This window comes from Salvia hispanica, chromosome 6 (assembly GCF_029641045.1).
Source record: "Salvia hispanica isolate PSC_SH4W2 chromosome 6, Shi_PSC_v1, whole genome shotgun sequence".
NCBI lineage: Eukaryota > Viridiplantae > Streptophyta > Magnoliopsida > Lamiales > Lamiaceae > Salvia > Salvia hispanica.
The window spans coordinates 12,456,859-12,734,370 of NC_142697.1; the positions used below are offsets into that span (position 1 = coordinate 12,456,859).

Sequence of the window (277,512 nt, forward strand, 5' to 3'; positions counted from 1 at the left end):
ATTATCGATATGTGTCGATCTTTGATAAATTTTTCTACTCAAAATCAAACTTCGAATTCTACAATATGCTTTAGATTTTCGTGACATGCAACAGTACTGCAAAATGGCCTCATTCCCCCGGCAAAATTAGATAACCTTTAGGGCGTGTTTGCAATAGCATTTATGCATAGTGGCCTAAAATGAAGATCATTTATTTTTTATATAATTGTAAAAGAATACACTAGTACTGTTGATCAATTCAGATTTTTACCATAAATTTTAAATATGATGAAAAGATACACCAATTTTTAACTTATACTCACTCGTGTCCTCAATAAATATCTCATATAGTACATTTCGTTATTTGAACGGACTCCCAACTAATGTTTAATTTCATTTTTATTATTTCTGATAAATGGGTGTCATTTTTACTTACAATTATCATAAAACTAATATATACTCCATCCGTCTCATTAAATACGAAATATTTGGAAATCCCGTGAGAGTTTATGTAGTACTATTGTTTTACTCCTTCCGTCCCACAAAAGATGTCACACTTTCCTTTTCAGTTTGTCCCACAAAAGATGTCACATTTCCCTTTTTGGAAAAAGTTCTCTCTCACATGAATATAAAAATTATATTTTCTCTCTCCATTTAACACACAAAACAAAACCTCATAAAATCTCGTGCCGTCCCATAAGTGTGACATCTTTTGTGGGACGGGAGGTACGAATTAATGAAGAGAGATAAAAAAATAAAGATAAAGTTATTTCCATTTTAGAAAACGTTTCGTTTTTAATAGAACAGAGATAATATAAAAATATGATTCACTTTCCACTTTTCTACTCACATACTTTTACAAATTCAAACAATTTTTTAATATATGCATTGGTCAAATATGTGATATTTTATACTAATCCTTAATGACAGTAGTAAATCTTTCACAGAATTCAGTTTTATCCATATTTAATCCTATATAGAAGACCAGGATGTCTACATTATTTGACCGCTAATTCCTTCAAACAATTGTTTATAGGACAAACTTGTAATGTTATTAAAAAAATAAACAAACATTGAAATACAAAAACTTCAATTCGTGTCATGGGAAATTTATGTAAAAATTAAAAATTGGTGTAATTTTTTTTATCAAATTTAAAGTTAGTAGTCTTTGCCAAAGTTAATGTATTCTTTTTGAGTATTAGCCTTTTAGAATTTATATTACTGTATGTTTTATATACTCCTTTTGTCCCTTTTCAAGCATAATATTTATTTTTAATACAATTTTATGTATCTCTATTATTTTGTAAGCTACATAAACGAATGGAGAACAAAACAGAGATGATATTTTCATTTTAAATGAAAAAGTAATTGATTATATTAATTAAAACAAAAAAATTACTTTTATTTGGGATAAATAAAAAAAATATAATTATGTTAGTTGAAACTTGAAACGGTGGAAATAATTAATAAATAATTAAATCACATTACGAAAGCATTTCCATGAGATAATAAAAATAATTGTGACAGCGAGAATAAAATTGCAAACGTCGGCAACTGCATTCTGTGTTGCCCAAAAAAGAATTAGCTTTATACGGTGTTTTTTATGAGAACCGACGACCGACCTCAGGAAATATTACCGTTGAAACAGATACGTGGCATCCACATGTCCCGTTGCATTCCTCCTTGGATTCCCTTTTCTCTTCTCTCTTCCTCCACACCACACACACCCTCTTCATCACTCTGTCTCTTCCTCACCTTTGTAATTCCATCGTTAACCTCACCTTTGTAATTCAAATCGGAGAAACAAACATTCCCTCCCTCATTCTCTCATGGAACATTCTCCAAATTAGACCATCATGTCATTTTCCGGCGGGATTTCTCATTGTTTATTAATCACAGCCTTTTTTGCTTCATTCTTCTTTTACTCCCCCAATGTGGCGACGGCGGCGACTGACTTCGACTTCGGAACGCTGACGCTGTCCAGCATGAAGCTCCTCGGCGACGCCCACTTCAGCAACGGGAGCGTGAGGCTCACTCGCGACGTCACCGTCCCCTACTCTGGCGCCGGCAGGGTCCTGTACTCGAAGCCCGTCAGTTTCCGCCGCCCCGGGATTAATTCCACGGCGAGCTTCTCCACATTCTTCTCCTTCTCCGTCACCAACCTGAACCCCTCCTCCATCGGCGGCGGCCTGGCCTTCGTCCTCTCGCCGAGCGACGAGTTCGTCGGCGACGCCGGCGGGTTTCTGGGGCTGATGGAGGCGGAGGGCGCCCCGAAGGGCGTGGTGGCGGTTGAGTTCGACACGATGATGGACGTCGAGTTCAAAGACATCAATGGGAATCATGTGGGTTTGGATCTGAATTCCATGGTTTCCACCCGAGTTAGGGATTTGGGGATTGTCGGAGTGGAATTGAAAAGCGGCGACCTGGTCAACTCGTGGGTCGATTACTCCGGCCCAACTCGGAGCCTCAAGGTCTACGTGTCGTATTCCAATTTGAAGCCCAAGGAGCCCGTTTTGTCCGCCGCCCTCGATCTCGGTGAGTATATCTCCGACGATTTCATGTTTGTCGGCTTCTCCGGGTCCACTCAGGGGAGCACCGAAGTCCACAGCATTGACTGGTGGAGCTTCACCTCCTCGTTTGAAGAAACCAGCTCCCCGCCGCCGCCGCCGACTTCGAGTTTAATGAACCCGGCGGCGGAGACAGTCAATCCCCCACCGCCTTCCTCTGCCGCTCCTCCGCCTGAGGCGGAGAAAACGACTTCAGGAGGTAAATGCCACAACCAGCTGTGCAGAAGTGGGCCCGGGGCGGTGGTGGGGGTAGTGACCGCTGGCGCATTCGCACTAGGATTCTGCGCTCTGGCGCTGATTTGGCTTCACAACAACAAATTCAAAAGGCGGAAAAAGCCCGACATTGTGGCCTCGGATGTGATCAAGACGCCCAAGGAATTCGGGTACAAGGAGCTGAGCGTCGCCACGAAGGGTTTCGATTCGAATCGAGTGATCGGGCACGGCGCGTTCGGTACCGTGTACAAGGGAGTCCTCCCGAGCACCGGAGACGTAGTGGCGGTGAAGAGGTGCACCCACGCGGGGCAGGGGAAAACAGAGTTTCTATCCGAGCTTTCGATAATCGGAAGCTTAAGGCATAGGAATCTGGTGAAACTTCAGGGATGGTGCCACGACAAGGGCGAGAGCCTACTCGTTTACGACCTCATGTCGAACGGCAGCCTCGATAAGGCGCTGTTCGAGTCAAGGATGACGCTTCCGTGGCCGCACCGCCGCAAAATTCTCCTCGGCGTGGCCTCAGCTCTTTCCTACCTGCATCAGGAATGCGAGAGCCAGGTGATCCATAGAGACATCAAGAGCAGCAACATTATGTTAGACGAGGGTTTCAACGCGAGATTAGGCGATTTCGGATTGGCAAGGCAGATCGAGCACGACAAGTCCCCCGATGCCACGGTGGCGGCAGGGACAATGGGCTACCTGGCTCCGGAGTATCTCCTGACGGGGCGCGCCACGGATAAGACGGACGTGTTTAGCTACGGGGCGGTGGTGCTGGAGGTGGCGTGCGGGAGGCGGCCGATCGAGAAGGATGTGACGAGTAGGAATCTGGTGGAATGGGTGTGGGGATTGCACAGGGATGGGAATTTGATGATGGCGGCGGATAGGAGGCTCGGGAATGAGTTTGATGAGTCGGAGATGAGGAAGGTGATGATGATCGGGCTGGCGTGCTCGCATCCGGACCCGATGGCAAGGCCGGTGATGAGGGCGGTGGTGCAGATGCTGGTGGGGGAGGCAGAGATTCCGGTAGTGCCTACGACTAGGCCTACGTTGAGCTTCAGCACTTCGGACCTCCTCTTGACGCTGCAAGATAGCGTTTCCGATATGATCGCGCTGTCGACGTCCTCCTCTGAAATCAGCTTCTCCGGCAACGGTGCTCTTGACATGGTCTAGTGTAGTGTAGTCATGTTCTTTTATTGCTTTTGATTTCCATAATTTATTCATTCATTTATTACAGTGTATGTAAGTTTAATACTCTCAGCCACCAAGCTTAATTGTTACCTCGTCCGTTTTAGTTTTGGTAATCCTTTTGGTTCTTTTTTTGGTTAGGGGAGTAGCTTTCTTTTATCATTGATATATTCTATTAGTACTTGAATTCGTTACAAGCAGGGAGTAACAATAGTTATACAAGTGAAGCTGAAAGGTATTGTGAATTTGGCTTGTTGATGTGTGTGTTTAATGACCTGAATAACTTCTCACAATAGATTAAATGACGTTTGAAGATATATAAATATGAACCTCTCTTACAAGAAAGTTAATGCAACATATCTATTTTTAAAATTTCGGTGTTTTTTTGAAAAGAACACCAAAAACAATTTTGAGAAAAATAAAAGAAGAACGTATGTCAAAATGAATAAAGGGTATGAACACTCATACTTTATAAGCGAGACTAACTTGTAGTATACTTATAAGGGTGCTATCTTTTCTCCATTTCACAATAGCATATATGGATTTCAATGAAAAATCTAAAATATGTTGGTCATTAAATTTCAATGACAAATCTCATCTATTCTCTTGTAGCATCACATGGACAGGGTAGGCTGGATATTTGAACGTAGAAAGTAGGGCCATCTCATGACTAATTAAAACTCCATTAATTCAAAATATTCAATAATGTTAGCAGGTACAGTTGAAATATGAAAATAGTATACATTATTGCTGCCTGCTTGGTGAATGTTTTACAACATACTATACAATATATATTCATAACCACTTCTTCTGATTGACCTCTCCATCATCAATCAAAATAATCGCAATTGTTTCAGTAAGTTGGTGGGACAGAGTAACCAATTAAGAAAAACAAAGAAATAATAGCATCTATCTTTTTATAATAAAATCTTTGTCGTAGTAAAATCGGAAATCGCGTGATTGAATAGAATATTTTTTAGAGTAATGACGTTTTTCTTGGATAAGCTCTTGGCAATGTAATTTTTGGATGGAGGGAGTACTATATCTATATTGGAAATTGAATTAATTCGATCAATCAATAATAATCTATTTGAAACACTCAACTAACAATTAAGTAATTAACATAGTATGTTACAAATTAGAATAATGCATAATCGGATTATCTTAATAATACATAAATAATGCATTTGGATTTTTCAGCTATCGTTATGATTCATGAAATGCTAATGATTAATGAACGAAAACATTTTTAACATATAAAACCCAGTAAAATCACTAGTGCATGGATCAAAATAGGAATGTGATAAGCTCACACCGCACAATCATAAGGATTAAGGAGCCAAGATAAGTCAGATTAGAAACATTATAAAGAGAACACTAGAAAAATCTATCACTCCCTGAAACCACAATTCTACATTATGCAAGGACATGAAAAGAATCCAACCAGAGAGTATGTTTGTTTATATATGTTTCAAAACAAAATGCACATCCACCCGATACACGGTTTATACACCGAACAAGTGAATCAAACAACCATCACAATTGTATAAAAGTAGACAGTTACTATGAATGATCATATGACAAAGAGAAGCATTTATACTCGACGGCCCATGGTCTGTTCCCCGGGGGGAATCATGACTAGGACGGGTTGGGCATTGAAACCGGGATGTGGAAGCCTACGACGGATCTCACGCCCCTCCTGGCAAAGAGCACATGGATGGCAGAAGACATGAGTAGCAAAGTCGCAGGCCATCTCACATTGCTCGCGTTGAACTTCATCCTCTGCTAAGCTTCCACAGCAGCCACATGATCTTGCAAGTGCCTCACTGCTTCCCTGTTGTGCAAGCAATATAAGATCCATAACTCCTCTTAATGTAATTCCACATAAATGAATTAAGGCAAGAAAGGATGCTCTCTCTCACACACACACATATACGCAAAAGGAAGCAAACAAGATTGGCCGAATGACACCATGAACAATGTGATACTAAACAAGTATTGCCATGTAATAGCACAAAAAAAAACTTTGCTCTTCTGTAAGTTGTTACAGTCATTATAAACTGATTGCAGGTTGCTCCTGAATCATAACATAGGTTGAAGAGTAGAACATAACTCGATAGCTAACCTCTAGATTAAACTTGCGACGAATGGCTGTACGGATGGGAGAGGAGAACCAAGGGGCAAGACAGTTCCAGCCGAAAATCGTATTCCCCATTAGATACAGGCCAGTGTAAGGCAAGCAGTGATCAGCAAATGTACCAGGAGATGATCCAAGCCTCTCTACATTGCTCCCGTAGAGCACACAAGGAGCCACACTACCCAATAAACCTGCCCAATATTATAAATCCATACAGCTCAAAGAGACCATAAGTACAATACTATGACAAGAGATACATCCAAAGGGGCATCATGCTACTATTCAAGATTGACAATATACATTATTGAGTAATTACCAATGCATCACAAGCATTTCTCCAATTCTAGATATGAATCAGGCAATATTTCTCAAACTGTTGAAATTATCTAGGGCTTTGCTTTGGGATATCCCAAATTTGTAAACAATTTTAGGAAACGATATAAATTAGCCTACTACTATTATCTATCTTGGCTACAAACCCACAAACCTAATTCAAACAAAATAAACAATGATCACCAAAATTCTCAGCACAGAATAAGATACCAATGCCTAAAATTTAGTAAAGTAATCTTGAACTAACGGGGGGAAACAAGAAAACTCACAAACTTCAAGATCGCTACTGCAGAATTGGTCGTTCCTCCCAAGACAAGAGAAGAGACCAGAATCCCAGTGGGTCCTCTCCATCATGGATTCAGACACGGGTAGACCGTCGGCCGTCCATCCCACCGGGATCGCTGCTCCGACATTCTCGCCGACGGCGACGGGGACGCCGGATTTCTTCTCATTTGCCATCTCAATTTCCTCTTGATTCGGTAAAAGCGGATTGGATTCATCGGAATTCGCCATTTTCACTAAAACTTGCCTCTTAAAAAGTCGCAGAGGATTATGAGTAATGGGAAGCAACTATCTCTGATTTCAGCTCCCAACTAACTACTGTTTGTAGTAATTTAATATTATTATTTTATGATTAGCATAGCCACGTGGAATACGTAGACGTTAAGGAATTCGTGATTAGACTTTAGAGCATCAGCAGCGCAGCTCGTCGCTGTCTCTATCTCGTCCTGCCGAGACGAGACGGCAACGAGACCGCGTTGCAACCTCCATCTCGTCCTATGTCTCGCGCGGAAGGGGCTGGGCACGAGACAGGTCGCCACGCGCCTTGGCGACGTGGCGTGCTCCGGTTCGTGCGTGCCCGCGAGTGGGCGTCGTTTATCTCAGTTTAAAATGTTTTTTTTTGTTTTTTTTAAAAAAATCAGGAAAATTCAAAAATTAAATAAATAAAAATATTGTAATTTTTAATTTTTATATTTTTCAATAATAAAAATCAAAAATTAAAAAATTAAAATTAAAATTAAAAATACTCCATATGATTTCAATTATGTATTTTTCGTATTTTCGGATGTTATAATTTTTGTGATTTTTAATTATTTATTGAATTATTGGTATTAATTTAATATTTCAATGAAATATTAATTGAATTTGTTGGAAATAAAAATAAAAAATAAAATTGAATAAATAGTTCAGGGATGAGATGGTTAAAAGATGGAAGGATGTCGGTGTTGTCTCTTAGTTAAGAGATGGGCTGAAAAGTACAGTATAATCCATGAATAATTAAATGATGAAATGATTAAGGGATGAATAAGAGATAGGATTGCGGATAATCTTAATCCTATTTTATGGAACTAGCTAGTTTGATTTCGGAAAAACAATTGCTTTGACACTGTTAAGAGAAAAAAATTACCTATGACATGTCAATGCTATATCCAACCAATAGTTAATAAGTAGAAATAGATTAATATTCAAATTAATTCCACCTCGTACATTTACTTAGTTTTGGCCAATGCCAAATAAATTTATTATGCGCATATCACCGCTGCCACGTTACGTTAAGCATTTTTTGCATTTTTATTACACCATCCATCCAAATGATAGCAACTTAATTATCAGTAACTCAATTATCAACTTTACCACTTGTACATATATATTCTCTAGTTCCAGTCACAAGTTACATAATCGTATTGAAATGTTCACATGAATTGACTAATACAATTGACTCGATCTCAAATCATATAGCAAAAGGTTAAAATAGGTCTAAATCTAATCAAATTACTTAAATTGAAAATGTACTCATTTCAAAAAGTTGCAAGGGTAGTAGAAGCAGTTGATATGAGGATTCTCTCACTAAATAGTGGAGTATGACATTTTGGTCTCTGATATCCAATTTTATTGTGAATTAATGAAAAAGGAAATTAAAAAGAAATAAAATAGATAATATTATTTTTATTTTGTGGAAAAATACAGTACTCATATATTATTTTTAATAGACAATCAAGGAAAACTTATCAAGATTATATAAAAAGTAACAGTAATTAAAAAGATTGACGAAAGAAGTCAACCAACAAATTAGTAATGAAATTGATTTAGCAGAAGAATTTTGGATAACATCATCAGCTAACAATTAAAGTGGGTTGTGAAACAACTAGCCTTTCTCCTGTAGTCGCCGGCTCCGATTTACATCTCCTTAGCCGCTGAGCGTCGCCGCCAATTTTCTTCATTTCTTCAACTTTTTCAGCTGAATTCTCCATCTGTTCTAATTCTTTTTCTTCCTCTTGTTGTTTTTCAGTATTGCTGCTGGCTAATTCATCCGATTTTTCGACATTCCAAAATCGAGCTCCCAAGGACGAAGATCTGTAGGGAGCGGATCTGCATCTGGTCAACATCAACGCATTTTTTGGCGGGGAATAACAAGGTTCCAGAAATCCCCTTTTATTTTCGGCGGGGCTCTCATTGTTTAGGTTTTCAATTTTGGAATCGACCTTCTTGCTGCATCCCCACCCGAAAATTGATCCGCACTTGCAGAGGATCCCGCTTAATGGATTGTTTCCGAAGCAGAGGCTTTTCGAGCGGCGGCGTCTCCTGGGCTTGGAGCGGCGGATGCGGACTTGGCCGATGCAGGTGACTTTAGGCGACGATGGTTCCTCGATTGCTGCCGGCGCGCTTCTCCTTCCGCGGAGGTAAAATATGGGGCTCGACCGCGACCTGCTTCTACTCCGACTCCGGCTCCGGCTGCCCACGTTGAACCGCATTAACGGCGGGGGAAACTTCTCCGCCCGGCTAGGGCTCGATAATGGCTTCGATATGCTACCTTTCATCGCTACAATTCTCTCTGTTTCACTTGTACACACATGCGTTGCAGTGCGTGTATATATATTTATGCGTATCTACTTTGTACGTGTGTGCTCCTCTGCCTCTGCCTGGTGGGGATTATTGTCTCTCTCAATATAGTTGAGTTGTACTCCCGCCGTCCCAAGGAAGATGACTCATTCCTTGAGTGCGGATAATTTATGTACTCCCTTTATTTTATGTGTAAAATGGAGAGAATAAAGTAAAATATATGAAATAAAGTGGAAATAGGTTATTTGTTTGGGATAAACCAAAAAGAAAAATGAGTAACGGAGGAACTACCATTTCTTTTTGGTTTGTTCTAGTTTAGTCATTTCTTTATTTTGGTAAAAGCTCTATATCTTAACTTTACTCCCTCTTTTCCTTTTTTTTTAATTTACTCTCTCATTTTTAATCTATTTAATATCTCAACTACATTATATACTTTCAACTACATTTTCTTCTTCTATCTTTTATCAATTACGCATTAAAAGTCAGTGTGAAGTATTTCTATAGGAGATGAGGGAGTAATAATTATTTTAACTTCACTGTAAATAAAATAAAAGGTTGTGACTAGTGCAGTAATTTTGTAGTTATTGCATTCAAGGTTGGCGCAATTGCCATGATGGCATAGCCCAAATTTTGTTTTTATATTAATTTTTATATACATATAGATGTGGTACTGGTACGTAGAAGTACTATATTTTTATTAGTTGTTTTCTGTAAGGAATATACTACAAGAAGTTTATTTTGCTATTATCTTCGTGATAAATGATTTTGATAAGATATTTTTGTTTACATCGTTAGAGACCTATAGAAGTCATATCGTAGTATTGGAATCTATAGTGCTATGTTTCAAAATTAGCCTATAACAAACTTACTAACACGTTGAGTTTGGATTTATGGTGCTTTAATACATCGAATTGGACCAATTTATGGCTCTACTACATCACCATTCTATTTCTATTTATTGATTTATTGTTGAAAATAACATGTTGAATGTCATTATCACCTTATCAACATAAGCGAGAATGCAACCAAACGAAATAAAGGCATATCTTATCTCAAGCTTCCATCCTAATTGAATGGGTCACCATATAAATATTACTACTCCATTAATTTATAAACTTACATATATGCATCACTACACTTATTTTAGAAAGGGTAGGGCTCTATAAGTGGGTTTGGGCACTAGTTACGCAATCTTTATTATCTAGAAAGAGAGTCGAATGATATGAGATGCCTCTCTATTTTCTTCTTAAGTTGGATACTTGCACCCCACTTTTTATTCATTTCATCATATTTACTCTTATTTATAGTTTTATACTCCCTCCGTCCCAAGGTATTAGACCAACTTTCCTTTTTGGGATGTCCCAACATATTAGACTCGTTTCCTTTTTTAGCAAAAAGCATCTATCTTATTTTATTCTCCACCTACTTTTTTCTCTCTTCTCTCCCCTACTTTTTCCCTCTCTCATACTTTACTCTCTCCACTCTACCTATTTAAATATCAATTCCTTAAATCATGTGCCCAAAAGAAGTGAGTCTAATACTTCGGGACGGAGGGAGTAACATTTTTTGGGTTTTTAGCTAATTTTTATTGATAAACAGCAGCTAATTGTACTTTGCATCGCATTCCAGCTCTAGATATACACCTATGACCTATACTATATAGCATAATATTGTTTTGAAATAGGAGATGAAAGTACAAATTAATGCAAAGCATATAGCGGTCATTTTGAGGTTTGAAGGGTAAAATGAGATAGTAAAATGGGTATACTCCAGACTCACTTTATTCTATTTTTACTGTTCAAGTTGTATGTTTTTATTGCCCCACTCAACTAGTCTAAAGGGACAATACAAGACATGAGACAGAATACAGAAGCCCCTTTTGTGTTATTTCTATGTGGTAAACTTTATGTACATATTTACATTTTTCATGATTTTTTTTACCAGGATCAAACACTACTGGATCAATCACCCATTTCACCGAGGTAATAACTAAGAATATTTAATGGGAATTTGGTATGAGTGATTGACTAGAGTTTGATGAAGGGAGGGCTAGTTGGCACCACCAACTTGTTCGACGATCTTCTAACAAAGAATGATGAATTTAGGCATAAATTTGAAGAAAGTTACTTTGATTTCAAAAGACACAGGGAGTGGGGCTGGCTTTCCAAAACTTTGCAAACAACTGCAACCTAGATTAGACATGCAAACAACCTTTTCTTTTTAACCTTTCTCCATTGTATTTTGTGCTCAAATATTTGATAGCCCCCACTCTGCTTTTCCAAAAGTCAATAACAAAGGCTACAAAAAGTCAACTGCCTCTCCCTCTCCCTCTCCCTCTCCCTCTACCTCTCTCAATAAGAGATGGGAGACAGTAAGATCGAAAATGAAATTAGATATGTCAAGAACTCACATCAAAGATACTCTCTCGTCTCATAAAAATACAGGCATTTCCATTTATAGAAAGTTGTCCTCAACTTATTACTCATTGTTAGAAAGTGTTGGAAAGAGAGACAACATTAATATGCCGCCCAACATTCATTTTTGGTGAGTTCCTAAGTGGTGCTTTCTTCCAAGACTTTGTAGAGTACTGACAAACTCATATTTTAGGCTTGTTTTATGGGTGATTAAAGAGTGCTTTTGATGGTTTAAGATGTTAAATACAAGTTTTTTCACCGCATATACACTAATTAGGTGAGTTGATGGGTTTGTCGTAGTTTTGTGATGAAAACAGGTTGAAACGAGCCGAAGCTGAAATTCGAGGAGTTCTCCAGGAGGAAAACCCGACCGGGTGTTTTCCATCTCTCGGAACACCCGGTCGGGTGTTTTGAAGTAGCCTTGTGGACTCCAGGAGGAAAACCCGACCGGGTGTTTTCCATTTCTCGAAAAACCCGGTCGGGTATTTTGCAAAATAGCGGGCTTCGGGGAAGAAAACCCGGTCGGGTGTTTTATCACCTACAAATCACCCGACCGGGTGTTTGCTAATTTGTCCTGATTTTCACTCCGAGTATAAAAGGGGTTCTAACTCAATTTAGAACCCTAACCTTCCCCACGACAAATTGAGAGAAAAAATCGAGAGATACAAGTCATTGAAGGCAAGGAGGCTTCCATCTTCAAGAGATTGAAGAAGAAAGATCCTCCCCAACATCAAGTCTACATTAGGGAGTTCTATTACCTTTTCTTACTATGTTTTCCTTTGAAGTTTTTGTATTTTCTTTTGTCTTAGCTTCCATTATGAGTAGCTAAGTTCTTATTAGGGATATTGGTGAAGTTTGTATGTCATGGGCTAAATCTTGATTTATGCTTATCTATGTCTTATGTGGTGGTTTTGTTGGTTGTTGTGCTTTTTCATTATCCAATTGATAGCTACCAGTTTGATATGTCTTATTCTAATTATTGTCGTTGAAAGATGCTTAATTAGATAGTTAAATGACCAACAACTCCGTGCGTTGTATGTGCTCGAGAGAGACATAGCTAGAGAGAGAGCTTGGGTCCGTAGGTTGTAGGAGTTGGTTTCGAAGTGTAGGGAGGAGACTCCGACCTTAGAGGCCGATCAACGTGTTAGGTGCACCCGAGAGGGGGTCTAACCAATTAACCCGACCTTCCTAGCTACACATAAGACCATTTAGATGAGCATGATCCCTAGGTGAACACCCGTGATCCATATCAACGGATCAATATCCCTATCTTTCCAACTTGAGTGAAAACTATCATTTTTCTTGTCTTAATTTCCTTTTGCTCTTACTTTCTTACTTGTTCTTTGATCTTAGTGTAGAAAAACCAAAAAAACCCCTTCTAATAGTCTAGATAGTGTTCTAAATTGCATCGTAGTACTCAAGCCGGCACTTAGTCTTCGAGGATCGATAATTTTAACTTGCCACGTGCTACATACCCCCATACACTTGTGGGTGACATTTTGATTGCAAGTTTAGCATGAGTCAAGTTTTTAGCGCCGCTGCCGGGGACTAATTTTCTTTTGTGTTTGATATTGTGATAAAATAGAGAATACTAGTTTAGACATTTACTTGCTTTATTTAGTTTAGTTTTCTAGTTTAGCTCTAATTTTCCTTTGTTTCCTCTCTTGTGTTGTGTAGGTTTTTATGCTCACGCGCTCAAGGCATTTACCCCTTGAGCCGATTAATTTAGAGATAGAAGCCGCCAATAGAAGAAGAGGAGGACGAAGGAGGAGAGCACGAGCTCAACATCTAGTTGAGCCAATGGAAAATCCAAATGGGAACAACGAGGAAGTACCACCTCCACCTCCACCTCCCCTTAATCAAGACCAAATCATCCTCCAACTACAACAACAAATGGAGGAGATGAGAAGGGAAAGAGAGGAGGAAAGGAGAAGAGATGCACCGGTTAGAAATGCATTTGGGAACGTTAATATCCCAATGCCACCCATTGATCCAAGAGTGAATGCCAATAATTTTGAGTTGAAGACGGCATTGATCCAATTTGTGGAGCAACGTGTTTTCTCGGGAAGGCCCACGGAGGATCCTAATATGCACTTAGCCAAATTCTTGGAGATTGCCAACACTACCAAGCTTAATGGGGTTCCCGAAGATACAATCAAGCTTAGGCTATTCCCTTTCTCATTGACGGGATATGCTAGAGATTGGTTTGATAACCTTGAGCCGGGCTCGGTTATAAGTTGGGACGACTTAGCCAAAAAGTTCTTGGAGAGGTTCTTCCCTCTTAGCTCTACTCTCAACCTACAAGCAGAGATCTCCCATTTTAAAATGAAGAGCCAAGAGTCTATGTTTGAAGCATGGGAGAGGTTTAACACTTTGTTGAAGAAGTGTCCTAACCATGGGCTATCTCCGGGCCATCAAGTGAGCCTTTTCTACAATGGATGCTCGGAATTTATCAAAAGTCAACTAGACTTTGGTTCGGGGGGATCATTCTTGGACAAAGGGGTCGATGAGTGTAAGAAGATGCTTCAAAGGCTTGCATACACTAGCAAGAGTTGGAGCTCGGGTCGAGATGGCTCTATGCCGGTAGCTTCGGTTGTTGATTCGGATGCATTCAATCTCCTCAACCAACAAATGATGATTCTCAATCAAAAGGTGGATAGCATAAGTTTGGGGATGGCACCCAATGTAGAGCATCAACCTACCGTAGAGGATGTTAATTATGTGCATCAAGTTATGAGAGTCCTCCTATACCCGAAGTGGAAGCTAAGGAAGTACCCGAAGAAGAGAAAGAAGAAGAGGAAATAGAGGTGGAGTCACCTAATATGCCATCCGAGGGTCAACCCGAGGCAATTATTCCTCCCAAGCCCATGGAAGTCAAAATTCCTTTTCCTCAAGTGGTGCACAAGAAGAAATTAGATGAGAAGTTTGCAAAGTTCCTTGAGATCTTCAAGAGGGTGCACCTCAATATACCTCTCATTGAGGCACTCCAACAAATGCCCGGCTATCTTAAATTCTTGAAGGAGATTATGTCAAAGAAGAAGAAGTTGGTTGATTATGAAACCGTGAGCTTGACCGAGAATTGTAGTGCAATCATCCAACAAAAGATGTCGGCAAAGATGAAAGATCCGGGAAGCTTCAACATCTCTTGTGTGATCGGGAATGATAGGCAAACTAAGGCCTTGTGTGATTTGGGGGCAAGCATAAATCTTATGCCCTTAAGCTTCTTCCGGAAGTTAAAGTTTGGTGTTTTGAAGCCGACCACCATCACCCTTCAAATGGCGGATAAGTCCGTCAAGTTCCCCAATGGAATTCTTGAAAATGTCTTAGTAAGGGTGAATGATTTTATCTTCCCCGTGGACTTTGTAGTCTTGGACATGAAGGAGGATCCTAATGTTCCTCTCATTCTTGGAAGGCCATTCCTTGCAACCGGGAAAGCTTTAATTGATGTCACCAAGGGAGAACTCACCCTTAGGCATGGAAACAAGACGGCTATCCTCTCTATGTTAGACAAGATGAAACGCCATGAAATGGAAGAATCCAAGAGAGTAGAAGAGGTGCCTTTGGAAATTGAAGAGTGCAAGGTGATACAAGTGTCTAAGGATATTGAAGTTGAGAAGCCCTTGGAGGAGATCTTGGTCCCTAATTGGTTCTTTGAGCTTGAGAATGAAACAAGTTTGTGGGAGCAAAAGAAGGAGGTGCCAAAATGGGCAAATAGTGAATCTCATGGAGTTGACCTTGGAGAAAATGACAAGCCTATTTGGTGGAAAAAGCGGCTAAACAAGCTCTATTTGGCCGCAAAAGCTAGGACGGGCCCCGATGAGGTGATCCAAGTGAGCTTGGACCATTAAGTGAAAGCTTGAAGACCGTCGGGCAAACGACGTTAAACAATTGCGCTATGGGGGAGGCAACCCCTAGTAGGTACAATTTTATTTTGTGTCAATGTGTTTTTCTCTCATTTTTAGTTTTTTTTTTCTTTGTTTTAGTGTGTTGGAACAGGAAAAGGGGAACAAAAGAGTGAAAATTGGAAGGAACGAAAAAACAGGGTTCAAGCCCAGAAAGAAAACTCGACCGGGTGTTTTCCATTTTCTGGAAAACCCGGTCGGGTGTTTAGGATAAGCAAGCGGGAGTCCAGAGAGAAAACCCGACCGGGTGTTTTCCATTTCTCGGAAAACCCGGTCGGGTGTTTTGCAGAAGGGTCGTGTTCCAGGAAGAAAACCCGACCGGGTGTTTCTAATTTCCGAATCACCCGGTCGGGTGTTTTGCTCGCGTATATATAGCTGGAGAAAGAGAAAACCCGGCAGAATCACCCGACGCGAACCCTAGCTCCCCAAATTTCGAATTTCGGTGAATTCCTCTCAATGTCTCCCTTCTAATCTCACTTCTACACTCTAATATCTCTTCTACTTCATCTTTTACACATTTTAAACCATTTAAGTGGTGGAATTTTGTGAAAACAAGGCAAGAAGCTAATTTTCGAGTTCTACTTCAATTAAACCCCAAAGGTATGAATTTCTCCCTCTATTTTTCTTTACCCATAGATAATTGTTGAATATTGAGTGATTTATGGAAGATTATGATGATTTTGGTGCATAATTGTGGGTTTTAGAGGATTAAGAGTGGATTTGTTGTAGAATTGCTAGAATGGGTGAGAATTTAGAACTTGTTTGCATAATGTGAAGTTGAATGTGTTGATGTGTTGCTTTATTGGACATTGTTGATCATTTGTTTCATGTTGATGAAGAGTTGTGATGGTAGAAGGATAAGACAATGAATGGATGGTGTAGTTGTGAGTGATATTGGTTTGAATTGTTAACAATTGTGATTGATTGGTTTTAGGGGAGAATTTGGCTACAAGCATGAGGATTGATGATGATTTTTGTGATATGATGAAGTAAAATTTTTGAGCTTTGCATGTTAGAACAAGAATAGAATGAATTTGTGCATCTCTTGAGCTTAAAGTGTAATTTTATGCTTAGTTTCTTTTGTTATATACTTTGATTGTTGATATATAAGCAATTATTTGGAGGTGATGCCTACTCTTGTGTTTTTAAATGTTTAGTTTGATGATAGAGAGTAGAGAAAAGTACTCCATGGTGTTAACTTGTGTATGTTAGCCTTTGAGCTAAGTTTGGGGGAGTACTTTTACTTTGATGGGTTGATAGATTCTTCTAGGTTTTGATTACATTGCAATTTAATACTTGGCATTTGTAGGTACAATGGTCCTTTCAGCGTCAGCATGTTCGGTCGCCCTAAGAACTGCAGAAGAGCGGACTAAATGGAAGGTTTTGGCCCGACAGGATTACAGGGTTGCGAGACAACCTTGCCGGGCACTTTTGCACAATTTGGGCCTCCTTCAATGCTTTGATGAACTATGTAACGTGGGGGAACTCAACGGAATCTTCACAAGGGAGATTGTTTCCTACCATCGTCTCACTCTCGAGTTTTTAACCACATTGGTGGTACAGATGCGAGGAAGGAATATTGTGGCCATAAGGTTCCGACTAAGGAACAATGAATACGAGCTATCAATGCAAGAGCTTAAGGAGATTTATGGGATCACTACGGATGAGTATGACATGCCGATGGAGTTCAAGAACAGTAGATTCTGGAACGACATCACTCTTGAGACAGAGGGGTTCAAGGCTGCCCGGGCCAAGAGCTCCATGATCCGTAATCCAGTTCTCCGGATGATTCAGAAGGCCTGCAATAATCACCCTTTTGCACGTACCGAAACAGGGAGTGTACAAAAAGATGAGCTGTTTTTGTTATGGTGCCTTGTACACAAAAGGCCAATGAATATGGCTCACTATATTGTGAAGAACTTAGAGCGAGCATCGAGGAGGAGTACATGGACTATATGTTGCGGTGTTGTGGTAGGCGCAATTGCGCGCCACTTGGAGGTGGACATGAGGGGATTTGAGCATGATATAGGATCTACGGTTGTGGATATTGAAATACTCCGGAGATCACATGATCTTGGAGTAGATGGAGGCCAGGCCTTTTTCTTGCAGAGGTTGAAGGATCACTTTCCTCTCCCGGACCCCATTAACACGTACATCAATGGCGCCGTAGAGAAGAGGAACTGGAAGATGAATTCCCCAATCCACCAAGCTATCGCAGCCCGATATCCAAATAAAAGATTTGAAGAGGTTGATCCGGATGAGTATGAAGAGCTTGATCACGCGGAATTTCCTGAGGCTCCCGAGGTCCCTGAGCATTTGATGATAGGGCATGCGAACGAAGATGAAGAGGAGGTTCATGAGGAACCCGATGCAGAGATGCCGCCATATGGTGATGATGGAGCCGGGACAAGCGCTCAGAGGACAAGAAACCGCCAAGAGAGAGAAGAAGAGGACTACAGCTCGATCAACGAGAGGATGGCACGTATGGAGCTTCGGCAGGAAGAACAGTGGGCCCGGAACGATGCACGGCTGACTGAGTATGAGGCGAGGTGGAACCAGTTCGAAGCTCAGAATGATGCGCGATGGAACCGGTATGAGGAGAACTGGAGTCAATTTACCGAGTTCAACACTGCACAATGGGCCAACCTCAATGCTCGGTTCGATGAATTTCGCGGCCCTTGGCAGTATCCACCTCCGCCTCCACAGTGAAGGTCCACGGGAGATCCACTCTCTTTCAAACTTATCCTAGCTTTGCTTGGAATAAGTTTGGGGGGGTGTCTAGTGGATTCCCTCTTCTATCTCTATCTCTCTCTATTTGATGATACCCCGTCTGTACCCCTATTCTTTTGATGCTATTTGATGATGATATGTGGGCATGTAATCTTAACTCATGATATTCTTGATTGTGGATTTTGGGGAGTGTTTCCTTGTTTCTTTGTTCCAATTATTTTTGTGTTTTTGTTTCTTTTTAGGAATGTTTTTCTTGTTTTCTTAGTGTGTTTAATAATTTCCCTTGGGTAGAATGATAGTAGGGTGAGAGAAAGTGATGTTTGAACGAGTGTGAGGATTTGTTGGAGGAGTTGCCAATGATGATTTTGTGCAAAAATTTTTGAAAATCTTGTTGATATGGCTAAGTAACATGTAATTTTCATTTCAAATTGCCTAAAGTGAATCGCATGGTACCTTGTCTTTTGCCAAAATGACCTTGTGAGAATTAAGCCTATACTATCACTAAATGTGTGTTTTATCTCAAGCATGTCATATGTTTCTAGAACTTGCTCGCGATCTCCTTGAGTCTACATAGTGGCTATAGAGATAAGGGAGGATGTTAGGCCATTTTTATTAGCCAAATCCTAGTTTTACCCGTTATGTTAATAATCCTTGTTAGCCCACTTTGAGCCTATAAACCTTTTCTTTGACAAACCGAGGGGTTGGAATTTTCATGTGATACTTTAGAAAAATCAAAGAGAAATGAATGTTTGGAAGTGGTGTTGGCAAATGAAAAACAAGTTTGTTGAGTTAAAAAAAAAAAAAGAGAGAAAAAAAAGGGAAAGAAAAGAAAAGAAAAGAAAAATGAAAGAGAAAAATGGTGAATAATTGACATTGGGTAAAAAAGGATGCCTTGAAAGTTGAAAAAGAAGCATTGAACAAAAGTGGAATGTTGGTAGATGAGAAGAGTCTAGGCAAAGCCTAGTACTAGCTAAGATTGGGGAAGAAAGTTGGTGAAGTTGAATATATCATATCTTGGGGATTAAAGTCACTTTAGCCAAAAATTACCTCACCTATCCAAAGAGCCTACATTACAACCTATAGAAAAGACCTTTCGGACCTTAGATCTTTAATCACACCGTAGTAGAGGAGAGTGTAGATTTCGAGCAAGCATATGGTAAACTATGCATGATTTGATGATTTGAGAGTTATGTCATGAGCCATACACTTTGAGAGTGAGTGAAATTTCTAAAATGCACATTGCATTTTCTCCTTGTGAGGGCAAATTGGCAAGGTTGAGTACATGATAGTAGCTTGAAGCAATACCTTATAATGTTATACTCGTCTACGAGGCCATTGATACTTGTTGAATACTTTATTTCTACTGAGGCAATGATGACACTCCAACATCCTTACATGAGTTTGTCTTCTTATTTTCTTCTTCTTGTTTAGGGACAAACAAGTGTTTAAGTTTGGGGGAGTTGACAAACTCATATTTTAGGCTTGTTTTATGGGTGATTAAAGAGTGCTTTTGATGGTTTAAGATGTTAAATACAAGTTTTTTCACCGCATATACACTAATTAGGTGAGTTGATGGGTTTGTCGTAGTTTTGTGATGAAAACAGGTTGAAACGAGCCGAAGCTGAAATTCGAGGAGTTCTCCAGGAGGAAAACCCGACCGGGTGTTTTCCATCTCTCGGAACACCCGGTCGGGTGTTTTGAAGTAGCCTTGTGGACTCCAGGAGGAAAACCCGACCGGGTGTTTTCCATTTCTCGGAAAACCCGGTCGGGTATTTTGCAAAATAGCGGGCTTCGGGGAAGAAAACCCGGTCGGGTGTTTTATCACCTACAAATCACCCGACCGGGTGTTTGCTAATTTGTCCTGATTTTCACTCCGAGTATAAAAGGGGTTCTAACTCAATTTAGAACCCTAACCTTCCCCACGACAAATTGAGAGAAAAAATCGAGAGATACAAGTCATTGAAGGCAAGGAGGCTTCCATCTTCAAGAGATTGAAGAAGAAAGATCCTCCCCAACATCAAGTCTACATTAGGGAGTTCTATTACCTTTTCTTACTATGTTTTCCTTTGAAGTTTTTGTATTTTCTTTTGTCTTAGCTTCCATTATGAGTAGCTAAGTTCTTATTAGGGATATTGGTGAAGTTTGTATGGAATTCATGGGCTAAATCTTGATTTATGCTTATCTATGTCTTATGTGGTGGTTTTGTTGGTTGTTGTGCTTTTTCATTATCCAATTGATTAGCTACCAGTTTGATATGTCTTATTCTAATTATTGTCGTTGAAAGATGCTTAATTAGATAGTTAAATGACCAACAACTCTGTGCGTTGTATGTGCTCGAGAGAGACATAGCTAGAGAGAGGGCTTGGGTCCGTAGGTTGTAGGAGTTGGTTTCGAAGTGTAGGGAGGAGACTCCGACCTTAGAGGCCGATCAACGTGTTAGGTGCACCCGAGAGGGGGTCTAACCAATTAACCCGACCTTCCTAGCTACACATAAGACCATTTAGATGAGCATGATCCCTAGGTGAACACCCGTGATCCATACCAACGGATCAATATCCCTATCTTTCCAACTTGAGTGAAAACTATCCTTTTTCTTGTCTTAATTTCCTTTTGCTCTTACTTTCTTACTTGTTCTTTGATCTTAGTGTAGAAAAACCAAAAAAACCCCTTCTAATAGTCTAGATAGTGTTCTAAATTGCATCGTAGTACTCAAGCCGGCACTTAGTCTTCGAGGATCGATAATTTTAACTTGCCACGTGCTACATACCCCCATACACTTGTGGGTGACATTTTGATTGCAAGTTTAGCATGAGTCAAGTACCAATTTACATTTATTGATGTACTATAATGTTCTCCTTCACCCTACAAATACTAGGGTCATGAACTCTCACAAAATAAGTTGAATGAATGAAAATCTTCTTTTCCACAATTTACTCTTTTGACATGGCATCACAGAAAGGCTTAGAATAAGATTCATCACAGCCTGAGAATACCAAATCTCAGCCATGGCAGATCATTCAGACGATGAAGAAAAGCCCAACAACAACAATGAGTCAAGACTGAGAATGAGTAAGAATGTTACTATGGCGGTCAGACTCAATAGAAACAACTACCCTCTCTGGCAGAAACTAATGAGGATAGCCGTTGTGGGCAGACGAGCTCTCCGGCACCTCACAGGTATACATGCGCCTCCGGAACCAGAGGCGAAAGGCTATACCGAATGGGAAGAAACCGACATGATTGTGTTCTCTTGGATAATCGACAATATCGAAACTGATATCGTCGTCGACTTCGCATACCACCAAACCACTCAGGCCCAGTGGGAAAGCTTGTCCGCCACGTTTGCAAGCACCGCTGATCCGTACCTGTTATACGACTTGGAGGAAAGAGCAAGTAAGATCGTGCAAGGAGAACAAGGACTCGAAACTTACTGGCGTCGTCTCCATGGGATCTAGATTGAGATAGATCGGTGTGAGAATCGCCCGATTGATTGTTGCGACAAAGGAGTCGGACAATTCCGAACATACATAGGAACAAGACTTCTGTTCAAGTTCCTCACCGGACTGAACGAATGATACGACGGTATCCAACGTGATATCCTCAAAGAGCATCCCCTGCCCTCATCCGAGGCCGCATACGGGCGAGTGAAACGAGAAGCTACCGGCTCAAAATTGTGCAGCAAACTCAGATTCCTCGACCGGAACAGTAGCGACGACTCATCATCGGGTGGTGTGGGGCTAGGATTCACTGCCCGAAACCAACCCCAGCAGCAGCAACGCTTCAACCAACAACCCCCGCCACGCACCGCCGGACCCAATCGAAATTGTGGTGCTCTCATTGCGGGAAGTAGAAGCATACCAGAGAATCATGCTTTCTCTTGGTCGGATTTCCCGAATGGTAGGACGAAGGTCAAAAGGTGAAAGCTCGATTGGCAATCGGCGTGAATGACAGCGAAGGAGGTGGACTAATCCCGACGGGAGGCAACCGGGAGGCTACCAATCCTCGTGGGAGAACAGTGTCACGCCCGCATTTTCTAAGGATAGAAATGCGGTTGATCGCGACTAGGGGATGATTAAAGAAGCGGGGAAGAAAGGGGGAAACATACATATTTGACCAAAATATATAAATAACTGAAATAACTTGGAAAACGACATAGTATCATCTCAACAAAGTACTAACTCTAAGGAAATAAAGATTTGACTCTCAATGATAAAACAATTCTAAAGGAAGACACTAAGCAGAAGCGTTCAAGACACGGAATGATACCGAGTAAGAAGACACGACATATCCAACAATGCTAAACAAGATATAATAAACCATGAATTCTGCTCAACATCCTCCACATCCATCGCCGCTCAATCTGCACATTAAGAAAAACAATATGCATGGCTGAGTACTTGATGCACTCAGTGGACACATGCCAAATTCAATTTGTCAAGCCATAACGAGTGATCTTGGGGGTTTTAATTTAAAAGAACCCAAGTACACTAGAAACATTTCACATAAAATTCGGTTGCAACTGTTTTCCATCCACATCCACCATCACCATATCTGAACTACATGACAAGGAACGTGGCCACGAACCAAGTCACTAGACCGGCCAACTCCAATGAGATAGCGCACGATCTACTGGGTGTACACCAGTCCGAGCAGGGTTTGCGGCCCTACTGGGACCCGAATTCGATTAACATACATGACATAGCCACTTCAGATAGGTTCATTCAAACACAAAACATGGCAATACAAACATTTTTCACCTCCTTTCACATAGTAAAAATATTTAGGACATAGTCCTTATTTAAAACGAAAGCACACCTCACAAGCTTACTCCTCAATCACTTCCTATTCCAACCGCAACCAACGTGCACAAGCTCACTCTTTTTGAAATAACATAATATATAAAATCAGACTTTGCAAAATAAATTAATTTAACAATGCATGCATCCTAAGGATGTGCTCAAATTATCATCAGTTCTCATAAAATAAAACATATTTATTATTTAAACACCAAAGTTCCCAACATAGAAAACTCTCGGTCATCACCAAAATTAGGCAGTATGTTAAATTCCAATTAGCCCATAGCAAATCATGGCCCAACAAAAGTATTAAAAAAAATACCCAACCCTATTATACTCCCTGCCATTACATGTATGTACTCCTTGCACATCACATATATATATATATATATATATATTTAACTAAATGCCTAAAATTTGTAAGTAAATAAAATGGCTCAAGCCATTAAACAAATGAAATAAAATATACTCCCAGCCATCATCAACGTATCTCTCTCCCCGCAAGTCTCTCTTTCTCTCTATTTCAAATCTTCTCTCTGCCTCTGTAAAACTCACCCCCTCGCACTCTCTATCATTCTTCTAAAATTCACAAATCATCTGTCAAATGTGTCTCAATTTAGGAACTACAAATCCCCAAAATTAGAAGCACAAAGCTGACATCTTTCTTCCTCTCGGTCTCTCCTCAGTCCTCACCATCGGTAAAACTCGCCGCCGCAAGCTCAGTTCGGCAGCTACTGTCAAAACAATGCCGCCGCGGCCTACCGTCGGCGAGCAGCGCCGCCTCTCACAACCGGTAGTTTCATCCCCCTTTTCCCCATTCTATATTTTTTTTTAGCCAAGCTTTCATATGATTTCTAATTATTGGATTTCAAATATTATATGGGCAGACAGAGAAATTTAGAAATTTGGAATTGAAGAGAAACACAAGAGGCACATTCTAAGCATTAAAGATCGAAGCTTTAGGAGAGAGAATCATTCAACAAGTTTCCAAAAGTTTCCTGGATACATTTGTTCCAGAATCACAGTGTACTAAGTGTATGTATGTGGGTATGGAATGCATGGGATTCATAAAAATAGTGGATTATACCTTTGGAATGAAGATAACAAATTGGGATTTGCAGGATGAATTTGGATTCACAGGCTGCTCGTTTTCCCCCGTTCAACTGTGACAAAACAAAAATGGTGCTATATACTCCCTCCGTCCCAAGGAAGATGACCCCTTTCTTGGACGGCACGGGATTTTATGCAACTTTATTTTGTGTGTTAAATGGAGAGAGTAAAGTAAGAGAGAGGGGATAAAGTAGAGATAAAGGGGTTTCCATTTTAAGTAATGAGTCATCTTGGTTGGGACAAACCAAAAAGGAAAGTGAGTCATCTTTAATGGGACGGAGGGAGTATTTAATATCCAGAAAGTTGTATACACTGGATGGAAGGGAAAGAGTATACCTTTGTTGGAATGAAGAAAAAGAACTGCAATTTGTGGAACGGCGCTGATAAAATTTAATGAGATTGTGGGGAGAGAAATATATGTATAGAGTTAATAGAGAGTATCTAGTTGGAGATTTTTAAGGGAGATGGAGATATGGAAGAAACCATATGATGATGGAATTGAGAGAAATATTTGACCAAAATTTGACTAAAATTTAACTGTGGAGTAGAATAATTAATTAATATTCTACTACTTAGGAGTAGAATAAAAGGTTAGAACAAGAGAGATAGAAGTGATATGCCCGAATATTTGATTTAGAGTATTAATTAAATTGTGCCTTTTATTTTTAGTACCTTGGTGTTATTCCAAGTACTTGTAAACATCGTCTACTATTTTCACCACACAATTAATCAACAACAAATCAAGCATTCACTATTTCCAAATGCAACCAAAATAAAGACGGTATTTTACTCGAGGTTTATCACTCGCTCGTTTCCAAAACTAAATCTTAATGTAAAAAGGTGATAATAAAAGCGGGTGTTTCAAGACGGGGACTCTCGGAATGGTTGGGGCGACAGACGTGGGGAGGCGGCGGAGGTGATCGGAGAGACGGCGTTCGCCGAGAGAAAAGGGGGCGCCGCAATGGAGGTAACAGGTTAGGGCTTCTAATCCTCCAATTTTTTTGCAACAAGGTTCCCCATATTTATGTGATGTTAAAATTCTACCCCATCATAGCTCTGATTTACTATCTGCCCCCTATAGAAATAAATATGTGAAAATTAGTCCTAAGAATGTGAAAAATAAAAAATCTGCCCCAAAGTTATCTGAAGTATCATATGTGACCCCAAACCCATTTGCACCCCTAGAAAATATTTCTATGGCATGTATGGCCCAAAAACAAAACGACCCTAAGGAGAGTGGGTGGATATTTGACTGTGGTGCTACGGATACAATGTCCAATGATAAAAATGATTTTTCCATGTTTGACGAAGCCACAAAAAGCTCAATTCAAATCTCAGATGGGGAGTTAACAGCCGTTAGTGGGAGTGGGACCATCGAAATCTCGCCAACATTAAAACTCTCCAACTGTCTTTACGTGCCCAAATTGTCGCATAAACTCATGTCTATTAGTCATGTGACTAAAGAGCTGAACTGTACATTTCTAATGCATCCAAATTTCTGTGTATTACAGGATATCAGGACGAGGAGGATAATTGGGCATGGCACTGAGCGTCAAGGCCTCTACTACGTGGATGAAATTACTCAACAAGGTGGCACCGCGATGCTTGCTCACGGATCTGCTAATCGAGAAGCCTGGTTGTGGCAACGTAGATTGTGACATCCATCCTCGGGTTATCTGATACGCTCGGATTTTGCACTATTTTAAGGCCATTATTTGGTCCGTTTTTTATGTCAAAGTCACTCTACACGTCCATTATTTGCATATTTTGTCTATTTTGGTATTTTGACGTGTTTTGTGAGAAACGTGCATAATTGAGCCGAAAAAAGGAGCCAAAACGCAGAATCTGGAAATCTGGAGTCAGACGGCGACCGTCGACCGCCGCGGATGTGTGCGGCGACCGCCGGCGCCCGACGGGCAGATCAATGCAGCGGTCTGCCTCGGAAAAATGAGCTTGGAAGAGAAGTCTCGTCCGGCAACTGTCGGAAGTCGTGCGGCGGTCCGCTGCCGACGGAACAGACTCTCTGGACTCCAACGCGGCGACCGTCGGCCAAGGTGCGGCGGCCCGCCGGAGAAAGGCGGCGAATCCGAGAAGCCCTAGATTTGCGCCCAGAATTACCATATTTTGGAGATCTTTTTCTTCTACAACAAGGATTGGTTTTTCCCTATAAATAAGACTTCAAGCTTCATCAAAAAGAGAGAACTTCTACTTGCAAAAATACCTCATAGAAATCAAGACCTAGAGTACTTCAATTGTGCAAGGAGTTGGAGAAGGATTTCAAGAACATCAATAACGACAAGGATTCAACCTACAGTTTTTATTTGCTTTAGTTTTATGTTCAAATTGTCTTCCCTTCAATCTATGTTTTTAGCTTATTCAATTATGTGTAACTAAACTCATAGGATTCTATGGATGTGTTAGTAACGACTTCGGTTATACAAATTCCTTTTTCTATTTAATATCCGTTTTGTTTTTACTTTGTTTCTTCCCTAAGTATTCTTGATGCTGCATGATTGAGTGACACAATCTTGTATGATTTAATATAACTTGCTTCATAACTGTGACAGAGTTTTAGCGAGTTAGATTCACTTAGTAGACACTACAGTTAGCTTCCCTTAAACCGACACTGTTAATTGAGAGTGAGGACTTTTCAAGGGTCTTAGGCGCTTTTTGGAGTTACGTGTTAGGATTGACAACCCTAACTTTGTAATCAACGTTTGTATCACATGAGCATAAGTTAGGTGACTCGTCCTTTCAAAGTAAAAACTGTGCTAGGGTATTGTAGTTGGAATTTTGTATAACCATAACTGTGAACGCACATCCCTGGGATTCCCTTATCTCTATCGTCTTTCTCCTTGTTTTATTTGCTTTTAGTTGGTCTATGCTTTTTATTGTTTTTAGTTTTCCAAAAGTTTTCAAAACCTACTTGTTTTTCCAGATAGTAATTGAGTCTTAGTAGAGGATAGACACTTTGTGTTTGCCTTCCCCGTGTTCGATATCTGGTACTAACCTTTAGCTATACTATAAACTCTCTCACGGTTATGAAGCAAGTTATATTAAATCAATACATAATTGTGTCACTCAATCATATAGCATCAGAATTACTTAGGGAAGAAACAAAGTAAAAACAAAACGAATATTAAATAGAATATTGGAATTGTATAACCAAAGTCGTTACTAACACATCCCTAGAATCCTATGAGTTTAGTTACACATAGTGAAATAAGCTAAACACATAGATTGAAGGGAAAACAATTTGAACATAAAACTAAAGCAAATAAAACTCGTAGGTTGAATCATTGTCGTTCTTGATGTTCTTGAAATCCTTCTTCAACTCCTTGCACAATGACGTACTCTAACTTTTAATCTCTGGGAATTATTTTGCAAAAAGAAGCTATAGAATAAGGGTTGGAGGAGGAGTCTTGGAGACTCCTCTTTTGGGGACTATGGAAGGGTGAATTCTATGAATTAGGTTATGGGGTATATATAGGCTTGAGAAGGATTTAAATTTGGTAAAAAGTCTCCTCCAAACAATAGGAAAGATGGAATTTTCGTTCCCCATAGTAGAAGGAAAAGATTTGGCTTCACAAGGTAATATCTTATTTCCTTATTCAAATTTTCGCCTAGACTGCATTTGACAGTTTTGCACAACTTCGGTAGAACGGCCATAACTTTCTCCACAAAATTCCGATTGAGATGATCTTGGTACCAACTTGAAGCTCTTTTCGAGACGAAGAGAATGGTGTGTAGAACACCCTGATCGGATTTCAGAATTCCCAGAAAATTGAGTTTGAACACAGCTGTTGTGCGCCGCATTTTTGTGGCGGGCGGTGGCCGGCGGTCGCCGGACATTGATCAGAAGCTTCTGACTCCTTGTGGCGGTCGCCAGGCGTGTCTTTGTCACCGCTGAGCGCCGGCGGTCGCCGGAAGTGTTGCGGCGATTGTCGGACGCTACCTGAAGCTCCAGATTTCCTACTTAGCGTTTTTAACTCCCTTTTTAGGCTTAAATATGCACATTTCTCACAAAACACGTCAAAATATCAAAATAGATAAAATATGCAAATAATGGACATGTAATGCAACTTTGATATTAAAAACGGACCAAATAATGGCCTTAAAACAGTGCAAAATCCGAGCGTATCAGTCACTTATCTTTGGACGTCCCAAAAAAGAATGTGAGTCGCTTGTCTTGGGACGGAGGGAGTAGATAATTACTAGGGTTTTTTGAAACAGGAAGAATCAATAAAATGGGAGTAATGAGTTATGCGGAAATTAATTGATGGGAATGTGATCCGGCGCCTAAAATAGCAACCCTATTTAGAGCTTAAAATCTCGTGCGTGAATTTTTAAATGGAACTGCATTTGGAAAGAAACAAAAATACCCCATATGATGGAGATTCGATAACTAAGTAATGTAACGCGTAAAATTCAATCTAGATCATTCAAAAACTTATCAAATGGATTAGATTTATATTGGGTTTATGCATATGTGTTTATTAGGATTATGTATAAAAAATAATCTGAATATTTAAATTTTAAACTATGATATTTATTTGATTTTTAATCAAATTAGGAAAGTAATCATAACTCTAAAAATAAAAAAAAAGTGATACAACTTTTCATAATTATGATTTCCCAACTTTTTCCAGGTATTCTTTTTCTCACTTTTTAGGATTTAACATATCAAATTGTTTAATATTTTATTTTTATTATTTTATACAACTATATTATTAATAACATTATACTCCATCTGTTTCTTATAAATAACAACTCTTTCATTTTTAGTCCATTTCTTAAACATAACAACTTTCAAACTTTTCATTTTTGGAAATCTTTACACCGTTATACACCTCCCTAATAAATTGAGCCCCATAATCCACTAACATTAATTCCATTACTTTTTTCTCTCCCTCTCTCACTTTACCAATTTTTTTTTTCTCTCTTACTTTACCAAATTTTACATTAAAACTCGTGCCGTTTCAAATGTCCCTATTTTTGAAAGGCGGAGGGAGTATTATAAAATAAATGGAAAATTCTTAATATATTTTAATATTAAGAATCATGCTTATTTAGTATAAAAGAAAATAACTACCATCATAATTCTGATTCATTCTAATTCTAATCATAATTTTTATTAATTATTTATAGATATTATTAATACTATCAATTAATATTTTATTCTAGTAATTATAATTTATTTATTTAAATTATGAATAAGAGTAACAATTATACTTATTATTAATAATTTATTATAAATTAATAACTAAGAAAGTCTTAATGAAAATTTGAAATTATGAATTATGTTCTACAATAAATAACTACAATAATAGTAATCATTTATATAATTATTATTAGTAGTATTATTTATAAGCTATACCAAATTGGGAAAATCTTAATTTTATTATTCAAATTATGTACTATTAGAAAAATAATGAATATACAAATATAGTAATAGAAAAATCATTATTAGCATGTTAATTCATTAATTCAATAATTATACTCCCCTCGTTCCACAATAAGAGTCACATTTTGTCATTTCGGTCTGTCCCAAAATAAGAGTCACATTTTACTTTTACCACAAATAGTAAGTTAGTCTCACATTCCAATAACTCAGTTCATTCAAATTTTATTATAAAATTAATATAAAAGAGTGATATCCATATTTTTTTACTAACTTTTCTAGCCCACTAGTCTTTACTCTTTATTTTTCTTAAAATCCGTGTCCACAATAAATTTGAATCTTATTATAGGACGGAAGAAGTAGTAATTATTAGGGGTAACTGCTTTTAAAGTCACCAACTTTCCATGAATTCCGGTTTTTCCCACGAATTTTTAAAAGTTCGTGTAATGTCACGAACTTTATTGTCTGTTGCCATTTTCCCATGTTAGGTTTTCCAGTTTGATTCAAACTGTTCGTTTCCTATTAAGACAATGTCCAAATTCTTTCATCTTACTATCACTATCTTCGTCTTTGAAATAGCTTCGCGTGGGTACCTTGTACGCCTCAATCGGAACTCGGATGAAGAAGTTATGGCTATTATGATGGTACAAGGTCGCACAAAGGTCGCAGCCTTTATCAAATGGCCATAACTTCTTCATCCGAGTTCCGATTGAGGCGTACAAGGTACCCACGCGAAGCTATTTCAAAGACGAAGATAACGATAGTAAGATAAAAGAATTTGGACATTGTCATAATAGAAAACGAACAGTTTGAATCAGACCGGAAAACCTGATATGGAAAAATGGCAACCGACAATAAAATTCGTGACATTACACGAACTTTTAAAAGTTTATGGGAAAAATCGAAATTCATGGAAAGTTGGTGAATTTAAAAGCAGTTACCCCTAATTATTACTACTTAACTGAATTTAATTAATTAATACTCATAAATTTAAAATCTTATCAACTTTGTTAATATTTTCAAATTGGTTATCTATCAAAATCATATTCCCATTATGATAAGGGATTCTTGCGCCTAGTTATAATTGTTTATTTTATGTCGTGGATGATTTAGAATTTTGCAGAGTCGTTAATATCCCCCAAAATTTCAAAAAACTCTGCGTTCCCTTCCTGCCGCCGCAGCCCTACCTATTGGAAGAAATCTTCCCTACTCAAATTCTCCACCAAAAATGCGTCCAGCATCCGTCGACGCTGCTGTATAGGTCATTTTTTCAGTTATTTGGTGTTGAGTCAAAACGTAAGATTCTCAGGTGCTCGTTTATTAGTTACTCCATCAATGTATTTACTTTTCACAAATTGGATGCGGCTTGTTTCATATGAATTCTGCATCACTATCTATTGTTCATTCAGCTATTAACTTGTCAACTAATTTAAACAAAAAAATAAACTGTTTAACCTAGTATGGAAGACCAAAGGAGGCGTACCCTGGAAGCTCTAGAGAGACGATTTGCTCAACACAAGAGCAAGAAAAGGCCAGCTGAAGATAAGAAAACATTTTTTGTATCTTTGCCTGTCAATAAGCCCCTCTCCATATCTTCATCTAAAAAAGGTTCATCTTTTAGTATGATTATGTTCTTCATCTTTTTATTTGAAGTTCCTTGCCGTACCATTACCTGTTGGGGTGATTAGTTTTGACTTTTGAGTTAGCAAAATAGTGCATTCTTAAAATATAACTAATTGCAGCTGCATAATACTTTTCCTTTTTCAATAAAGTATGTATATCTAAACATAGTCTGCTATTGATTAGTTTGGGTGTTACTCTTGTTTAATGTCAAACTTTTATGTTGTGGTCAAAGGGACTCTTTCACATGATTGTTATGGTGAGAAGTGGTACATGTAATTGAAACTTTAGTGTTATTTTCTTGACACAAATATGTTTCAAATTTGCAAATTCTTCGAAGAGGATGTCATTTCAAGTTTTAAAAGTCTTTAGCATGCTCCTCTTGTCTGATATCATGTAAAGAAGGTATTGTTGTGCTAAAAAAAATAGTGCCCGTTCGGATTTGAGTTTGATAAAGAACTCTTAATATTAACCACCTTATTTTGCAGATACAGAAGTAAATGAGCCTGCCTACTTGAAGCTTTCTCACTCTGTTCATGAAAACTTGCTACCAAATGGTGTACAAGTTAGTGTCACATTTGACACTGAGTAGCTGTGTTGTTTATTTGGCATGATTTTAACTTGAAATCAAGTTAACAATTGCTTCTCTATTTACTCTATTTGTGCAGGTTTCTGAAGGTAAAGTCACAGTTAATGGAGTTTTACATGAGCTTTTCCAACACGGTGATTCAGCTAAGAAATACATGCACGGATCCAAAAATATAAAAAATCGAGAATACAATACTTCTTGATAATTATGTCCAGAGAAGTGGCAGTTCAAATTCTGGTCATATGAGAGCACTACAACAAGGCTCAAAACGCTCTAAAAAGCATATGTCCCTAAAGCAACATAAGAGTATTGGAACATTTGATTTGCCGAAAGCATTCCACAAGTCAGTTCACTATCCAGTTCTGTTTTGCTCTTTGTGTGGCCTGCCTCTAACAATCTTAATATATTCATACCTGTGTTTGATCCACCAATAATTGGATTTATGAGGAAGGTATTTGGTTTTTCGTTTGTTTTGCCTTTTTATTCTTAATTGAGTACGTTTCAAGTTATGGTTTGCATGCGTCTTCAAGGGATGCGTGTGTAACCACTCGTAGGATAGATTGGTTTACCAGATACTTTTCTCGTAAGAAATCCAACCTTTGTTGAGTACTGCCATAGGATTCAGTCCTTGCTATTCTTGTTGTCTTAGATAATTGCCAGATACTTTTGTTGTAATACCTGAATTTATTATGCTGACTTTTCAGCTTTGACATCTTTAAAGCTATGCATGAAAAGTGGAAATCCTATATACAGAAGCTTCTTAAAATTGCTGGGTAGTTTTTATGCTATTTTCATCTTCTGGTAATGCTTTATCTTATAATGTATGTAAGGTTGTATTCTTGAATGCAGGAAAGAACAGTTGGCTCAGTGCTTCCTTAATGTCGACCTACACGGTGCAATCATTTTAGGTTCGAAAACTTCACTCATTCCTCAACTGTTGTCTAGTAAATCTTAAATAATACTTCACCATGATAGTCACAGTATGCTTGAAGTAAATTAGGACTTTAACCATCGGTGTCTGTGTAGTTGTTCGGTGTAAAACTGCTGCCTACGTTGGGTTACGTGGCATCATGGTTCGAGAAACTAAAGAAACATTTGGAATTGTTTCTCAGGACAGCAAATTCAAAGGTAACAATATTTCTCACCAGAAGAACATGATGTAACTCGTTATGATATATTGATCTTTTGTTTGCTTCAAATTGTTTTTGTGAAGTCACAAATTCGGTTTTTAATTTGCAGTGGTGCCCAAAAAAATTTCTGTTTTTATGCTCGAAGCAAATCACTGGAAGATTACACTACATGGAGATAAACTTGTATCCAGAAACTTGGTTCAATAATTTTTATTATGAGTGAGTTCTCCATTTTAATGTTTTTGAGTGAAATAACACAGTTAGAGCCTCAATACTTGTGTTGAACACCTAAAATTCTTTGTACAATCAGGATGAGGAGAACTTGGCCGGAGAAACCTCAAAGCTGGGAAGATTGTCCTCTACATAACGAGGGTAATGATGACAACGATGACGAGGATGTTGTCCAGTTCATATCGGTCGACCACATGTGTGGCGATGAGCAGATTTTTTCTTCGTACTCCGAGGAGCTGATCCGGGAACATGGTCGACCAATCAGGGAGCTCATTGTCGACAATTTCAGCATCATTACCCACACATGTGGTCGACCAATATGAACTGGACAACATCCTCGTCATCGTCTTCATCATTACCCTCGTTATGTAGAGGACAATCTTCCCAGCTTTGAGGTGTCTGGGCTTATGCTACTCCGGTTAAGTTCTCCTCACCCTGATTGGCGGCTGATCCGTCGATGTTCTCCCCTGATATAGCCAAGTTATAAAGCTGATCCAGTAGATATAATTCTGTTAATATTCTTACTTTATGCAATTGTTTATTTCAAAGAATTTTTTGGTAACTTCCAAATAATTAGAATCAAGCCTTTTGAAATAAATGTGAATGATCCATATTTCAGTTATACTATGATTTATAAGAATAGCTTGGACTTTTTCATGGTGGATGATAGAGAGAACCTTTCTAATAGTGACATTTATTGTAGGCTGATTAGATTAGTCTGTTAGCTACATAGTTGAACTTGAATAGTACCTAATTTTCACTAGGTTTATTATGCAACAGTGGGGAATCAAGACTGATATCTATTTTTCCGTTCATTCTAAGCAAAGCAAAGCTGAGTAGTAATTAATTTTAATATGATTTTAATGGGTGCTTATATCTTCAAGTCTCAGACTTGTGAATATTCTAAGTTCATGATTAATCGCCATTTTATGCATATCATTGAGATCGAAAACTACATTAGCCTGATGTTACTACTACTAGCATTTTTACAAAAATCTGATGACAAGCTCTTAAAATTTCTAAAGATGTTTCTTCGCTTATTGAAATAAAATATGAATATATATATTTCCGTCCACCGTTTAAAGAGCTCTTTAGGCTCGATATACATTTTAATAAATTATGTGACTTTGTGAAGAAAAGTAAAAGTAGAAAGTATCAATTTTATACTCCCTCCGTTCTCCAAATATTGTCCCACTTTGACATGTCACGGATTTTAAGGGATGTAATTAAAATTGAGTTGAAAAAATTAGTGGAATGTGGGGTCTACTACCAAAAATAGTAAAAAGTAAATGGGACTAATTTTATGGGACGAACGGAGATGGAAAAATGTGACAAATTTTCAAGGATGGAGGGAGTAATAGATTGTGAGTGTAAAAAGTAGGGGTGGCAAATCGTGCGTGTTGGGTCGTTATCGGGTCAGCCCGTTAATGACACAACCCAATAAGGACAAACACGAACACGACCTGTTAAGAAAATCCCAAACCTGAACACGAACATGACCCGCTACCCTCAAACCCGAACACGGCATGAACCCGACACGAACCACTTTTGGTCAACACGGCATGAGAACAACACGTACATGACACGATACTATAACAACACGACCTGATAATACGATAAGAACCTGATAACATGGTAAGAACCTGATAACAACTGTCATTGATTAACAAAAGTTACAAAATCTGATCTTTAAAAGTCTAATTAAAAACCTAAAATTTGATTACAATAATAACATCAATAGAATCATAGCAAAGAAATCTAACAAAAAAAAATCATTTTTAAAATACTAAAAATTAATAATAATATTATATCTTAACGGGTAACATGAACACGACACGAATTTTTCGTTTCAACCTGATAAGGACATGAACCCAATAAGTTTTGACCCAAACTCATTAATTTCATGCGGATTCATATCGGATTATTGTGTCGTGCCAAAAATTGTCAGTCCTATATCAGAACGAATGTCGACGAGTCTTCTACCTCCCGCTCATATTTAAAAATGATCAGAAAATGTTTGGACCTCTAATCGCGTCAAAAATCGAGACTGCATGCAGAAAATTTTAAGAGCACACTTTTTCCTCTTCTTTACTTCTACACATTTTTCTCTCTTTTTCTTTCTCAATATGCACAGCTCCTACACTAAAGACAAGTTTGTATATTTGAATGTTTAGTTTGTATTTAAGTTTAAATTATAATTGTATAAAATAATCTTAGTAAATCTCAATCAAATGAAATGCGTGAAAATTTTGAAAATAGTAAGAACATTGAGTTAGTAATCATAATTGAAACTTTTAACCAAATTAATTAATCCATCTATTAGGTGAGTTTATTTAATACATCAAAAGATTAAAAAAAAAAAATATGAGAGACCCTAAAAACAACACATACTACTCTTTTGAGCAAAAAAAACAGTCTTATTTTGTCATTTTGGGATGTCTAAAAAAAAATAGTATCATTTCTAAAAATGAAAATTTTCTAGTATTTCATATTTTAGCTACTTTTTCTCCTCTTCATTTTTCTCTTTATTTTTCTTACTTTACATATTTTTTCTTCTTTTCTGTTTTACTTTCCCAATTTCTTATTAAAACTCGTATTGCTCACAATAGACTATATTGTGTGGACAGAGAAAGTAACAAAAGTTGTTTACCAGATAGAAAGTAAAGCTAGGATAAATACACTCGCCCGTCCCATTAAATATAAAAAAGTTGTATACCAGATAGCAAGTAAAGTTAGGATAAATACCACTCGCCCCGTCCCATTAAATATAAAACATTTGATTTTTGGTACAAGATTTTATGTAGTGATGTTTTATAAGTTAATGAAGAGAGATAGTAAATTAAGAAAGAGAAAAAAGTAGAAAGTGTGTTGTTTTCATTTTTAAAAAAGTTTTATTTTTAATGGGACAATTCATAAAAAAAAATATTTTATTTTTAATGGAATTGGAAGGAGTAAGTATTAATATCAAATGGACTATTAGAGAAACTAAAAGTAATGACAATGTTCAAATTGATTGTATAAATATATTGATACAACTAAGCATTACATTGTAAATTCCTTTTTAGTTAATTGTAATTTCAAACTTAGATTCTATACCTACTTCTACTTTTATTTATGGTGACAACCGTGATCATATTCATTTTTTTGTCAAGCCATAATTTCTAGGTTGTCCGATTGGATTTTTTCAAAAGTCAACTTATTCCCTGCTTTTTATTGAAAAAATTGTTAAATATTTCACTAAAATTATTATAAACATCAATAGGATATTAGTGTGCACATCTCATCAAACTTTTATTATAATAATAATATTATTATAAGTGTTGATCGGTGGGTTATAACTATTTGATATTTTTATTATGATTATTTAAATCAATGGAATAGATGAAACAAATGGCTCGAAAATGAATTTGTAAAGAATTGGGGTGGAATCTTAAAATTAGGGAATTGTTGGGTTCAGACAAGGTCTTCATTAATTCTAGTTGTAACCGTTACGAGTATGAGAAAATGAATACCATCTTTCCCTCTCTCCAACTCACTCTCTCATAAACTCAAATTCAGTATTGTTTCTTCAAAATTTAACTCGATTTCGTCACAACCCAAATTAGTTCTCTTCATTCACAGAGCTAAGAACTGATGATGAAAGGCTCGGAATCCGTCCAGCCCAAAAATGGGGCCGAATCGAAACAGGGAGTGTCAGTGGAGGTCGGCGGTGGGCGTGTGCGGTTTAATGTGGAGCTGAATCCAAGGGAGACCAAGATTGTCTCTTGGAAAAAGCTTCTAATAATGGCAAATTTGAGTGAGGCCGACGGGCCAGGTCCGTCGGCTCCAGGCCCGTCTTCTGAAGCCCGTGGCGGTGAGCCGCCAACTACTCCTGCGGCGGCTTCTCATATCAATGAAACGGTAATCTTGCATGCAACGTTGTTATTGTTGAGTCTGTGGAAAAATATAAGTGTTGCATGTTTGTTAACTAATTCATAGATTTTCATTCTATATTGTAATTTTTACTTGGCCTAGCTTTCATTTAACACTCTAGTTTGGAAAATTGTTGGTTAATTCGAATCCGAGATTAGGTTTTGACTGGGGCGGATTTTGTTTTTTGTACGTAGAACTTGCAGGGCAGCAGGGATGAGGCAGATCTTGTTCTCGACAACATGCCTGGTGATGATGACTACGACACCGATGATTCTTTCTTTGATGATACTGAGTTGGTGTGCACTGCTCTTTTATCGAGTTGTCTTATTTTTCTATGCACATACTAAGTTTGATTTTATCATCCTGAATTAAATGTGTTACCATTTTTTTTTTACAGGAGGAACCTCCAAATACTACTGATCTTGAGAATGCCTTTGGAGAGTTGGAGAATATAATTGCACAATGTATCTCACTACTAGCTACTAGTTTATTTCTATTATTTTAGTGTGATTCATGACATATTTATTGTTCTGTGTTTGTGCATAAACAGTTAGATCACCTCATACAGATCCTCAGGATCCAGCTAATCAATCTCAATCGCATAAAAAGAGATTGCCTACAGAAATAAGACTGGAGCTTGCAAAAGTGGCTAGATTAGCGGTACTCAAAAGCAATTGAATTATTTCATCTTTGTTATAGAGCTAACTTATATTACTATCATTTATTCTGTGCTTAATTAGCCTGTCTTTTAGTATAAGTCAATCATGTCCTTTATTGTTGATGCAGGGCTCCTGCTATAGACGGATTCCCAAGGATGTGATCAGCCGTCTAATGAGCATTTTGGGCCACTTGGTGAATATTACAACACTGAAGGTATTTTCCCACTTTAAGACAAAGATTTTTACTTTTAAGGTTACTATGTTTTGTTCTTCTTGCTATTTGGCTTTCACATGAAAATCCTCTACTCCATCTGTTCTATAGTAGTAGAGTCATTTTGTCATTTAGGTACGTTTCATAATAGTAGAGTCATTTCCTTTTTTAAAAAAGGTCAACACATTTCTTCTCACTTACTTTACTCTCTCTTACTTTACTCTCTCTTCATCTCTCTACCTTTTTCCTTTCCTACTTTATTCTTCCTTTACTTAACTCACTTAACACAATTTTTCTTAATCTCCGTGTCAAAAAGAAATGCCTCCACTACTATGGAACGGAGGGAGTATTATATTTTTGCTGGTTGTCTTTACTGCTGGAATACATGCTGAGCGGATGGTTTTTGTGCTGTCACCTCATTATTATGATACTCCATATTGATATTTTGCGGTCGATAACCTTTTTTTGTGATGACGTACAGAAGTATGTCGAGGTGGAATGCTATGTCTTGGCTGAGACAAATCCAAAATGTTAAAGACATGTATCGAAATGAACTCCTCTTGAAATGCATGACTTAGAAGTGGATATTTGTTGTGGAACTATCTTCTTTATTACCAACAGCTGAAGCACTTTAACTTTAGGGAATAATTTTTTCCTGAACCTTAAATTTATATGGTCATCTAAAGTTATGTTTTCCTATCAACATAGACTAATTCCTCAAGTAACAGACGAAGAGAATTGTGAAGTTCACAGGAAGAGTCTAATAATGGTCCATCTAAGCAATTTCGAAAGATCAACCGGATGGAGTTTAGCAAAATTTTATTTTCTTTAATCTGAAATTCATTCTCTTTTACAAGTCTTTAGGGATCAGAACCATCCATTGAAATTTAATTAAAGTTTTTCTTTATCCATCCATGCTAATGTCACATAGCTGAGTGGCTCTCATTATGGTACCTTTGTTGGTAAATCATTTATACATAATTTAGTAAATATATCTTAATAAAATCAAGAATCTCATGTTGAGTAATAGAATGATGCCAAGCACCAGTACTGTGGTAGAATGTTCGAAAGGAAAACAATGCTATAACGTCAAATACATTGGAGATTTAATTCAAGTATAGTTAGGGAAGTAAGTTCTCCGTTCACTCTTTAATATATGTACATACCCAAAGCATAACAATAAATTAGTTTCCCACTCTCATTGTAAGTTTCTAAGATGCCTAAGTTCGTAGGTTTATTGTTGCAGAATCTACTGTTTTTGTATCTAAGATATGATATATTAAAACACGTCCTCCTGTGGGCAGCGGCGTTTCTTTTATAAAGAATTCTAAAAGTGAGTTGTAGCGATCACGGCTAGGATTCTAGCATGTTCACATCTTTTTTGTTATCGGAAGGTCTATTTCATGTCACACGTGATGGACTCACTATATTTTTTATAAGCTTTAGATTACAAGTATATGTGAGAGTCTATAGTTGTAAGCGGGTATATATATGTGAAAAAAATTATGGCATTTACGTCACTAGGATGCCATTTAATGAGGAATCGCTAAAAGTAAGTAAGATTCTACATTTTTTTTAACCTTTGAAGCACTATTCCATGTGACACGTGGTGGACTATACTGGTGTTTTATTTGCTTTGAATAACGCGTATTTGGGCAGTCTATTTGCAAAAATGTATGGTGATATACCTAGCATCTTTAAGACCATCATTTGAAAGATAATATAAAATCATTTACGGGAAAGAAGGTGATACCTTGATGAGGGGCATATATTTCCAATATCTTTATTTTTATCATTATTCTTGCTGCCTTTCCTCGTCAAACCAAACCTCTTAATGGTAATTTGTCGTCACTTGTTTCCGTCGAAATATAAATTTTCCAACACTCCATCCTCAAAATAAAGATATGTTTTATGCTTTGCTTTGTTTTGCTTCATTATATCTTTCTTTATTTCGATTACTCCGTACTTTTTATGAAGTTTTTTTTTTACTTTATCTCAATATTGTTTTATTACCTTCTTTGATATGTTAGGGAGTACAGTTACAACCTGCATTTTAGTAAATACTTTCAACCATCTTTGTGCTTCATGATTATTTTACATTTATTGTTGTTTTTATTATTGTTTGGCGTTACAAGTGTGATTACCTCGCCAATTATTGATTCATTAAGCATATTTATTGGCATAGAAATCTTCGAGCTATGGCTAATGCGGGATTATCCGCTAAACAAGAGAAGTATAATCAAATCCAGAGGATGAAACAAAAAGTTGCTGAAATGGTTAAATCACGGGCTGCGAGCAAGAAACACAAACACAGCTTCAACGTTGTGGTGGAAAATAAATTTGTAAATTATATGATCTTTATGTTGAGGTATGTATCTGATTTCTGTAACTCAGGCGAACCGTTGATCCCTCGGCCCTAGAGTAAATGAAAATGAGGAGGAGTATGGGAAAATAAACAACAAACTGATCCTCCAAAAGATATAAATAATATATTTTTGGTTGTTTTTAGGTTTTCAATCCTAATTGTTTTTTTGTTTTCATCTCAGAGACTAGAAGAAGACTCATGTCCTTCGGTCGAAAAACTATACGAAGAGGTAATTTAAATGTTGAGTTAATGCCAATGCCTTCTCTAGATAAGGTTTAATTGTTTTTGTAGAAGATAATACTACATGTCCGTCTGTAAGTTTTGTTGTGCCTACATTGGAGAAATAGAGCTGCACGATCTAGTGTGTGTGGTTCATGCTATGAATTGAATATCTGTCTTTGGTGGTGGTTATTTCTTTGCATGTTGTCTTTGCCAAACTATGTGATAACCATTATATTTGATACAATTCGTGGCAATGCAGCTGGCTTCGTTGTGGCCCGGAGGCTCTATGAATACTAATAGAATTAAACGTGCTATACATAGAGCTAAAGAAAGGAAAGACCTTCGGTTTGGGAAAGGTATACATTTTTAAATTTTTTCAACTACAATGTATCAATCCTCTGAAATCATATCATATGGTTTTGACGGTGTGCCTCTAAGCCTTGTCCTATCTGATGAAATCTGAACACTTTCACTCAGTAAAGTGATTCACATAAATATGTAGGCAAATAGTGGGACTTGTTAGAAATTATTGAAAATGGATGAAGTATGTATAATGTTCAAAATATGTGTATTGTATAATCATAGGTTTCTCCTTATATTTACTCTCATGTTAGTGTTTCTTTGATTTTCTCACAGTCATCTTTGTTTCATTTGTTGGCTTAGAATCGAGAGAAAATCAAGAAGAAAAATGTTTTACTACAGGATGCCTCTAACAATGCACATGGAACAAATTCTCATGAGAAATTGTTGTCTTGTGATCTTGGTTCTAGTTGGAGAGCAGCCAGCTCGCAGTCCTGTCACCTCAAACGGCCTTAATCCAGGCAACCCGAAGTAGGAAAATTAAAGAAGTTGATCTCCAGCAGCAACCTAGACCATACGGATACAAAGGCGTCAAGTTTGCATCCGAAAAAGAAAGAAAAACGTATGTCCAATGCCAAGGTGGCTGAAGCCATTCTTCGGCTTGAGAAGCTGGTTATTTCGCAAGGCGGAGAAAGGGCACAAACTTGATAAGCGTTGAACTTGATAAGTCATCTTTATTTGCACTTCTAAGTAATTAAATGCGAAATTAACACGAATTTATTGTCCCTCAATTTTACTTTATTTTTCCCATTCTGCTTTAGTAGAATAATGGTGTCAAATATAATGGTTATCATATAGGGAGATGATCCATGTTAAATAAAATTTAAAATTAGAGCACATAATTATATCAATTTAAAATATTTTAATATCAGTGGACATTACAAAATATATCAACTTCTAACTAAATATGTGTCAATTCACAAATATTAGAAATTGATATGTTTTGTAACGTAAACTATATAATATTAATATATTAAATAATTGATATGATTTTTAGTTGTCAAAGTTCTTATTTTAAAATTGTTGTTAAAAGAACTGTACCCTATCACATAATTTGTGCAACTTTGTATAAATATAGTCATACAACTAAGCATTACATCGTACATACCTTTTCAATCAATTGTAATATAAATTCTATACATAATAAAACTTTGTATAAATATAGCCATACGAGTAAGCATTACATTGTACATACCTTTTTAGCTTTTTAATCAACTGTAATATAAATTACATACCTATATAAATTACATACCTATTAATCAACTTTGTATAAATATAGCCATACAAGTACAACTAAGCGTTACATTGTAGATTCCTTATTAATCAATCGCAATAAAAATTCTATACCTACTTTTATTTATGGTGAGAACCGTGATCTTATGTTAAGAGCACTCCTCTCTTAACCAAGAACTCATGTCAACGTCACTAGAAACACACGATTTCGGCGCCCCGAAAGTTGGGGTAGGCGGCTAAAACTGGCGACTGGCGCGGAAGATACTCCGTCGGCAGTAAGTAGGGTTTTGAGGCGTATTGCACTAGTAACGTGGGCAAAACATTTCGTCATTAAATGATTGAATGAATTAATGAAAGCCCTATTTATAATAACTACGGACCCTAGTGTTGGTTCGACTTAATCCTAAGCATTGGGAAAGAACCAACAAAGAAAATCCGACGGAGCTTATAAAATGTTCGACGCAAATAAGTTTAGCAAAAAGAAATAAAAGCAAAAACATAAACATACTAAATTAAAATAACTACTAAGGCAAAAAAACGTCTATTCTAATGAGGCGCCTATTTGGTGACGAAATTTTGATAACGCTCCGGCGGCTTGAGCTGCTCTCTCGGCCCAGTGGCGGACGCAGCTTAGAACAAGGGGGTAGAAAGGTAACCCCAAATTTTTTTCTAAACCATCCGCCATAGCCATTAAACTGATGTTCAGACAGTGTTTTTAAGTTTTCATTCTTCACAGAAAGAGGGAGGGATTACGGGGTAAGTGAAAGAGAGAGAATGGATGCGCCTTTGCCTATGAGGTGGGGACCACTTCTGTTTTGCACTTTTGCTAGTTGATCTTGACCGGTGTAAATGTGTGGAAATTATCTCTAATTAATTGTGTGGAAATAGTATTTTCTTGTTTTAATTTTTATATTTTTATGAATTTGAAAGTACAAGGGAATATTAGATTTTAAAATAAAAAATTATAAATAGTATATATAGCATGAATTTAAGAATGATTTCATACTTTATTTTAGCGTTATTGAATTGTATACATAAAATTGACTAGCAAAATATGAATTTTACTATAATAATGTATATAATATTAATTTTTATGTGTTTCTATACAACCAAAATCACTATTATAAACAAAAAAAATATTACTTAAATATATTCATGCCAAATTTAAAATCTAACTACTATATTAAAAAATATTCAATCATCCAAGTTAATTATTTTTTAACGAGCATTAATATCATGGAATACTGAAGGACTTGAACTGTTCTAAAATTTTGCTAATGGTTACTCGTACTTTGAGGTGTCAACTCGCTATGATATTTATCGTACCCCCAAACCTAAAATCCTAAATCCGCCACTGTCTCGGCCTCAACTTCCTAGTTGTCGTGTTCTCTTCCACAGCTGCTACTTCCGTCTTCTCGTCCTCCTGGTCATCCCCTGGTACCGACTGGGTCTCCTCGTCGTCGCTTGACGACAGCTCATCACTTCTACTTCCCGTCGCGGTCTCTGTCGCTGGTATGGTTGTAGGGTTCGTAACATCTTTTTGATTTTTATGTGAAGCCAGATTTTTCAAACATCAACTATTGCTCACAATTTTTTTATGAAAAATATTGTTAAAATTTCACTATAGTTTTTATACGTCAATAGGATATTAGTGTGCACATATTATAATTTATCTAACCCGCCTATTATTACTGTTATTATTAAAAATTTGAGTTTGATACGTAGGTTTTAACTCTATGACATTGACGGAGTTATAATGATTGTTTAAATGCATTACTAAATTTTTTGGCAAAATAGAAGAAACAGAGCTAGAAAATGAATTTGTAAAAAGAATTTGAGTGAAATCTGAAATACGGGAAGTTAGGTTTTCATCTCTGTAAGTGTTATAAATACCAGAAAATGAACTCACTCTTCCATCAACTCTAATATAAGGTTGTTTCTTCAATTTTAACCTAATTTTTTAACAAAACCCTACCCATCTTTATTGATAGACCACAAGATTGATTGTGGTAAGGCGTTGAATCCAACGGGCCGAAAATTGGCCTGGTTTGAAACCGGTGCCGTCGGTTGAGGTCGGCGGCGGGCGGTGAGGTTTATGGTGGAGCAGAATCGCCGGGAGACCACAATTGTTTCTTGGAAAAAGCTTCTGAAAGAGGCCAATTTGAGTGAGCCTGATCCGTCTGCTCCGGGGCCATCTCTTGAAGCCCGTGGGACGTCGGTGCGGAGCTGCCACCCCCTCCTCCGACAGCTTCTCGTATGAATGAAACGACGGATAATAAATCGAAGGAATTGCAGGCAAAATGTTTGAGCAACGTGATTGAAAGGATCTAAAGATTGTATGGGATAAGAATATCATTTTTATTAATTTTCAATCTATATTGTTTGGAAAAATGTTGGTGAATTCTTATCCAAGATTTGATTTTGACTGATGTGGATTTTGTTTTATGTGTGTGTGAATGAAAAAAATGAAATCCACAATGAAGATGGAACAATACATTCTTTCAATCCTTTCAATCACGTTGCTCAAACGTTTTGGATTGCGATTCCTTCGATTCGCTATCCACCGTTTCATTCATATGAGAAGCCGCCACAAGAGGAGTAGGCAGCTCCGCAATGGCGTCGCCACGGGCTTCAAGAGACGGGCCCGGAGGCGACTGACTGGGCCCATCGGGCTCACTCAAATTTGCTTTTTTAGAAGCTTTTTCCAAACAATCGTGGTCTCCTTGGGATTCAGCTCCACTTTAAAACACACCTGGCCGCCATCGGCCAAACTAATATCGTATTCACGTTTAGTCTATTTCCAATCGTAGCTACTGCAAAAATTTGAATTCGGTGTAAAAAATTAGAGTAAATTATTTTTTGGTATGCATGTCAAAAATGAATTTGAAATTGTTATAAATGGTCGGAGAAGCTCTTGTAACAATTATAGTGAAACATTTAACAATTTTTAAAAAAAATGAGGATAAGTTGATGTTTAAGATCACGGTTGTCACCTTAAAAATTAAAAAAAATAGGTACTATATAATTTATACTCCCTCCATCCAATAAGCGAAACACTTCTTTTGGTATGAGATTTAAGGAATTGATATTTAAATAGTTAAATGAAGAATACCCACACGAAGCTATTTTGATGAAGAAGAGAATGGTGGTCTTTGAATAGGATTTAGAGATCATATTGGCAGCCATATTACTATTGACTTCATTTTTCCACATTATCATGAGTATATATAAATGTGTTTTTTTTCGCATTTTCATATGTTTTTGTTGCACATCTCACATAAAACGATCAAAATACCATAATATATAGAATAAGATATATTAATGCTCATTTAACGGCCAAATATATATAAAAATCAATCAATTCATAACTCTAAACACATTGAAAATCAAAGCTTATCAACGCTAGAATTGCATGGGGAAACGAAACCTGTCCAACTTTGAAACGGAAGACTCGACGTAGTAACCCTTCGCCACTCATATTCCCGAGAAAGAACTACTTAATTCGGCTAAAGCGTTAGAGAGGGTGTGACCAAAAACTGTGTCAAGAGAAGAGCCATAAACTTCCGTGTTCCGTTAGTGAGTCGCTAATTTACAAACCCGAGACGCACTCGAATTATTGAGACAGACAGTTTCCAGCGAGTCGTTAAGTGTGAACCCATCGGCCTGAGTCAGAGTTTTCACAATGACTCGTTGAGTTCTAACTCATTGACTCGCTGGAATAACCAGATGTAGGATTTTGTCTCATTTTTTTTTACTTCTGAACTTCTTTTCTAACCTTGGTTAAATACCCCATTAGGATTTGTAAGATGTTAGCTTTAGACTCATTTATAAACAAACAAATTCAATATTGAGCACCCTTCTTCATCTTTAAAGATTTATTAAATTCACTTGTGGTTGCATTGGGTTTTTGCCAGACTAAGTTCAATGTTAAGGTACGTTTTACTAGTTCTTTTGTTATTAGTTTAGTGGACCCATAACCCATTATATTTTTTGTTTTTGGTGAAATTAGAATTTGAGTTATCTTTATTGTTTCGGAGAAGGTCTAAGGTCACAAATCAATATTAACTCATAACAGCGGCGTCTTCTTTTTCACCATTTTTATTGTTCTATTTCTTATTGGTTTGTGTTGGGTTATTTGAATTGAATATTTGCAAAAATAATTATTAGATGTTTGGCCTAATTCTAAGCACAACAAATAAACAAACCTTCTCGATTTGCAAAAATATGTTAGGATCACAATATACTAGCAGCTAATGTAGACTACTCAATGAGATGATAATGAGAAGTTACGATAGAAAGTAACAACACCAATATTTTTACATGAAAAACTCTCTTCATGTTTGAAGAGATAAAAACCGCAAGATCCACCGATCTACTAAATCCAATATCACCAAAGAGGGAATACAACCAAGAAGTTTACAATGATATCTAGTCCTAATAATACAACGAAGACACTAGACAGGCAACACAACTCCAAAAATAGATGAAATAGATATTTCAAGAAACATAAGTCACGTTCAAAAATTAATAACTGTAGATCTAAATGTTAAAATCTGATTTCCTTCGGTTTAGACTAAAAAGTTAGTGGAATTAAGGGTCCATATATTTAACATGGAATAAAGTAAATGGTTTTATAAATCGTAAAAAACCCAAAATGTTAAAATGGCTCATTAAACGGCGGACAGAGGCTCCATATATATAGGGATGCGTGTGCAACCAACTCCTCTGTGAACAACTAACCAAAAGTATAAGTAATCCATTGGATCAGGATCTAGACGACTAATAGTTAAGTTAAACGCATTGGATTATAGTTATACATAAAAGTTGCATTAAGAGATGATGTATTATTTATTAGTTATAAAATGAACGGCAAGCATTTAATATAGAGATAGTAATGCTAATAAGCATGTGATATCAAACACAAGAACTAATAATCAATTTGAGTGGGTGTGATATCAAACTCAGGAACTAATAATCAACAATCTGAGTGGGAATATAATCAAATGCAAACTCTATATATTGTACAAATTTTAAACTATAATTTAAATCGTTAGAAAATATGAAGAGATGACAAAATAACATTAACAGAAAATGTTAACACAATGCCAATGGTTGACAACGTGTTGACAGCGTGTTGACATTTTCTGTTGATGTTATTTTTTCATCTGTTGATATTTTTACACGATCCAGATCATAGTTTAGAGTTTGTATAATATATAGAGCTTATATTTTATCATTACCACATCTGAGTAATGGAATAAAATTTCATTAGTGTAAGGATGGTTCTCATTTTTTGAGTTTTCAACTAACTAAAACAATTAAAATAAAGTAATTAAATAACATAGAAAAATTAGATAAGATAATAGAATTCCAGAGACATGGTTTTATTGGCTCTTATGTTTATTGAGAATTGATTTAGAAATCCGCTTATGAATGCTTGTATGTTATACATTGATATTAGTATGATTTGAATACGTGTGATCAATTGCTAACTAATCATTTAATTGCTAACTACAACTAATTTAAGATCATAAGATTTTAGAAATCTTATGGTCTACAATTTGCCATGTGTAATTTCGTTTTTCATTTTTTTAATATTAAAAAGATAATAGCAACTATTAAATTTAGGCCATCCACAATGGGGCGGAGGACAGCCCGGACGATGCTGTTGGAACATATATACTAAAAAGCATTTTTCGAGTTTTTGAATTTGATAAATTGCTTGTATATTGTAATCACTCTTCATTTAATGAGAATAATAAATGTTTTCTTCACACTGTGTATTTTACTTTAATGGGTATTGACCGTATTTAATTATATATTAAATTATATAATTAAAACGCCGGAAAGTAAAATCAGTCTAAGTCTTCTACATTGAAGGTTGGGTCGTGGAACAGGTCATCACAGTAGGTGGCCCAACCGGTACCTTGTAGAAGTAAAACTTTTTCACAACCTAGATAGGCTTTGGCTACCTATCGTGAAAGGTTGCAGTGTCCATCCGAAAGTCGTCTTTACCTTGAGAATGACTAGTGACACTGGTGTGGTATAGCATTGAATGGATCTAAAGTATAGACACGTCTTTGTTGCTATCTACTGTAAGACGATGTCTTGGAGATTTAATATTTCCTAATCTTTGTAATAATATAGGACACACGTTATTTAATCATACGCTGCTTTGACTTATCAATAGGTGCGGGTTTTTCGTAACCCAATATTCCTGATATCTTGGGTAGTAGTAATTAATAACTAGAATGATGTCAGTTTTATTATTACATTGAATCGTGTGCCTGCGCGGTTTGACTATATCCCCAAGAGGTGTTCGAGAGAAGTTCTATTATTCGGAAACCCGGCCGGTTTGGATTTAATCCAAGAATAAATAGAAAAGGAAAAGTATATTTTAATATACATCTCGTACTAGACAAACTCTTGGAAATAAAGATATTAATTAATTTAAAGTCTATAGCAGACTACAAATTAATTAATGGATATAGAAAGTCTTAGACACGGGAAATAATATATTAAAGAGGTTAACCCGGATTGCTTGTAATCACGGATTGGATGGGCGGTCAATATTTCTTCTATAGTGGCACAAGAAATATTCCATTGGCCTTATATTAAATTATGCGTTATAATTTAATTAGTAAAGAAGGTCCAATTGGGGAGGCCCAATCCAAGCCCCATAGATCCCTAACCTAGCCCATCATAAACTCTATAAATAAGAATGTAAGGAGGAGACACATAAGTTATCACAAACCCTAGCCTCCACACTTGGCTTTCTTGTCTTCTCCTTCAAGATTCTTATAATTTCTAAGAGATTCCTCCCACAAGGAATTTAGATCTATAGAGTTAAGGGTCATAGGTTAGAAGATCTTTGGTCTTGCATTCATAATCAAGCTTCAAGATCTACACGTGGAGAAGTAGCAAGCCACTTCGATTTTTTGGAGAATCATTGTTGTAAGTATTCAACAACATAATTTAAATTAAATTATGTGATTAATTGCGCAATTATATGTCTCTACATGTTCAAGCATGAAATTGAATCGACCCACATAATCACCTAAATAGATTCTTATGTGGATTTATTTGTTTTGCTTTTTCCGCTGCGATTATCCCCAACAGATGCATCCTCCGCCCTACAGTCCGCCACTGCAGCACCACAGAGGATGCCACTTCCATCCTCCGCGCCCTATGCATCCTCCGCGGACGATGCATCATTTTTTGCATCCTCCGGCCTATCCTCCGCCCCATTGTGGGGGTACAGAGGATAGTCCGGACGATGCACACATTTTCTTTCTTTTTTTTATTTTTTTATATTTTCTTCTATATATGTCACCATTTTTTTACTTCATTTCACACCTTTCATTCCACTCTCTTCCCCATCTCAATTTCTCTCTAAATTCAATAATGAATTCCGAAGATTTTCATATTTGCAAGCATAAAATATAAAAAAAATAAAAAATAAATACAGACAATAGGATATGCCTATATTATGTGGTGTTTTTATATTTTTATTCTTGTTAATTGATATATTTACAAACATAAAAAATATGATTAATGAATTTTTGTAGTGTTTAAATATTCAAATAATAATAAAATGCTTAGGGTGGGCTATAGTCCGCCCCATTACAGGTGGAAGGGTAAGAGGATAGAATGCTGATGTGGCGGAGCATAGGGCGGGATTTAGGGTGAGCTATCCTCTGCCCCATTGTGGATGCCCTTAGGGTTTAAAAACATAATGTCAATACAGTGTATGAAATACAACACAAAGACATGACAATGTCAATACAATTTCATATTGACATTGTACAAGCATTGTATTGATATATTATGTGTAGTGTATTGATATAAAATTGTTAACAAAATTTATGAAAATTTTCAAAAAAAAATTCAAATTTTGACATCGAAACATATGCAAGTGATATCTCGTTAGAATCCTTATGAAATTATCTTTAATTTGATATATGTTGTGCGAAAAAATAATTTAAATCGAGAAAGTTATATGCGTTTTAAAGTTATAGGATATTTTTCAAAAGTTAGTTACAACTAATTTGTTGTAAATTGACCTTAATGACGTTTTTTGTTAATCGTATTGTCATTTCGGAGTTGGTAATCTAGACTCTTAATTTGAATATCTAATGACTATTATTTAGTTGTAGTTAACAATTAGGTATTGAGTTAGCAATATAACACTCTTCCATCCATGTACATATGTCGTGAGCAGGTATGTTCTTGTTTAATCCATTTTAAAATTACTTTTTGTTTATTAAGGTTGTTAAATTTATAAATTATATAAAAATAAAAATTTGATTTATTTTTTTATTCATTTATGCTATGGTATAGAGAAAATGGATAAATGAAGCTTTTATTCTTATTATGATTTATAAAATTCATAATATAGTTTAAGATATTAGAATTAAATTAATAAAATAAAAACTGACGCGGACTAAATACAATTTCTCATCTATTTATGTATCGGGTGTAAATGTAAGTTTGTGGCTTGTATTTTATTATTTGTTTGTCAGCAGGTAAGTTAATTAAAAGTCAAAAAATTGGAATTGTGCTACCACTTCGTCAACCTCATTAAACCTTTTATATAATGGCTAGCGTTCAGCTACTAGTAAAATGGCTAGGGTCGAAATAAAACAACTTAAGATTTAGTGGGGCAAAAGAATATTTAGTTGAGCCCCAAACCCCACCTTTTATATAATTTAATTAATGCATTAGTATGTCACATCAATTTAAACTCTCGCTTGCTAAGTAACTTTATGTTCTAGATAACTTGAATAATAGAATAATTTCAATCTTTGTAATATTTCTAAAATACTTTACACCGTATAATAAATAAACCATACTTGGGAATCATCGAGAACCAAACCAAGATGCCCTAAGTTGTAGGGGCCGTGTTGATATCCAATGGGGTGTTTTATTTTCAAATAAAAAATTGTAGTAGTAGTAGTAGTAGTATAATTTTTTTTTTGTGGATGGTGGTGTGTTAATGTGTTCATTCAGTGTAGTCATCGGTAATTGATTTGCATAGGGAATTTCATCCCACGAAGTGAAATAAATAATGTAGTCTTCAATCAAACAACTTCAAATAACAATACTAGCACTAATAATTAACGGATTTAACATTCAAATAAAATTTTGATAGTTCAAAGAATGTTTGGACATTTTCAATAGCACGGTGTATTTAATCAAAATGAAGGATAGTGTTAAATATATAAAAATATTGGCCATATTATGATGAAATAAATATTGAATTATTGAACAAGAATTATATTTCCACGTTAAAAATGAGTAGTAAATCAAAATGAAATAAACAATAATGTAATAACTCACAAAATATATTTTAATTATATTTGCCTTGAACCCCATACACCTATAGCAAAAATTGTGAGCAATAATAGTGGTAATATTTATCCAGCACCCACTCATGAGTACGATGTCTCAACAAAAAGAAAAAAGGAAAAGGCAAGTAAAATAATAGAATTAGAAAATAATAATACAATATTTGACGAGTGTCGGTTATGATTTTTGTTTATGTTACCAAACAAAGCGTTACTTAGTTCCGTTATTATGGAATAAGTAATAACAAAGGCAAGAGAAGAAAGAGGCTGCCAACTGCTCTCTCTCTGTCCACGGAAGAACAATCAGATTAGAGAGTTTCTTGAAGTTCAACGTGGTAACTCACTCTACACACTTCTAATTCTTTTTTTTCCTCTGTTGGCTAAATATTTCCTCTTCTCTCAACATCTGTTTTAATTACTAAATCATTTTTCTCCAGTTATATCAACCTCTCAATACAGAAAAAAACTTCTTCTCCTACAAAATATTTTGTGTGTGTGTGTGATTCGAAGTTACCGTTTTACTATGTCTTCTTTCACGTGCTATCATGGTACAGTGAGATTCTTTCCATTACTAGTTGTTGGTCTAGGATCTTTTTTTGCCATATAAAATTGCTATTTTCGTTGTCACAGTTTTAATGTGGGGCTTCAAATTATTGAGATATTCACCTCAGACCTCATGCTCTGCTGTATATTCCCTTTCCCTTCATCATTTTGTTACCAACCTAGGCATACTACTTAATTAAAATTGCCAGTTTCGAAACATCCATCTCAACGCCTACAAAAGCATTATTAAGTATGATTCACGTTTCAATATCAATGCAAAAATGGAGAGTCTTAATTATTTATTATTATGCTGTCTATAAAATAATGATATCACTCAATAGTGTAACGTCTGGAGTAGAAAGTAAGGAATAGAATTGGAAAGTGAAATATTTGCTAATCATATATGTTTGTTTTATCTCTTTTGATAGCTACTTCCTTTTCTTGTTATGTTTTTCTTGTGTTGTGGGTTTGGTTGTTGGAGTGGTGGTTGTTTCTTTAGTTTCCCTTTGAAGGGATAGGATACTCTGCTTTATTTCTTTCTTTTTTTTGCCATATTTTGTTTTCGATCTTTCGATAAAAGATAATCACGGATTAGAGGTTCGGATATGTCTCATTACAACAAGTCTTATGAGTTTATTATAGTGTGAAATTTTGCAGGGCTGTGGGCTCAAGGTGGCCCTCTGATCACACTTGTTGCTCTCTATATCATCGTCGTTACGGAAATATGCAGACCGCTACATCAAGGTATAGAAATCATATACATTTTGTGGTGGTTTGTTTTGTTTAATTTACATTTCATGTTGATTGATATCAAATGTGTTCTGTTTTGGTGCAGAGGTGGTGGAGGTCTTGTAAAATCATCTGCTTCTACGCTTCAGAGCCCCAGGAAGCTAAAACCGTCTGCTTCTTCGGTTTCTTCTATAAATCCGAGCATCAAAACCGCTAAAACCATTGATCGCAAGTTACCACCCGCTCACAATCAGGTATTATAGTCTCATTTTGACTCGGCAGTTTGGTATTAAAAATCAATCCAGAATGAAATCAGATAGTCCTTTTGTTTTATTAAATGGCAGAAAAAGCGGATAACGCAGATCGAGGAGGATTTGAAGAAGACCAAGGAGCAGCTGAGCTCGAGCGAGTCATGGAAGCGAAGAGCTCAGCAGGAGGCTGAAGAAGCCAAGAAGCAGATTGCAGCCATGGCAGCCGAGCTCGTGGAGTCTCAGAATCAGCTCAAGGAGCTTTCTGAGTGCGAAGAAGCTCGGCTGCAGGAGCTGCGCAAGATATCTCAGGAACGAGACAGGGAGTGGCAATCGGAGCTTGAGGCCTTCCAGAAGCAGTACTCCATGGACTCTGCTGCTCTGGCCGCGGCCATGAACGAGATCCAGAAGCTCAAGATGCACTTGAATAGGGTTACTCAGTCGGAAGCGGCTCAAGCCAGGCATGCGGAATCAGCACATGCCGAGGTCCAGAGCTTGAGACTCGAATTAACAGAAACTCTCGTTTTGGTTGAGAGACTAAAGAAACAATTGAACGATAGCAGAGATTGCGAATCTGAAGCCCTCGATGAAGTTAGCAGAGCTGAGAAGCAGTTGGAGGTTGTTAAAAATGCTGAGAATGAAATCAAGTTGAAGCATGACAATGTCCTCGAACAGTACAACTCTTTGCTGCTTGATTTGGAGAAATCCAACGGTAGAGTGAAATCGTTGGAGGAGCTTGTTGCCACGCTGCACACTGATCTAGATAGCCACAGCAGCATCTCTGCATACTCTTCGGCTGAAAATGGAGACCGAGATATTTCCCAACTCAACACCTTGAAAAGTGAAGTAGATGAATTGAGATCTGCCCTCGGAGATGCTGAAAGGAGGTACAGAGACGAGTACATTCAAAGCACGATGCAGATCCGAAACGCCTATCAGCTGGTGGAGCTCACGAGATCAGAGTCATCGGAGAAAGAAGCTCAACTTGGGGCCAAACTACGAGAATCAAGAGCCGAAATTGATGAATTGAGGATTAAACTAGTTGAAAGGGAAAACGCAGTGCAAATCTCGAAACAAGAAGAAGAAGATGATGATCAGCTCCAGCTGGAAGTGCTCAAGGCCAGTTTACTGGACAAAGAAGCGCTTCTGCAGGCCACAGCAGAGGAAAACGAGAGGCTGAAGCGCGAAATGATGAAGACACAGAGCAAAGCAGAGGACGAGGCGCTGGAACTAGCAGATTCATCAAGAGCTGCAGAGAAGGAAGCGTTACTGAGGCTCGATTCATTGGCGGAGGAAGCGGATAAGAGCTGCAAGAAAGTGGCACGCGTCACTGAGCAGCTCGATGCAGCTCAGGCGTCTAATGCACAGCTGGAGGCCGAGCTGCGGAGGTTGAAGGTGCAGTGCGATCAGTGGAGAAAAGCGGCTGAAGCTGCTGCTGCAATGCTGTCTACGAGTAATAATGGGGAGAGACGAGGCTCATTCGACTACCATTCAATCACTAGTAAGCTGAGCTCTTCGCAATCTGATGATGAAGATGATGATTCGCCCAAGAAGAACAATGGGAATATGCTCAAGAAGATCAGGGTGCTGCTCAAGAAAGGCCACAAATAGATGTCAAGTTTTTCATTTTTTCCTGCTGTTTTTATTCATTATATGTCATTTGAAATTTTGTGTGAATTCTTCTAGCATCTTGCGGCGTTATGGTCAGTTTTGCAAATTGTTTTTCTTGTTCTTGTAACTACTAGTCTTTCTTGATGTTATGACAAGTTGACAGTTAATGATTATAAACTGCACATACCAAAGAATCATCAAGAGTTCCAATCTTGAGCCCCATTGATTTTGGTTTACAAGACAATGACTGTATATGAGAATATTGGAGTACATGTTCTGAAAGCTTCATACCCTACCTTGTATTTGTATACAGACAGAAGAAGAGAATTGACATAGGAGCAATCACTAGATTTGTTGATCATCCGGATCAAGGCGCCACTCACTCCCATAGTAGGAGTTGGGCAGTCCCAACCAGAACTTGAACGCCTCCGCCGCTCTCTTCCTCTCCTTCCTCCTGTCCTGCCTCGCCCTCGATGCGTGCTTACTCGTAAACATCCTCGTATGCATCTCCACATATATCCTCTTATACTTGGTCCTATTCGGATGTATCCCATGCTCCTCCATACAAGCTATAATCTCCAACGCCTTGGTAAAGAAAGCCGCCCTCACACATATATCCGCCAGCGTATCGAGAAGCCCTTCATCTGGTTTCAGATCCACACCACACCTCTCCTTTATCTCATTCCACACCAGAAGGGCTTCCCCTGGTTTTCTAGCCAAGGCTATCCCGTTTGCTAGACTCCCGTACGTGGCCACGTTGGGCCACATTCCCTCCTCCTTCATCTTCTCCATTACACTCTTTGCCTCCTCAATCAGCCCCAGCTTGCAGTACCCTTCCACCAGCATATTCCACGCAACCAAATCAACTTTGACGCGTGGATCTTTCAGCATCTCCTCAAACACCTTGCTCACCAGCTTTGGCTGCCCCGATGAGGCAAACGCCTTCATCAAGGTCGTGTAGCTCACCTTGGTGGGCGCTATCCCTCTCTTCCGCATCTCATTGAAGTAGCTGAGCGCGCCTGCACAGTCATCCACAAGTATGCATCCATCAATTAAGGTGTTGTATGAGATCACATCTGGTTGGATCTCAGCCTCCTCCACCATCTCCCTCATCAGATCCTCCGCCTTGTCAATCTGCAGCCGGTGGCAGTACCCTTTGAGGAGGATGTTGTACGTGATCAAGTTAGCCGGGACCCCAATCCTCGCCATCTCCACGAGCACCAGGCGCGCTCTGTCCATCGCCCCTGCCTTCACGAATGTGGATATGACAGTGGTGTATGTGACGTGGTCCGGATGGCTGGAGCTGTCTTTCTGGTGGCTCATCGCCTCCAGCATCCTCACCACGTCAGCAACACGCCCGGCCTTCATGTAGCCTTTCATCAACGTTGTGTACATTCTCGAGTCTGGTGCAACTGCCTCAGCCAAATCTGGTGGTTCCGTACTATAATTGATCGAATTCGGTAGCAATTTCTCAAACAGATCATCATCTTTGCTTGATTCCTCATCCTCATCGAACGAATCGTAGGTGGCTGATCTTCTCAAGATCTTGCAAATGTCTCTCCTCCCTTCCCTCATTGCCTGCACCAGTTTCTCAGCAGTCTCCAAATCGCCAAAACCGACGTAGGCTGCGACAAGGGAATGCAGCGTCGTCACACACAACGCTATCCTTTTCTCGATTATCGTCTCCAATACAAACACGAGCAGGTCCTTCCTCTCAGCTCGCGCGATTAGCTTAATCATCACATTGTATGTTAACGCATCGGGCTCGCAATTGAACTCAGGCATTTCATCGAACAGTTGGAGGAACTTCTTAGCATCACCGAGATTAGAGCAGGAATTCAGCACAGCGTTGTAAGCTCCCGTATCCGGCCTCGAATCCTTAACAATTTCGGAATCCGCAAACCTTCGCACTCTTTTAATTACAGAATTGAAGAGCTTAATAGCCTCCGCCGGGCCATCGTCGCCGGAGGCGGCGAGCCTACTAACCACGGCGCTCCAGGCCTTGACATGAGGGAGATAGCCCGATTTAAGCATGGACTTGATGATGGAAGATGCATAAAGAGTGTGGCCGCCTTTGGCAGCGGCGACGGCGAGGAGGCCGAGGGAATTGGCATCGAGGCGGTGGAGCTGGCGCTCGCGGCGGAGGCGCTCGATGATGGACTGAGCTCTGGTGAGGGCGTCGGCGGTGTTGAGATAAGATAATTGGGAGACGAGGCGGCTGAGGCAGGTGGAGTTGGGGAGTTCGGCGCATTGGCCGTACAAGGACCACGCCTGCTCGGTTTTCCGCTGCTGGAGGAGCGTGAGGAGCACGTGGTCTTGGGAGTTGGAAAGCTTGTTGGCGTTGGCGGCGGCGGCGGCGGAGTGGGAGGTGGTGGAGGAAATTTTGGTGGTTTGGAGGCGGAGTGAGGAGGATTTGGAATTGGTGGATTGAGGAGGGGTGACGGCGGAGGAGGAGGGCGGAGGCAAGGCGCAGCGGAGGGTGAGAGCGTGGGTGGAATTCATAGCTGGTCCATTTGACGTGGGGAAAAGGGGTTGCCAGATTGCGTTTATTTGAACGTCGATATTTTCAGTGATAAGATGGATATTTTTTTCAATTTAAGGCACACTTCTTATTTTGGGTGGAGAAGACTATTACCACGCAGTCAACTCTCTTAAAACTCTACTCAGATTTTATTCTGGCCTACAATTTCCTACGTCCTCATGCCTTTGAAGCCTTTCTCTAATCTTTTCTTCATCCAATCATTCCTTTTCGACTGTTGGGAAATCAACATTTTATTCTATTTTAATATATAATTCCGAAAAATAGAATAGTTTTGACTTGTTAAATTGATAACTATTCAAATGAACAACCAGATTGCCACAATGAAAAAGTAATCTAGCTTCAAAAGACAAGGAATCCAACTGTCTTAGCAAAAATTAGAAGCTAAACTAGCCACAAGAAGTTCATCAGCATCATCACAGTACCAAAAACATTGGGCAAGAAGTTCATCAGCATCATCACAGTACCAAAAACATTGGGCTCCAACTCATTTAGCTCGTAGTTTTTGTTTCTTATTACTTTGTCGATAACCTCTGAAATCCTCCGTGGTCTCAGCCGTGTTCTGCTTTTTCATTCCTTTCCTCCCTCCAAATCCGTATTTCGAGTCCTTGCGCTCTCTGCCCTTCATCTTTTTATCAGATCCCTTGTTCCACTTCCCCCCGTCTAGTCTCCCCTTACCTCCAGACCGATCTCCAGGAGCAACTCCTGGCCTCTTCTTATTCGATCTCTGAAATGCTTTGCCGTCTTCAAAAGCTAAGCTCAGGTCGCCATCTTTATCATCGGCAGCAAATCCACTCTGCTTCCTCTGCTTTCTCCAGTTCTTGACAGATTCTATGTCGTCCTTCTTTTGCTTAGCCCTCTCCTTCTGCTTCTGCACCTGTATTTCCTTGGCTAACTTCTTGTTGTCCCTAGCCTTTCTTCTCTCCTCGGCCTCCTCCATCTTTCTCTTCTCTGCCAAGATGCGGCTCTTCACCTTCTCCATGTGTGTATCCGATTTTACCATTTCAGCATAGTAATCGATTGGCCTGAGGAAAGGCAGGTCCACCTCCTTGGACTGGAATTTTGTAAACGCCCGCCTTGCCCCCTCTAGTGCCTGAGTGTAGAAAGCTAGCTCCCTATTGAGATCATCATTCACACTCACCTCGTTCTCTTGATCAATATCAAGCGACAACTTGTGCATCCATTCAACACTTTCTGGCCAGCAGATATCTCCAAGTTTATCGAGCAAGCCAGCTTTGTTATACACAGCAGTCTTTGCAGGCTCACTTAACTTCACATCCCCATCTTCGTCCGACTCAGACTCAGACTCAGAAACAACAGGATCAGAATCTTCCATATCGAATCCATTACTGTTCAATAGTTGAACGTTGTGCTTCATAGTTTCTTCTTGGTGAAGCACAGCCTGTTAAATGGCAATTGGCAACCAAAATTCAAATCTGTCGAGATCTCTAAAACGACACTGACCATGGTATAATGTAGAACTAAGGTTTTCCAGCTGGAGAGTTATCCAAATAAAGATAATTTCAAGAATATGTAGATTATGATTTGCAACCCGAGTATTAGTAAAACTTATCTGCTTCATTGTCAAATCAATATCTAGAAACATTAAAAATACAGCTGCAATTTGTAATTGTACAAAAGAGCAAACAAGTTTTGCATAACAATTAATTTAAGCTGTTACAAGTCATGGATGAATTAAAAACACAAAGAATGCAACTTTTGATCACGCAGCAAAGGGAGAGGCAGAAGAGAGACGAACCCAAAATATACACAAACCCTAATCCAAGAAGAATTGGAGGATAGGCTTAATTTGAAATTCGAAAGACTGAACTATAGCATCAATCGATTATCGATCGCTTTGCTATGTCTTCTTCAGCAAACCAGAAGAATGAAAATTGAAAATTGACAGAGTGAATTAAACGAACGATGAGCGGTGGAGGAAGAAGCAAGCTTACGGTTATATGCGGCGCAGTAGAAAAGAGAGACACGGGAAGCCAAAATTAGTGACTGCAACTCTCAACTCTCAACTCTCAACTCTAAACCATGACCGCGTAAAACGAAAAACCCCTGCTTAAACCCTAGAATAAGAGTATTTTTCAACTTTATTTGATTTTATTATTACAGTTTTATAGTAGGAATCTGGTCCACATACTATAATTGTCGTTTAAAATAAAAACTTTAAAATGTTATGATTTATGAACATACAAATTGATAAATTAAACAAATCGATAGAAATATTAATTAATTATAGTATTATTAGAGGAGAATTAGTTTCATTTTAAAGTTTCTTTCTATAGAAAGTTTCTAATTTTAAAAGAGATATTAAATTGTTGGTGAAATTAAATTACTCTGATACAGAGATAAATACTAGGCGTAAATCGTAATACAACTCAATGAAGAATATAGAAATTACACAAAATAAACTGAATTGAAAATGCAATAATCGAAACTATAAACTGTAAAGATGTAAGTCAAATCGAAGAATCCTCTTTCCGCAAGACGAGATACGCCCCAGTAAGATATAGTTTATACGCCCCAGTAAGATATAGTTTGCATCCCTAATAGAGTAACTTTTAAATTTATAATTCCTTCGTGTTATTATTGAAAAGAGCTCAGAAAAACAGAGCAAATCCATACAAAATATGCAAGACTAAAGGAGAAAAAGTATGGCTGGAGTTTAAAAAGTGTAGAAAAGTAAAAATCAATAGGACATTAAAAGAGTACTATTTTAATAGTTTTACAGAATACACAGCATATTTCCAAGAAAATATTTTATGAAGTTGATCAAGAATGATGAACAATATAGACCAATCCTCGCAAAATGAAAAAAAAAGGCTGGAATTTACAGTAAATCTATACCAACTGTCTCGGTTTATCCCAGCAGCGGGCAGTGTGAAAAGTTGTAGCAGCAAAAGCAAAGCCAACCAAAAATTATCACAAGAGTTCTATCGAGCAGTTGGGCGTGCAATGGATTCATCGATGGCCAAGTAGTGGTGGTCGCTGGCGCCCAAGTTGAGGGATGAGTGAGCCGAGCGCTTTGACATCTCGTCAGAGCTGCCTTCTCGCACTGCCTCTGCTCCCTTTTCGATGGCGAGTGCATCTTGGATCTCCTTTATGACTTCAGTCATCCACGGCCTCATGCTCCCGTGGGCCTGCACACACATAAGCGCCTTCTCTGCTATCTTCCACATCGACTGTATGTCGTATTCCTGCAATGCAGGGTCGATGATCCCTTGAAGATCACCACTCTCAATATGCATCTTTGCCTGCCAACAAGGATATGTGTAGTGTTATCATTTTCACTATTTCTGTAATTTTCTAGGAGTATCTAAGTATATACGACGAGTAACATGAAATCTGAGAGGCACTCTTACCCACTGGACTATGTTTCGGCAGTTATGTCCAAAATTTTCGTTAGAGATTGCTTCTTGACCGGATATTAACTCGAGGAGAATGACCCCAAAACTGTAGACGTCGCTCTTGTCTGTCAGCTGCTGGGAGATGTAATATCTGCGTGATGTGAAGGAAAAGCGATGAGTTTGTTTAAAAATAAGCACAACAAGAATGCAAACTGAGCCTATATTTCATGTTTAAATGCAAATCTAGGAATGGACCTAAATCTCATCATCAAGCAAATTGTGGCTGAAATGCCACTAGATGTTATGGCATGCAACCGTACAGAAAGAAAAAGGAGAAGCACGACATACTCGGGATCAAGGTAACCAACAGTTCCTCGAACTATGCTGGACACATGGGAAGCTCCATCAACTGCTAGTTTTGAAAGGCCAAAATCTGAAACCTTAGCTCTCATGTTCTTGTCAAGAAGAATATTGCTGGTCTTCAAGTCTCGATGAATGATTGATGGAACACAACCAGTGTGGAGGTACTCTATTCCTGAACAAGTAAAATGAGACGAACACTTTTAAATTGCATCTTCTACTTCTCAATATTGCAGGTATTTAATTCATTCACTTCTGCAATTCATGAGTTTATTAGTAAAGGAGTGAAATTTTTTTATCTGGCTAACCAACCTTTGGCAGCATCCTCAGCAATCTCAAGGCGTTTAATCCAATTAATTCCTCTTCCTCCATGTGTTAAGGGCCCTGTCAAAATACTATTTAGGTTTTGCTATTGTTGGGTTAGTTGATTATATCCCTATTATAAAAACTTACCATAAAGATGTTCCTTAAGCGTCCCATTGTGCATGAACTCATACACGAGAATACTTTTTCCTTCTTCTTGGCAATATCCAAGAAACTGCAACAGATTCCTATGATGTATTCTTGAAAGAAGAGAAACCTGTTCTAACCTCAAAAATTAGTATCAGAGCAAGCAGGCAGAAATCTATAACACCACTATGCAAAAGCTAAAGATATGGATTTCAGAAATGACACTAACCACTTTAGAATAAATAAGTTTTCTACATTGCTATATAAGTTGGATTCTGATTACATCACTATTCCAAGCAAGAAACAGAAATGGGAAACAAAATTGGAAGATGAATGAGATATACAGACGCTAAAATCTCTAACATATCATAGGATAATCAATCTGTTAGAGTTTGCTTTTCAGAATCAGGTGTTCATCGGCTGCTTTTTACTGCCTCCATCGACAGCTCATGTATAGAAATTTGTGTTAATGAAAAACCAATTACAAATTTAAACCTAGCAAGAAAATCGAATCAAAAGGTGGAAGCTATTCTGATTAAATCATTCCACCAATTATGTACTAGTAAAGTTACTGAAGAGGTTTAAAATTCTCCAAACTGTAGTAGAAGAGATTTCGGTTAATTAGTATTACGTACTTCATTGGTAAACTCTCGTTTCCCCTGGAAGGAATCGTTAGTCAAAACTTTGACTGCAATTTCTCTATCATCTAGCAGTCTCCCATAATATACAACCCCAAAGCCTCCTGATCCAATTTTTCTCTCAAAATTATTTGTAGCATCCTTGATCTCAGATAATGTGAAGTAATGAGCAACTTCAGCCGCAGTCTCACCCAGGGAAGAAGCAAGCTTTTGAGGAGGCAAATTATGTTGAGATTCCCCTACCAATAATTAAATATATATCATAAAATGGTTGTATTAATCCAACTAACATTCGTGTACAAGCGAAACCCTGGTTATAATCGTTTGAATCTAACCTTTATGAAGAGATTTGCACAATAAGAAACAGGAGGCAATGGCAGCAATTAGCAGAACAGCACCTCCAACTGATGTCCCGATAATAATATTATCACGGTTCCCTCCCTTCTCTGTGTGAAGGCCTGCATTCCCTGTGTAGCTGAAACACGAATGATTAAGAGGTCTAAGATAGTGGCTGAGAAACTACATGAACTAGAAGTCTTTTCAAGAGAAAGATCAAAATGTATTTGAATATTTAGGCAGAGAGAGAGAGAGAGAATCTTTCAGAAATATGTAGTATGAATATATATTTATGCACACAATTGATCAAAAAATATATGTTCGCCACAGAAGCAACTAATTCGCCATAGCTCTGAAGACAGACAGCAATAACATATACTCACTTGAAATCCAGGTCTTTATTAAGAAGGCCAGATGGAATTTTCCCGGCTAACACATTGTTCTGAACATGCCTGCGACAAATGAATAAAAAGACTCAAACAACATTTTTAACGCGTAGTATACAAGTGTGAACAGAATACTACAAAATACATTGAACAATACAATTGGCCTTTTATCAGAAAATGGATATATTTTGGAAGTGCTACACTTGTAAAGTTATAAAAAAAATCAGAATTCACGTTAGAATAGTTAGCAGGTAAACAATATTTGCTATATATAATTTAACTCTTCAAACTTACAATTCTCTCAAATTTGACAAATCTGCCAAGGAAGAAGGCAGTTCACCATTCAATAGGTTATCCTCAAGATGTCTGCCACAGGGAAACAATGAATCAGTTGCTGTAACAAAATAAAGCAAATAAATAAAAGAAAATTTGGAGTACAGACATTATCTTTAAGTTAGGGCACCCAGAAAAATCAGGAATTGGACCACTCAGTGAGTTATTATCAAGCCATCTGCAACGGATAGGTACATGAAAATCATGATTTGATCACGGACCGGGATAAGGAAATGTGGCATTGAATAATACACGGTGGAGTCAACTTACAATTCAACTAAGCCGCCCAACTTTGTGAATTCTACTAGAATTGTTCCTGACAGAGTCTTCCCTGAGAGTTTACTGCACAAGCACAAAAATGGTCAAAACATACAGATCATATTTTCAGGTGCAAGTTAAGTAAGTTATAGTAAAACTGAGCAAACAAAAACATTTAGATATGCATGTAATGTAATACATTCTGACTTCTAACTAAAATGGCAGAATAACCTAATGGTATTGTCATTAGAACATTAAACTAAGAAAGAATTAGACTTTACATCGATGTTATCATCGGGCGAGGATCTGAACTACACTGGACCCATGACCATGGAGATGGAAGGCAAGGATCACCGCCTTCATTTGCCCACTTAAATGATGAATAAGACATGGCTATTGCAGCCAAAACTGGTCCTGCAATTCAAATGAATTAGAGCATTGTGGCTAAACGGACTCAACTTAGCGAGAACAGAAAAAGTATACATAGTATCTTGGTGTCGTAGCAAAAAGCTCATTTATTGTTTTTTTCCAATTGTGATGATTTTATTGAAATAAAAAGGCATAGTTTGTATGTTCAAGAAAATTTGCCCATTCCCACCATCTGCAGAGCCATCACTCTTCTTCAAATATCTATTGACCTCCAAGGCATTCAGCAGAGGACCCATTGTAGAATCAGAAGTCCTCCCAAATCTGAAAGATAAAACAAATGGTAGAGAAATGTTGTAGTATCCTGGCTCATACAAACGATACTGTCCTTGGGCGTTTTCTTGGATATTAACAATAGCCTTGCTAAGATCAGGAGCGCCAGGGAGTATGAACCTGAACTTTCTAGCATCACTTGGACCCAAGTCTTCAATTTCAGCAAAGTAACAAAATGCCCAACCAGGTGCAGGAAAACCATCGAGGTTCAAACGGTATGTCAATGATCCATTTCTTCCAACTACAGCTGTCTGCATTACCTTCTGTGGTGGCCATTCATCCCGGCTGACATCAATTGGCATCTGAGTTGAAATTTTTTCAGTTCCAGGAGCAACATCCACAAGGTAATTGGCTTTTCTCACCGAGTCAGACTCCCATATTCGATCAAATGGGTCATCTGGATACCTACAAAATATGAGCAACTGAAACTTGTCTGACTTTTAATTCCAAGAGGCAAAATTAAACAAGTCGAACTTTGGAAGTTTCAGGTGCACCTGACTGGTTCATCACTCTCTGCACCAAAATTTATTCTTGCAGACATACTGAGGAAATATTGGCTCTCAAACTGATTGAAATAGATGGAACCATTAAACTGCCGGAGCTCAAGGGTGGATATAAACGGTTGACCAGTTTTTGCATTGGACAAACAAACACTGATGGTAGGCTCTGTAGCTAGAAATATTAACTCCTGAAGCTCTATGGTATTTGCATCCGAAATGATTATAGTACCCCAATGAGTAGGCCCAAATGAAATGTCAAACTTGGGATATACATTATTGCTGTCAAAATTTCCATACAAGAAGGTTGCTCTTATAAGATACCTGGTCCTACTAACAACATTGAATGTGTAGCAATACTTGTTATCATCTGCTGGGAAAAATCTTAGTGTCTTATACTGTTTTCTGGTCTCGTTGGCTACAGATATGGTGGCTATATCTCCAGTTAAGATGTAGTTATCTGAACTCCATTCAAGACCTATTTCATCTGTAAAATTATTGGAACCACCACAATCCAGACTCACAAAACCTGGATTGTTGCAGTGGTTGGATACCAGAGTAGATACAAATGAGTATATGAGATCACTTAATAGGCCCAAGTAAATCAATAATTATAATTTCATTTTATATACAACAAGTCATGAGATGTGCTATGGTTTTTATAGAATATTATAACATGATTTTGTATTGACACCGTTGCACTTCACTATTACACATACAAAAGGACATGAAGCAATTTACAACTAACTGGAACAGGGGTTTTGGTAGCATACACTAAACAATATTTGACCAAAATGTCAATGATTTGGTTTTTTAGTGCAATTTGAGTGTTTACAACTAAAAAAACATGTTACAAAAATACAAACAGTTTTGCAGTAAACCAGAGGAATGCCACAAGACATAGAGAAACCTCAGCTTCACAATTTCAGAAACCTACATTACTAAAACGATGAAATGAAAATGGCCTATACAAGCAGGGCAAGAAGTTGTCTTCAGATCGAGCAATATATGAAGATTCCAGATTTACATTAGATTATAAAGCTTTGTGAAAGTAACAACTGGAACATTGGAGTTTGCTAAACCACTATAGTTTCTTCAACAACAAAATTTATTCCTCGAAGATTGTGGGACATACAACCTCCAGAAAGAGACTATAGCATGTCATATATCTATCACAGTGGAAAAATCAGCTCCTTATGATCTAACTAGGAAATATCACAAATAGGGCATAAACCTCCATCATCTTCACCACTGCTCAAGTATGACATTTTAGCCTCACTTAGCAAATAAACTGATCGAATTTTGTAAAGTAGAATGCATCCATAAAATATTAGATGCACATAATACACACCATGCTTCTTTTGATATTACTAACTGTGCCACCTGAGACAACTTAGTCCAAACAAACTAACATCGTTTATGAAGAAACCATCCATCACAGATGCAGAATTGTTATAAAAAAACCCAAATAATGATAAGAAAAAGATTGGCACCACAGGAAATACTCAAGAAATTCAACAAAAAAACAGCAGCGCCAACAAATGTATAAGCATGTAGAGAAAGAAGTGAGGAACCTGGCATCTGGGCTGTGGAAGCATCCATGAGAAAAAGGGAATACATAGAGAGAAGGAAGAGAATTCCAGCAAATCCCATTCCTCCTTTCTTTTCAAATATGAATACGATAAGGGTACTAGGAAGTTGAAGCCATGAAAACGATGAGTAAGTATGAAAAGAAAAACAGAGAGATTTGGAGCTCAAGATCGCTTTTTTGGTATCAGTGTCGAATTATTCAAACGGAGTGAAATGTTGGTGACACAGAGATGTTGTTGATTGTTGAATAAGTAAAATGCGAGAAGGGAGACAGAGGGTTAAGCTTTTTTTGCTGGAGCAAGTGAAAAAGTAATCCCATACTGGGTCAGTCGATGCCGCGCACCCTTTACTTTTTCATTTCTTTTTTTAATGCTTTATCGCGTAGCCTATAATATATTTGGGAAATTGGTCTCTAAAACCATGAACTTTGCCCAAAATTTGGTATTTCCCATGAACTTTGAAATTGGTATATAATATCACGAACTTTGCATTTTGTTTGGTATTTCCCATGGCATGTTTATTACTATATTTGACTAACTTACGAGGCTTTTATCATACTTGACACAATTAAATCAACGTGGTTTTCAACGTGACTTTTTATGCTACATGTTATGAACTTAAAAAATGGTTTCAAATATTATAAAACATATCACGGTTGCCTATGTTAAATAAGATTTTGATGAAAATATCTTATTTGAGTGAATTTGGGAAATACCAAACAAAATACAAAGTTCGTGATATTATATATCAATTTTAAAGTTCATGGGAAATACCAAATTTTGGGCAAAGTTCATGGTTTTAGAGACCAATTTCCCAATATATTTTCATTAATATTTAAACTCAAGTCTCATTGATTGAACAGTAAAACGATTTAAGCCGTGGTGGTTTTATGATCCTTGAGAAATTTATAGAACTAACATAGGAATCCTTTTTTCTTTTTTCTTTTTTTTTGGAATGATTCGCTGGCACTTCTATTTCTATTGCCCTCTCGATTTTTGGCTGATTTGTAGGGATCTTAGATAACTCCTAATCTATTGCCCATTGAAATAGGTTACAGTAATTTGGATGGCCTCTTTCCCTTCTCTAAATGTGGCTAATCAAACTAAGGTAGTTGAATAATAATAAATGGAAAGGACAAGATCGCCCACATTAATCCTTGTCACTCTTGGATGTTGCCCATGGCGCTTACTACAGAATAATAAATGTACATATGAAAATGATCTCACCTGATGTAGACCATAATACAAGCAAAACTAGTTGCAGTGGTAGATTTTTTATGAAATCAAAAGTAGCAAGTACGAGTTCAACAAGTGATTTGGATGAGGATGTGACATAAACATATAAACAATAATCAATAGCAAATGCAAAAAACTACTTGCAACAAGCACTAATCAAGTCCGGAGACATCCTTGGTAAAACTAGAAGTACTAAAGCAAGAAACAAAGCAAAATCATAACAGAAAACAAATAAAAACTCAAAACTCACCGACAAACCCATCCAAAGGTAGAACTTGCACGTCCCCTAGGTGTAGAGAAATAGAAACATATATATGGAGTTGCACTCTCCGCCAGTATCAATTGATCAACTAAACAACACTCTATCGATAACTCAAGTTATAATAACACATATATTCCATGAAGCTAAGTGAACAAATCAATGTAAGATTCAAATTATGAAGAATGCATCAGATGGAAATAGATATGTTTTTTTATGAGAAATGAAAATGCATGAATAAATCGATGAAATCCATGAAGCTAAGTGAACAAATCAATGTAAGATTGAAATTATGCATTAGTCAAATATCAGTTATTCATTGCATTCATATTTATGGATTTTATGTGTTTGTTCATGTAACTTTTGTTAGCACAGAAATTAAATTCTCGCTATATTCCATATATACCACGCTTCCATTGCCAAGTTAGAGGGAATTAGTTGGACTAAAGACTCCAATATGAGTTTAAGACTATTTAATGCTAAAGTGGAAATTGATGTTGGAAAAAAAGAGATGCATGATAGAACCGAAATAGATTTGAATAAGACCGAGTATTATATGTAGACCGACTATCATCAAAAGTATTTCCACTAAGTATCCAAATTTGTATTTGAACAAAAGTCAATTACTTTATAAGCTCTTTTTCATCTTTCCAAGCAAAATAATTAGTAGTACTCCTACTAAAGAAAAAATAATGTTACCATAATACTATTATCATACGTAATCTAGCAATATGCATGTGGACCAAGTGCTTGCAGCCATCGTTCCATTTAATCAATATTGAAAAAAAAAGTGAAGGGATAATTCTGGAGATGAAAAAAATTTAATTTATTGCAGCAACTGAGTGGAATTACAAAATTCAATTGTTTAATTAAAAGATGAAATATTCTCAGAAGTAAACACATGTCTTAAATCAATTATTTATGTAAAGACAAGTTTAAAAAATTATCGGCATTAAAGTAAGGTAAAGTTTGTGATTACTTTACATAAAAGTGGGTTAGTATTTTACTTAAAAACTTAAATGTAAGAAGACTTGTATGATTCTTCACTACTTTGAATGTACTTTATCTCTCTCTGGTTTTACACTTGCACATTTTCGCTGTATCAGAATAGGGGCGTCAAATTTGTGCAAATTTGTCTTTGAATATTATGTGTAGTTGTGCACCATAACCGTTTAAGAATTTCCAGCCTCTCTCTTTCACTTTTATCCTATACCCCCTTCAACACGAAATATAATTTTATTTATGGACAACACAAATTTTAATGTGCAATTAAAAAATAAGAAAGAGAGGAAGAAAGATGAGAAATTTCATGAATAAAAATGAGAATTCAATAGATAGATGGACCAAAATAAGAAAAAAACAACAACTAATTCATGAGGGTTGATATTCTGAAATTTGAAGGACGAGCACTTCCTAATGAATTCATCGATAAGTTGAATACGATTGAGCGGGTGTTTGATATTAAACACGTCAGTGATAGTAATAAGGTAAAACGATTAAGCTATTTGGACAGACAAATGACAAATATTATGCTCAATCAGAGTAGTTTGTAAAAATGAAGAGTTAGTATCACATAAACTTCATATAAAAGCTTGTTTATCGAATTCATATGAACAATATTCACACCGCAATCTAGAAATTTTTGCATATTTTGATTAGTTCACCATTGATCATGAGAGTTTATAGAGTTACACTTTATGTGCAGTTTTAATACCTCCGTCCTAGAATAGGAATCCTATTTAGTTATTGCATGAGTCTAAATGGTGTAAATATCATTTGGTTGAAGTTAAACAAATTTCAGGTATAGTGGTAGAAAAAACAAACGTACTAACATAAGTGGAGTGAAAAGAAGAGCTGAAAAGGGAACATAAACTTAAGAAAATCTTGTAAACAAGAACTCTCCATGTAAGCTAAGAACTATTTCCCGTCCAAACCATCTTGGTGTCTACAAATCTTATAACTCCACAAATAAAACAAATGTAGGTTTGTAAATAAAGATTTCCTCACTGAGATACGCCCAACCATTTAGTGAAGTTTTCAAATTCAGTGTAGTCGCTATCGGAGATCATCGTCTTGTACCATCCCTTGCTCGCCGACTTGATTGCTGCTGCTTCCTCCTATTAGAATCAAAGTAGAATACAAATTACACATTGTAAAGGAAGGAATGAACTTACTAATAATTAACTTATGAAATAGGCAAATATGAATTCAACATAAAAAAAGGAAATGTACCTTGGTGATTGGTTTCCTTTTCTTCTCAAGCTTGTCTTGCTTGGCCTTAACCCTCTGCGCCTCGGCCAGAAGCGCCATTCTCCTCGCGGCCTTGGCGTACGGGTTGAGCTTCAGCATTACATTCAAATTCTTCAAAGGATTCTTCTTCAAAGGAGCTCTCTTCACATCCTTCTTGATCGGCTTCACCACAGATTGCAACTCATCGGAGTTGATAATCCTAGCAAGATCAGCATTTACCATTTTAGCCCTCGGCAGCACGTATCCGCTCTTCTTCTCCGAAGGCTTGTCAAAGGTGCCATAAACCTCATCAAGCTTCTCGAAGGCCGATTTGGTCCACACGATGAACCTGCCGAGATGGCCTCCGGGAGCAAGCTTGAGAAGATTGAGACGGGAAACATGCGCGATGTCGACTCCGGGGATATTTCGGAAAGCCTTCACCAGCTTGGATCCTTCGTTTCCGTACACAATCAGAGGGCCTTTCCTCGAAATGTAGCGGCGATTGCGCATTTTCCCCTTTCCAGCACGGATCGCTTGGCTGTCCTTGGCCTTCTCGGCATCGGCTAGGGCTCCGATTTGTTTCAGTATTTTCAGAGCGGCGCTGGTTTTCTCAACCGATTCGGCGGAATCGGAAACGACAAGAGGCAATTCGGGGACCTCCTCGATCTTGTGACCGCGAGCAAGGACGAGTGATGGAACGGCGGAGGCTGCGATCGCTGAAACGACGGCGTGACGCTTCTGCGTTACATTGACAGATCTGTGCCAGCGGCGCCAGATTTTGGTGGGAGCAAACATGCTTCCGCCGCGACACATGTTGCCGAAGGCCCCCTGCCCAGCGCGGTGGGTGCCGCCACCAGCAACACGGGGGATACGGGAGACGGCGCGACCGGTGCCCCAGGACTCGGCGGAGGTCTGGTGGCCGGCGCGTTTGGAGACAGCGTAAGGCTGCCGGGCGTTGTTGGAGATTTGCCCGTGCACGAAGGTTACGATGTCGGGGCGGATGGCGGCCTTCATGACGTCGGGAAGTGGGAGGGAGTTGGCAGCGGCTCCTCCGTCGGTGGCCATATCGTTCTCCAAGGATTGCACAGTGACGAGAGGGCGGGCTGCGGCGGCGGCCATTTTCTCGGGAGCTAGCAGAGAGTCGAAAATTAGGGTTTGCAAAGAATGAGCTATTTAAGTGTAGTGGAATTAGGCCTCACTCAATGGACTATACCCCATTTGTTAGGGCAATCATTTCGGCCCATTTAACCATTTTATTAGTCTATTGTCTAAACATCTCTTAATTGCTGACTTAATAAAAATACATTCTGACGTCAATCGGGTCAGCCCAACGGGTTGCAGGCTAAACGGTATGTATTTCTATCGGTTATAAAAGTTCGATCCAATCCTAAAAGTTCAGGTTTCGGACTAGTCTACTGGGCTAGTCAGCTCATTAGATTTTTCGGATTGCAGGCTAATTGAGTTATGATCACAAAATTTTCAACCCTAGCCCTCTAAATTTAGCTGGGTATTCGTGTCAGCCCACATGTTACGGGCTGCACTGACATCCCTTTCTACGCTGATAAGTTTGATTGAGGCAATCATATAAACACAGAGTGTAGCATACACCTTTTTTGTTAAAATCATCATTTACATGGCAAGCAAGAGATAGCTGCGGCCAGGCAGAATGACACTGCACTATTATGTCAACTAATTAACACTTATACCTAAACAAATTTCCACATACAGGGGCAAAGAGCTGTGTTCCAATAGAGCACATAGAGATCGATGAATCACATATAACTGCTTGGATACACAACTCAGGCAGACGATTCCTTGTCATCTAAAGCCCATTTTGGTATAATGGAATGGAAGGTGATTCCTATTTCTATTTTATTTATTTGTTTGGTATGATTAAATGAACGAAGAGAATATAATAAAAATGCAAAATAAAATTTCATTTAATTCATGTTTCCATCTCATTTCTACCATACCGTTCCATTGCATCATACTAAAATCGACATAAAAGAAATACTACCAAACTCCCAAACTAAATTAAACTCTAAGTTGTAGCCTAGCGCAGAAAATGAGGAGAATGATGACATAGAGGGGACTTGGAGCCTGAATCAGGGACGGTGTTGTGGAACATGAGGTTCCCATTTAGAATGAAGGGTCATTATTTGTTTATAATTTTTTTTTTATCTAGAATTGGTCTAAGATGGACGACTCAAAATAGTAAACTTAGTCTATTTTTTTTTGGACGGAGGTAGTACTGTCAATTAACTTATTATCCAAATCTAGTTCATTATCCTTCAAAGCTAAGATGGTAGTGGGCAAGAATCTTGGATATATGTATAGATTGGTATGCACATGTTGAATGTGGAAGCCAGTCTCCTTGGTTTGTGTCTTGAGTGTTGAGAGGAGGAAGCAAGACTGTCGTCCGCCATTCTCAAACATCCTTATCATGGGCTCCATTTGGTAATGAATCAGGTGACAATACTTGATTGACCAACTCTCAAATAGTCACCACCCTCTTCCCTTTATCTATTCAACATTTCCTGCCTCTCTTTCTCTCTCCCCATCACTATCATCTCCATAATTTTAATTTATGCAACTATGTATATATAGTAGATTATCGCATACTCTGCGAAGTGCTTCCATTGATCATAAGTTGTAATATCACAAAATGTGTCGCTCCCAACACTGGTATGCTCTCTTGTTGTTTAATTAAATAGTAATCCTTGTTTTTTAAATTGAGGATATAAATATAGTGCTGATATTATCTTCCATTTTTAATTCAGCTACTGCGGAAGTAAACACGGTGAAATGGGGATGAAACGGAAGCAATTTGATGTCCCTCCTAAAAGGGGACAAGTTAAAGCACAGGTATTCCATCACATTATGGAGATGCTAGGAGAAGTAGCTTCCAAAATACTATTACGACGAAAGAACTGAAACAAAACAGAGGAAGATGGATGGTGCCATCATACCCAAACAAACCCAACCAATACTTTTTGATGTAATAAGCTCAACAACCGTTGCGATGTAGGCAATAATTTTAAGCTTTGTTATTTGCAATTAACAGATGAATTTGTTGACGATAGTCATCTTCATTCCTTTGTTGCAATAAAACATAGGGGCAATTTCATCTATTTTTTTTATCTCAACATTTTTAATCCAAAACTAGGGAGTTTTAAATGATTTTATTAATGAAAGAGCTTCATAATCAACTTTCTGTTTGAGAAAATGCAGATGGCCTACTTAATGGCCGACATATAAAATTTAGCCTATCTTTTGTGTAGACAAATACGGGGGACAAATTTTATTAAGTTGATATTTATTCTCAATTGACTTCGTGGTCAATGCAAAGTACTATGATCTCAAAATTAAAATTAAAATTGTACTTCCTCCGTCCCAGTATAAATAATGAGTTTGACATAAGATTTACTAATAAATAAGCAGAAAAGTAAGAGATGAGTTTGACATAAGATTTCCTAATAAATAAGCAGAAAAGTAAGAGAGGCATAGAAAGAATAGTGGAAATAATGTTACTAGAGAGTGAAGTCCACATTATTGTAATGATATAGATTGTTAATTATAATAACATAAGTTATAAATAAAATGATGTGTATGGATAATATGTCGTTCGAATTTCTAAAATTAGAAATTTATACTTTTCAGGGACGGACGAAAAACAAAATAGTTCATACTTTTTAGGGACAAAGGGAGTAAAAGACTGAGGGAGACGTATTAATGGGAGACGTATTAATGGAGTAATATTTTTTAAAATCTTTGTTAAGTAATTTTATATGTATAAATTATAATTTTTTTTATAATAGTAAGGATAATAATAATTTATTTTATAATAATACAATATTATTTATTTATAAAAATATATTCAACTTGAAAATACTTACATGACAAGATTTGATACCACAGTCCCAGACGTATCAAATTATACTTTCAGCAATTTTATTGTGAGAACAAACATCATACGCGCAAAAATCAATTACTCTCTCCATCCATAAAATAATTATCTCATTTTGCAATTTCAAAACATTCATGATTTAAAATTTCATTTATATTTTTCCATTCTAAGTAAATGCACTCCTAATTTATTAAATCATACATTCACATTCCATAACAAAATTAATATATAAAAATCAAATCTATTTTTTTCTCAAACTTTCTTATACTCCCTTTGTCACCGAAAGTTTATAGCATTTTTCTATTTTCGTCCGTCCCACAAAATTTGTTCAATTTTACTTTTGACTATTGATGTATTCTCTCAAATTTAGATGGTTTTAAATGTTCCAAACTTACGAAACTACATTATTTTTTATGTAGGATACCAGAATTATTGGAGAGGAGATTAAAAATGGAAGCTACTGAGATTAATGAGCATGTGTTATGGTAAAAGAGGGTGTGTCCTACGGGCTTGGGCAGATTACTTTAAAAAAGTGAGAAGCTTCAATCCCTTGAGATTGCTAGAGATTTTGCACAAAAGGAGAAGCTTTCTTCCGTTGGAGTTGTGACTACTCATAAACCAGACGCTATTGTTGGAGGAGAGAGAGAAAAATCGTCACGACCTGTTGAAAAATAAAATGCGGAAAATAAAAGACACTAAAATTTTTATCGACTACATTATATTGGATTTGAATTATTCTTTGAGATACATACTATATAGATATTTATAGGACCTAGATATAAATATACCTAGGAACTATATTTATTGGAACTCCGGTCACAATATAATGTTATTCTCTTCCCAACAAGTTTGGGACTCCAAACATTCTCTTCCCAACATACATGGGACACTTCAATTTATTTTTCCAACACGACCTGCCGGCAGTGCATTTCTAAGTCCCGAAGAGCATCCGCGAGTCGCCGGATTGGAGCAGCGCGAAGTGGGCGACTCTCGGCTATCGCACGTCAAAACCCCGAACACATCTGGCGAGTCACCAGGTTGGCTTTGAAGTGAATCTGGCGACCCACCAGATTTGTTAAAATCCGGCAGTTTCTAAACAAGGAGTTGGTTTCTTTACGTGAAAAAGGGAGAAAAGTGAACGTTGGGGGTGATATAAAAGAGACTTGGGCAGATTCTTGGGGGTGACGGTTTGACGGAAATTGGAGGGAAAAGAAGGGAGAAGAAGAGGAAGAAGAAGGGAGAAGGATCCGGCATTCCCTGTGGTTCGACACTCTTTTACTACAACTACATATACTCTTGCAGAAATGTTGTAATTTTAGAGCTATTTGATATACTTGTGCGTTATTAGTTCATTGACATAAAAGCTCGAAAAATACACATCAACCATTTTTTTGTAGTGGATTCTATATTCCACTCACTCATTTCTACTCACATTTGATTATAAAACTAATAATACTATATAAAAGTAGACCTACATTCCACTAACTTTTTTAATTTACTTTTCGCTATATTTCTTAAAACCATGCCGAGTAAAAGTGGGACAATATTTAAGGGACGAAGGGAGTAATAAAATTAATACTCCGTATATAAAAATCAAATCTATTTTTCCTCAAACTTCACTTAAAATTCACACCAAGTTAAGGTATGACTTTAGATTACTATGCATCATCAATAAAAACCTGTTCTATTAGTCCTTCAAACAATAATACTAGGCATCAATAAAAGCCTCTCATATTAGAACAGGTACAGTACAATTGAGTGGATGTTACTGACAAACTGTTCGATTTCCCGTAGCACCTACATTTATGAATTCTTCACGCTAAATAATTCTAGTCTCTAAACATACTACAAAACTTAATAAATATGATTGAAGTCTACAAATAATTGGCATCTACTTTCGCAAATATGGACTCACTTAGAGAGTTAGATAACTAGTCAAAAATCCGATCGATTTCTCAAATATTTTTTATTTTTCTGGAATAATATGATGATCATGCACTGCCGCCTTGTTCTTTAATTTCCAATGTTGTTCTCGATAAGCTAGTCCCCCGTTCATCTACCTCATCCATGTCAAGATCAGCTAGTCCCCCGTTCGTCTACCTCATCCATGTCAAGATCATCGTCGGCATCCTCATAAATTGAGAAATTGTCCAAATTTTTCGAAAAAATTAAATAAATAAAACTGCAAGCATACAGAGTATATATAGTATAGCTAAAGGTCAGTACCGAATATTGATCACGGGAAAAACTATCACAGCTTGACTATCTTCTACTAAATTTCTTTTACTATTTGGAGAAATAAAGATTTTTGAGTTTGAAAAGAAAATTGAAAAATAAAGAACACAAATAAGCAAAATTGCGGATAAAAACACAGAGATGAAAATATGAGATAAGCGAATTCTAGGGATGTGCTTTCACAGTTATGGTTTATACAAGTTCCAACTACAACACCCTACCACAGTTCATACTTTACTAGAACGAGTCACATAAATATAGTACATGCGGCACAAAGTTGATTACAGACATTGGGGGCGTCCATGATGGGGTTGGCAGCGGAGGCGCAAATAAATCAGATAATTAGATCTATTTAGCAGATTATTTAGACAAAAGTTATTCGCATCATTATCACATGTAAGTATGCTCAAAACTTGAATTAAAACATGTTTTTGATTAATTGAAACCCAAAACATGCTTTTCTACGGAGAGGAAATTATACCTTCTTGATTCTCCAAAGAATCGAAGATGGCTTGCCACTTCTCCAAATACTTGACCACAAATCTTCTTACTAGTTCTCAAATTGTATTTCGATATCAGGGTGAGCTGATCTTATCAAAATACTAGGACTTAAATAAAGAAGACAGAACTCCACACAAAATAGGAGAAAAATTCGACTCCTACTAAGAGAGAGAGGGACGAAAATTTCAGAGGAAAAAAGTGTGTTTGTCTCTCCTTTATTCTTTTATTTATATTAAATTACATATTGAGTCCAGTCGGGGATATATGGAGGTTTGGATGTGGCCTCACCCAATTAGCTCTTCTAATTAAATTGAACTCACAGTTGAAGCTTATATTAGAATATTATTATCAGTCACTAAAATAATAATATTGAATTACCCATCCAAATCTGAAATTACAAGCAATCCGAGTTTCCACTTTTAAAAGGTTATTTCTCGCGCTTAATATATAAATGTCCATTAATTAATAAATGTCTGCTATAGACTTAGTTAATTAATATCTTTTCAAATTCCAAGAGTGGACTTAACAAGAAACACTTATTTATTATTCATGGAATAATTAAATTCCAACTAGTTAAGTTCTGAATAATAAAACATTGTTTCAAGCTCCTCTTGAGAACATTATCAAACTAGACTCACCAGGCGCATATTTCAATATAATAGCAATCGTACCAACGCTAGATATTAACCATCACTACCCAAGATATCGAGATTATTTGGTTATGAAAACCCCCCACCATTTGATAAATTAAAATAATGCAAAATTAATAACTTATGTTCAATGCTAAATGAAGGTGTACGTAACATTTTATAGCCCTCATGATATCCATGCATGAAAAAGGTATTCAAAATGATGTTATTGTTTATAGTTTATACAACCACTACTAATGTGCATATTCTATCTGTAACTCTTCCAACTCCAACTCCAATACTGGTGGCTGGTGCACTGAGCATGCCTGAATATGCTCCCTTTTTATTTGACTGGTCATTTTCTTTCTATAATTTTACTGTTGCTACAGTCTATAGATTTGTGTAACACAGAAAAAGGCATGGCTAGCATTTATGTTGTTTGTCGATGTGAAGATATATCAAATAAACCAGATGCAATTAGGTACTAATAATCACTATGCATCATTTCTCCTCCCCTTAGATTTGCTAGTTCCAGCTGAACTGAAAAATTGAAATTTCAGATGACTTACTACACTATTTTTACAACCCGCAGCATAAATGGTTCATTGTTGGCACTGCAACAGTGCCTTGCCATATATCAACAATTGAGACAAAACATGGTATGGCTACATGACAACTCTTGTATAATGTCATATTCATCTTTTATATCAATCATGATTCATGGCCATGAAGAGATTTACTTTACTTTTTTCAATAAAGTCTTGATGGGTATTGATAAGTTAATTGGATCTGTTAAAAAAGCTTTGTTTTTTTCCCTTCATGAATTTATCCAGAAAAAAATACTACTAATGTATTTGTTTCACTTAATAATAATGCATCGATCGCTGTGCTGATCCCAAATTATATATAGTGCAGATTACATATTAGTATGTTCTTTAGCGATTTTGAATTTTAGTTTGCAAATCTTAATTTATTCGTTAGTTATGGCCAAAATATGTACATGTTCAAATTGCAAAAAAAAAAAAAACTAAATTATTAAGCTAATTGTAGTATAAAGGGATTACCATATATAGAACTTTTATATATCGATAATTATATGCAACTTGCACATAGATAATTTTAATATTATGCCATTATTTTGAATTGATAATTATGTATGTACAGTAAAGATAACTTGATGCACATGAGCACGCCTCAAAGTGGCAGTTCTGTACATTACAATGACATGCTTATAATTTATTTTCCACTTTACCACATCAACACCCTATTTTGGACTTTTATATATACTGTGGTTACATATATAAGTGATCTTAGATTCGATCTTGTTATAAGTTTGATTTATATTTTATTACTATACGTATTTGCTTTCAAAGCAATCGTAACATACATGGTCCTCTACTCTATACTACACGATTTCACTTTTTGAAAGATATAGAAGTATAGTACAAAAGGAAAAAATAATTCTCAATTTATGTCATCAGTAGAGTGATTTCTCCAATGAGCGGCATGCAAAAGTTAACTTTCCAAGTTCGACAGTCTTTTTAAAAAAATTCCTCTCAAAATTACCATATATGGAAATGATTCAACTATGAAGAAACTTCCTGAAATGAAAAAATGACTCAATTATAGTGAAACAGATGGAGTAGAATTTATAAAAAACACTCTCTCAAAATGCGTCACACTTAAGTGAGACAATTATCATGATGTGTCACTTGTTTGACGCGTTCTCCTCATGCTTCACAATAGTAACGCATGATCAAAACGGGTTACACATTCTAGATCTTAAACTCTGGTTTGCGGTTTCATATTCATTTCAGAACCTATTGTGTGATTTGAGGTGAAATAATCCAAAATTGTGTACTTCTAAAGTGAGGATTTTGGTGGCTAAATCTTGGAAAAGAAAGAAATTTAATTTGGTACGTTAAGAGTTTAAACGATCTACAATGCAATCTACCTATATTTAAAATGTAATTAGTGGAAATCCAACTACAATGCCTATTAATGTAGTTTATTGTAGCGTTTATAATTTTACATGTTATGTGCCACGTGTCAGCACGAAGTTGGTGGTACGTTGACTTTAAATTTGATAACGCAACCCTATGTATATATTATATAAATATGAATTTAAACTTGAGTTGATTTAAAGATATAAGATTAAAGTTTATGATCTGTATTAGTTATATAAATACTTATCTATTAAAATAAAGTAAATCATGAAAAATAAATTAAATATGAATTAAAAAATATTAAATCGAAGAACTTAAGAGGAGAAAGTACAATATACTTAGAAAAGCTATCAAAATGAATTGAGAAGAGAGTCACTGAATCAATATTAAGATAGGGTCAAAATATGCTCCTTTCACTATGCTATCGATAATTTTAATGAAGTTTATCTCAATATAATACTATTAACTACAAATAATTGGGGTACAATTATATCCTTGTTTTTATGTGTCCGTCAAAGGGAATAAGTATTAATCATCTTTAAAAAAATATACTCTCTTCGTCGCGTTACTAGACACGTTTTTTTGGAGATAAGATTTAATAAATCAATATTTGTAAAGTTAAGAAATAATAAAATATGAGAGTGAAAAATAGAAGAGTAAAGAGAGAAATAGATGGGAGATGAAAAGTTATGTGAAATTTTCTTTAATTGTTAAATAAGTTTAGATATGATAGTGTTAATTTTTTTTTAAGAAGAATTTTTTTTAAAAAAAAGTTAAAAAATTGTACATATATACATATTTAAAAATGAAATTTTGGGAAAAAATTAGAATATATCAGAAGTTGATAGATATTGTAATACTTCCTCCGTCCGTGAATAGGAGTCCCATTTTTTCATATTTAGTCTGCCACGCATAAGAGTCTTGGTTTACTTTCACCATAAATATTAGTAATAGAGTCACACTTTCCACTAACTCATACTACTCACAATTCATTTAAAACTAATATATACAAGTGGAACCTCTATTCCACTAATTTTTCCTAATATTTCTTAAAATTTGTGTCGCCAACAAAATGAGACTCCTACCGGCGGCCCAAGGGAGTAACTCTTTATTTATTTAATACTTGAATCCGACCTCAAAATCCGTGGGCCAGGGCATTTAGCATGCGCAGTCTTATTTTTTTAAGTCCTAATGGTGTGGAATGCAAATACGAATATAACTATTGGGCTGTAGTGGAGTATGATATAAGTTAAAGGAGCAAGTTGCAAATAAGGCCACAATATGAAGATATTTTTCTATGCCGACCCGCCAGTTGTCACCCCGTTTTGAGGCTCCGAATCTGTTTTGATTTGGCCCAATGCCTCAAAGCTCTCATTTAGATTTTGTCCGATTCATCACCACACGTCGCCCGAGTCCATCCTACGTGTCGTCCCCTAATCCTACGTGTCATCTGCTGAGCCCCACAAAACGAAGCCACGTCATCGAACGCCGAGGCAGTTTTTGGAAAAAACAATCCTAAATCGCTGTTAAATTCTGGAAAGCTAAGAAGAAAAAGACCCTCAGAAACAAGTATACTCGATAAGCCTTATCTATATTTATGGATCCGAATCCAAATATTGGTTGCTTTGCTTCTTGATTGAGCGCTGCTTGTCTTGTGTGCACCGGTGATTTGCTTTTGTGTCGCTCTGTTTTGTTATGTATCTGTGTGAATTTTGTGGGAGGGGTTTGAGCATCTTTGACCGTCGATTTGCCCTAATTTGACGAGGTAATGTTGATTGATATTGTTATGATTCCCCTGATTGATATCCTAAGTTTTTTTTCTTCGTTTTGGCTGCATATCTATGTCTGGTTTGGTAACTTCTGTTATTAGGGATTTCTGTATCTTTGTTTGTGGTGCAGGCCTTGATTGTTTGTAATGGCCTTTGATGATGTATGTTTTGAAATTAGGGTGTTATTACTGATTTTTAATGGATAATCTGGGGCTTCTTAGTTGATAGAGTAGGGTTTATTACTTCTACGGCCTGCTAATACTCAGTTTTATTGTTTACAGGGTGTTGTATCAGCACTGAGAAAGGAGTTTTGGAGGATTTACTGAACAGGGACGTAACGGTTCGATTCAGTTTGGGGCGGGGTGAAAGGAAGGAGTTGTTTATCCAATTTTACTCAGATAAATTTGTCATACTGGATGTCATGATCTGGAAAATTTCCGGTGGATTAGTATCATTAAGCGGTGTAGGAATTGTGTGCCTGAAGAACGAAGCTACTAATACTATTGCACCTGTTGTGTTTTTTGGCAAACGTTTATCAGAGGTTTAGTCAGCCAGAGGAATATTGAGTTTCTTGCGCATCATCTTCAAAGAAAGTTTGTGGATCTGATTGGCAGGGAGTCTTTCAATGAATATTGATGACAACGAAGAAAAAGGGACACAAGATGAGGACAAGAGCACTGAAGATGGAATTTTGGTTCGGAAACATGGTTCGATTCAAGTCAGTGACCTGAATGTAGATGCAGCTGAGCAAGTTAAAACTAACGGTGCAGCTAGTGGGTTGCAAGTGCAACAACAGCAGCAGCAGTTTCAGGGGGCAGGAGTTTGCTGGGAAAGGTTTCTTCATGTTAGAACCATTCGGGTCTTGCTGGTGGAGAATGACGATTCTACACGTCATGTTGTAACTGCTCTGCTCAAAAACTGCAATTACGAAGGTAGGCAACTTTAGGCAATGTCAAATATAAATGTAACCTAAGAGTTTATAGTGAAATATTTCTAATTATGCTAGGATGAAACATGCTAGGAAAAAATCACGTACGAAGTATCACTAATTACCAAGGGAGAAGCTAGACAAATTATGTTTGAGGTACTAAATAGATCTCACCCTGTTTTGGAGAAGCTAAAAAGACAAATAGCCATTGGTGTTGCATGTGGAAGTGTTGAAAATCCTCTTCTATCTTCTTTGTTCACATTCAAATTCAACGAACTTCCAGAATTCTGTTTCTCCACCTTCATCTTCACAAGACTTTGATTTCTCTGAGATTTAATTGAAACCTTCTCATTCTTTCTGCATTTCTTTTCCACCTCATCGAATCTGGCTTTTAGCTTTTGACTTGATTGATGAATGTAAAAGCGTACTTATTATCAAAGCTGTTGCAGTATTACCTAACGACAATGCCACAAAGTAGGAATTTTCTTTGCATTATGTGATAACACTCTGTTATATCTAACTCTGGTTGACTGTGATTAATGCAGTACTTGACGCAGCAAATGGACTTCAAGCATGCCAGATTCTGGATGATTTAACTAACCATATCGACATTGTCTTAACTGAGGTAGTGATGCCATGTCTATCCGGAATAGGCCTTCTGTGCAAGATTATGAACCACAAAACTCGCAAGAATATTCCGGTCATTAGTAAGTACTTATCATCTTATGATAAACTTGCTGCCACAACATAGGTATTACTAACCTTGAATCTGTGAGATTTTATGTGCAGTGATGTCATCTCATGATTCCATGGGCTTAGTATTTAAGTGTCTCTCCAAAGGAGCAGTTGACTTCTTGGTTAAACCTATCAGGAAGAATGAGCTTAAGAACCTTTGGCAGCATGTGTGGAGGAGATGCCATAGCGTGAGTATTTATAACTTTCTCACACTGTATAGGCTGTTGGGAACTTGCATCTAGTATGAGCCATAAGATGTGTAGTGGTTGCACTTCTTTCTTATCCTATGCCCATAGCAATGTTGCTTCACAGACCAAATTCATTTTGGTCTGGCTTCGCTGGCTGAAACTGCTTTGCACGATGATGTGGAATTTCTTGTTTGAATTTTTTGTTACCAAGAACACACATCTAGCATGTAATCTAGGACAATCTGAATACAAAGTATCTTAAGATAGGGAAGATTAGTTTAGTCGACTCCTCTTTGACTGATGGAAAAAAACAAAGGAATCATTAGTGAGACAATAAAAAAGCTCCTGGCTGTTTCAGGTGTACAAATTTGTTTCTCACATTTAGGCTCCGTTACTTTCTCATTTTCATCTTGATTAACTTTGCTTTCAGTCTAGTGGAAGTGGGAGTGAAAGTGGTACACAAACTCAAAAGTCTGTGAAATTAAAAGGTAGTGAGAAGTCAGGAAACAGTGCTAGTGGTGACGGGGAAAACAATGCGAGCAATGGCTTAAATGTTGGAGATGGGAGTGATGAAGGGAGTGGCGCACAGGTAATAATTCTTTTTTATTGTATGACACGGAGTATATAAAATAAACTTGCGGGATCTGAAATTGAAAGTGACCAAACTGGGTTCTAGTCGTAATAGATAGCCTTTGATCGTGAACAGTAAAAGAAACCGAACATCTAATTGATAAGTATTGGATTGTCATGTATTGTCTTGTTACATGGTTTTTGTTGGTAACACTGAATTGTCATTCTAGAGATCTATGAATAGCAACAGCCCTTAAACTTCTAAATCTATACATGATATGATAGTTCTGGAAAAAGAATCGAGGGAAATTTTTTTTGCATATAGCTCTAAATTTTTGGATTCCTGGAATATTATCTGGGTTACTGGGTAACATTCTTGGCTAGCATTTTCATAAGGGGGAAAATATTAAGCTTTTGTTCAGATGCACCTAACAATACTGTTTGACAGAGCTCTTGGACAAAACAAGCTGTAGAAGTTGACAGCTCCGAAGCTTTATCTCCAATGGACCAAGTTGCTGAGTGCCCAGACAGCACGTGTGCCCAAGTAATCCGCTCAAACGCTGAGCACTCTCCTAACAAAAAAGTGCAAATTAGTGCAGCATGGGAGGGCCAAGGACAAAAACAGATCGGTATGATCTATGTACGGCCAACATTTTGGCTTATTTGGTTCCTTCCCTTGATCTGACTTTGCAAGTTCAAATGTAATTGCAGATGATGCTGGGAAGAGCAGTGACTTGGAGACAGTTTTGAATATATATGCAGAAACTAAATATGACAATCGTGCAGAGGTACAGCCCAAAGCTGTTGGTAGAGAATCTACTTCCAGATACAAATTAGATATCGACAATATTGCAACCAGTGATCGTAAAGAGCCAAATATCGAGCTTAGCCTAAAGAGAGCTAGAGGGGTTCAGGATACAGGGAGATGTGCTCAAGAAGATCGCTACGTCTTGCGCCATTCTGTGCAGTCAGCCTTCTCAAGGTTATGGAAGATGGATAATTATGCAACATTTTATCTTTTGTGTTCCAGCTGTAATTTACTCCACTCACATAATACTTATCTGTATCTGCAATTTTATTTGTTTTCCTTGTGCTATGCAGGTATAACACACCTACAAATGTTTTCAAAGCTCCTAATGGAATCACCGGTAGCAGTTCAGTACTTGACAATAGTACTGAAGTTGCCAAAAGAGAGTCTGTTGGTGATTTACAAGTATATTCATCCGATCAAGTTGTGTATCAAAGTTCAAACGGTGTTAGCAATAACATCGATATGGGCTCTACCACAGATAAACTCCCTAAAGATAAATCTGAAGCAACCTCTGCAATTAATGGGTTACGCGCTTCTGCTTTCAGAGTTGTGAAAAATGACCTAAGACACAATCAACAGCAGAGCGGCCTCATGCCCAATGGAATACAATCTACAGACCTTTGCATAGGTTCATACCAGGAGCTCAAAACTCAGCACCCTCACCACCAAAATTATCACCACCACCACCACCATCCCTTTCACATGGAAAATCAACCCTCGTCCAACCATGATGAATCATCCTTGAAGAAGTTGGCTGCAGAAGCTCCACACTCTGGGTCAACAAATGTTTTAGGTGGGCCAGTGGAAGGTACACTGAGGAACTCTAGTCTAAATAGAAGTGCCTCTGGAAGTAATCATGGAAGCAATGGGCAGAATGGAAGCAGCACTGCCGTGAATGCTACTGGAAATAATGCAGAGAGTGATGTTGGTCAAGCTGGGAAAAATGCCAGTGGAGATGGCAGCGGCAGCGGCTGTGGCAGTGGCAGTGGGAACGAAAAAAAATTTGCTCAGAGGGCAGCTGCCCTTATCAAGTTCCGCCAAAAGAGAAAAGACAGATGTTTCAAGAAAAAGGTACAAGTTTTGTTTCTATAAAGAAACAGTTAATTGATTGCTAGTGGGATCGAGCATTTATGCCCGGGCCTTCTCTCTTGAGCTATTGCACGATTGAGTCTGAATAATGAAAATGATATGTGCGTTTTCAGGATAAGATAAGCATACTCTTTTCTTGCCTAATATTTTATGGTTACTAACTTGTTTCATTTATAAAAATCTCTGAGATTAAAGATCCAAGCAGTATTGTTGAATATACGAATAGTAAGTTTGAAACCAAAAAATATTAGACAGTAGTATTATTGATAGTTATATTGGAAGGCCTTACAATGTGTTTTTGGTCAGGTACGGTATCAGAACAGAAAGAAGTTGGCTGAACAGAGGCCTCGTGTTCGTGGACAATTTGTAAAGCAGTCAGGCCCTGAAAGCTCAAGTAGAACTGGAGATGAATGATTCCCCACCACTGTACTTGTTGATGTACTAATCTTTTTCTTCACAAATAGGAACTGTTAATGCAGGAATGTTGTCCAAATTTACGATTATTTGATGAATGGCATTGCTTGTTTTGTTTGTGTGCAAATTTTGAGTTCCCCCTCTCAGTTAGCATATCAGGATGTGTGAATGATTCATGATGGCTTAGCCTATACTCCAAGTTTACCGTGGAAGGGAAATGAAGTGAATCATTTATGAGTAGCAACAAATAAGAAGCCGGATGAATCATGGAAAAAACAAGTGGAAAGTGGTATGTAGGCAAGTGATTGTAATCTCTCACCATTTGGAGTAATGGCGTACCGAGTGGTGGCCGGATAAAAGGTTTGTGAGGAGTGGCGGTGCTATGCATGCCATGGATTTGGTGCATATGAAATTGTGAGACACCACACAAGGGGAAATAGATGAATGTGTAACTTCGATCAGTTGAAATGATGGGCTTGGGAAGATGATTCTCATAGAGTTTAATATCCATATTGGTGTAACTAGTTGATCGCTGGAGCATCACTGATCATTGATCACTACTGCTTATTCCAAGATAAAAATATCAGACCAAAACAAACAATATTTGAAGGGGTGGGGAATGGGAATGTCATTAAGGATGTAGCCTTAAAGCACAATGGCATAATTTTTAATCAACATATTGACCTCACCATTCGTCATGTCGACAACCTAGGATCATTGAATATGAAGATTTTCTGACGAGATGTCTCATTATGCTGCATTTATGCTCCTGGATAATAGTCTTTTTCATCGAGCCATGATTAATATCGATTTTCTCTGAATTTACTTGTTAGGGTTAGAAATTTGGTTACTGTTCGGCTCTAACTGATGTAGATGCTACCCTCCTGAATCTAATGAACCGAGAACTATACGAATTATGTAAATTAGAGTTGTCTGAAATGCTTGTTAGTTGAGACTTTCTTGAAACAGCACGTGCGATGTGGTCTACAGGCCCATAGCTAAGCTTGTGTGAAGGACAACAGTTTCTCTCCTCTCAAATTTGGTTAGTATATAGAGTCTGTTACATTATGATTTATGAGACCCCCATATATTCTTTTATATTGACTAGGCCTCTGAGAAAGCAAAATTCTTTAGCAACCATATTTTACCTACACTTTTTTTCTTCAAGATCTTGTTGTCCTTTCAATCATGTAGGGGGTAACAGTAATTCAGTATTGCTCCTACGCGAGAAGATGGCAAGGATGGTGATAGGCTTCAGTCATCAAGACAAGTTACTCACCAATCCAGCGCCCTACTGGAGTACCATCCCGATTTCCCCACACATTCGGAACAGAGGGCAACTACTCCAGTAGAAATTCATGCAGAGAAAACCATATCCTTGATCTCTGCAAACATCACAGACCGGCCTTGATATGATGGCCACAATTGGTGTAAATATGGACAGAAACAGGTCAATTTGTACGATTGTTTTTTGTTCTAGTTGCTTGAGTTGAGTCCCTCCGACCTTCAGAACAGACAAGGCCATTGGAAGTGGCAGTTTTGTGATTAAAGTTTGTCCTAAGAGTTAATAATTAACACCACTGTCTACTGATTCCTGGTTCTTCAATTTAATCTCTAACTTTCGTAGAAAAATGTTGGCGCTTAACACAGATAATGGTGTATGAAATTCCTCAGATGAATTTCAGTTTTGTGATGGTTTAATAGTATAAAGAAACCAACAAAATAAGACTGCAAAGAAGCACAAAAGGCTAAAGAAAAATTAAGAGGAATCATACAACAATAATTATCACTGTATATGTAGTGGTTTAGAATTATTTATAGCAACACGAATACATGATGTAATATTGCCTTAGAAAACGTCACGCTACACCACTCATGTGGTCTTGAACAACACAGGAAACATCAACTTGTTGCAGTATATCAGCACCAGAGTTTAACTGATCACTTCTGTTGGAGGAGGTGAAAAACATGCAAATTTAATCAAACTTGATTCGGATGCAAAGTTAAGTTTGGAAATGTAATATAGAATGAGAAACTACCAGAAATTGTTTGTTGTAGAACTGGATGAGCCAGTTAGGATCACACTTGGTTTGCTTGTATGCATCAATCTTGTTCAGTTCCTGCACATCAGTATCATCAAGATTATTATCACTTCCTAATACATATATATTTGTATACAAAGATAAAAACATTTTAATGAAGACCTCTATATATGCAGCTAGCCTTGGCCTGCCTGGTATTATATCATACTTGAACACTTCCTTCAGATAGATCTGAAACCTTTCGATAAACGGAACAAAAGCAGCATCCACCTAAATCGCGCACAGCATGAATTATTACGAGAACAATCATGTTAATAGTTTTGGTTTAATCTCACAACCTACTTGGCTAAATTGGCCCAGAAAGAATGGCCCATCCTCAAATTTTGCAAGTGCCTCTTCCAAGTAGTCGAATTCGGTGCCTGATATATAAATACAGTTAATGCATAAGTGCATAGGAAGAAAAAGCATGTCTCAGACCTACCAGCTGCTTTCACAGGATCTCCTTTGAACGACGTGAACACGTTCTTAGTGAACGTGTCCATGTAAACAATCATCTCGTCTGCAAACTTGAGCTTCGCGTGATCCTGTAGCAAAATAGCATGACATTGTTAAGAGGTGTATATAAATAAATATAAAAAGAGAATGAGGAGCTAAAAGTTGCAATTTATTCACATCTGGTAATAGAGATGGTCCTTGGAAGTTAGTGTCTACATATCTTATCAGATCCATGCTTTCTCCAATGATTTTGCCATTGTGCTCCAATGAAGGCAACTATGGGAAAAAGAGAAAGTGAGTTTGATCTAGTTATGCTAATCTATAAATTTAAAAGAGACAAATAGTACCTTGTTTGGGGGGTATACTTTTTCCTTATACCAAGCAGGTTTATCTGCAAGCTCGATACCAACAAGTTTGATCTGATCTTGTAAACCCTGGGAATGAAAATCTCATAAAAATAAGATAAACTGAGACAAGAATAGTAAAGAAAATGGAGGGGAATGAATGAAGAGACCTTGAAGTTCCTGACAATCCACACACGCTGGCAAAAGGGGCACTCGTAAAACACGTATAGCCTTTTAAAAAAGGGGGGGAAGAAACATATTCAGATCAAACAAGCAGTAGATTATTCAGAGAGATTGAGATTGAGATTGAGATTGAGATTGAGAGAGAGATAGGTAACCTAGTGGTTCCATCGAAGAGTGGAGGTGGGTCGAGACAAGTTGAATCGAAGAGTGGTGGAAGAACTTCTTGGACGCTACTCAAATTATGCATAATCGATCAAAAATCATCATAAAGGTTATAACTTATAATGAGAATCAGCGGCGATGAAATGAATTCATGTACGGAGATCTTACTCTGCTGCGGAGGCCATAGTTGTCGAACAGAAAGAGTGGTGCTACTACTCCAAAATGTCAACTCTTCTCCACTCATATACACACTAGTACCAAATTATAATACTACATCCCTCCTATAAGAAATACGCAAGCCGGCATGAATACTAGTACTATTTAATTATTAAGTAAAATATAATATAAAATTGGTCGAAATAATATTATAATAAGATCACACAAATTTGATAAATGATACTCCCTCAGTCCACCATTTAAAGAGCCATTTTTACTTAGCACGTCTTTTAAGAAATTGTTTACCTTTGTGAAAAAAAGTAAAAGGAGAAAGTAAGTGGAATGTGAGACCCATTTAAAGTTGTTTTAGATTGGATCGTGAGTATAAAAAATTGGTGGGATGTGAGGTCCGCAAGCTAAAAGTGAAATAAAGTAAATGATTCTATAAATCGTGGACAAACTAAAATGGCAAAAAGATTCTTTAGATCGTGGATGGAGGGAGTACCATATTATAATATCCCATCCATCCTATAAAAAAAAGGTAGACGGACATGAATTTTCATATTTAATTGGTAAAATAAATGATAATGAGAAAAGTAGTGGAAATAATCTATCTATCTATTTATCTATATATATATATATATATAGGCGAGTTTTGGCCAACATTTTAAATATTTATAAATTTAAGACAAAATATTAAATATTTATAAATTTTTTATTTTAAATGTAGTTTTTTAATTTATTTTGTTCATCCGTTGAATTCAATCATGCAATGGTAAATGTCATACTACTAATAATTGAATTATCATTCAAATTCATTACTATGTTAATATGGAAATCATTCCTCATATGTTCAAATTCATTACGATGTTAATATGGAAATCATAATATTTATGTTGATATTTAAATACGGAAAGAATCGTTTAAATTTCTTTGGCAATGGAAAATGCGCTCCATATAATTTATTTCCTTTTAACATTTATTTAAACCTTTGCCAATTTAACCTAAATTTCTTAATAATAATAATAAACGATTTAATTAGACATATTAATATGGTAATGAATTTGAGCATATGAGGACCCTAAACTAAAGCGTGCAACAGTAAACATTTAAATTGAATTATCATTAATACAATTATGAGTAGTATGTCAGTTACAATTTCATGATTGGATTCAGCGTGATCAAAATAAATTAAAAAATAACATTCAAAATCTAAAATTTATAAATATTTAATATTTTTCTCAAAATTTATAAATATTTAAAATGTTGGTCAAAACTCTCCTTTTATATATATATAGAAATATGTCATTTAAAGGCTGGTTATCCACACATACCAACTTACCTTATAGAATTCAAGAATACTATTTTTACTCTTACCATAGGATGAAAGCTTGACATCATGGAACCATTCCACAGCATGCTCAATTAGCTCGAGGCTTCCGCAATTTCTTTGGTTATCAAAGTACGTTGCATTCGTGTTTTTGATACAACCACTGCTGGAGACAAAACCATTGCGATTAGCAAACAGTATGTTGATATTTACATACGGAAGAATCGTTTCAATTCCTTTGGCAATGGAAAATGCTCTCCATATAATTTATTTCCTTTAACATTCATTTAAAATTTTGCCAATTTAACCTAAATTTCTTAATAATAACAATGAACGATTAAATTAGACATTAAAATATAGCAGTTACAAAAACTCCCTAATTTCTCAGCCATTTCTTCATCTCAAACATTTATTGGCCCTATTAATTTTATATGCTCTTCTTATCCTTTTTCTCTCTATAAATATTCTCATTTGTTGAATTATCATACATATCAAACAATTCTACTTTCGCGACTAAAAATATCAATAGAAAAACCCAAGAGCTTTCTCCTATATATGATTGTTGTGCTAGCATCATCCACCATGATTTCGACAAGAAAACTAGAATCGAGATCGAACTTGAAAGTACGACTCAAAATGGCGATGAAATGTTTAGAAAAATATCTTGCACTAGTGGCGTGGCGTTATAGAACGTCGGTGGAGGCGGCCTTACATGTAGAAGGGCAGAGAGGTGGTGCTGTGGCAGACAGGGCATCCCAAAATTTCGAACTTTTATAGTATGTAATGAGGATAATTGACATTAAAAAAAATATTGTGATTGATTAATTACCGTGGGTAATTGATACTCCACTAAATAACAAATTGTGATTGATTAGTTTTCACACTAATTGACTACCCTTCTTATTGATTTAATTAGTATAGATTTATGATTTGATTAGTATAGATTTGATTTTGCAGAATAATCCGTGATAATGCATGTTACGTGTTAATTGTTACACATGTATTGTTGTATTTTATTTTCTCGCAAAGTAAGTTTCCAAAGCTATAATTATTCAGTATTTTAAATTTAATTTTGTGTATTTTTTGTATTTATTTATTTGCTTTTAGAATAGATAATTATAGTTGGTTGTAAAAAAATAAAAAAAAATAAAAAAAAATCAATTTCTTGATTTGTAATATATTTTATTCCAATAATTAGTATTTTCACGTTTTTTTATCAATTATATTTGTAATATATTTTATTTCAATAAAAAAGCTATTGATATTTTGAGTTGTTTCTTTAATAGTTAAAGCAAACAAAATGCGTGTACGAATACAATGAATATTCCTTATTTGAAAATGTGAAATACGGAGTACTAAAATTGGAATTGCATTAGACAAAGCCACGTATATGTAAGGTTGAGCAACGCTTAATTTTATTAATTATATCAGTTTATATAATAACATAAAATCAGCATCTAAAAACTCTTTGATCTATTGCATTAATTAATAAAAACGCTAATTATAAAGCGGATAATTAATGAATTTAATTTTTTTAATGACAACCTATTGAGTCTAGGAAAAATATTTTAGCAACTGAACAACATTTGATTTGGATGGTTTTTATTATGATGTATTAACCTTCATTTAATTTAATTGAGTTAATCTTTCTAATTGTATATTGTTGAAACTAAACAGTAGAATCCCAAGGTGGCATTTTTTTGATCTATAATATTACTATGAACATTTCATCGCTTATTATGCTATAATTCACAACCGAAATTATTTGGGAATTAACTCAATAAATATGTCTCAATGATTATTCAAATCCTATTATAATTAAACTTCGATAAACTTTTGAATTTTTAGATACAAAACGTAAGTAACTTTTTGAATTGCTTGAGAATTAATCCATAAACATGTCCAAATGAATTCTCAAATCTTACTACAATTAAAAAATTATTAATCAATTAAGTTTAAGATAGATATTTTTAGATGTGGTAGTTTAGGGCGTAGGGATTAGGTTGCGATCCATTTTATTTATACTCCTATTAAATTATGAAATATTTTTGAAATAATATTATATTGGTCTCTTATAAATGTATTTAATTAGAAAACGCATGCAATAATGTATCTGATAATACAAAATTATGAGTTCAGCATAATTTGTGTAAATTTTTTGAAATAAGAATAATTCTATTATATATACTTCATAAATGTGAATTCACAATTTCAATTAATTAGTATGAATAGAAAATCAACTGCTCACACGGGTGTGGTACTAGTGTTAATAAATAAAAAAAGATTTTTGCAAATGGATATTGATTACTATTTTTATGGGACAGACGAAAAAGAAGAGACCATTTATATGGGACAAATGGAGTATTCACTACTTATTTGTGAGTTGATCAAGCAGTAGATAGGTTAATGAATGAGATCAAAATTCTCGGGTTGGAGTATTACCCGTAAAAAAGGGAGTATCATTACTCGATTGAGATTCTGGGGGTCGTTATTGAATCTGATTGGCACTCATTCAAATTAAGGTGAGACATTTCTTTTAAGTACAAAATTAAGAAATTATATTAAATGGACTAAATAAAGATAAAATAAATTAGAATGAAGATTAAAGTATGAGAGAGAATAAAATATGAATACTTACATATTTTATTTTTTGTTAAAAAGAATTACAGATGGGAGTAGAATATGCGATCATATTAATTATTTCAAAATAATACTTTATTATTACAAATTTAATTATTATTTTAAATTTCATCATCCATTTATTTAACATTCTAGTTCTATATTCTGAAGTTAAAGAAAAACTCTCCAAAGAAAGTTTTCCCCTTTTATCGTCTACTTAAAGAAAAAAAAAAATCAATGAAAACCAATAAATGGAGGGGCCAAATAAATGAAAGTGATATAATATCTGCCAGAGTAAGATAGAGCCAAACGAAAGTAATCTTATCCCACCAGCGTGGCTAACAATTCGACTCACAAAGACTCGTCAAATAATTTTAGGAAAATACAGTTTGAAATTATTGAATACAAATTCTGAGCCAACAAATATACATGCTGCGATCTTATTTATGGACCACATAAACTGTCCCTTCCCTCTCTAAGCATCCTTCATTTTTGACCCTGCAAATGAGAAAATGTAAATTAACAATATGAACAATAACCACTGTAAAAACAAATGTGAAATTGTAGTCACAATTTACCAGAAAACGGATTTTATATTTCTCCACAATAAGCTGAGGGTCAGGTATTGTTGGCTTGTAAGCATCAATCTCATTAATTTCCTGTTATTTCAGACATTAGAATATATATATATATATATGTCAAGCAGAATCCAGTCATTTAAAAAGAGGCCCACAAAATTACAACTTCAACCACAATAGAGCTCAAAAGCAATTATAGAAACACAAACAACTGATTTCCCAAAACAGGCTCAGGAGGAGTGAGGACCGAGATATACAAGCATTCCGAATTGTTTTTCTTTAACTGAGAAATGTTTATCAATCACTGATGAGTTAAGTACCTGAATCCATTTAGCTAACTTTGGTCTCCCTGATGTAATATCATATTTCCACACTTCGTAGAGAAAGAGCCGAGTTCTCTCGACAAATGGAATATAGACAGCATCTACCTACAGAGAGCAACACAATAATCGGAATAAAGTCAATATACACACAGTAAATCTGAGAATTAAAGGAAATACAAAGGAAGTGCATCAAGCCTGGCCTAGATGAATATCTCAAAACTCTCTTAGTTCTTTTTATCGTTCTTCATTTCCTTAAATTTATGGTTGAAGTATCACTTACTTGACTAAATTGACCAAGGAAGAAATGTCCATCCTCAAACTTATGGAGGGCAGTTTCCAAGTAATCAAATTCAGAACCTGATGCATCCATGTGATAGTCACATCAAGTTCGAGTACAATAGCATTACAATCTACAACACATGACCAGAGGCAGCCAGATTACCTGCTTGCTTTACGGTGTCGTCTCCTCTGAATGATGCATACACATTATCCACAAATGTACCGGAGTAGGCTATCAACTCCTCAGCAAATTCCTTTTTAGCGGGATCCTAAGAGTTTTCATGTGATTTGAATATACAAGTAATGTGATAGAGCAGAAAAATGTGGATTCGATTCGAATAGGTATCCTTACATCAGGTAACAAAGATGGTCCTTTGAAGTTGGCATCTACGTATTTGACCAAATCCAAACTCTCTCCAATTATTTTGCCATTGTGCTCCAATGAAGGCACCTTTAGAAGAACAAGAGTAGGAAGACAGGCAAGACAAGTTCAATCTTATCTGGCTATATAGTTAAAATCATTTTCATCTACAATATTGATGACAATTACTACATAATAGTGAGTGATGTAGCGATTTTAATCGAGCAACATCTGTATTTGATTGTTCGGAAATCATTTGAGGATACACACCTTGTTTGGGGGATATACTTTCTCCTTGTACCAAGCAGGCCTGTTCTGAAGGTTAATTGGAACCAATTTTATCTCGTCTTGTAAACCCTGTATAGTACTCCATTTTGTAACTTAGATTCAACATTAATAATAGTACATAAATAAGTAACCGAAGAAATAACTAGCATGTCAAGTTCTTTTTGCATCAAAATGCAAGTAGCAGCAAACAGGAGAGATCTAAACTAAAAAATTTCACAATTCAAGAACAAACCTTGTAGTTCCTGACTATCCATACGCGCTGCGCATATGGGCAGTGGTAATTGGTATACAACCTACAAAATGGATAATTAACCAGGTCATTGATATAGATAAAAGTAGTAGTAGTATTTTGAGCAACTACCTGCTCCAAATTGAAGGAGCACCAAGATGACTAAAATATGAAAGGAAGCAAGAGAAAATAAAGACACTTGTTTGGGAAATTTTCTGATATTCCAATGGAAGTTACAGCAACTAATTTTTACAAAACAAAAGGCAACCTATAGCACCACTACACAAAGAAAACTACCCACTGATGAAAAAACTACTCCCTCTGTCGCACAATAAGAGTACCAGTTCGGTCCATCCCACAATAAGAGTTCTATTTCACTTTTACCATAAACGGTAATTAGGCCTCACATTCCGCCAAGTTATTCCATTCACATTTTATTATATAACTAATATATATAAGTGAGACCCCTATTCCACTGACTTATTCAACTCACTTTTCTTTGCATTTCTTAAAACTGTGTCATAACTAAATAGGATTCTTATTCTGGGACGAAGGGAGTAACAACTAACAACTATTAATAGAGAAAACTACCACTATTCATGAAGAAAACTACCCATTAGTAGTATGAAAAAAACTACCTACTACTAACATAACACACACAAAAGCTTAGGCCAGAGAGAGGAAAGTGTGTGTGTGTGAAGAAGGGAGGTTAGAGTATAACCTAGTAGTTCCATCAAAGAGTTTGGGAGGTTCTGAAGTAGAATCCAACACCGGAGGAAGCACTTCTTCAACATAACTGCCAATTTCAAACCATCATAACACAGTAAGCAACTACAAAATTCACTAATTTCTGATAGAAATACAGGGGAAATTCCTAAATTTCAATAGACAGAAGAGGGGGAGAGAGAGTACGTTGCAGCCATTATCGTTACTCGTTGATTCCAGGGAGCGACGATGTGCTTGCCTTTACTTATAGAGATCTGTTCATCTTATCAGTATCAATCGCGATTTGGACTTGGTCATTGATGACGTACTAAAGAAAATAGATACGAGGGAGGTGAAGGAAGAAGTTGCCCAAATCTCGATTGTCAAAGGAAATATTCAGAAATTGATTTTCTGCTCAGAGCTCAAATGAATAATGTATTAAGACGTCATTTTCTGCGCAGAGTTCAAATGAATAATGTATGAAGACGCTATTCCAGGCATCGTACCAAGACAACCTCCAAATGCCATTTGTCGCGGATTTATATTTTATCTATTTTAAAATTAGTTAAATTTAAAATTGGAACTTCCTCCATCCCATCGAAGATGTCCCACTTTCCTTTTTGATTTGTCCCAATCAAGATAACTCATTACTTAAAATGGAAACACCTTTATCTCTACTTTATTCCCTCTCTTTTACTTTACTCTCTCCTCTTACCATACAAAATATAACTGCATAAAATCTCGTGCCGCCCAAGGAAATGGTCATCTTCCTTGGGACGGAGGGAGTATCTGAATATTGCGCACATTTTAAATCACTAAACTCAGAAATAGTGCAGCCACTGATCTCGAGGATCGGTCCGACGATATTGTAATACCCAATTTTTTAAATATACGAAAATTACTAGTACTATGTTAAGAAAGTTAACTTTTATACATATGAATGGATGAATGAATATGGTTGGTGCCTGGTGGGGTTCATATTCTAATGCTTATAGTACTCTAATCTAAAATCAAGATCAAATTTCCACTTTTAGATTTTAAAATGAGTGGATGAAATTAAATTTTATGAATTTCAATAAATAGTAGACAAAATATCAACAAAAGGGTAATATCGTCATTATGTTATCATATGATAATTTTCGTGAATGTTTTTTTATATCATAGTATATTACAAATATCAACAATATGACATAAAAATATCAACACTAAGGGCATCCACAATGGGACGCCCTAAGCGACGCCCAATGCACCGCCACGTCAGCATTTTATCCTCCTCCTATTCCACCTGCAGTGGGGCGGACTATAGCCCGCCCTAAGCGACGCCCTAAGCATTTTATCTATTATTTGAATATTTAAATACTTCAAAATTTGGAAAACTAACTTCATTTCATTAAAATTCAAACATTACAATACGAAATAAAAAAAAACTACAATTTCTCAACGGCGGCGGTTGCGGTTCCAAACTTCTTCAATCATGTCGGTCATGAGCTGGGTATGGTCTTGTTGGTTGCGCATTGAGGCCTGTCGCTGTAGAACCGCACTGAAGCCAGTCGGTAATCCTCAAGTTACAGGCGAGGTCGCCGTGCTGGAGCTAGATCCGGCTTCATCATCCACCCAATTGGTGACATGTCCACGTTCTTGTTCGACTATCATGTTATGCATGATGATGCACGCATACATGACGTCGGCGATGACTTCCTTGTACCAGAAATGCGCCGGACCTTTCACGATTGCCCACCGCGATTGGAGCACCCCAAAAGTCCGCTCCACATCCTTCCGCGCGGACTCCTGCTTTGCCGCAAACAAGACTCTCCTCTCACCAATTGGGCAGCTGATCGTCTTAAAAAAAACAGGTCACCTTGGGTATATGTCATCGGCCAAGTAGTACCTCGTATGATGTATGCGGACTGAATGGCCGGACCGCGACCCCTGCACTGATCGGCGAATAGGGTGGACGAGTTGAGGATGTTGATGTCGTTGTTCGACCCGGCTACACGAAAGTAGGCATGCCAGATCCAGAGGCGGTGGTCAGCGACGGCTTCTAGGATCATCGTCGGGTGGCTGCCCTTGTAGCCGCTAGTAAATTGGCCTCTCCAGGCCGTCGGGCAGTTCTTCCACTGCCAGTGCATACAGTCGATGCTCCCTAGCATCCCAGGGAAGCCGTGCATCGTCTCATGCATCCGCATCAGGCTCTGGCAATCATCAGCAGTCAGACGTCGCAAATATGTGTCGCCAAAAGCCTCCACAACTAACTTACAAAATTTCTTGAGACATTCGCGGCCAATTGTATCCCCGACGTTAAGGTACTCATCGAACATATCCGCTGTTGTGCCGTAGGCCATCTGGCGGATCGCAACCGTGCACTTCTGCAACGTCGTAAGTCCGGGTCTGCCGATCCCGTCTTCCCGATACTGGAAGTACTCATCACGTCCCTCCAACGTGTGCAAAATACGGAGAAAAAGATCTCGGCTCATTCTAAAACGTCGGTGAAAAACATTCGGACCCCACCTTGGATTCTCGGCAAAATAATCTGCGAACAGACGTTCGTGCGGTACGTCGTGCTCGCGGGGGACCGTCCGACGTCATATCGGGCGGGGGACCCGCGCCTCCGCCGCCGCCTGCTCCCGCTGCATTTGTGCCAAGCATTCCGTCTTGGCTTCATTAACGGCATCGAACAAAGCTCGAGTCAAGGCCCGTCTGCAGCCATCCGATGTACTCAAATCGTAGTCGTCGGGATTCATTTTTGAGACGATGAGAGAGAATAATTGAAGAGAAATTGAAGAGATGTGAAATTGGAGTGTGTGAAATGGTAGAGAATAGTAGTGTTTAAATAAGAAAAAAATTTTGAAAAAATTCAAAAAAAAAACGAAACGCGTTCCCATCGTCCGTGACCCATTGTCCGCGTCGTCCACAGTGGCGGACGATGCGACGGACGATGGGTATCCTCCGCGCATCGTCCGCGGACAATGTATCGGGCTGTTAACCCATCGTCTGCCCCATTGCGGATGCCCTAATACAAGAAAATATCAACACATATTCATTGAGATTTTTACATGGTTTTATTGAGATTTTTTGATTTATTTGTTGATAAAAATCTGATTATCAACATTTACAAAAACTAAAATAAAAAATATCAAATTTCATCATCCGAACGTCGTCGGAACATATGCAATTGAAATCTCGTTGGAATCCTTATAAAATTATCTTTAATTTGATATATTTTTTGCGAAAAAATAATTTAAATCGAGATAGTTACGTAAATTTAAAATTTTAAGATGATTTTAATGAGAGGAAATTGACATTAATACCTTCTAATTTTATTTATTAAATTTCTTAATTGAAAATATAATCCATGTGACATTATTTTAACAGGGTATTTCTTTTTTGCTTCTAGAGCAAAACTTACCATATTTGTACTGCATTTTTTTTAAAATCCGACTTTGGGAGAGACGCATTAAGGTCATGCGTCTCCTTTTAATGAAACGCACTAGCGTCATGCGTCTTAGGGTAAGACGCATAAGCGTCATGCGTCTTAGGGTAAGACGCATAACCGTCATGCGTCTCTTGGTCGAATTAAACAGACGAGAGCTGAAGCAGAAGCTTCATTCTGTGCAACAGAGGAACAGAAAAGGGGCAGGCGATTTGTTGGTCGATTTCCGGCGATTTCCTCTTATCTTTCGGTAAATTTTGTTCAATCTTTCAACATTTCTCACTTATTCGTTGTTTATTGCATAACATTAGGGTTTCTAATGCCAAACTTGTCAAATTTACTAAATTAGGGTTTATGGAAAAAAATTGTCTCTAATTGTTATTATGTTGTATATTTTTTTATGCAGAAATGATGCCAGTATTTGTGAGTTTGTATTGAGGTGGTAGAATAGTTCAAATTCCTCAAGTGGGTATTGGTTATGATCCACCTCGTGCGAGAGGCTCTATCGTATTGAATTCATGTGTCTCATTCTCTGAATTAGTTGCAATGATATGTGCTAAGATAAGAATAGATATGAATCAACATTCCATTGAAATATCATGGAGGCATTGTCTCTATGGTACCGGTATGAGTTACATATGTACTGGGGTTGACAGTGATGACAGTGTGATGTTTATGTTCAATGAGGCTCAAAATTCTACTCGTCATATTGAATTATTTCTTGAGTTTCGTCTTTAAGAAATGTTGAAATCCCACCAATTGTTGATTACGGTGTTGGATCATCTACGAGGGTTGAATATATGAGCTTTGATTGTGGTATGAATGAGCAAGCAGATGTTGCTGATGCTACTGATGTTGGAATGAATAATCAAGTGAATGTTCAGGATAATGTTGATGTTGATGTTGTACGAAGAGACCGTGATCCACCATTGTCGTCGTCATCATCTGACACTATTTTAAGTGATGATTCTCAAGCTGATATTTCCAGTGATGAGGAGGTAATATATAAACCCATCGTGCAAGGTGAACAACCACTTCCAGAATACATTCACAGTGGGTTGAAATATTTTCGCAAATTACCGAGTGGTACTTTTGGAGTACCTGATGTTGGTGATGAACACATCACTATGTACTGGGATGAGGAACATCCGTATCGGATTAATGCTGGAACAAAATTTGATAGCAAGTTGCATGTGAAGACTGTTATCACTATGTGGAGTTTGAGGCAACATCGACAATTTAGAGTGGTGGAGAGCAAATTAAGAAGGTGGCATGCTAAATGCAAATATCCAGCGGGGAGGACTGAAGATGGGATAGATATTATCAGCGAGACCGACGCTGAAAAAGCGAATGAATGTTCTTGGGAAGTTTTTGTGACACAACGGGCCCATGATGATATGTGGGAAATTAGGAAGTGGGTGGAACGCCATAGTTGTGAAGGTCATCGTAATGATAGAGGACATGCTAACTTTTCATCATCAATGATTGCTTTGTGTATTCGGCATCAATTGCTAAAAAATGCTGAGTACAAAGCCGCAACCGTAAGAAATTTTGTTCATGACAAATTTCATGTGGTAATCAGTTATAAGAAGGCATGGTATGCGCGGAGAAGGGCTATAGAGATTGTATTTGGTGGGTGGGAGGAGTCATTTATACAGTTGCCAAGCTACGTGCTTGAACTGCAGTCAAGGAATCCAGGCACAATTGTTGAGTGGAAGCACAATGAGTTGTTGAGCCATGGATGTAATAAAGTCTTCTATTATGTTTTCTGGGCTCTTGGGCCTGCTATACATGCTTTCTAAGAGTGTCAGTCAGTTTTAACAATAGACGGGACTCACCTTCGAGGAAGATTTAAAGGTAAGTTGCTTGTTGCTTGTGGTGTTGATGCTAACAAGAAGACTCTGCCGATTGCATATGCTGTTGTTGATGAAGAAACTGGCGATAGTTGGCAGTGGTTTTTGGATCATGTAAGAATTCATGTGGTGAAATACCAAAGGGAGGTGTGCATCATATCGGATAGGCATAAAGGAATCATTAAGGCTATGCGTTCTGATGAATGGAAAAAGCCGCCGATATGTCACCACAAATGGTGTTTGGTCCATTTGAGGAAAAATATCATGGCGAAATGTAAGGGCATTAATGTGAAAGGCAAGATATGGGGATTGAGTATCACAACTCAAGTACGTAAATACATCCGAAGGCAACGTGCACTACGGGAGGAAAGTATTATTGCGATACAAGAGCTCAACAAAGCCAAAAAAGAAAATTGGTCTCTTTGTTACGATGATGAACTGAGATGGGGAGTGACCTCAACAAACATGTCAGAGAGCTACAACAGAGTGTTGAAAGGTGTTAGAGAGTTGCCGATTAGAGCTTTAGTTGATCTGACATTACATTTTGGAGAACAGTGCAATGGTGGGCAGATAGAAAAACATAAATACAACACACCAAAGGTCGGTTAACCCCGTGGGCGAGGGATAAACTTGCTGCGAATGATGCGAGAGGGCAAAAACATTATCGTTCTGTACTTGACCGAGAACAAGGCTATTACCAAATTCTAAGTCGTCCACGAATGGAAGATGGACAGGCAAAGGGAAACAACAAACAAGAGGTCAAGTTTTTCGATTCAAATTGCACTTGTGGGAAGTGGCAGATGTGGAGAGTTCCTTGTTCACATGCTTGCACTGTGGCTAGAGATAGAGGTAACGCTATGTTTGAACTCATTGATAAACACAACCACAAAGCCACATGGGAAGCACAGTACTCTGGTGGCCCATTTGGAGCACCAAGACACGAAGACTATTGGGCTAAACCCTGATGGAAATTGTGTATCACCCCTGAGCAGTTGCTTCCTCGAAAGCGCGGACCAGGCAGAAGAAAGAGGATTTCTAATCAAATGGATGTCCGCGAGGATGATGAACCGAGAGCTCCCCGCAAGTGTAGGAATTGCGGCGTAGAGGGGCATGACCGAAGAAATTGCACAGTCGGTCGTGTTATGTAGGAGTTGTTGACATTTGTTGCGCAGGTACTTTTTATTCTAAATTTTAGTTTTCCTTAATTTAATTTACTAGCGCATGTTGGATCTTGTTATGGTAAATCATACTCTTTCTGTTGTAACAGGACTTGTTGGTGAAGACTGTGTTTCTACTGCGGTTGGATGAAAAGCAAGTTGTTACCTTTATCTTGGTGGACCTTTTTTATGTAATGATTTTCTCATTTTGTGATGGATTGGTTGAGTACCTTTATCTTGGTAGACCTTTTTTATGTAATGATTTTCTCATTTTGTGATGGATTGGTTGAGTACCTTTATCTTGGTGGACCTTTTTTATGTAATGATTTTCTCATTTTGTGATGGATTGGTTGAGTAATTGAGCTTTGAGCCTTCAATATGAGAATTTAAATTAAAGGTAATTGTATAATGGTTTTTACATGAAAGTTGTGGATTTTTTAAAAAAATTTGGCAAGAATTTATCTTAAATTATGACACCATAAACCTGTTAATCAAGTACCAAAACATCAATATATAATGAAAACAAGTTCAAGCAAACAAAACATACATGACAGTACATCATTCCACAATGAGCTACTTATACGTCGATGGAGTGTATTTCGACGGTTCAATCCCCTTATTCTTCCTAGTTGAAAATCTCTTCATCACTTTGCTCACGTACTTCCCAACCCCGGTGCGTGATGAACCCTCCGCAAATGGGCGAGGTTGTACATGGGTGTTCTGAACCTCTGCTTCCTCATTTTCCTCTTCGCTTTCATCATTTTCTTCTTCCACTTCATTTTCTTCTTCTCCTTCATCATCATCTTCTTCAACTCGTTGAGGAGCCACAAACTGATAATTGTTGAAGTATGAATCGACTGATGCTCTGGCTCCACTCCATTGCGGCTCATCTTGGCTTTGTGAATAGGGGCGATTACTCCAATCAGGCTCAGGTTGGCTTGGGGAAATGAGGGGACGACTCCACTGCGATTGAGACTCCTGGCTTGGATAGAAAGACCACTGAGGTGGGTCATACTCGGGATTCATAGGCGCTGGTTGCACATAATCAGGATGCGGCTGCGACATCCTAATCTGTCGCGTGTTACCGTGTCCACCAACTCGAACACCCCTCACCCCAGGATGTGGATGTGGTATAGTCCTTCGTCTGTCAGGGATGACCACATCTTGGCGTTGGGAAGCCGGGTACTCCATCACATCGGCGTGGTTCGTAGACTGAAGGGTACGCCTAACAATTTCTCGAATTTGTCGCACTCTTGGGTCTATCTCTTGATCAGTAGTCAAATGCCAGACTTGCTGAAAACCATCAACCTATATAAAAAAAAAATCATACAAATATCAATACGAAACAAACTATAACACATGAAAGCATATAGTTTAATATAACAAACTTACAAATAATCTTATGTCAGAAGCTGTCTCGTTCATCCCAACAGTGGACTGTACCCCAACTTGAGTTAGGTACGTCACCGTAGTCCTGTTATACCACGCCATGTATCCTGGACTCAGTGGAATGTTATTGTACATCGTTGCGCCACCTAAGGTTGCCTCGAACCTTTCATATCTCATGTCCCATTCCCCAATAAAGAACTGACGCGCTTCTTCCCAATTAGTTCCTTTCTTACCACGCCGATTATTTTTTTCCAAATGATCAGCTTCTTTGAGCATCTTATCCACGGACTGAGGAATCTCCTGGTACTGATTAAATTGTCTACGCACTCGTCCAGCCTCATGCGCCTCGACATATGCCCAACATACCAAATAAGTGTCACAATGGGAGCATCCAGTCACATCCCTACAGTAGTCAGGCAGCATGCAATTTGCATATGGAGTCCACAGAAACTACAAAACCAACAATGTAAAAACCAAATTAATTTCATAATATATTTATAAATTAAGTAAAAAAAAAGACAGTCACCTGCCCAGGTTTAATCAAAGATATTTGATCACGGTAATGCTCAACCGAAAATCTAGGAGCATTTCCTATGTGCGTAGTTCCTTTCCACCTATAAATAAAATTGATGTAAAAAGTCGTTGTCCCAAGATACATAAACAAATTAATGTTTAAATACGTACCTAGCGCCACATGGCGTATATGGCTCGTGCACGAGCGCTCCTATGAACGACGGCCTCAATGTGGGCATTCTTTCCCACGCCCATAGCTGCAGAAGCACCATAGGCCCACCCAACTTTCCTCTGATCCACAGAAGCTCCACACAGATAATGATAAAGGTACGACAAAGCCGCACTACCCCAACTAATATTCTGCACTTCGTCCGGATCCTCCAATGCATTCAGCCACATATAAGGAACCTTACACCCCGTGGTGTCTAGTAGAATGAGTCCTCCTAACAATATTAGGGCATGGATACGTGCCCTTTGGATATATACATATGTAGGTAGGTCATCATCCAAAGGTATCCTCGTTTGACTGATCAGAGCAGTCATCAGCAAACCGCCTTGCTTTGTCTCTGACCCTGCATCTGGTAACCATCCCAACAAAGCTTGGCACTTGCTAGGCCAATTGGGATATCCGACATGATAGTCACGACATGTGAAAACGTGACCGTCCGCTCTCAAGCCCCAAATGGCTTGCATATCTTCTAAAGTCACCGTCGCCTCTCCAATCGGTAGATGGAAAGTGTGCGTTTCCGGCCTCCAACGCTCAATCAAAGCCGTGATAAGCTCATTGTCGACCTTCATCGACTTCCCACAATCCATCACGCCTTTGAAACCAAATCTCTCGAGCCAATACATCACATTGTCATGAATATCCACCTCCCAAGTCTTACTTTCTGTTCGTCGAACTTTGAAAACATGTGTTGTGCCATCATTCAATAGTTTATTTGAAATGTGTTTTCTCTGAAGAAATAACACTGACGGATCTTCGGGTCCATATAATAACGGTCCGCTAGAACTTGAAGTTGCCATCTAATCTAATGACATATTCACAAAACAACAAAATATGTTAATTAATTAATTGTGGAAAAGAAAGAATTTAGTTGCCTAATATTCTACACTTTCCAGTAATATATCTGAAAGTTAGTACTAAAGTTCTAGAAACTCCCGAACCAAATTAGGTCCTAAACAAACAAGTTCAAGAATGTAACAGAGCAAAACAAGCAAAATCACAACCAAAAATCACAATATCCGTATCTCAAACATATCAAAAACTATACTATACAATGAATTTCACCAATAAAATCCATTATAACTAACAAAACAACAAAACATCGGTCAAAATTGAACAATTTGCAATAAACCCTAATTTACAAAATTGGGAGAAATCTACACAAAAATATGCAATAAACACCGAATTAAGGGATAAATATTGAAAGATTGAAGAAAACTTACCGTAATATGTTGGAAATCGCCGAGATTCGCCGGAAAATCGCTTTTTCTCTTCCTCTGTTGCGCAGAATGAAGCTTCTGCTTCAGCTCTCGTCTGTTTAATTCGACCAAGAGACGCATGACGGTTATGCGTCTTACCCTAAGACGCATGACGCTTATGCGTCTTCTAATAAAAAAAAAAATAAAAATTCAAAGACGCATGACGGTTATGCGTCTTACCCTAAGACGCATGACGCTCGTGCGTTTCATTAAAAGGAGACGCATGACCTTAATGCGTCTCTCCCAAAGTCGAATTTTAAAAAAAATGCAGTACAAATGTGGAATCTAAGTTTTGCTCTAGAAGGAAAAAAGAAATACCCCTTATTTTAACTACAAAATCTTCTAATCTAATGACTAAGATTTAGCCTTAGTTTGAGATGGTTAATTAGTTAGTATGTTTAGAATTAGTTGTTAGATCATTGCGTATTTCAACAAAAACAAAACACGTGTAATAGTTCTGAATATTGCAAATTTCATAATTTATAATTTAATTTTTGAAAGTATGAGGCGGCCATAATTTAACTATATATGGTGATGTTTATTGCTAAATTAATAAAATAAGTTTCAAACTTAATTAAAATGCATGAAAATTTGAAAATCTTTGATTCTTCTTGAGGTTATTTCGTGACATAATCTCATCATTGATTTTATAAGAACTAGTCTTAACCCACGTGCGATGCACGACGGAATATTTTTTTGTCATACAATTTTAAATTGTTAATCGATTAATTAAAATAAGAAACAATATAATTATATACGATTTAAAATAGAAAAATATACTACTATGTAATAAAAATTCAATAAATATATACTCCTCAATTCATTTTACACCTAAAGACATTAACTTAAACATATTTAAAATTGAATTGAGACAAACACAATTATTTGGACAATGATAAAGAGACTACATTAAGTGTTGACATTTTTGAAAAATATGTTTAAAACAATCCTTCATATTTCTCTACTAAAAATAATAAATTGTGTAAAGATGAAGATAAATACTATGTATGTTTGAGTTAAGGATGTTACAATTCTTCTCTCTCTAAGAACTGTAAGAAATATTGAGATAAAATTCTGGAACCATATACACGCGGTACTCTAACTTTTGTAATCAAAGGAAAAAAACAACAATAAATGAAATGGAAATTACAATGAAAATTAGTCAAGAAAAACCATCTTTCCGCAAGACAAATTACATCACGGTTAGTGCTCTCGGATTGACATATTTTCCCCAGAGATAAAAACGACTTCCTCCTAACGTATATAACATCTCAAACCTGCTAGGCACCTATAAACTTGACAGGGCTCCAAAATCGAGCAAAACAATGTTCCTAAAATGTGTAATAAAATGTTGAGAGCTTGAGAGAGAATGAAGAATGTTTTGTTAGTGTGTATATTGTATTTCATCCATAATTCTATGCCTTTTATAGGTACAAAATTAGTAAATGAGAGATCATGGAATTAAAACATCATAATTTTAAAATCAAGACAATATATGTTACAAAATTTGTTAAATGCTCATTATTCTATTTAAATATTTGTAACCACCAATGAGTCATTGTAGTGCTTTAAGAATTAGTCAAATGCTCATTAAAATATCTAAATAAATATTCATGAGTTACTTAAAATATTCAAATTGGTCCATAACTTATAAATATTTCAGAATAAGGACAAAACAGATAAATATTTCAAGAAAAGGCCAAAACTCGCCTTTTATATATGTATAGATACATATTTAAGTTTTGATTTCATCATAACTGTAGATTAGATTATTTTAACCTATATTGTTGATCACTTGGTAGTCACTTGGTAGCATAGATTATCTATTTCTAAAGCCTATGATTAAGGACGGACCCGATATAATAAACTCTCATATTATAGATAAATAAACTATCTGGTCTTCATGGTCTAATTATTTATCTGCATCAATTTTACAACCAGATAAATCTATGTTTTTACACAAATGCCCTCATATTAACCTTTTTTTATACAAATATTGTTTTTTTTTATTTCTCTACTCCGTTCCATCGTTCAAAAAAAACTGAATCTATGAGATAACTACCGATTTTAATTCTAAACGTGGAGAGAGGGGGATTAAAATCACTTGAGAAGTGAAGTAATGGAATGAGTAGTGGAGACTTGAAAATTGAGAGAGTGGTGTAATGGAGAAGGAGGTTGCATAACGGAAATGGAGGCTACACGCCTTTTTCTTAATTTTGAAAGTAACTCTATTTATTATGAAAGTTAATTAAAAAGATAATATTATCTATTTAAATCTATTATTTAGAAAATTCTATCAAACAACCTAAAAAGTAAAATAGATATATCTTATAGACTACCAAACGTGTAGAATAAATTATTAGTCACATTTAATAAGATAATTTATACTAATGATAATTTAACTCAGGATAATTTTACCAACCTCCCAAACTATAATTTTAGATTAGTAGTAAAAAATTCATATTAGTATTTCATGATTACGTGATATTATAACTATTAAAAAATCAGATTAGTAGTAGAAAATGATGTTTTGTTTCTTGTTTATTAGTATCACGTAAGAAATAGTGAGAGATTATTTTTAACTTCTTTTTATAATCGCGTAAGAAACAATCAATGATGTCTGTCTTCAGATTAGCAGTTTCAAACGTTGATAGTATTATTTTTAAGATGTACTATTATTTATTTGTAATATATGAACTTTCAGCCTTTTTTTCATATATAATCCTATGAACTTCTGATTCAAACTAGAACTACTATTTTCCTGGAAGAATTGAAAGAGATGTGTTGAATTGAAACTTACGTGCAATCAAAACAACATTGTTTTGATATTATTGAGATTTTAAAAAAGAAAAAAAAAGAAAAAACAGGGGACATTTTTTTTAGTTTCTAAACTTTAACAATATACTCGCTCTTTCCTATTAAAATTGAAATGTTTTTCTTTTCGGATTGTTCTTTTAAAAATGAAACGTTTCCTAAAATAACAATAAATTTTTCTTTATTTTTTCCTCTCTTATTTTACTCTCTTTTCTATCTCACAAAACAATAATACATAAAATTTCGTACCGAAAAGCAAACATTTCTTATTTATTAGAACGGATGGAGTATCAATTTTGGTTCGTAACATCTAAGAATATCATATCTGGTCATTTAACTTCGATTTAAAATTGTTTGCACTACTTTTTCATTTTTTTAAAATTCTTTTTAAGTGAAAATCCCCTCAAGTCCATTTCATTAAATTAAGTGAGAGAGAGACGCATTTTCTACCATGCTGTGTTTTTAGATTTGTGCTAGTACGTCGTAATTTGTACATGAACGTTATTACCGTTACACTCTAATTCAATAAAATTGATTTTTTTCACCTTCATTACCTTACTTTCAATTTAAATTACGCATTGTCTTGTTTGAATAATTACGTACTCCCTTAGTCCCCCTAATAACATGTAGTACTTACTAAATGTTCTGAGGGACAGCGCAGTTAGTTCCGGAAGTAGCAGATTTGCAAGAATGGTCAATGATCAATTTTCATTACTGTCGTGTAGTTGCAACACCTCTCAGGCTGAAGTGTGAGGCACTGACAGTGAGTTACGGCCCTCCCCTTAGCGGGTCACTGCGTACCTTGATTGAACACCCTCACATTAGCCGGGATGTGGGGGGCTCTTGGGGTCGGGGTTTCAACCTTTTGCAAGTTTGCAAGACATTCTTTCCTTTTTAGTCTATTCCCAAAATATAGAAACTTTTTTCTTTAGAAATTTTTTTCTCTAATGAGATAAGACCCCCATTTTTCACTAACACACTTTTCTATTTATTTTTCTTACTTTAATATTTTTGCATTAAAATTCATAGTCCTTTTATTTTTAGGAACGGAGTATAAATTTTAAAAAAAGTAAAGAAAACTTGAAGCTGCCATAATGGGAACCGTAAAAACTGAAAAAAAAGAAAAGAAAAAAACTGATGGAGCGGACGTCTCAAACAACAAACATAAATGTGGGTGAACCCTATTTGGGCCATTACCTTAGAGCATTCCCAATGGAGGTGGCGAATTCTCGGCGATAAATCGCCGGTTATCGCCGAATTATCGCCGGCCATTGTGGCGAAGTCGGCGATAATTCGGCGATAATGTTGCCGTTGCTTCGCCGAGTGGCGTTCTAACGCCGGATTATCGCCGAGCGATCGCCGGCCACTGTGGCGACGCTCGGCGATAATCGGCGATAATTAAAATTTTTTTTTTTTTTTTTTGAACCCAACGGCTATTTTACATTCCACCCCTATAAATATTTCCTCCACTTCCTCCATTCATCACCCACAATCTTCATTCTCTCCATTTTCAATCTCTTCTCCCAATCTTCAATTTTCATCAAAATTATGAGCTTTTGGAAGAAAAGTTCCCGATCGGGTAAGGATAAGGGTAAGGGGAAAGAGTCGAGTTCACAAATTCCCAACACGGATGAAGCAAACGAGCAGTGGATGCAGTCGTTGTTGGCGATGGGTTCTCCTCCCGGCCAACTTCCATACGGGGGTCCGTCTCCTTTGCAGACTCCTCCGGCGCGGAGACTTTCTCCGTACTTCAACTCTGCCGGCAGAATGCCCTTTCCAGCCGACGATGTGTATCGGCCCCAGTTCGACACCCCCGGATCAACCCCAGGCGACCAAGAATCTCAGGCCGCGACACTGAGCGCGGAGGACTTCGAGGTGGAAGAAACGCCCACCGAGCCGCCTTCTAGGAGCGGGAGGGGGAAGGCGCCGGCGTCGTCGGCTGCGACTGATACGGGTTCCGATGAGAGGCCGAAGCGGGTAAGGACTACTTACACTCTGCAAGAGTCCGAGCTGATAGCCGACTGCTGGGCGGACACGTCACAGGACGCGGAGCGCAGCAACTACCAGACTGAGATCATATTCTGGGAGCGGATTGCCGCGAAGTACAGGAGCCACAAGACTGCCTCAATGAAGGACCATGGCAGCGAGGCGATCCGTCGGCATTGGGAGCGCCTCATGAGGGACTGCGGGCACTTCAACGGTATTTATTCTAACTTGATGACTCACATGACGAGTGGCCAGAACGAGCACATGGTCCGAGATGAGGCCATCCGGATGTATAGTAGCCAGTACTTGTCGACGAAGGGCTTCAAGTATTGGAACATCTACGATAAGCTGAAGGATCTCCCCAAATTCCGGACGGGAATGCACGACGCGCTGCACGGGAAATCGGTGCGCTCGCGACTTAGCGTTTCGGAGAGCGAGGGGAGCGCGGCCCACATCGACTTGAGTGGGGATGGTCCGCACGAGCGCCCGGAGGGAGTGAAGAAGGCGAAGGGGAGGCGGAAGGGGAAGGGCGCAACGTCGGAAGTCGCGTCGGAATCCGTCATCGACTTAGAAAAAGCCACTTATTCGAGCAATGTCGCCAATCTGACCCAGATGTACACGCTGTACTTCACCGGCGGCGGGACCCCTGAAGAAAAGGCGGCCCTCTGGAAATGCATCCAACACCTGCAGAGTACGCTGGGGCTCGATCCCGACGCCCCTCCGGCCCCTCCGTCTTAGATTTTTTTTTTTTAAATCTTTGTTTATTTGCGTTTTTTATTTGTAGTTTTTTTTTTCTCGTTGTATTATATTTTCCAATGATTAATACAACGATGAATTGTTCATTATTAGTCTATTTATTAAATACATTTGTAGGGAAAATTAAATAATATAAAAAATAATGATGTAAAAATGAAATGTTGAGTTAGGGAGAAATAAGGGAGAAATAAGGGAGAAACCAATGTAGCACTTGGCTAAAAACTGGGGATAAATTTTGGTGCTGATGTGGCGCTGATGTGGCAGGAGTTAGGGAGAAATAAGGGAGTTTTTAGGGAACTCCATTGGGAGTGCTCTTAGTGAGTAACTAATATAGTTTGGAAATTCAGTCCTCTTTCTTCAACTTCTACATTTTTCTCTCACCCAATGGCGACCACGGCACCACCTAAACTCGAAAACCCTAACACAACCACGGATCTCAATGTAGCGCCATCCCCCGTTGAAGACGCCTCATCCACTCACCAACTCCCACAACTTTCCACCGACGAAACCAAGGGAACTCCCGATGCGGCGCCTCTCAACACCAGCGACGTAGATGGATGCGCTGCGGCCACCGATATCCAGAAGAAGATGAAGCGTGCGGAGCGGTTCGGGATGCCGGTAACTCTCTCTGAAGAGGAGAAGCGCAATTCTCGTGCCGAGAGGTATATATTGTTGTAGCTCCAGACATGTATGTTGTGGTTAGGGTAGGGTTTATGGCTCGACATTTGGGGATTTTTTTTGTGTTTCTTGTTTTGAGATGGGGATTCGAGAAATTGGCGGATGCGATCTAATTATCATTTATGGATTGCCTCCAAAATGGTTTAGCATAAATTTGTAGAACCTCAGTTTTGTCTTTTAACTCGGTTGGCTATTCTTTGAACTTGAACCTGAAGTTTGCTTTGAATAGCCTTGCTTACTCTTCTGTTTTACAAGTATAATAATAATGTTGCTGTTTATCTCGCAAATTATAGTTGTGAATCAGTTTCTCTAAGTTCCTGCTTTTAAACAGGTTTGGTAAAGCTGCTGCTGCCGATGGATTGGATTCATCAAAGCAATCAGAAGATCTAAAAAGGAAAGCTAGAGCAGAGAGGTTTGTTCCTTTTGCTTATGTGGGTTTTCTTCTTGTTGTTGTTGTGTTGCTGCTGCTGCTGGGTTGTTATGCGAGTTTTTATCCTCTTGGAACTTGGATTAATATATGTCACACAATCTTAATTGTTCATTAGGTTTGGGATTCCGACATCTGTATTGGCCGATGAGGAAGCTAAGAAAAAAGCTAGACAAGCTAGGTTTGGATCAACTCCTGTTACTGATTCAGCAGAGGAAGAAAAAAAGAAAGCAAGAGCACTCAGGTATAGCATAGTTCACCTCTTTTCCATATTATAATGTGGGTGAAGGAGACATTTAGAATGTGCTCCAATTGAAAAAATTGCTAATCATTATAAAATCTTGTAAGCGTCAAAATTTTGAATTTATATAATGTGATGGCTTTGCAACTATGCAGATTTTCTCAGCCTCAGGCTAGTCCAAAGGCAAATGGAGAAGGGAATATTGAGGTGGTGAGTTATAAATATGTGTTTATATGAATGAGTTTATGTTTCTTATCAAAATAATAATTTTAATTTATGATTATGAAAGTTGTAGTGGTAATGAGATAATTTGTTGGTTCTTTTCCTCACTCCTGGGCTTAACATTTCAGAAGACAGCAATATCTGGCAAGGCTGGTGGAGGAACCTGAAAAAAACTTGGTCATAATCTATAGTAAGACATGCATCTGAAATTTCTCTTTTCAATCATTATGCTTTTTTCTTCTGTAAGGTTCTGATGACCTAAATGCTCATTTACTTATTGTTTGCGGCATTTTTAATTGGATGTATTTTTCTCTTATTCATTTTTTTACAGGATGGGTAGGTTAGAGTAACTTCCTTCTGTTGCCCTTTTGCTGACACAACCAGACATGCACACCCGCTTACAAGATCGTCTGTGATTTACAAGCAGTTTTTGTTTTATGTAATTTGGACTCCTTTGGTCATGGGTTTCCTGGTGATGCCTGCCACAGATCAACAACCACCTCCTCTATGTCAGAGTTTCTTATTCGGCATGCCAACCATTTCAAAAATTAAATGCATTAAATAGGTCCTTAAGAGTCTTATTGAAGATGTGTATAGATTTAGTATAATTTTGGTGCACTTTTCTCATAGTCATATCATACTTGCTTCTTGTTGATTGACTGCTAACATTGATATGCATGATAACCTTTGTATGAATTGGATAACAAATATTGGTTCAACAGTTTGTACCTGTAATTTGTGGTCTGGTTGGTGCATGGGTAAGTCTTCTGTTAGGTTTTGTTAGAACATGTTTGATCCAATAGTATGCTCCCCTAAAGTCACTCACTGTGCCTGCAATTTACTACTATATGTCAACCTGTGGCTTGTTTCTATTCACGTGGCTAATAAAGTCTTGAATGATGATTTACATTTCAAATAGTTTATCTGCAGAGATCATCATCAACTTTTGATAAGGTTAATGCTCAGTTACTCAACCACTGTTCATAATTATCACCCTATTACTTCATTTGAAGTTATTTTGAGATGATTGCATATGTTGGGGATTTTGTGCAAGTTTTTCCTCGTAGAAATTCTTAGGAAGTATCTGATCTGATAGAGGATTTCTGGTAAGATCTCTTCTAATTGGCTTTGAATATTCTAGTTTGTTTGATATTTTGGTAGTTTTTTTCTTGATTTGCATGGTAGTTAAATATTTTCCTATGATATAGTGCTTTTGGAATTGTTGGTCTGTCCTTTTATAATGAAACTCTGGTCAGGAGGTGGTGGTCTGTGGTTGTTGACTGCGTATGGTTAAGCCAGGTTAGCTAGGCTTCTTTGATATGGAGGAGTTAGTTAATGCATCCACTTGCAGTGCTCTCTCTAGCCAGGTTTATTTTGTTTCTAGGTAGTAAAATTCCTAATTAGCAATGCAAGTTGGCATGGAATGCTTGGAAAATTTGTAATAGTTTGGTTGATCGGGCAGAAGGATGTTTCCAGTTCTTTATTATCTATGCTGTTGCTATCTGTTGCCAGTTCTTTATTATCTATGCTGTTGCTATCTGTTTCTGTTTGGTCGTGGATGTTTTTGACATGTGAATTGTCCTTTACCTAAAAATATGAAATAGAAAGATATCAACCTAAATATGCAAAATTGGGTTTGGATACCGGTTGGTACCCATTTTGAGCACATCTAAGTAGTTCCCTATTCCATTAACTTATTCTACTAATATTTAATTATTAGACTAATATATAAGTGAGATTTATATTTCACTAATTTATTTAATATGTTGTTCCTTACATTTTTTAAAATTTGTTTATAACCAAATAGAACTCTTATTCATGCTTGGAGGGAGTATTCCTGTCCCTCTGTAGTAGAGATGTTTCTTTTAAGAAAATTTGTGTCAAGTAATGATTAATGAATAATAAAGTTGAAAAGAAAAAAAAGGGTACAAAATGAAGAGAGGAAAGGTTATGGTTTTTGAAAAAAAAAAAGAAAAAGAAATGATTCATCTATATCGAAACAAACAATTCAGAAAGGACTATAAATGGAAGGAGGACGTGTTTAATTTTGGAAAAAGAGGGTGGCAGTTGCGCTCAATATCAATATGCATAGATCTAGCTGTAGAAAATTGAGACCATTGAGTATTGCCCTTAAATGCCTCGATGGTACTCAGAAGGATAATAAAGATATTATGGTGTATGATTGATATAAGAGTTAAAGGCCAAAATTGTTTTTAAACATGTAACCATTTTACATTTTTGGTAATAAATTTTATTTTTTGGATTTTTTGGTCCTGCACGTACGAAAATTTGATCATTTTGATCCTAAACTAACAGATCCGTCAAATATTTAACGGTCAACATGTTTAAGTCTGATTTTGGCCCATTTCATTTAGTTTAGAATTTTTTATTTTTTCTAAAATAATAAATTGTTATTCTAAAAAGTAAATTGAAAAAAAGACTTTTTTTTTTTTTTTTTTTTTTTTTTTTTTCTGATTCTTCTTCTTTCTCGTTCATCTTTGACCGAAGAACCCTAGTAGATCCGGGAGAAACGGGCTCCGGGAAGACGACGCGGATACCGCAATTTCTTAACGAGGCGGGACACACGCACGAAGAATGATCGGATGCGCGCAGTTGCGGCGATTGGCGGCCATGAGCGTCGCCGCTCGAGTTGCTCGAGAGAAGGGGGTGAAGCTAGGGCACGAAGTCGGCTACTCGATTCGATTCGAAGACCGCACATTACTTGGTTGAAGCTTGGTGAAGGTTTGGGTTATGGCGACGACGAGTTATCAGACTTATGTCAAGTGCCAGATGAAGCAGCCGCAGCTGGACGCGCTCCGTCCCCTCTGGCGGGCTCGGGCTCGGGCTCAACCTTACGAGGTTTGTCGATTTTTTCGCGATGATCGTATGTTTTGAGTTAGGAAAAATTGATTGGATTGGAAATGTATTAGTGTGCAGTGGAGTGGGGGTGATTCGAGGGTTGCATTCTCGGAGAATTCGTCACCAGTTTCGGAGAGGAAAGTGATGTTAATGAAGGAGGAAGGTGGAGAGGATGTTCTGACGTGTTGTCAGGCAATTCATCAGATATCGTTTTTGGATACAGAGCATTTGCCTTCTTGGCTCAAGCCACATGCTAATAAGGTGTGTTTGTTTTCTGTGATTTTGTGAGATGATGAATGTATTTATTGATTGAGGGATGTTTCTTGTTTTTTGTGTTGTATTTAGGAGGATTTGGATCAGTTGAGGAGGAAGTACAATAGGCAGCGCCAGAATCTGCATCACAGCCATCTTGTGGGAAGGAATAGCCATCACTAGCCATTACTTGGTTGTTTTTGTTACTACTGCTCTTCAAATTTATGCAACGGAGGAGATTGAGGCGGCAAAGACGATTGTTAGAGAAAAGATTAGAAATTTAAGAGCAAAAGATTAGAGATTGAGGCTACGGATGTTATTTTTATTTCATTGTGTTTTAATATATTTGTGTTGTAGATGAGAAGATAAATTGTTTCAGAACCTCGAATCCGAAAGAACAGTGACCGGTCTGCCCGAGATTGATGGAATCCAAGTGATAATAAGGCAGCTTGAACAGTGAGGAACCATGATCTGGAGGCTTGCTTCAAGCCATAGAGAGCTTTGTTGAGTTTGCACACAAGGTGTGGGCTTCCTTGTTCAAAGCCAAGGGGTTGGCGCATGTAGATTTCTTCCTCAAGATCTCCATGTAAGAATGCATTGTTGACGTCTAAGTGCTTGATTCGCCAGCCAGAAGATATAGCAAGAGACAGGATTATGCGAATGGTTGTGGGCTTGACCACAGGGCTGAATGTATCGGTGAAGTCAAAACCAGGCTCTTGGGAGAAGCCTTGAGCAACCAATCGAGCTTTATGTCGAGCAATATCGCCATTAGCATGTTTCTTCAACCTGAAAATCCAAGAACAACCAATAAGATTCTTCCCCGGAGGAAGAATGGTTAGAATCCATGTTTTATTTCGAATAAGAGCCAGACACTCTTCAACCATGGCTCGCTTCCAAATTGGGATTAGAAGAGCAGCTTGGGCAGATTTAGGGAGAGAGGAAAAAGGACATGTGACAAGAAGAATTTTAGGCTTAAAAATACCAGCCTTAGCTCTAGTGATCATAGGATGAGAGGCAGCTGTAGAGCTTGGAATAAGAGAGGAGGAAGCGGTTTTATCAGAGGTGAGAGGAGTTGGAGAGGTTGCTGCTACAGTAGCAGAAGGCTGTGAAGATGGAGATTCATGTGTGACAGGTGGATTAGCGGGAGAGAGATTGATGGGAGGAGTGGGATTAGTAGTAGGTGGTGAAGGAGGTATAATGTGCAAGGAAGGAATGCTTGAAGGATTATTTGGCAGAGGGGGAGCTTGTGAGGATTGAGAATTAAGGTGAGGAAAGGACGATTCATCAAATATGATATCTCTTGAGATGATGACTTTTCCATTGGGAAGGAGAGCTTTGTATCCTTTATGAGCATTACTATATCCCAAAAAAGTTGAAGGTGATGATCTGTATTCAAGCTTGTGGGCATTGTAAGGCCGAGTGAATGGATAACATAGACAACCAAAGACTTTAAGCTCATGATAGTTAGGCTTGGAGTTGTACAACTTTTCAAAGGGGGAGGCAAGAAGGAGTGTTGGTGTGGGTAATCTGTTGATGATGTAGACTGCGGAAGTGAAGGCATCATCCCAAAATTGAGTAGACAACCCTGCTTGAGCAAGTAATGCTAAACCCATCTCAACAACATGTCGATGCTTCCTTTCAATGAGGCCATTTTGTTGGGGAGTATGAGGGCAAGATAATCTGTGGATGATACCATGTTCCTGAAAAAAAGAAGTAAGCCCTCTATACTCTCCACCCCAATCACTTTGCACAATCTTAATTTTATGATTAAGCTGGTTTTCAGCAGTCACTTTGAAGTGTTTGAAAATGTTTTGAACTTCATTTTTGGCTTTCAATAGATAAATCCATGTGAAGCGAGTAAATTGATCTACAAAAGTGATGTAGTAGGAGAACCCATTTCGGGATTTGATGGGAGAGGGGCCCCATAAGTCAGTATGTATGAGATGGAGAGGAGCTGAATATTGAGATTTAGAAGCAGTGTAAGGGAGCCTATGACTCTTAGCAATACAACAAGGATGACAAAGGATACTGGATTTTATTGAATTGAAACTGATATTACAGCCATTTAGAGCCTTAACAACTAAATCATAAGCACAGTGGCCAAGACGTTTGTGCCAAAGATCTAAAGTAGAAGACACATGAGATGTGGAAGTAGAGGAAAGAGCTGAAGAGAAGGCAACGGGTGCATGGCTTGAGTCAGAAGAGAGGTGAGCAGACTCTGGCTTGGGAAGAGAGAAGCGATATAATCCATTATCAAGGGTGCCTCTGAGAAGAACCTTCCTGGACATTCGATCCTTAACAAAGCAAAAGAGAGGGTGAAACTCAAAGAAGACATTATTGTCATTTGCAAACTTAGAAACACTTAGAAGGTTTTTCGAAATTTGAGGAACATGTAAAAGATGATTCAAGAGTAAATATCTTGAAGACAAGAGAGGTGATTGAAATGAAGAGCTACCAATATGAGCAATATTGATAGCATCTCCATTGCCAAGATGTAGAGATTTACCTCCTTGATACTCAGTGGCAACATTTAGAGATGAGAGGTCATTGGAGACATGATGTGTAGCACCAGAGTCAGGATACCAAAAGTTGGAAGCTGAGTCAAAGCTAATCTCTGAAGGAGAATAGGAATAGGCAGGTGCTTGGTGAAGTTGCTGGTGGGGAGAAGGTGGACGGAAGCCGGGAGGAGCTACAGGAGGAGCACGAGCGTGGACAAGATTTGCGGTAGGAGGAGCAGACGGGTGCAGATGAGAGTGAGAAGGGCGTGGAGCAGGAGCAGAAGGAGAGAAGTTCTGTTCAAACCTATGCCAACAACGATCAGCTGAATGCCCAGGTTTTTGACATAGCTGGCATATGATTTTGTTGTTGGAGAATCGGCTGCGGCCACCACGACCACCACCACGGCCACCACCACGACGAGGATAAGAGGGAACATTTCTAGAGCCATCTCTGCTGGGAGGACCAGAACTAGCATGAGCAAAGTTAGCCGAGGGTTGAGAGCCATCAGTGTTGAAGGAAGAAAGACGAGCAGTTTCTAATCTGGACTCAAAGCTGAGGAGAAGGGCAGTAACATCTGGAACAGACCAACTTTCTGTCCTAGAGGTGATGGTGACCATCACAGGATCATATTCCGGGCCGAGACCAGCCAAGAGATAGAGGATATGATCTTCCGGAGAGACATGACAACCAGCAGAGCTTAATATGTCACAACAAGACTTGACCTTGTTAAGATAATCATTCATGGGAAGATTGTGCCGTTTGATAGTTTGAAGCTGCAATTTGTATTGCATAATTTTAGCTTTTGATTGGCTCGCATAGCTAGACTCTATAGCTTGCCATATATCTTTGCTTGTGGAGAGGCCAACAACGAGTATCATCGAGCTCTCAGAAAGCGATCCTTGAATCCAAGCAGATAAAAGTTGATCTTGGCGATGCCAAGCAAGGTAGGCGGGGTTGGGCTGCTTTGAAGCATCATCATCATCAGTAGTAAGAAAGGGAGAGGGTGGGATGTCTGATCCAAGAAGAAATCCCTCAAGACCATGACCACGAACAGTAGCCAGAATTTGTTGTCGCCAAATGAGATAGTTTTCATCGGAGAGTTTGATGGAAAGAGGATGATGTAGGGCAAAAACGGGAGAGGTGGTGGAGGAGCTGGAATTAGTATTTGTATCCATAAAAAAAAGAAAATGGAGAAAGGTAAGGGAAAGGGAGGGAGGGAAGCGAAGAGAAGGTGATCAGAACCTAGGCTCTATATACCATGAAAGAAAAATAAAAGATGAATAGATTTGTATTCAAGATATTCCCTTGTCGAAGGGAGCATTACATCAAGACTATTTATAAGTTACTCATAATAGATAAGCATTAAATAAAACACAAGACCTAACACATTCTACAACCTTTCAAGCTTCTACATTGATGTGTTAGATGAAGAGTCTTGTAGCATTTTACTTATTTGAGAGTTACAAATTAAATCTGATGCACACTTCATTTTTCCATATTGCTGCAGTGTAATGTTATTTTCCAACTTGGCATTGCATTCACTTCTGCTGATGACTTCTTCAATTTTGATATTTATAGGAGAGGTTTCAATAACTTGAGATCTTTCATTCAATTCCTCGTATTTACCCACAATTTCAAGCTTCTTCATCACCAATTTCAGCTTCTTCTCAGCTTTGGTTCTCGACTTTTCCTCTTGCTCTAACAGCCTTTCCATTTCCACCAGCTATTCAAAAATAAGGACCTAAACAAATCAGTTCACATAAACAAAAATCAATTTGAAGCAAATTAAGTTAGAGTAGATTAGACCCTTATTCCCAATTGGTCTGCCTCCTCCCTAGCATTTTTGGAAGCCATTCTCTCAGCAAGCAATCTTCCTCTTAAACACTCAACTGTCCTCCATCTCTCTTCTCCTTCAACCTTACTTTCACTGACATAACATTTTTTTGCCAATTTTTAAGATTATAGATCATCCATGAAATTTAACAACACCTGAAAAGTAAAGAAACAGGAAATCAACTCACCCGCATTTTTCCACATCTGCATTGTCTGTTCCTGTCATCTTCATAGCTTGAAATTTCCAATTCAAATGCTTGCAATTTTGTACTTTTTTGTGAGAAAACAACAGCTTTTAAAGACACTCACAATCACTTTAATATCACACTGCTCCCTTGTTGCCCCCACACCCACACATGGCTTTAGCTTTAAATTAATTAACATTAAATTTGTAGAAACTGTTTTCACTTTTAGCTCGATTGGGTAGGCAAGAAGTTGAGTTCTTCCCCTCCAAATTGACAAGAGTACCCAACAATTTCAACTTCAAATCTTTGAAAAAAAGGTGCAATTCGGCTCCTAACATTGTATTGTACCACAACCAATTACATTTCTCCAACCAAGCCCATTTCTTTTAGTTAACTGAAATACTTATATGTAATTAAAGATTCAGGCAATTTTAAAATGTTTATATGTTTGAAATTTGAAATAATTTGGTCAGAAGTCGACAATGGAGTTCTGACTAAGGTTGGTCACAACTCACATGGTATGGTATCTCTCATGCATCACCATTAATTAACCCCACTTTTTTTAACTAGCAGACTATTCTTATTAACTATAGTACTATTATTAATACACTAACACGTGCCCGGCGTAGCGCAGTTGGCAACGGATGAGCAGATCTTGCTGCAATTAATACACTAACGCGTGTTCGGTGTTCCCTCTTGTATATTTACATGGAACCTATTTTTTCCAGGCCCACTGTCTTTCCGTATCACCGGACCATGGATATTTATGAATATTGTAAAAACTCTCTTTTAAATTCCTAAATAAACATTCAGAAACTTTGATCTTTCAGTTGGCCATAAGACCACCCTCATCGGTGATTTTGAGATGAGGGCAAACACATAAGACAAAATAGAAAGAAATAAAAATAAAGCAAAAATTAAATAACCCAAACCAACCTCCAATTTGGGGTCTTATTAGCCGGCCCAACATAAAGTGGAGGGCAAATGACACATGTCCATTTTCTATTGGCTCAATGTATTATTATTTTTGCCTTTTTATTTACTATTAATTATTGATTAATCACTACTTTATTTATGTACATGTTTTAAAATTGTATACTATAAATATGAAATGTAAATATTTTAGATAATCACATTTTGAATATTTTGAACATTGTGAATTTACGATATTTTTATTACTTTTAGTTATTAATTTAATTTATTTAATTATTACTCCCTCCGTCCACGAAAATTTGTCCCAGTTTTCCATTTCCGTTCGTCCCCCAAAATTTGTCCCATTTCACTTTTACCATTTTTGGTAGTGGACCTCATATTCCACTAACTCATTCCTACTCACATTTTATTATAAAACTAATACTTTAAAAGTAGGACCCACAATCCACTAACTTTTTCAACTCACTTTCCATTACATTTCTTAAAACCCGTGCCCGGTCAAACCGGGACGAATTTTCGTGGACGGAGGGAGTATTATATTTGTCTTTATATGTCATTTCAAAATTCATGTGAATTATTCTTCCAAACATTCACGTGAGCTCCTCTTGTGAAAAAATCACGTGAATGAGTTCATTTTATTTATGACTAATTATTATTTTTAATTATTTCTTTATTATTTGCTACTTTTTTATTGTGCTTAAATTTTTCTATATGTATCCCACTACGCATGCAAAACTCTTCACAAACAGACTAACTTTCTTTTCGTTCTTGTTTTGATAAATTTAGTTTCATGGATCCAAATTATCCAGACTATCGCCCTTGTTTCCCAAACCATCAAAATTCCTAAAATTATCAACAATTATCAGAATATCCAAACTTCCAATTTTTTTCAAATCCGGAGTATCCACAAAACCTTGAATTTTCTCCAAATCTAAGCCAAATTCCCACATCTACTGAAATTCCCATGTCTGGAAATATCACCTGCAATTTGTTCGGAGATGTCCAACAAGCAAACAAAAATCAGAGGAGCTCAAAAAATTTAAGTTGGGGTGTGAAAGAAGATATAGCACTTATGTCTTCTTGGATCTAAGCAAGCGAAAATAGTGTGCGTGGTAAAAATTAGAAGGGAGATACATTATGGCTACATGTCCATAAATTGTATCATGGATGCCAAGCAGAAAATCCTGGTGAAATTAACAAAAGAAATATGGACTCTTTGAATAGTCAATGGAAACGACTTAACGAAAACGACAACAAATGGGTGGCTGCTTGCAAAGAAGCCAACGCCCGAAAGAGGAGTGGCATGAGCAACCAGGATGTTGAGAATGAAGCTCATAGCATCTACAAAGGAGACGAAGGCAACGACTTTCAAGATTTGATAGTGCTTAATGAAGTTATGAGTAAAACATCAGAAGTGGAGTGTTCATGATGCAACACATGTATTTCCTGACAATGAAAATTTAGCTAATGAACAGGATGATGGTGGCAACTCAAAGAGGACAAAGACTTCTGAATCCAGCGAGTATACTATCCCTTCAAATCTGGAAACTCCCACATTTGGACATTCAACTAGTTCCCGACCTATAGGCTAGACAAGGCAAAAAGAAAAGGAAAAGACAAGGTAACACAATCTAATTCTATTAATGCACAATGTGCTGTAGATCTTCATGCACTTAGGCTAGCTAAAGATAATGAAAACGAAATAGAATAGGCTCGATTGCAGATAGAACGTGAAAAGCGGGATAAGCCCTCTATGAAGATATACCAAAAAATGTTGATTAAGTTGTTGGAGAAAGAGCACTTGTCCCCAGAAGATCAAGACATGAAACGCAAACTAACGGAGATTGTGTTTGGAAAATGAATGCTTTTAGTTTGATATGAGTTTGGTGTGAGAATAAGTTATGTAATACTCTCCCTGTCCCATTAGAAATGAAACGTTTTCCTTTTTGGTCTGTCCCATTGAAAATGAAATGTTTCTAAAAATGGTAACAATACTCTCTCTACTTTTTCTTCTCTCTTACTTTATACTCTCTTCACTAACTAAAAAAACAACACTACATAAAATCCCATGCCAAAAAGTAAATGTTGCATATTTAATGGGACGGAGGGAGTATTAGTTTGGTGTGATCTTAGTTGTAGTAATATTTGTATGGTGTGCTTTTAATTATGTAATGTTAGTTTTGTGTGATCTTAATTTGCCTCATTTGGTGTTATCTTTGTTTGCACTTTATGTAATATAAATTAGTGTCACATGCATTTTCTGCAAAAGTAAGTGGGATGTCACAAACACTATTTTTTACCACATGCATTTGCAGATATGAGTTTGATATCACATGCAAATACTAGTAAAAATAATTATTAAGATGTCAGTAACATTACTTCTCTATCACATGCAAAAGTAAGTGGGATATCAGAAACAATGTCACATGCATTTTCTGGCAAAAGTGATTGAGATGTCACAAGCGTAATTTCTTTATCACATGTATTTTCTGGCAAAAGTGATTGATATGTCACATGCATTACAGCAATTGTGTCTATCACTTGTCTTGTTGGAAATATGAGTCAGATATCACATGCATTATCCTACTAAAGTTATTGATATGTCACATGCATTACTGCAAATGTGTCTATCACATGTCTTGGTAAAAATATGAATTTTGTGCCACTTGTAAATAGTATTTAGTTTATAAATAACTTGTGAATTCTTTTTGAAGATAACACCAACTACTCACTCCACTTCTAAAAAATGTCTTCCAATGAAAACTCATACACTTTCATCAGATTCAAGTTCTATGATTCAAATATCATTACACTCAATCAATGGGAAGAACGAGTTTCTCAACAAAATCATCAAATTTATATAGTTGTTGAGAATATGTTATCTAACATTCCCAATCTAACTGCAGGGGTTCAAGCTTCTAGAGTCAGAAAAAGGTATTGCAAAGACAGCGTGAGATTGGTGCTGAGCGTTTGATCAATGACTATTTTGATCCCAACCCGACGTACAAACTAGAGGTGTTCTAACGCCGATTTCGCATGCACAAATATGTATTCTTTCGGATAGTAGAAGCTGTAACTGCTAAGGATGAGTATTTTCAGGAGAGACGCGATTCTGCTGGAGACAAAGTGTGTTCTCTTTACAGAAGTGTACATGAGCTATACGGGTGTTGGCGTATGGGACATCATCCTATGTCGTCGATGAATATTTGCGGATGAGTTCAATAGCAACAAGAGATTCTCTAATGCATTTTGTTGATGGTGTTATTTCATATTTTGGTGCCACATATCTTAGAAAACCTACCGAAAAAGATTTGGCTAAACTTCTATATGTAGCAGATCAACGTGGTTTCCCAGGCATGATAGGGAGTGTAGACTACATGCATCGGCATTGGAAAAATTGTCATAACGCATGGGCTGGACAATGTACAGGGAGAAGTTGAAAACCAAATCATTTTGGAAGATGTGGCATCATACGACTTATGGATATGACATGCATTCTTTGGGACTTCAAGTTCGTGTAATGATATTAATGTACTCCATCGATCTCTTATTTTTGATGATGTCTTAGAAGGTCGAGCACCATATGTTAATTACGTAGTGATCATCAGTATAATAGGGCATATTATCTTACTGATGGCATATATCCTGCATGTGCTACATTTGTCAAGTCAATCACTTCTTCACAAACTCAAAAGCATAAGTTGTTTGCTTAACACCAAGAGTTTATTAGAAAAAATGTTGAGTGAGCATTTGGAGTCCTACAAGCACGTTTCGCATTTTTGCAAAGGCCGTGTCTTGTATGGGATAAGATTTTGATGGAAAAAATTATGATGGTTTGTATCATGCATAATATGATAGTATGAAAGTGATACATATCAAAATTATTATGACGCCACTGAGTTTATTCAAGATACACATTCAATAGTACATGAAGAAAATATTGAAGGCTTTTGCTATTCCACTCAACGGATCGAGAGCTTGTCATCATATATGACTAATCGAGCTCAACTCCGCAATAGAGAAGCTCATATTGCTCTTCGAGAAGATTTGATTGAGCACATTTGGATTAGATTTGGCACAAACAATTAAATATGTACTAATGTTTATCTCGTTTAAGCTAGCTTTTTTTTCACTCTTTATTTGTATTTTGGTTTGTTTATTCTATTATCGTATTGTATTTTTTAATGTGTGTAATTTATTATTATATTGTGCTTTAATTATTTGAATATCTAATATTTTATGTTTTAAATTTGAATCATATACTTTTTTATTATAATTTTTAGACATTATTTAATATATTTAAATTAATTATAAATCAAAATATTAATATAAAAATATATGAAAAAATATATTTCATTGGGTTGGATTGAGGTCATTGATGGAAGTAAAACGGTTTATGGAGGTTGAATTGAGTGAGGGTTGTGTATGTAGAGGATAGAGAAATGAATATTTTATTAAAAAGTTGATTGGAGTTGAGTTGGGTGAGGATCACGAATGTAGATAGGCGTTTGTCTTTAATAAAAAGTTGATTGGAAGTAAAACTGTCAATGTCTATATTATATCTTATAATAGGCGTATGCTTTATGATATGAGAACTGACTCATCGCAGCTAATGTCTACCTTCATGCATACGCCACTTAATAGTAGTAACATTCTAAAGAGCATTGTTTGCTCAATTGTTTGAGTTTTGATGATTTTTCCGATGTGCTTATAATTTAAATTGCTTCGGAAGTTTCTTTATTTCTGGTAATGATAGAGAGCATTGGTCTAAACGAGGATCAATCGATATCTCCATAAACGAAAGCTTTTCTTGGCTCCATGGCTTGAGTTATTGACGGTCTCTGGAGCTGATTCTTTTAGGTGAAAATATGTCATATTTTTATGAGATTTTACTTTTAATTACCATTTTATTTTTGTGTGAAGTCTTACAGAGAGTTTTCCAACACGACTCATGCAAACAACGAATAGATACGAATTCATGAAAATGTGTTTTTTATGATGGATTCGAATGTTATACCAATTGCTCTAATGATATATAGTTTCGTTTTAAATGGAGATGAATTCTAGCTGTATAAGGATAACAAAAAGGTTCTTGTCTGGTTTCTACATTCTACCTGGTAAAACTGGATTCCCGATCTGACAGAAAGTATAAATCCACAAGGCAAATGAGAAGAAAAGGACTATAAATAAGGGAACAGGTTGATTTATAGGCATATATTGGTCCAGAAAATAAATACCATAGCTCCACTCAATAAAATCTTAGGTAAAAAGATTACTATAAAAAAATTCGGTCTCCATTGCACGAATAGACATGAAAAGGAACTCAAGCTTATCCACCAGGCTGCTTAACATATCCTGACCCGGATCTACGCAATCAGAGCCTCTGCCTGTTCTTCTTCTTGGCTCCGGACTTGGAAACCTTGAGGCTTCTGTTAACAACACTTAGCCTAGCAAGTGCTGCCTTCTTTAGGTCCGGCCTGTAATGGTTATCAGCCACCTGCAATCACAGGAAAAGGTGTTAATATGACGTGCATAAACATCATTCACAAGGACTCAAGCAATAATAATTAACAAATATGATTGTTTTTAGTTAAGCAACATTATCAACTTGATCTATTTCCTTTATAAAGATCATTATCTGAGAAGAGTGTTATTTAGCACAGAAAAGGATTCTCAAAACTCAAGAGATAAGACCATAAAAGAGAGCTGAGCATATAAACAACACTAATACTCACTCTGTCCCATTCAAGGTGTCCACCTTTCCTTTTTAGTTTGTACCACTCAAGATGTCCACCACTTTCTATATTTGAAAATAAATCCTCTCTCCTCTCTTCTCATTAAAGTATTCAATAACATTTTTCGCTCTACTTACTCCCCCTAACAACTAGTCCTAAAATCCTGTGGCACTCAAGAATGTGGACATGGGTGGGACGAAGGGAGTAACATTTTTGCTAAGACAGTTTGGTCACATTAAGAGTTCTCGTTGATGAGTTTATCACTAGTGTAGACTCAAACTTCGCAAAACACAGAAATAACATAGATTAAGCACTAGCAAAAACAGGGTACGTGTAATATTACCTGATTGACGACAGCCTTTGCCATACGGTTGAATTCCTTCTTCATGAGAGACTTGTTAAGCAAAGTGGAGGGCTTGTTCTGTTTCTTGGTCTTAGTTGTTGCAAGCAGCACAGACTGATCCTTTCCTGGTTGAATGGTCACAGTTTTCTTGTTTGCCAACCCTATTAATTAGGATTCATTAGCAAAATAAGATGTGCAGAGTAGAGTTCAATGTGATGGACAGTGCATAAATAGCCGACTTTCAACAGATATCCATTCGATAACAAATTAGAAAACTTCAGCAAAGGTAGCACCAAAAAAATCAAAACCTCTGAATCTCTTTATTTAACAATAAGCAATACTCCAAGTGTCCGTACAAATGCTAGGTACACACAGATTTGCGATATGAGAAGCCAGAATTTCAACTGGTAACAATTAAAACGGCGTAAGCTTGATCAATTTTATGGCGAATAATAAATCCAAAAATCATGTAAAATAACCAAATTATTCCGAACACAAATAAAAATTTCATGGAAGATGTTTAGCGTATATTTCCATCAATGATAAAACATATCACGCTACAAGGGGAAAAAGTCGAGAAACAAACCAGAGTGCTTGTAGGAGTGCAAGTTGTAGAGATTGTTAGGCTCCTTGCTGAACTTCACACTGGCGGTGCCGTTCCCGAACTCCTTCACCAAAAACGAATTGTTCTTCTTCACGATCTCCCATATCAGCTGCCCAGGAACCGTCGCCATTTCTATTACAATACAAAAAGAGGTAGAATCAAATAAGAGTAATCATTGCTTAAAATCGCAGCTATACAGTGTTGATGAGCGAGAATCGACCTGATAGAGAGAGGAATGGGGAATCGAGGATTTCACAGTGAGGCGGCTTGAGAAAGAGCGACGGAGACGATGTTGTGAAATATATGTGTGATTTGGGAATCGCGGGCATAACCCTATGGGCCTGTTCAGTTTCCATTTTAGTTACGGCAGAATTGAAACATGGGCTGATTTGAGAGTGTTTGGCCCATACAAGTATGACCCATATCTTGGGTTTAGTAAGGAATTATCCCAGATTTGGTTGGGGGTTTAATTTTATTTTATATATTTTCCTATGTGTTGTGGACCAAAATAGCCCTGTCAACAATCTAAATCCAACACTACTCTGCGAAAACGAAAAAATTTGGGGGCGATTTTCACATAATTTCACAGTCCTCCGTCCTACAAAGAGGGACAACCTCTGAATGAGGAAATAGTTCGCCTTCAAGAATACGGAACGGGGCTTCAACTTGTGATCATGTATGCTTGAATTTCACGTTTTCATTGTTCAATTGCCGATGAATCGATTGCAGCTGGTGAGCTCTGTTGAGCTTTTCTAAAGGCTACTTGCTCTTTATTTTCGTAGATTTTTTATCATGCACGTTATTTTGCTGGCATGACCCAATTCGTAATACTAATAATAATTGTTATATCTAATCAAAATTATATCAAAGTAATATAATAACAATAAACAATATTAAAACCTCAAAAGTTATATTATTGCATGCCTAAAATAACAAAACATTAAATACTGGAGTATAACAATTGTCTCTACAAGCATAAACTTAAAAAAATTCAATATCTCAGTCATTTCTGTGTATTCAGAAACCATTAATATTTGGTGTGCCCCATTTGTGACTGTGTTTGTGTCGCACACATTTGGAGCCTACTCCAAGTAGGGAAGTCATGGATCCCATCCCAATGCACAAGCATAGGAGACAAAGTCGAAGTTATATAGAACCATATAATTCCGTTGCTCTATGTGCAGTGTAACTAATCCTTCCGATTCACGGTTGTGTATGCTTTTAAAATTATGAACTTTCTAAACTAGTCTAAATAAACATTACTAGATGCGGACTCTACTATTCATTAATATTAATTTTGTTACCTAGTTTCTTTCTCTTTCTTAATCTATAAACTACACAATAAAAGATAATACTCCATCCACCCTACAATAGGAGTCACATTTGGTGTTTGCTACGGATTTTAAAAAATGTAAAGAATATTGGGTTGGAAAAAGTTAGTGGAATATGTTGTCCACTTTTTTATATTGGTTTTATAATATAATGTTAGTAAAATGAGTTAGTGGAATGTGACCATTTATGGTAAAAGTGATATGTGACTTTTATTGTGAGACTGATCGAAATATAAAAATATGACTCTTATTATGGGACGGAGGAGAAAATATTCAGTGCTCCGGACACACCACGTGACATGATGACGTGGTGTATCCCACTAATTAAAAGCTGACAAATGGAAGTAGTAGAAATATAGAAATTGCACTATATAAGGTATCTAATTGTTATAAATAGAATAAAATTTTGAAATTTAAAAACATTTCAATTTACAATTTAAACTATTAATATATATATATATATAATGATAATAAAAAAAATCATTTTTTTATTTATCTATACACATCGTGTAAGACTAATTTATATAAGTATTTTTTATATTGTGTAAGGTAAAATAAATTTATATAATTATTTTTAGTTTCATGCCTATAGTATTAATATGATTAATTATGATTTAGTTTATTAATTTTTTTTATTTTTAATTTATTTCATATATAAATGCAAAATAAAAAAATTTTAAACTTAAGTTAATATATTGTGATTATTTGAGATACATATACATTACTAAGTCAATTTTTTTTTATTTTATGTAATGGTAAAATAAAATTCTATATATATTTTAATTTCGTGGCTATAGTTCTAACATGATTAATTATGATTTAGTCTATTACGGAGTATTATGTTTTTATTTTTGATTTTTTTTCATGTATAAAGACAAAATGAAAAAATGGTAAATTTAAATAATGTATTGTGAATTTTGAGCTATATATAATACGTTCACATAGGTTTGTGTTAAAATGACAACCCCTCTTAAAGTGACATCGTGACACAACTTATACAGCAATATTATAAACGCTATACAACAATATTACAAACACTACACAGCAATCTATACATTGATGTATAGTGCGTTGGATATTGCTGGACAAGAAAAATTGCTAGATAAAGAGCAACAAATTGCTGGCCGTCTTTTTCAGATTTTTTTTCTTTTTTTTTTCCACGTGACAGCTTATTATTCATCCACGTGTACAAATGATTGGCTAGAAATGGTGATATGATGTTATTTTAAGGGGTGATGGCACCCTAACATGCCCCATTCACATATATAGATATACTCCATATAATTGGGAAAAAGAAAAAGAGAATAGTCTCATCAAATTTTAAAAAGCACGCCTAGAATAATGTGAATACATAATGAAGAAAAAAAGATGAAATATAAATATATGTGTATTAATAGTTTATACTGTAATTTGAATAGTTTTTAAATTTCAAAATTTTATTCTACTTATAAGAACTAGATATTTTATATAGTGTAATATCTATATTTCTACTACTTTCATTTGTCAGCTTCTAATTAATGGGACACATCACGTCATCATGCAACGTGGTGTATCCGGACCACTGAATATTTTCTCGGGACGGAGGGAGTATGTCTCTTCAAAACTTTATAGCAGTACTATTTTTACATGACAGATGGAATATATTGATGCATGGATACAAATTTGTAGGCTTTAAACTTTTGAGAATTTTAAAAGTTTTTTAATTCATGTAAATTTTTATCATAATTAAGAGGTGAAAGTGAAAGGTTTTTGAAGAAAATTATAACTTTTTTTGTTATTTATAATTTATTTTTTACTATATATATAAGTATCTGATAGTTTATAATCACTCATTCACTGTTATTTTTTTCCATTATATTATTCACTGAATTTTCTGCAAAATTTTGTCTCGGTTAACATTGAGTCAGTTTTATGAATGATGATTTTTTTCCTTTGCCTATTACCGACTTTAACAATAAAATAATCTATGTTGTTTGAATCTCTCAGAGAAAAGATTATAATTATCTGTGTGACACGATTTACAAGACAATGTATAAACAAGAAATTAAGATATACAAATCCTTAATTAATTAAATTGGATGTGGAATAACTATTTTGTATGGAGGATTCCACATGAAATGATGATTTTTAAGAAAAAGTGTAGCAATGTTTAGAGGTGCACATGGTTCAAAATTTGTCGGTTTCGATTTCGAACCGACGGTTCACCGCTTATCAAATCATTGAACCTGAACCGGCCCGGATAGGTGTTTGGCGGTTCCGGTTCACGGCCCGAAACTACCGATTTAGGTGGCGGCTCAGAACCTTCGGTTTTGGGGCCAAAACCGGCAGTTTCAGGCCAGTTCGGCGGTTCAATTTATTTTTGTCTTTTTAGTCTTTATTTATCTATAAAATGTGCATAAATAAAATTCACACAATAAGGATGAAAATTACAATTTTATTGATATAAATTTCAACAAGACTACAAGTTACAACTCACAACTTATAACCATTACAATTTACGGACTTGAAGTCTTCAAAAATAAATTCAAATATACTTGTAAATTTTAACGAGACTACAACAAAGCTATTTACAAATTGCAAAAAAGACTTGAAGTTTTGATCAATAAATTTATTAGTATATCCTCTTAGTCGGCAAAGGAGATGTTTCTGCATAACTAAATTGAGGACACTTTTAGCAATTCAACCTTAAATGTTGAGTTTATTCTAACAATCAACAATCAACAACTACAATTATTTAATTGTATTTGAATATTTTTAAAGTTGAAACAAATGCAAAAATAAATAAAGGAAGAATGACTTGAGCTCACCTTAAATTTAAAATTTAACTTTAAGTTGAGGTGTCTTCGTATCCCCAATGCTCAATTGCATTGGGAATCAAAGCCAACATAGTTCTTTTACCCGACTTACCTAGTTGGTGGTAGGGGCATGCCCATATTCGATCGGATGAATTGTCTTCAAATGACATATGAGAGTAGTCACCATTATTAAATTTGTAGACTTTGTTGCAGTAGTCACAATATGCATTAAACTCCAATGTAATATCTTGAGATAGCGGATCAGCACTACTAGACACTATTGGGACCTTCTTGTAATGTTTAACAAATATAGACATAGTAGATGATAACTTAGAATTTTTACTGATTTATGGTAAGGGTGAAGGAGGGAGATGCATGTCCTCATCACAAGAAGAAGACATATTGAAATTGAAGTATGAGAATAAGAGTAGAAAATATAGATTGAGAAGAGAAATCTTTGTTAACACAAGAATGGGGTGATTAAAAATGATGGGGAAAGGGTATTTATAGGAGAACATTGGGAAAAATCTAATTTTTTTAAAAAATCAAAATTTGAAATTTCAGTCGGTTTAATGCCGGAACCGGCGGTTTAGGGCTGAACCGGAGGTTCAGTCGTTAGTTTCTGACCACTTTTCTGCAACACTACACATGAAAACCCTAGGACCTAGCCGGAAAACTTACTTGAACTGTTGAACTGCTGGTTCGGACCGGCGAACCGGTGGTTTTGAACCGCCGGTTCCGATTTCTCAAATCTTTGAACCTGAACTGAACCGAACCGTTCGAACCGCCCAACTATCCGGCGGTTCGAACCGCCGCAGCGGTTTCAATTTCCGGTTTGGTTTGTGCATGTCTACTTCTTGCTTATTGATGCATACATTCTGAATATAGTTTCCAATTAACAACATTTTCTGTATGTATAATTAACAACATTTTCTGCATGTATAGGCTTGTGCTTGGTAGGCGTTGCTAAACTAACTAGTCATCCATACACTGTAAACAAAGTTCAAAATCTGTAGCATATCGTTGAGAAAATTGGAGTTCACTAATACTTTGATAAGTTGATTGGATCCGACATTGGGGAGGTAACAAATTTATTTACACATATCATTATTAATATAGTTAATTTTTTGTAATGGTTTTTCATTTTTTCCACAGAACAATGAAGCGGGCATTATTGTTCTTTCAAGCTCATCATCTCTCCCCAAGAAGACTAGCACTACACATATCACTGAAAGGCCAATTTTTATTCTTCTTCTCCTTTTCTCCACTCTCAATCCTTTCTCCTAAAAACTCGAGCTCCAAACATCTCTTTGTTGATCTTTCATTGTGATCTTGTGACATTTTGCAATGCATTTTTCCGATGCTTTTTTTAAGCGATAAATTTGGTATAATGAGGGGTTCTATCCTTGAACATATCGATATGATTAATTTTGATTCGGCGCACTTCAGTATAAGTAGGCCAACCAGCAAGGATCATGTCTTGTTTTTTTCAAATTGATAGTACAATAGTAAATACTAAAACCGAAAGCAAATAAAATGTATAGTCGAAATACAGCATTAGCTGGTTAACAAAATATTAAACTAAGAATCGATGAAGCCTAAACCAATAAATCCCATTCCGTCAATAGTGGTGGAGGGTGAAGGGATTTCCGGCAGAGAGCGCGGGCGGGTCGTACTCACAGACGATGTAGACACCCCCCTGATTGTTGCAGTAGACGTTGCCGCTGCAGCCGACCCTCTTCGTGTCCCGCCACACCACGTTGAGGAAGTGGCCGCACTCGCAGCCCTCCCTCTCCGGGGCGCAGCGGCACCGCAGCTGCCGCGAGTCGTACATCTTGCTCTCGCTGAACCACCACTGCACCACGTCCTTGGGCGAGAACTCTCGGTACTTCATGTAGAAGATGTTCTCCCCGTACGGGCTGCTCGAGTGCATGCGGTAGTCGCAGTCCCCGCGCCGCTTCTCCGCCCAGTCGTGCGCCGACGCCGCCAGCTTCGCGTCCCACTCCAGCGGCGGCATGCCTGCCGACTCCCGGAGCTCGTTGTGGGCCTCCAGGTAGTCCTGCTGCTCCAGGTTCATGGTTGGTATGTATGCCGCCTGGAATACTGCGTGCTTTTGGTGGGTGGTCCGCCTCCTCAGTTCCGTTTTCGGCGTGTTGTGGACCACCTTCGCCGCTGCTGAGGCCGCCAACACGGCTGCCACAAGGATCACGAGAGTACACACCCTCGTCATCGCTCTTCCCATATTTTCTTTTGGAAGAGGACTTGTTTTTTTTTCTTTCTTGTTTTTAGGTTTTTATTTCCTATGTCCTTCCTCTTTGCACGCCAAATTTTATGGTTACAATTCATTGCTTCTTATTTTGCGGAAGGAAAGAGGTCCATTAAAAATAAATTCATACAACAACTATGAGTAATTCATTATATCCATACATGGAAATAGTGAATTTGGGAGAGGTAGCTAGTAAGAGAAGAAAGTGTCATACACATTCCAATCCCAAACAAGAGGCCAGCTAGCATCAACATCGTCTTCCAAAGCACCATAGCCAACCCACTGATAATCTTCAGCTCCGAGCCATCTCTCCCACTCGCTGCTTTGTTTATCATCTTCGTCTGTGCACCAATTCTTAGCTGTATAATCCTCAATATGGTCGTAAGTCAAGTAGTACGAGTCATCATAAGATCCATGATTATCAGTACAAGATAATAACGGACCTCCTGCATCACCGTCGCTGCTGCCGAACAAGCTCACACACCACGATCCATAGTCTTGCGTCCAAGATTGCATCTTTCGCAGAGAAGCGTAGCTCACAATGTTGTGTACACAGAGGGATATGGGAATCTCACCACTAACTAAATAAAGATGTTATCATAAAGGAATCATGGAATATATAGACGTCAGCGAAAAGAAATCAACTTCTTTTCTTTACCAAATGTACCGCAGCTGTTGCCCCTAAATTATTCCCATTCAGGTAGGAGGAATCTCTCTGTTTAACTATGGGGACCATTATCTAGGCGTTAACACCAATATAATGAAATCAAAATTTTTGCCATGGAAGATTGACAGGTTCGTAACGACCCTACTTCATAGAGGTAAACTGGCATGGCAATACAACCCAATAAAGTTAAAATGACGAGTACAGTTAAAAAGAACACAACATATTTGACAAACTAATAATAAGATACACAACTGAGGCTTGAGAATTCACCAATTCTTCATCAATTGCTCTAAAGCTTGACGATAAATCAATTCACATAAAAGTTTTGAGTATTCTGCAAAGACAAACTTCTGACTCTAGTTTTGGTACCTCACAAATGACAACACAAAAGTTTAGAACAGAGACAATACATAAATCCCTAGTTCCTCAGGGAGAGCGTACTGCGTCTTCATCCTCAGCAGGACTTCTATCCTCTCCAGGGCTAGGGCTGCGATTGCGCCCATTTTCCTCGTAAGGACTCTCATCATACCTCCTACCAGCAGGACTCACAGGGCTACGGCTAGTCTCCTTTGGGCTATCACTATTGTACCCATCTTGCTCTCTCTCCACTCTGCCTCTACTAGGAGAAGCACTTCGCTCTCTTGGCGCATCCATATCAGGCGTTGGACTGAGCTTCCTTGATTTAGTAGGAGAGGCAACCCTTTTAAGATCTGGGCTTTCATCACGAGGGCTTCTTGACCTCTCTTTATAATCAGCATCACGTCCTCTTCTGGCAGCAGGGGACCTTGACCGGCTAAAAACCAAGTATAACATTCAGTAAAATCAGAGGGGATCAAGGAACCGACATCCCATTTTATTAAAATGCGAACAGCTCAAACCTGTAACTGCGGCTTCTGCTGAAGCTTCTACTCCTACTGCGGCCACCACGGCGAGGGGAACGTGACCTCACAGGAGATCGTGAGTAACTTCGACCACGTCCACTACTGAAGCATAAGCAAGACATTAAGAAGAATTAGATGATATGAAATAATGTTAAATTCAACAAGATCTGGTCAAGGCTACAACAGGGACAGGACAAACCAAGAAACATACCAAATTGAAGTATAAAACAAGATGCGAACACGAGTACAGATGAAAAAAATCATGAAGCCAGCAATAATTCAAACCTATTCTTTTTAGGACTGTTTTGGCAGTTCCTCTCAATGTGACCTCTTTCCCCACAGCGGTAACACTTATTCTTCCAGTCTCCAGCTTTACAATCACGAGCCCAGTGACCATCAATGCCACAATTGAAGCAGCGACCAGAACCTGGAGCAGGACCTCTGCCCTCATACTCCCGAACTCCTCCAGGCCCACGTGGTACCTGTATTCATATCATACAATGTCAGAGGCAATAGTGGAGTCCGTGAAATCTATCTAATATACTCCCTCCCTTCCGTCCCATAAAAATAGTCTTCTTTTTTCATTTTGGGCCGTCCCACAAAAATAGTCATCTTCCATTTTTAGTAACTTTTCTCTCTTATGAGGTGAGTCTCATTCTCCACTAATAATACTCCAATCACTTTTTCTTTCTATCTCTTTCTTACGTTACCAATTTTGCATTAAAACTCGTGTCATCCCCAAAGTCCCTATTTTTATGGAACGGAGGGAGCAAGTTTCTAAATCCAGATGGGTCCGAAAATTCAGGCAGGTCATACTGGCAACATTATATTCTACCATAAAACCTATATTGAGTGCCAAAAACTAGACATGGATCATGATGACTTAATCCTGAAAAGCAGCAGCTGTGTTACAAAAGGAAGTTTCTGTATTTTCACAGATAAATGATAAGAAAAAGAAAAGCAGCTTTTATATATCTTAAACGTGGTCCTATAACAAGAGAAGGCTAAAAGTGACTTACACCCTTGGCAAATTCCACAGTAATGCGGCGTCCATCAACATCACGCCCATCCAAGTTATATCTAGCATCATCAGCATCCCGTGGATCACTGAATTCCTGAGCAAATCAAGAAGAAAAATTCCCCAACAAGATACCCACATTGTAATTGAGAAACATGTGATCAACTGAGGTTCCAAGTATTTAAAAGAAACATTCACAAGATTTAAGAGAGATGGTACATACAACAAACGCGTAGTCACGCTTCATATCCACATCACGTACTCTGCGTAAATGTTTCCAGAAACAGTAAGGCCATCAAAACTACTTAGAACGCAGTGCATGAAACTTGGTCCTCAAGATGAACTAAACACCAGTTTGATTGTGGCAAATTCCATAAAAACATGCAAAGACAACACAGAAAATCGCCAAAGGCTTCTAACAATCGGCAAGTAATCCCACCAAGTCCACCCTCTCAGAATTGACCACCAGGTCAGGCATAGTCCATTCTACCACCATTGACCACCAGGTCAGGCAAAGGCTCGGAAACCTTCAATAGAGTCATCAAAGTCAAGCTCAAAGGAACTAAGACACATTTTTTTCCTTGACAAAAAAAACATGATCACAATGATGCCCAGGCAACAAGCATGCCTGGAAAGCAACTACGCTCTAAGTAAGAGGTGGGAGGCGAAGCTATGCTCCATATAACAGACCTCTGATGTATTAAGATGCCAGGATGGAGAATTAACCAAAATCATATATTCTTGGACATGCTTAGTTCATGCGAGATATAGAATAAATATCACGATATACATATTCAAGTAAACGAGAGTAAAGTACGGATTTTCACTTTCGAAAGGATCAAGAATGGATAGGAAGAGTAAACCAAAAGTATATATTCTTGGACAAGCTTAGTTCAGGCAACTCATACCAGATGTAGAATAAATTATCACCAAATACAAATTCAAGGCAAGACTAAAGTAATCTTTTTTAGTTTCCATGCTATCCACTTCAAATGGATAAAGAATGGACATAGCAAAATATTCTGCATATGGTACAGGCAGGGAGCTAGAGGTATCAGTAAATGTGCATGCATCCACAAAGTACAGAAAAAATCAATTCCAGTTTGAGAAAGGACAATGAAGCATTAATCTTAAAAATTTCAATGGAACCCAAACAAATTAGACAGCAAGATGAGGAATGCCAATTAATTACCTTCCATATCTACTAAAAACATGCTCAAGATCCCGGGATCGGGTCCGTGAGGACAAGTGACCAACATAGAGGCGAGTACTGGTCCCATATCTATCATCATAGCGCGGCATTGTAGAGCTGAATATTCAAATTGAGACTTATTAGACCCCAGTGCAAGATGTGGGTGCATTAGAAGGATTAAAGATAAAATAAGCCCCAAAAAAAGTAAAAAAAAAAACACTTCATAAGAGAACAAGAGTGTATATGCAGGAATTTATTACTCGCTTCGTCCCATAAAAATAAAGACACTTCCCATTTTGATCAGTCACAGAAAAATAATCAACTCCAATTTAAACTTATTTCCACTTCAATTTTTTATATCTTCTATCTAGAGTCTAGACCCCATTCTCCACTAACATAGTTCTTTCTATCTCTCTCGTGCTTGACCAATAATGCTACCTCTATTTTTATTGGAAGGAGGGAGTACATCACTATGGTTGGTCCTTCAGAATAAAAAAACACACAAGGGTTTCACCACCCAATTACACCAACTGCAAAGTTTTTCGATTCCGTTTTTTTTTTTTTTTTTTTTACTTTTTTCTTGTTTTCACCCTTGCGATGTAATGACGCAAAAACAAATTATCCACCGATGGAACCATGTTTCAAACACCTTGATGCCCACAGCCATATATTACAACGCCCGAAACAAAATTGAAATTAGAGGGTGAATTTAGTAGCCCTAGTTCTGCAACAGAAGCAAATCCAGTCCCCCAATCAAACATTAAGAGGAATAAATGTAAACCTAACCGCCAGATTGAATGTAACACACAAGCAGAACATCACAACACAGTACAACAAGCAGAAAATTAAAATAAATAACAAATCAATTCAAGAATTTAGTGAAAGTTTTAAAAAAAATTGAATTTATTTATACAAAGAGTTGATAGGAGCATGAAATCCAACCTTGTAATATAAAATTCCGAGCTTCAGAAGGCAACCCTGGAGCGTAACACTGAGGACGAGATCTAAACCCTTTTATAATCGATAAATGACTAATTTAAACGGCTAGGATTTAATGGTTAAATCGAAGGGTGCAGAAATTATAGATCACCTTTTTAAATACTCCCCCTTTCCAAAAAATATAAAAAAATTTAGAATAACATGAATTTAATGTGCAATTAAAATAAATAAGAGATGCATATAAAAAAACTGCTTCCATCTCATAATAAAAGTCAAATAACCCTATAAATAATATTTTTTCCCTTCCCTAAAAATATGAACTTTAAAAATATGAACTTTTAAAATGATACAAGTTTTGATACAAAATTAGTAAAACAAAAGAAAGATAGGAAAACAAGTTTTGATACAAAATTAGTAAAACAAAAGAGAGATATGAAGAAAAATGTGTTAGTGAAAAATGGATTTCACCTTATTAGAAATAGAAAGTTTTTATTTTTAGGAGACGAATCAAAAAGGAAAGAGTTTATATTTTTACGGATAAAGAGAGTAGTATATAAATTTTGTTTTGAAAAATTATTATTGAAATAAAAATAATACTATAAACATAACTCTTATACTGATTTTATTTAATAAGTTGCATATAGAGGTGTCAAGTGGGTCGGGCCGGCCTAGCCCGGCCCAGGCCCGATGACATTTAAGCCCAGCTCTGCCCAGGTCCATGTCAGTGGCGGTCCGAGCCGGGCCTGGGTTTTGGTTTTCACAATGGGCCCAGCATGAGCCCGGGCCCAGTTAGTATGTGGGCCGGGCCGGTTCTGGGCTGGGCCAGGTTCAGAATTTTTATTGTGCTAATTAACCATTAATTAATCTATATTGGAATAGTATAGTATTTTTATTGTGCTAATTAACCATTAATTAATCTATATTGGAATAGTATAGTACTCCAAAAATGATGTATAAAGATATATTCCCAGGTAAGAATGTGTAGACATGAGTTTTATATTGGAATATATATTAATTGACAGGGGAGTGATCAATTGCTAACTCATCCCTTAGTTGCTAACTACAATTAATTTAAGACCATAAGATTTTAGAAATCTTGTGGTCTACAATTTGCCATGTGTAATTTCGTTTTTTATTTTTTAATACTAAAAAGATAATAGCAAGTATCAAATTTAGGGTTTAAAATATAATGTCAATACAGTGTTTGAAATACATCAATACGAAGATATAATAATGTCAACACAATTTCATATTGACATTTTACAAGCATAATATTGACATATTATGTGAGGTGTATTGACATAAATCTGTTCGTAAAAAATACGAAAATTAAAAAAAAAATTAAATTTTTTTCAAATTTTGACGTCGGAACATATGCATGTAGTATATCGTTGGAATCCTTATAAAATTATCTTTAATTTGATATATGTTATATGAATTTAAAATTTTGGGATTTCTTTTAAAAGTTAGTTATAACTAACTTGACATTAATACCCCTATTGATATTTATTAAAATTAATCCTATAGCCTTATTGACGTTTTTGTTGATCGTATTGACATTTCGTGGTTGATGATCTAGGCCTTTAATTTGAATATCTAATGGCTATTATTGAGTTGTAGTTAGCAATTAAGCATTGAGTTAGCAATATAACACTCCCCCTAATTGATATGTGTATTATAGTGGATTGATTACACACGCATATGCTATATAATCCCACAAAATTAGGAATTATAGTATACTATAATTATGGAACTATTTTTAATTGAGATAAATCAATAACAACTAACATATACGTATAACAATGCAAATCAAATATAATAATGGAAATCAAATCTTATAAGTTTTGATTTAGGTTGAGTAAATAAATTAATTGTTTATTTTTGCATAATATAATTAATAAAATTTATAATTATTCTAAAAACATACAAATATAAAATAATCATGAATCTAATAGTACTATATTAATAAAATGGATAGGTATGAAAATAGTATCCAATCTTCATAGTCTACACATATATACATATACACGTACGGGAATATATACATAGAACAGCTTGAAAACTAATCAATTACAACTATATTTGTGGAACTATATTGGGTAAAGATAACACTTCAAAAATATCACATTTAAAAAAAATAACTTCCCACCAATACCAACCAGTCGATTTTTGGAATCAAGGCACATGATTGTGCCACGTTGAACACCAATAAAACAAATAAAAAAATAGATTTATGTGTTAAAAGGCAGTTTAGGTACCACATAATATTGCAGTTATACTACCCCTAATTTCTTGACGCAATAAATGTCTTTTTGTACGGCAAGTTGTATAAATCCTATTTTTATAGTTATTAGTATCACGTCTATTCTATATGCAGATTAATATATTTTTAAAATATTAATTTTAAATTTTAAATTAATTAAACAAGTTAGAATCAATATTAACAATGAACAATATGAGTAACAATTTTAGTTATATGAGAAACAAAAATCTATACAAATCAACATTGAAGCATAATAAATTTGAAACAAATCACATAATATAATCATTAAACATTAAATCATGTAGTAAGAAAATAAAAATCTATCACAATAAAGAATTAAATACAATAGATAATTTCTCATCATTTTTAAAACTTCTTTATACACTACATTAACTTTAAAATTAAAATCAATCCCATCATTATAAACTAAAATCTTCAATTCTTCAAATTCGTCACTCTTCAACAGAACTCGTAGGTAAAGCCGCCTGCCTCACCTAAAACTACAATAGAATAAGGAACAAAATCAATATGCAATGCACAAAATCAATAATCAATATGTATTAAAATAATCATCCGTAGAGCAAAGCATAAGATGTATGAGACTCATGAAAATACATAATTGAACAATGAACACCACATAATTTTGTGGAGGCTTCCTTAGCCATCCAAATTAAGAAGATAAATCCAAAAATCAACCTGTTAATTTCACCAAAATCAAATATAAATATAGTAGTAATTGTATACTATCAAATTAAAGAAAAGAATATTAATTAGAAAGAGAAATAGAAGTACTGCATAGCCAAACTTGAGAAAAACACCTGAGTGTAGGAAGAAGAATAGCCACGATAATGTCGACCCAGTTGGCTCGTAAATGTTGTAATAATCCGATTCACACTACTAAAAAGGACGGTTCATAAGATGCAAAATAAGGCATACCATATATTTTTGTTTGAAAGTGTTAATGGTATGTTGTTTAATACAGGCTGCCTGCTTAGAATGATCATCTACTGTTTCTGAATGAGCTCTAGCAGTTGCAGAAATTTTAGAAATGGATGCTCTTTCTTGTTCCGACAGCCCTGAGAATATAAATGATCTAAAATTTTCTTCCACATAAATCTCTTAACAGATATTGTGCGAGTAAAAAGTCTTACTCCATACCACAGTGACCTTAACAAATCATAAACAACAATGTATGTGCGTGTGTCTTGGTCTAGCATTGGAGTGGTTAATGTCCAACAACATAGCTCTCTATATTTAACATTACAATTAACAAATAACACAATAGTAAGTGTAGAGTAACTGACCGTCAAAGCAACGAATAATATCTTTGCAACTCTCTTCAGCATAACTCTCGCAGATTCTATCTCAGCATCGCGTAGTTCATTACTCTCACTGAAACTCCTGAAGAGAAGGTTCCAGAAAAATTGTCATGCGGTATTAAGTTATCACTAAAAGCATGGCTTCCACTGCTAGTATATGCACATGTGCATTTAAGAATCTTAGATTTTGAGCAAATCCATACAACTGCATGTCAACAAATGCATGAAAAACATCCACTATTGGATACCTCAATAAAACTGAAAGTGCACATACAACAAAAGATGAAGACCAAAAGAAGCTGACCATCTGTTTATGTCTACGCATGCAGTCAGAAACTAAGGTGGTCACATCAGCAATAAGCTTCTGCGCATCTGTCCTGGACTGTTCCTGCTTATACAAATCTTAATAAGCTCGAAGAAATACAGTCAATTTCATTCTGACAATTAATCATTTATTCATCAAACCTCATAAGCTTTGGAAAAGTCAGTAATGCACTTTGTCTGAACTTCATCAACTTTAGTTGCATGACTCCCAAGCCTGTTTTATTCTTCAGAAAGCTTTACGATAAATCCATGAAGAGATTCTGAGGTATTCATCATGTGCGCATTTTAATATAGGACGACCATTGTGATAAAAAGATGCAAACCTTCTTATTTTGCCAATAATATAATTCTTAGTGTAAATAACCTCCCACTCACTCACGTATGAAACATGGGAAAATAACCAACTAAGTGGATTATATATTTATTAGAATTAATTTCTGAATTTTATATTAATTGCATTTACATCCCTCACCATAAAATGATTATTCAAAACCTTCCAAAACTCCCCTTTCATATATTGTATAGATTCGATATATTTTTAAATCATATTTTATGAAATTTGCCACTAAGGGCTCGTTTGTTTTCCATGTTAGACATAGATAGCCCTCCTTATCTACCCTTATTTCCATGTTTGTATGCCATGTTAGCAATCAAAGTGACCCGGACTTGAATCTCAAAACCCGACACTGTAGGCGATAGTTATTGCAAAAAAGTAGCTAACTCTAACTACCAATGAACCTGCGATTGGGGAATATCAATACTTTAGTGAATTTAACTTACAACATGATAATACTTTAATGCCCCTTTCATTTACTCCATCTCCCTTCTCCTATCGAGAAACAACCAATTCTCCACCCACTCCAAATTCCACATATCAGATCGGCGGTGAAGAAACTCCAATTCGAAAATTTTGGTGGGCATATTTGTTGGGTTTAAATCATAAATTGAGAAGGTTGAATTCAATCTTATCGTCTTTGCCGTTGTTTGTAGGTTGATTCCAATTGAACCGGCAAAATCGAACGCCGAGGACCCATGGCTGACCAAGATGCGATTCAAAAGGTAATGTTTTTCAAACCCTGTAACAGAAGATTATATTGCGATTCGTGTACCGCTGTGATTTTGTAAATAAGTCTCAGAATTTTCCCCTGTCGAGCACCCATCGCCTTTTTTGTTGGTTCCTAATGGCCGACTGCAAAATTTAATATGTGTTTGGAGTGTGTTTATTTGTAATTTTTTTTCACCTAATTGAATAGATTTAATACTGTATACATTGGTGGGATTGGGATTCATTGTATTATGTTGTCGTCTGAGCATGTGTTCATAATGGAAGCTTGAATTCACTTGTGAATTAGGTTAGCTTCAACAGGATACTAATTCAGATTCCCAAAATTTGTATGCCTTTTGTTTAGAGCTTGTGTGCAAGGTATATGTAAACACATTCCAGTTTATTCTGCCTAATTTTGAATGTCTGTTTTGAGCTGTCATGACTTATTACAGATTGGTTGTATAGGTGAAGCTGTGATATTGAATAGAGTTGTTATAATGCTAGTTTGTTCATGAAATCTGAGTAAAATTGGTAATTGCATCTTCATGTAGGATAATAAAAAGGAACTGCCCACCGTATTGGTTTTGCTTGAGGAAATACTAAGAGACCAACGGACAAACCTGCTCCTCGCAAGTATGCTAATCAACTTGGCAGGACCCAATGCACGTAAAAGGAAACGGGGTGGTAGAGATACACGAGAGGAGCTCATTGATTACATTCCTGCTCACGTAAAGCAGTTGGACAGGCTTGTCCGGGTAAGTGACCGATCATGTTTAGACAATTTAAGGATGGATAGAAACACTTTTGGTAGATTATGTCGTCTATTGCGTGACCGGGCTGGATTAATAGACCAAAAATTTGTCACCGTAGAAGAACAAGTTGCTATGTTTTTGTCCATTCTATCACACCATAAAAAGACACGGGTTGTGGGTCACGATTTCATGCGCTCTTCTGAAACTGTGTCCAAATACACACATATGGTGCTCCGTGGGGTGCTTACTTTGCATGAGTTGTTATTAGTCAAACCTGAACCGGTTGATGATGAATGCACGGACCCAAGATGGAAGTGGTTTAAGGTATGTGCCATAACTTGTATGCCATTTTGTCAATGTTTTTATAACAATGTCTTGCCTCTTTCATACTATTCTAAAAAATGTTGTAGGGTTGCCTAGGAGCTTTAGATGGTACGTATATAAACGTGCGAGTGCCCATTGCTGACACACCACGGTATCGTAATAGGAAGGGGCAGGTTTCTACTAACACACTTGCTGTATGTGATCGACGACTTCGCTTTGTATACGTGCTGCCAGGATGGGAAGGTTCTGCCGGTGATTCGAGGATATTACGTGATGCAATAAGCAGGCCTCTCGGACTTAAAGTGCCAAAAGGTATTCAACTCGACATTTTATATAATATAATTGGTAGTCCTTACACAGTTACCTTATTTTCAATTCGTAGATTGCTATTACCTTTGCGACAATGCTTACGCAAACAGCGAGGGCTTCATCACACCATACAAGGGCGTTAGTTATCATTTGAAGGAGTGGGGACCTGGAACCCAAGCACCGCAAACTCAAGAGGAACTGTTCAACTTGAAGCACACTAAAGCTAGGAATGTGATCGAGCGTTCTTTTGCAGTGCTTAAGATGCGGTGGGGAATCCTTCGCAGCCCAAGCTTCTATCCTATCGAGGTTCAAACCGGGTTGATCATTGCTTGTTTCTTGCTTCACAATTTTATTCGTACGCAAATGGAGGTGGATCCGTATGAGGAATTGATAGGCAGTCAACATGAAGACGGGTATGGGAGTGAGAACGATGACCCGGTAGTGCCTACAATCACTACTGTCTCGCCAACACCTGAATGGACGAAGAAGAGGGACGATCTAGCTGCTGCAATGTGGGGTCAGAGGACAAACGGGTGATCGATGTTGGTGAGGTTATTTGTGTTAAAACTTTTTAAATTAAATTCGTGCACTTGTCTATGACGAGCGACATTCTGACATATGGTTTGTATGAAATACTTATTTGTTCTTTTATTAAGATACACTACCTGAAATTCCTAACTCAATTCTTATATTTTTCTTTTTTACTTTTTTTATGCAATCGAGGGAATGTATGAGAATGTACAACCAAAATATCAAGATTACATATCTTGATTATAAATTTTTACTTGTTTGAAAATAAAAACAAATCATTATCATCGTTAACTGTACTCATTGGCAAATATAATGGGAATGATAATGTCATGTGAATACATTATTATATGCTACGTGGCAAATAATAGAATTACAAGCAATTCATACATATGACCTATTGAACTTATAATATTAATTTAAATAATTTGATACCTTTTGGTGACATAATTTATACGTGGCAATGCAACAATTTTGTTGCTTAATTAATGGAAAAACTAAATATTAAAATGGAGTTCATTTACCGATCATAAGGTATGCTTAAGCATTGTATTTTTTTAAATTAATTACTTACGAACTTTGAATAATTTTCAGCCCAAAATTTCATCACGACATAAAATACAATTTTAGGCAGTAAAGGTGAAAATTTCGAACTTATACATAGTTTGGTTCACATAACAACCAAATTACAAAAGATCTTGACATTACAAACCATCATACGAACCCACTCACAAAGCATAACAAGTTAAAATTTGACATGATCTAATGGAAAACAAACACCATATAACACACATGCATACATAATAGGAGATCCATAACCTTAGTACTGCCCTATAATCAGTTGCATAATCCCACCATCTCTAAGGACGCTCAAACCACACAAAGAATTGGACATCATCCGCATCAACGAGCTTGAAATGGCAGCGCACTCCTTCTACCAGTTGGTTATCAGTTTTGAATTGTCCCCACCCGTGCTTCACCCATATCTTTGATCCTTTGTGCTTGAGAGTAACCCGCCATGTCTCCCCTTCCGCCAACAAAAAAACAGCAGCTTCAAGTGCTCCCATTCGGATATGGCGTTGCCAAAAGCGGTAGGGAATCTCAATTGTGCGGTTGATGTTTGTTTTAGTGAGTGTTAGCACGAAAGTGGGATAGCCATCGACATCGAGGGCACCACTGTCATCCTCATAGTCATCATCTTGTGATGAATCAGTTTCCACCTCCGATGGACAATAGTCATCAGAAGTATCGACATCGGGGGAGTAGCATTCTTCTAGGTTGTCGTCCTCAACAACTAATAAGTAATGTCAATGACACCATTAGTATTGCGAGACCAATTAACGAAGACTAGTTGAAGTAAGTATAATGCCAACAAAATAAAACTTACGATCGATATCATCCTGCGGGGGGCAGTGGGTGCCCATGTCATACCGCCTCACGTTGAACGTTCCAACATCCACCAAGGTGAAGGTAAGGTAGTCACCATGTTCGATGCCATTTGCATGTACAAATTGTGGCCATCCGGTGCAGAAGTAGAACCCATTAGCGAGTTTCAGTATGCGTACAATGTGTCGAACTCGATTAGGCCAAACTAACCTACAGTCAAACGGAAGGTCCCCTCCATGGATCCCAACAAATTCCGGAGGAAGCCGCTACAAATACATAAAAGGAACATGTTGGCATCATTTTCGTATATAGGATGTTATCTTAATTGAAATAGAAAATATCATACCATTTCCTCCTTGTGTTTTTCTAGGCGATACACCTTCAGAAATGTAGGAAGTCGGTGGTAATCGTCAGGGCCGTTCGGGGGGTAGTTTGCACCTTCGCCTCCCATGTGAACTTTTTGGATACGTGAGTATGGAAGAAGATTGTTTGAGGGTGTGTATTGCGTCACAGGAGGCAGAACTTATAGACCATTTTTCTACTGGTGATGATATGATCGGCCTTAAAGGGAAAGTGGTGGAGAAGGTGGGTTGAAGTTATGAATCTGAGAGGTGGGTGTGAGCAATTAAAATTGCGTCTGAACTTCTACAAACAATGCTTCTCGCCTTTCCGGATACGGTTGTGAGAATTGAATGCATTTTTTAACGTTATAAGTCAATAGGTTAAATTAAATATGAAATACTCCCTCCGTCCGTCATTAGGAGTCCCGGTCACTTTTGCACACTCATTTTATAAAGATGATAATAAATAGTTAAAGTGAGAAATGGTAAAGTAAGAGAGAGAATAACGTTGAGAAGAGTCTTCTTAACATTATTCTCGCTCTTACTTTACCATTTTTCCACTTTTATTATTCATTATCATTTTTACAAAACGAGTGTGCAAAAGTGACCGGGACTCGTAATGGCAGACGGAGGGAGTATATTGCTAATTTAGGGGATGGCATTGTCACTAGTAAAATTATACGGAGTAATAAATATATTCATTACATCACACTTTAAACTATACATTCCAATAAAGTAATTATAGTTTATATATGATCATCATTTTTTTAACAACAATATAATTAGTAGTAGAATCATACCAACACATTCTTCGTACAATAATATTTAAAATTATAAAACAAAGCATGATCATATTTTATTAAAAAAAATCTCCCTCTGTTCCTTGTTATTATTATAAACGTTTCTTTTCGCGTAGGAATTAAAGAATAGTGTGTGTAATGAATGGTGAAACAAGTAAGACCTAATAAAGTAAAATAGATGAAGAGAGAATAAAGTAAAAGAAGAAATTATTTTAACAAAAATTGTAATGACTCAATGAATTTTGACCTTCCCAAAATAGAATATGTCTCTATTAACATGGAACGGGGGGAATAGAAATTAAATCATGACCGTATATAAGTATCCAAATATATTTGTATATATAAGAAGTTCAAAATTTGCAATTTTATGCAATATTTCGTAAAAGTATGTTAATGAACATTTCATCCCTTTAAACAAAAATTCAGATATCAATGTGATAAATTCGATCATAAAATATTATGGTAGATATACTTTTATATATATATATATAGGGGTGTATTCAGATGAAAACCATAATGTATATTAAAACATCAAACCATGTAAATAATGTATATTATACACACTAATAATGTACATTTTATTCATTTATAATGTACTGTTCTAAATATTGTACACACTAATAATGTACATTTACATTATATGAATTCTGTACATTATGCTCACAGTACATTATACATGAATAAAATGTACATTATTAGTGTGTATAATGTACATTATTTTACATGGTTTGATGTTTTAATATACATTATGGTTTTCATCTGAATACACCCCTATATATATATATCTATATATATATATATATATATATATATATATATATAGGGATGTAATCAAATCATAATCCATATTTATGGTGATAACCTAATAACCCTCATTTTATGTACGTAAAATATCATTTTATGGAACGGAATATCATTTTATGGAATAAAAGTATAATTTTATGCGTGCTGAAAAAATATCATTTTATCCTGTATAAATTTCATTTTAAGTAAAAATGAAACTTTTGACCCATATATATATATATATTATTAATTTCACCTTTTCAGTGATAACTTACGATGTCGGCTCCATATGTATCTATTTTTTCAAAAGATCATGGTAGATACAGGTAAGTAATATTTTAATGATTCCAAACAAAAATAACCTAAAGTATCGCCTACATAATTGGTGCCACATTTCCATATTCTTAACCGAATTAAGCGACGAATATGAACACATATTATGAACCGATATGCATTAAATTTAGAAGATATGTTTTGGAATGGAGAATATACAGTTGTCCTATTAAAGACTTCCTATTCACACGCCGGAGTAATCGCCATAGTAGGGCGGCGAGGAAACCTAATGTGTGTACTTAACCCTAATAGATTTGACAATTATCTACCATGTTGTTAATGCTCTTCCACCGCATTCAATATTTCTTATGAGTTGTTGTACATGTAATTCTATATAACATGGTTAGCTTAGATCAAGTGTAGACAAACATCCCTCTGAAATATGAACTCTAACATCCCAACACAGGCAACGTTCTTCTACAATGGAAAGTGGATTCAACTGATGGATTCGATGCTCCTCAGAACTCTGATCGACAAGAAGAAGAATTGGCTTGGTTGGGTCGATGCATGTGTTCCAAAATATGTGCTTCGTCTGGCTGTTAGGTTGATAAACTCTCAGTTCGGTTCTGATCTAAATTGCAGTGATATCACGCTGCGCCTCAAGCTTCTTAAGCAACGCTACGAGACGTTCAACGAGGTGGTTGCCACACACGGCGTGCGCTGGGACTTTGTCAACAAAGTCGTACACGCCGATGAAGCAATATGGCAGACCATCTTCAAGGTTCACATTCTAATCTCCTATATTTATATCATGTCATTTTGGCCTAACATAAAATGTGGTGAATGTTTTGTAGAGGAACTCATACGCCGGAGCGTACTACCACCGTGACGAGCCAGAAATTAACCTCCTATCCACCGTGTTCGGTTTGTTTGACGTCAAAGTTGAGGACTCCACCGAGGTCATAACCCTATCCGACAACACGGAGGTCATAGTCATATCTGACTCCGTCGAGCCAAATCAGGCGGTTCGTAGGAACGCAGCCGCTATGTCTGTCGATGTTGATGAAGTTAATTCCCCACCGCGGGGCACACCCTCTCGGGTTCGTCGAAAGCTTTTCCAGGTGAATGAGGGTAATGTGGACCAAATATCCTCCACGAAGTCACCTAGTCGCATGGTCCCGGCGAAGAAGGTTTTAGGATCATCACCGAGAGGTTCATCATGTGCTTCTTGGAGCCCCCTCCCAACTTCTCGTAAAACAGCACCATAAAGGGGTTTGTAGTCGTTCCACTTTGTTTTCCTTAGCATTATAAATGGTGTAATGTTTGTTTTGATGTGCACAGGTGATGCACTTAGTAGGCTATATCGGATATGATATTTGGTATTTTCTATGTTTTAATGATTAGTTAATGGCTATGGGTAGCTTAAGTAGTGATCGACGAGCATGTATCTCGTCGGTGTATTAGTATTTAGGGGGTGCACTTTTTTTTTGATGCGTTTGTTTGTAAGAAAAATGGTGTAGTAACCATTGAATTTGTGCACTTACTAATCGTAATTCATGATCTATGGTGTAGCTTCTTGCTTGATTTGACATGCTTCGTTTGCTAACAAAATTTTTTAATGCAAAATTAAAACAAGCATTTGATTATGATGCAAAAATTAAAGAAGCATTTGATTACAATATTTTTGAATGTGAAATGAAATAAGGAAGCATTTGAGTACAATATTTTTGAATGCAAAAGCCAAAGAAGCAATTGATTACAATATTTTTTAATGCGAAATGAAAAAAAGAAGCATTGGAGTACAATATTTTTGAATGCAAAATCCAAAGAAGCAATTGGTTACAATATTTTTTAATGCAAAATAAAAAGAAGCAATTGCTTACAATATTTTAAATTCAAAATCAAAAGAAGAAAGTAATTGATTTCTGTTTTAATGCAAAAACAGAAGAAGCAATTGATTACATTATTTTATAATCCAAAATCTAAAGTAACGCTTGCTTACTATATTTTTGAATCCAAAATCAAGAGAAACGATTGATTACAATAATTTTGAATGCTAAATCAAAAGAAGCAATTGCTTATAGTATTTTTGAATGCAAAATCATAAATAGCAATTGATTGAGTAAATGGAGCATATTTATAATACTATGCGATTTAAGAGTTCTTAATGATGATTCAAAAAGTGATTCATATAAGTGATTCATATAACATACTGTCGATGTTGATAGTAATGGTGTTGTTAATGAACGTTCAAAAATATAGCAGATAGAATGGTGTTGTTAAGCAGTACAGAAGCAGTACCACATACTGTCGATGTTGATAGTAATTAAACAAAATACAGAGCTTGTCCATACTTCGCATATTACATGCGCAAAAAAATACCAGTTGACATACTACATAAGAGTGCACTGGCACTAGTTACATGGATTGGATCATTGTTTAAACCATGTTAAATAACAAAATACTACCAAAGACATGGACTCCACCACGTTCAAATCTTACCATCTGTCTCCAGAAGATCGAGAATAAAAGTAGGTTGAGCAAATTCATCCAATCCCCTAAACAAGTCCAGAAGCTCAGGCTCCTTCACCAACTTTTTTGCAGCATAAAATTGTTGCTTGATGGTCAGCCCGGGCATACCTTTCAGTTGATTGAAGACCTCGGTCCTCTTCGTACTAAGATCGAACTCATAACCAATTCGAGTTGCGATGTCCTTCAGGCGCTCATTCGTGTCCTCATGGATGCGAGTCATGAGAGTAAGGACACTGTCCATCTTGTCATCAGCCTTCCTCTTCTTTGTTACCTTGGTTGGCACCCTCGGACTAACTTTGACAGGTGCCGAAGTGCTCTCATCAACCATCTCCGGTAGAACACCGGTAGGAAAAACTTCATCGGGGAAGAGTTCCTCTAAAGTCATTGGAGAATTTTCGTTTACACCAGAACCAGACCCATAAATTTTGCGGACTGCATCCCCCGTGTCCATAACCTTAACCCCTTCCGCACGGTCCTTGCCAAAAATCTCTTTCCAGTCAGCGAACATTGGCCAAGACTTGTTCCTCGTATACTTGGCATTGCTATCTTTCTACAAAAGATATTAACCAAAAAACACAAATTACGAATGTATTATCAAAGAAAGCATGTATATATGGTAATAAATATATAAGCAACTAGATTTAACAAACTGAATTTGCATCAGTGGCTCAAATCTGGATTCACAAATCTAATATAAACAAAGATACTAAGATAAACTACGATAAGCAAACATAATCACCAAATCATTCCATTAGTCTCCACCACTTGTCCTCACCCAACATCAGAACACCATTTAACCTCCTCACCCAACATCAGAACACCCTCTAACCTCTACGGAGCAATGTTGGATGACAAAACACTCCCTAAGCAATTTTTCAGATTTTGTTGGTCGACACAGCAAGCGTGTAAACAATGTTATGGCATACGAAACAAGGGTAAATATAGCTAAATGTTACCTGTACAACTTGTGTCCATTGTTCATCATCGATATCTATCTTGTAGTCACCATCGGTATTGAAACCAACACCACTACGGTCAAGTATTTGCATCAGGGAGTAGTAATTCTTTTTCCAAGATTGGATCCTCGACTTGATGTGAGGGTGAACACAAATATCAGTTTTGGGAAATTCATGTTTTAGTGCCTCCAATGCACGGGTCAAATATCCTGCACGATAACCATTTTCCGACTTCCATCCGGTTGCCACCAACTCCTTCATGGATGACAAAAGGATTTGCTCCTCGCGTTGTGTCCACACACGTCTAGATCTGTCTGCTAGCACCCCTCTGCCGGTAATACTATCCGGGTTACCTGCAAAAAGGATATTGTCACATGCCCTCTCGTGTTATCACGGAGAAGGAACTACGAAGAGTAAAAGCTGTTAAATGAATGCATTACCCTCTGGTAATGGACTGCCATCGGTGTCGTTACCACTCTGTTGTTGGGAGGCCATACGAGCAAAGCTGAATTGATGAGAATAGAATAGAACCACTAAGGCAACAAAAAATTAGAGCAATTACACTCTAATCAATGAACTATTATAAATTCTATGTAACTGAAATATACTAAAACAAAGGCTAAACATAAGCTTGGCCACACAACGAAGATGAATTGATTGAAATAAACCAATTGCCCAACTTGAAACCATTAACGAGCTTCAATAAGTTCACATAATGCAAACTGTAATTAATGTAATTCATTTGAAGTCCTATTGTTTGACACTCCAATACAAGAGAGAGCAGATTATAGAAGAAATATCCGACGGCAATATCGTCGTATACATATGAAAAGATATACAATCCATCTACGACAAAGATACGAGTTTAGACTACCTTGAACTTCAGGCGAAGGTCGTCGGCTCAATTGATAGCGTCCACCGTTCTGAGTTTCGCAATTTGGTATAGAGAGTGCAATCTATATTTGGAGGAGGCGTTGAGATGGGGGGGGGGGGGGGGGGAATTAGGGTAGATGAAAAATTTGGGTTGATTGGAAAATTTGGGTTCACCGCCAAAATGAAATGGATGAGGACAATCTCGGAAATATGAAAATGCAATGAGGATAAATTTGGGAATACATGGTTGTATCTTGTGTTTGGACACCTCATACCAAACATAAAAATAAGAAACTAGGGATATGAATATGTACAAACAAACATATGGTAATTATTGCTAACTCTATCCTATAACTTGATTTTTGAGTTTACTATATCTAAACATATGTTGGGCCAACATAGAAAACAAACGAGCCCTAAAAATATGTAATGCAACCGGTGAATCTACGTGATGCGGTGACTAAGTAATGCAATACTATTTTACTGTCGATGCAATATTTGTATGTTGTGAAGCTATTAAATATTTATTAAAGCTAAATTCAGATTTTATGGTATTCATTGATGAATTCAACCATTTTGTATTGCAGGGACTACGCAATGCAATGCAATACCGTCTTACTAACAATGCACTATTTGTATGTTGTGAAGCTATTATATGTTTTTTTATCATTAATTCCGTATCATGTTTTATCAATCAGTGAGATGCATGCGGATGAGCTGAAGCCAATATTGGAAAGAAATTTTAAGACATTCGAATTTAGTATTTAATTTGGTGTAATACCATGCACATGTATCACTGAGACACCATGGTTCTGTAGTTTATGTTGTTGCAAATTATCACCCAAATTAAGCAACCTTTCCAACAACTTAAGCAAATTCTCGCCCAAAATAAGCGATCTTTTCAACAACTTAAGCATATTCTCGCTCAAAATAAGTAATCTTTCCAACAACTTAAGCAAATTTTTACTCAAACTAAGCATTATATCGAATAAATCAAACAACATTTCGAAGCAAGCAATCATCAACTAAGAACATGGTATAAACTAAGAGCATAGTACAGAATGCAACTTCTCAAGATCATGAAACATTTTTTGAAGTTGTTCCATCCCTCAATGTCTGTGGACTGCGAACATCTAATTCTCGACATTAGGGTCAAGAAGTTGTATTCCGTCTTTGGCAATACAATCTGCAATCCCGCCTGCATACGGGTGACCCTTCAAGGCTTTCCTTCCGTCTAATTGGTAAGGAACCTTTTGGGAAACCAAGCGTCACATGGACGTCTTCCGCATCAATATGCAATGATTATTTTCTGCTAGCTTGACGCTGCTCGACGTGATATGCTGATTTAACACAATCCAGTAAACGAGAGTGCCCCGTAGGTCGGTCAATGAGAAATGCAGCAGTGGTCCGAAACCCAGCTCTTAGACTGCATTCCTCTGGTTCGAATTAAGTCTAGCAATCATACCACTAAAATGTTAAGTAGAGCTCCTGAAATGGAGTGATTTTATTTCGATTTCAATATGCTGAATCTGTTCAGCCTCGGGATCAGTTGCCTTATCAGCCTTAGTCTTTCCTTTCTATTGCTTTTTACTGGAATGTGTAAAAAAATGATTAAGTCAGTCCAAGATAGTAAGCAAATTTCTGAAGTAAGCAATGTATCCCAAAAAAAGCACACTCTCAAATAGAATAAGCAAAACGTTCAACAAATTAAGCAATGTCTACAATAAGCAATTAGCAACTTGTCGTACCAAGAATAAGCATAGTTTAGACAAAGTAAGCAATCTTTTGTATAAAATAAGCAAACTTTCACACCACAATTGCAAAATTGAGTAAATTGTCAATCAAATTAAATAAATAAAAAAAAACGCTTGAGTCAGTCAAGGATAGTAACCAAGTTTCTGAGGTAAGCAATGTGTTTCAATATTTAAGAACAAACTCGAATAGAATAAGCAAAACATTCATCAAATTAAGCAATGTCCACAATAAGCAATAATCAACTTGTCGCACCCACAATAAGCATAGTTTAGCACAAAGTAAACAATAAAATAAGCATACCTCCGCACTAAAATTACAAAATTGAGCAAATTCTCAAACTAAGCATATTGTCCAGCAAATTAAGCAACATTTCGAATTTATGCAACATTAAGCAACATTTTCATCAAAATAAGCACATTTAAGAAGGCATTAATTAAGTAAAACATCAGTCGCAATAAGCAACAACAAAACACCGTTAACCAAATCCTGCACACCAGATCAAATAATCTACTTGAAATCGCGCAGAAATTTAAGAAACACCATCGCAATATTTAGCGGACAAATAAACAAATTAAGCAATTTATAGAAAGCTACAAACAATAATCCTTTTTTGACAAGGAGTGAACCATCAAATAGAAAATAACGGAACAAGAACCCAAACAAAGCAAGAAATTACCATTTCGTGAAGATTCTTCGATGTCAGGCTCTGTGGTGTTCGACATTTCTCGTCTTTTAGACATTTGTCGAATTGGTGGTCGGTTGATGGAAGCGGTTTGCGCTATGCTGATGAAATTGCTGGATTTTAGGGTCTACGCTATGCTGATGGAAGTGGTTTACTGTCGCCGGAATTGTTGTGAGCGGTGGGATTGAGTTAGGGTTTTGAATCGGGAATGTGTTTTTGGAGGTTTTTGGAAGTTAAAGCGGCGGAACGGAATTGAGAAAATGAATGATTTGGAAAGAGAGTGGAAAGGTTCGAAATGAGTTGAATGAGCAGACGGATCGTGTAACCCTAAAATCTCGCGCCTCAAATTAGGAGAGTGGGTTAAATACACGAACTGACTAATTTACCCTTTAATACAACAAAAATGCTAAAAAATGCAATCTTAGTTGATGAAATCACAACTCCATATTTGTCTATCTAACGGTTCATATCAGTAGGATGTTAGAAGTGTAAGTGTATAGGGAGTGTAGTGCTCCTAACAACCAATCTCTACAATTATGCAAATCAAAATTATTATAGCACAATCAATTCTAGGATCCTCTATTTTTCTTCAAATTAAATATATGTTGTCCATCGAAAGTGCCAACGTGACAAAAAGCGTCGAGTATGAAAACAACGTCGTTTGAATTGAAAAGGGTAACTTGTCTAAAAATACACGAACTTTCGACGTTTTCTATAACTTTCCCTAAACTTTAAGGTATTCTATATCCCTCAAACTTTTGGAAATTTTCTTATTTTTTGCCCTAACAATAGATTTTTTCCAAATCATTAAATTTAGGCATGAATATTATTTGTTTAAATTTATGGATATTTTTAAATAACAATTCATTAAAATTTTAAAATTATACTGTATCATTTAAATAAAGAAGAATATATAATCAAAATAAAATTTATGTGCAAATTTTTACATAATCATTTTAAATTACAAAAATAAAGCATTACTATATAAAAATGAAAACGATCTTCATTCCATCAAAATGTAATCTAAAGACAAAAATCACAAATATCTCAATTTACAATATCTCTTAAAAGTATTACTTTTTCAAGATATTAAACAGTTCAATATAATTTTAAAAAAATATTTTCTAAAACAACCAAAAATTACTATTTAGAAAAAGGGGTTAAAATTATAATAACTTTTATTTGGCGGGATATTTAGTTTTGGGGAAATTTTTTTTTCAAAAAAACTCAAAATTCATGTATGTACATTCAAAAATGAAATTTAAAAGAAAAATCATAAAATGCTGAAAGTTCGTGTATTTCTATACAAATAACCCTAAAAACAAAAAATGAAAGATTCAAGAAATAACAAATTACAGGATGCAATCTTTTTTGTTACATAAGCTATTAAAAATGAACTGATTAAGAATAAAAAACGAAAAATCATAAGCTATTAATAATGAACTGATTAAAGAAGGATGCAAAATGAAATAGTAACAAATTACACGATGAACTAAAACTACATAAGTACAACCTATTTATATCTAATAAAAATTCAACGGCTGGACATTATGAAACCCCATGGTGACGAGCGAAATTAGACTTGGGGTATAAACACCAATGTTGGAAGAATGACGTTGTTTAGAACCATATGTCACAACAGCTCCAGTGTTTTTGGGATTGATATAAAATAGTCGATCATGAGATGCGTCCAAAGTACCAGAACCTGCTATCGCTAACAATAAGTCACCATTTGTCAAAACTTCGACCACGTCCATACTTAAATATTTTTTGAGTAAGTCAAAGCTATATTCCTTTATCCAAGAATTATCATCCCCATAGTTGTTCATCTTCCAAATAATGACATGATACCAATCTAAAACAACGTATAAACATAGCCGACCCTCCAAAATACATACCCACCTGTTGCCATATCTTTCGGCAATATAATCACAAGGAACTGAAATTCTAGTAAAGAGCTCAGTTTCCAAATCAAAGCAACAAACAAAGTAATCTTCTTCCGAATCCAATGCCAACCAGTGAAGATTTCCATTCAAAAATGCAGCATCACCAAGATACAGTTGACCAATACCTAGTGCTGGCGCTGGTGGTGGTGCGATGGCTCTCCACAGTCCTGCACCTCTTCCTAGAGTGTATACATAACAACTATGGGAATCAATACACAAAATCTTATACTGGCCACTTGTTCTGCTCACTCCAAATCCAAAAAAGCTAGTAATTTTGTCCTTGGATAGAGGAGGGAGCTCGACATACTCACGAGTCATTGGATTGCATATAAATATAGTGTTAGGGGGTGGATCCCACACCGAAAGCAAACCATTAGCTGAAGCAATTTGAGCACACCAGTGAACACCAGATAATCGATGGTCAGAAGGCAAACCAAATCGGAAAAGTGGCTTTAAGGCCTCATCGCGGACAGTGTATCCCATTTCCATGTCCCGATGAACGAAAGTCAGGCCTGGTTTGGGGGTATATGACATCGCAAACTCATCCCCCTCCATTAGATGGCGCCATGATTTAAGAACACACTTGCACGTCATAACGCTCCTAATGGTGAGCCTTCCTAAGATCTCTAACGTAATCTCTTCTGGTGGATTTGCAAACACATCTTCCTTGGTTGTTAACAAAATATCTCTCTGCTTTCGTTCTTTTCTTACAGCTACACGCCTATCTTTCCGTTTCTGCTCTTTTATTACAGCTAAATGATCCTTTTTGGCAACATGTCGATTACTTGTTCTGAGTGCAGTAGGAGCACTTTTATTAATTATGCCACACTCAGACTCACATATAGCAGAATCCCCTTCCAAAAAGTTAGTGATCTTCATTAATACCTGAAAATAATACAGATGCTTATTTATATAGATGATTAATTCTTTTCTGAAAGGGATGCGATTGATTCTATCAAATGTACACAAGAAAAGAAAACATACATAGCAAGAAGCAAAGGATAAAAGTTAAGAGTCTTTGGCCGTATCAAAACAAGCATAGGGATAAAAAGAAAAAAATCAAATCTTGATTCATAATCAAAATAGAAAGGTTAAACAATTCGCTTGCCCTAATTCAGAGTAAAACAAAGCAGGCAACTGCTCATACTTGCATTCATCAAAACAAATATCCCAACATCTAACAGATTCAAATCACAAAAATCAAATCATTAACATCAAATTCGATAGATCTCAAATTTAATTAAGATTTCCAGCCACATTCAACCAAAAAAATCAAATTATTAACATCTCAAATTCAATTACCTTGTGTTCGGAACCGGAGAGAAACTGACGGGTCACCGGAGGGTTTCGAGCCACAACAAGAGATGCAGATGCGATGCGATGCGATGCGGTGCGGGAATAGCACAGCACACCATACCGTGCTTAAAACGCAGAAGACTTGGCATAACGTAGGTTAGGTTTTATTATCTCCATTTTCCCTTTCAACATTTTCGTTCTTTTTTTTTTTTTTTTTTTCTCATTTTCCAATATTTTCTCTTTTGAAATTATCATTACATTACATATGATTAGCTAAGAGTTATTTTAGAATTAAGAAAATAAAATTAAAAACAAAAATAAAAAGACCATCCTACTATATGATCAACCAAATATTACTCTATCAGCCTCATACAATAGACCATTTAAGATTACCATGAGTTTTAACGTGTAATCAATAAAGTAAGAGAGAAGGAGAAAACATAGTTAAATTGTGTGGCGGATCATAGTGCTCATAAATAAAGTAAAAGAGACTGAGAAAAATATTATCGTAAATGGATAATAAATATAAACTATTTTTATGGGACTGAAAATGAATATAGAGAGTAGAAGTATTTTTCGAGAAAATACGAACTGAAATATTGGACGGCTATCTACTAACTAAAGTTATCAGCTACCGAAACACATTTGCCTCATTTTTAATCACAATATACATATATATATATATATATACACCAACACCCAAAATAAGTACCGGATAAAACTAAGGGTATATATTGTTGCGACAGCGAAATGCAACACTAAGAAATGGATTAAAATATTGTCTATATATATTAGTTGAATAAATGTTCAAAATGGACATACGAGAATCAACAGAATGTACAATCGCGGAGCTCTAAGTTTAGTCCTATTTATCAGCTGGTTGGTGTTTGTTAATGGAGACTACTTAATAGGTGTGGGGAGCCACGACATGACCGGCCCAGCAGCCGGAGTCAACATGATGGGTTATGCTAACATGGAGCAAGTCACCAGTGGCATACATTTCCGGCTCCGGGCACGGGCCTTCGTCGTTGCTGACACCGCCAAAGGTGGTGCTCGGATCGCCTTTGTTAATCTTGATGCTGGGATGGCTTCCCAACTTGTCACTATTAAAGTCCTTGAGAGACTAAAATCGAGGTATATATATATATACACGTGTATATAGTAGGAATGTCAAACTCTAAATATTGTACAAATTCCAAATTATGATCTGGCCCGTTAGATTATGTCAACAGGTGACAAAATAATAGTGTCAACGGTTGACGATGTGTTGACATCAAAATCTTGAAATTTTATAATATGTTGACATTGTGTTGACACTCTATTGACACTTGTGTTGAAGAGTTTGAAGTTTGTAACACGTAGGGTTTGCATTTTACCACTATCCATATAGTACTCGTATTTATATAGAGTTTGTATTTACTTGAGGTCAGAGCAAGTAGAACTAATTATGAGGACTTGTATGTGCATGGTACCAAAGATATGGAGAGTTGTACAATGAAGAAAATGTTGCGATAAGTGGCACTCACACTCATGCTGGTCCAGGAGGCTACCTGCAGTATGTGACATACTCGATAACTTCGCTCGGCTTCGTCCCCCAATCTTTCGACGCCCTTGTCACTGCAATCGAGCTTAGCATCGTCCAGGCTCACGACAATCTCAAGCCCGGTTCAATTTTAATCAACACGGGTAAAGAAAAAAAGAATTGACATGCCTATATATATTATGATTAACTATTAAAAATATAAAATCTGCAGGGAATGTGGAGAATGGTGGGATAAACAGGAGCCCGAGCGCGTACCTTTTCAACCCTCCAGAGGAAAGGAGTAGGTATCCAAGCAACGTCGACACACAAATGACTCTGTTGAAGTTTGTGGATAAAAGCAGCGGGAAAAGCACGGGCGCCTTCAGCTGGTTTGCGACGCATGGGACCTCCATGAGCAAGGACAATAAGCTCATCAGCGGCGACAATAAAGGCGCTGCTGCTAGATTCTTCGAGGACTGGTTCACTTCTACTACTACCAACCCTTCCTCTTCTTATCATAAAAGGATCAAGGCTTCATGTAAGTCGCCTGACCCGATCATTCCCCTGCTTGCACTTGCATCTCCTTCTTAATTCTTTTTGTCTCCTTTCTATTGGGATGAAAGTTGCATCGAGAATCAAGGCCACGGGAGGGCAGCCGTGCTCCAAGACAGCTAGCCAGAGTGCCAAGGTGAGGAAGAATGACGGGTCGCGATTTGTGGGGGCATTTTGTCAGTCGAACGTGGGAGATGTGAGCCCCAATGTGTTGGGAGCTTTTTGCTTGGACAGTGGAAAGCCCTGTGACTTTAATCACTCTTCTTGCCATGGCAATGATCTGCTCTGTGTTGGCCGCGGTCCAGGGTACTTTGCTACTAATTCCTTGTTTATAATATTGGAATATGAGAAACACTAAAACTTGTTGATGTAGATATCCAGATGAGATCTTGAGCACCAAGATGATCGGCGAGAGACAATTCCACAAGGCCGTGGATTTGTTCACGTCTGCTGATAAGGAAATCGCGGGGAAGATTGATTACAGGCAAACCTACTTGAATATCACAGATATAGAAGTTGTGTTGGAAAATAAGAAGGTGGTGAAAACTTGCCCTGCTGCACTAGGTCCCGGTTTTGCAGCCGGGACTACCGATGGCCCTGGAGTTTTCGGTTTTCAGCAAGGTGATACCGAGGTCAGTCAGACCCAGCTTTCTTGCAATCATACTTAGGTAGTACAAATTTGATGGCATGATTGTAATTGCAGATTAATGAATTCTGGAAGAAAGTGAGGGATGCTATTGGAGAACCTAGCCCATATCAAGTTGAATGCCAAAAGCCCAAAGCTGTCCTTCTTGACACAGGAGAAATGTTTTGGCCTTATGCTTGGGCGGTAATAAGTTACTTATATTATAAATTTATGAATTAATATGAAATGGGATGGGATCATAAATTGTTTGAATGTTGCAGCCAGCAGTTGTACCAATTCAAATTCTGAGATTGGGGAAATTGGTGATACTTTGTGTGCCAGGAGGTCTAGTCTAATCATTAACACTTGTTGATTTAGTTTCAAAATGTGGCTTTTGTTATTGAGGTTATTTGTTAGCAGAGTTCACAACAATGGCCGGCAGAAGACTGCGGGAGGCAGTGAAGGAGACACTGACGAGGTCGGGAGGAGGGGAATTCGACAACGCCACTCAGGTGGTTATAGCCGGCCTAACAAACACCTATTCCCAGTATGTAGCCACGTTTGAGGAGTACAAACAGCAGCGCTACGAGGTGACCCAGTATAACCAATCATTTCATTTCTCACTATGTACATATATTTGGAATTGAAAGGATGGCCCAATGTGAAAAAAACAGGCTGCATCAACGCTCTACGGCCCTCACACGCTATCCGCATACATCCAAGAATTCAAGAAGCTGGCCCAAGCACTGGCAGGAGGCGATAGCCACGTCGTAAAAGGTCCTTCGCCTCCTGATCTCTCCTCACTGCAGCTGAGCCTCTTGCAAGACCCCACCGGGGACTCTCCTCCGCCTGGGGTGAAATTTGGTGACATAAAACACGACACGAAAAGTGGGCCCTTCAAGGCTGGGGATAGGCTTAACGCTACGTTTTGGAGCGCAAACCCGAGATATGATCTGCTGACAGAAGGCACGTTTGCGGTGGTGGAGATGCAGCAGCAGGGTGATAAATGGATACCTGTTTATGACGATGATGATTTCTGCGTTTTCTTCAAGTGGAATGGTCCGTTGTATAGTTCGAATAGCACGTATGGGCTTGCCACGGTCGAGTGGGAGGTGCCGCAAGAGGCGAGCCTAGGGGTGTATCGGTTGAGACATTACGGATCGTTCAAGACTACTAAAGAATCCCCAGTGAAGTATTTCACAGGAGCTTCTTCTGGATTCAATGTTGTCGTGAATTAGTTTTAGTATGTGATGAATAAATTACTTGCACCAAACTAGGGACTGCGGACTATAATAAATATTTTGAATGCATAATATGTGATCAAATCTATGGACCGTTAATGATATTAGTGCAATGTGCTCTTGAAAATAAAATGGCGACAATGCGCGCATTCCTCCTTCACGGGGCTGTTAGCCTGTTACGATTTCTCGTCGAACCATACCGATGATTTCGATCTGGAACCGACGATTTTTAAATCGTTGGCATTACTAACCAGCTGCTAGTTCCTATTCCGAAATTTTGCAGAATTGAAATTAAATTTCAAATGGATCTTGTTTTGGAACAAAAAAAATCTGTGATTTTTTACGATTTTCAATTAGTATTTTTATTTTTTATTTGAAAACATATTTTGTTAGTAAGATTATAAGTTTGAGCTTAAACTAAGACGATTTTCAATATAAACGGTGGTTTTTGCAGATTTTGTTAATAATCAATCCCGAGCTGAACCGTCGACTCTCATTAAAATTGGCATCACGTATTGCTAGCCACATGGCGACGATGATAAATATGGTCATATAAAATTACTAGTACTATAGTATAATATTGGGAAAGTGACCACGAAGGGTAAATTGGAAAATTATGTTTTTGTCTTGTTAATTTGTCATAAACATCTAATAATATCCTTAGTCCAAATTTCGATGCTATTCTTGAAAGAAGATGGAATTTGATATTGTTCGGAATTGGGTGATTCTATACAGCCAAATTATAAAATGGAAGATAATTCAAGAAAACTGCGAGCGAGAATGAAGCTTATATTCTAAATCTTGAGACGATTTTACATTCACATTTTGGAGCTGTCAAATATATTTGACAGATCTATTGATTTATGCCGAAGCTCTGCAATTTTCACGCACATGTAATTTCCGATCATACATTTATATTATTCTTGTTCCCTTAAAAAATATTTGAATCTAATGTTGGTGGTTTTGTTTGTTCAGAAAAAATTCTATGCATGTGCAAGTTTCTGCAAAATTCTTGCATGCGTAAGTTTCTACAACACATATTTCATGATTTTTTTTTAAATATTTGATTTTATGCTGGTTGATGGGTTATTTAACAAAAATTTATGCACAAACTCATATTCTTATGGGTTTTCCTTGCAATTATTCACATGATGATTTAATTATCTATTTTGTTGATACATAACAGAGATGGTGCACGGCCTGGATTTCGAGTGGTGTGGTGTGGATTGTGGCTTAAGAGAGATTGATGTAGTTGTGCAATAGATACATTTTGTTTATTTTTTCCTTTTAAAAAGTTTGGGGGAGCTTATTTATATACATATTAGATATGGATGTGGTTGGTAGAGTTAGCAGCATCCTTACTCAAGGCATGTACTCTGTAGCCACGCCATTTCATCCGTTTGGTGGGGCTGTCGACATAATTGTGGTTAAGCAACAAGATGGGACGTTTAGGAGTACGCCTTGGTACGTACGATTTGGGAAATTTCAGGGTGTTCTCAAGGGCGCGGAGAAGATAGTACAAGTTGAGGTTAATGGTGCTGAAGCTGATTTTCATATGTATCTTGATAACTCGGGCGAAGCATACTTTGTTAGGGAAGTTGATGAAGGTTTGAAGGACTTGGACAATCTCGAAGGTGGTGGTGTATGCAGTAACCATTACAGTAGTTTTAATGACGGTGTAGGTGAATTTAGTGGCCAAGATAATGACATGGAAGACGCACACCTAAATGTTCGAGCGGAAAAGCTAAGGAGAGTTGACTCTGATGCTGCTGCATACGTGTTCTATGAGTTTTCAGATGAACACTCATCTGTGGAGGGTTCACCTAAAATTTCTGAATATAGTCCAAATAGATATGACACTTTAGATAGCGTGGAGCATGCACTAGAATCACAAGAGTCAAATTCCGAGGTAGTTTTGGTGAGCGTGGATGGCCATATATTGACTGCGCCCATATCATCATCCGAGAAGACGGGTGAAAATTTGCAACTAAGCACACCCCAATTCCACCTTGGTCCTGGTGGTGGGACTGAGGAGTACAATTCAGGTGAAGGTAATTGGGCTTCTGATAGCTTGTCTGATATCCATAGAGTTGGAGACACAAGTGAGACAAACAGTTTGTCTTTCAAACACCATCAAGCACCCTATGAAGGAGATGCGGAGCATATGCAAAGTAGTCCTGATAACAACAACTCAATTGATATGAAGAGGAAGGATACCTTTAAAAGTTGCTTGGAGCTCTCACAATTGGCCATCGACTCCAATCAAGAAAATACATGCTCGTCGATTAAGATTGATGAGACTACTGGATGTCCAATCAACAGCTCTCCTCCAGATTCGCATGTGGAAGCAACAACTCAAGGAAAATATGGTTCTGGTATGGATCACGATGATCGGTTGTTTGTTCAAATTCCTAGCAACAATCAGGGATCACATGAGCAAGTGGATGTGAAAAAAAATCAGAGGGACATGGAAGAAGATCATGCTCCTGAAGTTGAATCTTGTAAAGGCAAACTTGTTAGAATAAGTAGAGAAGCTCCGGTGGAATTCCCTAGATTAGATGCCACTACAGGTGAGACATGGTTTAGCATTTTATGTTGAGCTTATGAGTATTTGATTGCATTTTCTGTTTGCTGACAGCGTTGGAGATATCTCTATGTGGAAACTTGCTTCATGCTGGAATGGGATCGCGTGCTGCAGACAACGTCTTTGATGCGAACCTCATATCACCCGAGGAATTTAAAGCTTCTGGAGAATTTATCATAAAGAATCAAAACTTAATTGTTAGAATACAAGGGAAGTACTTGCCCTGGCGCAAAGCTGTACATGTTGTTCTTGGTATAGCAGCTTTTGATTTGGAGTTACCGGTAAACCCGAATGATGTAATACCTGTGGAGTTAGGGATGACAGATGGAGAAGATGATGATAACGGAATGCCTTTGACTCCATCGCGCAGATGGAGGCTTTGGCCAATCCCATTTAGAAAGGTTAAGACACTTGAGCATACTAGTAGTATGTCATCTGATGAAGCTTATCTGGATTCCGAGGCTGTCTCACCCAGCCATTCTACATCATCAACATCCGCATGTCCAGGATCCGAGTCTCCTCGCAAGCAAATTATAAGAACCAATGTCCCTAACACTGATCAAATCGAATCTTTAAATCTTAAAGAGGGACAAAATATGGTGAATTTTGTTTTCTCGACTAGAGTCCTCGGACCCCAAAAGGTTAGGAATTTATAATTGCACAGACATACTCCTATGTGTGTTGATAAAAAATACTAGTACTAGTTATTTGGAGTGGAACCGAACCCTTTGATTGTGATAAACGCACTTTACAATGCGCAGGTTGAAGCTCATATATACTTATGGAAGTGGAATACACGCATTGTAATTTCAGATGTTGACGGGACAATTACCAAGTGAGTTTTTATCAATCAATTTTAGATTTCCATTGAAAAATATTGCTTGATTAGTCTTTTTGGCAAGTTATCACAAATATTATGTCCAATTTCAAATGAATGGAATGGAATTGTTGGATCATGATTAGCTTTCCGTAACAAATGATTTGTATCGAAGTAGAACTAATGTTATCTATTTTTCTTCTTGTATCACTAAATGCGCATACCTATTTGTAGGTCTGATGTTCTTGGTCAGTTTATGCCTTTAGTAGGAAAAGACTGGACACATTCTGGGATAGCTCATCTTTTTTCTGCAATAAAGGTAATTCCTTTTTTATTTTGCTTTGAATGTAAAGATACCAAATTTAGGCATTATTCATGCCAGGAGACTTGAACTACTATAGTTTCTAAGTTTCTTAAAGACTTGAACTATTGTATAACTTAAGGCTAGAGGCTAGAGCATTCATTAGTTATAGTAAAGTTTGTGTTGATAATTATTCCTTTTGTTTCGGAGATTCCATGTTATACTATTACTTTGATCAACTTTCAGTAGGTATGGCATGAGAGACAGTCTCTACCCATGTGAATCAATTGTCTACTCTTGTTTGATTAACTGTTTCTTCTTCAACAGGAGAATGGATATCAGCTTCTATTTCTAAGCGCACGGGCAATTGTCCAATCGTACTTGACAAAAAGTTTTCTATTCAATCTCAAACAGGTTTCACTACTAAACATGAGCTAGTTTTCTTCCAAAGAATCACAACAAGTAATAAGAATAGAGTTGTACACTATAATAATTGTTGAATATCATCTTTGTTCATGTTTTCACTATGTTTTCTTTTATGTTACTCTTTCTTTGAGAAAATGTTTTATCATACATGGTACACACCCTATGACCTATTACTATCATGTAGTTTTAGATAAACAATCCTCTCTTTTTTTTATTAATCTTTCAAATATAAATTTGTCCATATCATTTGCAGGATGGCAAGAGCTTACCAACCGGACCTGTTGTTATTTCCCCTGATGGTTTATTTCCTTCATTATATCGGGAGGGTGATGACTTAACTTTTTTCCTATAAATTATGTAATTATTTTCAAGCTCTGGAGCAAGAAAATGCAATGCATCTTATGTTTGGTTGACAAAAGTATTTTATGGATTGCAGTGATAAGAAGAGCTCCCCATGAATTCAAAATCGCATGTTTAGAGGATATAAAGGCATTGTTTCCACCAGATTACAATCCATTTTATGCTGGATTTGGAAACCGAGACACAGATGAACTCAGTTACCGTAAGATTGGGATTGCAAAGGGAAAGATCTTCATCATCAATCCTAAGGTAGTCATGTCATCTATCCACAAATTCCATTAAATAGCAAGTTTATGAAAGCATGTTGTGTGCATTCTTACAGGGGGAGGTAGCCATCAATCATTGCATCGATCTCAAATCATACACTTCATTGCACACACTCGTGAACGATATGTTTCCCCCGACCTCAATGGTGGAGCAGGTATATATGCCGAATTCAGTTGTAATTTTGTTTCATGAATGTGACAATACTGTTTTTCTATGCAGGAAGACTATAACTCGTGGAATTACTGGAAGATGCCATTGTTCGACCTTGACAATATGTAGGTCGTATTTATGTTCGTGTCGTTGGTTTGCGCCTCTCGAAATTTTGTTCACGGTTTTTGGATTAGTGAGGAGTTGTGGATAGCAAATAACTGTAGGAAACTCATTATGTACCATAGAAATGAAACTCCGACCTAGGGAATTTGTAAGGCTCCATTTGGAGTGGGGAATTCGAAATTCATTTTATAAAGTTTCATTTTTGGTTTGTTCTAGTTTAAAAATGTTCGTAGCTGGAAATTCACTTAGTATATATCTTAAAGAGTTGTTTAAGATAAGGTTGCAAGAACTTTTATTTTCATTTTTATGTTACATACCATCCATTTAAAAACTAAAGAAGTTGTGAATTGTGATGACCAGAAAATCTTATTTTATTTTTTAATCATATAGAGACTTGAACCTCAAAATTAAATCAATTCAAGGATTAAATTTGATGTGATGAAATGAAGTGAAATTGTTCTACAACTTTTAATTTTTTTTTAAGGAGCTGTCAAATGACGTTACCGATTACAAAACAAACCAGGAGCAAGGTAGCACACTTACGAAATACTCCTATAAAGTACTTTGCATATTCCTTTTTGGTCATCCCACTATAAGGAGACATTTTCATTTAGTCATCCCACTATAAGGAGACATTTTCATTTATGAAAAAAAAATAACACTTTATGTCTTTCTCATCTTTTCTCCTACTTTTTCTTTCTGCCTTTTTACTCATTTTCACTTTATTCTCACTTCATTTAACCACTAAACATCACTACCTAAAAACTTGTGTCAATACTTACTCCATCCATACTTACTTTGTCCCATTGAAGATGTCCATATTTCTTTTTTTTTTTAGTTTGTTCCACTCAATATGTTCATTTTCTATAAATACCTCTCTCCTCATTAAAAATGTTCAATTACCTTTCTCTCTTTACTTATTCCATCTAACAACTTCTCCTATAATCTTGTGCCACTCTAGAACGTGTACATCTTGAGTGGAACGGAGGGATTACATGATACTTTCTCTTTCCCTCTATAGATGAGTCATATTCCTATTTTTTACTGTTCCATTGCAGTTGAGTCATTTCTTTTTTTGACAAAAGATAATGCATTTTTTTTCACTTAGAGCATCTCCAAGGAGGGAAGATATATAGAAAAAGTATATTATGTATTTATCTTCTTAAAAAGTGAAATATACTCTTAAAAAAAGTAACACATTCCAAAGACTAAAGGTATATAGAAAGGTAAATTATTTAAATAAAATAAAATAATGGTACAAAATGCATTAGAAAAAATATAAAGTGTGATACCTTCTCAAATACCTCTCCCATTGGAGAATGGTTTTTCATAAAAAGAAGACAAATATGATAGTTATTAGATTTTACTTCTTCATTGATAGAGAGGTAAAAATACCTCTTCAAAATGAGAAAAAGGTATAATACCTTCTCAAATACCTCTCCCCTTGAAGAATGATTTTTCATGGAAAAAAGGTAAATACATTAGTTATATTACTTTGCTTCTCTCCTTGAAGATGCTCTTATTTTACTATTTGTTTATGTATTCTCTCTTCATCTTTATACCTCTTTTTCTTTCCTACTTTATTCTTTTTACTTAACTCACTTGACACAATTTTTCATAATTTTCCGTGTTGAAAAAAAAATGACTAAGGCTAAAAAAAGGATGAAGGGAATATTTATTAGAAAAAAAAATGACTAAGGCTAAAAAAAGGATGAAGGGAATATTTATTAGGACCATAAAAATGTGACAATAGATAAAACACCCATTGTGTCACAGTAGGTGGTGAACGTATTTTGCGTTGTACGTGACAATCACGTGAGATCAACTGCCGAAGGGTATTAATGGGAAGACACAGAGAAAGAAGGCGCGAAACCAATGCTTTCCATAATGCTTACTCCTCTTTCTCAACAAATCTATCCCCTTTTCCGATTCAATTCTCTCTTTTTTTGCCTTCGCCGCGATTAATTGACACGAATAATAAAACACCAAATATACCGCATTTCGTACGATGTCGTGGCTGCGATTAGCGGTGAATAAGGCCGTCGAAGTCGGTGGCCAAAACAGCGTCAGCCGCGCCGTGCGAAGCTATGCTGACACCGTCGTCAATACCGCTGTTGGTGGTTCCAAGCTCTTCCTAGATGCCGCTGTATTATTCCCCAATCTTTCTACGTCAATGTTCTTTGCTAATTCGACGTGTGGATTTCTAATTAATCGTCTTAAATTTGTTAATCCTGTTCCCTCGCAGTTGATTGACAATATTGAAGAAAACCAGAGCTTAGAAGAATTTGTTGAATATTAGGATCCTTATTTGTGCAGTACAAAAAATACAAGTATTGTCATTTTAGATTGGTGGACTAATTAGATTTCTTTTATTATCGAATCTGACTTTATTTTGCCAAATCCCTCGAACTAAAGCTTGGTGATAGATTGGTATTCTATAAGTAATCATAATTAAATCAATGTGCATATGTTTGTTCCGTTAATTTGCTGGTGCTTTAGGATCAAAGGCATAGTTTTACATCATTCTCTTCAATTTGTTGGTGCTTTAGGGCCCTTGGAATTTCCAAAACTATAAGCTTGCAGTAAAACGACTGGAAGAAGTTTCTGATTCTTGTAAGGGAGCAGAAAGAGTTCAGTTATTAAGAAGATGGTTGGTTTCCTTGAAACAGATAGAGATACTTAATGAGGCTATCGACTCCGGCCATGGTCCAAAGCCAACTTTGGTATGTTTTTGGTATAACTTTCACCTTTTGCTCTATTTTTGAGATTTTTCAATTTTTATGGAAAGGGCTCCTTCTGAATTTTCACTTCTGGGAGCTTAAGAAATCTTGTTTCATGTAAAGTTTGAAGATCCATAGAGTCTGTTGATAGGCTCATCTCAGCCATTTTCTGTTTTCACAAGACATGGTCTGACCTGTATATGTCATAAGAAAATCCATTTAACATGGTCTATGTGGTCACTTGAATGTAGTTTTTCACAGGTTATGTATTATGATCCTGATCGTGGGGGAGAACCGATGGATTTCCGTGATGTGTTCCTTCAGAGTCAAGCACTTGAGGGCATTACACTGTCTTTTGTAAGTGCTAAAATTTCATTTTCATAATCATGAAAACGTATTGTTCTTCTTATTTTTCTTTTCCTGTTTCTCCTGTATATGGGTATCTGTCGAAGAGATATTTTTCATATTTCCTTGGTTTTTTTCATCTGCAAGTGTGTTAAGCCATATGGGTAATGATGTTTTCTCTGTAATAGCTGGACGCCAGTCAAGCTGTTTCTTTTGCTTCTTGTTTCTCTGACACAGATTCTCGAGGAACCCAATCAGGAGGAACTTTCTTTGCTTCAGGGGATATTCAGGTAACTTGAGAGTGTCTCACATGTAGGATAAAAATCAACCAATCACTTAGGAAAATCATGCGATTACTTTGCATACTTTATTTCCCGTGTTATAGAAGAAGAGTTAAAAAAAAAAGAAGCATGAGAACCTCCTCTCCCCTTCTGTTTTCAGGCTCACTCTAATGAGTGGAAAAGAAGCTCTTGATGTGACAGTGAACAGTGTACAAGATTTAGCTAAAGCCTTCTCGACCTACAATGAAGAAGTACTGGTATAAGTCGCATTATCATTGTTAAGTCATCCTTGTAATGGTGGAATATTGATAAATGTGGTGCTTTATTGGACATTATATTCATCTTTCTTTTTCTAATTCCAGGCAAAGAGGGCAGAGCTGCTTCAATTTGTACAAGATGCTATGGCTGGACTGAAAGTAAATGCTGAGATAGTAAGGTGGTCGGGGGTATACCTCCCACAGTTTCATTGATTAGCTTTTTAGCTATAGCACTATACTGTACAGGTAGGGCGAATATTAGGCATGTAACCCCAGACTGGTCACTCTGCAAAAATGTGAAACAAGTATTCTAATTATTGATTTCATTTTACTTTGAAAAGGTTAAGTGAATTTTGAAGACTTCCCCCATAGCAAATTAGACACCTTAAGAAGTTAAGCAACTACAATTCATCTTAAGGCTACTTTAACTCTATTCCATGAGTGCTTTCAACCACTTCAAACAATTTGTTTCTTCCATGATAAGAGATGAATCTATAAAACTACTGGCTATCAGAATTAAGAGAAATCAGTTTGTTGAGAGACCAGGGCTTCATTTACATGACTTTTTATTTCTTTTTTAATCATTCTCGGGGCTATCATCTGGATGCCACTTGTTTTTGTGACAAGTTAATGTACTCGGAGCTGTGAATGCCGCTTTCCATCTTCTTGACTAGAATAACTTCTATCTGCTTAAGATCTTTCTTTAGACCTTTGACTTTTAATATGAAGTTACTATTTTAATTATTTCTTTGTATGTCTTCTTTGCTATCAGAATAGATTCTGAACTCTCAAGTATAAATAAAAGACTACAAAGTATGCAAATCGAGCCTAAACAGGAGGGCGGGATATCATCTAACATGTCACAGGAGGTATGGTGATTTTCCTTATCATCATTAAAGAAGGAATACAGTTATTTTAATTTTCAAGAATATCAATATTGCACATTTGTCTGGTGATTGAGCTATAGTTTAAGAAGATTATCCTAATGGATCATAGCTTAACAGCAGCTATAAATGTGACATATCTTTCAATTTAAACTGGTGATGTGCACACAGTGCAAACTCAGGTTTTGTGGGGGATCTATGCTTATATTAAAGAACTTTAGACACTTACTATCCCAATCTGTACCTAGAAATTCATTCACTGATATTCATTCCCCTCTCATTGGACCTAACAATGCTTACGCAAAAGAAAACAGACACCCTGAGCATATTTTTTCTTCAGATGGCTACTTGAGAATTGTTGTTTTTCAATTCATGAAATTTCTGAAGTTCAGTAATTTTTTTCTGTTCTTACAGCATCTGAATGAAGTGCTCGCACATGTGAGATTGTGTTCCCAATTGGTGGAGCTTCTATCGCGTAAGAAATTAATAATGCAAAATGGGGATTGTCTCGCAGCACACAAACAAAAGGTGCTTCTCATGATTCAAGATCTAATGAAATTACGATATCAGTCAATATAATAATGAGATGAACATGGCTCTAGTTTTAAGAGTTTGTTTGAAAATGAAGAGTTGTTTAAATTATGTCAATATATGTATAAATCATTTAAATCTGTATTTTCCCAGCCTTACTTTTCATCTTATGCATGCATTTGATTTTTGTGCAGGTTGACAAGCTAAAGGTATTGTCAGAATCTCTGGCAAGCTCTGCATCCCAAGCTGAAACGCGCATTTTAGATAATAGGTTCGTGTTTTTTACTGTCTATATCACTTGGACGTTTTTATCATTCGAGTGCAAACACATAGACAATATAATTCTCCAGAATATCAGAATCTTCATCTTTTTATTCTGCACAAAATCTTTAGGAATTTGCGGCAGTGTTATAATATAGTGATTGAAATATTGATTTTCAGCTAGCAGTGAAATGTAGCTCGCCTCCACATGGTAAAATCTCTGCAGAAAAATTGTTCTCTTATGCAATAATATGTTCATTAACAGATTACAAAAAGAAGAAGCTCTTAAATTCCGTCTCACTAAAGCTGATGAAGTACTCCAAATGGAGAAGGTAAAGTGTCTAGCAACAACTATTCGGTGGCTTGCAATATTATGATCATCAATTTCCTTTGTAAATGGATGTGAAGCTTCTTGTATGTTATTGATGCCTAGATGTTTTCTTGTGCTGTGCATAATCTTTATAAACATTCATTGCTTTTGTTTAGTTGTAAATATCCCTTATGACATTGATTTCTTTAATTTTTATTTGCATGCATTAAAACCTGTAATTGTATGATTCCTAAGCCTGTGATTTTCTCTATTCAATAGATTTTCCTCTTTCTCACTCATTCGTTTGTCAAACATTTTGCAATATTTTATATTGCGAAGATGAAATAATTGTTTCCCCATTTTCTCCAGATTTTTATGTTTTGTGAAGTGTTGATTGTGCATTTGTGATTGTCATCTGCTTACAATTAGGACAGTTGCACTTAAAAGATGTCATAAAATAATTTTTAAAAAAAGTTTATACCGTGAACATGTGACATGGTTAACTCAAAGGTTATTTCCCAGGATTTGCATAATGAAATTAAAGCTCTCCAGAAGAGAAAAGATGATCTTGAAGAAGAACTGAAACAGGTAATATTTAATATCCTTTCCCAATCCATCGTAGATGTTTTAAATTCCATATTTCGTCTTGGATATCGGTTTCTTATTCTAGGATGTGATGATTCCAGATATTCAAATAGTGTGTTAAAAATACCTTAATAACTAGAGAATGCTGTAGAACGAACAACACAACCTCGATATATTTTAGCTTTTCAATTTAATATTTAGTCTACTAACTAGATAATCAGAGATGCACCTGTAAGCTGGCAAAGTTGCATATGGATGTGAAAGAACTCTGAAGTGAAAAAGTGATAAGAAATAAAGAAAATTCTTAATGTTGAAGCAGACCGAGAGCTTAAATGTTCTGACTGAACCACTCTTTTGATCCTTCAGACTGATTTCCTTCTTTATAAACATTTATTAAATGAGAACATTTGAATCAGTACTCTCTGTCTGGATAATGAAGATTGTTAGTGAACATGTCTTTCCATCTTGAGCAATAGTTTTGCTCCTAATGAGTTCATATGTAGGTTACGGCCGCTTTGTCTACTGCCCATTTCCGCCTTCACAATGTCAAGGAAGAAAGAGATCAATTTGAAGGTGCTAGTAATCAGGTTGTGGAGCATTACAACGTGAGGGTGAGAGCTCTTCTGCAAGCTGGGATAATTCACAGGCTGAAACAATTGTTTCATTGTGAGATTATGGTGTATTGCATAACTTCTAAAGTGATGATACTACTCAGGATGACGAGCTTGCAATATGTATTGCTACATACAGAGCAGAAGCAAAAGTTTGCAACACCTTCATCAATTTTCTAGAAAGCACCTCGGCTTTCAAGTCAGCATGTCTTGTGAAAAAGAAAAAGCGGGTCAAGTAGGTTCTCTGCTTCTTCACTCGTCCTTTTTCCTGAAATATATCACTAGTTGTAATTGCTATCGCGTGCCAGTCTGACACTAAATATTTTCAACCTTTTGTGTTAGTGATGAGCTGGTAAGGCATGGAGAGTACTTTATGGATTGGGCTACAGGAATTTTAGAGGCAATCAAGGTATGCAACAGTTTGTTTTTAGGCAAATTTGGCTGATCAGATTCCCGGATATCTGAATAATCTTGGTTAATCAGGACGAGATGGAGCCGTGTCTTTCTTCATTCTACGAGATTGTGGACGAAATGTAAATGTATTCCCTTAATTAATTTGGAATATGATCTCAAGTAAAGCACATAACTAATATCCAGTTCTGCCACAGGTTAGATGAGGTAACAAGCAGTGAGGGTAAAAATGATGCAATCAGTTCAAGGAAAATGCTGCAGAAAAGATACCAGACTGTGGAAACCAAGGTAGGATGTATTGAAGAAGTAAGATATGCAGAGTTGCATCTATGGTGCAATAACGCACCTCATCTCTCATTTGCTGAATTTAAATCTCTTTTTGGTTCTTGCTCACCATGTAGATGAAACTTACATTCAGTGTAGTGGATCGCATTAAGACACAGTATTCCATTAATCAAACCAAGGATTCAAGGTGAATCAATGTCTTATCATTTATATGTGCAAAGGTGATCACCAAGGCATGACATGACTCATTCTTACCAGAATAAGTGATGGAAAACTGAAACAAGTGTTGGATGCACTTGCCAAGATGAAACGTGAATTTGAGTCCATCGAGAGGCCAACTTTACTACCAGAGACGCCTCTAAGGGCGCGGATTCCAGGACTTCCTTTCCTGTCAAGACAGTTGTCGAAAGTTGAATACAGCCTTAAATCAGAAAATGAGAACGAGGCGCAAAGAGGGTTGCTGCCATTTCCTTTCAGACCAATTGTTTCTATTCCTTTGGTTCATAGTCTGTCGACCAGAGTCCCGAAGATGAGAAAGGTAGAGCATCTAGAGTCTTGTGGAGGTCACCGCAGTACTTCATCGGATGCAGAGGCACTACTGTCTAAGTTGAAGTGGGAGTTGGAGCTTGAGGATCATAGCAATATGGAGGGGGTTATTGAGTGGGAGTCTGATGAAAACTTTGACAAAGAATCAAGAAAGAGTATATAATAATCATGCAGCCCAATAATCTTAATCTCCCCAAGCTTCAAGGTTGGATGATTCCACTTCAAAGGCCATGTTTTCTTCCTATGAAATTTCACCAAAAAAAACGAGGTTGAAATTTGAGTGCAACATTTTTTTCATGAGAATGTGATATCTCATCTGTTCTTTTATTATTTTAGTTTTGGCTTTTAAGAATTACTCCATATTTGTACATATTGAGGGGAGTTGTGACAATCACATTTGTTTCTTGCATTTAATTATGTATGGTGACAGGAGGTGTAATTTATTTGGACATCTGTACCAATATATTTCTGCATCTATTGAAACGGAAAAAGGAAGAGTGTTCAAACCTCAATAGTATGCAACACTGGTTTTCAACCCACCATCTTATTTTATTAGCTCTCGTGTCTGTCTCGAAAATCATATATTATTTGCATCCTATTCCCATGTATCTCCCAATAAAGTTAAATACTCCATATTAGACTTTTGAGAAATTTTATGCTATTTCGTCTTAGAGAATAACACTGTGGATATCAATATTGATAAAAGTCATGTTCTTTTTGAAATTTGAATTCCATATAATACTTATGTGATATTAAATTCGAAACATCAAAACTACCGTCGAGGCCAACACTAACTTCACAATAGAATCATTGAAAACTACTTTTACTATAATACTTATGTGAATTTCAGCGAATTATTGGTGAATTTTTGTGTGGAATCTATATCTACACTGCCAAAAGGGAGAATTGGATGGAAAGTCAATATTGCCCCTTCTAGAGGGAAAATATAAAGCTATTTTGGAATGAAAATCATTGGATAGAAAATTAGTTCAATTAAATGATAGCTTCTCAATCAAGATTTGGAACAATTATAATATTATGTAGTTTTAAAATTAAATTTATTTTAATACAATAATTGATTTATTAAATATTTTTTATAATCCTTTAGATATTAAAATTATCGTATGCAATATTAAAACTAAATTTATTATTTAGATTTAATATTAAAGATATATAGTATGTAAATATATTTACATTTAAATGTAGTGTACATAATTACGGAATAAGATGATATTATATATATTTAAAATTAAATCTAACTTATAAAGTTTGTATAACTTCTTAATATAAATAGTAGTGTAAATTGTTACATTATTCAAAACAACCAAGATGCATAAAATATTATCGTTATTTTAAGTGATAATATACTTTATATACGTATACGTGCCAAGAAGTAAGAAATTTATTCTTTCTAATATTAAAAATTCATTTAGTCTTTGGCCATGTATATCAAGTTATGCTATGGTATGAAGTTAAACAGAAGAAACGAATAATCAACTAAAGTTTGATTATTGGATAATACAAATTTTTTAACTTGACTTCTCAAAGAAATTTTAAATTTTTAAGATTTAAATTATTCATATATTTAATGTGGATATGTTTAATATTCCAGAAATTTTTCAATTAATTTTTTTAATTAAGCTATTAAATTTTAATTTACCTTTTATTTGGATTAATGACTACCATAGCACTATCAATAAATATTTTTACTCACACATATTTTCTTTATTTGTATATTTTATTCTAATTAAGTCATATTATTTTAACATAGTTACACATCTTTTTTTTTTTGTCATTAATTTTTATTGTTTTTACTCCATTTAAATTATAAATTAAAATTGTATAGATATTTCATTCATTAAGGAGTAGTAAATTCTTCATTTAGAGTTAGACAAGATAAATATATTTCTGTTTTTTTAAATTTTAACATTGATTAGAATTTATATTTTCTTTATATTTATTATATTTTGTATTCATTATTTGAAACGCTTATATTTTGTGCATAGCACATGTGTTAAGGGCATCCGCATCGCAGAAGCGATGCTGTCTCGGTCTCGTCTCAACGAGACAAGACAAGACAGCATCGAGACAGCGTTTCGACGCTGGTCTCGTCTCGACGAGACGAGACATCTCGTCGCGCGACGCGTGCCGCGAGGCCGGCCGCGAGCTGGCGAGACGACGCGCGCGCCCCACGTGGTGCGCGGATGGCGTGACTCCCACTCGCCGGCCCGCGAGTGGGCGTCGGAATTATGACGTAATAATTTTTTTTTTAAATTCGAAAAATTCCAATTTAATAAAAAAAAAATTTAACGGTCAAATGACCGTTGCATCAAACGGTCGAATTTTTATTTATTTTTTCTTTTCTTTTATTATTCTATAAATACTCCATACTCTATTCAACATTTTACACACACAAACACCACTCTCATTCCTCTTCCATTCACTACACTCATCTATTCTTTTCTCTCCAATTGTTGAAAAAATGTCCGGCGATGGAAACTCCAGCAGCGGCGGTGGCTCCGGCAGGCGGCGCTCCGGCGGGCTCGACTTGAACTCGTTCGACGATTGGGCGAGCATGTACAACTTTTTGGGTACTCCCGGTTCGTCGCCGGGCACCCAAGCCTCGACCACTCCGCCGGTGTACCAAACACCACATTTTGATGTGGATGCATACTATCGTCCCTCGCCCCCCCTAGAGGTACGGGCAATCACCGGGATTATCCCAAATTTCAGAGAATTTTTTGCCGTCTGAACGCACTTTGCCCGACTGGCCAATAGGTGGAGGCTTCGGCTCCGGCAGGATCGGCGTCAATGCCGAGGAGGAAGAGGGTGACCACGAGGTTGTGGTGGACGGCAGCCGTCATCCATACAGCCAAAACGAGACGTTGGCTCTGTACGACACTTGGATCAGCGTCTCGTACGATCCTGTCGTCGGAAATCAACAAACCAACAAGTGTTTTTGGAAAAAAGTCACCGAAGTTTACAACGCACGAAGGCCGAAGAACACCTTTGCCCGCAACGTGAAGATGCTCCGCAGTCATTACCGATGCGACAAAGATGTCAAAATTTTTTGCGCGATATTCAAGGCAGAAGAGGAGAATTATCAAAGCGGAGCCAGTGGAGCCGACATTCTGAGAGCGGCGTTGCAGGTCTTCAAAGACGACGTCTATAAAGATTTCAAGTTTGTCGATGTTTGATCGCAAGTCCACCACCTTGAAAGGTGGGCTGGCGGTGTCGAGTCGGGCTCGAAACGCACGAAGTACACGGCGCGTGGCCACTACTCGTCTAGTGATGGCGGTGAAGGCAACACCTCACGTGAGGGCACGCCAACCGATACGCCAATCGATGATGCAGGGGGGTCTTCTTCTGGTGCACGACGTCGGCCGCAAGGGACCAAGGCGACGAAGGCAGCGAGAGCGAGGGGGAGAAGGATAGGGAGGGGGAGGGGCCGCGGCGAATCAAGCCAGACGAGCTCGAGCTCGGGCTCGGGCTCTGGCACGGGCACGCTACAACAACCTAATGTCCATGTACCTGGTCGCCACGATGGCTGACACTTCAAAAATGAATCCTCGCTAATTTGAAGCCCATATGGATGGAATTGAGCATCTGAGAGCTCAACTTAGTATTCGGGATCGATCTAACTTGGGTGCACTGCCGACTTCGGGGGATGATTCGCCGGCAGAGTAGTTTTTATAGTTTAATTTAGAGTATTTTAATTATGTATTTTTTTATTTTTTAGGATTTTAAATTATGTATTTTTTTATTTTTTAGGTTTTTAATTTGTAGTTTTTATTTTATTTAATGAAGTGTGTTTTTATTAATTGAATTTGTTGGAATTAAAAATAAAAAATGAAATTGAATGAATAGTTAAGAGATGGTTAAGAGATTGAGGGATGCAAGTGTTGTCTCTTAGTTAAGAGATGGGCTGAAAAGTATAATGAAGCCCATAAATAATGTAAAGATGAGATGGTTAAGAGACGAATAAAAGACAGTGATGCATATAACCTAAAACTAGTATACAGTGATATTATACAGTTATACTCGGACATAGTAGTTCATATAATTACGGTTACATTTGAAGGCCAATAGAAATGGGCCACATTAGAAAAAGAGGTCAGAGTATTCCCTTTTTAAATATGTCAGATGACATGTGAATAATCTGATGTACTACAGTCAGACCCCTATTTTCCTTCTTTTTACTTAAAAATATAAGGATGCTTTTCATTAGTGCAAGAAAAAAAAAATATTCACTCCGTCCCATGAAAGATGACCCATTTTTTGGGCGGCATGAGATTTTATGCAACTTTATTTTGTGTATTAATTGTAGAGAGTAAAGTAAGAGATAGGGAATAAAGTAGAGATAAAAGAGTTTTCATTTTAAGTAATGAGTCATCTTGATTGGGACAAACCAAAAAGGAAAATGGGTCATCTTTAATGGGACGGAGGAAGTACTAGAAAACAAAGTAAACCTTCTTCTCATAGATCATGACAAAGACTTAATTAGTGTATGGAAGTCATAGTCACTGAGTCATACGCGATTATCACAAAACTCCCAAAGACACAAAACAAAAAAAAGCAATGCATATAAATTATTTAATTTGAATTTTGAACTATGTTAAGACAAGAGAAAGACACTGAACCCAAGGGTAGTTGTATTGGAAAAAGAATATAATCATCATTTGATCGATCAATTAAAATAAAGGAAGATGCCCATGTTTTGACCATAGTCAGCTCTCAGATCTATAACTTATACACAAAAAATAGTTTCGAGGAATGAGAATGGGCAGCTGAAATTTTTGTAGCAGACTAAGTTGTATGATGCCGCAGTAGACACTGCTATTCAAATTAATTCATAAATTATAATACTACTATACTATAGTACTAAGTTACTAACTTAACCCCAAAACAAAACCTGTTCAATTTTTGGGTGCTCAATTTGCTGTGCTTGAGAGAAGTCTTTAATACGTGTAATTATTTATCTGACACTGTGTTTTATCCATTTTTGGAAGTATGTTAATTTGAAATTTGCCACTTCCAATCAAAAAAAAAAAAGAAAAGAAAAGAAAAAGAATATCTGAGATAATAAGGTATCATGAGAGAGTAGTTGGCATCATCCCTCCTTCCTTTAAAGGATGCTCTGTCTTCCCTTCCCAGTATGTTTTAGAAAGAGAGAGAGAGATGAAGAAAGAAGAGAGTGTTACAGCAAGTGAATATGAAGATGAAGATGATGAGTACATAGACATGGAGCTGAGCTCATCCTCAGACAGCAGAGAATTCGAGTTCCAAATGACCGGCGCCGCCACCCTCACTCAAACAGCCGACCACCTCTTCCACAAAGGCAGACTCCTCCCCCTCTACCTCCTTCCATTCACAGCCGCCGCCGATATCTCCCCATCCGAATCATGCCGAGCGAGCTGCGACCTCAGCTCCGACGACTTCTTCTTCGAATGGTCAAGCGACCTCATCAACCACAGCCACCACCACCACCACCCCACCAAAACCTCGTGGCCCAAGAAGATAAAAGCCTACCTCAAATCACTCTTCCTCAAATCCGCCAAGTCCCAAGAAAAAGAAAGAAACACCACTGCAATCGATGACGACACGGCGCAGCAGAGGAGGTCGTTTTCCAGCGCCATCAAGCGGCATTCGCCCGCAAAGTGTCTGTCGTCGTCTTCCTCGAATTCATCATCAGCATCCTCATCTTTCTCGCTCAACTCCAACGAACTGCGGAGGAGCAGCAGCGCCACTGAAGCCGAGGGCTCCATTGAAGCCGCCATAGCTTATTGCAAGAAATCTCAACACATTTCTTAACATTGTGCCTATATAGTTTACACCAGGATTTATGAATTTTACTGTACATCTATATTTTGTGCGATTATTATGGTTATATAATAAAGTTTCTTAATAAACTACTACTATCATCCAATTTTAAATGTTTTGTTACCCACCCGATTTGAGCTTCACACACACCAACGGGACTATGAAATGGCCTGCCAAGCCAAACCATTTCTCGTCCGTTCCACCAAGCCCATGTGCACCACACACAATCGTCTCACTCAACGTCAAATTTTGGTAGTTTTATTTTTATTTTAGTCTTTGTAGAAAATCAAAAATATAAATTTTCTTTTAGTTATTTCTCTATTTTACTATTACCGGGTTTTTCTATACTCCTCAAACAGTTCCTTTTGCATAGTTGCTTCCTACTTTTGTTTCAACTCTCATATTATTTTCAACTTTTTCTCTAAGAGCATCCACAGTGGGGCGGACTATTGTCCGTCACTGTAGCCATGCAGATGACTAATCCATCGTCCGCGCCCTATAGATCGTTCGCGGACGATCAGCATTCTACCATCTATCGTCTGCGGTACCGTCCGCCCCACTGCAGGCGACGCGAACGATAGAAGGCGTTTTTCTTTCTTTTTTTAAAAAAAAATTTCAATTTTTTTTATCTATTTCACTTCCATTTCACACACAATATATTCTCTCCCATCTCTCACTTTCCAATATTTCTCTCTCTAAACTTTCTCACTAAAAAAATGAATCCCGACAACGACTGGAGTACATCGGAGGGCATTAGTCCTGACTCGGGCCTTATTCGATTGCGTTCACGAGGTTGCGGCGAAATGCTTGGCAGAAAATAGAGCGCGAGAGCGAGGCGGCGAAGCAGATCCCGAGGCCTATTCGACGCCGGACATTTGTCCACCGCGAGCACGACGTAGCTCACCAGCGTTTATTCGCAGACTATTTTGCCGACTAACCACAGTGGGGCCCGACCGTTTTTCACCGTCGTGCAGAATGCGGCGAGACGTTTTTCTCAGCATTGTCCGAACTTTGGAGGCTCGTGATGAATACTTCCAGTATCGGAAAAATGGCATCGACAGACCCGGACTTACGCCGTTGCAGAAGTGCACGGTTGCGCTCCAGCAGTTGGCCTACGGCACCACAGCGGATATGTTCGACGAGTACTTTCACGTCGGGAGACAACTGACCGCAAGTGCTTGAAGAATTTTTGTAGGGGAGTTGTGGAGGCTTTTAGCAACACATATTTGCGAAAGCCGACTGCTGTGGATTGTCAGGCCCTGATGAAGATGCACGAGACGGCGCACGACTTTCCTGGAATGCTAGGGAGCATCGATTGTATGCATTGGGAGTGGAAGAATTGTCCGACGGCGTGGAGAGGCCAATTTACTAGTGGATACAAGAGCAGCCACCTGACGATAATCCTCGAAGCCGTCGCTGACCATCGTCTCTGGATCTGGCATGCTTACTTCGGTGTAGCGGGGTCGAACAACGACATCAACGCCCTCAACTCATCCAACCTCTTCACGAGCAATGCAATAGCCGCAGCCCGGCCATCGAGTTCACTGTCAACGGACGCCAATATCATATGGGGTACTACTTGGCCGATGACATATACCCAAGGTGGCCTGTTTGGTGAAGACGATCAGCTGCTCAATCAAATGTTAAATGTTTGAAGTCAATTAGTTTGGGTAAGGATGTGGAGCGGGCATATACCCAAGGTGGCTTGTTTTACGCGCAAAAGCATGAGGCTGCGTGTAAGGATGTGGAGCGGGCATTTGGGGTGCTCCAATCGCGGTGGGCAATTGTGAAGGGTCCGACGCGCTTCTGGTACAAGGACGTCATAGCTGATGTCATGTATGCGTGCATCATCTTGCATAACGTAATAGTCGAACACGAAGGTGGAAGAGTCACCGATTGGGGCGATGATGAAGATGGATCTAGCTCCAGCAGGGCGACCCCGGCCCACGTTCGAGGATTACCGATGGGCTTCAATGAGGTTCTATCTAGACAAGCCTCAATGCGCAACCAACAAGATCATGCTCAGCTCATGAATGACATGATTGAAGAAGTTTGGAAGCATAATGACCATTGAGAATTTGTAGTTTTTTTTATTTCGTACTGTAATGTTTGAAACTTTCAATGAAATGATGTTTTTTTCCCAATTTTTGTAGTGTTTTAAATATTCAAATAAATAAAATGCTTAGAGCGAACTATAGGGCGGACTTTAGGGCGCCCCACTGCAGGTGAAAGAGTAAGAGGATAAAATGCTGATGTGGTGGAGCATAGAACGTCCTATAAGGTGTACTATAGGGCGCTCAATCGTGGATGCTCTAAATTCCACTATGACGAATACTAACCAAGAATTGATATAGTTACAGCAAGCATTTACAACCCAAACGATATACCATAATATAAACAATCAATCATTTAGAATGCCCACTGAGCTACTCTAGAGTATCAGTATGCCTACTCATCTCCTCAACCCTTCATTGACTCATCGTCTCCCCATGTCTGTAACACCTAATTTTCAGATACATCGCCGAGAAAACTATGCATCTTTTCAAATTTAATGTGAATACAAGTAAAGATCCAGTCATCAATAGTAACAAACAAAAAGCATAGACTTTATGCGAGAAAACCGTCAATATAGGTTCAATGAGATGCGCCTAGAAGCCATCCTACACTGCACATGTAAAATGCTTCTAGCCCAATTTGATTGATTAAATCCAGAAATTCAAAAGTGATGTGCCATCTACAACAATTTAATTTCAAGTTAGAATGGAGGAATGACGCTAGAGAGACAAATATTCTTTGAGCCTTGAGGTGATAACCATCTAATAAATGGAGAACAATAAAGGTCTATTCGAAACATGTAATTGGAATTGAAATGGATTATAATTCTATGGAATTAAATTATTACTCTAATTCAATTCCAAATCGTTTGTTCGTGAAACGAAGGAATTGAGTTATAATTCAAAGTGTGTGCATGTGCGCATTTTGGTGTGTGTGTGTGTGTGTCACGTGTGCATGCGTGAGTGTGTTTGTATGTAGTGTGTGTGTGTGCATGCCTTGTATGTGTGTGAAGGTGTCTGTGTTAGTGTGTGTGTATAATACTCTCTCTGTCCGCTAGGAGTCCCATTTTTTCATTTTGGTCCGTCTGTGAATCCGAGACCCGGTTCATAATTATCATAAATGGTAAAAAAGCCTCACATTCCACCAACTCATTCGACTCACATGTCATTCACAACTAATATATACAAGTGAGATCATATTCCACTTACTTTATTTCACTCATTTTTTCTTAATATTTGTCGGAAAGAAATGAAACTCCTATTTGCGGACAGAGAGAGTATGTATTTGTGTGTAATATGTGAGATGTCCAATCTTAAAACTATTTGGAATTCTTATATATTATCTACTTCCTAGTTTTGATATGGAATTCAAATAGTGAAATTGAGAGGAATTGGAATTTGTATTTCGATTTCAAATCCAAAGATTTTGTGATACAGAATATTGGATTTGAAACTAATTAAAGGGCCTAATTCCATGATACCGAACCGAACCGTGTTTCAAATATTAGGCATATATATGTTACCTTTCCTGTAAGATATTGTAACAAAAAGCGAAAATGTAAAACCCTTGGATAACCTATAAGTGGAGATGGTTGTTTCTGCCATTTACCCAGAGATCACCTCCTTTTGAAAGGAAAAAAGTTATTATATTTTTTTCTTTTTCAATGCAGAGGAGCAAAAGTTATTCAGGGAATCTTCTCATCACTTGGAAATGCAGCACCTTTTTTATTTGACAACAAGTACTTGATGGTATTATGCTGCTACTCAGAAAAGGTTTTCATATTTCTGTGTTCCATCTCCATCTCTCAGACTCGCAGAATTATTAACATTTTCTGCTTTTAAAATTTTTTAATTAATTAATTAATCTGCAGCAGTCTAGAAAGCTAAACAGACAAAATAGTCCAGCGCATTAATTAATGAGTTAGTGTTATATATATCATCATTCCAACCATTAGATTATAAGTGAAATAAAAGGGACATGCATCCAAAAAAACTACAGTACACTTAGTTTAGTGGATAATTTCCATTTTGAGGGAAAATACAAAGAACCTATCCATCTCCGGTTTATGCAAAATTCTCTTAATCTATCCTCGCAGTGACGCCTACACAGTATCAGTATCACAAACAGACAAACCAAGCAAAACTCTAAATTTGCAAATTCACACACATCTAAATGCATGCATAATTCACAGTCACACAAGACGGAGGAAAAGTTCGACATTCATAGCTCCAACCAACAAATATTGGGTTTTCATATTAAAAAAAAAAAAAGAAAGTAAAAACTGCAGGACCATATTCCATTTTTGTTGTGGCGTTTTTGGATTGATGCCTTTTCTTTTCTGGCTTGTGTTGAAACTAACATCATGGTCCATATATGAAAACGATTACTCATTTTGTAATCCAGCGAAAACAGAAACGCACCCGTTGAGACTAATTAGGTGGCATTCGGTTGCCATGACTAAGTATCATGAGACTATCCATTCAGGATTAAGTTGTGGGATTATTTTAGTTGGAGGGGAGGCTATGACTAATTATCATGAGACTATCCATCTAGGATTAAGTTGTACGGCTTAATCTTATGAACCAAACATGATACATCTTTAATCATGAGATTTAATCTTGGCAACCGAACACCCCCTACTTTATTAATTAATCGTGCATGTGCCATACTAGATTAAACTAGATTTAACTGATTAGTGTTTATTTGGAAAAAATAAAACAGTCAAGTTTGATCCTATATCCTGCTTATAGAGAAGCTTAAATAGGGCATTGTTTAACCGTTGTTGTATGATGATCTAATCAACTTTAAAACAATTTTATCAAAATAGTTATATCACTCTGAGCTGGGCTTTCGCCATTATGGATTGTGTTAGTGTACTGATTAATTTACAGTAATAACTAATAACCTTCAATTCTATGTATTAAAATTATCAATATTAAACATACAACATGTAAATTTAAATATTAACACAAAGAAATAAATTTATCAATATAAAAAGATTGATAAATTTATATCTTTATATTAATATTTTTAACTTACAAAATTAATATTAATTATTACCGTAACTTAGTTAGTATTTGATCTCACGACTCACTATTATTATAACTTAATGGGCGGAGGTGATATATCCTTAGCTAATTATATTTTCGCAGAAGATCTCCCTTAACTATAAACCCAACCTCTATTGAATAGTAATTCAAGCCCAATAGCCCGAAGCCCAATAGCCTAATATAAAAGATTTGCATTTTTTAAAATATTACTACTAAAATTAGACATACAGACACTATCCCCAATTGCAATTGCAATTGCAAAGCTTCAGCTCAGCCTACAATCTAACATTCTAACCGACTTGGGTAGAAAATCGAGAGATGTCGTATTTGCTGCCTCACCTTCACTCCGGCTGGGCCGTCGATCAGGCTATCCTGGCGGAGGAGGAGCGCCTCGTCCTCATCCGCTTCGGCCACGATTGGGACGAGACCTGCATGCAGGTAATCCCTTGCCCCCAAATTTACTGATTTTGCGACTCTTTTTTTTGTTTTATTAGGGATTTTTCTTGTTAATTGGAGCCGTTGGCAGGCTTAATTTGTGATCACTGTGTGTTTCAGCATGTTTCTAGGGTTTTAACTGCAAATTTGTGTCACCTAGGGTTCGTTCAGGTTGATTGCTTTGGTCGAATTGTAGGATTCCTATTTTCAGTTGACGAGTTTTGACATTGTTTGCACGTCTTAATTTTCTCTAAACATGAGTAATTTGTAATTCAATAGATATTTTGCGGTACCAAACATCGGATTTGGAATTGAAGGCTCCAATTCCAATTCCAATTCAATAGCCCCAATTCCGTGGTACCGAACAGAGCCTAAGAGTTTGTTATTGGTTACACAAATTGATTTGCTGTAAATATGGGGTGGTGGATTTGATTATTAAGTATTAACACACCCTCAATAATCAATACGGGTACCATGTGGAGTATATTTATAAATTACTAATTTATGAAGGTTTTGTAGCTATTGACCAGATGGATGGCCTATCGTTTAAATTTCCTAGTATGATCTGCGATTATCTGACCGACAACCATAGACCTTTATTCTACAAGTGAAGTTGGGTAGGTAATTTAAATTAGCACTTGGTCTGTTATCCACGGTATGTGTTTTTTTGAATTACTTGAATGTATTACATAGCCTTAATTTCCATAATATTCTGCGTATGAGGGTTATAGATACTATGGAATTGTGGATCACTTTTTAATCATTATCATTATGAATCATTAATCCTACTTGGGAGATTAGCTACATGATATATTTGCTCCAAGTTACTTGATCTTCTACATACTAACATACTATCACCAAAAGATCTAGAATGTCTTCTTAAACCTTCTTTATCCAAGTTCTCGACGGCCTACCATCCTTTTATGCTTGCCATTGCCCTAACATTTGGATATCGCCATTTTCTGGTCTTGTTTATGAGGTAGTATTCTCCCCTCTTACAAAATATATAACTGTAACTTATATGACCCACTTAGTCCTAGCATCTTATACGTAGTCCCATCGTCTCACACACAGACATATGCACAGAGACATGAGCTAATTGGCTTTAGTTGACTGCTGAATGAAGGTTTGGATTAGCTATTTCTGTGTTTAACAGCTTCTTATCCCTCATTCACAGTGTCCTGTATCTTTATAATTTGGCTCATCCTTTCTCTTAGGTCTTGCTGTGTAGGTATCAAGAATCTGTTATTGGATTCAATTTCTTGCTCCCATGATAACTTACCTTGTGATTTGTAAATTGTAAATCATTTTTTTCCGCTTGGTAGCAATGTGATAATGGCGGCTTGTTTATGTTGTCCCTAATCTTCAGATGGATGAGGTACTGGCTTCTGTTGCCGAAACACTAAAGAATTTTGCTGTCATATACCTGGTGGATATCACAGAGGTCCCGGATTTCAACACAATGTACGAGCTGTATGACCCCTCCACCATCATGTTCTTCTTCAGGAACAAGCACATTATGATTGATCTTGGCACTGGAAACAACAACAAGATCAACTGGGCCATGAAGGATAAGCAAGAGTTCATTGACATCGTTGAGACTGTCTACCGTGGCGCCAGGAAGGGGCGTGGTCTGGTCATCGCCCCTAAGGATTATTCCACCAAATATCGTTATTGAAAATATCATGCTATCCTCTGTTATGGTACGTTTGACTTGCAAATGAAGGTTTGCAGACTCACACCCTTCTAGTTGTTGTAAGAGTCCGTGTATTCTGCTGCGTTGCATTCGATGTGATTAGCCATGATAACATAACTATTGTTTCTGCTATTGGTGCTCCTTGTTCGCTGGTCGAACGTAATTTGGGATTTATCTAAGATTTGCTACATTAAAGTACTTGGGTTTCGTTTGTAACTTGTAAGTCCTATAATCACATACAAATCGTCTATATACATCTCAATTGGTAAGACGTGCAGTGCACTGAGCTTGAAACTGGTAGGTCCACTTGTTCACTTTTATGTCCTACATTTTCGTTTTTCATTTTTCATTTTTCATTTTTCATTTTTCAGTTTTTACCTACGGAGTTTTTTTTTTGTGTATTTTATTTCTTAGTATCCACCCAGGTAATGCACGGTCCAATATATCATCCGAGTTTTAATTACGAAGTACTCCTATTTATAAATTATAACTCCATCAATTAATAAATTGATAATATAAAATTGATATCATAACATCTATTTTAAACACTACATATAGCCCGTACATTAACTATGAGCTGTATAATAGTATGTTTTTCAAACAACCACTAAAATAGCTCGTACATTTACTATGAGCTGTATAATATCAAACAACTAAAAACGTAGTAGCATTTAAAATCCATCAATTAATAAATTAATAGTATAAAATTGATATCATAATTCATAACATCTATTTTAAAAACTAAAATAGGTAGGGGTCATACAACCCGTACATTACTACGAGCTGTAGTATGTTTTTCAAACAACTAAAGCCGTAGCATTAAATAATTTTAAAATTAAGACAACACATAATTGAATATTAAACTTATGCACCACTCTTGTAAATGACGGCAGTGGTCCAAAAACTAACAAAATATGCAATATCTGATAAAAAATATTATTAGAGATTTTATAATAAAAGCTTAATCACAACATATTTTTTCACCCAAACTTGTCTGCATATATTCACTTTTTCAAAAGGATGATGACCAAAATCCGAAAAAGGAAAATTGATTATGTAATAAAGAAAGTGTCGGTTTGAACTGAGTCATTAACATCCATACATTACAAAAATATCAAGTCGTTCATTTACGTTTAGTCTCAAATCCGCTTTAAATAGCATTAACACCTGATTGATTGATTTGGATGAGCAAAAGATGGGGTTTGAGTCGCCGTATGGAAGCGTGGACTCCAGCTTACGTGGTCTGGCGGGGCAAGCCGAGGGCTTTGGACGTTTTACAGTGGGGGGCCAAAACGGCGACGTTTACTCAGTGACGACTCTAGCTGGTAAACCAATTTGAATTGAAATTAGGTGAATTTAGTTGAAGCATTTTGAATTTTGAATTTTGAATTTTGAATTTGCATTTGCAGATGATGGGCCTGGTTCACTACGGTATGGATGTCGGAAAAAGGAAGCTCTGTGGATCGTATTCCAAGTGTCGGGCACAATTGAACTCCGATCTTATCTGAGCGTCTCCTCTTACAAGAGCATCGACGGGCGCGGTCAGGAAATCATGCTGACCGGCAAGGGTTTGAGGCTGAAGGAGTGTGAGCATGTCATAATCTGCAACCTGCAAATCCAAGGGGGCGTTGGAGACGACGCTGATGCGATTCAGATCAAGCCTAATTCCAAGCATATATGGATCGATCGTTGCAGCCTCAGTGATTTCCGCGACGGCCTCATCGATATTAGCCGTCAGAGCACAGACATTACTATCTCACGGTGGTTACCGTTAGTTATCTCTCAACTCTTGTTCAATCTGCTCTGTTTGTAATATCGGTTTTGGTTTTTGCAGGTGCCATTTTGCGAATCATAACAAGACAGTTTTGATTGGAGCTGATGCTTCGCATGTGGGGGATAGATGCATTAGGGTTACGATTCACCATTGTTTCTTTGATGGTACTCGGCAGAGACATCCCCGCGTCAGATTTGGGAAAGTGCATTTGTACAATAATTACACTAGAAACTGGGCAATTTATGCTGTTTGTGCCAGTGTCGAATCTCAGGTCTCCACTCTATTATCCAAATCCAAATCACACTAGTATTATTAATGTTTATGTGTATAATTATAATCGTCTCCTTATTTTACTACTACACTTGTAGATTTACTCAGAGTGCAACATATATGAAGCAGGGCAGAAGAAGATAGCCTTTAAGTACTACAAAGAAAAGGTATATTACTACATTACTCCCTCCTATTTACTATACTAGTACGGTAGTACCTATTCTTTTATGAAATTGCAGGCAGGTGATAAGGAGGAGGAATGCAGTGGGGGCATCAGGTCTCAAGGGGACTTGTTTGTTGGCGAAACAAAGGCGGGCTTGGAAGGCGGCGCTGGCGACTCATGTGTATTTGATCCTCGCGAATACTACGACAAATGGACTGTGGCACCGCCAACGGATGAACTCAAACACTATCTCCAACACTGCACCGGATTCCAACATATCTCCCTTCCTTCTCACTCATTATGATGCTCATCTTCTCGGCCTTTTACTATTAATAAATGTTGTTTTCTTTTGGGACGGCCTTATATAAAAGAATACGAACCTTGGTATGCTAGTGCCACACGAGACCTTTGCGTTGTTCATTGGTCAAAAATCAAATCTTGTAATTCAAACTTTGATTTCAACCTCCTTATTGTCTTAAGTAGCCAATGATTGGGTACCCAAATACCCGGCTCTTTATATATATTAATAATTAATTATAAATATATTACAAGTCATCACAAGTACGGATGTCAATCGGGTCAGTCCAGTGGATTTTGGGCTAAATCTACTTGGGTTACGGGTCAATCGGATCTGGGCTAATCGGATTGTAAAAGTTCAACTATAACTCTAAAGATTTGGGTCTCGGGCTAACCCACCGGGCTGATCGGATTATTGCCGATAAAATTAACATATGATAATCAATACATAATGATGAAAATTAGTTATATATATAGGATGTAAAATATTTAATTATAATAAATTTGAAATATATGCTTATACTCAAACATGGGAGCACTAGTGTTCTTTCACTCTTAGAATCACAACATTCTTCCAACCACACGTGGCACTTATAAGCATCAAAACAACGTTATTAAGCAACAAAATTAATGAATGACATTGACGGATTTCCACAAACTGCATAAAAAACTATTTATGTTGCATTAAATGCAGTTTATTTTGCATTTTAGTCTACCGTGCAAAATAAATTGCATTTAATGCAACATAAATCTTTTATGCAATGTACTAAAATCCATCAATGTCATCCACTAATTTTGTTGCTTAATAACGTTAATTTGTTGCTTATAAGTGTCACGTGGCAGCATATGGTTGGAAGGATGTTGTGATTCTAATTCGAGTTATTTTTTAAGTACACCCCTACTCAAACATGATCAAATATTTAATTTAATGCTTTATATAAATAAAATAAAATATAAACAAATTTCAAGAAATTTTAAAGCAAAATTTTAATATTTTTTTGGTTAATTTGAAGTTACTAATTTATTTATTTATTACTTATATTGAAAAACTTAACATATAAATATATAATTTCAATATAAAATTGAAGGTTATTTTTTTTAATTATTTATATTATAAAAATAATCAGTATTAATTAAGAATCAAACAAACAGAATAATAGAAATATTATCGGGTTTTCAGGTTAGACCTATTCAAGTTACGGGCCAATTGAGTTATGATTTTATCGGGCTAAAAGAAATATCTAATCCTAATCCTCTGTATTTAACAGACTATTCGTACCTGCCCACGGGTCACGGGCTGCACTGTCATCCGTAATCACAAGTTTTACTTCATCTTTTCTGCTATTAACGTGATTTATGATTGAATTCCGGATAAGATTTTGTATTTCATTTTTAATTCCATCTTTAACTTATTTTTTACATATAATTTCTCTTTTTTTTTCTCATTTTAGCTGAAATTGATATTTGCACTTTTTATGGCTATACAGTTATTATTCTATTAACTACTCTATCACTTTACTGTAACTAGTGTCACGGGCCAAATGATATTCAGAAAAAAATATATATATATTTAAAACGAAATAAATTAAAGTAACTCATATATAGAAAAATGTAAAACATTATTGTAATTCAAGAATAGAAACTATCTAAATATTTGAGCTCTGATTATTAACATTTCAAAAACATACTTCTACTTCTACATCTATCAATCTATCAATCCACTATAACGAAAAAATGTGAGGAAAAAAATACAAACAGAATAGGATATACAAACAAAAGATTGAGAAATAATAAATACAAAAGTAAATAAATAAAATCATTTGAAAAATTAAATAGTTCATTATAAATTCAATCAACAAAATATAGAATTCAAACATTTTCTTAAGCTGGAAAACATTACAAACTCTCTCTTACATCAATAATTCATACATTTAGAAAGACTTCTTTATAAACAACATTATGAGTAGAATCATTTCTACTATCATTATCATCCCCACAAACTAAAATCTTCAATCCTTCACGACTCGTGACTCTAGATATTGCAACATATAAAGTTGTCCATGACTGAAGACCGATTTTTTCAAAAATAATCCAACATGCGACAAAGATTACTCTTGACTTTTGTTAGTGGTCATTGCATATAACACAGTCAGAGGAAATTAGCGTCGTTGGAACCTGAAAGGTAGCGTTTGATCAGATGGTATCAATGACATTCGCAGAATCAAGACCTTATCACCAATATTAGCCCCCCCCCCCCCCCCCCACCACACTTAGAAAGACTTCTTTATAAACAACATTATGAGTAGAATCATTTCTACTATCATTATCATCCCCACAAACTAAAATCTTCAATCCTTCACGACTCGTGACTGTAGATATTGCAACATATAAAGTTGTCCATGACTGAAGACCGATTTTTTCAAAAATAATCCAACATGCGACAAAGATTACTCTTGACTTTTGTTAGTGGTCATTGCATATAACACAGTCAGAGGAAATCAGCGTCGTTGGAACCTGAAAGGTAGCGCTTGATCAGATGGTATCAATGACATTCGCAGAATCAAGACCTTATCACCAATATTAGCCCCCCCCACATTACAACATCATGAGTAGAATCATTTCTACTATCATTATCATCCCCACAAACTAAAATCTTCAATCCTTCACGACTCGTGACTCTAGATATTGCAACATATAAAGTTGTCCATGACTGAAGACCGATTTTTTCAAAAATAATCCAACATGCGACAAAGATTACTCTTGACTTTTGTTAGTGGTCATTGCATATAACACAGTCAGAGGAAATTAGCGTCGTTGGAACCTGAACGGTAGCGTTTGATCAGATGGTATCAATGACATTCGCAGAATCAAGACCTTATCACCAATATTAGCCCCCCCCCCCCCCCGACACGGGCCTCCAAAACATAGCCACCTAAACGGGTAATTATCAATCTGGTGTCATTACACAAACCATTAGAATGATCTATGTTTCTTAATAACATCACGAGTTCCAACTTTCAACATCAATTCATGATTAGGGGTACCTGAACATTTCAAATTATTTAAAAATTCAATGCATCACCAATATCCCAATAAAGAGCGTTATGAGCAAAGAAATGATTAAATATAATAATTTTAATTATCAGTTATTATTCAAAAATATTAACTACTACTCCCTTTGTCCCCGAATAAGAGTTACTAATTTTCATTTTGGTCTGTCCCCAATTAAGAGTAGCACTTCATTTTTACCATAAATGGTAAGTAGGTCCAACATTCCACTAACTCTTTTCACTCACATTTTATTATAAAACCAATATAAAAAAGTGGGTTTCACATTCCACTAACTTTTTCAACCAATTTTTCTTTACATTTCTTAAAACCCGTGCCCGGTCAAAGTGCTATTTCAAGTGGGGGACGGAGGGAGTATCACTTTACTGTAATGAACATACGGTATATACTATATATTGTTACATTTTGTATATATTAAGATTAATATGTTCGGTTTCTGTTACATTCGATATATATTGTTATGTTTTGTATCAATTTACCAATGCATATACCGATATCAATACCTGTCGAATCCATAATATACACGATATATACTAATTTTTAAATGATAATTTTCGGTATATATGTATAAGAAACGGTATGGCATAACGGTATAATATACCGGTACATCAAACTTGGTACAATATGAGGGTAAAAGCGGTACTATAACATTATTCGAATTATTTGATACCGAAACATCGGTATTACCGAAAAGTTTGATAAGTAACGGTATGATATTTTTTTATAACGATATTTTTGGAACGGTATACGGTATGACACCTTGCAGTGCGGTATATCGTTCCGTTCCAACCTCAATTTGTATTAGTACTGTAGTGGAGTACTACTGGTTACAATTAATAAATCGTAATTATGGATTATTGACTTCTAATTAATTCTTAATTATATTAGGCTGCAAACTCTGCAGTTAAGTTTTTTTTCAAAAATAAAATTTTCCATGCGGTCCATTTGCCCGAAGCCCAAAAGCAATAATTAGAGAGAGGGAGAGACAGATAAAAGAAACAACAGCAAAGCGAGAAAAAAGTTCATGGTGATGAAAGGCATCTGATACCATTGTTTTCTGAACATTTAGTACATGCCCAAATATAACAAGAAAAAATCAGCATTATTGTATCCTTTTAGACAGAATATGTTCCAAAAGCATCTTACAAACTTCAACTTATTCTCGTCTCATACTCAATTACTCCCTCCATTAAAAAATCACTATGTCACTTTTTATACTTTTTGTTTTTCTGTTCATGAAATAATCCCTCACATTTATAATAATACTAATACAGTAAGATTTATGGTATAACTTTCTTTGTTCATTTTTTATTTACAATATTTTTTAACCATTACTAATAATTTATTTATTATACTACTACTTCATCCGTCCACAAAAAATAGTCTCATTTTATCATTTTGTGATGTCCACAAAAAATAGTCGCATTTCTATAAATGGAAAGTCTGTCTTATACTTTACCTATTTTTTCTCATTCTCTTTACTTTACCTATTTTTTCTCCATATCTCTAATTCTCTATTAAGTACTTTACCTATTTTTTTTATATATATCTCTTATTTTACCTACTTTTTCTCCTTTTCTCTTACTATACCAAATTTCTCATTAAAACCTAAAACTATTTTTTTGGACGAAGGAAGTATAATTTAATTTATACCGATATTATTGTAATCACTTTTATTAAAAGTTGTATTATACCTCATGTCATTATTTTTGGTGGAGGGATGTATATCCTTACTTAAGAAACCAACCCTGTTTATTTTGTCCACAAAAAGACGCCCAATTAGACAATACTACTATAATTGAAAAACAAAATGACGCTTGTGTACTATTCGAAGCATGATACATTTAATACATTTATGATTTTAATATTAATTGAAATCAATAGTTCAATTAGCTTATAGTGAAGTAATTATAAATTAAAGATTGCAGCCATCTGGGTTGCTTATGCGAGCTTGGTTATTTAGTAAGTGATGAAAAATTATACTCCATTTTTCGGAATAGCAATAAAGCATTAATATACTGTACATAATCAGGATTATTGCACTATGTATAATATAGGAAAAATTTACTTTGTCGCGGGATTATTACAACTTATAATGTACTCGTTTTTAATTGTAAACAAAAGCTCCATATATTTTCACTTCAAATCCAAATTCCTTTCTTTCTGCCAATTGATCAATTTGGTCAAAATTAAGCGACCTAGTAAAAGTCTGAATAAAATACAAGTTGCTTTCTTATCTTATTTTGATTAAATTTCACCTTGGCGATTGTCCTAAATCATATATTGAATGACGAAAATTTTGGGCTGAGTAGATCATTGGTGAATTAACCTACATTAGCAGATAATCTTAACGCATTAAAAACAGAAATGAAACCTAATACCAACTAAATAATACTCCCTCCGTCCCACGTTACTTGAGGCATTTCATTTTGACACGAGATTTGAGAAAGTTGTGTTTAGTGAGTTAAATAAAGTAGATGAGAGAATAAAGTAAGATAATAAAGTAAGAGAAATAAGAGAGGGTAAAGTAAAAGAAATAATAAAGTAGGTGAGATTAATTAAATGTTTTGTTTTTAACTAAATAAAGAAATGACTCAAGTAACTTGGGGCAATCCAAAATGAAATACGACTCAAATAACTTGGGACGAAGGGAGTAGAGCTGTAGTAACTTCAAATTTGACGGACCAAAATCGAATTGAATATGATCTGCTACCAAATCGTGAAAGTGGGTGTGCCTTTTTACATGATTTATGTTGTATATGTAGATTAGTAATAAATACTCACTCGATGTATTTACATAATTAAATGTCTCATATTTGATCGACACGAAAAAATTATTTAACTTTATAAAGGAAAGTGCATAAAAGAAGTTAGGGAAAAGTGGAACCTATTTTTATATATTAGTTACTCCATATAATTAAATTTGAGTGGAATGTAAGATCTACTTATAAATATAATACTAAAAGAGAAGTGAGACATTTATTGAAGAAAAATGGAGGGGGTAAATAATTGGAGATTGCAGGCCATTGAGTGGGTCGAGGCAATAATACAGGCAGTATAATTCATCAACATGAAGAATTTCATTTAATTATTAGTCATGCGAGTACTATTTTCAATACATAGCGGTAAATGATGATAATTGGATTGAAAAGGCAAGACTGAGACATATATGCGTGTGCATGCGTTATCCTGTTTTTTCCAAGTAATATATATTGTCAAGGTGCAGAAAATGTTGTTGAATCAATCGATATATACGCACGCATATACATGGCTTTTAGTTTCTAAAATCTGTTGAACAAGTTGCTGTTATTTTTATCTAAGGCATAAAAACTGAGTAGGAATCAAAATATTTAAGCAGAGGTGGTTGTGTTGTGTTGTTAGGCTGTGAGGATAGAAGGTGAGAGGAATCTGATTCTAAACCATCAATCGCTTTATTCCTCTTTTCTGAAACAAATCGGATTCCCAAAGCCACTACGATTTAAAGATGAAAGGAATGGATATATCGCAAGCCATCATGGAACAACAACCATCCAGCAGCGTTCTCAGCGGCAGCAGCAGCCCCGCCATCGACCGATACAATCCCATCATCACCGACTCCCGCAGATGCGCTGCCACCCCTCTCCCGCCCATTCATCGGAAGATTTCCCCCTCAACTCCCACTCCAAGCCGGAAGAGCTGGAGCTGCACCAAGCCTTCCGACTTCATCAGCCCGCCCGGCTCTACTAGGTACTTGCTGAACGGCAAGGAGCTGCTCACCACCCTATCCGATTTCGAGCCCAAATTAGATGAGACAAAACTGGCCTCCTCCTCCCCCTCGCCCGATCAGGTGGTGGTGCTAAGGGTGTCGTTGCACTGCAGAGGCTGCGAGAGGAAAATGAGGAAACATATTTCTAGAATGGCTGGTGTGTGTTTTTGTCTATTTTATATTTGTGTTTGTGTTTTTGGTGAAGATGTTTATTTGTGGTGCAGGGGTTAGGTCGTTCAACATAGATTTTGCAGCGAAGAAGGTGACGGTGGCCGGAAAGATCACGCCGTTGGAGGTGCTGTCGAGCATATCCAAGGTCAAAAACGCGCAGCTGTGGGCTCCCACCATAGCATCGGAGTTCAAAGGCGCTTGGCTTAAAGACAAAGGGACTTTTCTTCACTCTTGAATTTCATCAACCATCATGTCATCTTCATCTTTTACATTTAATTTATTACTCTCTTGGAGTTTACTTCTCAATTTCTTCACTTACTATCTCTACTAAGTATGATATTCAGCTTCATATTTACAAATATTATAGGATTAATTTCACAATGATAAGCTAGCCAAGATCTATAAATTCAAATCAATTAATTGTGAAACAGAGGTTGTAAAAATTCCGAAATGATAAAATTAATAACCCTGTCGCCAAGCCGAACTCTGTCGACAGATAAAAATTAAAATGAAATCATTATTAAAATAATTTGAAGCTATGAAAAATTCCGACCTAACGGAATATAACCAGTGACCTAGGGATTTAGGTATCATACTACAGTCCTCCATTCTTCCAATTGAGCTAAGGTCGGGATATGCTGAGCGTATCACTAATTTAAATACAACAATTATGTTTGAAAATATAACTTTTTTAGTCCTTAATCAAATATGAATCATATTACCGGTAAAATTCTAGAAAAGTTGAAAAAATTCGAACAATTAGTTCCAACAACATCTTGTGACCGGTGAGAATGAATTATTAAAAAGACAATTTAAAATGAAAGAAAACAAAAGTTAGATCAACTCTTAATGGATGTGGGGGAATATATACATTAGGGATCAGATCGAAAACAAAGGAAAAAGTGAAATCATAGATTTTGGAATATGGCTCAGGTCACAGCAGTGACTGCACTAGGCCAAGGACCTCTCATATCTCAACTGATTGCCACAAAAGGAGAACCGCTGAACGGACAAGACCACTAGAGACCAGTCAGCCCTAGATCTCAGCAATTACCGCATACCACGACCAACTCGACACGCTGATGCGCTCGGATTTTGCATTGTTTTAAGCCTTTATTTGGTCAATTTTTAATGTCAAAATCACAATTTATGTCCATATTTTACATATTTTGTCTATTTTGATATTTTGACGTGTTTTGTGAGAAATGTGCATATTTGAGCCTAAAATGACAGCAAAAAAATGAAGTTGGAAATCTGGAGCATTCGAGACGCCCAACGGTCCGCTGCAACCCATACAGAGACCGCTGGGGCCCAACGACCTCTGAGTCAGTAGCGGTCCGCTCCAGAGAAAGATGTGCTGAAATGAAGAACACGACCAACGACCGCTGGGGTGTGTGTAGCGACCGCTATCCGAGAGGCAGAGGCTACGAATCAACTCGCAGCGACCGCTGGCCAAGGTGCGGCGGCCCGCTGGGAAAATGCGACGCACGACAGCCTCTATTTAACATCAATTTTCTGGCGATCCTGAAGTCCGACAAGGAAGTTCTACATGTCATTTTCTTCATCTTCGAAAGTGCTTCGCGTTGGTACCAAGATTATCTCAATCGGAGTTCTGTGGAGAAAGTTATGGCCGTTCTACCAAAGTCTCGCAAAGCTGTCAAATGCAATTTAGGCGGAAATTTAAAGAAGGAAAAAATACATTACCTTGAGAAGCCAAATCTTTTCCTTCGGGCACGAAAACTCCATCTTTAATATTGCTTGGAGGAAACTTTTTACCAAATTTAAATGCTTTCAAGCCTATATATACCCCATAACCTAATTCATAATATTCACCAATTCATATCCCCAAAAGGGGAGCCTTCATGGCTCCTCCTCCAACCTAATCCTTCATCTATATCATATTTTTTCCAATTAATTCCATAGCATAAATTTGAGAGTTCTTCATTGTGCAAGGGGTTGGAAAAAGAAGCAAGAGATCATCAAAGAGCTACAAGGATTCAACCTTTGGGTTTTATTTGCTTTAGCACTTATGTTCATTTTGTCTTCACTTCAATCTATGTTTTTAGCTTATTTAATTATGTGTAACTAAATTCATAGGATTCTTTGGATGTGTTAGTAACTTTTATTGGTTGATACAATTCCGTTTTGCTATTTAATATCTATTTGTTATTACTTCGTTTCTTCCTTGAGTTGTTGGATAATGCTTCAAGTTTGAGTGACATATTCTGTGATGAATTAATATAATTTGCTAGTTGCTACATAATCGTGAGAGGAGGTGACGGACAAGGTTTTTATGGGGCGGCGACTCTTGTGTGTGCGTGTCAACTGGCCAGGAGGGTACCTAGACCTAGCTGTGTCGTTGGGTCTGTGCCTAAAACCTCTGTCAACAAAAATACCTCAACCCACTTCTACTGATTAGTATAGTGGAGTAAGGGTCGATCCCACAGAGATGGATGTAGGAGAAGTGCAATTGCAAAGACATTCTGAGAGTGGTTGGCTAGATACCACGCTTTTTGGGTTGAGTTCTACCTAAGCGTAAAATTAAAATGAGACTCTACCTATACTGACCAGTAGGTAACTAAATGCTTAATGCTACTGGATGTGTACGTGAATGTGAAAGTTGGACACCTAGTTATGCATATGAGAAGCTACTAGACGAAACTTACTAAAAATGGCTAGACAAAAGGTAAAGGGAAACAAAGGACATGCTGGCAGACTGGCTGCTGGGTTTGCAGAAAAACTGAAAAAAGTGCAAGTACAAAAGCAAAAAGTAACAAAAGCAAAATATCTTTGATTTTGACATTTTCTTCTTCACCAAGCTAAACTAACAGGATCTAACAAACTCCATTGATAAATGCTCAAGCTCAAAAATTCGTAAATGCAATATTTGACTTGAAATCAAGAACGAAAGCAAGAAAAACTGAGATTACGCATACTGGTCAACAGGACAGGGTGACAGAAACGAGTAGAACCGAATTCCATGCATTTTTTGGAGATTTAAACCGATTAAAACTTGTAAACACTTAAGGAAAGATTAGATCTAACTGAGCTAGGCAGATTCAAGCACTTAAGCAACAGAAATCAACATAAAACTATCAGATCTAGCTAACTAGAGAGATTTAAAGCAAAAACAAAGCTAAAACTCGAATAAAACCATAAAAACTTAAGTTCATTCAAACATTCAAACCAAAAGATGCTTCAAACAGATTAACTATTGAAATTCGAGACAAATGCAAGTAAAACAAGTTCTTAAACTAAGAAAGCATTAAAAGAAAGCATGTAAATGGCTGATGGCCTCTTCTGAAACTGGAACTAGACTACGGCGGCTGGAATGAATCAGGCATGATGACTCCCCGCCGGCTGGTGGCCGGAATCTTCATGGCAGGCTGCTGGATTTAGAGAGTGGAACTTAGAGCTAATGGAGCTATTCTCCCAAAAAAATGAGTTGTAAGTGATTTCAAAGTGATGATAAAGTGATAAGTCTCCTTATGTCCAGCTCCTATTTATAGATTGGCTTGCCCTAATTTCTAGGGCTGCCTCTTCCTGCGAAATGATAATTTTGCCCCTCTTTAGTAGTTGATTGTTCCAAGCAAGTCCTTCCTTCTCGTGTCCAGTTCCGTAGCATCCATCCTGGCTAGTTTGCACCTTTTCTGCCTATAATTGTCAGTTTGCACTTTTTCTGCTCATACTGGCCAGTTGCACACTTTTTGCTGTTTTTTCACGCCAATTCCTTCTGATCCTTTCCTCCTGATTTAGTACCTCAACCTGCACACTTTAGCAACTATTTTGCAGATATTATCCAATAAAGCACGTTATACTGATCAGTAACCAAGGCCTAGAACGAGACTCATCAGGAGGTTGGCGAGTTAGGTACACTTTGTAGACACTACAATTATCTTCCCTTAAAACGACACTGTTAATTGAGAGTGATGATTTTTCAAGGGTCTTGGGAGCTTTTAGGAGTTATTGATCTAGGATTGACAACCCTAGTGTTAGTAATCTACGCTTGTGCCGCATGGGCAAAACTTATGTGACTCGTTCTATCGAAGTATAAACTGTGCTAGGGTATTGTAGTTGAAATTTGTATAACCATAACTGCGAATGCACATCCCTAGAATTTTCTTATCTCTCATACTTTAATTTTGTGATTTAATTGCAATTAGTTGTTTACTTGCCTAAATTACTTGCTTTATTCATTTAAACGCAAAACTTCACCGTTTCTCTAGATAGTATTTGACACTTAATATATTATAGCCAGTTGCAATTATATTTCCCGTGTTCGATATCACGGTACTGACCTTTAGCTATACTAGATCTACCATGTATACTTTTTTTTAATCAAAAGCACCCATAGTGGGCGGGGGGTTTAGATAGACCCCCAACCCGTGAATAAAATCGAAATATAACGTTCCAAAACATGATCCTAGCCCAAAAGTGACTAGTATCCAAAACCAGAACATGAGAAAACAAACTGAAGTTCCCACAAGTTTAGATACTCCATGCTATCAAAACTAAACTAGGGACCATATGAAAAAAAGGAAAAACTAAAATAAAGAGAACAACTATATAGTCACAGTCAATCCACATCTCTGCGTCGGAAACGAAAGTTAGGATATCCCAGTTGGTCAATCCTAACCAGCGCCTTCAAGTATCGAGGCGCAGAAACTGAATCATAATATGTGTTAGCAGTGCTCCTATGTTGAGCAATGCCGCCATTGAAGAAAACTAAAACTCTGATCAAGAAGTAGCCAAAGAGTAGCAAGCTTTCATGATTCTGCAATATTGACGTTGGAAAATATGATGAGCACCAATCTCGCTGAGATTATTTGTTACCATGTTGAGTTAATTTGTTACCATATTCCTTTTCCATTGGACGATCTTAATTGATTTTGACAGCTAGGTTTTGGTCCCTTTAACCTAGCAATTCTAGCTATAAATATGAGACTTGTAATACTCCTTCATTATTGAAAATCAAAATAAAAATTCAGATCATATTTTGCCTTCTTTCTCTCAATGAATGTTTACAGCTTATCTTTCATGGTATCAGAGCGCTAGGTTCCAAACCTAGCCTTTGTTACCTCTCCTTTCTTTTTCTCCCCTGTATCTTTTTTGCTTGGCAATGGCAGACAACAATGATATATCAAATACCACTCCTACTTCACCTATTTTCCTTCATAATCACTCTATATCATCCAAACTTTCAGATGTAAATTATCTGTCATGGAAGCAACAGATTTTAGCCACAGTTAGAGGCTACGGGCTTGAGGGATTTCTCACGGGAGATTATGTAGTTCCTCCTAAAATGATTCAAGTTGAAGGTTCCTCGCAAAGCACGCTCAACCCTAAGTTTGTTACTTGGCATCGCCAAGATCAGTTGTTATCTGCGTGGATTCAATCGTCTCTTTCAGAGAGCACTATGGTACTAGTTGTTGGCCTAAACTCCAGTCAAGAGGTATGGAAGGCCATAGAGACTAGCTTTGGCAGCCAATCCAAAGCTAAAATAATGCAATACAAGCTACAATTACAGACTATGAAGAAAGATGCATTGCCGATGAGTGTGTACTTGAGCAAGGTAAAGATATGTTGTGACTTACTCGGATCTGCAGGATGTAAAATCCCTGAAGAGGACCACATTCTTCACATTCTTGGAGGTCTAGGTTCGGAGTATGATCCTGTTGTGGTGGCGATTACATCCAAACCTGATGTATGTTCTGTAGCTGATGTTGGAGCTCTACTTCTTAGCTTCGAGTCAAGGCTTGAAAATTCGAAATCTAGTACTACATTCAACAGTGATGGATCTCAACCCACAACTAATCTCCTACACTCTGGTGGGCAACCAAGAGATCAACCAAGAGGAAGTGGACATACTTATGCTAGAGGTGAACGAGGAAGAAGTGGATTTAGGGGAGGCAGAGGTGGCCGAGGCAGGTTTGGAGGCAATCGTTTGATCTGTCAATTATGTCAAAAGCCAGGCCACACGGCCGACAGGTGCTGGAACCATTTTGAACACAATTTTTCTCCTCAAAGTGCTTCTGTGAGATCTTAAACTCCCACTCGCGGTCCACACTATGCTAATCAGAATCCAGTGGCTCACATGGCTCATATCAGGCCATACCAGAATCCTCAAGCCCATTCTTCTTATCACACTCCATCCGAGTACAACTTTGACAGCATGTCTTCTTCGACTTCCACTTGGTATCCAGACTCCGGGGCTTCACACCATGTCTCCAATGACATATCCAACCTCAATTCTGCTTCTGAATATCAAGGAGGTAAAGCTCTCTATCTTGGAAATGGTGCAGGCATAAAAATTTCTCATATTGGCAACTCTATTATGCATCATCCTTCATCATCTAACTCTAGATCCTTCTCACTTAAGAATCTACTTCTTGTCCCTCAAATCACCAAAAATCTTCTTAGTGTTTCAAACTTCTCTAAAGATAATAAGGTCTTTTTTGAATTCCATCCTGATGTGTGCTATGTGAAGGATCAGGTTTCCAAGGCAACCCTCCTCAAGGGCATACTTGATCAAGGGTTATACAAATTCACTCTTCACAAGTCCTTGAGTTCTCCTTCAAATTTCAATCAAAGCAGCTCCTTTCCTTCAGCATACCTCGTGTCTCTGCGCACTTCAACTCCAGCTTTCCCTAAAGTGCCTGTTGGCAATACTACTTCTGTTAGCATAGACCTTTGGCATAAGAGATTAGGCTATTGTGCTTTTCCTACCGTAGAAAAGATCTTACACAGTTCTAATGTTCCTTTTACTTCAATAAAAAAGAGCATATTGTGTCATCCTTGTTGTGTTGCTAAAAGTCACCGACTTCCTTATTCTCCATCCTCTTCTTATTGTACTAAACCTCTCATGCTCATTCACAGTGATTTGTGGGGACCTGCTCCCATCGCTTCCCGTAATGGCTTTTTATATTATGTTAGTTTTGTGGATCAATATAGTCGATTCACTTGGATCTATTTTTTAAAAGCCAAAAGTGAAGTCCATGATGTCTTCATTAACTTTAAAAACATGGTCGAAAATCAGTTAGATCACAAAATCAAATCCTTACAAACTGATTGGGGAGGAGAGTATAGAAGCCTAACTACCTTTCTCCAAAATTCTGGTATTCACCATCGTGTATCATGTCCATACACACCCCAACAAAATGGACTTGCCGAACGTAAGCACCGTCACATTGTTGAGATGGGCTTAGCTCTTTTGGCCAAAGCTAGTCTCCCCACCAATTTCTGGGATGATGCTTTTGCAACCTCTGTTTATATAATTAATCGCTTGCCTTCCAACACCATCCAACATCTCTCTCCTTTTGAAAAGCTTTTGCACACTAAACCTTCTTATCATGATCTTAGAGTCTTTGGGTGTCTATGTTATCCACATCTCAGACCATATACTAAGCACAAACTTCAACCTCGTTCAGAATCAGCAACTTTCCTTGGTTATAGTCTTTCCCACAAAGGATACAAAGCCCTCTTGTCCTCTGGAAAAGTTGTCATCACTCACGACATTCTTTTTGATGAGTCTATTTTCCCTTTCCGTGAATATCCCATGAATAATCCTTCTCATGTTCTCAGTCCAATCTATGTTGATCCTCCTCCTCCTACCTATTCTACATTTCCCACCCCTTCAGACCCTCCCTCTTCTTTGGATCTTCCCACTCCTTTAAATCCTCCAACTCCATCAAGCTCGAGTGGTACCAGCTCTCCTTCTCAGGCTATTGAGGTGCATTCTCCTATCCCTCTAACTACCGTTCCTTCCCCTCAATCTACTCACTCTACTTCTTCTAAATCCTCATCATCATCTTCTCCTAGCCTGCCATCTCCTCCTACTGTTTCCACTCACCATATGACGACGAGAAGTAAGGTAGGCATATTTAAGCCTCGTGCTCTCACTATTTCTTGCAGCAATGATCCATCTCTCACCATTCCGAAATCGGTCATTGTTGCACTGGCTATTAAATGTTGGAGGCTGGCAATGAATGCCGAGTATCTTGCTCTTTTACGCAACAAGACTTGGATTCTTACTTTTCTACCTCCGGGAAAGAACTTGATAGGTTGCACATGGGTATTCCGAATTAAGAAGGATTCAAGTGGCGAGATTGCTCAACACAAAGCTCGTCTCGTCGCCCAAGGTTTTTCACAAGAAGCCGGGTTTGATTACCATGAGACTTTTAGTCCTGTGGTAAAGCCCAATACTATTCGTGTGATTCTCACTTTGGCTGTATCTTTCGGATGGTCTGTTGTTCACTTGGATGTGAACAATGCTTTTCTACACAGTGATCTACATGAAGACATTTACATGCGCCAACCTCCTGGCTTTGAAAAGGGCCCTCCTGGTATGTTTTGTAAACTGAACAAGTCTATATACGGTCTCAAGCAAGCCTCTCGGTCGTGATTTCTTGCTGTGCAGAAAGTCCTTCTCGGGTTTGGGTTTTCTCAATCATGAGCTGATACTTCTTTGTTCTACAGAATCCGTGGCAAGGAAGTTCTCTACCTATTGATTTATGTCGATGACATGCTCATTACTGGTAATGATGCCACTGCAGTTCAGAAAGTCATCTCCGACCTCAACTCTCATTTTTCTCTCAAGAATCTTGGTGAAGTTTCACATTTTCTGGGCATTGAGGTCTCTAAAACTGCTGATGGTTTGCTTCTTAGTCAGTCTGCATATATAAAAGATATTCTAGTCAAGTCTCAAATGCAGGATGCTAAAGGTGTTGCTACCCCCATAATTTCCAGCTCTCAACTCAGTAAAGCTGATGGCAGTCCTTTGGTTGATGGCAAACTCTATCGCAACGCTGTCGGAAGCTTGCAATATGCTACCATCACACGACCAGAGATCAGCTTCGCTGTCAATAAAGTAAGCCAATATATGGCTTGTCCTCTAGATAATCATTGGAAGGCGGTGAAATGTATCTTGAGATACCTTGCAGGCACCATTGATCTTGGACTCCATATTCGTAAATCTGCCTTGGAGCTTACTGCCTTTTGTGATTCAGATTGGGCAACTAATCTTGATGATCGACGCTCGGTTTCTGGTTACTGCGTCTATTTTGGGAAGAGTCTCATTTCTTGGTGCTCGAAGAAGCAATCTGTCGTTTCCCGCTCAAGCACCGAAGCTGAATACCGTAGTTTGGCCCAAGTAGTTTCTGAAGTAACCTGGTTGAGTTCTCTTCTACATGAACTCAGGATTAAGCTTCCTGCTCCTCCTATTGTTTGGGTTGACAATCTCAGTGCCATTTCCCTCGCATCAAATCCTGTTCTTCATGCTCGGACTAAGCATATTGAGCTTGATATTCACTTTGTTCGGGACAAAGTTGCAGTTGGTGCTGTTGATCTTCGACATGTTCCATCCATTGATCAAATTGCCGACATTTTCACAAAACCTCTATCGTTCCAATTCTTCTCCCGGCTTCGCAACAGACTTGGGGTCTGTTCTACATCCGCGATCGAATTGCGGGGGAGTGTTAGCAGTGCTCCTATGTCGAGCAATGCCGCCATTGAAGAAAACTAAAACTCTGATCAAGAAGTAGCCAAAGAGTAGCAAGCTGTCATGATTCTGCAATATTGACGTTGGAAAATATGATGAGCACCAATCTCACTGAGATTATTTGTTACCATGTTGAGTTAATTTGTTACCATATACCTTTTCCATTGGACGATCTTAATTGATTTTGACAGCTAGGTTTTGGTCCCTTTAATCTAGCAATTCTAGCTATAAATATGAGACTTGTAATACTCCTTCATTATTGAAAATCAAAATAAAAATTTAGATCATATTTTGCCTTCTTTCTCTCAATGAATGTTTACAGCTTATCTTTCAATATGTCATAGTAGGGGTCTGAACCCCCTACCTGCAAGGAAATCGGCAGCACGATTTCCTTCTCTGTAGATGTATGAGAATCGAACCTGCCACTAAGAAGTCATTCTACGTATCAAAGCCATATGATGCCTAAAATCTGCAGAACCAGGTTGTCCAGATAACAGTAATGAAACCAGAGCCGTTGAGTCAAGCTCTATCCAGATATGTGTAGAAAACTCCATGGCCATCTCCAAGCCTCGAATAAGAGCCATAAGCTCCGCCTCAAAGCTTGACGATGCATCCACTGGAGAACAGAAGGCCAGCAGTAGCCCTCCATCAGCACCACGAACCAATCCTCCCTCTCCCGCCTTCAATGTCGCCGAAGAGAAGACACCATCTACCATGTATACTTGCAGGTATTTTTAGTGCTAATAAAAAGTGCATCACACGCAAATCATCACACAATCTTAGAACCACCTTAGAAACACTCAAGAACACGACGGAATCTCAGATCTCACAAGAACACCGAGCCAACCCCGCTCCAGCTTTAGCAGATCTAACCTTGTGGTTAGATCAAGCGCTGGAATTCACAAAGCAACCGAAGGAGATGCTTCTGTTAGGCAAAACACCAGTCAAATGCTCATCAAACCGAATAAAATGTTGGAGAAAGAGAGATAGCGAGAGTGGAGTTTCTAGAGAGAATGAGGAACACCGCTTAGATGAATGAGAGAGAGAGAGAGAAAGAGCACGCATAGAGAGAGGATAAATTATCTCACTCAGAACAAACACACCTTCAATCGGACGGCTCACACTCAGGATCCTCGCGGAATGCTAGGTGGCAGCCATCGGCAGCATCAGGTAAGTGGAACGTGTAAATGGGTTGATTTATGGTTTTGGCCAGGACTAAAACTCAGCGGGCTTCACAAATAATTTAGCCAAATGTTCAATGTGGTCCAATATTCAACATATACTATTATATGCTAGTCTCTTTTTTTTGCCGGATTGAAATTAATTTGTAATAAAGTGCGTTATATGGAGTAGCAGAAAATCGACGTTTAGCTCATCCCATCTATTGTATAAGAGCATCCACAATAAGGTGGACTATATCCCGCCATATACCAATTTAGAGTCCTCCACGTCAGCATTTTAAAGTCCTACCTTCACCTGCAATGGGCGGACTATAGCTCGCCCTATAACGCGCCCTATCTTTTAATAACCATTTTATATTTATTTTAATTTTTTTATTTTTGAATATATTAAAATAACGAAATATACATAAATTTAAGATCACAATATGAAAATCTTCGTTTTGTTAAAAAGCCGAAAAGTACAACGTGAAATACTAAAAGAAATTATAATTTCAACGGTTAAGTGACCAAATTTTTTGATGAGAAGAGAATTGGGAAAAGAGATTGGAAAGCGTGAGAAATGAAGATAAAATGTGATGTATTTATAGAGTGGAAAATAGGACAAAAACAACAAAAAAATAATTAAAAAAATTAGAAAACTATAATCCGGGTGCCCGCAATGGACGGACTATGGGCGAGGCTAATTAGGACGACCATCCCATTACGGATGCTCTAGAGGTGTTGTTTGAAGTTAGTCCTATAGTGAAAAACCCATATTTTATATATACAAATTTGGGTATTATGTAATCTTTATTCGGGTAGTTTTAATGTGTAGCTATAATATGCTAATACTGCTTCCGCCCCTAAAAATTTATAACTTATTTTCATTTAGGTCCGTTCCTAACAATTTATTATCTTTCATTTTTATTATTTTTAGTACTAGACCACATATTCCACTAACTCATTCTCACTCACATTTTATTATAAAATCAATATATAAAAATAGGACCCACATGCCACTAACCTTTTCAACTCACTTTCTATTACATTTTCTAAAACTCGTGCCAAGTCAAATGGTAACGAATTATTAGAGACGGAGAGAGTATTAACCGATTATCTTTTTACATCCCAATCATTCGGTAGACTCGGACTCTGTTCAAAGATAGCAAATATCTCCCTTTTGTTCCAATGCATGTAATCAAGGTTTGTGACGTCATCTGATGAGCAAAAAAGGCCATTATAAGAAATTTCATATGACCAGCTTTACTTTTTAATAGCCTACTGAAATTGGAATGAGATCTTTATTTTAAATCAACAATTATAATTGATGTTATGACGCTAACTCCGTATTGCAATGAACCATTGTGATCTCTATTCTCGTAATATAGTTGCACACAATTATATTGTTACTTGCGAGATCACCGGTAGATTCAGTAATAACTTTTAACATATGAGAATTCCAAATTTCAAGTGGCCAAACAGTGAACAACCAAATTAAACGGAGAGAGAATATTTAGATTACTACATAGATGAAGATAAGAGATAACGTGTGAATCTGCATCTTCAATGGTTAAAGGAAGGTTTTACGATAAATATATAGTAAAAAGGATTTCAATACACAACCAGTGCCAACAAATAATAAATATAGTAGTCAAGGCTTTCTTAGCTATTTCAATAGTCAAAAGCAAGATCTTCTCCTAAATCACAGCATGCTTTGTTATAATTAGTGAACATCGTTGTTGTTAATATTTTGATGCTATATTTTTGTGCATAAGTTTGCTTCCTAGGTTGTGCATGCAGATATAGTAGCCAAGGCTTTATTAGCTATTTTCATTAGTCAAAAGCAAGATTTTCTCTTGAATCACAGCATGCTTCATTATAATAGTGAACATAGTTGTTTTCAATATTTTGATGCTATATTTTTGTGCATAAGTTTGTTTCCCAGGTTGTGCATACAAATACTTCTATTTGGTGTGTTTGTTCTCAATATTAAAATACACTGTAATCAAATACAAATTCTAAATAATAATTCAAACTATGATTTGAACTGTTAGAAAATGTCAACAGGTGGCAAAATAACAGCAACAAAAAAAATCAACACAGTATCAATAGTTGGCGTTGTGTTACATCAAAATTTTGAAAATAACTGTGTTTGGGAGTTTGGAGTTTGTACGAGTTCGCATTTTATCACTGCGCATATGTATATATATAAATACTTCTCACATATTTTAGAAGTTTCTATTCAATTTTTTATATTTTATAATTTCTATATTCCTCATAATTAAAATCTATATGTTTTATTAGATAATATTTATATCTAGAGAAATCTATAGGTACATAGAAAATTCTGATAAAATTATACTCTTATCATATTCTACTACATAATTCTACTAAAAGTATTTAGATATTCTACTGTATAATTTTATAGAATTCCACTCTATAATATCTAAATTAATAGATATTTTATCATATAATATCTACATATTTCTTCTATAATCAAGTTTATTTTCTTTTAATTGAACATTTTTTATTATAAAATCAAGTCAAAGTAAATTTATTATCGGCGGACATAGAGTAAATGACAGAAAAGAAAATATTGCTTTAATAGGGTCTTATTCTAATGCTTATAGCACCCTAATCCAAAATCAAGATTAAATCTTCACCCTTGGATTTTAAAATGAGTGGATGAGAATAAAGCTCACAAATCTCAATAAATAGTAGACAAAATATCAACAAAAGGGTAATATCGTCATTATGTTATCATATGATAATTTTCGTGGGTGTTTTTTTATATCAACATTGTGTATTACAAATATCAACAATATGATATAAGAATATCAACATTAGTACAAGAAAATATCAACACGTATTTATTGAGATTTTTATATGGTTTTATTGAGATTTTTTGATGTATTTGTTGATAAAAATTTGGGTATCAACATTTACGAAAACTAAAATAAAAAATATCAAATTTCATCATCCGAACGTCGTCGGAACATATGCAATTGAGATCTCGTTGGAATCCTTATTAAATTATCTTTAATTTGATATATTTTTTGCGAAAAAATAATTTAAATTGAGAGAGTTGCGTAAATTTAAAGATTTGAGATGATTTTGAGGAGAGAGAAAGTAGTTAGTTATAATTACTACATATAGGATTTGACATTAATACCCTTTTAATTTAATTAATAATTATTTAAATTTAAAATATATTACACTTGGCATTATATTAATCACAAGATGTTCTAATCTAATGGTTGAAAATTGATCTCAATTTGAGATTGGTAATTAGTTAGCAACATATTTCCTATACAAACAAATTAATGAGATATACGGGGCTGATTTTTCTACATAACAAATAACTGAAAATCGATGAATTCCATTAATTTAAACAGTTTGAACATCTTTTTTCAAGCCATTTTCTCTGGCTTGTCTTCCACCAATGACTATTCCAAATCTGAATCCCGGCGACGCGGACACCGACGAATCAGACATGCTCATCCTCTCCCTCTCAACAACTCCCGCTAACCCGGGCAAGGAGGCGATCCGACCGCCTTTTCCGTGGGCGACCGACCGTCGCGCCACAGTGTACAGCATAGAGCACCTGCAGGCTAGCGGCATCGCCACCATCACGGGCAGCGTGAAGTGCAAGCGATGCGACAAGACGTTCGAGGTGGAGTACGATCTGGCAGCCAAATTCAGTGAGGTGGCGGAATACATCACGATGCACAGCCATGAAATGCGCCACCGCGCGCCGGCGGTGTGGAGTAGCCCCACGCTGCCGGACTGCAGGTTTTGCGGGCAGCGGAATTGCGCGAAGCCGGCGGCGTCGGAGAAGAAGAGGGAGATTAATTGGTTGTTCCTGTTTTTGGGACAGATGGTGGGGTGCTGCAAGCTATCTGAGTTGAAGTATTTCTGCAAGCATACCAAGCAGCATAGAACGGGCGCCAAGGATAGGGTTTTGTATCTTACTTATCTCCAGATTTTCAACCAGCTTAGTCCAGCCCCTTGATCTTCTTCTCTTTTTTTAATAATAAATACTACCTCCGTCGATTTTAAGAAATGTAAAGAAAATAAGTTAGTGGATTATGGGTTAGTTTTATAATAAAATGTGAACATTAATATTAGTTTTATAATAAAATATTAATAGAATATTAGTTGAATGTGAGGTCTACTTACTTAAAAAATGAAATATGACTTTTACTGTGGGACGGACGCTCTATTAAGATTAACAAGATTTTCAATTTGTTTTTAAGTATGAGAGGAATATGATACAAACTACTTCAATTAAACTACATTTGCATATAGCAATTAATTGTTTTACAAAATAAACTTTTTATTCAATTTATAAAATTATATAATCAAATGAATTAAAATTACACAGTTGAGGTGTTTAGGAGTTGGTCATGGGCATCGTGACGGATGAGGAAAAATGAAATATTTATTAACGGACGAATAAAAAAAGAAAAAATGAAACATTTAGTGGCACTCAAGCGTATAAAAATAGTGTGAAAAATGAAAGTGATATTATATGCAATGAGACGAAAAAGGCAAAATTGAATCTACAAACATGTATTGTATTTGTATGTAATGAGATGAAACACACACGCAGTGAAGGCTTAATTAATCACTTGTAAGTTTTGATTAAGTTTGAGATTTATTCTCAATTCTTGTACCACAAGCTTTTCATCTACCTATGTTATCAGCTATTCTATTCCAGTTCAGTTGAAAAGCTAAGCATTAGTTACATATAACCTCAGTTATCATCTCATCTAACAACAGTCTCTCGATTTCATTACCTAACATCTCAATTTCTGCTCTACATTCTGACCGCAGCATATCTCTATCAAGTTCTCCGTCACCGCTGATGTAGTCTTGGTTGATCAATCTCTCAAGATCATCTTGAACGCCCTGCCATTGCAGATTCGACCCCGACACTTTTGGCATCACCCAGGGGCACAGGTTCACGCGCTTCTGGAAAATCTCCATCACTGCTGAATTTATCTCGTCGAAGAGCAACCTTCTTTCCCACCTCAATCCGGTTGTCTCATCATCATTGTATTTCTTCTCAAGCTTCTCAAACAACTTGGGGTCTAATGGGCTATTTGAGGAGTGCCACGGCGTCCTTAAAATGTGAAAGTAGGATTCTTCAAGACCAGACTCTATCAGCACGTCAAGCGCATAACAAGTTCTCCAGTTGTCAGCTGCTAAGAGAAGGTCACCTTCAGAAACTACTGGAGATGGTTGCCCTTCTTCTTCCTCGATAGGAACAAGTGCGGATGTCTCAGCATATGTGCCTGACTCCAACTTGAGGAGCTTCAGTTGCATTCGGAGTTCTACACCGGAGGGCAAAAATAAACAATTGACAAGATTATCATTGTTGAAATCAGGAATGTAACAGAAATGCTTATGGGATCAACCAAGGAAAGCTATGCTTTAGTAATTATGTTAACAGCCAGTGAAGGGATTTCATACCATGAAGTTCAGCACTGACTCTCTCAAAACTTTCAGAAGATGGCGTATCTTCGCCACAAGGGACCTCGAGGACTGAAACTGGACTAGGATGGTGTGCTTCCTTGGAGCTCTCAGAAGATTCTGGCTCAGCTCCTGGGCACTGCAAGTGAGGACATCCTTGATCAGACAATTCCTTCTGCAGCTCCTGAAAACACAAGATTGATTATGTACATACTAAAGCACAAAGCACCAGAGGTTCAATCCATAGGGCCTACTCCAGATCTTAAATAGAGGATTATGCACTCATGTCACACGAGGTGCATCACACAATGAAAACATTAGTTATCAACCTTTTAAAGATATGTATGCATTATAAACATAAGTAGAAGCTATTTTATTTAATACCATAAAGGCTTTTAACCAGAACGAACGTTGTAAACAAATTTTGGCGAAGAGCCTTCTCTACAATTGAATTATCAACTTGTAACATGAGAGCAATCACCATCAGCAGGTAATTAAGGAATGCATATCTAAAAGGCACAATTAAGTAGCCAAATCAGCATAATTTGAAGAATTTATTAATTGGGCAGTTGCGCTAGCTCCAGAGATTCACTTTCACTTATTCAATGTAGGGAATACAATGAACCTGGTGAACATAATCCATATGCTTGAGGGGACAGACTAGGCTAACCAACTACCATCAAGTAAAGCAAACATATTTATATCTCGAGTTGAGGAAAGCTAGCAAATATGCACTATAACTATCTGCCTTGCCAATTAACGAAAACAACAGTAAACAATTAAAAGTATCATGCACAAGAAGGCATGCCTCTGTACACACACACACACACACAAAGCTACAGGTTGATAGAGTAAAGAAAGCAGGGGCATTCCACATTCCAAGTAAAAGTAGGATTAACAGATATGAAGCATCCTATAATAGTATGCTATGGAGTGAAGAAGGAAACTTAAGTTTAAGGAAGGTCAAGACCAAACCTGGAGACTAGAGCCCTCTTGGTTATGATCAGCAACTTTGTTAGTTGCTATAGTTAAAAGTGACTGCTCTGGAAGAATCTCGGAAGATTTTGAAGATATATTGGTGCTACCAGGATCCGAAATCATCATTACATCAACCACAGGGACTTCATAATTGTCTGCCTTTTCAGCCATTGAAAACATGGGCTGTTGTTCAGATGATAAGTCCTGGGTGTTTGGTTCCAACTGAATCTCAATGTTGGCTCCTGAAGAAGAGTCTATCTCATTAGCAAACATGTGTTGACAGGAACGAGACGACTTGATACTGGATTGTGAATCTTTAGCTGAACAATTTTCTCTGTGACTCAGATTTCCCCTTTCAACCTTACTTCTGCTACGACGTACAGAATTACTATGCATCAGGCCTTTGTCTTCAGCCAACTTATTATGATTTAGGCTTCTGTGGCTTCTCCCTCTCCCACCAGTGGGTGGAGGAAGTGACCTAGACCTAGAGGAGTTTCTAACTATTTCATCTTTCCATCCATCCCTACTGCTGATACCTAAAGGAACATCCAAAGTAGCAGTTCCATTGTTACCAAATTCTTTACTTGCTCGGCCAGGACTCATTTTAACATTTGATTGGCAGGGCCTAGTTTCCCTATTGGGCAAAGAAAGCATTTCCCCTAATGTGTTTCCCCGACTCATCATTTGCAAATCTTGATATTTGTGGGTCATCTTCCATCTCTCAGAAAGTCGCTTCTTTGCTTCTGTATTTACAGGTGATTCTCCCGAATGAGAAGATGGATATCTGTACATGCTACTAGCATCAAAGGATCTTCTAGAAGCAAATATAAACACATCAGACTCACTATCAGAATCACTTTGATTGGCATCGTATGAGCTCTCATCTCCCACATAACCTCCCACATATCCGCTGTACACAGTAGATTTGCCACCTGCATTCTCATCGTAGCCATCTCTCATCCTCATGGTAATTTCTCTAGCTATTTCTCTAGCTTCTTTCGACGTTGACATTGATAATCCTGCATTATGAGATGAGTCTTTCCTTCTCCATGACACCATTTCAGCACTACCAACATTTGAGTATTCCTTGATTTTCTTGGATCCAGTCTTATAACTGTGTGAAAGATCTGGTGACGACAAAGATGTGCCAGCATTCTGAATTTTCCCAACGTTTGGCTTCAAAACAACAATCCTAGTAGGAATAATATTTTTGTCTTTCGGCTCTTCCACTTGAATCCCTGTTGAACTGCGAACTCTATGGCGACTGTGTGGTTCAAGAAGAAGACCATCTTCACGTTTCAGCTGAGAAGTATCACGAGGCTTATTAGAAGTATCTCTCTCAGATCTCCATGCTTTGGCTTTACTTTCAAACTTCTCAGAGTTAGATGGCTTTAAGACTGCTATGTGACTGCCAAACGAATTGCCAGGATCAGCTTGTAGATCATGCAAATGCTGCACAAATAAAGAATCTGACTGACCAAGAAACTTCAGCAGTAAGTCCTTGTTGGATTCCAGCATCTCTAGAGTGTCGTTGAGCTCTTTCGAACCTTGAAAATTTTCAACTGTGGAAAGACGCTTTGCATCCATAAATTTCTGCCGAATCAGTTCCATCTCAGGTTTTGTAAGAATTGAGTGTTCACCCCATCTTGAAGAATACTGGCGATTGACAACATGGGATGCTTCTAAATCTTCATAGACATCCTTGAATTCTTGCTGATCTATTAGGCTTCGCTCTGATTGGCTATCATAATGTTGGCTACTTCTTTGTTTATTAGTTGAAACGTTTTTCTGTTGGTAGTTCTCGGGGAACTTCTTTTGTTGTCTATAAACATGCCGAGGGGATGGAAGCCCTTCAAGACCCATTAATCTAGCAATAACACTTGGTGATCTTTTCTTGGATTCAACATCTTTTGACATCTCTTCTGCCAGCAACTTCTTCATTGGGATCCCTGTTCCTCTTCCTAAGTTGCTCTGCCCCAGCTCAAGCATGAACTGTAGATGTCAAATTTAAAAGTTTATAAAATTTTGAAACTGCTGAAGAATTGGAGAATATTAAATATGTCACAAAATTGGAAATTAAATTTCTAAATACAAATAGTAGAAGTAGAACTTCATTATCACAGACCATTTCATCCCTGTTGCTCCCATCAATATAAGAACGAGAATCTGAAGACAATCTTGGAACTGTTTTCTGCTTTGAAATCGGCCGAATACCTGGGCAAAAGCTCAAAAAGTAATGGTAAGATTCATGAAAGTAGAACGATACAAATTGTAATCAGAAATATCTCCGTTGATCCTTGCCCCAAACTCTAGAAAGAAGGAAAAAATATAAATTCAAGACTGCTAATCACCGTGACGGACACAAAGGATTCAGTCAACTGCGTTTGTGCATCAGACAAACACCTCCATAATTGTAAGAAAATGGACAATTCATCAAATGGAAAAGCAAAATGAAAATGGCATTATCTACAGATAAACAGTTATACCTGGAATTAAGGAGAGATACAAGAAAATTTAAAAGCAATGCCAATGCTTAGATAGCAGCTACTAGATATTAAGAAGTTCATAGAAATTTTGTAATGGCCACTCCAAAACACTATTTCTAGCAATTAAACCCGTCATAATAGAAAATCAAAAGAGGACAAAATTATGATAACACCAATAAAGAAAAGTTCTTTTTCAACCACAGCCAACAAAACTAGCTTTAGTAAAGCATGAGCAAGGCTAATAAGTATCATTCAATACCATTTAGCGACTTCACGCTTCACTGAAGCAAGAGCACAGAAACTAAGCATGTCGACAGGTAAGACCGCCTTTGGCCTCCCACAATATTGGTGAATGGCATAAAAGTCTTTAAATAATATAACTAACATTATCATGCGAGTTCAACACAAGGCAACCAAAGACTGCATTAGACTTCAAGTTTTTTCTTAGAAGCTAGAAAGGGAAAGGCTAGTGTCAAAATTGAAAGTTTTATGCTTGAGAAAAGAGGATTCGCCGTGGCTTGAAGATGAAAAATGAATAGGATGGCCCAACCGAAAACATAGAGATAAGTCGGGAAACAGCCATTAACCATTAGTTGAGATTAAAATCAACGTTTTAAGCTAAATTCGGGCTAACTTAAAGCTGCAACAAAAAAATCTCTGGCACGTTGTTATCCTTTTCTGAGAAGTGTTTTAGATTTTCTTGTAAAGGAGTTAAAAGGAGGAGTGCGTAGCCAACAAAAGAATTTCAAAAATTACTATTTCCAGAAAAGCAACATGAGCACAATGTAAAATTGCAGGCTCTAAACATATTTTTATCTCGCAAAGAAGGCAAATGCTATTAGCTGAGAATTCTTCAACAATTGAAGCATAATTGTGTTTTTCTCAACAAACAGGTATGAGAATTGAGATTAAAAAAAATTACCGTCAATGCCGGAAGCACTTTTGGTTTTCCTGTGTCGAGCTCTCTCCATTTTCTATTTCAAAATTTCAAAGTAAGCAGCAGCGAAAAGGTAAAAGAAGAGGAAAATTTATTTTCAATTACAATAATGAAGGCCTTTATTAGGTCTCTTTTTGGTTTGAGAGTGAGAAATCAGAGCGGAATTATCGCAAAAAAGCACGACGCCACCATCGCCACATACAACCTAGCTCATTTCGAGCGGAAAGAGTTGAAAGATAAGGAAAATCCTCTCGGAGTAGATCCTGTTAACATTGTAGAGAGGGAAAGGAAAGGGCGTGTGTGTATACAGAATTATGATAGTTATCGATAGGGGAAGAGATGGCTAGAAACAAATAAAGAAAAAGCGGTATGTGAATGTTAGATACAGAAACTTGTAGAGAGAGAAGACAGCCGGACATTAATGACGGAAGTGTGTGTGTGAAAGGATTTGTAATTTTGAAATGAGAGAGAGAGAGATAGAGAAGGGAAGAAGGTTGAAGCAGTCGACTCAATATGTGGGCTGGAATTTTAGGTAGGTTGACACACGGGCGGGAGGGATTGGTGCTATCTATACGTGGACGAATAATTAATTTCCACCTAATATTATTTATTATTTATGTAAATCTGATTGTATGTGTTATTACTACAGTATTATTTTTATTTCTAAGATAAATTTACATAAATTATATTGCAATAATATCCTTTAATTTAGTTCCATTTTTAGGATATCATAATACCCTTGAATTTCATGACTAATTTGTCATTTACATATAAGTCTCAATAATCTTAAAATGAAAGTTCATAGCATTTTCACCTTTGCGATCCATATAATATTTCAAAGTGTTAATAACTGTGATCTCTGTGACGAACTGACCCTCATTTATGGGCTTACATTGTTAATCATTTTCTATTTTATCCATTGACTAACAGATAGAGAAAATATTCAGTGGTCCTTCCACACCACCATGGCACCATGAGGTGGTGTGTCCAACCAATTATTTATTGACAAATAAGAATACAAAAGGCAATACATCCAACTAGACATGTAATTATTTAGGAAACATTCATTATACTACTTTTATGGAAAATTGCATAATATAAATATGAAAATTACTACTATATGGTATATTGCATATCTATTAATAATAATAAAAAAAAAAAAAAATCATACTAACACAGTATATTCTTTTGGGTATGAATTATGATTATCTTTTTTTCTTATTTATTAATATTAACCTATTGAGTAAACGTATAATCATGTATATATGCACATAAAATAATATTAAAAAATGCTCTAGGATTACATTTTTTATTGCGATACATTTTGGCTATTATTATTATTATTATATTAAGTGCAAATATAAATATGAAATATGTATAGAAACTGAAAATATATTGGTAATGTCCATCTATGCAATTGTTCATGAAAGTGGTATGTTTCCTAATAATTGAAAATTCTACAATAATTGAAAATTCTATATAAATTAAAATAAGTATGCCAATAATGTAATTTTTCTATCCTTTTTTTTGCATATACATGATTATACGTTTACTCAAATGGTTAATATTGTAAATAAAACTAAATTATGGTCATGCTTTATATGTCTAATATATTTATTTATATACATAATAAATAAGAAAAAAAGATAATCATAATTCATACCCAAAAGAATATACTCGCAAGAGTTAGTATGATTTGATTTTTTTATTATCAATAGACATGCAATATACCATATAGTAGTAATTTCCATATTTATATTATGCAATTTTACATAAAAGTAGTATAATGAATGTTTCCTAAATAATTGCATGTCTAGTTGGATGTGTTGCCTTTTATATTCTTATTTGTCAATAAACAATTGGTTGGACACACCACCTCATGGTGCCATGGTGGTGTGGAAGGACCGCTGAATATTTTCTCCTAACAGATAACACACGTAGTAATCCATTCGATCTCTTAACTATTTACGGGACCCATTATTGCATTCTTCAATTTTAAAACAAAATTAAAAACATAATATTTCATTAATAATACTCCTAATTCATTAAAAAATCCAAAAATTACATTACAAACTCTTAAAGATTAATATTTACATAATCAAAATCCTAAAAACTAAAATTAATAAAAAAAATTTACTCTTCCGACGACGACAACGGCGGTGTATTCAAATGAAATATGACGAGCTCAATTGTTTAGTAATGTGTTACTCGTTGTGACCGCGTCATACGGGAAGTGTCAGCCGTTATAGCGGCGAATAATATTTGCATTAAAAAAATTATGAATGAGTATCTATAAATGATTTTGGAATGAATTGAAGGATTAGAAAATTGAAAAATTTATAGAAAAATAAAGGGAAATGGTAATAAAACAATAATAATTGAGGAAGTTGGAAATTTTTATTGATTAATTTTTTCTTGATTTAAAAAAATTATAAAAAAAATCAAATTTTTAACTGCTAAAGCGACGCCAACTTATCCCTAATGAGTAGGCGTCACGCGCCACCCGGGAATGCCACGCCGGCCCGGCGTGTCATCCCGTCAGATAGGGCTAAGCCCTCTGTCAAGGGACGCCCGTCCCGGACTCCCGATGGAAAGTTACATATTAGTAAAAAAATCATTAGATATATTCATTCCTAGACATTCCCGATGGTAAGATTTATAAAATTGGCAATAAATCTCACGTTTTACACTTTGCACAGATATTAGTAAAAATATCATTAGATATTAATATTAATGAGATATATATATGCATTCCTAGACATTGTCTACACTAACCACTCTCATTTTATCTATTATGACGTACTATTGGTAACTGTGAATTAAGATAATAGATGTGCAAAACCTCATTACTATTTTTTTTATTGAAGTAACTTCAATAATGAGAAAAAATTATTGTAATACTATACTGGAATTACAGTGAATGTATAATAATAATTTTACGTAACGTAAATTTCTGTTAATCTTTTTAATAATATTTGTATAGAGTGTTCAATCATGTATAAATTTTTATTTATATTATTTACCCTTTTATTAATTTTATATTTTGATCTACATTAAATAGTTAGAATTTAAATATGTTAAATTTGAACACATATCATTAATCGGGCACGGTCGAAGCATCAAGCATACACCAAAATTTGAATTCAATCGGCATTTATCATTTTTGGTGAAGTTAGTTTTACCATTATTGTTTTTAGTTCGTAATAAAGGTCATGTATATTAGTAATAAAATATGTGAGAATGTAAAATGAACCTAGCTAGTTATTTTGATATTTCGACCCCATTTTTTATTTTTTATTTATTAGGGCTTCTTCAATCGATGGCATAGTTTAATATGCAATTGAGAACTTCTTAGTTTAATTCTTTCCTCTTGTTAGAAAAAATTTGCAAAGACCGGTCGACATTACAAAATTGATATAAATTCATCATTTATTTTTCATTTGCGTACCCTTAAGAGTGGTAAAAAAAATCATCATTTTGCATAACATATAAATTTAATAAAAGTGTACTCTTTAAAAAATAAACACATAAATTTGTTGTTTCCTCCTAAGTTTGTGGTTTTTTCAACAAATATCTTTTTATAGTTTTATCCGGGTTTTTCGATATGAAATGCTAGTTGGCAACTAGAAAAATGGGGTCTTTAAAAAAATAAATTTAGTGAAAATTGATATTATTATCATCAAAAGTGTGTTAAAAATGACTTTAATAATTTGCACACATCAAATGTTGGGAAGATTGGCATTGCTATTTTTGAGCTTAGAGAATGGAAACAAGAGGATTGAACCTAGATTTATGATAAGGAGTTGGACTATTTAGATGCCTTCAGTTAAATGTGAGAATTAAAGGTTGCCTTTTGAATCGCCATTCATGATATCTGCTGCATTGATTTGTTTCACTGTACTAATTCCTTGGTTTTAGGGTAGGTTCAAACAAAATTTATCAATGCATTCAATATGGTATGTGGTGTGCTAGTTACTGTTGAATATACTGTTTATTAGTATAATTGAAAAATATTGTGGTATAAGTTTGAATTTTATATACTACTATATGCTATCGCGAATTGAATAATGAAGTACATAAACCCACACGTTGGAGCTGAAAATGAACAACTGTCAGGCTAATTTGTCTCAGAAAGAAAATGAAAATTTGATTCCTTGAACTATGAGTTAATAATGCATCAAATAAATTGTTATGATAGAGAAAAGTTGGTACTATATGTTATGAAGATTGAACTACGACAGTATAAAGCACAATATTATTTTTTATCCATCTACTACCCAATAGTAGTAGTATGTTTTTCTTAACAATCATGAATGGCCTATTTATTAAAAATAAAAAATTTTATCCTGTACACAACTAATTTATAGTAGTACAAGATTTTACACACATGTTACCAAATATAAACGTCAATAATAGTATTCAATTGCACATAATTTAATGGTTACACGTTTAAATTACTAATACATTATACAGTCCTTGGTTATGCTAAAGTGGGCAGTATATATCCACGTTTTCAATTTTAAATTAATAAGTTTGCACACAATATAAGTTCAAAATAAAAGAGAATACTGTATTAATTATAGAGCCTAAATTGGTCACCGCACCACACAGTGTTCATAAATTCGGATCGGTCACGAAAATGAATTTATAACCATCAAGTACCTGCACACTAGCATATATTCAATTTTAATCAACTTTTAAGTTATAGCAACGTGATGTGCGATCCCTTTTCAATGAAATTAAATGAAACTATTTATTTGATTTGAGGCTTGCAACATGATTTCTTTTCTAATTTCTGTCACACATCAGATTTACAATTTAAGAATCTTCTTAAGACAACCAGTAAAGGTAAATCATCTTCCTACTGTCATGATCAGAGGCCAGGTTTTTACACCAAGAAAAGAAAACCAATGCCTAATGTTACTTACGTAAAAAGAAATAGAATTGAAAATGGAAGTTAATTTTAAGATAAACGAGAAAGAAGCTAATGTGGCATAGCATAGGCTCACAATTATAGCCACCCTAAATAGTCAATAAGTGATATAGTAAAATAGTGTGGTTTAACATTAAATAAATAGGATTAATTAAAAGGATAGATATGTTTACCTGAAGCACTTTGACTTAAACAGCAATCATAGTAAAAGAGAAAGGTTAAAGTTAATTGTCCAAATAAAGTGATAAGAGTAGGTCCAAACCTACCTGCATTGCTTTAATTGATATTTGATATAATTACCGTGAAAATGCCACCTTAACCAACCGATTGGTATATCATAAAATGATAAAACACATATTAATAAAGTGAAGATTCTGAATTGTAGATTTGTAGTAGTATTTTTTTAGATGCGTATGTATAAATCTTAAAAAGTATTCCCTCCGTCACAGAAAAGGTGTCACACTTGGAAAATGGCACGGGATTTTAGGAAATGTTATTTTGTGTGTTAAGTGGTGAGAGCAAATATAATTTTATAATTGGTGTGAGAAGGAACTTTTTCCAAAAGAGGAAATGTGACCTCTTTTGTGGGACAAACTAAAAAGGAAAGTGTGACATCTTTTATGGGACGGAGGGAGTACTACTACTACTACTCAAAACATACTCTTACAGTCTTACTATATTTCAATAGAGGAACGTATTTATAATTAGGATGTAAAATATCAGTAACTTTTTACTCAAATTGTAATTTCATTGTTGCAATTATAGATATAGTTGGATAATCAACCTTCCAATGGCGTGCAAATCAAGTCACATTTACGTAACTAAGAAATTATTAGTGGTTTTCAACTTTTAGTTTATTTTTGATGATGTTCCATTTCTCCTCATCCCCACTACTTACTTTCCCAACTTACTAAATCATTTTTTTTACAATTATTTGTGTCTTTATATTTAAGTTCACATGCGTTTCAAGTGTGCCACCAAATAAGCTAGGATCGGAAAGGGATGATTCTCAAATTCTCTAAACAAACAAAAAAAAAGAAGATGAAAAAATAGGAAACGTATGAGAGTGTATAAAAATCAGTAAATTTTTGTTGTATGGGGGGTGGGACCCACTGCTTGCTTCCATTCCTTTAATAATTTTGAAAGTTTCCACTCTTGTTATAACAAAAATTGAATTTTATGTACGAATGTTCTAAATCCGAGTAAGCCAAGGGAAGGGTGATTTAGATTCTCACATCTTGGGCTGAAAATTGTAAGATTGGAAAATGTCACAACGCCCAAGATTGTGATTTGTCACATATCATACAAATGTATCCACATTTTCAACCAAAAAGGTCTACTCCAAAGCTCCATGCTTACATTATTTGAGATACCACTCCGCAAAATCAGTTCGCAAACCGCCAATTCACAAAATATCAAAAACCATAACCCCTCTTCCTACGCAATGTAACGCAACTTCGATATTTATACTTTTATCCTATAATGTAACAATAAATTAAACATTCAATTTTGCCCAAATGAAATATCTCAATTTAAGAGTAAATAAGCTTTACCACCGAATTCTTTGTGCGCATATGCTCTCCCGTTTTTGCAGTTACTATGTTGCAATCATAAAATCTAAAAAATACTACAAAATTAATACAACGCCGAAACAAAATTCACTGCAACAAATATTCTAACTTCTATTTGCTTCTCTTCGACTTGAATTTGGATCAAATCGAGAACTTACATTTTCCTAAGGGCAATTTTGTCTATAAATTATTTACAGAATAATTTTAAGTAAAAATTAAAACGTTGGGTACTATTATTAATCTGAAGTGTAGATATTATTGTTAGAATGCTATACAAATGAGACAAAATAAATATTTATATATTGGCCGGGGTTCAGTTATGAAGTTAGACCACTGTTTTTATATACTACTACTACTACTACTACTACTATATAATAAGATATCAATAGTTTTTTTATGATCTACAATGGCACTGCATTGCAGTCCTACTTCTATAGACTATAGTATTGTTAAACAATACTTGGTGTGACAAGATTTCAACATTTCACTCGTTTAAGTTTTAATATAATGTCAAAAATGTATAATTAAAATTGAAATGGCCATCCACACAGATTGACATGACAACCCCCCACCATATCATGTATGACAACGTACGCTTGGTAAAAACAATAGCAGCATATCAAGTCTATCAAGATTGTTTCAAAATTTTATAATAACAAAACAAAAAATGTTATATCAACATCAAATCATAAAAACCTTCTTTAAAGAATTTTTATGTTTGTATGAATGGGCGAGATATCAAATAAATACTCTACTCGTTAATTTATGCAACTGGGTTTGCCAAACATATCAACAAAATGAAATTTAAAAAATGCTTTTAGCCATTGTTTTTGGTAATTAAAATAACCTGCGTAACAAAAAACATTCTTTTTAGCCATTAAGAAGAGTAAATTTTAAGTTTCTTCTAGGCATGATTTAAAGTCAGAAGCCGGTATTTGTTGCTACTTAAGAAACATAACTGATACCCCGTTCCACTGTAATAGACGTTTCATTTTCATGAGCATTTGTTTTGAAAAAATGATAATAAAAAGTTAAAGCGAATAGAGGGTAAAGTAAGATAACTCTTAATTTACTAAAATGAGGGCTTAAAAAGAAACTTCTCTACTACAATTAGACAAAGGGCAAAAATAGAAAGATTAAACCATCTGTGGACTGGGAATAATGTACTATTCTATAATCTATATATTTGTGAATCTATTACAGAAAATATAATACTATAAAATAAAAAATACTCCCTCCGTCCTAGATAGTTTGTCCCATTTTTCCATTTCGATCCGTCCCACATAGTTTGTCCCATTTCAATTTTTACCATTTTTGGTAATCGAACTCATATTCCACTAACCCATTCGTACTCACATTTTATTATAAAACTAATCTATAAAAGTAGGACCCACGTTCCAGTAACTTTTTTAATTTACTTTTATTATATTTCTTAAAACTCGTGCCCGGTCAAAGTGAGACAAACTATCTGAGACGGAGGAATAATACACCGAAGAATATTACTTTGGCATTAGAAATAATCAAACAATGACTTATTGTTTGTAGTTATTGTTTCGCACTCTCAGTGGTTCAGCCAAATGAACCTGTCGTACAATGAAAACTTCACCAATAACGTTCAAGATTATAAATAAGCATAGCCCAATACTATTGTAATTATTCGGGCCCATATAGTGATCAGTGAAATTATACTATATAATAAGAATACTACGCCCATTATTCACATTAGCGGGGATAGCTCAGTTGGGAGAGCGTCAGACTGAAGATCTGAAGGTCACGTGTTCGATCCACGTTCACCGCAATTCATTCTTTATTTTGTAGAGCAAGCTTGGGCTTTGTTTTTAATAAAGAGGCCTTTAGGCCCATTGCTAATTTGCATACCACTATTTGTCACTATTAATTCATATTCATACAAAAAAATAAATTGGCTCCTGAGACGACTTAATATAAAATTATCCAAGCTTATGTCATGCTGAGTTGATGAAGACCTCTTTTTTCGAGATGAAATAGATCTGATAATGCTTTCAGTTCAGGCGAGTTGTTTCTATAATTATAATAGCTATGTCTTGTATGTCGTAGCATTATTGACATAATGAACTCTGACAAACTATAAGAGGCAAGAGCTGAATTTCGATAATAAAGGATAGATATAAAGATTTTTTTTTTGTATGCTTTGTGATATGCAAAATATGTAAGAAATACATGGAATGACAATCGTATTTATAAACCAGCCTTTTTACATGTGGAACATGTTGGGGTTCATGTATTACTAGTATTCAAAGGTGGTGTTCAGTTTTCAAGATAAATTAATACTAAAATATAATCTAGTATTGAATTGTAAGATTCTTTTAGTAATAGGAGGTTAGCTATAATTAATTATTCCATGATTATCTATCTAGGATTGAGTTATAGGCTTGAATCTCATGAGTCAAACACACTACAAATTTAACTCCGGATATAATCCTGCAATCGAACACCCCCAAAATATACTATCATGACTAGTGTAATAGAGGGAAATTGTATATGTTTCTCGTCATGGCTAGGAGCCGTGATGGAACTAAAATTTCAATCAAGGGGTGCTGAAATTTTAGCCACTGTAAACTAATTACACATAAATATAACTCATAAGTGCCATAATGCTACGAAGTATAATTAAGAATATTTGAAATTTAATAATTTATTTTCAAATTCTATAGAATTAACCAATATTTATCACATTTTTTGGTATAAGTTTTTTTTTATAAGATTATTTGCCTGTAAGTATATGAACTTCCATTATTTTCTAGTTTTCCCCTAAATTATAATTTTTAAATATAAATGAATGAATTTTGAATTTTTCTAATTTTTTCCTTAAATCAAAAATCAAAACTGAGGAGGCAAAAACAAACAAATAAAATTCCACCTCACCCATCTCCATCCTCTCTTTCTCTGCCTTCATTCTTCTTCCCAACCTTCCATATTTTTTTTTTCGTATTTCTCTTTCAGTTGTTGAAAATTTAAATCTACAAGCTAAAATACAACTTTCATCCTTGGATTTTCTAAATGCTTCTGCTATCCATCACATTTTTATTTCTGTTAAGCTTGAATTTTATCATGGTTAGAGACTTAGAGTGGTGAAGCACATTGCATCCATTACAGTTATAAACGATAGTTTAAACTTGGATGATATATGAGAGTGTTTTACAACAGAAAAGATTAGTACTTATTTTTTGTCTTTGTCCAATTAAAATGAATACCATTTGCTTAAAATGTCAAATAACAATAGATAATAGTATGCTTAATCAAATTAAGGTGTGTTTAAAACTTCGAATAAATCTTTGAATGAATATATATACTTTTAGTTCAAATGCAAGGAAGAAAGTCATGTGTCGTGGTATGTTTTGAGCGATTGAGAAAAGAGATGAAATAGATTAAATTTGGATAGAAGAAGGATGAATGGTAGGGAGGAAGGGAAAGAAAGTTAATTGCCGCGTATGTTTTGATTTGCTATATCAGTTTTGATTTTGATTTAGGGAAAAAATAAAAAAAATTCAAAATTCGTATATTTATATTCAAAAATTAAAATTTAGGGGGAAAAATTAAAAAATGGTGAAAGTTCGTATATTTATAGACAAATAACCCCTTTAAGTTTTTGTATAGGTTTGTGCTTTTTTTATTTAAATTGGAAAAAAATCACATTTTAGATATTTGAAAAGGGAAAAATCATCATCGACCGATTTGCCCCTGAGGCCATTAGGTTCTTGTAAATCTTTTACATGATTGGTTGAGACATCATCTGTTTTGTGATTTATCTATATTCAAGTACCTAAAATGTACTAGTAATATTTATAATTCACTCTTATTTAAATATAAAGGAGTAAGTTATTTGAATATCTATTTGCCCAAATTTTGACACAACCGCCCGAAATAAAATTTGAATATCGCAGCGGCCCCACCGCCTACAACACACAGTAGCCGTTAAAGTAGAGTTTCTCTAAATTCAAACAATTCTCCATCTGAAACAAAAAAGAAAATCAATTCTCCTAAACAAACCCCTCTTCCTCTTCCTCTCCTCTCCCCTGCATCCAACCACTCGGTATGAATTCCCGTCCGATTCAACTCCAAAATTGTTTGATTTTTCGTGTCTCTGATCTCTTCTCGTTTTTTCCTAGGCGCTCATTTGAAAAGGTGAAGAAAAATGGGCTCGTTGACGCCGGATTTTCGGAAGTCTGTATCAACCATGGCTCCTTCTCCGGCACCCTTTCTAACGCCACGGCCCGAAAGGAGGCGCCCGGATTCAAGAGGTTCCGACTGGAATTACAATCGTTCAGATAAGGATAAAGAGATGAACGTCCAGGTTTTGCTTCGATGCAGGTATATTCTTCCCCTTAGATGTTTTGTTCGAATCTATGCTTCATGCTGATGTTTTCTGGTTTACAAGTCTTTGATCGGTGCCATGAGCTTTTTTACTTTAGAATTTCCGATGATCTCTGCCTTTTCTCTTTCTAGCTGAAGCAGTGTTTAGACATGCTTTTTTCTTTTTATATAACAAGAGGAATAATTTTCATGATTACGGAACTGATAATTTAGTAACCAGGCCTAATTTGCTGCAGAAACTATTGATAAGTTTGTATGATTTGAAATTCACCTCAGGCCCCTAACTGATGATGAACAAAGGTTGAACATGCCTTATGCAATTACATGTAATGATAGCAAAAGAGAGGTTACTGTTTCGCAGACAGTAGGTTCTAAGCACGTGGATCGAATCTTCACCTTTGATAAGGTATGGTTTCCCTTTCGAACAAGTTTGTGATTGTTTGCCTGATATTGCAAGTTCTTGCCTCGTAACTATACATATCGATTTCTATTGTTTGAAAGGTTTTTGGGCCAAAATCACAACAAAGGTCTATATATGATCAAGCTATTTCTCCAATTGTGGCTGAAGTACTAGAGGGCTTCAACTGCACAGTCTTTGCATATGGGCAGACCGGAACAGGAAAAACGTATACAATGGAAGGGGGCATGAGAAATAAGGTATGGATTTAGATTTCATGACACTATCCAATTTATCTGGCACATCTGATATAATGAGTTCCTTTGTGGTAGGGTGGTGACTTGCCAATTGAGGCTGGTATTATTCCTAGAGCAGTTCGTCAAATATTTGACACCCTTGAAGCACAAAATGCTGATTACAGTATGAAAGTGACCTTTTCGGAACTCTACAATGAGGAAATAACCGACCTGCTAGCCCCAGAGGATCAACTAAAATCCACAGAAGAGAGATCAAAGAGGCCTATTTCTTTGATGGAGGATGGAAAGGGATTGGTGGTTGTAAGGGGCCTTGAAGAGGAAACGGTGTACAGCGCTAATGAGATCTACAGCCTATTGGAACGAGGTGCTGCAAGAAGACGTACAGCAGACACCTTATTGAATAAGAGGAGCAGGTTTACTTTGCTTTAGTTTGGAACAAGTGTTTTTCTTAAGCAATCATGAAAATAAACCCAGTTACCTTTCTTTTGCAGTCGATCACATTCTATCTTTACTATAACTATTCACATAAAAGAAGGAACAGTTGGAGAGGAGGAGCTCATCAAATGCGGGAAGCTAAATCTTGTTGATTTAGCCGGATCAGAGAACATCTACCGCTCGGGTGTTCGAGAGGTAGAAAAAATCCCATATGCAACTCTTAAAATTTTGATTATGATTGCAAAATTTGGTTAGGGATCTTTTGCCAGAAGCATATAATCACATGGAAATAACATCACAATGGTGGTATTCAATCGAACTTACCACTTGAGAGATTTCTCCTAGCTATATTTGTAACTTCATTGTTCACAACGAATGCTAAATTTCTTGTGTGATATATAACTTTTTGTTCAATTATTTATGTGAGTACAATATTCTCACAGGCTCGTGCAAGAGAAGCGGGAGAGATAAATAAGAGCCTACTAACTTTAGGCCGTGTCATTAATGCATTGGTGGAGCATTCTGCTCATGTACCGTACAGGTGAGAGCAAGTGTTGATTTTTTGGTTGCTCTAGAAACAAATACTTATGTATTAAATTAACGGCATCTTCATTTGTCATGCAGGGATAGCAAGCTTACTAGGCTCCTAAGGGATTCATTAGGTGGGAAAACAAAGACTTGCATTATTGCCACGATCTCTCCGTCTGCTCAATGTTTGGAAGAGACATTAAGCACGCTAGACTATGCATATCGTGCTAAAAGCATAAAAAACAAACCAGAGGTTATTGAAGCTTTTACTATATCAGTTTTTCATTGAAACTTCAGTTGCTGCATAAACTAAATTACGTTCTGTTTTGAAGGCAAACCAAAAAGTAACCAAAACTGTGCTGCTTAAGGATTTATATGTGGAAATTGAGAGAATGAAGCAAGGTTTTCTTTTTCTTCCTTGCCCATATAATGGTTTAGATTAGTTATACGTGTTTAATTAACATTTAGTCATTTACTCTACTTCGAATGTGTTCAGATATTCGAGCAGCAAGAGAAAAGAATGGTGTATACATTCCACATGAAAGGTTTCTCCAGGATGAAGCAGAAAAGAAGGTCAGTTGCTAACAGTAAACAGTGTAGCTTAGTTCTGGAACTACAAAATTCTTTTATGCTAGAGTTTCCAGTCTCATTTCGCTTCTATGTGCTCTAAGTGAGAGCGTCTGAACATGATGTAATTTATAGATATCTAATTTGTTTAGTCTGTTGGTTAATGGATGAAACTTGCAGGCTAAAAATGAGAGAATAGAACAGTTGGAGAGTGATCTTAATGAGAGTGAGAAGGTATATTTTTACTCGTTTCTCATTACTCTTTCCTCTATTAATTTAGGCTGACTTGTCTAGTTATGCAGAAAGTTGATAAATTCCGTGAGCTTTATCTCACTGAACAAGATGAGAAACTGAACATCAAAAGTGAACTTAAAGACTGCAAGGTAATAGAGAAGATAGAACATTGGAAAATATTATACTTTGTGAAAATTTCTAGTCATTCAAATTATCGTTCAATTTTCCAGAGGAATCTTGAGACGACCCATAAACTCTTAGAAGATCTAAAAGAGAAATATAAGATGGCACTTTCCACACTGAAGGAAAAGGAGGCTCTCATCTCCAAACTTCAAAGTTCTGGTACAAGCAATTTTTTTAGCATCTAGTCATGTACATTACCCACTTATCATTTATTGAAGTAAACGTTAACATCTCATTGTGCAGAGAACAGTCTGATTAATTGTGCAAAGCAGTTACGAGTCAACTTACAAGATGCATCTCAAGATATTTCGGCTCTCTTTGGAAAGATAGGTAATAAAGTTTCCCTTTTGAAATATTATGATATATTCTCGCTTTATATTTCTCATTAAAATGTACTAGCACTTTAAAGGTAGCTGCCAACTAAGTTTGCACCAAAATTTCATGCAGATCGTAAAGATAAATTAGAAAAAGAAAATCAAAGCATTCTCCTTGCATTCGAAGTACAGCTTGGCAAAAGTTTGAAAGACCTACACGAGATCATCAAGAGCTCAGTATCCCAGCAAGAACGGCAGCTGAGATGTGTTGAAGAGTACATCACCACATTTCTTGCTAATAAATATAAGGTATAGTTTTTTGGAAATTAAAATGTAGCAGTAGTTTAAGTTTTTCGAGAAGCTGAAACATTTGGTTGGCAAATTGTTCATACTAGTCAAATGAGGCCATGGAAGCAAAAGTAAAGAAATTGTTAGAGATTTATACTACAGGAAGTCTGGACATGAAGAAGGTTACATATGCACTGAAGACAAAAGCATCTTCTGATCTGGACGAAATAACATCTGTGATGTCAGCCCAAACTATTGCAGTTGAGAATGTACGGAAAATCTAATTGTTACTTGAAATTGTTCATTGTTGATAGTTTGTAGAGATATTGTGTATCACTTATAAATATGTTTCCTTAATTGTCTATGCAGTTCTTCCAAACTGCAGCCTTGGAGTCAAAGGAAGTCATTTCTGACATTCAGAACTCCTTAACTGAACAGAAAAGGATGTTGGCTTTCTCTGCCCAACAGCATACGGAGGTTAGCATCAGACACTCATAGTATTTCGCTGTTCCTTCTGTGGACATCTCCAAACTTATGTCTTAATACCCTCAGGGACTTAATAAGAGTCTGATCTCGGCACAAGTGATATCAAGTGCTGCCATAAATTTTTCGAATGATCTCCACCAGCGAGCTTCTGAACTTATGACACTTCTTGAACAAAGTCATGCTGAAAAATCCCTCAGACTGCAAAACTTTGAACAGATGTTTAAGGTCAGGCTTTAGAATTTTGATGCAGCAATTATTTTAATATGAAGTCCATCACACATTACCATTGTGTTTCTCTTGCAATAGGAGGAAGCTTCTAGAGAAGAAAAATTAGCTATGGACCAGATAGCAGCCATATTATCAACTCTGACATCCAAAAGAACTGAAATGGTTAGTACTTTATTTTCATAAATTCAATATCATGCTTGTGTTATCTGATGGTAAGTGCTAATGTTTGAAATATGCAAAACCTCAGGTATACAAGGCCTCAAAGTGCTTTGAAGAATCTAACACTGAAGAAAGCAAGAAACTGCTGCAAGAGCTATCTAACATGCAGAATCTTTTGAGTTCGGAAGTAAGGGATTTGTGTGAATACGCAGAGAAGGTCAAGGATCACTACATGGAAGAAACATTCCTATCAGCTGAGTGCGTTGTTGCTATGGAAAATAGCTTGGTGGAATGGTAAAATTCTTTCTTTAAAGTCTGGCAAACAGCAGTAATTTGAGTAATTGGGGGAAATGGAAAGCATTCTAACATTTTACATGTGCACAGTGCTGAAAATGTGGAGAGGTCTAGTCAACAGTGGCAAAATGCACAACTGGGCACGACTCATCTTGCCAAAAACAATCTTCATGGCATAACATCTGTTATGCAGTAAGTTTACTGAATATATAGTATCCGCTGTGAAATAAGTTTCTGAAGGACATGTTCTCCTGATCCGTCATCTCCTGTCTATTGCAGGACAAAAATCATCGAAACTCATCGCATGCATGACTACCTTGCTTCTGCGTCTTCATGCATGGATGCAGAAGTTGATTCGCACATCAATGATTTAATGATGGCTACAAATGGTAATCTAATTGTTTCTTAATTTTTCCATAGGAGTTTTCAAGTTTAGGCGGCCTAACTAGACAACTCGTATGTGCTTTCAGAATCTTTGGCGTTGGACAAAGGACATTCTAAGGAAATAAACACTATAACACTGGCCAGTTTGGATCAGCTCAATTCAATGAGATTGAATCATGGTGAATGCATATCACATATTTCCAGCAAATCAGAGCAGTGCATTCATAAAGAGTACTTGGTAAGCATTCATATCTTATAGTAAGAGATAATATGTGCTTATGGAAGTCTAAAAAGTAAATAAATGCCTCTAGATTCACTTATCTTAAAATAGTAGATAGCAACAAAAAAAATGTTAAAAAATTATGGCATTTGCATGAAAGAACCAGTAACTAGTTCGGTTTTTATTAGATAGTGATGGTTAAAGGGATATACTCTAATTTCAAATGCTACAAAAACTAGACGTCAATTAGGGAGTTGATCCATATATTCTTCTCAGGTCGAGCAAAAGACCAATGTGACTCCTAAGAGGCGTGCGACCGCAGTTCCTAGCTTAGAATCAATAGAGGCGATGAGAACTCCTGTTCGTGATCTTGATTCCAAAAGTAGGTTGAAATTGGATAGCACTGATAACAAGATTATGCAGGATCCACACAGAAATCCATTTCAGGATGTTAATGGAGTAATATAGCAAGTGAATTAAAGAAGTAATACTGGTGTATGTAGTTTGAAACACTCATCTACTGATGAGTGGCAGTAGTCTCTCCATATTGCTAATATCTGATGTTAGAATTGCATTCTTCTTTTAGCAGTATGGTTTTGGAGAGAGAATATGGAATTTAAAAATTGTGCTACTACAACGTAATATACAAGTTATTTTTTATTCTATTAGCACCCTGGCAGTTATATGTTTTTTAACTAGTTCATTATTGTGAATAAATGGATGGACAGTGATAATTGTTAATATGGATATTCACACCTAATACCATCAAATTTTCAAAAAATTTGTTTTTTATCACCCAACTTTGAACTTGGCATATAATATCACCAACTTTATTGGTGGTTGAAATTTCACACTGATTGAAAAATTCTGGCCAAATTGAACGAGGTGGATGCTGAGTTGGCAAACTGGAAACTAGTTGGCAATTTTAAATGCCATGTATTAATTCTACACAAAAAAAACGTTTTTACCCCCCCCCCCCCCCCCCCCCCCCTCTTCTTAAATGACAACAAAACAAAAGACTCGAAATGATAGCAACTTTCAAAATAGGACTTCAAACCAATACTGGCTCAGATAAATCTGAATTTTTTTACCAACGCCTAAGACGATGATTTAGCTGCAGGTAAAATTATAGAGTAAACAAAAATGTCTAGGTCGGTTAAAATGGTCTCGCAAGTTTCTGTCGAACATAGTTCTTATTGACAGAGTTTGACTTCACATCAAAAACACACGGAGAGCATAGGGAAATTTTAGCACTCCCTCCATTCCACTCAAGATGACCACATTCTTGAGTGGCATGGGATTTTAGGAAGTGTTGTTAGGTGGAATAAAGTAGAGAGGAAAAAGGTGGTTGAATATTTTAATGAGAAGAGAGGAAAGAGGGGGATATTTCCAAAATTGAAAAGTGGTCATCTTGATTGGGACAAACAAAAAAGGAAAGGTGATCATATTAAATGGGCCGGAGGGAGTATATCAAAAGTTCGGTATGGTAATGGTATGCTAATTTCTCATACTGGTATTTTCCATACAATACGGTATTGAATTTTCAAACCATATACCCCTTAGTAAAATCGTGAGTATGACTCATATATCATTTTGTGTTGTTTCATACCATACGAGGCTTAAATTGTGAGATTATTGATATAAAGCGGGACAAATAACTTGTTTACAACCCACCCAAGCTGAACTCAATGAAAGATTATAATTTATAGCCCTAAATGTTTATATTTTTATAGCTAGTGAGAAAACATTATGATGGGGAAATAACTTGTTAAAAGATATGCATACAACACAACAAAATTCCTTTTGTTACACTAATCTTTCATCGGTATCAACAGTAGTAGTAAACACCTCCAACTTTGATTTCGATGCATCGCATAGCTTTACCGGAATTTCTTCTTTGTAGTCTTTTTGTTTGCCCCATACTACAAAGTAAAGGCCCATCACGATTACACCCGCACCAACAACCCTGCATTTATCATAACTAAATTATTAGTCATTCTAACAAATTCTTATCTTTTAAGAATATATATATATATATACCTTCCCAAATACATTTTCTCAGAGAAAATGAAAGAGCTCAAGACAGCAACGATGATCATGCCTAGAGGACTAAACGCAGTGACAAAAACAGGCCCCCTTTCTTTCATAACAACTCCTTGCACGTAATAAGCAATGCCCGAACAGAATATACCCTGCAACCCGTACATACATATATATAGTTAATTAATTTCACGTATTACCTTAAAGTTTAAAATTATGAAAATAGGTTACACTGTAGACGGCCGCAAGAAAGCTCGTGTCCCATTTGATGGCCCAGGCTGCAGCATTTCCCTTTTCCGCCACTAATGCGACCGCTGCTCCCTCTGCAGTTCCTAACAAGCATATCCATGCAGTGAGGGACAGTTCCGCAGGGTACGTACGCAGCGTCACAGCCTACAAATCCATAAGAATAGATGGAGAAAATTAATACTACACTTAGTTGTTTGAATTATCCAAATTAATCTATGATTAATCAATCAATTACCTGCAAAATCATGAAAGCAGCCCAACTAAAGCATCCAATGGTGATCAAGAGGGCACCCTTGATTGTGTGTTGAATAGAAATTTGAGGTTGTTGACGATGAAGATCATGCGTGGGTCCTGATCTGGTCCACGGAAGGTCAAGATTAGGGCCGCTTACCAATGTCATGATCATGGCTCCTGCAATTGTAGCCAATGTGCCTAATATTTTTGCTTGGCTTCGGACGCTCATCAACTCTACCTTCTCAAGCCTCATTTAATTCATGCAAATAAATTACCAGTAATTAATTAATTAATTAGGAAAGTAAGAAGGTAGGCTTCATTAATTAAGTGGCTTACCTGAAGCACCATGCCATCACAAATGTAATTGCCGGAAGAACGTTAGCCATCGCAGCTGCAAAAGTCGCTGTCGTGTACTTCATCCCCAAGAAGTAAAGATTTTGATCTATAACTGGCCTTTAATATGTGCAGTACATAAGTTTTGTATCAAATTATATATTCAGGTCAAACACCATAAATTATTCAACAAAAATTGAAACTGAGATATATTTACTCAGCCATAAATTATTCAAGATTATCCTTTGTGTGTTTGGGAGTCACATACCATATGTCCATATTAAGAAAATAAATTGACATGATACATGTAAATCTAATTTATCTCTTTTTGTCACATATGTCACGTCAAAATGGTAAAGTTTATGGTTTTGTGTGTGTAAGAGAGATAGAGAGCTTACTCCAAAAGACTCATTAGCATAATCTTGAGGAACGTAGATATGGTCATTTTTGGTCTTACTTTCCTGTGTAATAGTAAATGTCATACAAATTAGATTGAGAAATATAATAAAAAGATCTTAAACTTAATTGCCTGCGAACTAAAACGTTATATATAATTAAATACATTTATACTTATATAAGTATTGGTTCTTGAGAACTTTTTTAAAATAAGAATTTTGAGCACGGAAAATAATATCGATTCTATAGGACATTAATATGAGTTGGTATTAAAACATTATGTATACTAAATTTAAGAAAAATTCCGTCGTGATCCATCTCCTGTAAACACACACAACACAACAAAAGATGTAACATAAAAATATATAGAATTGATTAGTTGTGTGTGATGAAGGCAAAATTAAGATATACTCCATAATGGATGTGTAAATACTTGTCTAAGATGAAGGCAAAAGGAGCGATGACTAGGGTGGCGACAGCGTGGCGATAGACGACGAAGACGTAGTTGCTCATCCCCTCGTTCAAGGCAGCCTTAGAGATGATGTCCATTCCTGCCAGCCCCGCTTGCAGAAAAACCACTGCTAAAAAGGGTTTCGCCTTCAGAAACACTAACCCCAAACCCTCTCTAGTTATCTTCATTTCCAACTCCCTCGTGACACCAAAACAAGTCGAATAATCGATGTAAATACAAAAAATATCACATGCAAATTGTCATGCAAATATGTTTTACCAAATTTCCTCTCCTATGATATTTTTTTAGCTGCCACTCCCCTCTTATATATATGTGTACATGCGTAGTACAGACAGCAACTCATGATATATGTGTGTGTGGTTCTCTTTTCTTTCCTTTAATAAAGAAAAAAAGATCGATTTTTTTAGTGTATTCGTCTGCGAGTGTATGCAAATATGTGTTAATAACAGAAATTAGATCTTCGCAAACAAGTGGCGGATAAATAGCATCAAATTAATTTATATACTATGAATATATATGATACCACTAACACTCTAACTACTTTTTATTTCTCAAATTCTGTTCTATCATTCTATGTTTCACTTGTACAGGAATGTAGTCACAATTACAAATACAATTGGGTGCCTTAAATCATTTAATTAATCCCAAATTCCTTAATTATAAATTATACCGAGTTTTAATTACCGACTAATTGTAGGATTTTTTACAACTCTAATTAATTATAGAGTTTATTAATCTCAAATTTGAATATCTATGATTTAATCATTTGTTTAGTTCAAAATATCTTAGTAGATGTCCAGTCGTGGTGGATTTGTCCACAACTAATTAGATTATCGTTTCGGCTAATTTATTAGAACCCTTTTAATATTTGCTGATAAATGCTCATTTTGGATACTTATTTAAGTAAATTGCAGTGATAAGCGTGGTTGCATCTTTTGATACACGTATGATGCAATATTATGACACAACAAGTGCCCAACTAAAAGAAAACTATCTCTGTTCGGATTAAACGTCTCAATTTGATTCTATACATTATTTTTTTATTAAAATGTTAAAAGTAAAATTAAATATTTAGTGATGGATATTCCAAATTGTAATATGAGATATTTGATGACAGAATAAATAGATTAATCGTATTTTATATAAATTGTTGTTATTTGTATATGTTTATTTTAAGATTATAGATTGTTTCAATATGTCATCACGTATTGAAATTCTAAAGCAAAGTGGATTAAATTGGTGAGTGCAACAATTAATAGTGTCACGTCATGTGTCGTATTATCTTTCTAAACGATGAGAATTCTTTTATTTGCCGTGTCGTCTGGTTTGTTTCATCGTTCATGTGTTGATAATATCTTCATGTTTAGATTGAGGGTTGTTTTTTTATCGAAAAGAAAAACTTTGAAAAATCTATAATTTTAATGCCTTTTCAATTACCTATTGTCTAACAGTAACTCACTCCAATAAAACGGATAACACGGATGTTATTTTATCCTATTTAAGCGATGGTACTATAAATAGAAAATTATACATAATTTTAAATAAACATGTCACTTGACTACTCGCAAAATTTGGATTGTTGCGTAACAAACTCTTTAAAATATGCACGAAATCATTTGAGGACTCTAACAAGATTTAAGAGCAAAAAAATATTAGATGAAGATTCCTCTCTCATCTCACACACATAAAAAAGGTATTCTACTAGACAATCCAAAAAAAGATGCTTGAATTTGTATACAATAATACATGGAGTTTTTTAAGTGATTCTGTGGATTCCATTTTTGTATTCGTTATCCATATATGTTTTGTTTTATGCCATAAAAATTGTTGGGACAAATGCATCGTAGATAGATGTATATAGTATATTAATCTCATAAAAGACATATTGTTCTTAGCCGGAGAGACATTTCTTATTCATTTAAATTTGATTTCTTTTACTTACTTTTTTCCTCATCATTATTTTATTTCCTTCGCATTTTAATTTTTTTTAATATCTTTTCATCGTTTTATTTAAAATTTGAAAAGAAAAACTTCCATACATTGATGGTGAAAGATGTAACTCTGCCCAATAGATTAGAGATTGAATTAGAGACACTTGATCGATTACGATATAAGAAAATAAATCTATCTCAATTCCATCAAATTGCTATAAAAACACCAAAATCATTGGTTTAATTTTGTGTCGATATTTACCCACAAAAGCAAAAAAACACAAACAAAACAAAAGAAAGGAAAAAACCACACCCTCTATCAAATGATCGAATTAGACGATTCAATATATTTTAGCATCAGTCTTGAAAGTTGTATTTCTTCTCAAAGAAATAAATTCATAGAAAAAAAATGGGGAATAACGTTAAGGAAGGAGAAGGAAGAAAGATATTGACATATATTGAAACACTATTTTTAGGAAAGTTGCTATCTAAGATAATATATTTGTCTATAAAAGACGGTTAAAAAGTCATATAAATACAAATTTCAATACCTTGAACTCATTCATCTACAATCATTTCTTCTCAACTAACATACACACTATTTCTACTTCTCGATAACCTCCATGATTCCACTGCAAGTAAAACATTTATCAGGGCAATAATAAAATGCAAATTCTAAATGTTGGAGTATAAATTTCAAACTATGATCTGGATCGTTAGAAAATATCAACAGATGACAAAATAATAGCAAAAAAAAAAAAAAACGTAACATATTGTCAACACAACATCAATCGTTGACACTGTATTGTATTGACATTTTCTTTTGCTACCTTTTATCATCTGTTGACATTTTCTAACTGTCCAGATCATAGTTTGAGTTTGTACAATATTTAAAGTTTGCGTTTGATTACCTCTTATGTTACGTCAAATAAGATTAATTTCATGAACAAGTAGATAATAATAAAATCTATAGTGCCCTACACATATTAGCCTTTTGATATGTATAATTGATGGGTAGACACCCACGGAATTCTAAGGCATTAGTTTCATGCTATATTAATTGTAGCTTTTGTACTTTAAAATTTGATTGTGGTATCTGCATTGGCATTGCACCAAACATTTCAAATCTTGCTTTGCAAAATATGTCCCCTGGAATCTTCTGCCCTGCCCATTACAATCAAAATTATACCAGCTGGGAATTATGCTTCCCATTGCACTTTCGCTTTGGATAATAATGCTGGAAACAAATGGCTTTTGGACTTTCGATTGGTTGTAACCGTTAAAGTTTTGTACCATGATGGTCATGTTTTTTTACGTTCCCCTATAGGCACGAGGACTGAGATTACGAGATGAGAACACGCGTAACACTCATCCCAACGCACTCTTTTTTTGTCGAAGCTCATGAGCATTTATTTGCATCACATACATTCATCATTTCGCATTCTTAGTAGCACTGTTTGCTCGATTTTTATAACTTTGTCGAGTTTGTCGAAGGTAGCTAGGGGCCTAGCAGATTTAGGTTTTTCTACACACTAAAAGAAATTCGTTTTATCTTTGGGAACAATAAGAAAATCTGTGGGCACTAGACGCGCGAGACATAATTTATTTTGTGAAAGAGGACTTTTCGACTCGGCTTACTGTTTGTTTTATTATTTTCATTGTGATTTTGGTTTCATCTGTTTTGTTCAATTCCTTTCGTTGTAATGAATAAAGTGTCTACATTTATGTGTGTAACAAATTAGGTCTCATTTGATTTTATAGGTTGAATAATTACAAGATAGTTAACCTGAGATAGGATTTTTGGGATGAAACAAAGATAGTGCCAAGATATGGTTTATATATATATATATAGGGATGTACTAATATGCTAACTAATTTTAAAGTGCTAACGTACATCCAATCACGTGCTGCCACGTGGCACGAAAAATGCAATATTATATATAGAAAAATGCAATATGAATTTCGACAGATTGCATTTTTGTTATATGAAGATTGCATTTTTTTTTGTTGAGTTTTGCATTTTTGATATTGACTGTTTAATTTTCATTTTATATCTATACAGATTGCATTTATATATGTGAAAATGCAAAACTTAACAATAAAAAATGCAATTTATGTGAAATGCAAAACTTAACAATAACAAATGCAATTTTCCTATAACTAAAATGCAATCTGCGAAAATGCATGAACAACTTCACAAATGTGTATTGCATTTTTATATATACAATATTGCATTTTTCGTGCCACATGGCAGCACGTGGTTGGATGTACGTTAGCACTCTAATTAAGAATGCGCCCTAGTGCTCCCCTATATATATATATATATATATATATATATATATATATATATATATATATGTTGTTTGGTTACTAAGATAGTCGGCGAGATTGTATAATAAAATAAACACTAATTTCTTTATTGATGATAGAATGACTTTGCATTCAATTGGTGAATAACTTTGAATTTTTCGTAAGTCTGTTTTATATATTTATAAAAATAATAAAGTAATTAAAATAATAAGGTAGACTAGTCAGGCGGTTATATATTACATGTACATATCTTTAAAAAAATAACCCAAACCGTAAAGCACATTGTTTTAGAAATTAAAGAATTATATTCTCTCCGTCTTAAAAAGTATGAACTTTTTATCTGTGAAAATTATTTTCTCTCTAATGAGGTGAGACTCATTCTCTAATAACAATATTATAATTACATTTTATTTCTATCTCTCTCTTACTTTACAAATTATGTGCGAAAACTCGCGTTGAACCAAATGTTTATCCTTTTCAGAGACGGAGAGAGTATGTTAGTATAACCTATATAAATTGGTATTATTGTTGGAAACAAATAATTTTATTTTTACTATTTCTTCCGTCCCACTTTAAGTGACACATATTTTGGAATGTCCGCTCTAAATGAGAGTACATTTAAAAGAACAGAAACATCACCCTCTCTACTTTTTATCTCTCTTACTTTGTTCTCTGCATTTAAATCACAAAATAATACTACTAATAAAATGTTTCTCTTTACATCTAACTCACAAAATAATATTACTGTATAAATCTGGTGCCAAATATAAAATGTTTCACTTAAAATAGGATGGATGGAATCTTAGTTTGTAGAGATAATGTATAAACGATAAATTAATTTCTTAATTTCAAGATATTCTAGCGTATATTTTCAAAATTTCAGAATTGTATAATCCACTTCCAACGTACATTATGTGTTAATGAGAAATAAATTAAAACATAGATTTTAAATTATTAACTAAAGAATATTTATTCATATAATCATGGTAACCAAATCGTCGCAGATGCAACCCCCATAGATGTCATTGGTGAGCTTTATAACGTGATCATGATATGCATTAGCATATATAATAAAATGGATGTGAATCACTTGCCAGACTTTCAAATTTCCATGAGAAGATGAACGTGAATCATTAAGTGTGGAATTGAAATCGAAGTTTTTAATTTCAAATCTAATATTTGGTATCATAAAAATATTTTAAGTGTGGAATAGAAATCAAAGTCTTTAATTTCAAATCTAATACTATTTGGTATAATAAAAATATTATTTGAATTTCATATAGGAAAGTAGTAGAGAATAAGAGGGTCCTCTTGTAATGTTTATAACACCATAATCCAAAGCTAAGATTAAATATATACCCTTAAATTTTGAAATGAGTGGATGAGATTAAAACTCACAAATTTCAATAAATAGTAGACAAAATACAAACAAAAGAGTAATATCGTCATTATATTATCATATGATAATTTTCGTGGATTTTTTGTTATATCAATATAGTGTATTACAAATATCAACAATATGACATGAGGATATCAACACAAGTATAGGAATATATCAACACAGTTTTATTGATATTTTACATACACTATATTGAGATTTTTTTTTGCATTTGTTGATAAAATCTGTTTGTCAACATGTATGAAAATTGAAATATAAATTACAAATTTCATCATCCGAACATCGTCGGAACATATGCAATTGAGATCTCGTTGGAATCCTTATAAAATTATCTTTAATTTGATATAATTTTTGCAAAAAAATAATTTAAATCGATAGAGTTACGTAAATTTAAAGTTTTAAGAAGATTTTGATGAGAGAGAATTGACATTAATACCCTTTAAATTTATCTATTAATTATTTAAATTTAAAATATAATATACTTGTCATTATTTTAACTATTAGATCGCATAATCTAATGACCAAGAATTGGTCTTATTTTTGGATTGAATTAGTCAGCAATTGATCATAATCCATTTTAAATAGTTAGTAATATCTTCACTGCAAATATCCATAATACACATACTGCACACACGCAAATACACAAAATACACACTACACATATTGTGCATGTTACACACACAATATACACACGTTGTACATATTACACACAGTATACACAATATACACGCAATGCACACACAATATACACAATACACATATATACATAAACTGTACATACTACACATTGCACAAGGTACACACACTATACACACTGCACACTATATACTAATGAGTAAAGGCCAAAATTGGTCCTGAACATATGACCATTTTACCTTTTTGGTCATAAACTTTATCTTTTAGATTTTTTGGTCCTGCGCATATAGAAATTTGATCATTTTAGTCCTGCACATATGGAAATTTGATCATTTTGGTCCTCCCGTCAATAGTTTCGTTAAAAACTAACGGTCAACGGGTTTAATCCTGATTTTGACCAAATTAAACTCTTAATTCTAATTTTTAAGTCACTAATTAATCTCCTAATTATTTTAACAAATATCCATTTAAAATTAAAATTAAATCTTGGGTGAATTTTTGAGAGATTTGAGATCGGTTTCGTGGATGAGAGGATCGCAATCGATCGAAGAAACCTCAAAATTCTTCATGTTTCTCTGCTGAAAGCGCTATTTTCAGCGCTGTTTGGGAGCGAATCAGCTTAAATTGTTGTGGATTCTGCTTGTTTTTGAGGCATATGTGACAGTGACGCCAATTCATTTCTTCTGAAGTTTTTTCGAGAGGTTCAACTCTGTTAACATCCAAGTTGGAGACCAAGGTAATTTGTTTGGGATAATATTAGAAAATTGGCGTATGATTTACATTTTGTGCGCGTGACGAATTTTTTTTGGTTGTATGTTGTTGCAGATTTGGAGGACTCCGGCTTTACTGATATTTATCAGATTTTATCGGCAGAGGTTGTAGGTTTGAGTGGAGGAGAACATGTAATGGCGATTTTTCTTTCCTCCGTCTCCTTCCCTCTCTCTCTCTATCTCTCTCTTTTGGAACGTGGTATTCAAATCGTTTCAGCTTCATCCATTGCCAGTTTCTTCATGTTTGATTCAAGTGCTCTATCTCAAAGTTTTGCCCAAATTTCTTCGTCCTCACAATTCGAATTTTGTGAATCTCCAACCATGTTTTTTTTTTCCTGAAAAATTTCCTCTTTCTGAGAGTTTTGACCTAAAAATCCAAGAGCTAATTTTTACAAAAAAATTGTTGTTTCTTCCTTTGTTATACAGAGTGCAACAGAGTGCTCTGCTCCCGACATTATCTTTTTTCAGAAAAAAAAATCTCTTCATTCAGTACCACTCATTCAATTCTAATTATTTGTATTTCATTAAAAATCTCTTCATTATCTTATTTGTATTTCATTTTAATTTTTATATTATTATTTATTTTAATTTTAAATGGATATTTGTTAAAATAATTAGGAGATTAATTAGTAACTTAAAAATCAGAATTAAGAGTTTAATTTTATCAAAATCGGGATTAAATCCGTTGACCGCTAGTTTTTAACGGAATTATTGACGAAGGACCAAATTGATCAAATTTCCATATGTGCAGGACCAAAAAATCCAAAACATAAAGTTTAGGACTAAAAAGATAAAATTGTCATATGTTCAGGACCAATTTTGACCTTTACTCTATACTAATCCACATTTGATAGACTGCATACACTACACACACAATATACACACAATGCATGTGTTATCTGTGTGCACAAATTCTTCAAATTCAATTTCATATCAATTACTTCATTTAACTAAATACTCTATCCGTCCCCAAAAGGTATGAACTTTGAGTTCGACACGAGTTTTAATAAATAAAGGGAAAAGTAAGAGAAAGAGAGAGAAAGGGTAGTGAAAATAATATGAGTGGAGAGTGGGGTCCACGTTATTATAATGGTATAAGTGTTAATAGTAATAGTATAAGTTGTAAATAAAGTGATGTGCAGGGGACGAGTTTTAATAATCAAAGGGTAGTATGTTGTTTGAATTTTTTAAAATTAGCAAGTTTATACTCTTTAGGAACAGGCGAGAAATAGTTCATACTCTTTGAAGACGGATGTAGTATATAATTGGAATTGAATCCATAGAATTCTAATTTCAATTCAATTTCAATTCTATATACCAAATAGACTAGCTCTTAGTTCTTTATCCTAATTTGATTTATATGTGTCGTTAGTTTGAATATAACATAACCACTCATCAAAGTGCGTTGCAATAATCAAAGAGTGATCTGAATAAATATGACATAATCCAGCATACTTATGAAAATTAAAGTCTCTTGTCACAAAAAAAGAATTTAAACAAAGTATGTTATGTGGTAGGGCAGGAAGAGGAGAGAAGATAATCGAATTTTTGTTGACCATGTGGTCAGATAGACTTACTTTTTCGGTTTTTCTTTTTTGAAAATCTCAATAGTTCCGTGGCGTCACAAAACAGAGAGCTGCATCAAATTATTGAGGCCTTTTTCTTTGTTTTTTCTTACTCAATAATGAATAATGAATAATGAATAATGAATGGAACTTTATTTGAAGCTGAATATTTGGTTGACGGCTGCAAAGGTGCGTCGGTATCCCAATTTACGTACCACAAACTAACAACTTTATAATTATTGTGTTTGCATGCTACTACCAAAACCACACCTCAACATTATCCTTTTACAATTATTGTGTTTTTTACTTTGTGCAACCAAAACCACACCCACACATTATCCTTTTTCACGGTATATATTTGATACCATTACATGTATTTGTCTCACATGTATTGATGCACACCCATTTTTATATCTTTAACACTAAATGGAATCATATTTAAAGTACATGAATGTGATTTTCTCATGTAGTATACTATTCATACATGCTAGTACTAGCGAATAAATGTAATATAAATGTTAACGGTGGGGTGTGATCAATTGGTAACTTTCTTAAGTTGTTAACTCATCAATACAGTGTATTAAAAATATCAATACGATGACATTAAAATGTCAACACATAATTTTGTTGAACTTCAATATAATGTGTTGATATTATGTATTGACATTTTGATGTCACCGTGTTGATATTTTTAATACACTGTTTTGATGAGTTAGCAGAGTTAGCAATTTAAATAGTTAGCAATATAAGGCACCCCTTAATAATAATGGTGGACTATCTTTTAAAGTACATGAATGTGATTTTCTGATATAGTACTATGCTGCTACTAGCGAATAAATGTAATATAAATGTATAGGGTTGACTATCTTTTATTGTGTAAAGTGAAAAAAATCATATTTAAAGAACATGAATGTGATTTTCTGATACAGTACTACTATATGCTTGTACTAGCGAATAGATGTAATATGAATGTATATGGTTGACTATCTTTTATTGTGTAATGTGAAAATATTTTATTGAACGTATAAATTTATTGCATTTGCTGTTTAATTTAAAAAATAATTTTTAAAAATGAGTTGCTTGATATACCAAGAAATTGCATCCATACATCAATAAGATTCTAGCACTATAGTACTTCCTCCGTCCCTTTGTAGCTGAGTTGTATATCTTTTTGTGTTGTCCCAGTACTGTAGCTGAGTTATTTTCTATTTTGGTAAAAAGCAAAAAAAATTTCTCTCTTACTTTACTTTATCTTACTTTATTCTATCTTCATCTATACTGTTTTCCTTTCCTACTTTATTCTTCCTTTACTTAACTCACTTTTATCACAATTTCTTAAATCTCATGCCGAAAAGAAACGCCTCCACCACAGAGGGACGGAGGAAGTATAATTTTCTTTCTTGGCATAATATATTGAATCAATTATATATATTTGTCATTCTTTCGCATATAAATATATTAGATCAAATCACGCAAATTATATTTATAAATTTAGCATAGTTTTTACAATGTTGTAACACATTCAATACTTTAATTTTGCACTAATTATAATTAATTAGATTATCGCAATCCAAAGGCTGAAAATGATTTCTGGTCATAGCAATCATATATTTATTTAAACATCTTCATAACTGATTTGGTTAGGAAATATGATGGACCACACCATTCCCATCAAAAGATTCAGTAATAATGTGATCATCTTTGCTAGTTGCTACTATATCATCTCGGCTGTAGTATATTGAAATTGGTTGTCCATAACAGAATGCACTAAGTTTATATATTAAGTTTAAAAATCTTTTAAATATATTTGATTGTTATTATTCTAAAATAAATACAAAGTAGGAGTAGTTACAAGTCAAAGAAAGCAACGACTAGTGTAATAGATACACTTTGTGCTTAAATCCCATGCTTATGTTTGGGATATTTAGTCATTTAACTATTGATTTCATCTAGATTCAAATTAAATATTTGTAATTTAAATTTGATAATATTAAAGCAAACTAGCATAAAGAAAATTAACCTATACTAGAATAAAATGGAAAACTAAACTATAATTAAAAAAGTGAAGTACAAAAATGAAATTTGAAGTGGAGTTACCCCCCTCTGATTTTCGCCTTTGTTCTGTGTGTGTATATACAATAATGCATATGGATTCTACAACATTATTTTTTTCTGTTGAGATTTCCCGGTTGTAATTAGGTAATGCCAAAAAAAATTTAGACTCTCAATCATAACGAATTAAAATATGCAACGTATATGAGTAAAAAGGTATTACTCCTGTTATGGACAGCCACAATAAAAGGTGTTAGATACTGCCTGCAAAATTTTTTTTTTTCAAAATAATATTGCTTCCAAGAAAGTGTTAGTTGCAAAATTTTGGGGTTCCACCTAACTAATTTAATGTTTATAGCTATTTTTTATTTATTTTATGTGATTCATTAACGATTAAGATTTGGCTAAAATACGGAGCATTTAATTTGTCGTGGAAATAAGTATATCTCCAATTTCCTCTTGTCACAGCATTTCATTTAATCTATTTTAGTCTATCTCAATTTTCACGACACTATCTCTATAACTCATTTTAATTGTTGAAATACTAAAGTCAGTTAATACGAAAATCTTTGTTGTATTAGAATTTTTAGAAAACATACAACGAGATTTGAGTTAAAATGACAACACCTTTTAAAGTGACACTGTGACACCATTTATCCAGCAATATTACAAACGCTGCACAACAATAGTATAAACGCTAGACAGATTGTTGTCTAGCGTATTGGATATTGTTAGCTGAAAAAAATTGTTGTATAGTATATTGGATATTGTTGGCTGAGAAAATTTACCCTTGAGCATTTTTTATGATTGTCACATGGCAGCTGATTATTTGTCCACGTGTACAAATGATTAGCTAGGAATGATGATATGATGTTACTTTAAGAGGTGTTGTCAATTTAACGCACTTTCATACAACGATAAAGAAACTTAAAAAATATACAAATGCGCATCAGTGGTTATGTGTCCTACGTGCCCAAATCTCTTCAACCATATTGTTCTGAAGTCGATGATGGGCTGGTTTCAGGCGGGTAGTATTAAATGCGCGGAGCCTATGTGACTCGTCATGCGGTACACCCTGATGCACGGGCTCGCTAGCCACACTGTGGCTAGATCCGACAGCATCTTCATCAGCCTAATGGTGATTCCTGCACCTTCATATGCAACTCTCATGTTGCATTTGTCTAAGATACTTAGCCTCCTTCATCTTTGGTAATAGTTCACTATTTTTTCTCGCTCTCTCTTTTTCTCTATCTCTATTTCTTATTTGCTCATCTCTAATAAAGTTATTTGAATCCTTTTTTTCTTTATTTTATATTTTACTACCAATTTTACATTAAAGTTGGCGCGATTCATTACTAAGCTTATTGAAATGGGTTGTATGTAGAATAAAGTTTAGTTTATTTGGAAAAAAAAAATTAAATTTAATAAGAAAGTAAGAAAGCTAGATATTAGTATTTGATTTACAATACTACCTCTATCTTTGATTTTTTTTTTTAAATAGCACAGATTTAATGTAAAATTGGTAAAATAAAAGAGAGGAAAAAAATGAGTAATAGAGTTAGTTAATTGTGGTGGTCAATTTCTAAAATAAAAAATTTAAAAAGTTTTTATTTTTAAAAGACAATCTAAAATTAAAATAGTACAGTAATTTCTAGTAGTTTCTATTTTTAAGAGACTGTGATATTATTAGTCATCCAATTAAAAAACTGGAATCAAAATGTGGATCGAGGAAGTAAACCAACTTTTCTAGTTGTGCAAATAATTTAATATGACTGCCTTTTTATCATTAAAGCAAAGCTCCATTATATACTAATGTACCCACAAAAAAGAAAAGCTGCATTGTATTTGTATATTTAATTTATTATATATAAGCCTCATGGAACTAGGAAAATGGCTTTCATATTACTGAATCAAATCATGCATTTTTCTTTTCTGACTCTGAGAGCATCATCGTATGAAGGGGCCTCACAACCATCACCAAAATCACTAAAATAATTGGACCAAAACCAGTTCCGTAGTCAAAAGGAAAATTTGTAAAGTAAAAGTAAGTTAATGTCATGCTTTTACATAAAGATGAAACTTTTTATAGAAACCTCAAACATGAATTGGAAATGATTGCCGATTAGGCTAGGTCCATAAAGGGTCAATTTCATGAAGGTTGATCAATATTTTATTTTTCGATTTTCTTTTCATTATTTCATGGAAACTGATCACTATGTATCAAATAAATACTGCAAATGTAATAGCGATAATTTCATAGTTAGGTTCTCGTTTACAAAAACTATCTAATTTTTAGTATTTTTTTATTAGCAAAGCCCCTTTTTCCATTACTATACATAGAAAGATAACTGCTGCAGCAGTCCTCCCATCCTTCTTTTGTGACTTGCGTTGGCAGATAAGGTATTAAAACATCCTAAAATAATTGCACCAACCTCAGATTGAGACTACTTCATCTTGATACCAAAATGAGAAGAAAAAAATAATATTAGCATCTGAAAAAATTGAGGGATAGCAAATACAAGCAATACCAATATTGTCATAACAAATTGATCGACTAAGGGGATCACTGCCCACACTATCTTAACCACAGCAAGCTGATTTTTGAGAAGCTTGAGCAGCCCCACCGTTATGGTCTGGTTGGTTTATCTTTATAGTCTGAGGCTGCATTTATGTTGGAATACGATCAGATTCTGATGTGGCAGCCTTAAAAAACAACAAATATGCCATCTTATATGACTAGCAACACTTAGTACCTCAGCCTTTGAGTCAGAGTCCGCGAGTCTTTGCTTTATGTCCCTGGCGATTGAGAAGAAAACCTCCTCTACGTTCATGTTTGTCTTAGCACTCTGTTAACATGATCATGTTAGACTGTCTTGCTCTGTATCAGATATTGATGTAAGCCAACAAGTGAAGCACTTACAGTCTCAAAAAATTTGATTCCATATTCATCAGCTAGTGCTTGACCCTTGGAGGTAGGAACAGCCTATGGAGTTCAATTAATTCAGAATATTGTGGAAAACAAGCTAAATAAGAAAATAAACGCACACAATATGCACATGTTAGAGCACCCATTAATACTGGTCCCCAGTCGTCATTCTATTGTATTTCTAATTCTTGAACTTGCCAAGATTTATTGCATACAAATACATTTGATTCGTCTGATGTACAAGCATGATGATTTCAATTGAATTGCAACTAGATGTAACCTAGGTAACATCACACTCCGGCAGTCAAATATAGCCACAAATTTATATGCTCATAAGTATGTGATTGTGTGCGTCTGCAAGAAAGAGAGAGAGAGAGAGAGATATAACAGATAGAGACAGAAAGAGTACCCTTTTGCTTTCATCCATATCAGCTTTGTTTCCCACCAATATCTTGTTGACGTTATCAGAGGCGTGTTGTTCGATGTTTCTGATCCAATTCCTGATATCTGACAAAAGGAAGAGGTCAAAATTTGACAGCAAAGAAATATGGTTAACTACCACAAGGTTAAAACAGTATTCACAATCAAAGATATATGTGGAAATTCTAAAAGTCCTACAACAGCTATTATGATTATATAATTATAACAAAAAAATCGAGTGAACAGTGATTGCTGTTGAAAGATTATTTAGAATCAAAGATGTATGTGGAATTCTAAAACTCATCCAATAGCTATTATGATTATATAATTATATGTATAAAAATCAAGTGAAGAATGATTACTGTTGAAAGATGCCTCATCAGTAACATCATACACCAGCAATATACCCATTGCTCCACGATAGTAAGCTGCAAATGAAGAATTTCTTAGGCAATGATATTCTATAACATGTAAGATATGATAAGTTATGACAAATTCTTGAAGTACATGAACAGAAAAATAGGCAGAATCATTCCACAAATAGTTAAAAGATTTTTGCTTCAGCAACAATATACAATAGCACTGTAGCAGTATTCAGTGACGTCTCAAAAGGTGCAACAACAGCCTCTACTGACCCATGTAATTTGATACTCCCTCAGTTCCATGTTAATATAGTCTTTTTTCTATTTTGGGAAGTTCCAACATAATAGAGTCATTTCTATTTTTGGCAAAAAGTTATCCTCCCTCTTATTTTATTCTCTCTTCATCTCTCTTACTTTATTCACCATCCACTTAACACACTATTCTTAAACTCCGTGCCGAAAAGAAATGCCTCTATTAACATGGAAGGAGGGAGTAACACCGAAGCTAAATGCAGCAATTAAATGAACATGAACTGGACAAACGCATGTGTGAACAGTTTCCTATTATGACAGAACCAGAAATCTTAACCAAAATTCAGCATTACATAAATTCCTTCAGCTAATATAAAAAAGTTCCCAAAAATTCAAAGAGAACTAATTACTGAAAAATTGTGTCGATATATTTTGTGGTTATCATATAGAAGAAGATCCAGCCATTTGTTCATAGAACAAATTAAAACGCTAATGCATATGCATACAGTTATAATGTAGTATATGATTAAAATATACTCCCTACGTCCCATAAAAATAAGGACGTTTTCCATTTTGGGATGTCCCATAAAAATATACCCTCTATTTTTGGTAACTTTCTTCCCTCTAATAAGGTGGGGCCCATTCTTCACTAACAATACTATATTTACTTTTTCTTTCTATCTCTCTCTTACTTTACCAATTGTGCATTAATTCTTGTGCCATCCCAAATGTCCATATTTTTTGGGACGGAGGGAGTAGTATTTCATAATAGAACTATTACAGCTTACATGAAATAAAACTAAGGAGTGTTAAATTGATCATTGGAAAATCACCAAATCCTCTTTTAATATCTGATTCCTTGAGTGAAGATATCTAGACCTTGTTGAATATTCTTCCTTATTGACTTCTGAACTAGCTTATGAGCTTGATTTACGCTTGAATTGAATCATTTTAGAATACTGGATATAAGTTTTTAATAAAGGCTGATAAGCTCTAATAAAATTTTGACTTCTTCTAAACATGAAGTATAAACAGATCAAAAGCATGGTCCTTCCCATAAGTCCATAACCCAGTTTCCATTTGAAGTCATTCATCTCCACTACTTTGCTTCACAAATCAGTCATCCCCTACCCACATCACTAGCTTTGCCTCATTCTACCACTTCATCCCTTGTAATGTAACCATCTTCCACAATCATGAAAATGGTTAAAAAAGAAATTTGAGAGATCTCATAAGGTTTGCACAGGATGATCCATAAAAGAGAGAGAGAGAACTAAAAGAATGAATCTCAAGATACATGCATATGTGACATAGGGAGATAAGCAAAAAAGAAAGTAGATCGGGAAGCTACTATTATTCACTGCATGGAGCCAAATAATCTTGACATTAAAGACCCATTCTTTCAAGTAGTTTGCAATCAAGTGTGGACTTACGAAGCATTTTAGTGTCCAATAGTATAAAAGTTATCAGTCAATATTTTTTCAGATCAACTTTTCTGCCCCAAGTACAACACTTCACATAACATAACTATAATCAGTAACAAGGACTTCCAAGCATTCTCATCAAACAGTATACTACTAGGTAATGAAATTCTTTAAAAAAAAAAAAAAACCCAACTCATTGTAGGCAGACTAATCTTTCCCAGCCAATGCAATTCATATTTCTTTACTGCAACTTAGTGACTTACCATTCTAGCAAAGAAAAAATTTTGTACATGCCACATTATATCTGACTGGTAAGTATAAAAGAGTTGCAATTAATGAGATTCCTATTCAAGTTTTCTCAAGAGAAAGGAGAGGGAAAAGTCCTGCATCATTCAAACAGTACCAGTTGTAATAGTACGAAATCGCTCTTGTCCAGCAGTATCCCATATTTGCAGTTTGATTCTTTTACCATCAAGCTCAATAGTTCTTATCTTAAAATCAATCCTGTAAGAGAATGGCATGATCAAATACAGCATGCAGGAGAACTTTTTGAGACTTAAACTGTATCAAAAAAATCTACAAATGACAGGAACCAACCCAATCGTAGTGATGAAACTGGTGGTGAAAGAACCATCTGAAAAACGTAATAGAAGGCAACTCTTACCCACACCTGAGCAAGCCATCAAAACAGATAAGACTCAAATCAGTTCAACAGTACATTGAGATTAGTTTAGCAAATTGATAAATAAAAGGTTAGAAAAAAGTTTTGCGCCATGAATATACAAAAGGAACAAATAAAAAATAAAAAGATAGCTTAAAGAGTTTCCTATGAAACACTTCTTGTCATAGAAACATGAGTTCTTTGATGTCCATGAGAGTGAGAAAAAGAGAGGGTTAACTAACCATCAACCAGTTTGAAAACAACATACTGGACAAGCGCGGAACACCTGATCAGACTGATATCTTCATTCACGAGTGGATACATTTTATATAGATCATAAAGCAGCAGCTCATTTTACTAACTTGCAATACGCTATCAAAAGCAGCCTAACTAACAAGTAACTCCAAGAACTCCAAACAATTATCTGGAACTCATTATTGTCACTAGTTTAACATAAAGCGCACCATTTTATCTATCTTAGCTACGTTACTTTCCTTTATCCATTTTTTTTCTCAAATCTCTCTTAAGATTTAAAAACCAACTTAAACTCTCCTCAAGCCTTAACAACGGAAATCATCCACATGCAATTCCCGATGCCTACTAATCTAAAACTCATACAAGTATCATCTCTGCCTGAAATGCATGTCATTTTCCTTGTCACATTAACAAGGACTCAATCAGGCAGAGCTCTTGAAAGAGCCACTTTACAGAGGCAATCCATCTTCGCCAGTAAATCGGAACAAAAAAAACATGATCGATCAAACAAAATGCCCATGAAATCAACAAAATGGAGATCGTCGGTATACTCAATACATTCCGCATCAAATGCAGCTGAAAATTCCAAAATCCATACAGCTCCAATTTAATCCGCAAATAGCCAGAAATTCTTAGATACAGATTTCGGAAAGAAAAAAAACGCACCGCTATCACCGATCAAGAGAAGCTTGATGAGGCAGTCATAATCGGCTCGTGCTCTGGCGGGCGGAGCGGCCATCTGATTTCAAATCGTATATTTTTATTTCAAACAAACCCTAGAAAACAGAAAAAATAAGACCTAATTAGTTCAGATATATGGCGATGAATAAAATTTGAAACGTAGGGGAAACTTGAAAGAGTTATTACCAGATCGGAAATGGAATACAGAAAAGATGGATCTAATGAATGAGGAAAGAGGAAAAAGAGGAGGGAAGCGGCAGTGGTCGGTCGTTCAACTCTGTAAATTTCATTTTTTTTGTATTTTATTTTCTTCATCGTCATATTATTTTATTCCAATTCCATTTTTTTAATTAAACGTGTTCTAAGTTCAAAAATACTGCGAAAATGATGAGGTAGAATTTATGTGACTTTCTAATTAAAAAAAATCTTTGTTACTTTTCTCGTAAGTCAGCCTGAATGACTCGTTTTATTGAATTCACAAATTCTACTCCAACAATAGAAGCGGTTGAAATGACAAAAAAGTACTCCCATGGTAGAAAAATGTACTACAATAACTTACAAATTAAGAAAAATAAATGTACTACAATAACTTACAAATTAAGAAAAATGTAGAAATAGCCTCTGTCGTCTAATAAAAATATGCATTCTTTTCTTTTTAATCTATCCCACAAAAAATATGCACTTTTTAATTTTAAAAAATTGTTTCTCTCTAATGAGTTAGGACTCATCTTCCACTAATAATATTTTAATTATTTTTTCTCTATACCTCTCTCTTACTATACCTATTTTACATTAAAACTTGTACCAAACCCAAAGTGCATATTTGTTACGGACGGAGGGAGTAGTAAAAAATATTGACATGATATTTTAAAAAAAGTTGTTAGAGCAGTGGCAATGATGGTCGAGCGAGAAGTCAGCCACCCAATCGGCGCTCATGGGCTCCCATTGTGGAGAGGGAGCCCAACTCTACCCCCTAATGCCTTCACCCCTGTGCTAATTAATAGCCTCAGCCGATACCACATCGGCTCCTCATCGGCCCTGCGATGGGCCTCAATTAAGGAGGCTCGGGTGGATGGCGGAGCCGATTTTAATTTATTTATTTATTTAATTTAATTCAAATTTTAATCCTCTATATATACTTCATTCTCCATCAATTCACATTCATCACTTTCCAATCTCAAGTTCAATTTTAATTCTCTCCACGATGATATGAACTTCAGCAACGAGGTGCCCGACATAAAAGGGGAGATAAAGGAGACAGTCGGAGATGCATCTGAGGCTGGGCGGACAGGAGTACCTACTCCATAGAGGAGTCTGCTCTTGCTCATTGTTGGATAGAGATCTCTGAGGACCCGATTGTAGCCAACAATCGCGAGGGCGGTTTCTGGGGGGCATATCACGAAAAGATACGAACAAGTAAAGCCCGTAGGGGCCCAGACACACAAGCCCGACAATCTATGCAAGCATTGGAAAAGCTGCTGGGGTTTGGTGCCCCTTGCACAGCGGAAGACTTGTACAAAATAAATAAATCAGATGTAGGATCTATTTGACCGATTATGCGATTAATCAATTCACATGTTAAACAGATAATTGCATGCTAGAACGCAAATAATTCATGCTTTTAGAAAATAAATCCTAAACATGATTTCTACGGTTTAGAGTTACTGGTTTGATTCTCCAAAGAATCGTCGATTGCTCGCGCCTTCTCCACGATGATCTTCAATACTAGACCACGGATCTTCTCTCTAGTTCCCGAACTGTATCTCGATATCAGGGTGGGCTGATCTTATCAAAATACTAGGACTCGAATAAAGAAGACAGAAGAAATCCTTCTCCAATTAGGAGAGAAATTCGAACTCCTCTAGGTAGAGGGGGACGAAAATTATGAGTAATAATAATGAATGATTTATGTCTCCTTTATTCTCCTATTTATATTAAGTTCCTTTTGGGCCCAGATAGGGATCTATGGAAGGTTTTGGATATGGGCTCCCCCAATTAGCTTTTTACTAATTAAATTGAACCCACAATTTAATACAAGATTATATTGGAATATTACGAGCAGCCACTACAGAAGTAATATTGAGCTCTCCCCATCCAAATCCGAAATTACAAGTAATCCGGGTTTCCACTTTGTTTATTATTTATTTCCCGCGCTTAAGATATAAATGTCCATTAATTAATTAATGTCTGCTATGGACTTAATTAATTAATATCTTATTAATTCCAAGAGTGGACTTAGCGAGAAACACTTATTTATTATTCATAGAGTAATAAAACTCCAACTGGCCAGTTTTCCGAATAATAAAACCTTGTTCGAGCTCCTCTTGAGGACATTATCAAACGAGACTCACCTCGCGCACGTTTCAACGTAATAGCAATCCTAGCACCGCTAGATATTAATCACCACTACCCAATATATCAGGATTATTGGGTTGCGAAAAACCCGCACCATTTGATAAGTCAAAGTAGTGCATAATCAATACCGTATGCTCAATGCTAACATATGTAGATTAAGAAATAGTATTTTATCAAGACCTAGTCTTTCAGTAGATAGCATAAAGACACGTCTTGCTGTTAGATCCGTTCAGTGCTATACCACACCAATGTCATCTTATTTAAGTAAGGCTTAGAAATATGCGGACTGACATTGCAACCTTTCACGATAGGTAGCCAAAGCCTATCTAGGTTGTGAAATTCTTCTTTTTCTTTTGCAAAGCATTGAATAGATCTGACCGTGTTACCTTAAAGTGGACGACGCCCACAACCGGTCTACTAAGCAAAAGACTTAGACTTTGTTTACTTCTTATGCATTTAAATGTTTGTAAAACATCTTATAAATGCACAAGCAAACACAATGTAATAATAATAGTGATTCTTTTGTGCGAGACTGCTCGAATAATACTGAATCGGGTTAAAAGTGGATTGTAGAGTTTTACGTATACAAGCAAGATTCTATTCACGTGAAACTTGCTCGAAACTTGCTTTTCAGTATACCAAACCTAACAAAAGCCTGGTGTACGAGTGCGCTAAATTGCTCGATTTCGATGATGACAATGCAAGACGGTTCAAGTACTAACACATATATCAACAACTGAAGGACTGTGCCAAATTCATAGGATTAATGGGTTGTGTCGGGGAGGACGAGCCGGAACCCGAGTGCGTCTGAGGTTGTGCTTCCGTTGTTTTTTAAGTTTTATATCTATCTTTATCTTGTTTTTTAATTTTTAATGTAGGATGTTTTCTTTATGTTTTATTTTGTTTTTAATGAATTTGTTTTTTGTCGTATATTACGTCGTCTTTAAATAACACCAACAATTACAAGTGAAATATATAAAATTAATGATGATGTAAAAATGAGATGGGCTCTGAGATATGCTCTAGGATGGGCTCTCGTTGCAGGGAGATCGGCTCTGAAATGAGCCTGCTGATGTGGCAGGAAAAAATGGAGATAGGCTCTATGATGGGTTCCGGAGATAGGGTCACCATTGCTAATGCTCTTAGGTGAAGTAAGAAAAAATAAAAAGGTAGTTAAATATTTTAACAAGAGAGGAGAGAGATATTTATTTTCGAATGTAAAGAGTGGACATCTTAAGTGAGATAAACAAAAAAGAAGACATCCTGAGTGGGACAGAGGGAGTAGGCTTTTATGTCAATTGCTATTTTAATCCTTCCATCCCTTAAAAGTATGAAGATTTGCTTCAGCACGAGTTTTAATCTATAATTGATAAAAATGTATGTGTGTGTGAGAGAGAGAGAGAGAGAGATAAAGGGTATAATTCGTGAGCAGTGTTAGTGTAAAGTGGTTTCTCACACCATTTATAGTGTAGTACTGTAGTGTAATGGTATAAGTTGTATTCCCTCCTTCCCGCTTTAGCAATCAGTCTTCTCTACACTATTATCTCTCTTACTTTGCCATTTCTCCATTTTAAATATTTATTATCACTTTTATAAAGCGAGTACAGGAAAGTAACTGGAACTGCAAAAACGGGACGAAGGGAGTAGTAAATAAAATGATGTGTATGGGTAATGTGTGGTTTTACTATTACAAAATAAGAAAGTTCATACTTTTCACAAATGGACTAATAAGAAAATAGTTCATAGTAGGATTTTTTAGGGACGGAAGAAGTATTTTTTTCTCGTCCGGTTTAGTGGAGTATATTTTATCATATTTTTACACGCAAATTTGATTTAAATTTTATTCATAGATCGATATTTGAAGTGGGAGTAGGATTAGGACTAGAGATGATGTGCATGGGTAATGTGTGATTTTACTATTACAAAATAAGAAAGTTCATACTTTTCATAAACGGACTAATAAAAAAATAGTTCATAGTAGGATTTTTTAGGGACGGAAGAAGTATTTTTTTTCTCGTCTGGTTTAGTGGAGTATATTTTATCATATTTTTACACGCAAATTTGATTTAAATTTTATTCATAGATCGATATTTGAAGTGGGAGTAGGATTAGGACTAGGGATGTCAGTGTAGCCCGCAACTCGTGGGTTGACCCCGAATAGCCCGCCAAATTTATAGGATTAGGGCCGAAAATTTCTAGCCCAATAAAATTAAATCCCGATTAACCCGCAACCCGTTAGGGCCAGACCCGAAAACCCGATAAAATTTATATTATTCTATTTTTTTTTACTACTAATTCGACACTTCACTGACTAATTTATAATATTGATAACTAAAAAAATAGTTTTTAACTTTATATTTAAATATACAAATTATATATTAAATTTTTATTAATATAATAATTTATAAATAAATTAAAAACTTCAAATCCACTACAAAAATATTTAAATTTCTAAAACATGTATTAAAATTTCACGAAATATCTCAAATATTAGTATTTGATCATGTTTATGATTGATTTTAAGCATATATATCTCAGATTTATCATTGTTAAATATTTTACATTTTATAATATAACTAATTTTCATCTTACTTATTGGATTGATCGCATGTTAATCTTATCGGCACCAACTCAATTAACCTGTTGGGCTAGCCCGAAACCCGAGCTTTTAGGGTTGGGATTGAACTTTTATAACCTGAAAGAAATCACAACCTGATTAACCTTCACCCGAGTAGGATTGGCCCGAAACCCGATGGGTCGACCCGATTGGCATCCCTAATTAGGACAATGTTTGGAGCAGGGGGTGGGTAAACGGTTTTCGGTTAACCGAGAACCGAACCGAAACCGGTCGGTTATCGGTTAACCGATAACCGACATTTACTGTTACCGGTTCGGTATCGGTTATTCGTTTTTGCTCTAAGTCGGTTATCGGTTATAACCGGTAACCGTATTAAATTCAATTTTAATTTCAATTATATGTTTATTTAATACTAGAATAAATTATCATTTGCTTTCAAACTTTGTCACAATGGAAGAAATTGTAGTTTAAATCTAAATTTTGTCAAAGTCTCGTATTGCAATGTCAAAAAAGTCCATTTTAATTTGTATCACTATCAATTATAGTATTATACTTATAAATTTATATCTCAAAGTCAATTAAGTGCTTAAGCATTACTCATATGTTAAATATAGAATAACCCTTCACTTATTATTGGAGAAAAGTTTTTATCTTATAGATCATGTAAAGTTTAAGTCCTTTAAAGTGCCTAAACAATTTATGTATTACTAGTAAATAGGAGTATAATAATAATAATAATAATAATAATAATAATAATAATAATAATGATGATGATGATGATGATGATGATGATGATGATGATGATGATGATGATGATGATGATGATGATGATGATGATGATGATGATGATGATGATGATGATGATGATGATGATGATGATGATGATGATGATGATGATGATGATGATGATGATGATGATGATGATGATGATGATGATGATGATAATAATAATAATAATAATAATAATAATAATAATAATAATAATAATAATAATAATAATAATAATAATAATAATAATAATAATAAAAGTAGATGAAAAGTTAAAAGTTAAAACCATAAAAAATTTTAATTTCAATTATATTTTTAAGTAATAATAAAAGAAATTGTAATTTACTTCTAAACTTTGTTATAATATGTAAAAGTCTCATATTACAAATTTGCAATGTCAAAAAAGTCTATTTTAATTTGTGTACTATCAGTTACTTATACTTATAATATCTCAAATTCAATAAAGTTTCTAAATATATTTTTAAAAATAAGTTCTCTCAAAATTAACAAGTGCTTAAGCAACACTATTATTTTAAAAATAAGATAACCTTCCACTTATTATTAGAGAAAGGTTTTCAAATTTTAGATCGTTTAAAGTTTAAGTCTATTAAAGAGCCTAAACAATATATGTATTGCTTGTAAATAGGAGTATAATAATAATAATAATAATAATAATAATAATAATAATAATAATAATAATAATAATAATAATAATAATAATAATAATAAAAGTAAATAACAAGTTAAAAATTAAAACCATAAACAATTTTAATTTTTATTATATTTTTAACTAACAATGGAAGAAATTGTAATTTACTTTCAAATTTTGTCACAATAGAAGAAATTGCAATTTACTACAAAATTTTGTCACAATAGAAGAAATTGTAATTTACTTCCAAATTTTGTTAAAGTCTCATAAGTCATATTGCAATGTTAAAAAAAGTCAAATTTAAATTTGTGTCACTATCAAATATCTCAAAGTCAAGTGTCTAAACATTATTTTAAAAATAAGATCTCTTTAAGTTAATAAAGTGCTTAAGAATTAGTATGTTAAAAATAGAATAATCTTCACTTATTATTGGAAAAAAGTATTTTAAATTTTAACCGATTCAGTTAGTTCGGTTATAACCGATAACCGACCGGTTCTAACCGAGTCGGTTAATTAAGTAACAGAACCGAAGATCGGTTCGGTTCCGGTTAGTTTTTTGATGGAATTTTGGGGTCGGTTAACCGACCGAATACCCACCCCTACCCTTAACTATACATTCAATTTCACTTTTTATTTTTATTTCCAACAAATTCAATTAATAAAAACACACTTTATTAAATAAAAGAAAATTACAATTTAAAATCCTAAATTTTTTTTAAAAAAAAACACATAATTAAAATCCTAAAAACATAAAACACATAATTTAAAATACTAGAAATTAAAAATTGCACACTTAAATTCAAAACCTCAAAACTCAAATCATACAAAAAATGGAGGCAAATAAGCAGAAGAAGGAGTTCTCTAGTGACGATCATGTGCGTCTAACGGTGTCAAATTTTGCCCAAATGTGTTCCACTAGATCCTCCTGGAGTTGGGCGAGGGCGATAGAATCATGTGTCCTTGTCCGAACACACAGCCGCTCTTGCAAAGAAGGATGCACTCCACTGCGAGGCGGACTACTTGCGGTAGAGCTTCGCGGGGTTTCAGGGTAGAACCAATTTCTTAGCTCAGGTCCTTCGTCAACGACAATCATATTGTGCAAGATTATGCACGTATACATGATGTCGAGCGTAAACCACGTACGAGCCGGGGCTTTGATAATGTTGAATCGAGCTTGGAGAACCATGAACGCTCTCTTCACATCCTTGCGAGCAGCCTCTTGCTTCAGCGCAGAAAGAGCCTGTTTTTCATCGGCCGCCCTGTTGAACGTCTTCACGAAGGTTGGCCACTTCGGATAGATGTCGTCGGCAAGATAGTATCCCATTTTATACTGGCGATTGTTAGCGATGAAGTTGATGGCCAACGCTTTACCGTTCAAGACTTCGCTAAAGAGGTCGGATTGGTTGAGCATGTTGACGACGTTGTTCAATACAGAGACACCAAAAAACGAATGCCAAATCTATAGCTTGTAGTCGGCAACGACCTCGAGTACAACGGTTGGGTGGGTGTCTTTGTATCAACTGGTTGTTTGATCAATTTTTTTAATGATTTAATAGTAAAAACGGTTTAAAAGAGATAAACAATTGAAATGTGTAGAATTTGAAGCTGGAATTTCAATTTTTACAAAGCAAATGGTCTGCTGACTTCACACTAGCGAACCTAGCGGTTCATTGAAATGTTGACAAGAGGATATAAGAGTGTCCATAATAGGGAGCCGCAGCTCCCGAGCGGGGGCTTGGCCGGGCCGCACCTCCTTATAGCTGAGGACACGGAGGGCGGCGGCGGCCGGGGGGGGGGGGGGGGGGATCATGGGCGCTCCAAGTAGTTCAAATTTTTCCGGTTTTTGTGCAAATTATTATGGAAACAAATTTTGGAGAAGATGAAGTGAAAGAGAGAGAAATAGTTGCATAATATATACATATGGAGAGGGAGAGTGTGTGTAATAATTAAAACGGGATGCGGTTTTCAAATCATTATTTTAGCATTAATTAAGGAAACAAATTATCTATATGCTGTAAAATTAAATCCCAATTAAAATTGGTCAACTTTTTAATTAAGGATTGTGATTTCAACTCACACCCTAATTACGGAAATAATTGAAATTCAAATTTTCAATAAATATATTTACTTGTAATTTCAATTTTTTTAAAATTAATTTATATATTTTTTAATTATTATAGTCCGATAATTTTTATTCTAGTTAAATTAAAATATACCAAGAATGAAAAAAATAATTGGATTTGTGGATTGGGCTTGTACACCACCATTAGGATGGACAAGTTTTTTTGTGGCCCTGGACTTTGCACAAGAACCAATTTGGCAGTTTCATCCGGGAAACGCAATGTCGCCATATTTCTTGCCCTTTGAAGTACGATCTTTCTGAACTATAAATAGGGACATATGACTCGTTTGTGACATTCTCAATTATCATACACAATACCATAACACCTTTTACACATTCATACACTATTTGGGAGCTCTGAGATCGATCGAGCAAACAAGACAATGATCCTGTACGATATCAAATAATCATACATATTATGTTCGTGAAAATATTAAATACTTATAATGCTCTAATTTTAATTTTACACATCAGCTGGGTCCCAAATCACATTCAATTGGTGACAGGCCAATATTGACGCTACATCAGTTATGAAAATCATCGTTCAAAAATACAATAATGTCTCATGGAAAAAAAAATGCACAATAGTTTCTCTTGGCCGATGAATTTGGTTAGAATCACATAGTATTGTACTCCCCCTTCCCACTTTAGGAGTCTCAGTTGGAATATTCTATAAATGATATTAGGTCCCACGTTCCACTAATATTTTTTTCACTCACATTTTATTATAAAACTAATATAAAAAAGTAGAACTCATATTCCACTATCTTTTTTCATCAACTTTCATTTACATTTTTTAATATCCGTGCCGAACTCAACCGGGACTCCTAAAATGGGACGAAGATAGTAAAATATAAAGTGGAATTTATACTTTAGGCGCATGAGGAAAGGAAGGTGAAACGGATTTTGAGCCCATGAAAATGAGGCCCAAATATAATGGCAATATTAGTTACTACTCCCTTAGTCTGTCAGTAGGAGTCTCAATCTTGGCTGTACGGGTTTTAAGAAATGTAAAGAAAAGTGAGTACGTGGAAAAAAATTAATGCATTATAAGTCTTGTATATAATAGTTTCAAATGAAATGTGAGTGGAATAAGTTAGTGAAATGTGAGTTTTTTTTTCAAATAAGTCGAAACTATTGAATGATGATTCGTGGAATATGAAATATGGGTTCCAAATTAGTAGAATATGGATTTCACTTATATACAATAAAAATTAATAGAATACGGATCTCACTTGTATATAATAGTTTTTCAAACACAAATAATGCCAATATACCTAAGCATTCATAGTCCATAGAAATGTGATTGTTTCAAAAGTAACAAGCCATAACATGGTTTCAACATGTGGAATTGTTCCTCATTTCACTAGACTTTGTCCATGTATTCAAAATATAAATTCAATACTTTTGGATCTCAGAGAAACACACATATGTACCGGTGACTGGTATGATCTAAATTGATCGAGATAATAATTTAAATATTAATGAAGATAGTGTAAGTTTATTTGTTTTTTAAATTCATTATTTCAATCAAATCCGGGGAATGCTTTTATTAGCGGGCGAATTCTTGAATATTGTGTGTTGTGTGGTCGACATGAAAGTGTGCTTGGAATTATTCATCATTCCTCATAAGTGAAAGTTCCTTTCATATTTTATTGGTTGCAATCTGTCATTTCTCCTAACACAAACTTAGTAATATAATGAAACAATATAATATGATTACGTGAGAAGAAGCATTTGCCAAACTAAATTGTTGACATCATAACCAATAAATCTTTTTTTAAAGGAAATGATCATAAGATGTCACATCGTTGATTTGTTGGATAAAGTACATCAATCAAAATTTGATAGTTAGGGACAGAATTACTTGCCAAATTAGTTTTAGCATTTTAGTATTTGTTTTATTTATGTGAAAGCGAGTTGTGAACCGAGTCATAGTCTTTGAAGCTATGTTCCAACTTCCAATTCCATTTTTTTTGTCTACAAAAATATTGAGCAATTTCTCGTTTCAATCAATATCATGAATATATAACGTGCACAGACACCAATATCGAAATAAGATTTTAAACTAGAGATATAATTTACAGTAATTTGTCCATCCCCGTATTTTTCTGTGCGTTTAAATTTATGGGAATTGATTTATTAATGTAATATCTCTAGTTTTTATAGGTAGATCAATTTCCACAAATCTCTTGAATTATGGAAATCATATTTATTTTTAGTTTTGAATTTACAAACAAAACACAAGAACCAGAATTAGAACATTGATTATTAGCCATGAAATATACGTTCAAACTATAAATTGTATAGCCCAATAAAATACTACTGTATTCCCCAACATTGTCACTTTCCGAATAACAATTTCATCTAAGATTATCACAGCATATGTTTTATTTTTGTCTTTCAATACCTTTTTAAATAAAATAAATAATCTTTAGTTGCAATATATATAAGTTTTTTATAATTAAATTTATGAACCAAAAAAGTCACCTTCTCTGTATCGGTTAATTTAATCTTCTTAAAAAAATCGATAGTAAGAATTCTGGGGCATCGTATAAATTAGTTTTCATGCTAAATACTACAGCAAAATAAAGTTAATATTAACGGGGTGCTCATTATAGAAGAATTTATATGTCACATTGTTAATGTGAACAACGAAAAATGATGATACTAGAATGTAATTAGCTTAAAGCTTAAGGTGTACAAACAACAACATATCATACACAAAATAATGCAAAATAATCGGGCATCAACAATATATTATCTGAAAATATACATTTTCATAATTATAGGATATTTAGTTTAAATAATTATCAAATAGATCAGATTTGTTTTTTGCAAATTTAAAATAAAATCTTATTATAACATTTAACCTAAAAGGAGTGGATCAATTGTTAACTTTCTTAACTCATCAACACAGTATATTAAAAATGTCACCACGATGATATTAAAATTTCAACACATAATTTTGTTGAACTTCAATATAATGTATTGATATTATGTGTTGACATTTTGATGTCACCGTGTTGATATTTTTAATATATTATATTGATTAGTTAGCAGAGTTAGCAATTTAAATAGTTAGTAATATAAGGCACCTCTAACCTAAAATATCTATTAAATTACTAATTAAATTCTAGTAGAGACATTATATCTCAAAATCATGACCCTAAATGTATCTAATCAAATGATTCCGTGTAACAAACTAAATTCTTTTTTTTTTTTTTTTAATTTAACCAAATTGGACTTCTTCTCCTCCCACAAGACATGGAGTACTATTATATGGCAAGAATGAGTTGCAGTTTAATTGGAGCTGGCGGTTTTAAAAGTAAACTAGTGAAGTGAAGTCATTAGACAATAAACTAAGCCTAAGAAATTAGACAGTAAATACTACAGTTGCAACGAGACTAGCAAGTGACGGCCGTCGGAATTTCCATCGTTATCAAATCAGCTACAAACAGGTCCCATGCCACCGAATGACACTTTGCCACGTCATTTTGCAAATAATATTACGAACTTTACCCCGAGTTTGTTATTTCTCACCGATAAAAAAAATCCCGGTAAATAATATCATGATACGGATTTTTTTCGTAATTTCTCGACAATAACTTGAGAGTTTCAAGATTTTCAATCTTTGAGAATAGTTTTTTTTTAAGCACACCCTCCAAATTTATTCTTAAATCTATTAATATAGATAGAATTTTTGAAAGTTGTGATATTATTTGTCAATTTCAAAGGTTGTGGGAAAAACTCAACAAAGTTCCATGGCGATAAAATTAAATAGTCATAACTCATAAGACACACAACGAATTTCCTTTTACTTTGGTATTTGATGCTTTCCCCGAATAGAATATGCTGTCTGAAATGGCGGTAACCGCCTTGTCTCCATAGTTGCTTCCATTTCCTGTATAAAATCTGCCTTCCTTCCTACGCTCCGTATTATGTTCCAGATCTGAGCTTTTGTATAGCAGTATTTAGTAGGAGTAATTGTTTTGGGTACGTTCCATGTTTACTCACCATTTTCTGCACTTCTTCCGTTGTTTAGGCTTTATTCAGCTGCACGATGTGCATTAATCTGTTCCCGGTAATTTCGATGCATAAAATGTATTTGAATTTTTCCAGCTCTGGCCACCCGTCTTTTTTTGCCGAAATCAACGATTTTTTTGTTAATTTTGAAGTACAATGTGCATTTGAATCTGCATGCATGCTCTCTTCCACTATTCTCTAACATTAATCTATTGCTGTTTCTTTTGTACATTTGGCTGGTAGTTAGATAACCTTTTTTTTGGTAGATCTTGTTCATTTCATCTGCAAAAAACTGAAGCACAAAACCTCCTTATCTCAATGCACCAACAGCTAATGTGATCCATTTCAGAGTTTTAGTAAACTCTTTGTCAAGCTTGTTAGCTTATGTTAATCAGTTTCACCTGCAGTTATGGCTCCACCAATTGAAATTCCAAGCAAATCTCCTGCCGTCCAGAAGGCCTCACGTGCGCCTCTGCCTCTTAATGAAAGGATACTCTCTTCCATGACGAGGAAAACTGCTGCTGCTCATCCCTGGCATGAACTTGAGATAGGTACATATCTTGACTATCTACCTTATTTGCCATTACTCAGTTGGCCTTGCTATGCTTATTCTTTTTTCCCATTATTGCCGATGTAGGACCCGGAGCACCAATTATCTTCAACTGTGTAAGATACTTTCGTTCACCTAGATGGGCGTTTAATTGTGAATATCTCCATCATTTGTACCAAAAAACTTGTTAATACATTCCCAAATGGAAATGGTAGTTTTTGTTGTTTGCCCTTTCTTGTTGTTATGAGATTGTCAGATTTTGCTTTGCTTTACTCAGAAGTTCAGTCCACTCTCAACTTGTATCATCATTGCAGGTGGTTGAAATAAGTAAAGGAAGTAAGGTGAAATATGAACTTGACAAGAAAACAGGCCTAATCAAGGTATGAGGTTTACTATCTTCGAAATCGAAAGCAAGATATATTTGGTTGATCGTCAACTTATTCGCACCTACAGGTTGATCGTGTTCTTTACTCATCAGTTGTGTACCCCCACAACTACGGCTTCGTCCCTCGCACTCTCTGCGAAGACAATGACCCTATCGATGTATTGGTGATTATGCAGGTAAACCCAGTATATTATGGTGATACCTTCTTTCAAGAACAACTCTTTGCAAAAGTAATTGTGATTGTGATTTTGTATATTCAGGAACCTGTCCTTCCAGGCTGCTTTCTCAGGGCCAAAGCAATAGGTCTTATGCCCATGATTGATCAGGTACAGTTACTTACTGCCCCTGGACCACATTCATCTCAGAATTCATGAAATTGGTTTATTGACAACAGGGTGAGAAAGATGACAAGATAATTGCTGTGTGTGCTGACGATCCTGAGTATCGGCATTACACAGACATTAGTGAGCTTCCGCCTCACCGATTGGCTGAAATTCGCCGCTTCTTTGAAGACTGTATCCTTCTGAGAAAATACTATACTAATTCTGTTTGTTTGTTCTTTTCTATATTGTCATCTTAACTGTGAATCACTCAGACAAGAAAAATGAAAATAAGGACGTTGCAGTCGATGACTTTCTTCCCGCCACGGTAGCTTATGAAGCAGTCCAATCTTCCATGTGAGTGCTCATATTTGATAATGTATCAGCATCCTCAGCCTTAGCTTGTCCATCAACTTAGTAACCTTTTGTGAATGCTTTTCTGGATTTTCATTTAAATTAGTTTGACCAAACATTTCCAGTTCATTATTTTCACCATTTTGATATGATACAATGGCTTGTGTGATGCAGGGATCTATATGCAGAGTATATAGTGGAGAGCTTAAGGCGGTAGTTTTCCACAAGCAATGATGTATACTTGATAAGATTGCAACACTTCTATACAGTATAAGATGATGACGAATAATATTTTAATTGATCGAATAGGATAGCTTATTTGTTACTTACTCCATGTAAAATGGGATTGGCCTGATTCATTATTCCCTTTCTTCATCTGTATACGACCTTACTATTTCTATGGTTATTCCATTTCTTCCTGCAGCTCAGGTATGTATTTCTAAGGCCATATGATTTTAATTTGTCAAATTGCTATTACCAACTCTCATATTCATATCTCACCGTTAGTTATCTATTCCCCTCTTACACACATGCTTGTATGGTTGTTAATCCGATCTCGCCAGGGGATTTCGGATCAATCCTACTTGAGTTGTGGATTAATCGGGTGTGAACTAATTAGACCAGTTCTACTAGGACTTCGGACTAATCGGATTGTAATTACACTGACATCCCTAGTTGATGTGTGTGATAATTGTACCTTAATTACAATTTACAAGTCTCTAGCATTCAGTCATTTAAAAAAAAAAAAAATCAATTGCTACTCTCTTCATCTCACACAAATTTTAATGCAAAATTTGTAAGTTAAATAGAGAAAAAATAAAAAATGGTTAAAGAGAGAGAAAGATAGAAAAAGAAGTGGAATTAGTATTAGTGGATTATGACATTTATTTTTTAAAATAAAATAAAAATTTATTTCTAAAAGACGGACCATGTTATATTTATCTAGAGAAGGAAAAATTACGAATTAAAATAATTTAAGACTACATTCATCATTTAAAGATGGATAAACACATTTAGAAACTTGTATTAATACAATTTATTTGGTCTACAAATTTTTGGTTCATTATTAAGTCATTATATTAATAGATTTGTTTCGCTAGATCGTTTTACAATTTTTCATTTCATTAGGTCTTTATAGTAATGTATTTATAGTATTTCAGAATTTAATTAACTTTCTTGAATTAATTAAATTTATTTATTTATTCTCTTATTTATTTTAAAATTAACATTGCGATATTAACTAAAAAATTATTGAAAAAATGAAAAAAATTATAAATTGATAACAGACAATATTAATAAATATTGTATTTAATTTTTCCAATGATTCTTGAGTTAAGTGAGTTAGTATTACAATTGAATTAATTTAAAATAAATAAGAAAATAAATAGATAAATGTAATTAACACAAAAAAAAAAAATTAAATAATGAAGTTAAATAAAATATCCAACCAAATATAATTAAAGGTATAAATCTTTTAAATCAAAATACATTAATATAAGAATTTAACTAAACGAAAATTAGTAAAAGGACCCAATGAAACAAAATGCATCTATACAATGATCTAATGAACCAAATATTTATAGAATGATCTAATGAAATACTAAAATGTATTAGTGCAAAGATCTTTATAACATTAGCAATAGTGACCTATTTCTAGAGTCCATCTCAGAGTCTATCTCCATTTTTTTCTGTCACATCAGCAAGCTCATTTCAGAGTCTATCTCTCTGCAATGAGAGTCCTTCCCATAGCCTATCTCATTTCTACATCATCACTATTTTATTCCACTTTAATTGTTGATGTAAATTAAAGACAACATAATATACGGAAAAAAATATATTTCATTTTAAAAACTAAGTAAAGCATAAATGTCTAAATTATATAAATAAAATTACATAATAAATTCATTCTTTGATGTATTACAATATTGGAAAAATTCATGTGGGTGTGAAATGAAGGAGTGGAGATTGAGGTATTTATAATAGGAAAAGAAAATTAAAAATTTAATTTAAAAAAAAAATGAAAATCGGCTGGGGCGATTGATAGGGCATGGGGCGAAGGCGTTGGGGAAGGGCAATGGGCTCCCTCCCCAGAGCCGATCGGAGGCGATCCGATGGCCGATCGCTCGGCCCTTGCGATCGGCTACCACTGCTATGCTCTCAGATATATTTTTCCTTTTAAGTATTCATATATGATTTAAAATGTAGTACAAAGACCATTAGATATATTTTGCTTTTAACTATTCGTATATGATTAAATGTGGAACTTTTGAGCATCATTTCATTCAGAAGTTGAAATATTACTCCCTCTGTCCTACATTAATACTCATGTTGACTTTTTTACATTCGTTTTTATAAAAATGATAATAAATAATTAAAATAAAGAAAATGTAAAATAAGAGAGAGAATAATGTAGAAAAGACTAGTATAACTTACGTAATATGGATAAAATCACATCTAGAGCTTAGAAAATCTACTTACTGATACGAACTCACGTGGCGGACCCACAACGAGGGCCATGACGAGGCGGCTTCGAGAAGGACTTGCCACGTTCATTCAAAAAACCACGTGGGAGGGGCCTATGAAGACGGAGGAGCCGCCGGTGAAGATCGTGCTGAAAAATGAAGGCCAACCGGGGAAGGAGGAAGTCGTAAGTCAAAATTTGCACATGCAGCTGGATTCAATAAGTATTCCGCCTATCGAAATGGCGTCCAAATACTCTGAAAGTGCCACAAATGTCTTCCTCCTCGAAAGAGCTTCGCGTGGGTACCTTGCACGCCTCGATCGGAGTCCGGTGGAGAGAGTTATAGACGATTTACTAAAGCCGCGCAGAGAAAGGCGGGGAGCTCCAGAAGGAACACCCGGGCGGGTTTTTTGCACTCTGAAAATCACCCGACCGGGTGAAATGGCGAATGGCAAGGGGGAGTCCAGAAAGAACAGCCGACCGGGTGTTTTGCACCCGCCAATTTACCCGACCGGGTGAATTGTCCGATACTTAGATTTTGTGGGCCAAATTTGCTATTTTTGGACCCTTAGTATAAATATCTTTTGATGTCATTTCTTTTCCTAGATTTTGGCTGAAACTATATGCTTGAGAGAATTGTTCCTCTTGAAGAGGGTTTCCTATCTAATTCCTAGATTTAGGTTGCTTGTTTCATCAATTCCTAATGAAGTATGGATCGAGTATAGGTATGCTTCAAGGTTTGTTGTTTCTCTTGAACTAGCCATGGTTGCATTGTTCGCTATGTTGTAAGTGCTTAAGCTTGCTTCATCAATGACTATGTATCCCAATTTCCACATTATCCAATGTTATTTCCTTTTTTATTCATCTTAGTTGTCTTATTTCTTGTTGGATTGCCTTTTATTGATTAATAGAAAATCTACTTCACCAAAATATTAGATCAATCACCTACAATTTGGGTTTTTCTTGGGAAATGGATCTTGTAATACTTGGATCCACATCACTTACTCTGTCATTTTATTTCAAGATTATAATTAACTTTGAGTATCTTCTTTTAAAATTAAAACTTGAAACGCAAGAACTAACTTTTGAGCATTATCTCATTTGAAGCTCGAAATACCAAAAATAACTTATGTGTAGCATTATTGCAAATCTAGCCAACACGCATAATGTGGCAAACCTGATCAAGGACCTACACTGGTCGCGGATGAGAGTTATAACCAGCAAAATATAAAATGTCTTAAATACATTCATCCAACACTTGAGCATTGAAGAGGAAGTCTTGAGTGTTAGAGATCCGTAAGCCGAAAGTAGTGTTCAAATTCATGTGGGATAGAAACTGTGAGCCACCGAAAACCGGGGAAAGAACATGAGGTCGCCACTATGTCGAACCCAGCGACCCGCTGACTCACGTAAGCACTCCAGGTTCTTATCAACGAATCACCAAGTTCACTACTTTTTCGTATCCAATGACTCACACAAACGGTCCAGACGCTTAACAACCAGTCACCGGGTTCACCACCATGTCGAACTTAATGACATTTTTATATACTACCTCCGTCCACCAAAATTTGTCTCATTTTTCCATTTCTGTCCGTCCCCCAAAATTTGTCTCATTTCACTTTTACCATTTTTGGTAGTGGACCTCATATTCCACTAATTCATTCCTACTCACGTTTTATTATAAAACTAATATATAAAAGTAGGACACACAATCTACTAACTTTTTCAACTCACTTTCCATTACATTTCTTAAAACTCGTGCCGGGTCAAAGTGAGACAAATTTTGGTGGACGGAGGTAGTATATTTTAGATTAAAGTTTAAAATTGGTCACATACATTTGTTCAACAAAACTTTCTAGTCATACACATTAAATTTGTCATTTTTTGGCCCAAAACATTATGTTTTGCTCCATATTTAATGCTTTCATCAAAACATAACGATAAGTCGTTTGACCTATTTGATGGGTTAATATGTTGAGTACAAATCCAGACTCACATCGGGAGTCTGAGGGAAGTTTGAACTCAATTAATTTGAGACCTTTTGGGAGTGGCCCTAAATAAATTCGTGCGGGCTTGACCCAAAGCGGACTAGTTGACAATCCGAACAAGTGGTATCAGAGCCAGGTTGAGTGGGGCCCAGGATGACTCAAGCTCGAGTTGGGCCCGTAATGTCTCGATGTGTCGAGCCAAAAACAAATCTGTGCAGGCTTGACCCAAAGTGAACAATATTAAACTAGTGCTGCAGTCGGCAATCCGAACAAGTGGTATCAGAGCCAGGTCTAATGAGGCCCGGATGACTCAAGTTTAAGTCGAGCCCATAATGTCTCAATGTGTCGACTGCGTGTGTCTGTTCCTGATGTGACTTGGTTTGAGGGGGAGGTTTGTTGAGTACAAACTCATCCTACATCAAGCACTACAAAAAAAAATCGCTATTTAGTGGCGGAAATATCCGTCACTAAATAGTGATTTTTCCGTCACTAAACGAGTTAGTGGCGGATTTAGTGCCGTGGCAATATAATCGCCGCTAAAATATCAGTGGCGGAATATTTTCCGCCACAGAAATGTAGTGGCGGATTAGCCACGGAAAATAGTCCGCCAGAGCAATTCCGCCACTAAAAGTTTAAAATAGTGGCGGATTTGGGTGAGCCATTATTAGTGGCGGAACTTGTTTCCACCACTGAAATTCCGCCACTATTCCGCCAGTACATAATACTATTTAGTGGCAGAACGAATCCGCCACAATTTATACAGATTTTTTATTTTATTTATTTTATTTTATACCTACCCTGTTGCGATAATTTTTTCAACAAATCAATACATATTTCATGATAAAAGTAACAATAGATACACCAATACTCTTTAATTACTCATAAGACCAAAGTGTAATACTATTGAGCATCAATACAAATTCTAAAACTTTAGTTAATAGTAACAAATGATGATTCATGTTCCTTCTTAGTCTCATGTCTAGTGGAAATGTTGTTGGAAAATTTATCATCTACACATATCTTGTTCTTTCTCAGTCTCTTGAACTCCGTCCTTGTACTCCGTCTCTTTCTTTTCCAAATCTTTGATCAAACTCATCTCTTGAGCCAGCTTTTAATACATGAAACTACAAGAGTTGGTAAGAAACCAGAAAAGTTCTCAACCTTAGGTTTGCAATGCATAATATATATAGGCCTAACATATCTTATTGATTCACATGAGAAATTGAAGAATAATAAAATACTACGACGTCCAGATCATATAAGCATTCAGAATAATGATAAAGATTATAAAACTTGTTCCTAAACTTATCATAATAACTACTCTTTGACCAGCAATAACAAATACCTGTTAGCTAGAGCTTTTTGCAAGTGATATTTGCTTCCTTTCTCTAAAGCACACAAACACAGAGACAAAAATCTTTAGCATTAGTAATAGCAACAACAACAACAATAACAATAATAAATTCAATACAAAAATACCCATAAGTCATGACATAGATGATAACAGTATGTAATATATTGTCAATATCTTTCACACAAAGATGTATTGGATGCATAAGTGATGATCTAAGAGTTTGCATTCACTATTTATTATTACAATGGAAATACCTGAATAGAAGTTCTCGTGTAATGAATTGGTTGAGCAGCTATACTTTAAGTAGTCATTTGTAGGGATGTCAATATAGCCCGCAACCCGTGGGCTGACCCGAATAGCCCGCTAAATTTATAGGGTTAGGGTCGGAAATTTCTAACCCGATAAAAATAAAACCCGATAAGCCCGCACCCGATTAACCCGCAACCCGTTAGGGCCAGACCCGAAAACCCGATGGGCTGGCCCGATAACCCGAAAAAATTTATATTTTTCAATTTTTTACTCCTAATTCGACACGTCGTTGATTAATTTTATGACATAGATAACTAAAAAAAGATAACTTTCAATTTTATGGTAAATATATAAATTATATTGAATTTTTATTAATATAATAACTGTTAAATAAATTAATCTCACTAAAAGAATATTTAAATTTTTAACATGTATTAAAATTTAACGAAATATCACAAATAATAGTATTTTATGATTGAGTTTAAGCATATATATCAAATTTATCATAATAAAATATTTTATATTTTTTAAATATACTAATTTTCATCATGATTTATTGGATTGTTCGAGCCTTAACCTTATCGGTAGCAACCCGATTAACCCGTCGGGCTAGCCCGAAACCCGAGCTTTTAGGGTTAGGGCCGAACTTTTACAACCCGAAAGAAATCACAACCCGGCAAGCCCGCACCCGATTGACCCACAACCCGAAT

General features: G+C 36.1%; 36 protein-coding genes, 3 long non-coding RNA genes, 3 other non-coding genes and 4 pseudogenes across 57 annotated transcripts; 24 read left to right on the forward strand and 22 right to left on the reverse strand.

Annotated features, from left to right (window-relative positions):
• Window positions 1–1,602: 1,602 nt before the first annotated feature.
• Window positions 1,603–4,060, forward strand: LOC125207370 (L-type lectin-domain containing receptor kinase VIII.1-like). The gene has a single exon (XM_048106673.2). The coding sequence runs from the start codon at window positions 1,836–1,838 to the stop codon at window positions 3,927–3,929; it is 2,094 nt and encodes a 697-aa protein (XP_047962630.1). The 5' UTR covers window positions 1,603–1,835; the 3' UTR covers window positions 3,930–4,060.
• Window positions 4,061–5,373: 1,313 nt separating this feature from the next.
• Window positions 5,374–7,348, reverse strand: LOC125203791 (cell number regulator 8-like). Its single transcript, XM_048102241.2, has 3 exons — window positions 6,684–7,348; window positions 6,070–6,272; window positions 5,374–5,778 (listed from the first exon to the last, which is right to left on the reverse strand). Exons 1-3 carry the CDS (start codon window positions 6,925–6,927, stop codon window positions 5,539–5,541), a joined length of 687 nt encoding a protein of 228 aa, XP_047958198.1. The 5' UTR covers window positions 6,928–7,348; the 3' UTR covers window positions 5,374–5,538.
• Window positions 7,349–8,472: 1,124 nt separating this feature from the next.
• LOC125204370 (uncharacterized) lies at window positions 8,473–9,469 on the reverse strand. The gene has a single exon (XM_048103019.2). It carries the CDS (start codon window positions 9,231–9,233, stop codon window positions 8,529–8,531), a length of 705 nt encoding a protein of 234 aa, XP_047958976.1. The 5' UTR covers window positions 9,234–9,469; the 3' UTR covers window positions 8,473–8,528.
• A 780-nt stretch (window positions 9,470–10,249) lies between these two features.
• Window positions 10,250–12,581, forward strand: LOC148923238 (uncharacterized). The gene is made up of 2 exons (XR_016132589.1): window positions 10,250–11,799; window positions 11,970–12,581. It is a non-coding gene; the product is annotated as an uncharacterized LOC148923238 (long non-coding RNA).
• A 1,383-nt stretch (window positions 12,582–13,964) lies between these two features.
• LOC125208742 (small nucleolar RNA R71) lies at window positions 13,965–14,071 on the reverse strand. Its single transcript, XR_007174221.2, has one exon. It is a non-coding gene; the product is annotated as a small nucleolar RNA R71 (small nucleolar RNA).
• A 1,869-nt stretch (window positions 14,072–15,940) lies between these two features.
• LOC148923239 (uncharacterized) lies at window positions 15,941–18,480 on the forward strand. Its single transcript, XM_089059928.1, has one exon. It carries the CDS (start codon window positions 16,886–16,888, stop codon window positions 18,278–18,280), a length of 1,395 nt encoding a protein of 464 aa, XP_088916054.1. The 5' UTR covers window positions 15,941–16,885; the 3' UTR covers window positions 18,281–18,480.
• Window positions 18,481–30,735: 12,255 nt separating this feature from the next.
• LOC125204399 (ribonuclease MRP protein subunit POP4-like) lies at window positions 30,736–33,740 on the forward strand (annotated as a pseudogene). Its single transcript, XR_016132460.1, has 8 exons — window positions 30,736–30,904; window positions 31,068–31,216; window positions 31,717–31,793; window positions 31,897–32,160; window positions 32,522–32,590; window positions 32,667–32,725; window positions 32,844–32,945; window positions 33,057–33,740. The product of XR_016132460.1 is annotated as a ribonuclease MRP protein subunit POP4-like (transcript).
• A 3,071-nt stretch (window positions 33,741–36,811) lies between these two features.
• Window positions 36,812–38,500, forward strand: LOC148923240 (uncharacterized). The gene is made up of 6 exons (XM_089060333.1): window positions 36,812–37,078; window positions 37,294–37,386; window positions 37,488–37,554; window positions 37,641–37,750; window positions 37,877–37,963; window positions 38,442–38,500. Exons 1-6 carry the CDS (start codon window positions 36,812–36,814, stop codon window positions 38,493–38,495), a joined length of 678 nt encoding a protein of 225 aa, XP_088916459.1. The 3' UTR covers window positions 38,496–38,500.
• Window positions 38,501–51,727: 13,227 nt separating this feature from the next.
• On the forward strand, window positions 51,728–54,732 carry LOC125205096 (interactor of constitutive active ROPs 2, chloroplastic-like). 3 transcript variants are annotated; one of them, XM_048103914.2, is made up of 4 exons: window positions 51,728–51,822; window positions 52,688–52,774; window positions 52,866–53,013; window positions 53,104–54,732. In XM_048103914.2, exons 2-4 carry the CDS (start codon window positions 52,755–52,757, stop codon window positions 54,616–54,618), a joined length of 1,683 nt encoding a protein of 560 aa, XP_047959871.1. In that variant the 5' UTR covers window positions 51,728–51,822; window positions 52,688–52,754; the 3' UTR covers window positions 54,619–54,732. The 3 variants fall into 3 exon arrangements, with proteins under 3 accessions (XP_047959871.1, XP_047959870.1, XP_088916620.1); XM_048103913.2 differs by having other exon boundaries at window positions 51,735–51,822; window positions 52,673–52,774; XM_089060494.1 differs by lacking the exon at window positions 51,728–51,822 and adding an exon at window positions 51,945–52,035 and having other exon boundaries at window positions 52,673–52,774.
• Window positions 54,733–54,781: 49 nt separating this feature from the next.
• On the reverse strand, window positions 54,782–57,218 carry HCF152 (Tetratricopeptide repeat (TPR)-like superfamily protein). Its single transcript, XM_048103911.2, has one exon. It carries the CDS (start codon window positions 57,118–57,120, stop codon window positions 54,964–54,966), a length of 2,157 nt encoding a protein of 718 aa, XP_047959868.1. The 5' UTR covers window positions 57,121–57,218; the 3' UTR covers window positions 54,782–54,963.
• A 254-nt stretch (window positions 57,219–57,472) lies between these two features.
• On the reverse strand, window positions 57,473–59,245 carry LOC125204273 (putative rRNA-processing protein EBP2 homolog pseudogene; annotated as a pseudogene). Of its 2 annotated transcripts, none has more exons than XR_016132539.1 (2): window positions 59,113–59,245; window positions 57,473–58,559 (listed from the first exon to the last, which is right to left on the reverse strand). The product of XR_016132539.1 is annotated as a putative rRNA-processing protein EBP2 homolog pseudogene, transcript variant X1 (transcript). The 2 variants fall into 2 exon arrangements; XR_016132540.1 differs by lacking the exon at window positions 59,113–59,245 and adding an exon at window positions 58,917–59,099.
• Window positions 59,246–59,842: 597 nt separating this feature from the next.
• On the reverse strand, window positions 59,843–66,383 carry LOC125208243 (putative LRR receptor-like serine/threonine-protein kinase At1g67720). Its single transcript, XM_048107825.2, has 15 exons — window positions 66,048–66,383; window positions 64,471–65,002; window positions 63,876–64,381; window positions 63,559–63,691; window positions 63,290–63,361; window positions 63,129–63,197; window positions 62,981–63,052; window positions 62,684–62,752; window positions 62,300–62,439; window positions 61,962–62,203; window positions 61,330–61,456; window positions 61,189–61,260; window positions 60,865–61,051; window positions 60,532–60,667; window positions 59,843–60,423 (listed from the first exon to the last, which is right to left on the reverse strand). Exons 1-15 carry the CDS (start codon window positions 66,124–66,126, stop codon window positions 60,103–60,105), a joined length of 2,757 nt encoding a protein of 918 aa, XP_047963782.1. The 5' UTR covers window positions 66,127–66,383; the 3' UTR covers window positions 59,843–60,102.
• A 2,984-nt stretch (window positions 66,384–69,367) lies between these two features.
• On the reverse strand, window positions 69,368–70,938 carry LOC125207170 (large ribosomal subunit protein uL4-like). The gene is made up of 2 exons (XM_048106396.2): window positions 69,790–70,938; window positions 69,368–69,674 (listed from the first exon to the last, which is right to left on the reverse strand). Exons 1-2 carry the CDS (start codon window positions 70,903–70,905, stop codon window positions 69,561–69,563), a joined length of 1,230 nt encoding a protein of 409 aa, XP_047962353.1. The 5' UTR covers window positions 70,906–70,938; the 3' UTR covers window positions 69,368–69,560.
• Window positions 70,939–72,407: 1,469 nt separating this feature from the next.
• Window positions 72,408–72,917, forward strand: LOC148923241 (uncharacterized). The gene is made up of 2 exons (XR_016132392.1): window positions 72,408–72,471; window positions 72,567–72,917. It is a non-coding gene; the product is annotated as an uncharacterized LOC148923241 (long non-coding RNA).
• A 7,621-nt stretch (window positions 72,918–80,538) lies between these two features.
• Window positions 80,539–85,635, forward strand: LOC125205146 (two-component response regulator-like APRR7). Its single transcript, XM_048103966.2, has 9 exons — window positions 80,539–80,769; window positions 81,055–81,705; window positions 82,247–82,408; window positions 82,491–82,624; window positions 83,055–83,213; window positions 83,643–83,823; window positions 83,906–84,176; window positions 84,296–85,076; window positions 85,401–85,635. Exons 2-9 carry the CDS (start codon window positions 81,399–81,401, stop codon window positions 85,506–85,508), a joined length of 2,103 nt encoding a protein of 700 aa, XP_047959923.1. The 5' UTR covers window positions 80,539–80,769; window positions 81,055–81,398; the 3' UTR covers window positions 85,509–85,635.
• A 1,622-nt stretch (window positions 85,636–87,257) lies between these two features.
• LOC125207367 (glutathione S-transferase L3-like) lies at window positions 87,258–89,031 on the reverse strand. Its single transcript, XM_048106670.2, has 10 exons — window positions 88,903–89,031; window positions 88,728–88,802; window positions 88,560–88,620; window positions 88,393–88,479; window positions 88,223–88,321; window positions 88,032–88,134; window positions 87,893–87,969; window positions 87,713–87,820; window positions 87,548–87,628; window positions 87,258–87,455 (listed from the first exon to the last, which is right to left on the reverse strand). The coding sequence occupies exons 1-10, from the start codon at window positions 88,917–88,919 to the stop codon at window positions 87,450–87,452; spliced, it is 714 nt and encodes a 237-aa protein (XP_047962627.1). The 5' UTR covers window positions 88,920–89,031; the 3' UTR covers window positions 87,258–87,449.
• Window positions 89,032–93,104: 4,073 nt separating this feature from the next.
• On the reverse strand, window positions 93,105–96,089 carry LOC125203493 (glutathione S-transferase L3-like). The gene is made up of 10 exons (XM_048101844.2): window positions 95,810–96,089; window positions 95,619–95,693; window positions 94,901–94,961; window positions 94,651–94,737; window positions 94,372–94,470; window positions 94,183–94,288; window positions 94,021–94,097; window positions 93,738–93,845; window positions 93,418–93,498; window positions 93,105–93,337 (listed from the first exon to the last, which is right to left on the reverse strand). The coding sequence occupies exons 1-10, from the start codon at window positions 95,818–95,820 to the stop codon at window positions 93,326–93,328; spliced, it is 717 nt and encodes a 238-aa protein (XP_047957801.1). The 5' UTR covers window positions 95,821–96,089; the 3' UTR covers window positions 93,105–93,325.
• A 1,367-nt stretch (window positions 96,090–97,456) lies between these two features.
• LOC148923242 (uncharacterized) lies at window positions 97,457–99,159 on the reverse strand. Its single transcript, XM_089061437.1, has 3 exons — window positions 99,091–99,159; window positions 97,597–98,163; window positions 97,457–97,531 (listed from the first exon to the last, which is right to left on the reverse strand). The coding sequence occupies exons 1-3, from the start codon at window positions 99,157–99,159 to the stop codon at window positions 97,457–97,459; spliced, it is 711 nt and encodes a 236-aa protein (XP_088917563.1).
• Window positions 99,160–99,440: 281 nt separating this feature from the next.
• Window positions 99,441–102,306, forward strand: LOC125206219 (uncharacterized; annotated as a pseudogene).
• Window positions 102,307–102,615: 309 nt separating this feature from the next.
• On the reverse strand, window positions 102,616–104,970 carry LOC148923243 (uncharacterized). The gene is made up of 4 exons (XM_089060080.1): window positions 104,116–104,970; window positions 103,958–104,045; window positions 103,435–103,881; window positions 102,616–103,350 (listed from the first exon to the last, which is right to left on the reverse strand). Exons 1-4 carry the CDS (start codon window positions 104,331–104,333, stop codon window positions 102,616–102,618), a joined length of 1,488 nt encoding a protein of 495 aa, XP_088916206.1. The 5' UTR covers window positions 104,334–104,970.
• Window positions 104,971–111,304: 6,334 nt separating this feature from the next.
• On the forward strand, window positions 111,305–114,056 carry LOC125205988 (uncharacterized). 2 transcript variants are annotated; one of them, XM_048105232.2, is made up of 6 exons: window positions 111,305–111,647; window positions 111,995–112,075; window positions 112,209–112,334; window positions 112,487–112,541; window positions 112,682–112,743; window positions 112,885–114,056. In XM_048105232.2, the coding sequence occupies exons 1-5, from the start codon at window positions 111,370–111,372 to the stop codon at window positions 112,718–112,720; spliced, it is 579 nt and encodes a 192-aa protein (XP_047961189.1). In that variant the 5' UTR covers window positions 111,305–111,369; the 3' UTR covers window positions 112,721–112,743; window positions 112,885–114,056. The 2 variants fall into 2 exon arrangements, with proteins under 2 accessions (XP_047961189.1, XP_047961190.1); XM_048105233.2 differs by having other exon boundaries at window positions 112,487–112,538.
• Window positions 114,057–115,048: 992 nt separating this feature from the next.
• Window positions 115,049–119,659, forward strand: LOC125208112 (protein SMAX1-LIKE 4-like). 3 transcript variants are annotated; one of them, XR_016132676.1, is made up of 4 exons: window positions 115,049–115,412; window positions 115,484–115,673; window positions 115,758–117,377; window positions 117,503–119,659. XR_016132676.1 is itself a non-coding variant. In XM_048107668.2 (3 exons), the coding sequence occupies exons 1-3, from the start codon at window positions 115,305–115,307 to the stop codon at window positions 115,845–115,847; spliced, it is 381 nt and encodes a 126-aa protein (XP_047963625.1). In that variant the 5' UTR covers window positions 115,049–115,304; the 3' UTR covers window positions 115,848–119,659. The 3 variants fall into 3 exon arrangements, 1 of the variants encoding a protein (XP_047963625.1); XR_016132675.1 differs by having other exon boundaries at window positions 115,491–115,673; XM_048107668.2 differs by having other exon boundaries at window positions 115,491–115,673; window positions 115,758–119,659.
• On the reverse strand, window positions 119,423–120,459 carry LOC125204030 (uncharacterized). Its single transcript, XM_089060766.1, has 3 exons — window positions 120,185–120,459; window positions 119,970–120,090; window positions 119,423–119,886 (listed from the first exon to the last, which is right to left on the reverse strand). The coding sequence occupies exons 1-3, from the start codon at window positions 120,226–120,228 to the stop codon at window positions 119,572–119,574; spliced, it is 480 nt and encodes a 159-aa protein (XP_088916892.1). The 5' UTR covers window positions 120,229–120,459; the 3' UTR covers window positions 119,423–119,571.
• Window positions 120,460–123,856: 3,397 nt separating this feature from the next.
• Window positions 123,857–125,203, forward strand: LOC148923244 (uncharacterized; annotated as a pseudogene).
• Window positions 125,204–126,295: 1,092 nt separating this feature from the next.
• Window positions 126,296–128,174, reverse strand: LOC125203327 (large ribosomal subunit protein eL28z-like). The gene is made up of 4 exons (XM_048101651.2): window positions 128,017–128,174; window positions 127,779–127,928; window positions 127,193–127,353; window positions 126,296–126,611 (listed from the first exon to the last, which is right to left on the reverse strand). The coding sequence occupies exons 1-4, from the start codon at window positions 128,150–128,152 to the stop codon at window positions 126,489–126,491; spliced, it is 570 nt and encodes a 189-aa protein (XP_047957608.1). The 5' UTR covers window positions 128,153–128,174; the 3' UTR covers window positions 126,296–126,488.
• A 5,169-nt stretch (window positions 128,175–133,343) lies between these two features.
• On the reverse strand, window positions 133,344–134,977 carry LOC125205304 (pathogenesis-related protein 1-like). Of its 3 annotated transcripts, none has more exons than XM_089060994.1 (3): window positions 134,847–134,977; window positions 134,403–134,769; window positions 133,344–134,115 (listed from the first exon to the last, which is right to left on the reverse strand). In XM_089060994.1, the coding sequence occupies exons 2-3, from the start codon at window positions 134,702–134,704 to the stop codon at window positions 133,599–133,601; spliced, it is 819 nt and encodes a 272-aa protein (XP_088917120.1). In that variant the 5' UTR covers window positions 134,705–134,769; window positions 134,847–134,977; the 3' UTR covers window positions 133,344–133,598. The 3 variants fall into 3 exon arrangements, with proteins under 3 accessions (XP_088917120.1, XP_047960106.1, XP_047960105.1); XM_048104149.2 differs by having other exon boundaries at window positions 134,403–134,529; window positions 134,632–134,977; XM_048104148.2 differs by having other exon boundaries at window positions 134,403–134,547; window positions 134,632–134,977.
• Window positions 134,978–135,120: 143 nt separating this feature from the next.
• LOC125205303 (serine/arginine-rich splicing factor RS2Z32-like) lies at window positions 135,121–139,003 on the reverse strand. Of its 4 annotated transcripts, none has more exons than XM_089060993.1 (7): window positions 138,889–139,003; window positions 137,947–138,063; window positions 136,978–137,017; window positions 136,756–136,851; window positions 136,022–136,218; window positions 135,734–135,835; window positions 135,121–135,648 (listed from the first exon to the last, which is right to left on the reverse strand). In XM_089060993.1, exons 2-7 carry the CDS (start codon window positions 138,054–138,056, stop codon window positions 135,282–135,284), a joined length of 912 nt encoding a protein of 303 aa, XP_088917119.1. In that variant the 5' UTR covers window positions 138,057–138,063; window positions 138,889–139,003; the 3' UTR covers window positions 135,121–135,281. The 4 variants fall into 4 exon arrangements, with proteins under 4 accessions (XP_088917119.1, XP_047960101.1, XP_047960104.1 ...); XM_048104144.2 differs by having other exon boundaries at window positions 135,734–135,838; XM_048104147.2 differs by lacking the exon at window positions 138,889–139,003 and adding an exon at window positions 137,194–137,281 and having other exon boundaries at window positions 135,734–135,838; window positions 137,947–138,069.
• Window positions 139,004–146,609: 7,606 nt separating this feature from the next.
• LOC125206220 (B3 domain-containing protein REM5-like) lies at window positions 146,610–147,586 on the reverse strand. Its single transcript, XM_089060420.1, has 3 exons — window positions 147,482–147,586; window positions 147,137–147,401; window positions 146,610–147,043 (listed from the first exon to the last, which is right to left on the reverse strand). Exons 1-3 carry the CDS (start codon window positions 147,584–147,586, stop codon window positions 146,610–146,612), a joined length of 804 nt encoding a protein of 267 aa, XP_088916546.1.
• A 4,055-nt stretch (window positions 147,587–151,641) lies between these two features.
• Window positions 151,642–153,786, reverse strand: LOC125208075 (uncharacterized). The gene is made up of 4 exons (XM_048107628.2): window positions 153,695–153,786; window positions 153,261–153,353; window positions 152,821–153,173; window positions 151,642–152,414 (listed from the first exon to the last, which is right to left on the reverse strand). The coding sequence occupies exons 2-4, from the start codon at window positions 153,313–153,315 to the stop codon at window positions 151,824–151,826; spliced, it is 999 nt and encodes a 332-aa protein (XP_047963585.2). The 5' UTR covers window positions 153,316–153,353; window positions 153,695–153,786; the 3' UTR covers window positions 151,642–151,823.
• A 3,752-nt stretch (window positions 153,787–157,538) lies between these two features.
• Window positions 157,539–159,546, reverse strand: LOC125208074 (F-box protein At5g49610-like). The gene is made up of 2 exons (XM_048107626.2): window positions 159,379–159,546; window positions 157,539–158,961 (listed from the first exon to the last, which is right to left on the reverse strand). Exon 2 carries the CDS (start codon window positions 158,953–158,955, stop codon window positions 157,654–157,656), a length of 1,302 nt encoding a protein of 433 aa, XP_047963583.1. The 5' UTR covers window positions 158,956–158,961; window positions 159,379–159,546; the 3' UTR covers window positions 157,539–157,653.
• Window positions 159,547–160,207: 661 nt separating this feature from the next.
• LOC125206221 (neutral ceramidase 2-like) lies at window positions 160,208–163,386 on the forward strand. The gene is made up of 9 exons (XM_089059890.1): window positions 160,208–160,506; window positions 160,850–161,058; window positions 161,127–161,480; window positions 161,530–161,752; window positions 161,820–162,078; window positions 162,150–162,275; window positions 162,353–162,416; window positions 162,492–162,661; window positions 162,746–163,386. Exons 1-9 carry the CDS (start codon window positions 160,208–160,210, stop codon window positions 163,307–163,309), a joined length of 2,268 nt encoding a protein of 755 aa, XP_088916016.1. The 3' UTR covers window positions 163,310–163,386.
• A 1,147-nt stretch (window positions 163,387–164,533) lies between these two features.
• Window positions 164,534–168,533, forward strand: LOC125203258 (phosphatidate phosphatase PAH1-like). Its single transcript, XM_048101565.2, has 9 exons — window positions 164,534–165,882; window positions 165,951–166,537; window positions 166,658–166,731; window positions 166,948–167,032; window positions 167,342–167,428; window positions 167,694–167,766; window positions 167,877–168,049; window positions 168,123–168,221; window positions 168,287–168,533. The coding sequence occupies exons 1-9, from the start codon at window positions 164,640–164,642 to the stop codon at window positions 168,344–168,346; spliced, it is 2,481 nt and encodes an 826-aa protein (XP_047957522.1). The 5' UTR covers window positions 164,534–164,639; the 3' UTR covers window positions 168,347–168,533.
• Window positions 168,534–170,196: 1,663 nt separating this feature from the next.
• Window positions 170,197–176,881, forward strand: LOC125208346 (uncharacterized). 2 transcript variants are annotated; one of them, XM_048107937.2, is made up of 18 exons: window positions 170,197–170,486; window positions 170,890–171,063; window positions 171,322–171,417; window positions 171,643–171,695; window positions 171,847–171,943; window positions 172,049–172,122; window positions 172,716–172,812; window positions 173,242–173,355; window positions 173,553–173,629; window positions 173,885–173,951; window positions 174,452–174,517; window positions 175,018–175,125; window positions 175,230–175,360; window positions 175,468–175,534; window positions 175,609–175,658; window positions 175,734–175,824; window positions 175,938–176,008; window positions 176,080–176,881. In XM_048107937.2, the coding sequence occupies exons 1-18, from the start codon at window positions 170,349–170,351 to the stop codon at window positions 176,528–176,530; spliced, it is 2,022 nt and encodes a 673-aa protein (XP_047963894.1). In that variant the 5' UTR covers window positions 170,197–170,348; the 3' UTR covers window positions 176,531–176,881. The 2 variants fall into 2 exon arrangements, with proteins under 2 accessions (XP_047963894.1, XP_047963895.1); XM_048107938.2 differs by having other exon boundaries at window positions 170,361–171,063; window positions 171,594–171,695.
• Window positions 176,882–181,462: 4,581 nt separating this feature from the next.
• LOC125208242 (putative membrane-associated kinase regulator 3) lies at window positions 181,463–182,276 on the forward strand. The gene has a single exon (XM_048107824.2). The coding sequence runs from the start codon at window positions 181,546–181,548 to the stop codon at window positions 182,176–182,178; it is 633 nt and encodes a 210-aa protein (XP_047963781.1). The 5' UTR covers window positions 181,463–181,545; the 3' UTR covers window positions 182,179–182,276.
• A 5,228-nt stretch (window positions 182,277–187,504) lies between these two features.
• On the forward strand, window positions 187,505–189,692 carry LOC125205429 (thioredoxin-like protein YLS8). Its single transcript, XM_048104352.2, has 2 exons — window positions 187,505–187,730; window positions 189,097–189,692. Exons 1-2 carry the CDS (start codon window positions 187,611–187,613, stop codon window positions 189,403–189,405), a joined length of 429 nt encoding a protein of 142 aa, XP_047960309.1. The 5' UTR covers window positions 187,505–187,610; the 3' UTR covers window positions 189,406–189,692.
• Window positions 189,693–190,482: 790 nt separating this feature from the next.
• On the forward strand, window positions 190,483–192,133 carry LOC125205428 (putative pectate lyase 21). Its single transcript, XM_048104351.2, has 5 exons — window positions 190,483–190,748; window positions 190,833–191,184; window positions 191,258–191,468; window positions 191,566–191,634; window positions 191,707–192,133. The coding sequence occupies exons 1-5, from the start codon at window positions 190,619–190,621 to the stop codon at window positions 191,932–191,934; spliced, it is 990 nt and encodes a 329-aa protein (XP_047960308.1). The 5' UTR covers window positions 190,483–190,618; the 3' UTR covers window positions 191,935–192,133.
• Window positions 192,134–198,403: 6,270 nt separating this feature from the next.
• Window positions 198,404–199,218, forward strand: LOC125208104 (protein SODIUM POTASSIUM ROOT DEFECTIVE 3-like). The gene is made up of 2 exons (XM_048107661.2): window positions 198,404–198,898; window positions 198,966–199,218. The coding sequence occupies exons 1-2, from the start codon at window positions 198,481–198,483 to the stop codon at window positions 199,145–199,147; spliced, it is 600 nt and encodes a 199-aa protein (XP_047963618.1). The 5' UTR covers window positions 198,404–198,480; the 3' UTR covers window positions 199,148–199,218.
• Window positions 199,219–204,526: 5,308 nt separating this feature from the next.
• LOC148923245 (small nucleolar RNA Z247) lies at window positions 204,527–204,662 on the forward strand. Its single transcript, XR_016133097.1, has one exon. It is a non-coding gene; the product is annotated as a small nucleolar RNA Z247 (small nucleolar RNA).
• An 8,296-nt stretch (window positions 204,663–212,958) lies between these two features.
• LOC125203576 (uncharacterized) lies at window positions 212,959–213,631 on the forward strand. The gene has a single exon (XM_048101956.2). It carries the CDS (start codon window positions 213,011–213,013, stop codon window positions 213,578–213,580), a length of 570 nt encoding a protein of 189 aa, XP_047957913.1. The 5' UTR covers window positions 212,959–213,010; the 3' UTR covers window positions 213,581–213,631.
• A 549-nt stretch (window positions 213,632–214,180) lies between these two features.
• Window positions 214,181–219,957, reverse strand: LOC125203653 (uncharacterized). 2 transcript variants are annotated; one of them, XM_089061231.1, is made up of 5 exons: window positions 219,430–219,957; window positions 218,147–218,235; window positions 216,019–218,013; window positions 215,044–215,218; window positions 214,181–214,904 (listed from the first exon to the last, which is right to left on the reverse strand). In XM_089061231.1, the coding sequence occupies exons 1-5, from the start codon at window positions 219,476–219,478 to the stop codon at window positions 214,309–214,311; spliced, it is 2,904 nt and encodes a 967-aa protein (XP_088917357.1). In that variant the 5' UTR covers window positions 219,479–219,957; the 3' UTR covers window positions 214,181–214,308. The 2 variants fall into 2 exon arrangements, with proteins under 2 accessions (XP_088917357.1, XP_088917356.1); XM_089061230.1 differs by having other exon boundaries at window positions 215,044–215,227.
• A 7,716-nt stretch (window positions 219,958–227,673) lies between these two features.
• On the forward strand, window positions 227,674–227,746 carry TRNAF-GAA (transfer RNA phenylalanine (anticodon GAA)). The gene has a single exon. It is a non-coding gene; the product is annotated as a tRNA-Phe (tRNA).
• Window positions 227,747–229,881: 2,135 nt separating this feature from the next.
• LOC125207517 (ATP binding microtubule motor family protein) lies at window positions 229,882–235,940 on the forward strand. Its single transcript, XM_048106898.2, has 24 exons — window positions 229,882–230,020; window positions 230,097–230,298; window positions 230,578–230,707; window positions 230,803–230,958; window positions 231,031–231,368; window positions 231,447–231,585; window positions 231,834–231,931; window positions 232,015–232,171; window positions 232,251–232,320; window positions 232,415–232,491; window positions 232,666–232,719; window positions 232,788–232,868; window positions 232,950–233,061; window positions 233,146–233,232; window positions 233,350–233,525; window positions 233,612–233,773; window positions 233,874–233,981; window positions 234,057–234,215; window positions 234,297–234,380; window positions 234,466–234,671; window positions 234,762–234,863; window positions 234,951–235,060; window positions 235,142–235,293; window positions 235,552–235,940. Exons 2-24 carry the CDS (start codon window positions 230,123–230,125, stop codon window positions 235,741–235,743), a joined length of 3,126 nt encoding a protein of 1,041 aa, XP_047962855.1. The 5' UTR covers window positions 229,882–230,020; window positions 230,097–230,122; the 3' UTR covers window positions 235,744–235,940.
• A 1,015-nt stretch (window positions 235,941–236,955) lies between these two features.
• Window positions 236,956–239,285, reverse strand: LOC125207518 (WAT1-related protein At2g37460-like). Its single transcript, XM_048106899.2, has 7 exons — window positions 238,961–239,285; window positions 238,530–238,592; window positions 238,135–238,251; window positions 237,800–238,046; window positions 237,547–237,708; window positions 237,316–237,467; window positions 236,956–237,241 (listed from the first exon to the last, which is right to left on the reverse strand). Exons 1-7 carry the CDS (start codon window positions 239,164–239,166, stop codon window positions 237,082–237,084), a joined length of 1,107 nt encoding a protein of 368 aa, XP_047962856.1. The 5' UTR covers window positions 239,167–239,285; the 3' UTR covers window positions 236,956–237,081.
• Window positions 239,286–252,128: 12,843 nt separating this feature from the next.
• Window positions 252,129–256,974, reverse strand: LOC125203205 (ras-related protein RABE1a-like). The gene is made up of 9 exons (XM_048101512.2): window positions 256,830–256,974; window positions 256,629–256,738; window positions 255,644–255,716; window positions 255,450–255,550; window positions 253,371–253,436; window positions 252,998–253,095; window positions 252,583–252,645; window positions 252,416–252,508; window positions 252,129–252,323 (listed from the first exon to the last, which is right to left on the reverse strand). The coding sequence occupies exons 2-9, from the start codon at window positions 256,699–256,701 to the stop codon at window positions 252,243–252,245; spliced, it is 648 nt and encodes a 215-aa protein (XP_047957469.1). The 5' UTR covers window positions 256,702–256,738; window positions 256,830–256,974; the 3' UTR covers window positions 252,129–252,242.
• Window positions 256,975–268,928: 11,954 nt separating this feature from the next.
• On the forward strand, window positions 268,929–271,237 carry LOC125207733 (soluble inorganic pyrophosphatase 4-like). Its single transcript, XM_048107200.2, has 9 exons — window positions 268,929–269,111; window positions 269,549–269,692; window positions 269,779–269,807; window positions 270,006–270,071; window positions 270,145–270,252; window positions 270,337–270,402; window positions 270,471–270,591; window positions 270,672–270,753; window positions 270,925–271,237. Exons 2-9 carry the CDS (start codon window positions 269,551–269,553, stop codon window positions 270,965–270,967), a joined length of 657 nt encoding a protein of 218 aa, XP_047963157.1. The 5' UTR covers window positions 268,929–269,111; window positions 269,549–269,550; the 3' UTR covers window positions 270,968–271,237.
• A 4,938-nt stretch (window positions 271,238–276,175) lies between these two features.
• On the reverse strand, window positions 276,176–277,061 carry LOC125203723 (uncharacterized). The gene is made up of 3 exons (XR_007173428.2): window positions 276,808–277,061; window positions 276,545–276,587; window positions 276,176–276,323 (listed from the first exon to the last, which is right to left on the reverse strand). It is a non-coding gene; the product is annotated as an uncharacterized LOC125203723 (long non-coding RNA).
• Window positions 277,062–277,512: the final 451 nt, after the last annotated feature.

What these genes read in the sequence shown, in the direction of transcription:
- LOC125207370 (XM_048106673.2), top strand. Translation starts at nt 1,836, where the DNA reads ATGTCATTTTCCGGCGGGATTTCTCATTGTTTATTAATCACAGCCTTT.
- LOC125203791 (XM_048102241.2), bottom strand. Translation starts at nt 6,927, where the DNA reads ATGGCGAATTCCGATGAATCCAATCCGCTTTTACCGAATCAAGAGGAA. An exon ending in CAGTAGCGATCTTGAAGTTT is followed by an intron (nt 6,273 to 6,683) that starts GTGAGTTTTCTT and finishes AATATTGGGCAG; the next exon opens with GTTTATTGGGTAGTGTGGCT. An exon ending in GTCGCAAGTTTAATCTAGAG is followed by an intron (nt 5,779 to 6,069) that starts GTTAGCTATCGA and finishes CTTGCACAACAG; the next exon opens with GGAAGCAGTGAGGCACTTGC.
- LOC125204370 (XM_048103019.2), bottom strand. Translation starts at nt 9,233, where the DNA reads ATGAAAGGTAGCATATCGAAGCCATTATCGAGCCCTAGCCGGGCGGAG.
- LOC148923239 (XM_089059928.1), top strand. Translation starts at nt 16,886, where the DNA reads ATGGTCCTTTCAGCGTCAGCATGTTCGGTCGCCCTAAGAACTGCAGAA.
- LOC148923240 (XM_089060333.1), top strand. Translation starts at nt 36,812, where the DNA reads ATGATGAAAGGCTCGGAATCCGTCCAGCCCAAAAATGGGGCCGAATCG. An exon ending in GGAGAATATAATTGCACAAT is followed by an intron (nt 37,555 to 37,640) that starts GTATCTCACTAC and finishes GTGCATAAACAG; the next exon opens with TTAGATCACCTCATACAGAT. An exon ending in CAAAAGTGGCTAGATTAGCG is followed by an intron (nt 37,751 to 37,876) that starts GTACTCAAAAGC and finishes TTGTTGATGCAG; the next exon opens with GGCTCCTGCTATAGACGGAT.
- LOC125205096 (XM_048103914.2), top strand. Translation starts at nt 52,755, where the DNA reads ATGCAGACCGCTACATCAAG. An exon ending in ATGCAGACCGCTACATCAAG is followed by an intron (nt 52,775 to 52,865) that starts GTATAGAAATCA and finishes GTTTTGGTGCAG; the next exon opens with AGGTGGTGGAGGTCTTGTAA. An exon ending in TACCACCCGCTCACAATCAG is followed by an intron (nt 53,014 to 53,103) that starts GTATTATAGTCT and finishes ATTAAATGGCAG; the next exon opens with AAAAAGCGGATAACGCAGAT.
- HCF152 (XM_048103911.2), bottom strand. Translation starts at nt 57,120, where the DNA reads ATGAATTCCACCCACGCTCTCACCCTCCGCTGCGCCTTGCCTCCGCCC.
- LOC125208243 (XM_048107825.2), bottom strand. Translation starts at nt 66,126, where the DNA reads ATGGGATTTGCTGGAATTCTCTTCCTTCTCTCTATGTATTCCCTTTTT. An exon ending in TGCCCTAACTTAAAGATAAT is followed by an intron (nt 63,053 to 63,128) that starts GTCTGTACTCCA and finishes TCCCTGTGGCAG; the next exon opens with ACATCTTGAGGATAACCTAT. An exon ending in TTGTCAAATTTGAGAGAATT is followed by an intron (nt 62,753 to 62,980) that starts GTAAGTTTGAAG and finishes CATTTGTCGCAG; the next exon opens with GCATGTTCAGAACAATGTGT.
- LOC125207170 (XM_048106396.2), bottom strand. Translation starts at nt 70,905, where the DNA reads ATGGCCGCCGCCGCAGCCCGCCCTCTCGTCACTGTGCAATCCTTGGAG. An exon ending in AAAGGAAACCAATCACCAAG is followed by an intron (nt 69,675 to 69,789) that starts GTACATTTCCTT and finishes TGATTCTAATAG; the next exon opens with GAGGAAGCAGCAGCAATCAA.
- LOC125205146 (XM_048103966.2), top strand. Translation starts at nt 81,399, where the DNA reads ATGAATATTGATGACAACGAAGAAAAAGGGACACAAGATGAGGACAAG. An exon ending in GTGCAGTCAGCCTTCTCAAG is followed by an intron (nt 84,177 to 84,295) that starts GTTATGGAAGAT and finishes TGTGCTATGCAG; the next exon opens with GTATAACACACCTACAAATG. An exon ending in ACAGATGTTTCAAGAAAAAG is followed by an intron (nt 85,077 to 85,400) that starts GTACAAGTTTTG and finishes GTTTTTGGTCAG; the next exon opens with GTACGGTATCAGAACAGAAA.
- LOC125207367 (XM_048106670.2), bottom strand. An exon ending in AGATCCTGTGAAAGCAGCTG is followed by an intron (nt 87,970 to 88,031) that starts GTAGGTCTGAGA and finishes TTTATATATCAG; the next exon opens with GCACCGAATTCGACTACTTG. An exon ending in TTCTGGGCCAATTTAGCCAA is followed by an intron (nt 87,821 to 87,892) that starts GTAGGTTGTGAG and finishes TGCGCGATTTAG; the next exon opens with GTGGATGCTGCTTTTGTTCC.
- LOC125203493 (XM_048101844.2), bottom strand. An exon ending in GGATAGTCAGGAACTACAAG is followed by an intron (nt 94,738 to 94,900) that starts GTTTGTTCTTGA and finishes AGTACTATACAG; the next exon opens with GGTTTACAAGACGAGATAAA. An exon ending in AGTTAGCTAAATGGATTCAG is followed by an intron (nt 93,499 to 93,737) that starts GTACTTAACTCA and finishes CTGAAATAACAG; the next exon opens with GAAATTAATGAGATTGATGC.
- LOC148923242 (XM_089061437.1), bottom strand. Translation starts at nt 99,159, where the DNA reads ATGACGGTTATGCGTCTTACCCTAAGACGCATGACGCTTATGCGTCTT. An exon ending in CCCTAAGACGCATGACGCTA is followed by an intron (nt 98,164 to 99,090) that starts GTGCGTTTCATT and finishes GTCCCCCGCGAG; the next exon opens with CACGACGTACCGCACGAACG. An exon ending in TCTGGCATGCCTACTTTCGT is followed by an intron (nt 97,532 to 97,596) that starts GTAGCCGGGTCG and finishes CGATCAGTGCAG; the next exon opens with GGGTCGCGGTCCGGCCATTC.
- LOC148923243 (XM_089060080.1), bottom strand. Translation starts at nt 104,333, where the DNA reads ATGCATTGGAGGATCCGGACGAAGTGCAGAATATTAGTTGGGGTAGTG. An exon ending in CTTTGATTAAACCTGGGCAG is followed by an intron (nt 103,882 to 103,957) that starts GTGACTGTCTTT and finishes TTGGTTTTGTAG; the next exon opens with TTTCTGTGGACTCCATATGC. An exon ending in CTTCTGACATAAGATTATTT is followed by an intron (nt 103,351 to 103,434) that starts GTAAGTTTGTTA and finishes TTTTTTATATAG; the next exon opens with GTTGATGGTTTTCAGCAAGT.
- LOC125205988 (XM_048105232.2), top strand. Translation starts at nt 111,370, where the DNA reads ATGGCGACCACGGCACCACCTAAACTCGAAAACCCTAACACAACCACG. An exon ending in AAGAAAGCAAGAGCACTCAG is followed by an intron (nt 112,335 to 112,486) that starts GTATAGCATAGT and finishes GCAACTATGCAG; the next exon opens with ATTTTCTCAGCCTCAGGCTA. An exon ending in GAGAAGGGAATATTGAGGTG is followed by an intron (nt 112,542 to 112,681) that starts GTGAGTTATAAA and finishes TTAACATTTCAG; the next exon opens with AAGACAGCAATATCTGGCAA.
- LOC125208112 (XM_048107668.2), top strand. Translation starts at nt 115,305, where the DNA reads ATGGCGACGACGAGTTATCAGACTTATGTCAAGTGCCAGATGAAGCAG. An exon ending in CTCGGGCTCAACCTTACGAG is followed by an intron (nt 115,413 to 115,490) that starts GTTTGTCGATTT and finishes ATTAGTGTGCAG; the next exon opens with TGGAGTGGGGGTGATTCGAG. An exon ending in TCAAGCCACATGCTAATAAG is followed by an intron (nt 115,674 to 115,757) that starts GTGTGTTTGTTT and finishes TGTTGTATTTAG; the next exon opens with GAGGATTTGGATCAGTTGAG.
- LOC125204030 (XM_089060766.1), bottom strand. Translation starts at nt 120,228, where the DNA reads ATGAAGATGACAGGAACAGACAATGCAGATGTGGAAAAATGCGG. An exon ending in GCAGATGTGGAAAAATGCGG is followed by an intron (nt 120,091 to 120,184) that starts GTGAGTTGATTT and finishes ATGTTATGTCAG; the next exon opens with TGAAAGTAAGGTTGAAGGAG. An exon ending in CAGACCAATTGGGAATAAGG is followed by an intron (nt 119,887 to 119,969) that starts GTCTAATCTACT and finishes ATTTTTGAATAG; the next exon opens with CTGGTGGAAATGGAAAGGCT.
- LOC125203327 (XM_048101651.2), bottom strand. Translation starts at nt 128,152, where the DNA reads ATGGAAACTGAACAGGCCCATAGGGTTATGCCCGCGATTCCCAAATCA. An exon ending in GCACTCCTACAAGCACTCTG is followed by an intron (nt 127,354 to 127,778) that starts GTTTGTTTCTCG and finishes CCTAATTAATAG; the next exon opens with GGTTGGCAAACAAGAAAACT. An exon ending in CAAAGGCTGTCGTCAATCAG is followed by an intron (nt 126,612 to 127,192) that starts GTAATATTACAC and finishes CTGTGATTGCAG; the next exon opens with GTGGCTGATAACCATTACAG.
- LOC125205304 (XM_089060994.1), bottom strand. Translation starts at nt 134,704, where the DNA reads ATGCAATCTTGGACGCAAGACTATGGATCGTGGTGTGTGAGCTTGTTC. An exon ending in CTTGTTTGGGATTGGAATGT is followed by an intron (nt 134,116 to 134,402) that starts GTATGACACTTT and finishes TCCTTGTGGCAG; the next exon opens with CCGTGTTGGCGGCCTCAGCA.
- LOC125205303 (XM_048104144.2), bottom strand. Translation starts at nt 138,056, where the DNA reads ATGCCGCGCTATGATGATAGATATGGGACCAGTACTCGCCTCTATGTT. An exon ending in GTTTTTAGTAGATATGGAAG is followed by an intron (nt 137,018 to 137,946) that starts GTAATTAATTGG and finishes ACATTTACGCAG; the next exon opens with AGTACGTGATGTGGATATGA. An exon ending in AGCAGAAGCCGCAGTTACAG is followed by an intron (nt 135,649 to 135,733) that starts GTTTGAGCTGTT and finishes CTTGGTTTTTAG; the next exon opens with CCGGTCAAGGTCCCCTGCTG.
- LOC125206220 (XM_089060420.1), bottom strand. Translation starts at nt 147,586, where the DNA reads ATGGGAGGCGAAGGTGCAAACTACCCCCCGAACGGCCCTGACGATTAC. An exon ending in AAAAACACAAGGAGGAAATG is followed by an intron (nt 147,402 to 147,481) that starts GTATGATATTTT and finishes ATGTATTTGTAG; the next exon opens with CGGCTTCCTCCGGAATTTGT. An exon ending in CCCGCAGGATGATATCGATC is followed by an intron (nt 147,044 to 147,136) that starts GTAAGTTTTATT and finishes ATTACTTATTAG; the next exon opens with TTGTTGAGGACGACAACCTA.
- LOC125208075 (XM_048107628.2), bottom strand. Translation starts at nt 153,315, where the DNA reads ATGGCCTCCCAACAACAGAGTGGTAACGACACCGATGGCAGTCCATTA. An exon ending in TGGCAGTCCATTACCAGAGG is followed by an intron (nt 153,174 to 153,260) that starts GTAATGCATTCA and finishes TCCTTTTTGCAG; the next exon opens with GTAACCCGGATAGTATTACC. An exon ending in AATGGACACAAGTTGTACAG is followed by an intron (nt 152,415 to 152,820) that starts GTAACATTTAGC and finishes TATCTTTTGTAG; the next exon opens with AAAGATAGCAATGCCAAGTA.
- LOC125208074 (XM_048107626.2), bottom strand. Translation starts at nt 158,955, where the DNA reads ATGAAGATCACTAACTTTTTGGAAGGGGATTCTGCTATATGTGAGTCT.
- LOC125206221 (XM_089059890.1), top strand. Translation starts at nt 160,208, where the DNA reads ATGTACAATCGCGGAGCTCTAAGTTTAGTCCTATTTATCAGCTGGTTG. An exon ending in GCTTGCACTTGCATCTCCTT is followed by an intron (nt 161,481 to 161,529) that starts CTTAATTCTTTT and finishes TTGCATCGAGAA; the next exon opens with TCAAGGCCACGGGAGGGCAG. An exon ending in TGTGTTGGCCGCGGTCCAGG is followed by an intron (nt 161,753 to 161,819) that starts GTACTTTGCTAC and finishes TTGTTGATGTAG; the next exon opens with ATATCCAGATGAGATCTTGA.
- LOC125203258 (XM_048101565.2), top strand. Translation starts at nt 164,640, where the DNA reads ATGGATGTGGTTGGTAGAGTTAGCAGCATCCTTACTCAAGGCATGTAC. An exon ending in GAGTCCTCGGACCCCAAAAG is followed by an intron (nt 166,538 to 166,657) that starts GTTAGGAATTTA and finishes TACAATGCGCAG; the next exon opens with GTTGAAGCTCATATATACTT. An exon ending in ATCTTTTTTCTGCAATAAAG is followed by an intron (nt 167,033 to 167,341) that starts GTAATTCCTTTT and finishes CTTCTTCAACAG; the next exon opens with GAGAATGGATATCAGCTTCT.
- LOC125208346 (XM_048107937.2), top strand. Translation starts at nt 170,349, where the DNA reads ATGTCGTGGCTGCGATTAGCGGTGAATAAGGCCGTCGAAGTCGGTGGC. An exon ending in ATGGTCCAAAGCCAACTTTG is followed by an intron (nt 171,064 to 171,321) that starts GTATGTTTTTGG and finishes AGTTTTTCACAG; the next exon opens with GTTATGTATTATGATCCTGA. An exon ending in AAAAAGAAAAAGCGGGTCAA is followed by an intron (nt 175,361 to 175,467) that starts GTAGGTTCTCTG and finishes CTTTTGTGTTAG; the next exon opens with TGATGAGCTGGTAAGGCATG.
- LOC125208242 (XM_048107824.2), top strand. Translation starts at nt 181,546, where the DNA reads ATGAAGAAAGAAGAGAGTGTTACAGCAAGTGAATATGAAGATGAAGAT.
- LOC125205429 (XM_048104352.2), top strand. Translation starts at nt 187,611, where the DNA reads ATGTCGTATTTGCTGCCTCACCTTCACTCCGGCTGGGCCGTCGATCAG. An exon ending in GGGACGAGACCTGCATGCAG is followed by an intron (nt 187,731 to 189,096) that starts GTAATCCCTTGC and finishes CCTAATCTTCAG; the next exon opens with ATGGATGAGGTACTGGCTTC.
- LOC125205428 (XM_048104351.2), top strand. Translation starts at nt 190,619, where the DNA reads ATGGGGTTTGAGTCGCCGTATGGAAGCGTGGACTCCAGCTTACGTGGT. An exon ending in ACAGACATTACTATCTCACG is followed by an intron (nt 191,185 to 191,257) that starts GTGGTTACCGTT and finishes TGGTTTTTGCAG; the next exon opens with GTGCCATTTTGCGAATCATA. An exon ending in GTGCCAGTGTCGAATCTCAG is followed by an intron (nt 191,469 to 191,565) that starts GTCTCCACTCTA and finishes CTACACTTGTAG; the next exon opens with ATTTACTCAGAGTGCAACAT.
- LOC125208104 (XM_048107661.2), top strand. Translation starts at nt 198,481, where the DNA reads ATGAAAGGAATGGATATATCGCAAGCCATCATGGAACAACAACCATCC. An exon ending in ACATATTTCTAGAATGGCTG is followed by an intron (nt 198,899 to 198,965) that starts GTGTGTGTTTTT and finishes TTTGTGGTGCAG; the next exon opens with GGGTTAGGTCGTTCAACATA.
- LOC125203576 (XM_048101956.2), top strand. Translation starts at nt 213,011, where the DNA reads ATGACTATTCCAAATCTGAATCCCGGCGACGCGGACACCGACGAATCA.
- LOC125203653 (XM_089061230.1), bottom strand. Translation starts at nt 219,478, where the DNA reads ATGGAGAGAGCTCGACACAGGAAAACCAAAAGTGCTTCCGGCATTGAC. An exon ending in AAGTGCTTCCGGCATTGACG is followed by an intron (nt 218,236 to 219,429) that starts GTAATTTTTTTT and finishes GCTTTTGCCCAG; the next exon opens with GTATTCGGCCGATTTCAAAG. An exon ending in AAGAGGGCTCTAGTCTCCAG is followed by an intron (nt 215,228 to 216,018) that starts GTTTGGTCTTGA and finishes TTGTGTTTTCAG; the next exon opens with GAGCTGCAGAAGGAATTGTC.
- LOC125207517 (XM_048106898.2), top strand. Translation starts at nt 230,123, where the DNA reads ATGGGCTCGTTGACGCCGGATTTTCGGAAGTCTGTATCAACCATGGCT. An exon ending in TCTGCTCATGTACCGTACAG is followed by an intron (nt 231,932 to 232,014) that starts GTGAGAGCAAGT and finishes TTTGTCATGCAG; the next exon opens with GGATAGCAAGCTTACTAGGC. An exon ending in GGCATAACATCTGTTATGCA is followed by an intron (nt 234,864 to 234,950) that starts GTAAGTTTACTG and finishes TGTCTATTGCAG; the next exon opens with GACAAAAATCATCGAAACTC.
- LOC125207518 (XM_048106899.2), bottom strand. Translation starts at nt 239,166, where the DNA reads ATGAAGATAACTAGAGAGGGTTTGGGGTTAGTGTTTCTGAAGGCGAAA. An exon ending in CTGCTTTCATGATTTTGCAG is followed by an intron (nt 237,709 to 237,799) that starts GTAATTGATTGA and finishes ATGGATTTGTAG; the next exon opens with GCTGTGACGCTGCGTACGTA. An exon ending in TTCTTGCGGCCGTCTACAGT is followed by an intron (nt 237,468 to 237,546) that starts GTAACCTATTTT and finishes TACGGGTTGCAG; the next exon opens with GGTATATTCTGTTCGGGCAT.
- LOC125203205 (XM_048101512.2), bottom strand. Translation starts at nt 256,701, where the DNA reads ATGGCCGCTCCGCCCGCCAGAGCACGAGCCGATTATGACTGCCTCATC. An exon ending in TGATGAGGCATCTTTCAACA is followed by an intron (nt 253,096 to 253,370) that starts GTAATCATTCTT and finishes TCCTTTTGTCAG; the next exon opens with ATATCAGGAATTGGATCAGA. An exon ending in ATATGGATGAAAGCAAAAGG is followed by an intron (nt 252,646 to 252,997) that starts GTACTCTTTCTG and finishes TGAACTCCATAG; the next exon opens with GCTGTTCCTACCTCCAAGGG.
- LOC125207733 (XM_048107200.2), top strand. Translation starts at nt 269,551, where the DNA reads ATGGCTCCACCAATTGAAATTCCAAGCAAATCTCCTGCCGTCCAGAAG. An exon ending in ATGTATTGGTGATTATGCAG is followed by an intron (nt 270,253 to 270,336) that starts GTAAACCCAGTA and finishes TTGTATATTCAG; the next exon opens with GAACCTGTCCTTCCAGGCTG. An exon ending in TTATGCCCATGATTGATCAG is followed by an intron (nt 270,403 to 270,470) that starts GTACAGTTACTT and finishes TATTGACAACAG; the next exon opens with GGTGAGAAAGATGACAAGAT.